Source organism: Mustela nigripes, chromosome 1 (genome assembly GCF_022355385.1).
Source record: "Mustela nigripes isolate SB6536 chromosome 1, MUSNIG.SB6536, whole genome shotgun sequence".
NCBI lineage: Eukaryota > Metazoa > Chordata > Mammalia > Carnivora > Mustelidae > Mustela > Mustela nigripes.
The window spans coordinates 131188082-131476439 of NC_081557.1; the positions used below are offsets into that span (position 1 = coordinate 131188082).

General features: G+C 41.9%; 3 protein-coding genes across 10 annotated transcripts; 2 read left to right on the top strand and 1 right to left on the bottom strand.

Moving 5' to 3' along the window:
* Positions 1-41120: 41120 nt before the first annotated feature.
* TIGD4 (tigger transposable element derived 4) lies at positions 41121-50917 on the bottom strand. Of its 2 annotated transcripts, none has more exons than XM_059373933.1 (2): positions 50830-50917; positions 41121-43902 (listed from the first exon to the last, which is right to left on the bottom strand). In XM_059373933.1, exon 2 carries the CDS (start codon positions 43441-43443, stop codon positions 41908-41910), a length of 1536 nt encoding a protein of 511 aa, XP_059229916.1. In that variant the 5' UTR covers positions 43444-43902; positions 50830-50917; the 3' UTR covers positions 41121-41907. The 2 variants fall into 2 exon arrangements, with proteins under 2 accessions (XP_059229916.1, XP_059229906.1); XM_059373923.1 differs by lacking the exon at positions 50830-50917 and adding an exon at positions 50732-50819.
* Positions 50794-152819, top strand: ARFIP1 (ADP ribosylation factor interacting protein 1). 7 transcript variants are annotated; one of them, XM_059373905.1, is made up of 10 exons: positions 51262-51349; positions 53540-53678; positions 81350-81451; positions 98775-98883; positions 103788-103883; positions 105456-105568; positions 112126-112347; positions 120503-120660; positions 127615-127789; positions 150929-152819. In XM_059373905.1, the coding sequence occupies exons 3-10, from the start codon at positions 81359-81361 to the stop codon at positions 151082-151084; spliced, it is 1122 nt and encodes a 373-aa protein (XP_059229888.1). In that variant the 5' UTR covers positions 51262-51349; positions 53540-53678; positions 81350-81358; the 3' UTR covers positions 151085-152819. The 7 variants fall into 7 exon arrangements, with proteins under 7 accessions (XP_059229860.1, XP_059229843.1, XP_059229853.1 ...); XM_059373895.1 differs by lacking the exon at positions 51262-51349 and adding an exon at positions 51394-51484 and having other exon boundaries at positions 53564-53678; XM_059373886.1 differs by lacking the exon at positions 51262-51349 and adding an exon at positions 51423-51484.
* A 16591-nt stretch (positions 152820-169410) lies between these two features.
* Positions 169411-210493, top strand: FHDC1 (FH2 domain containing 1). Its single transcript, XM_059373947.1, has 12 exons — positions 169411-169626; positions 175555-176195; positions 185217-185278; positions 185954-186056; positions 191930-192015; positions 192317-192417; positions 195608-195678; positions 195779-195886; positions 197901-197971; positions 199503-199620; positions 203710-203874; positions 206040-210493. The coding sequence occupies exons 2-12, from the start codon at positions 175692-175694 to the stop codon at positions 208071-208073; spliced, it is 3423 nt and encodes a 1140-aa protein (XP_059229930.1). The 5' UTR covers positions 169411-169626; positions 175555-175691; the 3' UTR covers positions 208074-210493.
* Positions 210494-288358: the final 77865 nt, after the last annotated feature.

Consider the following 288358-nt stretch of genomic DNA (forward strand, 5'->3'; position numbering starts at 1 on the left):
GGGAAAATTGTGATGAGAGCATCAGAATTGTGAATGGGGCTGCACCCCACCCCTCACTTCCAAAAAGTCTAAAGGAGGGGAAAGATTAAGGAGTTCAGGCAGATTGGCCTCCAGCTCCCAGTTCTCCAGCCCACCAGTCATCCACCTATCCATTCCTGTATTCACCCCCAGACACTTCTTTATCTGCTCACCAGTCAGCAAGTTTTGTGAAACACCCACAATTTCCCAGGCTCCAGAAACGAGAGACAAAAACACCCAGAAGCCTCAGGAAAGAATGAAACCAGCCCATTCATGACTCAGAGACCTGGACTCGCCCAAATTCTCTCTTGCTTTCCACCAAGGAGAAAGGGAAAAACCTGTTTTATTCGCCCATCTCAGTGCTGGGGCCTCCCTTAACCAATTAGGATCTCAGGCCTCTCGCTCTCCCATTCTCCCCTGGGAGGTGTGAACAAAGCCATCATTTGGCAATTCTGGACACTAAAGCGAGCACAGGATGCCAAGCCATTTAAAGACCTTGCCCTGATTGCCAAGTCTAGAGGTGGGGGATGAATGCCACCTGCCTCCCTGCCTCCTACGTCTTGCTGTTATTCATCAAGGCAAGAGGAAAATGAAGATTCTCAATATTTGAAACTCAAGTTTAACAGCAGGACCTCCTCTAGCAGAAGCCCATAAGGCCTTCTCACATATCCACTGCTTAGCATGTAGAAACCAGCAGTGGCCCCCACACAGCCCAGTCCCGCCCCAGAGATACACTTCCTTCTCTGAGGGGACTCAGGGGACCCAGAATCCCACGAGCTTCATCTGTTCCTCCAGGACCAGACCGCAGCCCAGCCTTGGGCCTGGCAAAGGAAGAGGCGGGGCTATCAACTCCAAGGTAGGGTGAAATTCAAGACTCTAACAAGGGAGCGGGAAGGATGTTCTTCCTGACCTGGCCCCTGTCAGACAAGGCAATGGGCAACAGGCCTACATCTGCGTATGCTTGTTGAAAAACGGATTTGTATTTTTTTTTTAAGATTTTTAAAATTTATTTATTTGACACAGAGAGAGAGATCATGAGTAGGCAGAGAGGCAGGCAGAGAGAAAGGAGGAAGCAGGCTCCCTGCTAAGCAGAAAGCCCAATGCGGGACTCTATCCCAGGAGCTGAGACCATGACCTGAGCCGAAGGCAGAGGCTTAACCCACTGAGCCACCCAGGTGCCCCACAGATTTGTATTTTTTTTAATTTGTTGATTATAAGCAAAAATATCGTTACGGTAGAAATTTGTAAAATACTGAAAATTATTTTTTTAAAAGATTTATTTATTTATTTATTTGACAGAGATCACAAGTAGGCAGAGAGGCAGGCAGAGAGAGAGAAGAGGAGGAAGCAGGCTCCCCGCTGAGCAGAGAGCCCAATATGGGACTCAATCCCAGGACCCTGGGATCATGACCCAAGCCGAAGGCAGAGGCTTTAACCCACTGAGCCACCCAGGTGCCCCAATACTGAAAATTATTAAGAAGAAATAAAGATCACCCAGAAATAAGCACTGTTAACATTTGGTCTGTTCCCTCTATATACATGTTTTCTTTGCCTACATAGATTATGTATTTACAGAGTTGTTAATGAATTTCACCCCACCTTGGAGTTGATAGCCCCGCCTCTTCCTTTGCTTTTTTTTTTTTTCAATTTCTTATATCTTGTCCATTTCCCCATATTTTTGTATGTTCTACAACATATTTAATAGCCATGTTTTAGCCAAGGAAAGAGGAGGGATGATCAGAGCAGCTAGCACATAGACTAGAACAGGCACTTTACACAGAGCAACCCATTTAATTCTCACAGTGACATAGTGAGGCAGATGTTATAAAATTTTCCTCAGTTTACAAGTAAAGAAACTGAGGCACAAAGAAGCCACCCAGTACTAAGAGCCAGGGTGTGAACCCAGGCAGTGTTCATGAGTATGCCTTCTTTTTTTTTTTTTAAGATTTTATTCATTTGGGGCGCCTGGGTGGCTCAGTAGGTTAAAGCCTCTGCCTTCAGCTCAGGTCATGATCCCAGGGTCCTGGGATCGAGCCCCGCATGGGGCTCTCTGCTCAGCAGGGAGCCTGCTTCCTCCTCTCTCTCTGCCTGCCTCTCTGCCTCCTTGTGATCTCTGCCAAATAAATAAATAAATAAAATCTTTAAAAAAAAAGATTTTATTCATTTATTTGAGAGAGAAAGAGAGCATGAGAAGGGAGTGGGGGCAGGGGATGGAGGAGATGAAGAGGATGAGGGAGAAGCAGACTCCCTGCTGAGCAGGGAGCCTGATGCAGGACTTGACCTCAGGACTCTGGGATCAGGATCTCAGCAGATGCTTAACCAACTGAGCCACCCAGGTGCCCAGCGTGCGTGCTCTTAACCACTTACTCATCCCATACTGTAATTTACTGAACCTATTCCGAGTTGGTGACTATCATTCCAACTCAGGAGCTGCTTTGCTAGCATCAACAACTCTGAGTTGAACATCCTCAAACATACACTTTTATAAATATGCTCAATTATTTCTTTATGATCATTCCTAGGCCAAAGGGGTAACTTATTTTTAAGTCTTTTGATACATATTGCCAAATTTCAGGAACATACCAGGTTATATTCTGCATATATGAAAGTACTAGTTTTTAATGAATGCTTACCAACGTTAGTAATTTTTTCCTTTGTGGCTTATTTGGCACAAATGTTCCTCACGGTTGTTTTAATGTACATTTACTTGTTTGCCAGTTGTTGTATTTATTTATTTATTTATTTATTTATTTATTTATTTGAGGGAAGAGATGGGACAGAGGGAGAGAGAGAATCTCAAGCAGGCTCCACACCCAGCACCTGAGCCCAACCCGGGGCTCGATCTCACAATCCCAAGATCATGACCTGAGCTGAAATCAAGAGTTGGACACTTAAGCAACGGAGCCACCCAGGTGCCCCACCTTGTTTACTGGTTTTATAGACAATTTTTTAAATAAAATTATTGGCTATTTGAATTTTTCTTTTATATATACCTAATCCATTTATTTATATATATTTTCATATTAGGGTCTTATCCTTTATTTTATATATATATATATATTAAGATTTTAAATCTCATATCTGCAAGATATGTTGGAAACATTATTCAAGGTTGCCATTTGCGTTTTAATGTTACTTACAGTGTTATTGAAAAAATATACAGACATTTTTAGTTTTTATTGTGTCAAATTCACTGATCTTTTTCCTCATGTTCTATTCTAATACCATATTTAGAAAAAATTTCCCTATCTCAAGAGAATATAAATATTCACTTATATTATATATTATATTAAATATATTATACATTATATTCTATTAATTATATTATATTCTTCTGCAATTCTTTCCAAACAGTTTCCAGTCATGACTTTAAGATCCAGGAGGAAAGCTGCAAAAAAATACAAACAACATATCCAATGACTTGATTGATTGTCCAGACCAATATCTATTTTGCTGTCATTTTTAAAATGTGCCTCTTGGGGAAAGACGGGACTCAGGGCTATTTTGCAGGTCTCTTGAGAGCATCCTATCATTCTGACTCAAGGACTTCCATTCCTCATTCTCACGAGGCTTCATTTCCTATCTCAGAGGTGGCCTGCTTGAGTCAAGATGATTTCTTGCAGCTGTTGATGGGAACTGTGGGTTTACCATCTGTGTGCACTTGGACCACTTTTCTTTCCTCTCCAGGCTTCTCCAAAGAATATGTTTAGGAAAAACAAACTCCTAGAGCTCCCAAAGACATTGAAAAATTGGTCCAAGGACTCTGACATTTCCTTTCTTAAAAGAAGAAAAGAGAGAGAGGATTGCCTTTGTAGTTGCTTGATAAACCTTGTCCCTGAAGAAGCAGTTGCACCCAGGGGTTCGCCCTCTAGCTGGCAGGGATCCTCCACAATAAACTTGTTTTCCAAGCCCCATTGGGTATTCTTGCTGAGGGACAGGAAGACTCAGCGAATTGAGCTGCATCTTCTCAGGAGCCACTGGAAGTAAGATAAAGATCGTTTAAGTGCTTAAAAGTCACATGCTACTGGCACAGAGTATCCTGCTAGATAAACTTTACCAGGTCCAGAATGAACGAGATACATCCTTAATGCCTGAGCAAGAAGCTGGCAGTAGAGCAAATGGACCCATTTGTACGTGAAAAGCCTATGAATTCAGTCTTCTTATAGTATTTCTCCCTCTCCATTTTGAGTCAAAGTAATGAAAAATATTTTCTCCCCGTAATGTTTCTTTATCCTCTAACCTCACCGTATTTCCACCCCGACCACGCCCCCTTCCCCCCCACCGCCCCCCCACGCCGTATAACAATTACTACCAAAGTCTTTCAAGAGAGTTCTCCAAGGGGAGTATTTTCTCCCTGCAGTGACAAAGGTGTAAAGGAATGAAGCTTCTGCTGAGGCAGAAGAGGAGGGATGAGGCCCAATCCACCTGAATTCTTAGAAAACATTATTGTGTTTATCAGAATTTCCCCCTCCCCTCCCCTCCCCTCCCTACCCATGGATCTGCAACCCGGAAGTGGAAACCGGTAGTAAGTCCCAAGTGAGCACCAACCTGCTTCCTCTTCCTGAAGAGGAACAGGAGGATGAGAGGAAATGTCTGCAAAATATCAACTTTCAGTCACTTTCACTTCCTTCTCTCACAAACATACTTAGAACAGTCTTTAGCTAAGGAAAGCAGGCTTACTTAGGGCAACAGGAGAAACAAGAAATCATGACAGGCTCAGCCCATCATACTACCAAACTCTACCCAGTAACCAGCTTACACCAACAATACACTTTCTATTTTAGGCTAGTTTCAGATTTATAGAATCTTTGTGAAGATAGTACAAATAGTTTCCATATACCCAGTTACCCCTATCATTAACATCTTACAGTAGTAAGACGTTATAAGTAGTAAGTAGTAATTTTTTATAAGTAGTAAGTAATTTTTTACAATTAAAGAATCAATACTAATTTTTTACAATTTTTACAAGTAGTTTTTTTACAATTAAAGAATCAATACTAATTTTTTACAATTTTTACAAGTAATTTTTTTACAATTAAAGAATCAATACTGATACATCATTATTAACTGAAGTCTGTACATTTATTTACATTGTCTTTGTTTTTACCTAATATCCTAATATCCATTTTACCTAATATCCATTCTGTTCCAGGATCCCAACCAGGATATCACATTACATTCGTTTGTCATTCTCCTTGGGTTCCTCTGGGCTGTGACCATTTCTCCGACTTCCCTTGTTTTTAATGGCCTTGAGAGTTTTGAGGAGTAGCAGTGAGCTACTTTGTGGCATTGCCCTCAATTTGGTTTTGCCTGATTACACTGGGTTAATGGGTCTTCAAGAGGAGGACCACAGAGGCGAAGAGCCGTTCTTACCACATCCTGTGAGGAGCAATGCTATCAGTATGTCTTCCTACTACTGATGTGAACCTTGATCACCTGGCTTGAGGTTGTCAATTTTCTCCACAGCAAAGTCACTCTTTTTCTCCCTACTTTCCATGGCACTCTCAGGAGGGAAGTCACTAGGCCCAGGCCACACTCAACTCACAAAGGAGTGAGAGTTCCTCTTCTCAAGGGTAGAGTATCTACATTAGTTGTTGGAGTTCTGCATGTGTCTCTTCTTCCCTGTTTATTTATGTATTCATTCAACATAAATATAGTTATTTGCATTACTATTGATTCCTGGACATTTATTTTATACTTCAGGTTATAATCCCATGCTACTTTAACCAATAAGCTATTTTTGTTCTTTTAGTTTTTATTATGAAGAATTTTGACTGCACACAAAAATAAACAACATAGTATTACAACCCCTCATGTCCTAGCTACCCAGTCCCAAAAAACATTAAGCCATGGGCAATTCTGTCCTCCAAACATCCTATCATCTCATCCCTAAATACCTCTTGTGTAACTCTAAAAGACAAGGATGGCCACAGCTAAAATAATGAATAAAAATCCTGAAGAGCAAATAGTCAATATTCAAATTTCAAATTGTTTCCTACTCATTTATTAATAGTTTTTCTTTTAAATCGGCATCCAAATGAGATCCATATATTGTGGTTGGTCAGTGTGTCCTGTCTTTTCTTTTCTTTCTTTTTTTTTTTTTTCTAATCTATAAATATCTCTCTCTCCCTGTCTCCCTCTCTCTCTCTATCAAGGCTTGCAATTTATTTCATTAAGGGAACAACTGTGTACCCCAAGAATTTTCCGGTCTGGATTTTGCTAACAATTTTCCAGTTTGGATTTTGGTGTGGTTCGGTATCCCTCTGGCCTCTGGTGTTCCTTTAAATGGGTGGTTGGATTCAGGATCATTAGCAATCTTTAAAGCTGACCTTAGTTGTCAGTGAATGATGAAACAGAAGCTATCTTTGCCTGTTAGCACGACCAAGGATAGAGAAGTGGTCTGCGCAGAGCCTCATTCAAGCCTTATCCCAGTGTTGCCCGGAGATGGGTCCATGCTGTGGGCCTTTAGAACCTTGTCCTCACCCTAAGCAGCCTGAAGAATGCCCGCCAGCCACTGCAAAATGACGTCATACTCCCTTAGCATGCTCTGATAACTGGAACCCCCCAGAATTCAGGTTCAAAGAAGTCTGTGTACATCTGAATCTCCGGTTTCTACTCATTTTTTAAATGTTCTTGAGGTTCTTTCCAGCAGCTGCTGATGCTCTAAGTTTCTTAACTGTTAAAATTCCTGTGACCTGGGATCTGAACCAGCCACATGATAGGTATAAAGCCCAGGTATAAAGATGTGGGGGCCTTTGTTCCAAATTATTAAGTATTTCAGGATGGTAATAGCAGAGCATTAAGCTGAGCATTGGGCCCCTCTCAGTGTCAGAGTCTGTGTGACAGCCGGGCCCCGCAAGCCACCTGTGACACTCAGGAGTTAAGCCAGGAGAGGCTCATGATCTTCAGCCCTCATACAGGCAAAGCAAAGAATACCACACTTCCAGAACTCCCTTCGTTCTTTGTGGAACACCATGGGACACTGTCCCCTTACATCCCTGCGCGACAAATCTCTCCTCCTCTGACTCATGGACACACCCAGAGGCAGTCCTGCAAAGGCCTTGGCTGGGCACTCTGGAACTGCTTTATGGCTGGTTACACTGCACGGAACCAGAGGAATTCAGATTCATAGACCCCATCTCCATTATTTGGTTATGTGGGAAAACTGGCTTGTTCTTAGAGATACATGCAGAAGCATTTGGGGGTAAAGCATCAGAAGGCCTGCGATTTGTTTTCAGATGGTTCCCATGTATGTGTGTATAAAATATATTAATATACTTGTGGCGGTAAGCAACAGCTTAATTGTGCACCATGTATGCGGACATGTGGGCAAAGAAACATTCCGGAACAGAGAACTACAGGAGCAAAGCCTTGACTCGGTGTGCTCTAGCCAGGCAGCCAACAGGACAGAGCTAAAGGCCTAAATTTTGGGTTCCCAAGCCTGCCAGGTATCCCTTACAGATTCTACTTTATCCATTCAGAGCATAGTTTGCTACTATATGAGCTTATCCTGTCCTATAATTTGTTTGTTTCTCCCCCAGTGAGGATGTAAAGTCATTAAGGGAGGGACCATATGTTCTTAGTCACCCCAGACCGCCATATCCCAGCACCGAAACAGTGCTGCAAGACCAGAAACTCTCTTGATATTTGTTGCCTGAGTGACAGTGTATGAGTAAAGGGCCAAAATGACCTTTGACCTCAGGAGCGTCAAGGGCCCATCGCTCCTCAGTTCCTCACGCTGCTGCCACAGAGAGCATAAAGGAATCAGCAACGTCAATCTCTCGGACTGGCCACATGTCCCATGGCTGCCTTTCAGGACTACGAGACATTTCAAAGAGAGCCAAGGGAGAGGATGATGCTATTACTAGAACAGCTCCTATCAGTGGGTGAGGAAGTTGGGGTGTGTGGAGAAGGATGGGAGAGGGGAACTTTTCTGTTTTCCAGATCATTCCATATCAATGGAGTTGGACACCCCCTTCGCCTGGGTAGGCCCTCCTAAGCATGATGGGGTTGGTGCACGAATTGCTAGGGGAGGGGTTGTTTCCTCTTTGCTCAGTAGTACTCTCTCATCAGAAACAGGAATTCAAAGGTCCAAGGGTTAAAATGCCACCAGGACCCCTCACCATGCTCCGCAGGGGGCTTCACAACCTGTTGGAATTAACCTCCTAAGGTTTAGCCATAACCCACTGCCTGCTTTTATTACCATAATTCTCCACTTGGGAAATACACAGTAGTGACCCAGATTGAAAGGGACATTTGCATTGCCCTGTCTAGAATATTGATGTTCTGACAGAATACAGAGGAATCTGGGACCACATTTTTTTCCCCATCATTTTTAGCCTCTTCTGGCGCCAAGGAAAAAAGGGAAAGAAAACAACTGTCTGGGAGATCAAGTAAGATGATAATTCGGGACCTTAAAAACCAGAGTTGGATACACGCCACAGGGCTGAGCACTCCTGTCAGACATGTTTTAAGAGCAGCAGGTTTCTTAAGTACAACACCCCATGTGGTGTTGGCGAACCCTCATGGTTGCTTCCCTGCCTCGTGAAACGTGTGCATTTATTCATCTTAAAACACATTGAGATTGTCAAATATTTAATGTAAAAATAGGACATGTCAAGGCATATAAATAAGATCGATGAACCAAATATGATTTGTATGTCAGAGAGCATGCACTGGAAGTAGCTCAGCAACTAGCTAGAAGCTTGTAAGTCTAAAGGGTGTTTTTTTTGTTTTTTTTTTTTAATCATTCCCCAAAGCCAAGAAAACAAAATAAAAATTATGCCAAATTATTCCAACATTTCTCTCTGCTAGTAAGTGTAAATTCTTTTTAGGGAACAGTCCATCTGTTTAGATGAAAAGAACAACAGCGCCTTGGCCTTGACACAGGTGAAACTTTTTCAGAGACTTGGCCCTTTGCCTGAGGTAAAAGCTAGACAGGCCAAGTGCACAGACGTATCAGAAATGGAGGTGATTCCCTTCCAGGAACAAATACCAGTCTAGTTTTTGGCAAACGATTAGGTGAGCGTCCTGTTGGCAGACAGATAAAACTGAAGCAAACAGACAACTTGAAAGTTTCTATAGCTTCTCTCAGAATCAAAGAAACAGAAAGTTGGTTCTATCAATCAACCCATTACAGACTAGAAAAACAGGCGTTCAATAACCAAGTGCAATAGAGTTCGTGTCACACAGATGACTAATGTCACCAATCTAAATACATCCAACAACGGACATCTGCTTTAGAATTGTCATCTACCTTTCATCAGAAGTCATTGCAAGTTTTAAAAGCAAACTTAAAACTACTAGTAAGATTAAGCAAATTGCTCAATTTTTTTTTGAGGCTTTAACTTTTTAAAAATTTTTAATTAACATACAATGTATTATTTGTTTCAGGGGTACAGGTCTGTGATTAATCAGTCTTACACAATTCACAGTACTCACCATAGCACATACCCTCCCCAATGTCCATCACCCAGCCACCCATCCCTCTCACCCCCCTCTCCTCCTGCAACCCTCAATTTGTTTCCTGGGATTAGGAGTCTCTTATGCTTTCTCTTCCCCAGAGAGGGAGTGATTAAGCAAAATGCTTTAGAAGGAAAGCAAAGGTCTAGAGAGGATGTAAGAAATGTAAGGAAGGTTGAGTTCATTTTGTTCTTTTTCTTTGGGTCCTTACTTCTCTTTCTTTTGCTTTTAGACTGGGGCAAGTCCTTTCTTAAGAAACTAAACAGGTAAGAACAGATGTGGTAACATATGCTGTTGAGATGTTTTCCAAAACACATGATTTAAATGATAAGTGCATTTCTAAAAACAGTTTGAAATCTGAAACTATTTCCTAAGACCATGTCTAAATTTTAGTCAGATAACATTTTAAAAGACCAGGCTTTCACTAATTCACCTGGAAAAAAAAAAAAATATTTGTTACCTATGTATGTTGGAAGCAAATACCACCTTTAAGTTTTAATCTCTTTTTCTTAATTCATGGAAATTAAATAGTAATTTCTATCTATCTCATAGATAGTTGCTGCTGGATAGAAAAAAATGCCCCACACGAAGATTCTCAGCAAAAAGATCACATTACCCACTCCAGTTTCCTTTGCTCATAATATACAGCATTCATCCTCTATTTACAAAACCTACCATGTGCAAAAGAATGAACTAAAGGCTTTGGTTTTCAGGGCTCTCCCGTGGATCCTTTTGCATGGCATGTCTAGGATAAAGAACACGTAAGACTAGGAACTGGGAGACTGAGTTCCAGTCCCAGTCAAATCACTTCTCTCCTGGAGGCCTCACTATCTTCACCTATCAAATAAGAAAGAAATTAGATCAGTAATTCTTAACCTGAGATCCGTGCCCCACCTCAAAATGTGTTTAAAAGTAATATTTGGGGTAAACTTGTATGAGAGAAAATATTGCATTTAGTTTCCAGCAAACTTTAACTGAAAATGGGCGTTTTCTGCCATTGTGAATGTAGACAACAAACCACAGTAGTGTTTGCTATGTGATACCTGTGCTTTGTCAGCAGTAGAAACCACAGGTATCTTCATATTATATGGAAATTTTGTGGGTATCTTGAAATACTGCTTGGGCTCATTGTTACTTTGCAACTATGATAATTATTAGAATTTCTAAGAGTTTTTCAAATTAATATGTTAATGAACAACAAATACACATTACTATATTACAGATTTGTTTTTGAAAATATGTTGAAAACTCTACCTCGTACCCATGATGATGGCTACTATTTTAAAAAAATGGAAAAAAACAAGTGTTCGCTAAGATGTGGAGAAATCAGAAACCCTGCGCACTGTTGGTGGGAATGTAAAATGCTACAGCTGCTATGGAAACCAGTATGGTAGGTCCCTAAAAAGTTAAAAGTAGAATTACTGTATGATCCAGTGACTCTACTTTTGGGTAAATACCCAAAAGCATTGTAAGAATGGACTCAAAGAGATATGCATACCATCATGTTCATAGCAGCATTACTCACAATTGCCAAAAATGGAAACAACCTAAATGTTCATCAACAAGTGATGAACAGGGGTGCCTGGGTGGCTCAGTGGGTTAAAGCCTCTGCCTTCGGCTCAGGTCATGATCTCAGGGACCTGGAATCGAGCCCCGCATCGGGCTCTCTGCTCAGCGAAGAACCTGCTTCCTCCTCATTCTCTCTGCCTGCCTCTCTGCCTGCCTCTCTGCCTACTTGTGATCTTTGTCTGTCAAGTAAATAAATAAATAAATAAAATCTTAAAAAAAAATAACAAATGAGTGGCAAGCAAATTGGAGTATTATTCAGGCATTAAAATGAAGGAAATTCTGACCCATGCTCCAACGTGGATGAACATTGAAGACATGATGTTAAGAGAAATAAGTCAGTCACAGAAGGGCAAATGCTATATAATTCCACTTCTCTGAGGTACTTACAATAGTTAGATTCATAGGGACAGAAAGTAGAATGGGGTTGCCAGGGGCTTGGGGGTCTGTGGAGAATGGGAATGGGTACAGAGTTTCAGTTTTGCAAGACGAAAAACGTTCTGGAGATGGATGGTGGTGATAGCTGTGGTTGAATTTAAGGACACTGAATCAGTCCATTTAAAAATGGTTAAGAGGTTGGGGCGCCTGGGTGGCTCAGTGGATTAAGCCGCTGCCTTCGGCTCAGGTCATGATCTCAGGGTCCTGGGATGGAGTCCCACGTCGGGCTCTCTGCTCAGCAGGGAGCCTGCTTCCTCCTCTCTCTCTCTCTGCCTGCCTCTATGCCTACTTGTGATCTCTCTCTCTATCAAATAAATAAATAAATAAATCTTAAAAAAAAAAAAAAGGTTAAGAGGGCAAGTTTTAAGTTACTGGTATTTTATCAGAATTTTTAAAAATAATATTCAAAACTATATTTTGATAACTATATATCAACGTGATCGACATGTCTGGAAACTGCATTTTATTTAATGCATTTATTATTTTTATTTAATGCATATTATTATTCTGAAAAGGGTCAGTGAGCTTCACAAGAATGCCAAGGGACCCATAATACCAAAAGATTGAAAACTTAAGAATCCTGAAAGCATTTTTCAGTTTTGAAATTTCGTAAATTCTCTACAATGGAAAAAGAAGCAAGAGAAAATAGTTGTTTTATAAAATGGATGGCTGTAGCTATATGTGGGAATTGTTAAACCTTCATTATACATTAATATCTTTTTTCCTAATAAAACTTTTAAGCTGGATTCAGAAATATTGAAAATGTTCTTTAAATCCCAAGAAAGAGCAATCATATCATAAGTTGCGTTTTTCTTGAATATGCTCACCTTGGGGCACTTAGGTGGTTCAGTTGGCTAAGCGTCTGCCTTTGGCTCAGGTCGTGATCCCAGGGTCCTGGGATAGAGACCCTAGTCAGGATCCCTGCTCAGTGGGGAGTCTGCTTCTCCCTTGCGGCTGCTCTCCCACACCCCACTTGTGCCCTCTCTCTCTCTCTCTCTCTCAAATGAATAAATAAAGTCTTAAAAAGAAAAAACCAATGCTCACCTTAGGAATCTGTCTGATGAGGAATTCTATGAATTATGTTAATTACTGATTATAACTAATGAAGTCAGGTTTTAGCAAGATACAATAGTGGGCTAAGAAGAGGACCTTTATATCAGTCTGCATATAGCAGAAAAGATCTCTTCCTAGCTTTTTTAATATCTTGAATTTAAATGGGAAGAGGAAAGTATCTCAAATCTTAAAGGCTTTTTATCTGCTGTGTTACTACTGGATACAGGAACTGGGTATGCTTGATCTAGCCTCCCACTGCCTGCCCCAACTGGTCCCATCACAGGAGGAAGGGGCAGTTTAGGCAAAAGGTCAGAAGGAATTTCCTTCCTCAAGGAGAAGCAAAGACATCTCTGTCAAGTCTGTTTCCCTTACCTGTTCCCTGAGGTTTGTCTAATTACCTAAGCTACAAGTGGGTCGTTCTTAGTTGTAAAAGAATTGTATATGAACTGTTAAGTAGTACGTCATTTGTATAGACTGCATGTCCTCCAGGATGCCTTCATAAACTTTATCTCAGTGGTCTTAACCAGTGCGATTTTGTTCCCCAGAGGAGACATTTTTGGTTGTCAGGACTAGAGGGTAGGCTAAATGCTACTGGCATTTAGGGAATAAAGGTTAGGGTCAGGGATGCTTAAAGAATGCTACTATGCATAAAACATCTCCCCACAACAAAGAATTATCCAGCTCAGAGTGTCGATAAGGTCAAGGTTGAGAAACCCAGCTTCACCTGACTTTAAGAAGAAAATGATTCTTGGGTGTCTCTTGAAAGCCGCCTTGAATGAGGGAAGGTAGAAAGAGAGGAGAACATAAAATCATACTGAGTCCTTTAGGCTTTACTTATGAGTACTTTAAAATGTCTATTTGTTTTTAAGTAACCTCTACACCCAACATGAGGCTTGAACTCACAACCCTAAGATCAAGAGTCACCTGCTCTACTGACTGAGCCAGCTCAGTGCCCCTACCTATGAGTACTTTTATGCTCACAACCATGTGTTTTAGGTATTTTCCGCATTTGTACAAGTGAAGAACTAGTCTCCATTAACAAATCACTTATTTGGGTCATAAAGTGACAGAACTAGAATGAACTTGAGCTTGTCTGGCACTGAGCTTACGTGCTGTCTGTTATCTGGGCTGTAAATACTGAAAATTCAGCTAGCGTGTAATAGGATGGACCTAGTCTTTATTCGGCCCTACCATGCTGTGGACAAAGCTTGTACAATACGCATTGCAGCCTAACTCTTTGTTGCTAAGGCAGCATACAAAAGCAGTATTAGATTTTTCCAGGGAGCAGAAATGAATTGAAGAAAGAAAAATGAATCTGCATGAAGCTAGTAAATAATAGCACAAGATATTACAGAACAATATATTGAATCGAAATAATAGCACAGTATATTGACAAGTGTTGGATTGCTTGGCATCAACAGTGAGTGCTATGGGATTTGAGAAAGGTGTGTTGGAGTGGATGGCAAGACTTCAAGAAGGAAGTGAGAATGAGCTTTCAGAGGACATAGGAGTTGAGGACAGGGTGAAATTTAGGAGAGTAAGATGGTTTATTATCACGATGAGCATGGCATCCTCTGGGATCAGATTCCCTAGGTTTAAATCCTACCTCTAGCACCTACAAGTGGTATGACCTGGGCTGAAGCATTTAGCCTGTTTGTGTTTGCTTTTTTCATGTGCAGGATCCAGGTACTATATTTTCCATTAGGTTGTTATGAGAATTAAATAAGTCATGCGTGGAGAGTCTTAGCCTACTGCTCACCCCATAATAAATGCTCAGTGAACGTTAGCTTAAAAAAAAAACAAACAGTGTGTGTGTGTGGGGGGGGGGGTTCTTACACGGAAGCAACAGAAATCTAGTTAACTTAAGCAGGAAATAATTTTACTGGAAGGCCACAAGGTAACTTGAAGCATTGACAGGAGAAACGGGTTCAAGAAACTAAATACAGGTGGGTCACTGAAATGACAGTGAAAATCACGCAGTGACAGGCAGGGTCCTACCTTCCACCAAGACTCACACAATGAGGAGATTCTCCAAGTAGGAAAGGGATTAAGATGTTAGGTTATTCTAGTGGCACCTGGGTGGCTTAGTTGGTTAAGCCTCTGACTCTTGATTTAGTTCAGGTTGACACTGAGCCTAGAGTCTGCTTGAGCTTTTCTCTGCCTCTCTCTCTGACCCTCCCCTGCTCACGCTCTCTAAAATAAAAACAGCTTTTAAAAAAAATTTTTATTCATTTATCTGACAGAGATCACAAGTAGGCAGAGAGGAAGGCGGCGGGGGTGGGGGTGGGGAAGCAGGTTCCCCGCTGAGCAGAGAGCCTGATTTGGGCCTTGATCCCAGGACCCTGAGATCATGACCTGAACCAAAGGCAGAGGCTTAACCCTCTGAGCCACCCCTAAAAACAACTTAAAAAAAAAAAAAAAAAAGATGTTAGGTTATCCTAGATTAGCAATTATCTACTAAAGTGGGTGTTATGTTTTGGGGGAGTAAGAATGGATTCTAGGGGTTTGAATTTGATGGTGAAGGATAACAGAAGAAAGCTTTAAATGCTGAATGGGCATAGGATCGGGGGGAGATGTTTGGGAGAGTAGACAGAGCCTCCTGATGGTGACTATTAGTAACAAGGAAAATGAATAGTGGCATTAATGGAAGGCAGAACTTCTAAATCTTCATTGAGGCAGCTGAACCACCAACCAGAGGTAAATGGCCTCTTGCTTCTGAAGAACCAGATGCAGCATCCCAGGGGGACCTGCCACACACTCAAAATTTCTTTTAAGTGTCCTGCTTAGTCTTTCAAATTCTTGTGAACTTAATATTCTTGTCTATAATATGTTTGTCTTAACATATAACTTAGGTTACATATTAATTAAATTCTTTAATATTTTCCCCTCGAAGCTTCAAGAAAAATATGTGACTTCACACATCCCCACCTTCTCTCCTACTCTCCAGAGGGATATGCAAATTTTCAAGCATTCATTCAGCATGTTGATTACGCACCTCCTAGGAACCAGATGCCAGTATAGAGACATGAGTAATGACTAGCAATCTCCCTTCTCCCTCATGGAGTGGTGGTCTCTATCTAGTCTAAGTAACATAAATCCTAGCAGGCTGAGAACAAACGTGGGTGAAGAGATATGGATGGAATTGACTTAACAATCACTAGGACTTAAAGAAAAAACAGAGTTCACGCCAAATAGGAGAGGCAGACAGGAAATGGAGAAAATCAGACCCAAAAAGTGGGCAAAAAATACATAAGGACAGACCATATGTATGATGTAGCTCTTAATAGACATAGGTCTGAGAGAGAGCAACAGCAGTAATGAACTCCACAGGGGAGATGTTGCCCTGAAGAGGGTTTTATAGGATGATTAGGAGCTGACAAGGCAGACAAGAAGGGAAGGGCATTCTAGGCAAAGAAAGACTCAGTGTTGAGAACCTGCCTGGTGTGCTGTGTGTCTTGAGTAAGGAGGGAGTAGAGAGAAGCTGCCTGGAGAGATGAGTGCAAGCCACATGTGGTCCCTTTGTCTGTCTGTCACATTGGTGCTGGGACTTTATCTGAGTGCAGTGGGGGAGTCACCAAAATGTTTTTAAACAGGGAATGAAAGAAATTGAATTTGTTTTTAAGAAGCAAAATTATGGAAGCAGGGGGTAGGTCAGTCTCAGGGTGGCTGGAAAACAACTTCTGAGACTAGCCAGCTAGTCAAGCAAGAGATCGGCAGAGTCAGAGGAGTGCTCTGCATTGGCAAGAAAAATGCAGGGATGACCAGCATGTGGCTGATGTTTAAATCTAGGAAGCTAGGTGAGATCAGAGGGAATAGACAGAAAAAAGAAGGGGTCCAAGGGCAAAACCCTCGGCATGCTGGCATTCAGCGGTCGTAGGGTTGAGGAAGAAGAAGCTATTACAGGAGATGAAGACAGAGCAGCCAGCAAAGGTGGGAGGAAAACAGCACAGGTGTGCTGTCCTTGAACCAAGTGAAGAAAGTGTTCTAAGGAGGAGAGTGACAAGCCACCAGACAATGCTGCTGGTGGATAGAGTTAGATGAAGATTGGGAAATAATTACTAGATTAAGCAATATGGGGTCATGGGTCCTGTGTTCAGAGCAGTGTCTGAGTGGAGATTCAAGCTATGATGGGAGAGAGAAGTGGACATCTGTGAGTGTAGACCATTCTTTCAAGGAGTTTTGCTCTAGAGAATGAGCGGAATACAGCAGTGCCAGGTGTGGAGCTGGGGTCAAGAGAGATTTTTCTTAAGATGGGAGAAATAACATGTTTGTAGGCTGATGGAAATGACCTTGTAGAGATGGAAAAACTGGAGGAGAATTTAGTAGTGAAAGTTCTAGGCTCTAAGGCACTAGAGGTGAGTTGGCCTTAGCTAGGAGCCAAGTTCAGCAGTAGAAGCAGGAGAGCACACAGAGAACACAAGTCCAGATAGGGGCTTCACATTTAATTAGTTAAACATTAAATAAAATTTAAAAATTGTTTCCTTCAGTTGCACTAATCACATTTCAAATATATAGTAACCATTTGTGACTGAGGCTACCCCATCAGACAGAGTAGATAAAACCTTTCCATCATGGCAGGAGGTTCTCTTGGACAGTCCTGGTCTAGGGTGAGGCCCTGGGAATGAACGGCAGAGGTCAGGTGGGTAGAGGTCAGGGCCTATGGAAGAGAAGTCAGGGTGTTGGAAAGCTGATCCGTGTGTACCTTGAGATGGCTAAGACTCAAGATGGAGTAATACTGGGGATCATGAAGGTGAGATAGATATAAAAAGGTGAGATAGATATTAGAATTCTGTTGGTAAGCAAATCAAAGCTGAGCAAGCATGGTCTAGAAGATGCAAGGAGGAGGAAGATGAGCCCATCCCACCTCCAGCCCCTTGGGAGAGATCCAGCCACTACTGCAGGGGGCCCCCGGAGAGAAGCATCGTCCCGAGGGTACAGAGCCAAGTTTCAGTTAGGGAGATGAGGGGAACATTTAGAAGAGAGGCAGAGGCAAAGGAATATTTTGTTAATGACTGACCCAGGTTCCAGAGGGCAGGAGCTGGGGAGGAATGCCGATGAGGTCCGGAAATAGGGTAAGGATTAGACTCCTGGGATGAAAGGTAACCCGAGAGTCCTGGGTCTTGTGAGACTAGGGGACATGGTGAGGTCAGTCCTGATATTCAGTTGGCATATTGGGAGTGACCCCAGGATCTTGACAGGAGTTGGACAGGCTCTAAGATGCCCCTGGATGGCTCCTGGAGAAGGCGTGATTCTGGCACAGACGTGGTGTAGCACCGGGACACTCTCCTGGCCACTGGCTAATGGGAGCCTTATTCAATCCTCACAACACCGCTAAGGGAATACAGTTGTTATTCCAATTGTACGGAAGAAGATAAATTCAAAAGGCAGGTAGGATGTAAAATCAGCAGGACTTGGTGAATGGAGAGCCTTAATTTGCAGGTTGAATCTTGTCTTAGTCACCGGTGAGGAAGTTGAGAAGGGATTCTATTGGGATGTGACATTGGAGGAAGTGGATTCCCAGACTCCCGTTGGACAGGTTTTTCAGCGGCAGGTGCAGGCAGGGGGTTCGACCAATGGAAATGAGTTGAAGATGCTCAGAAATACACAAGGAGTCTTGGCTCACAGGGCCGGGCAGGAGAAGTTGATTTGGAAGTCAGCAGTCTGAGCCACAGCAGACTTCTCAGTCTCAGGGAGACTTCCCAGGTAGAGGTCTTACTACTGCAGGGAAAGCGGAATTGTTTTCTAGGGGTGAGAAACAAGAAGAGATTAGAAGTGGATTTCAATTTAGGAACTTGACAAAATCCCAGCTGCTGCCCTCAAACTACCCGTAGAATGTCTTTTCCCTTGCCGTGCTCTGAAGGAGTCTTTCTCAATTTTATTGCTGATGGAAGGCTGATGCTTTAGAAATATTGCTTTAACAGTGACCTCTAGTGTTACAAAGAGATCTTGGCTAACCGACTGAGGCAGGCTGAGAGCAAAAATTCCTTAACCTTAGAATCATTGCATAGGTTCATTTTGCCAGAAGGTGTCTTACTAAATTATTCAATCCAGCTTTCTGCCTTTAGGGAGGATGTAGCTTGGACAATTCCAGGTCACTTGCCTTCAAGGCAGGTGTAATGGAGTTTGAGAAAGTTCAGAGAATGCTAAACAGAGTAAAGAAGGGGGGAGATGTACTTTCTTGCGAGAATACATTTTTTTTTTTTAAGATGAAAAGGAATAGACCACAAACTAGAAAGTTGACGTGTCTAAAACAGTGAGCTAATAGAATGAACAAATCTCCAAGTGCACGATCTAAGAGGCACCTCTTTGAAACTACAAAGAGGTCACTTTAGCACAATATTGGCTACTACTTTGGGAAATGTACTTTGTACCAGGGAGGCTGACAGCCACCCCTAAGGTAAGAACCATTGTTATCTCCATTTCACAGATAAGGAAACCAATGGAAAGCAATCAGAGCAATCAATTAATTAACCAAGGCAACACAGCTGGAAGGGGGCAAAATCAAGATGGAAGCCTAGGCTTTTCCACCCCAAGTCTGTGCTCTCAACCTGTAAATGCAACAACCCCTTAATAAATAATAATGCTGATTTAGATATAGGATGCATATGAATCAGTAAATTGGCAAAGGCTAACAATGTAAATTGATTCAAGAAAAGTGTGGATGTGGACATGGCAGTTTGGGAACATAAGGGATCTTTTTAGACACGGGGGGAAGAGGACATTCCCTTCCCTTTCCCACCCAGAGTTCCTCAGTCCCAACAAACCCCTGATTGGCCCCCATGTGCTGGTTCTCATGTCCTTCCTTACTAAGTACCACATCTATGGACCTTTGGGGAAGAAACTCTGTGCAGACTGAGCCATGCCTTCAATGTTTAAGAATCTTCACTAGCAGAAAAAGCCTTGGTGTCTACTCTAAATCCCTTGTGTTAATGCCCATTTTCTTTTATTCTGTCATCAGTGAAGATGGAAAGATTTGACCATAATCCTGTCTTACCCTTTCTATAGGTAAGCACCATTATTAAGTCACTCTCCAGCCTTCTCGTCTATCTGCCTTCAATATCCATAGTCCCCATCCTCTTGACTATCTCCACAAGTCTTGTCTATATCTTGAGGCTCTTATGCCTCCTATGGGAGCATTTCCAATCTTAAAGACATGCTTGTGTGTATGCATTTAATAAACCATAAAATGTCTTTCTCCATAATATTTATACAATGTTTCTCATTTTCAGAGGACTTCGATATACTTTCTCTCGCTTGATTCTCACTTGTCTGACCCTGTTTAACAGAAAAGAAGGTGAGCCTCCAGAAAGTGAAATGATTTGCCCAAAGTCCCCTAAGGGGATAATGGAAAAAAATAACAAGGTTGTCAAGAAAAGATGGTGCTTGTTATCTGATGACTCAGAAAATTTTTAGAAAGCATATAAGGGTTGAAAAAGAATCCTCTTTGCCTTTTCTGTTTACTTTGGTAGCTATTAGCATGTAGTAATATAAAAATCCACCAAACCAGATGGAACCTAAGCATGTCCCTATCTGGTCATCCTCAGGGCTTTCATCTCCAAACTGGAGCCCAGAGCCTCCTCTTCAATTTCTAGGACTTTGGTAGCTGCCAACCCAGTGTCCCCTAATGATTATCATGGTGCCAGTCACTGGTTCGATCACCCTACCTATACCAACTCATATATCTCCACAGGAATCTGTGAGGTGGGGGGTCATTTTACCTCTCATTTCACAGATGAGAAGACAAACACAGAAACATTAAATAATTTGCTCAAGGTCATTCAGGTGGCCCTGGTACATATAAAGGTAAAGTTAAGTAAAAGTCATCTATATTCTGCTATTAAGCCATAAATGGTCATTACAGACTATGACCCCTAATAATGCTGTAGGGAGGCAGGACAAATACGCTTCCTTTGACCATGAAGAAGTTGAATCTCAGCAAGGTTCAATTATTCAGTGTCTGTTGCACGGTGGGGCAGGGCCCATATCCATTGGCAGCCATGATCAATTTTTCTCTATGTTAGCCATGGCTGCTGCCCCAGCTCACCAAGAATCCCTACCACCCCTGCTGCCGGGAACCCGCCCCTGCAGGCCTTCCATATATCCCAAACCAGGCAACTCGGTGGGCGGGGTGGGGGGGGGGCGGTCCCTGGCTGGCTTTGCTCAGCCCAGCCCTTGGGAACTGGTGTGGGATGGGAGTGGCCTGCGGAGGACAGGCTAGGGGCCAGAGAGGACAGCTCGGGTCAGGAGGCTTTAAGGTGTGTCTGCCGCATAACCGGTTTCGCTTTCCTTCTGAATTAGCATCCAAGAGACAAAAATAGGGTTCAGAGAACAGCAGAGAACATATTTTCTCCTCTGTTTATACATTAGCTGGAGAAACTCCAGGTGTCTGAGCAAGGGAACAGCCCTGTCCATGAGGTGTGATGGTTCCCCAAGGTATTTAGAGGGCTACCATGTGGGGAGAGCCAGAGGGCGGGAAAGGAGGACAAAGGGATTGCCCTCCTTTCTGTTGGTGGGTATGGGATGATTCACGTTCATGAACCCCTCCAGTGCGGGGACAGTGCTGGGGCCTTACCCTGCGCTCCGGTAGTGTCTGTGTACTTTCTTGACTGATTAAGGTAAAATGTGGGCTGTTTTAAAAAGAGTGGGTGAGAGTCCGCCTTCAGCCTTGAATTTAGCGGGGGCTTACTATAGCTCCAGATCGAACATGCAGGGGCCAGGGAGGGTCACCAAATAAGGAGACACTTTTTTGGTTAAAATTTTTAAAAAGAAGGGTGCCTTTGGCTCAGGTCATGATCCCAGGGTCCTGGGATCGAGTCCCACATCGTGCTCCCTGTTTGTGGGGAGCCTGCTTCGCCTTCTCCCTCTGCCTGCTGCTCTGCCTGCTTGCACTATCTCACTGTCAAATAAATAAATAAAATCTTTAAAAAGTAAAAAATAAATTTAAAAAGAGAGAGAATCTCTGAAATGGGCCAATAATTATAAATACCGGGGGCAAACGCCTGTAGACTGATGTAAGAAGATGAATGGTAAGAACATGACTGTCTTAGAAAAAGACCTGAACGAAACTGATTCTTCCAAACGGAAATCCACCGAGTTGGCTTGGAGCCTCCTCGCGGGCATTACACGTGGAAAAGAACAGCAGACGAGGCACCCATCTTCCTCATCAAACACACTCCTGCTAGTTCCCTGGGCACAAGAAAGCGAGCAGAAGCAAAAAGCAGGACGAATGGCCCAGGGCAAGGAGTCAAGATGATGAAGCCCGACCAACAGGCAAGAGCCCGAGAACCAGCAAGGGGTTTACAAAGACGTGTCCCAAGGTCGACAAAGAGATGCCACCCAGAATCTCTTGCTTAATGTGATGACCTTGTTCCCCGCCAATGCTATCAAAGAAAGGGGGTTGAGTCATAAAAAAGTAAAAGATGTTTGTATTACTTTCCCAGGTGGCGTGTCACTGGGTGACTTAAAGCAACAAAAATGTATTGTCTCCACGTTCGGGAGGCTGGAAGTCCAAAATTGAAGTGCCGGCAGGGCCGTGCTCCCTCTGAAGGCCATTGAGGGAGGGTGCTTCTTGGTTTCTTCCGGCCTGTGGTGGCTCCTGCCATTCTGTGGCTTGTGGCAGCATGACTCCAATCTCTCCCTCTGTCTTCACGTGGCCGCTTCCCTCCATGTCTCTTTGCGTCCTTGCTTCTTTTTATAAAAACACTGACCAGTAGATTTAGGGCCGCCCTAAATCCAGATGATTTCATCTTAAGATCCTTAACTAATTACATCTAATTACATCTGCAAAGACCCTATTTCTAAATAAGTCCACATTCTGCAGTTTTGGGTGAATGTGAATTTTGGGGGGGAAATGATTCAACCCTCTACAATGTATGACCCATAGCATAATATGGACAAAGGGGGAGCTTATCCATTTATAAGACAGAACATTTATTATTTTTTATTAACCTATTATTCTTACTACAGCTAACTCTGTAATGATGGTTGACAATCAAAAGCAAACTTGACCTTTATCTGTATTCTGTAGGATGGTGGTTCTCAGATGAAGTACCACAAAACAGCATTGCTCAAAGGAGTTTTCACAGGCCAAGGCATCTTTCCCCATAAAGTCTGCAGGCTCTGAGTTGAGACACCCCCTGATCCTAGGGCCTCTAGCTGCCCAGCCTCTGCTAAGAGGAGACACTGAGTAGAAACTTCTTTTAGGTATAGGATTCTACCCCCCAGAATCTTTAGGGCCCAGAAATAAAGGCAGCCTCAGAACCATCAGTGAGCAGGCTTTAGTTTACAGGAAATATTCCACCTTGTGGGAAATGTCATTAAGAGGGTTATTCCAGGGGAGCCTGGGTGGCTCAGTGGGTTAAGCCACTGCCTTCGGCTCAGGTCATGATCCCAGAGTCCTGGGATCGAGCCCCGCCCCGCATCGGGCTCTCTGCTCCACAGGGAGCCTACTTCCTTCTCTCTCTCTGCCTACCTCTCTGCCTGCTTGTGGTCTCTGTCTATCAAATAAATAAATAAAATCTTTAAAAAATAAATAAATAAAGAGGATTATTCCAGTTTTGTTAACAAATTTATGAGAAACAGAGTTTACTAGAAAATGAAAAGGTGAAATATGAAAATGAACATTTATGATCCATTTTATGGTATCCCATTGAGTATGTAACCACAAGCATCCAACTAACAATTATATACAATGTCATATTGTAAAATAAAATTTCAGGTTGCGATTCTTCTGAATGCAAAAATGTTGTATATATCTGTAAGAATTTATTTCTTCTGTGCTTGTTGTCAGACTACCAACTGTCCTTGATGTTATGCCCTTTTTACTGTTTGGAAGTCAAATTCCTAAAGTGCATTTTTAGTATGATTTCATTTTATACTTAAATCCAAAATTTCAAGAGTGCAGTCACTTTGCAAATCAAATTGTACCCCCTCTTTTTTTCCAGAGGCAGCTGTCGGTAGGCAAGATATTCCAAAGGCACTTTAAGATCAGGCAGATAGAATGAGTGCAGAGGTGGGAGCCATACCCGGACTAGGCAAAGTCATTCTGCCCAGGACACTGGGCTTTCTTTTTCCTAGGCCTTTACTCTGATTGACGGCCCTGTGACAAGAGCTGATAGCAAAGGCAGGGTCAATAGATCGTTATTACAAGAGCTTTCAAATGTCAAAAGACCTGTCTTCCTCCAGATGGAAACTCTCACCCCTGTCACTTCAAGGAAGTCTTGAGTACCGTCTCTTTCCAAGGTGCTCCAAGGGGAGTGGCACACGGTCTAATCATGTTTTATTTTCATTATGTCCTTGACGTTTCTCTTATGCAATTTGCTTCTGCGCTTCCTTCCCTGCATACTTAGGGAAAAAAGACAAGTCTCATGTGCCTTACTGTTTTGTAGGCTGCTTATCATTAGAAAAGGCTTATGTCAAGTTGTCTTCTAATCATTGTTAATATTTCAAGCTTTTAAAAAGCAAGGTCTTATTCATTGCACTTATAATGTTTTCCAATTATAACCAGGGGCCTTGTTTACCAATAACCCAGTACAAAGTCATGTTCTAAGTAATATTTATGTGGCTGACTTGCTTTCCAGTCAACTCTCATGGAAAGTTAACAGCACACTTCCATATGTGGGCACAGGCACATGCGTATCTCTGGCTGATTCCCAATGACACTTTTTATCTGCCTCCACGGGGACACATAGTTTAACATCTTGCATCATACTGCCTGAGCCTTGCAGTCCAGAGAAGGAGTTGGCACAGACACAAGGATGGCAAGAGTCTAAAAAAAAAGACTGCCTGGTCTTTCTTGTGCTTTTGCATTTCACACACAAAATGTATTACGTCCTTGGAAATGTCCTTTTTCCCTCTCCCCTCCTACCATCGTGTCAGAGTGTAATATATCATACCGTAAGCCAGATATATAAGCATCCTTGTGGATTGAGCTAGCCAGTAAATTAACTTATGCTAAACGGCTGTCTGCCCATGACTGTCAGCCCTATCATCCTTGTCTGTCTTCTTTTCCCTTTCCCAGACATTGCATTTCACCGTGGATGACATTTCATTTCATTCTCAATACTGTTTCATCTCCTCGCAATGTATGAAATTCTTCAGTGAACTGAACACTTGCTGACCCTTCTGAAAAGGACAAGGATACAGGCACACTCCAAATAAGTTTGTAATACAACACTGTTCGGCTTCCTTTCCAGGTTCTCCCAAGCTAGTCTACTCTTCAGAGTTCTTAAAAAGCATCACCTGCCCCACCTGTGCTTGACTTTCAAAACTGGACTTAAGCCCTCATTACAGATGCCCACCTGCAAGGATCAGCGGTCACATGAAAGTCCTTAATGGGCTAGTGAGCAGAGGTCATCTAGGAATGAGAAATCAACAGAGATTTCGTAAGCACGCACAGTGTGACCTTAGATGCTGGGCATGTCTCAGAGCTCCCTTAGGAGCACGTGATTACTATGTGCTTTATGATAAGAAGAGATCCATATTCTAAGCATAACAACTTCCTGGAGGTCTTCTATAAATATACAAGGGTTCTAAGTTCTCCCTAGCTCCTCAGATAGCGAATCACTTTTTCACACAACTATTTATTGAAGCCCTACTAAGTGCCCAGGTATCTGTTAAATATCGAGAATACAATTGCTGAAAAGGTAGGTGTGGCTGGCGATCTGGTTAATGTTTCTTCGGTGCAATTGCTTTGGCACCTCTTAGAGCTTGTAGTCTGGTGGAGGAGCTGGAGAGAGAAAACTATTAAAAAGGGGGGATGGGAAGTACAGAACGCTGTGGGAGCGCACAGAAGAAGGGAATTAGGAGAGCTTCTCGGAGGAAGCACTAACAGAGCTGAGACCTGAAGGGTGAGTAGGATTTAGATTAGGGGATCATGAGGGGACCATGTGAAACTCGCCTGGGGATTAAACATTGGCTAGGGTTACTGCAGTAATCACTCACTTACACACACGTACCCACATGGTTCTCTAAGTATAATTGACATCTTACTATTCCATGATCTCCTAAAACCTGAGATGGAGTTGCTGGTCCTATCACCCAGCCTCCACAGCTCAGGCACATCCACATCCTCTCCTGGCATCATAGACCAGGAGCTCCTCGGAGGAGAAACATTGAACTCTTTTGTAGAGCTACAGTTAGCAAAACGCCAAGAGCGAACACCTATAATAGTTTCTAAGCTGGTGTAGGACTCATTTCATTGGATCCTTGCAATTTATTAACTCACTTAACAGGTAAAGGGTAAAGAAACTAAGGCTCAGAGAAGTTAACTGAGCTGACCATAATCACACAGCTTGTAAGTGGAAAACTGGGACTCAAATCAGGACCTAAGAGGGGTTAGTATTTGTAAAATGCTCTGGATTTTAATGTAAAACATCTGGATCATAGTAGGTGATACACAGGCAGGGGTTAAGGAAATCATGAAAAATGTTAATAAAATAGGCTTTCTGACTCCAAAAATAGAGCTTTTTCTCTTGATCACAGTGGCTTCTCTTGTGTCCTGTGGAGTAGTAGAGTTCTTTGGGGGCTTATTAGGGGTTACTTTAGGGACTCCAGGAGAAGGCAGAGAAACTGGGGCTTGAGACCCATCCTACCCTACCCCATGCCCCCAACCGGAATAGTTCCCCAAATAGTTCATTGCTTGAAGACTTTCCTGTGGGGAGGAAGGGAACCACCTCACGAGGAATACAGTCTGCCTGTATTCTATAAGTACTCTCTGAGGCTGACGGGAATGCGATTGGGAATTTGTAACCCAAATATGGGCAAGAGAAACAACAGCTTCTAACTTCCAAATGCATTAAGTCCCATGGGAGAGAATAGGTGCCCATGGGTGGATCGCAGACAGAAGTAACCTCATTTCCTGGGAGAGAAAGACCTGGGACTTTTAAATTCGAGAGAATTCTGTTTCAGCCTTAAAACTGGCTAACTAGGTGAACCCCAGTTTTGTCATCGGTAATAATGGAGCTAAGGAATCATCTTTACAGGATTGTTATGACAGAGCCCTTGTTTTCAGCTCGTATCCCTGATGCCCACAGCAGTACCTGGCATACAGCAGGTGCTCAGTAAATATTTGTGGAATGAATGAAATGAAATGAAATGACAATTGTAATACTTACTAGCCCAGCATCTGGCTCATGAAAGATGCTTTATTTTTTTGGGAAGTTGAATCAACTGGATAAAGACCAAGAATGTCTGGGGGGTGGGGGTAGGCAGTAGAAAGAAATAGAATTAATAACACTTACTCTGTGTACCAGGTACGACTCTACATGCTCATATATATTAACTCTGTGCCCTGAGGAAAGTTACTGAACTTCTCTCTGCCTCAGTTTGTACATCTGTTTAATGGAAATAATAATAGTTGCAACCTCACAGCTTTGCTGTGATCATGAAAACAGTGAAGCCGTACGTTAATTCCTAGTACAACTCCATGTATGTGGTAAGCACTCAGGGTGATTTAACCACAATCAGGTTGTGAAATCCCAAATACTCCATGTCTTACTAATGGGCTGTTCTCCTGAGTTCAATAAATAAACGCTTTACGAGTTCTGTGATGAGATCAATATGGGCAGTAGGAGCATTTATGAGAGGATGCAGGATTTAACTGGGTCTTCACTAAATTTGATTGGGCAGAGTAGAGGGGGCAGGGCCTTCCGGTAGGAAAGAGATAGATCGCCGGCTATGGGGTTAGACTCGTGCTCTGAAGTTATGCTTAAATTCCAGCTCGCATATTCACTAGTTTCCTCGCCCGTAAAATCAGGATACTATTTGCCCAGGGTAATTACTATTCAGACGTTATCTGAAATGATGGACATAGAAAGTGCCTACCACAGTGCCAGGCACTCGGTAAGCATCCAAGAGAGCTATCATTATTATTATCGAGGAAAGAGAAGGGCAGAGCTCGAAGTTTGTGAGACCGTGAGAAGACTAGCTGATTCCGTCCAAGAATTCAGCTAGCCCCTGGATCGCATTAACCTCATTAACTTAGTGACTTTTTTCACCTGTATCAGACCCTATTTGCTTAGCACAAATCTGGTTTAAGTGGAACCTCAAGTTTTAGTGGCTTGGATTTGTGGAGTCCGTCCAGGGAGTGGGAAATGATTTTGAGTATACTACTTAGGATAAGGGTTGAACTCAAACTGGTTAATGTTAAAGTTACCATGAAACGGAATTGCTGGAAAGTAAGCCAAATAGTAAGTTTAGTGGAGAGGCCGTTCCTTCTTGGTTCACACCCTTTAATGCAGGCAGAGCTGTGTTTCTTTGAGGTCACCTTGTGGCTGAGGTGGGAGGGGGGCAGGACAGGCAGCAAGCAGTAACAGGAGCCAGATTACTTTCCAGCCACTCCTTAATGTGCTCGATATAAACTTCTAGCTCCCAAAATAATTTCCTTGACCTCAGTGTTCTCTTGGACTCTGGTGTTCCCTCCTGGATCCTTTTCATGCTAGCTACCCCAGATAGTCGACATTCCAAAGCACGAGTTCAGGCCCCTCTGACTTTTTCGTTGATGTTTACAGCAGGATTTGATATTTTAATGATCTGTAAAAGTTTCTTTCTGAGGATTATAGGCACATTTAGAATGGAAGGGTGATTTTCGATTTTTCTCTTTGGAGCTTGGTGCAATCAAGGGCGGAGGTTGTTGGCTTTATCTGCTGTCTGCACAAGCCCTAGGTGAATCAAAAGACTTGTCTCCCGCCATCCACATTTGGAAACACTGTAAATGGGAATTCTTTATATTGACGTGGAAAATATCCCAACTAAAAACCTTCAGTGAGGGATGCCTGGGTGGCTCAGTGGGTTAAGCCTCTGCCTTCGGCTCAGGTCATGATCTCAGGGTCCTGGGATCGAGGCCCGCATCGGGCTCTCTGCTCGGCAGGGAGCCTGCTTCCTCCTCTCTCTCTCTCTTTCTGCCTGCCTCTCTGCCTGCTTGGTCTCTCTCTGTCAGATAAATAAAATCTTTAAAATAAATAAATAAAATAAAAACCTTCAGTGATTCTTGCAGCCTGTGTTTATTACCCTGCACTTCACCCGTCCAGGGCTGAAGCCTTCCTGGATGCCTGTAGTTCACGCCACACTCTTCTCCACATTCTGGCAATCCTGTTGTCACAGGGACTGGAAACTTAGCATGTCGTGGCTTGTCTCTTCCCGTGTGTTTATTCCTTCTTCCCAAATGGATGGCTAAATCCAAGGGCAGAGACCAGGTCTTTAACTCTTCTATGTCCCTCCCCACAACCTAACCCAAGACACTACAGAGAAGGCTCTCAAAATAATATTTTACCCCTATGTGACATTATTCCTCCCAGTTCTGAAATAGCTCTGCTAATAATATGTGTATGACTGAATCATTATTTTCTTTGCTCCAGAAATAGAACACATGTCATTCCTGGGATGTTGGCTTGGAGTCCTTAAGTCTCAGTGATTCAACCTTCTGTCTCTGAGCCTTGAGTAGATGATACTATCAGAGAGTGTTGTAATGAGTGAGTCCTGGTTACAGAGATTCAGCCTCTACTCATTCTGGACTCCATGTTCTGCTTCTAGAGAGCACAAGTCCTCAGACTGTTTTATTTATTAATTGGATTTGGCAAAAGGAGTTAATTCCTTATAAAAAAAAAAACAGCAGAAAGCGATTAAAAATAACATTCAAAGAAGACAGCTAAAAATAATGTGCAAAAGAACAGTAAATTGCTTAACTCAGATGCAAGTTTAGAAAAAGAATTCTATTAACATTTCTTTAGGTATTTTTTGGAAACACTGAAGTGTTTAAACACTGAATGTGGGATATGAGCTCAAGTCTCGATATATTTGTCATCTATTTCAAAGTAAAATTTTAAAACCTCTACCTTTAACAGTCTCAAAATGAAAGAGAAAAAAAAAATCCGCAGGTGGTATCTATTCAAAGGCTAAAGTGTGTAACGATTCTATGCGCCTGTTGAGCTCCACAAGGATTTCTGGAGTTGTTCTTGAGAGCTTTGAACACCTGGAGCCCTGTAGGAGTGGGACTGCTAAGTCACCAAAAGGTGGTGGCATCTTAGCTTGCCTGATTAAAAATGCAGTGTCATCGCCCCTAGGCCCCACAAAAAAATCAAAGTGGTGACAGATTCCCACTCAGTGAAACCATTCTCTGTTAATTAGGAACTGTGCCTTTCCTAGGCTCAAAGGTCTCAAACTGCTCAGCATAGTGTGCCTATTACACACATTATTGACAGTTAATTTTTTTTTTTTTTGCCTGAACTTGTGGGGAAAATTCTAACAGAAAATAAAAATCAAAAGAGCCATCCTCCATCCAGGGGCATTGTGTAGAATACAGTTAGTTTTTAAGATGTCTGGTTTCTTGTTAATTGCATATATGGGAAGTGGAGCCATGGAGAAGAGTATGTTCTCAGTGGAAGTGATTTTAAAGACTCGTACTCCTGTGATGTGTTCATGGTAAAGCAGTGAATGACACTCCAGCTAAGATTATGGTCACTCCAGTGACAACAACAGAATTTGGAGAAGACAGCAAATAGTTCTAAAAATATTTTTTTCTATTTTTAGGCTAAGGAGAGCTGAAGATTAAAATACCAAGAAAATACCCAAAACAAAAAATTAGAGGAAAGAAACTTGCCTTATCTGTGCTAAAACACACTTTTTTCTCTTCCTTCTTTTTTTTTTTTTTCAAGATTTACTTATTTACTTATTTGACAGAGAGAGATAGAGAGAGAGAGAGCGAGCAAGCACAAGCAGGGGGAGGGGCAGTGGGAAAGGGAGAGAAGCAGGCTCCCATTGAGTAGGGACCCTGACCCAGTTCCTGATCCCAGGACCCTGGATCATGACCTGAGCTAAATGCAGATGCTTAACAGACTGAGCTGCACAGGCATTCTTTTACTATTCCTTCTTGACTCCCATACTCCAGTCTTTCATATAGTATAGCATATCTTATTACTACATTAGGTAAGAGGGAAAAAAGGAGAGGACATCATTTATTAGAGAATCTTTTCTTTTTTTAATTTTATTTGACAGAGAGAGAGATCACAAGTAGGCAGAGAGGCAGGCAGAGAGAGAGAGGGGGAAGCAGGCTCCCCGCTGAGCAGAGAGCCCAATTCGGGGCTCCATCCCAGGACCCTGAGATCATGACCTGAGCTGAAGGCAGAGGCTTAACCCACTGAGCCACCCAGGTGCCCCGAGAATCATTTTTTTAAATATACATTTATTTTGCCTCTTGTCGTTTTTTTTCTCCTTAGGTGTTTTCAAATCCTTCTTTTGAGGCTTCCACCTTAAAGTAGCTTTCAGATGGATTACTTGTTTCTTTTCTAATAGCACTTAAGACGTATTATTCTAAGTAAGAAGTTAATTTGCAGTGAAGCCATTTGAGAGCATTGGCCCAACATTACTCAAGCCTTCCCATGAAAAATCATACCTCAAAACAGAATTAGGAGGAACTGGCTACTATTCCACCTATACTTCCTTATTACACATTACAGTCATCCATACTTCTAGAAAAGGGGCACAAAGGGAATCAAGAACGTAATAGAAGATTGTTATAACCTGTTTTATTGTTTTTGTAAGGATGTATGTCTTGGGACGCCTGGGTGGCTCAGTTGGTTAGGCATCTGCCCTCAGCTCGGGTCATGATCCCAGGACCCTTGGGTCATGATCCCAGGACCCAGGACCCAGGGTCCTGGGATTGAGTCCCATGTCGGGCTCCCTGCTCAGTGAGGAGTCTACTGCTTCCCCTGCTTGTGCTCTCTCTCTCTCTCTCTCTCTGACAAATAAAGAAAATCTTAAATCAAAAAAGAGATATATGTCTTATAGTATGACCTTACCTGTTTGTTCCATATGTTTGTTCTTTCCTCCTAGGTTGTAATGTGTATTATTAGCATAAAGGAAATGGAGTCACTATTTCACCATCTGTAGAGGGGCTGAGACTGGCATCATTTCTGCAAGGTGATCACCAAGCCAAATCCTGGCTGCTGCTGTCAGAGGAAGACTTCCCTGAGCAGGTGTGCGGAGGACAGTTGCCAAGAGCCTCAGGCCCAGGCAGTGGGTGCTGCTCGGTCTGGTGCTCATTCCAGTGGGTTCTGCCCCATCTGCACAGCCAGCTCAGCTCCCATAGTTCTTGACCTTCAAATGGCACCCCTCTCGGTTACCTTGGCTATCACCTTCCTCATTATCTTGTGGCCATGTTGATGTCTCTGCTCTCAGGCTTTCGTCTCTCTTCTCCCTACTGCAGTACGAACTGCTTTTTCTCTTGGGAGGAGACTCCATTTCCTTCAAATTCCATTTTCTTGTTGACATTTTGAATATTTTCCAAGTCCCATTATCTTGCTTTGGTCTAGGCTTTAGAAGACCAAGATGGGCAGACTTCTTTTCCTTGAACATTTTTTTCCTATAAATGGGGGAACATATGCTTACCCAGCCCTGACTACAGGCCAGTCCCTCCAAGGCCTGGTCTCTTACCTACCTCACCACAATTTTCTTCACTCTAGATTCTTTCAATTCTTTAACCCATTCATGCTCCTTCCCTTTCAGAGCCTTTGCCCAGAATGGTCTTCTCTTATCCCCTTTGCCTAGTGAACTTCTGCTTGTCATTCAAATCTCCAGTCTCAAGCTCCTGACGCTTCTTCAGTGACTCCTCTCTGACCTTAAGACTATGTCAAATTCCCATGTTATATTTTAGAGAAGCAGGTACTGCTCCTTCGGAGTATTTATTGAATTTGTAATTTTATATGTGTTTGTGTCATTATTTAGCAGTGTCTGCTTCCTCCACAAGACCACTGATTCCATAAGGGACCTCTTTTTCAGTCTCACCATTAAATCCTCAGTGCCTAGCCTCAGGAGTGTGATGGGTTTTTGTGAGATAAGCAGTCATTTTTTCCCCTCACTACAATCTTTAGAGTCGCTAGTATTGAATTGTTTCTATTTGGAAAACTCCTGGAGTAACTAAATTAATTAGGTAAAATTAACCGGATTTTCTTAGGATTTTATATGATTTCTCTAACAGAACAAATGAATGTGACAGACAATGGTCCGATTTGGAAGAAAAAGTCTCAAATTTTAAGTTCTGCCTTCTAAGTATAAGTAGATGATGTAAGAGGTTGTTAGCCTTGGAGTAGGAGTAGGCTTGTATTGTACACACTACAGTTCAGGGGGCAACTGTGTGGCTCAGTCAGTTGAGTATCCAACTCTTGATTTTGGCTTGCGTTATGATCTCAGAGTCATGGGATCAAGCCCCATGTTGGGCTGTACACTCAGTGCTGAGTCCACTTGTCCCTCTCCCTCTACTCCTCAACCCACTCATGCTCTCTTTCTCTCTAAAATAAAATCTTTATAAAAAATAAGCTTTGGGGTGCCTCGGTGTCTCAGTGGGCTGAGTGACTGACTCCTGATTTTGGCTCAGGTCATGATCTCAGGGTCATGAGATCAAACCCTGGGTAGGGCTCTGTGTTGGGCATGGAACCTGTGTGGTATTTTCTGTCTTCCTCTCTCATTGCCTCACCATCCCCCCATCCCCAGGCATCTTCACACCTGTGCTCTCTGTCCCTCAAAAAACAAAACAAAACAAAAAACCCAGACAAACAAAAACCTTTACTTGCCCACAAGCCTCATTTCCATTCAGTAGCAAACAACAACAACAACAAACTTAATCTTTCCACATAAATATAACTGTCTTTTGGTTTAAGACTTAATTTCTTCGTAGAATTTATGAAGATTTTATAAAATCTTCACTTTCATATGAAGAATTTATGAAGACATCTTAAGATTTAAACTCTTCCCCAGAATTAGTCTTGGAATGGGTGCAGGAAATTGTTATGAATAACAAAGGTATTACAAAAAGCTAAACTAGTCAATATGTAGGAGGGGGCTTTCCCTTTGGGAAAAAGAAGATACGATCCTTGCCTCCACCACACATAAAATAAATTTTAATATGCAAACAAAACTTGTAAGCTAATTGGCAAAAATACAAAGGAATATTTCATGGCCTTCACGAAGGAACAAGAAAAATAATCAGTAGAAAAAAAGAAATCTGTTGATAAATGATAATGAAGTGATCTGACTAGAAAACAGATTGAGGTAATAAGAAATTTGGTGATGTAACTAGGCATAAACCAGTCAAAAATCATTCACTTTTTTTAAATCAGAAAATTATAAAAAAAATACTCCATTTGCAGTAGCAGCTAAACTATAAAATACTTATGGATAAATTCAGAAAATAAAGCATAAATACAGTAATCTGAAGTACACATAATAGTAATTACATATATTGGTAGATAGATATGTGTATTATATATACTTTCCTATACTTTTTAATTAAAAATTTAGGATTAAAGTATGTCAAATGAGTGATTACTCTCTTGGATATCATACATGAGTTTTTTTCCCCAAGTTTATTGTTGGCTGACTTTACAATAATTTAAGAAATTAATGTAGGAGCACTGCATAAGTCGGAGTCTGGTCATCATTTCCTTTGTTTTGTTTCCTTTTTCGGTAACTAATTTGTTGGTTTAATTTAATTTGGCAATTAATTGTTGATCACATAAACAATATGAGATTCTCTTAAATACTCACTTCTGGGTATACAAGTGAGGGAATTATCTCTGCAAGTTAAGAGATACCATTCTGGATCTTTTTGGGGAAATGGTTTCCCAACTGGGCAGGTAGTGACAGGAAAGGGGCTCTTATCTCTATGCGTGTTACCTATTTTGCAACATAGAAAATAAGGTGTGGCGTCAGCCAATAACACAGGCAATGACTTTGCATTAATAAAGAGAGTTCAGTGGCATGTTACAAAGAGGAAGTTAGGGGAAAACAAAACAAAACAAAAACCCTGTTTTTATTGCGAGTACAGGAAACAAGATTATCAGCAACTTTGCATGTAGTTCTCCAACTGAGCATATATTTAATTAATCGACAGCCTATTTGTATTTAAGAAGCACTGCTGAGGAGATATATATGAAGGCATAATACAACAGCCCCACCTTTAAAAAAAACAATTAAACATGATTTTCTTGGATTCGATGACTAAGAAAAAAATAACTAAAAGTGGATTGAAGTGGGGCCCTATCCTTTCAATTTTTCCCCCTGACATATTGGCTGACTTCTCTTAACAAGGAAGCTGACTTCTTTGAACTTAAATTGGGCTAATGCATGGAGATAAACATGCAATCTGTAGTAGATTAAACCAGCAAATCTAGTTTTTCACCAATTCCTTACTACGCGACAGATCCTGTTTCACTTGGCAAAGAAATTTCTAGCTTGGCATTGAATGGTAAGATGTTCAACAAGGAGAATCCGAAGAACAGGAGATTTTAGTTCCAGAATTTGCAAGTCAAATTTAGAAAATATCCAGTTCAGGCAAGCAAATTTGCATATATGTGCAAGTAAAAGAAGTTTGGACCTTGACATTACACTCAACATTACCTGTATTTTCTACTAAAAAAACTGTCTTTTTTTTTTTTTTTTAACATTTGTTTATTCATTTGAGAGAGACAGGGGTGGGGAGGGGCAGAGGGTGAGGGAGAGCGAGAATCTCAAGCAGCCTCCTCGCTGAGTGCGGAGCCCTACACAGGGCTCTATCTCACAAGCCTGAGATCATGACCCGGGTTGAAATCAAGAGTCGGTTGCTTAATGGACTGAGCCACCCAGGCACCCCTCAAATAGTTCCCAGTCTTTTGTTTTAAGCTGCGATAGGACCAAATCTTTTATCTGCATTCTGAAACATGAAGAGCTGTTCTGAAAGCCGTTTTGTAATCTATCTGATAATAAAAGCTGACCTGATATGAATTTGTCAATAAAAACGACAGAGCTATTAAGCTATTTATAACTTTTATATATCTGACTTCATATGAGTATGCTTCACTGCAGAGTTATTAATGTTTGTGGGATGCTGCTTTAGTATCCCCTCGGAATGTTACATAATATGAAGTATACACATAGGGCACCTGGGTGGCTCAGATGGTTAAGGGGCTGCCTTCAGCTCAGGTCATGATCCCAGGGTTCTGGGATGGAGCCCCATGTTGGGCTCCCTGCTCAGCGGGGAGTCTGCTTCTCCCTCTCCCTGCTGCTTGTGCACTCACATTCTCTCTCTCTCAAATAAATAAATAAAATCTTTAAAAAAGAAAAGTATACACATATATTATTTTTTTCTAGTCTGATAAATTCTTAACTCTGAAACATATGTCCCCAGGGTTTGGGATAAGGGATGGTGGGGCTGTATACACTGCAACAAATATCCTGAATATTTTTATTTTGTTAGGATAAATTTATATCATGTACAAAACATTTTTAAGTCATATATTTTGGGTTTGAATCCTAGTTGTTATTTATTAGCTATAGCTATACTTAAATTTTCCTAGCAATAAAACGGGGAGGATAATAGTTGGAATTATTCTGAGTATTAACACAGACAAAACACTTCGAAGTTTGATAATTATTAGTATTTAGTATATACCAACTATAATAACTAAATGTACCAATTTATTTTTCTCACAGCAGTGCACCCATTTCTCTATGTTCTTGCCTACATTTGGTATTAACATTCTTTTTGTTTTTAAGATTTTTATTTATTTATTTGACAGGCAGAGATCATAAGTAGGCAGAGAGGCAGGCAGAGAGAGAGGGGGAAGAAGGCTCCCAGCTGAGCAGAGAGCCCGATTTGGGGCTCGATTCCATGACCCTGAGATCATGACCTGAGCCAAAGGCAGAGGCTTAACCCACTGAGCCACCAGGTTGCCCCGGTATTAACATTCTTTATAATCTTGTCTAATTGATGGCCCTTCCCCACAAAAGATGTCCCATTTTTTTTCTTGTGTTTGATTCCTAGTGATGTTGACAATATTTCCATACTTTATTAGTATTTTTATACTCAACTATTCTTTTTTTTTATAATTTTTTATGTTAGTCATCATACAGTACATCATTACTTTTTGATGTAGTGTTCCATGATTCCTTGTTTGCATATTATACTCAACTATTTTTGAGTGTCATACCTTTTAAAAAAGATTTTTCTTTTAGTATGTTTTCTAATACTAAAATACTATTTAAAATTTACATTTACTTTTTTTTCCCTAGTGTTTTCAAATTTCTGTTTTCCTTCTCTTTTTCTTTCTTTCTTCCTTTCCTTCCTCCTTCATTTTTTTTTCTTTCTTGATTTCCTTCATTTCTTTTAGAGTTTAATTCTTTTAGGATTCATTTTGATGTCTTTTTTTAATCTTACATTGTTAGCCATTTAATATCAGTTACTGAATAATACATCTATTTCACCAGTGATTAAAATGCATTTTTATCATGTGCAAATTTTTTCTAGACATTACATATTATTCTTTTGATGATCTATTAATTCTCTTTGCCCACACCATATTGTTTAAAATTCGAGTGTATGTCAAATACTCTATTTTTATTTTTCAAAATTTTCTGAGATACTGATACATATTTATTCTTTTTTTTTTTTTAAGATTTATTTATTTATTTGTCAGAGAGAGAGAGAGGGAGAGAGAGCGAACACAGGCAGAGGCAGAGGGAGAAGCAAACTCCCTGCCAAGCAAAGAGCCTGATGTGGGACTCGATCCCAGGACGCTGGGATCATGACCTGAGCTGAAGGCAGCTGCTTAACCAACTGAGCCACCCAGGCATCCTGATACATATTTATTCTTACAGAAAAAAATCTGAATTATTTTGCAAAATGTTTAACTTGCATTAGGATTAACTCAGAAGAAATGAACATATATTTCAATATTGAGCCTTTCCATTTATTCAAGGTCATGAAAAATGTCCTCATGTCTTCTTAAAGTTTTATAAAATTTGAGAGCCTTGCTAATAGCCATAGCTGATTAACAAGTTCTGAAATATACATACCCTTTTAGTTTATAGCAAGTTGGAAACTGATACAGCAAGTCACAAATCGGTTAATATCTGAATACTTTTTTTGAGAGAGAGAGAGCACACACGAGAGCTCAAGCAGGGAGAGGGACAGCAGGAGAGAGAGAATCTTTTTTTTTTTTTAAGATTTTATTTATTTATTTGACAGAGATCACAAGTAGACAGAGAGGCAGGCAGAGAGAGAGAGGGAAGCAGGTTCCCTGCTGAGCAGAGAGCCCGATGCGGGATTCGCTCCCAGGACCCTGAGATCATGACCCGAACCAAAAGCAGCGGCTTAACCCACTGAGCCACCCAGGGGGCCCAAGAGAGAGAATCTTAAGCAGACTGCATGCTGCTAGCAAAGCTGGACCTGGAGCTGGATCTCACGATGCTGAGACCATGACCCGAGCCAAAATCGAGTTAGATGCCTGAGTGAGCCACTCAGGCGCCCCACATGTGAATATCTTTATTGGTACTAGGTAGTTGTTATGCACTGAATGTTTGTCACCCTCCAAATTCGTATGTGGAAGCCCTAAGTGTAATGTTGCTTGGATTCGGGGGAGATAATTAGGGTTAGATGAGATTATGAAGATGGACTCCTCACGATGGAATCAGCACTCCTATAAGAAGAAATGCCAGACATCTCCACCACCCCCTGTGGTGTGATGGCATAAAGAGGTCATGTGAGCATATGGTGAGCAGATGACTCTCTGCAATATTTTGCTGAAGCTTTGCAAAAGGAAAAATAAAGGTTTCTAAGTCACCTTACTCCTTCATTATGTTTTAGTTCTACAGATAAATTGCATAGTCCTGGAAATGTTGACTTCCCTATTTTATTGCATAGAAGAATGCCAATGAGAAAATTGTCATTGATATGTTGTGACCACAAAGCTAATGCCTGGGCATTTCCAGAAGTAGTAGCATGGAGGCGCCTTTCTAGTCATTCTTTATAGTTGGGGGACACTTTAGAATTTGCTAAATGCATTTGCATGCACAATTTTCTTTCATCCACAAAATAAATTCAAATGACGTGTCAGTCTCATTTTATGGATAGTACAAACTGAGATTTAAGAGAATTGAAATGTCTTTTGCAAGGTAGCATATAACTAGAGCTAGATTTAATTTATTCCACTGAATGAATTTTTTTTCTGAGAACTTACTGTGTGCAAACCATGGTCCCCAACCTAGTTCTCTCCTCTGGCAGTAGGAATTCTCAGCAATTAGTGTAGCTTTTTGACTGCCTTATGTCATGCTGTACTTACCTAGGTAGCTCTAGGTATCCCCAAAGATCCAGACCACCATTGAACTGTGAATCCGTTGGCAGATATGGGTGCTACCTCCGCTAAGGAACAAATCTCTCTCTGTCAGTCTCTACTGGGTCCCTAATGAGTCAATGATTGAAAAGGGCTTCTCTCCACATCTGAGGTGTTTGCTCGGAAAGCTCTTCTTCAGTTCTCCTCCCCTATTCTTCTCCTCCTCCCAATCATTCTGCTTTGTATACTGTAAGTGGGAGGTTTTACATTCGACCTTAGGTCCAAATGAGAAGTCAGGCAGGCAACATGAAACCCTCAGGTCTTGGTTTATTCATTGTCCTACTCTATCCTGAATCAAACCTTTCAATAGTGAAGTGAATCAATGTCCCAAATTCAATATAAGATTTGTTGTTTGTTGAAGTAGACAGAAGGGAAAACATTGTTGCAACCGTAGAAATTTAGAATGGCAAGAACAATGAAAATAATGCATTTAAGTGAAAAGCAGGTGAATTGTTAAGTGAAGTTCTTTTCTGAAAAGACAAGTGACATTTAGTCCCAGCTTTGTATTAACTGTGTGTGGAGAAGATAAATCAGGATTCAGGTATGCCGTGATTGTCTGTTCTAGGAAAAGTGACTTTAAAAATTTTTGTTTTTAAAAATTTAAAAATTTTGTGCCTGGGTGGCTCAGTGGGTTAAGCCTCTGCCTTCAGCTCAAGTCATGATCTCAGGGTCCTGGGACAGAGCCCTGCATCGGGCTCTCTGCTCAGCACAGAGTCTGCTTCCGCACCCCCCCCGTCCCCCACCAGTCTCTCTGCCTACTTGTGATCTCTCTCTCTGTCAAAGAAATAAATAAAATCTTGAAGAAAAAAAAAAAGATTCACTTAAAAAGTTTTTTTTGTTCTGAAAATTGTTTAAATTTATATAGCTTGTAAACTACACAAAAAAGTATACAACATTGGGGTGTGTGGGTGGCTCAGTGGGTTAAGCCTCTGCCTTCGGCTCAGGTCATGATCCTAGGGTCCTGGGATCAAGCCACGCATCGGGCTCTCTGATGGGTGGGGACCCTGCTCCCTCCTTTCTCTCTGTCTGCCTCTCTGCCTACTTGTGATCTCTGTCTGTCAAATAAATATTAAAAAGTTTTAAAAAACTTTAAAGAAAAGTATACAACATTAACAACTTAAAGTTTAAATTTAAATCTGCAGGCATCTTTTTCTTATTCTTTATAAGAGCCTTGTCTAATTTTACCCCTTTTAGATTTATTATACCCCAGAAATGAAAAATGAATCAGGTCATATAGGAGAAAAACCAGTAGGTACTTTCAGCACTTTGGGCATATTCAAGTTGTTTCAAATATTTTCCTTAGAACTCCACTGGAACCTCTGTGTTACAGTGGTACAGAATTACCAAGCCAGAAAGTCCAAGTGTTGTATTAGTAACAGTGTTCTCAGGAGAGATCTTGGGAACAGAGCTATCAACATAGATTCAGCAAATTCTCTGAACTTTTTCACCCTCAGGCCTCTAAACTCAAGGGGAAAAAACAACAGCATTTTTTTTTTTTTTAATGGAGTATAGAAAAGAAGCAGTGTGGTGATAGAAACACAAGGACTAGGTGACAGGGAACTACTGCATTTTGGTTTTGGTTCTGAGATTTTAACCAAATTATTTTTTCAGGTTTCAATTTCCTCATCTATAAAAGCAGAATCTGGAATGATTAAATAAAAATATTTGATATCAAAACGGTATGGAGTTGAGAAACAAAGAGAAAAGAATTACTAAAGGCTCAACACAGGCCAGATGCTGTAGCTACAGCTGGGGCTCTTCAGAGAGATTAAGATCCATGATTCAGGGCCACAGTTCAACTACACTAAAACTTTAAATTAAATCATTAATTAAAATCCTTTTGATTAACTTAAGTAATCTATATTATGATCTACAGGAAATTTTCTTAATTTGAATATTTTTTAAGGCTTGCTATTACTAGATCTCAAAAGCTGAATAAATCAACAATGGAAAATAAAAATACTTTCTATAAGTATTTCCTTCCAAATGTGTTTTTTTTGCAGACTAATAATTCATAATAAAAATAATCCACATAACATTTTACACTTTTTCAAAATACTTCTCAAAGTGTACCCTAAATTATATGTAATACTTAAATAAGTATGCCATTTAAAATTTCACAACAGAAAAGTCTGACACGTTCTATTTTTCTACTTTTAAAGGCTATTTTATGGACGGAGAGTAAATAATTTCCACACAATATTTTAAAATACTCTGTAGACAAAACTTCCTCAGACAGAAATTAAATTCAATATGTTAGCCATTGAATTTGAAAGAAAAAAATATTAAATATATCAAAATATGCTGAAAAGATACTGTTTTCCCTGAAAATAAAATTCAGTAAAATCAAGAAAAGAAAATGATAGATTAAAAGTTTCATCTGTTAAAATTAGAAAACTCAGAACCACATAAAACACTTTCTTTTCTAGTAACTTCATATGTCTTCATATATACTTTTTAAGACTAATGTTATTAAAATATTATAATTAAAATATTATGAGTTCATAAATGTTTCAGTAATAGATTATTCTACTAAACACACACATATACATACAAATATTTAGGAAGAATCCAAATCATTTGGTTATAGATGACAAAAAGCATCTGATAAGGTCATCATCTTTCATTTGACCTTCTACAGAAGTAACTAGAAAGTAGTGAGACATATATTTTTAATCACTTTGGTGTATAATTGGGCCAGATTTTAATTTCAGTACTTCTTCATAATTTCTTCTTAGCAAGATAAGCTAGTTACAAGAAAAATAATTTAAAATTAATACTTGATACAAGGCTAGAATATATGTCATTATAAAAATAAATATCTAAGTAATAGATTTTTTATTTCTAAGATGAGGTAGATAAATTAAAATATTCCAGAACATGATCTGCACTTAAAGAAAATTGCAATCACCAATTCAACCTGTATGAATCAAATAGCTGAAGAGGTCTTTATTTTTGACATTTATATCAGGTATTTCAAGTACAAGGCCTCTGAAATACATTTTATACTCCCCCAAACCTTGCTAAATTGAAATTCATATTTTTCATTGACTTACTCATTATTTAATCTACCTAAGGAACTTTGCTATTCAGGTCAAAGACATATGCAATTAAACCAAACTTTTCTTCTTCTTTTTTTTTAATGTTTAAGTGGTATTTTCCCTTTATATACCTCGTAGAGTAAAATACATCAGGAAAAACTATTACTCTTCAGATATTGTACCACAAATAATTATTTAGATGATGAGTTAATAAAAATTTCAAGGTCTGCTAAAGAATTATGAAGCTCATCATTTATATCTTGACTTCTAAGAAAATTTTTAAGAGTATCTAAAGCAGTTAATGCCTCATTTTTTGATGGCAAAGGGAGTTCAGTTCCTAGAGAACCACCATCATCCTCTTCATCAGAAGTATAAAATCCAGTTTCCTCTGAGTGACTTTCTTCGGTCCATACCGAGTCAGTTTCTGGTGCAGCTTCACATGTCTCCAAATCATCATCAAGGGCAGCATACTCTTCTATAGATAAACCTTCAGGAAATTCCACGCCTGCTGCCTGAGCATGGGCAACCAAATCAAGACCAGCGTCTGTCTCTGCATTGGTCTTGTCACTTTCTCCCTTTTGAGATTTGAATCCTGCCTCTTCATAGCTCTTAACAATAGTCTCTGGGGTTACAGCCCTCCAACAAAGGTGCAAAGTATCAACTGCATCTAGTAGGGAAAATGTAAATTCTTTGCTGCCTTCAACAGAGCTTAAAAATTTCTTGATAAGACAATGTCGATATTTTATTTTAAGGCTTTTAATAACACCTTGTTTCATTGCTATAAATTTGGAAGATAAACATGATGGAAAGAATGCTAACTCAATGGACTTTAGGTTCTTTACCTCTGGATGTGAAGGAAAAGAATCAACAAAAATCACCACTCTTCGTTGCTGGGCTTGAAATTTCTCATCAAGCTTCCGCATCCATTGTTCAAATATGTCTGAGGTCATCCATGCCATTTTGTTAGCTTCATAACACACAGGCAATGATTTTATACCTTTGAAACAATGTGGATTTCTGTTTTTTCCAATGATAAGCAAAGGAAGTTTCTCTGAGCCATCCATGTTTGTCCCAACCACCAGCGTTATTCTGTCTTTGCATAACTTTCCGATGGAGCATGTCTCTCCTTTAAATGCAAATGTATTTGTAGGCAACATTCGATAAAGCAGCCCAGTCTCTTTTATATTGAAAACGTTTTTAGGATGATAATCATTTAAATAATAAGGAAGTACATTTTGATGCCAGACAGTTGAAGGGTCTACTGGTACACCCGTAGCTTCTACGGGTTGAGCTCTGAATACTAAACCATACCTAGATTTAAAGCGATCCAGCCATCCATTACTGCACTTAAAATCATTATGTCCCAGTTTCTGGGCAAAATCATTAGCTTTTAGACGCAACATTGGACCATTAACTGGCACATTCAGACACTGAGCAATTCGATACCACCTCATTAATGCTTCTTCCAGATCTGTGTAAAAAGCAGTTCTCAGTCTTTTTCTCTTCGGATCAAATCTCAGAGATTCAAAGGCTTCTAGAACTTTGTCTTTATTCTTCATAATAGAAGACAATGAATTTTTCTTTATTCCATATTCAGCTGCAATTTCTGCCTTTTTCTTGCCACTTTCTACTGCATTGATGATGTCGATCTTTTCTTCAATGGATAAACTTTTCTTTTTCTTCACTGTCACGGGCAGGGCTGAGGCATCCTCTGAAGCTTCTGCCATCTCTGCCAGTGCTTATGCAGAGATCGTTTGTCTTGCTGGTGGCTGTTTCTTTAAATTTCTAAAAATCAGTAAGTAAATGTATTTTCAAAGGTCCTGAATAAGAAAAATGTTACACACAGCTAGAGCATTTTAAAAGAGAAACTTCCTTCCCAGGACATGTGCGGCTCAGTTTATAGTTTATTCAGTGCTCCAGAAGTCAAGCTAAAATAGAAATCTCATTATGTCAAACCTGTCCAGTCCTGCTGATATATTTTTGGAACTTCAATCCTTTAAGATGATCCATTTTATCCATGCGCGCATTCAACCTCCTATTAATTCTCCGCAGAAGGCCTCTGAGATAAGAAGCAAACGCATTCAGTAATTTTCACGCAAACTGTTACCCATTAATTTCCAAGCCTCTTCAGGGTGGAGAAGAAAGTGGTAGAATCCTTCTAGGACTGGAGGGTATATCTTCTGCCTCTTGAAAATAGAAAAAAAAAAAAAGAAAGAATGAATGAAAAGAAAAGAAGAAAAGAGAAAGCTATTTTAGGAACGATGTGCCAATTGAATATAAAAAAAATTTATACTAATTAGTTATGCTTTTGATAATAATGAAAAGAATCAGAACATGTTTCTGCGAATGTAATAACCAAAGCTTCCATGAGAAATGCTTACCTCCTAAAGGGCCTCTGTAAAAAGCCCTCTAGCTCTGCTCTGTGCTTTTGAATTCTCACTTGCTTTCAAGTGCTTTGTAATATATACTCCTGAAATAATTCAGGCAAATTTAATCTGTTTTAAAAATGGGCGCTTACCAAAATTAAAGAACTAAAAATGATGCTGGATAGATCTTTGGTGGCTATTTTTCACATGAAGTCACAACTGCCCCCTCTGACTTCTCTAAAAGAAAAACACAGACAGTAGTCACAAGGTTCAACTTTTAATAGCACATGGGAGACAGCGTCCCCTTTATAGGAATCGGGTAGAAAAGCGTTCACTAAAAATCCAATCAAGTGATTCCATTACAAATTTTAAAAATCTAAATATTGTTTTATCTAAACGCTTACAAACCTTGTAACTTTGGACCAGCTTGACACATTGGCCAGATGCACAGAGGCCAGAAATAAGCAACAACATGTAGAGGAACAAGCAAATGGTTAAGAGGCTATAATCCAGAAAAAGACCCAGACCAGAGTAAGAAGGAAAGTGACCACGGATCTTAACATCTCAGGACCTCTCCTTCCCTATCTGTAAAGTAAAGGGCTTATTATACGGGAAGGGTATGGGCTTTGGTGTCAGACACACCTGAGTTGACAAGTGATTCTGCCAATTAAACTTACGTGATCCTGGGTGGTTTACTTAACCATATGAGGCTTCAGCTTCCTTATTTGTAAAACAGGTGTAACTACAGTCCCTACTTCACAGGGTTATCGCGCATTCAAGGAGATTCAACAAGTGAGTGGAAAGCACTCAGCACAGCGCTTGGCCCCTTACAAAGTGTTCCATGAATGTTTGGTGATGATACCGTCATTACTCTCTCTCTAATGCCCCCGTGGCTGTGTTGATCCTTTTAATTCAAAGATTTTTCAAAATCCTACTTGCAAACAGAAGTAAGAATCCCACTGAAATATATACCGAAAGCAGGGATTCTCATAAATCAAACAGTACTGTGAGAACAGTCAGTCACGGACCTAGACAGGCTTGCCCCTACTTTCCCAGGTGGCATCTACCCTACAAGAGTCTACAGGCTCAGGGCCTACCGCGGGCCAAAGTAACAAGCTAATTTGATGAGCAGGTGTTACTACTGTGTGAAATAGTATGAGCACAATGTCCCTCAGGTTTTTTCACTCTGTCCTGCCAGGTTTCAAGATGTCATGTGCATTTTTTGCACAAAATTTTTGGGCAAGACTTTTTGTCAAAATTCCTCTGCCTTTGTTGTCTAAAAAAAGTAATTTTTATCATAGGAATTACAACTGGTAAAGGAGTTTCCTGCTGTTACTGTACAAAAGTACTAATAATAATTACAATAGCCCAGGGCTTTAGTTTCTAAACACCTTTATTTTCTGTATTCCGAACAACTCAGGAAGAAGATAAAACTGAATTTCAAAGCTCATATAGTTATAATGTGGTTGAGTGCAGCCCAGAATCCAGGCTTTGTAATGTAAAGTCTACCATTCTTTTCACTGTATTAGTGGCCTCCTCTGATAATAGTTACACACTCTATGTCCCCAGCACCAAGTCAAACCGAGGCAGCATTTTCAACGCCTATCTGAACCTAATGAAACAAAACCAAACAACAACAACAGACAACAACAACAAAACCCAAAACAAAACAGAAACAATATCAAGCCTCTACAAAAGAATAGAATAGGCCTTTATGAATTCTGTGAACACAAATAGCAACCGTATCCCACTGCTAAGTGGGCTGACCTTTCTAAATAAATAAGCTTTGATCATTCAACTAAAAAATAAACAACAACAACAACAACAAAACCCTTTCTCATGTATGGGACCTCTCCGCACATTTTTCTGTAATTTTCTATAAATCTACAATTACTTCAAATAAACATTTTAAAATATCTCACTCTTATTAGGAAGATACCAACCTTCAGAAATTGAGGTAGCAAGAACAATTTTTTTTTTTTAATTTTATTTACTTTTATTGGACAGAGAAAGACCACAAGTAGGCAGAGAGAGAGGGGGAAGCAGGTTCCCGCTGAGCAGAGAGCCTGATGCGGGGCTCCATCCCAGGACCCTGAGATCATGACCTGAGCCGAAGGCAGCGGCTTAACCCACTGAGCCACCCAGGCGCCCCAAGAACAAATTTTTTAAGAGAAAACCATGCAAAACTATGCTCTAAGGGAAAAAGGGACTCTCCCAACTTCTCTCTTCCTTTGGTCTTCTGTTCTTTCCCTTCTTCTTTTCTTCCTTCCTTCTTTTTTGCCTTCTGCTTTATTTCATCATTTCTCAGAAATAAACCCTATCACCTCAAATAATGAGGATTACAGAAAAAGTCACTTGAATATCCTCCCATATCCCCTCCCAAATAAAGCAAAATAATATACACAGAGATTAGTGATTATCTTGATCAAATTGAAAATGATGATATGTTTATTTAGGAAGATATTAGTTGTTTTCTGAGAGTTAACAGCATATATTTCCTTCCAAAACAGTAGTGAAACCTACAATTTTCCATGGTAACATAAAATACATCTTTATTCCCAAAACAACCACATGCCTAATGAAAAACCAGACAAGCCAGACTTTTTCCCTAAAAAAGAACAAGGCATCAATACTCTTTAATCAATGAAGCTAACATTTTCCATGCTCCCACAGTATAATGTCAGAGGTATTTCTTGCAGGGAGTAATGGCAGGAGGTGATATTTCTCAGAAGTACCCATTCTCTCAATTAAGATCATCAATCATTCTACTCTTTGAAAATGTTACAACAGAGAAATATTGGAATACACGTTAGATGCTATTTCTTCTATGTCAATGGTAAAGCCAACTAAAGAATAAGAAAAGGCAAGTCACTAAAAAAGACCTATCAAGTGAACGCCAGGAAAACAATAGTCAGTTCTACTGGTAACAAGAGAAATGTAAATCTTCTTTCAAAACAGGAGATCCTTTTTCGTTTTTTGTTTTGTTTTGTTTTGTTTTTGCCTATCAGAATGGCGTACCTAGCATTTGCCAGAATGTTATAACATAGTTTGTGAGGAGGTATATAAATTGGTACAAAGCTTATGAAGGGCAAATTGGTAATATGATACAAAAACCTTAACAATATGGGTAACTTTCACTGAACAAGTTCACACCTAGAATTTTATCCCCAACAAATAATTACAAATATAAAAAGAACCTGGCTTACACATGTATTCATGATCTATCACTGCATTTAGTAGCTTAAAACAATACCCATCTATTATCTCACAGTTCTGCAGGCCAGAAGTCCAGGTGAGCTCAACCGGATGCTCTGCTTAGGATCCCGCCAGGCAGAAATCGAGATGTTAGTCAAATGGAACTCTTATCTGGAGGCTCTGGGGAAGAATCTGCTTGCAAGTTCATTCAGGTTATTTGCAGAATTCAGCTTCTTGTGGCTGGAGAACTGAGGTCCCTGAGTTTTTTGCTGGTCGTCAGCAGAGACTGATCTCAGCTCCTGGTTCGGGTCCTTGACTCTGGCCCTTTGCATTTCGGCAATAGAGAACTTTCCTCCTGTCAAATCTCTCTTATGTTTTGCATCTCTCTGCCTTCATTGCTGCAACCACAGCAGCAGAAAACTTCCTGCTCGTAAAAGGCTCCCGTATCAGTTTAGGCCCATCCCAATCATCTCCCTTTTGATTAATTTAAAATCAACTGATTATAGCTGCAAAAATCCCTTGTGCATGTAATATAACATGATGAGAATGATGTCCTATCATGTTCATATGGGAGGGAATTATACAAAGTGAGAATCATCGGAAGTCATCTTAGAATTTTACCATACAACAATATTCCTCACATTGTTGTTTTATAATTACAGACCAAACAGGAAAGAACTGAAATGTATAAAAAGGACTAAGTAAATAAATTACTATATAATACTGAGCCACTGAAGGAGAATATTTAATGATATGAAGGAAATTCCATAATATTTTAAGTGAAAAAAGCAAAATGTGAAACTGTATGCCAACGAAACTAGCGTATACTATAAGTTACATGAGTGTAGGGGCTGATGGCTATTCCTACAGTGCTTCATGTCCAGCAGTCAGTTCTAAGTAACAGTTTCTTAAATAAATGTAGAAAAAATATAAATGCATAGAAAAAAACTGATAAAATGTTGCATATTAATTCTAGATAATGGAATTATGAAATACTTCAGTATTTTTCTCTTTGCAGTTAAAGTAATTACTACTCTTATGCTCCACTCAGACTACTATTCACAGACTTCTTTAGATGTTCCATTTATCGCTGTCCTCTAATCCTCTGTTTCCAGAGAATTACACTGTGCAATCATTAATTAAATATATCTCCATGAAAAGGGACCTGATAATGGAGAGTGATAAAATTATTGTGACAATACCAGAATTCCCCTAGAAAAGATCTGAAGGTAGCACCTTTTTTTTCTCTTGAGGAAATATATTTATATGCAGCATACAGTACTCAACATCTAAAGTGAAGAAAAAAGGTTGTGTGCACATTTAATTCATTCAGAAAGGAATAATATGCTCTAACCTGTTGTCCCCCTTCACTTGTGGTCAATAAATGAAATACAGGTTTCCTACAAGCCAAGTGAATAAATGGCATCTGATTTTTCAAAAGCTGAATAATAGCCAGTAACAGTACAAAGGTACATTAGTAGATAATACCCATGTCATAAACATACAGAGCAGACAACTATTACCTTTTTCCTTACCTCTCCAAACATAGATGCCAATTTAGAGAAAAGAAGTAATCTTCTATTCTCCTAAAGAGAATGAGCAGGTAGAATTCCCCAAACTCTAGGGCAAAGAAAAAAGAAAGAGGGGAAAGAAAGAAAGAAAGAAAGAAAGATCTCCATCTAAGTAGGGTTAGATTTAAAATAAGGTCTTTCTGTCAGCATCAAAAATTTCCTCCAAATAAAAAAAAAAAAAATACCAGCTACTGTTTCCTTTTTCCAAAATAAATTACGTAGAATTTCACAGTCTTCCATCATCAGCTGAAGTAGCTTTCAGTGTTTTCTTCCAGCCAACTTACATTCTAATTTCCCTTGGGGCAGCAGAAATCATGGGAAGACTAATCCTGTGTGGAGCCTTGCACTATGTAGGAAGAGCAGTCACGTGCAGTACCGGAATCACACTGGACTGGAGTACCTAACATGATTAACGGCCCCTTCGCCAAACAGAAATTAGCGTGAGTTCCAAACAGTTTGGAATCCATCTGAATCTCTATCAAAAACATTGGCACCTGCCAAAGAAACTATCCAGCTAAGGACAAATAATGAAAGCAAGTGTCCACCTTTCCAATTTAAGAAACACCTCTGAGTCTTAATAATTAACAGTTATACTAATGAAGCTAAGCATTCCTGAACTCAAAAGACGCTTGGCAGGAATCCTTAAGGTGCCAGCCAACTCAAACAGTTAAGTACAGATCATTCAGGCACCACTGAGCACTGCCATGCTCCTCTTCCTAATTACCCTTCTGAAACTAAGATTACTTGAACTTAGCTATTAAATGCCATTCTGTTCCTATGCAATAAGAGCAGTAATTATTCTAGATTGGGATCCTTTTCTTGTAATTGAGAAGACTAACAGGATGGCTTTGAACAGGAAAAAAGTCCACAGTAGGCTATAGAACTGAAGTTATGGTTTGAGTGATATACATTTACAGTTTGAGTGATATACCTTTGCTCTTTTTGTTAAGGACAGAGACACTTAAGATGAGGGTCCTTTGTACACAGATTCATGTTTTGAGACTTCAATACTGTTTTTGACAGAGGAAGTCTCCTGGAGATCTCAGCTGATAAATAATGTTATTTACTTTTGAAACATTTGTGTCAGCACGGGTATTTCCTATTCACGGATATGGGGAAGATATTTGCACAGGGATATATGATTCACTATTCTGAAACTCCCTAGAATTTGTAAAGGCAAAGGTCTGCCTTTGGGCACTGAGCCTTTAAAAATGTCTCATCAGCTAATACAACAAAAGCAGGTGAGAAGTACAGTCTAAAGAAGAGTAAATCCCACGGAATGCACTGTTATCCTTCGCATTTCTACAAGTGAAAAAATGAGCATGCAAGGCTTTCAAACGAAAAACAGCTCAGAACCTTGATGAGAGATGTGGATAGACAACTGTAGGTACCCTATGCAAATAAGCTTAAGGTATGCCTATTACCACTGTGCAGCAATACATTCCCTCCATTCAGCGCCGGGAGTAAGGAGAGTATCCACAGCACAGGCTGGGTCTCAACTTAGTAAACTACAAAGGGCTCAGAGAGAAAGGATTTCTTGGCGGTTTCTGTAGATAGCGCAGTGATCTACCTAAGAAGGAATAGGGCGAGCAGATCAAGCGGAACTCAGTTATCTGGATAAAGAAACAGGAGCAGGAACGAAAAGTATAAGGGGTCCACCGTCGGCGAGCGAGCAGGGCAGAGTGATTACAAAGACAGCAAGTCAAGAAGTCAGGGAAGCCAGGCTTGGAGGTCTGGTCTTCCTGAAGGGGGTGGGCGTGAGTGACGTGGCCGGAGGGGCGCGCTCCAGACACGGGGGAAGAGAGGGTGAGGCGCCCGCATCCCCTCTGTTCCCTTAACCCCGCATTCCCGCCACCCTCCACTCCCCGCGGGGCTGAAACAACCTTCTACGCGCTCTCCCGCAGCTGAGAAAGCTTCGGCTCTCCTGTGATATGCGTGGCGGCGAGTTACGTCCATCTCCACCCTCCCGCCACCGGCTCACCGTCTGCTGGGGGGACGCCTAACGCGTGAAGCTGGGGTGTATGAGTGAGAAAGAAGGGATGCTGAGGGCTCCAGGAGACCTCCGACCACTCAAGACCAGGCCAGCTCGCCCTTCTGCAAGCTCCCGGCTCTGGCAGGTGCACCGGGACCCGGGTGCACACCCCTCTGTGATCGGCCGCAGCCAGAAAATTACCCGGGCAACAGCACCCGCTGAGCCCCGGATGTGGTTGCTAGGGCCGCAGCGGGAGGGGCGGGGCCAGCCTCCAGGAGAGGGGCGGAGGAGGCCTCTGGGGAGGCGCGCTGGCACCATCGAGATGCGGCTGGGCCGGGCCAGATTGAGAGAGAGAGGGGCCGTCCAGGGCCAAGGACACGCTACTTCCGGTCTCCTCACTTCCGGCTCCGCTGCTCGCAGTGTTGGTGCTGCAGGCCGGCAGGAGAGGCAGCCTGTCCGAGTGTCCTCGGCGGTTGGTCAGTGTGAGGCTGTGACAGCTGCAGTTGCTCCCCGCCCCCGAGGATCCGAGGTGCGTGGGGGGAGGGGAAGAAAGAAAAGGCCCAGGTTGCGTTTCCGCTCGCTTGGTGCCAGGTTTGAGGCGATTCCCGAGAGCAGCGGCAGGGATAATCCTCGACGTGAGAGCTGCCAAGTTCCCCACAGACAGGTGAGGGCGGAGCCGGTCCGCAGGGAAGGGACGCGGCGGGCTAGTTCGGGGGCGGACACGTTGCTTCTGGAGCTTGCCATTCCGGACTTTCACTAGACACTTCTGTCCCTAGGCTGTGCCGTATCTGCCCAAGTATTCGGCCTTTCGTTTCTGCCCCAACCCCCTGTGTCCCGAAGCAGCCGGTGAAGAGGGAGGACTGGCCCTTGCAAGGTTGCACTCTCTCTCCTTGCATGCATTGGATGGGAAAAGGGGTGGCGGGATCCAGGTCTTTCTCGACTAAGTCTCTCGGAGTGGGCCACCTTCAGGTTTGATGTCCAGTCTTTTTTTTTTTTTTTTAAACCCTCCTGCGCCCTCTGCATCCCCTACTTCCTCTCTCCCGCAGTGGGAGGAATGGAGATGGTGATAGTCCCTCCAAGAGGTTCACGGGGCAGTGGTGCAGGGAGGAGCCTTCCTAAGAAACGTCCCAAGCCTGAGGACGGCCAAGGAATGCTGGAGTTTGGGAAGGAAGTCGTGCTGTCGTCTTCTAGTCGGCTCCTTTTTGCCAAGTTACTGTTTACGTGTCTAGGAAAAGGAAAGAGGTTTTTTTGTTTGTTTTTGTAAAGAACAGTTTCTAGACGCCTTTCCCTTTTACTTTATTGCTTCCTTTCTTTTGTTTTTATCTCCCTCCTGAACCCTTTGATCTCAAAAAGTTTATAGTTTACACTTCCTGCAGATCCTCAAGCCATCCCCTTTTAGGATTTCTGTCTCCTCCCTTTTGTTTTTTCCTAAAGTACGGAATTTCTCTAACTCGGTTCTTTTTTGTTTTCCTTGCTCAACATGACCAACACCCTCTCCTGACCACTCTAACACTCCTTATCTGAGAAAATAGAAAATATTTCTAATTTTATTTTTTGAGTGAAAATCTCTGCATTAGTTACTTTCATTCCTTTTCAAATTAATAAGTGCGTTTGCCTTAATCCTGGTTTATGCCTTTGGGGCCCAGAGTCTAGGAGTCCATAACGTTCAGGGGTCTCCTCATCCCCATCCCTGAAATAATACACAGAATTTTGAGTGCATGGGCAGGGGGAGTTGGGGGAGAATGTCCATTAACAAAAATCAGATCCTCAAAGGAGATACAAATCCTCCAGATAGATTAAAAATCATACCTAGGGTCTTGTTCAAGTTAATGACAACTTTTTTTTGTGGAGCTTTTATTTTTATAAACTAAATAGCTTGTATTGGGAGAGTAGAATGCAGAGATTCTAACTTTATGCTGAAATCTCTTAACTGCTTCAAAATGTCCGTGTTTCTAAATTTTTTCTAGACCTAGAGAAGGAAGCAAGACTGCCCACTTATTTAGTTCCTGATTTGTGGTTTTGAGGTTTCTTTTTAGGGATAACTATTTGTGGCTGTGGCCGATGCTGTGGAGATCCAATGGATTTATAAATTAATGTGTTTATATTATTATTTAATACATATTAGATACCACCAACCTGCTAGGTACAGTTCAGAATAAAAAATTTAAATTTCGGTTGTCCTTTGCTTTCATTTTCTTGTTTTCCCTTGAGACTTTGGCTTTGCTAGGAATCGCAAAAAAGATGTTTCAGTAGTGTAGTTCTTAAATTTTTGGTATGTTGCTGCTTGTCATCTCCTTTCCTTCTCTGTATTAGGTGTTTTAATGGTTGTTCTTTCATGTGAGTAAGTTAGTATCCCTCCAAACTTAACTTACTAATTTGGTTGGGAAGTGTTTACCAGTTGAGGGTTGAAGTTCTAAATGTTTGATACTTGTTTCATAGAATGTTAGAACTTGAAGAGACCTATGCAGGTTATCATAGTTTGTGAAGAGTCATTCTTCTGCTCTTCTGAAGAGATTCTTCTGCTCACAGAATTATTTTCCTGTAATCTAGCGTCAGTTGGGGGAGCAGAAAACATAACTTTATAAAGAGTAGATTATGCTGAATTTGTTTCTTCCTAAGCTTATAACAAAGTCAGCAGGTAGGTTATATCTGACACTATACCAACAAATAACATTTGTTTGCTTACTGTGTACCAGGCATTATGCTAAATGTTTTACAGGACTCTCTCATCTAATCCTCACAGCAACTTTGTAAGATGGCTAAAATCTCCATTTTATAGATGAAGAAACTAAAACTAAGTGATTAACTGAAGCCAAAGTAATCTGCTCAAGAGCACACTGGTGGATCCAGGATTGAATGTAGGTTGTTTGCTTCAGACTGAGATCTTAAAGTACTACTCTAGATTGCTTCTACTGTATTTTCTTTATGTCATTTTTGGCATGACTTGGGGGTATCTCACCTTACTTCCTATCAACTGTTAAGAAAAGAAGATCTTTTCCCTTATTAATCTTCAGGAGATGAACACCTTTTTGAATGTCATACCTAAAAGTTATGACAGAAAGAAATGAACTGGGCAAAAGTCTATGGAATGTTTATTTGATAGGATTTTCCCATGGGGATGGATATAAATCTGTGGGTATGTTGAGTGTGTGGTGTATTATGCCATGAGGAGTGGAAAGTGAGAAAAATATTTTAAGTAATAAACTTGGCTTTGTAAGAGTCTGGAGGTATAAATACATCCAAGAATGATAAATTTGGATTGGAGTAGGGAATAAACTCAGGATGAAGGAAGAAATAAATTCAGCAGGGAATTTTTTTTTTTAAGATTCATTTGTTTATTTTTAGAGAGAGAGAGGACCAGAGGGAGAGAAAATCCCAAGCAGACTCCAGGATGAACGTGGAGTCCAACTTGAACCTCCATCTCACAATCCTGAGATTAGGACCGGAGCAGAAACTAAGAGTCAGATGCTTATCTGACTGAGCTACCTGGGTGCCCCTCAACAGGAAATTTAAGCTAAAATATGGCTATGGATGAAAGAACTAACTATGTATATACAGAGTAGAAAGTGCTATTCCACATAATATGAAAGGTGATGACTTAGGGACCATGACAGTCTGAAAGTCAGATATGCAACAGCATTAGTTCTAGGGTATATGAAAAAGACTATAAAACAAAAGAATCTGAAAATAATCTTGTTATCTTTGGTCTACTAGCTTTAGTCAGCCATGGAAACCACTGAATAGCTATTGCGGATTCTCAGCTATTGTCTACAGAAGTATATATATATATTTCTCTTTCCGTTATTCCTTTTCTCTTTCTTATGTTTTTTATTCTTCTCTTCTTCATGATTTCTAAACCTGTGTCTTAGGGTGTTGCTGGAAATAGCTCAAATCTTTTGTGTGAAAATATGGCAAAGATCTTTGCCATATTCTCATCTAAGTTTTTATTTTTTATTTTTTGTATATCTGTGATAGCTTGGACTAATATCTCCTTGATATTCAGACTTGATCTTTGATCTTTTAGGGAACTGTGATGCAGTTTTTGAAGCAGGATCATGAAAACAGTGGAGTTGGTGATGAGGCCTAAATATCCAGAGGAGTCAGTTGACCCACTCATTTCTGCTAGCATGAGATAGTATTTTTTTTTTAAAGATTTTATTTATTTATTTGACAGACAGAGATGACAAGTAGGCAGAGAGAGGGCGCCTGGGTGGCTCAGTGGGTTAAGCAGCTGCCTTCGGCTCAGGTCATGATCTCAGGGTCCTGGGATCGAGTCCCGCATCGGGCTCTCTGCTCGGCAGGGAGCCTGTTTCCTCCTCCTCTCTCTCTCTGCCTGCCTCTCTACCTACTTGTGATCTCTCTCCGTCAAATAAATAAATAAAATCTTTAAAAAAAAAAAAAAAAGTAGGCAGAGAGAGAGAGGAGGAAGCAGGCTCCCTGCTGAGCAGAGAGCCCGATGTGGGGCTCAATCCCAGGACCCTGAGTTCATGACCTGAGCCGAAGGCAGAGGCTTTAATCCACTGAGCCACCCAGGCGCCCCGAGATAGTATTTTAGAACAAGGTTTCCAGACTTTTCTACATCATGGTGGAAATGATTTACTTATAGGGCAGATTATAGCCTGGCTCTCCTGGCTCCCTGAAGGCTGAGGGAGGGGTCAGTATTTCAGCACATCTATAATTCATTCTTGGCACACCAGTTGGAAAGCTTTGCTTTGGAGAAGAGGAATATGTTACTCTTTGTTTAATACCTTTTGTTTATTTAGCATCTAATAATTTACAAAGCACTTTCATACTTTCATCTTACACCAGTTTTTTTTATACTCCATTTTATTCTTAGTTCTACTGCAGTCATATCAAGTAGGTAATATTACCATGTTAGAAATGAAGAAAACTGAGCTTTTCTTAAAAAGCACTTTAAAAGATAAAGTGCTTTTTATGAGGTCACACATATAATAAGGGGTGGGTCAGGAATTCAAATCCCAGGTGGAAAGAGTCCTTGAGAGTTAAATCAGTGGCCTGTAACCTCCAGGATGGCCAGGACCCTACCTGTTTTGTTTAAGTGCTACCTTCAGGGCCATTAGGGCAGTGCTAGGTACATAGAAGTCCATAATAGCTGTCATTTGCTAAGTGCTACTTTGGCTAGACATTATGGTTTATAGATGCTCTATGTTAGGTATTCTTATTTTTATTAACAAAAGAAGAAACAGGTATGGAAACCAGAGGTAATTAGTCCAAGGTCATCCAAGCTGTAAAGGAAAACCACAGACTCATAACCAAAGTTGCTAGCTCCAGAGTTTGTACTCTTTTCACTATAGTGATTGATTTCATGACATTTTAGGGTAGAGATTGGGTTCCATTTAAAGTGTGTGACATTGGTGGCAAAAGGTGATGGTGGTAAAGGGAGCTAGGCAAGTGGACTATTAAGTGTTTATTTTTGGCAGTTTTGAGGTTGAGTTCTAGAGATGGTGGCCGTCTTTTTAAAAAGATTTCCAAGGTATTTTGAGTTGGGGGTGGTATAGAAAAGTAATGTGCTACATACAACTCAGCGACTTGGGCCATTGGTGCTCTGGGTGCTTCTACTAAAAGGGTTAAAAATATAGATTCTCTTTGTATATGACTAAATATCAATTATAGGTTATTTCTTAAAGGTAGGTTTCCAGATTATTTTTATTTGTACTTTCTGTATTTACTAATTTTTCTGTGTGGCATATTAGTGACTTTTAAAAACATTTTAATTATACAAGTAACATATATTCTTCAAATTCAGATAATATCATAAGCAGATGGAATGAAAGTTTCTAGGGTTCTAATCCCTCTGTCATCCACACCCACTGTCATTAATTTGCAGGGTAATTGCTGGGGATTAGATGAAATAGATGAGGAATTTCTAAACTAGCTCAAATACTGTAGCACTAGCTACATGTGGCTATTTAAATTGGTTAAAATAAAATAGGAGTAGAAATTCAGTTCCTCGATGCCACCAGTCACATTTCAGGTCTCAGAGCCACATGTGGCTAAGTTGCTACTTTACTGTGTAGCGCAGGTATAAAACATTCCTGACCACGTAGGCCAGCTCTGCTAAAACTTTAAAATACTGTATGATTATTGACGTAATTGCTCTACTGTTGAACCAGGGTTTTAAAAATCTCTGTATTCCCCATGGTGCCTAGCAGTTTTTGTTTTAGTTGATGAAATGCTATGCCGTATTCTCTTTCAGCTTTTTGTTTTAATAAATCCAGATGGTCAAAGTCTAATGTTTTTCTTGGATATTTGGGGATTCTAGTTAGCTGCTTTTCTAGGATAAAGATGACAGCTTTTCTAAGGGTGTATTTTCTATCTCCTCTGAGCTCTAGACCTGTATATTTTGCTTTCTGGTTAGCGCCCTCTTTCAAGTATAATAAAGGTATCTCAAATACAACAGGTCTAAAACTACATTGATTACCCTTCACTGCCACCCCCCCAAAACAAAACCAAAACAAAACCCCAGATATTCATCCTCTTTTTCTGTTCCTTATTTCAGTGAGCAACTCCATTATCTTTCCTGTTGTAAAATCCAGAAAACTAGGAGTGGTTCTTAATAACTCCCTTTCCTGTATACATCCAGTCTATCAACAAGTTTTATTAATCTTACTTTCTGAAATCTCTTGAATCTGTTTACTTCTTCCCATTTCCACTACCACCACTTTAGTTTGTTACCATTGTCTTGCCTGAAATTTCTACAGTACCCTCCATTCTTTTCTACCCACTTCTGTTTTGGCCCCTCTCAAATCCATTAACCATCCTGGAGGCATAGTGGTTTATTTTGAAACACACATCTGCTTGTCACTCTTATCTCCACCTCCCCAGTCTTTCTATGGCTTCCCATTGCTTCGAGGATTAAAGTAAAACCCTTTAACCATGGTTAACTCATCTTCACCCTCCAGCCTCATCTTTTACCATCTTCTGCTTAACTCTCCACTTCAACTATGCTGGCCTCTTTTTAGTCCTTTGTACTTGTCTTGCCCTTTGCCATTACAGAGCCTTTGGCAAATGATTTTATCCCTGTCTGGATCACTTTTTTACATTTCACTTCTCTTGTTAGCTCCTAGCGGTCCTTCACACTTCAATAGAAGTTTTGTTTCCTTAGGGAATACTCTAACCGCCCAGAACACATATTTACCACAGTTAAAATTTACATATTATGTGTGATCGGATGATTGTCTTTCTCTTCCATTGCCTCCAAACTCCTTGAAGATAGGGACCAAATCGTACTTTCTTTTTTGGCTCATTCTTAAATCTAGCTCAGTACCTGATATGAATATTGAAAACTAATTATTATAAAATATAGCATAGTATTCTTAGATTATATTATAATAAACTCTTATTTTAAAAGTTTTAGATTTATAGATTTATTGCAGATAGTGTAGAGATTCCTTTTACCCCATGCCCAGTTTCTCCTATTATTAACATACTGCATTAGTATGGTACATTTGTCACAATTCATGAACCAGTATTCATATGCACTAACCTGTGTTCAGATTGCATCAGTTTTCTCCTAACGTCCTTCTTCTACACCAGGATACCACATTACATTTAGTTGTCATATGCCCTCTTGATTTTGGTTTTTGTTTTGTTTTGTTTTGTTAAATAAAGATTTTTATTTATTTATTTGACAGAGATCACAAGTAGGCAGAGAGGCAGGCAGAGAGAGGAGGAAGCAGGCTCCCTGCCGAGCAGAGAGACCAATGCGGAGCTCAATCCCAGGACCCTGGGATCATGACCTGAGCTGAAGGCAGAGGCTTTAACCCACTAAGCCACCCAGGCACCCCTGCCCTGGGTGGCTCGGGGTTTTGACTGGTTCTTAGACTCCTTGATTTTGATTACAAGTTGATAGTTTTGAGAATTACTGGTCAGGTAATTTGTAGACTAACCCTTAATTGAGATTTGTCTGATGCTATTCTTAGGATTAGACTGGCTACTGTGTTTTGGCAAGGAAGACCCATAGAGGTAAAGTGACATCGCCATCGTATCAAGAATAAATACTATCAATGTGCCCTACCACTGTTGTTAACCTTGGTCACCTGGCTTGAGATAGGGTTTATTAGGTTCATCCTCTGTAAGGTTACTGGTTCCCGCCACTTTGCATATTGTACTTTTTAGAAGAAAGTCACTGTTAGATGGAGTACAAGCTTAAGAAGTAGGAAGTTATGTTCCATCTGCTTAATAGTGGAGTATATATGTGAATTTTTTGGAATTCTTCTGCAAGGGAAATTCATCTCCTTGTCCTCATTTATTAATTTATTCAGTCATTTATTTATTTTATGCTTTGACTTATAATCCAGTACAAGCTCCGATTGCTTCAGCTTTGGCTGTTGAGAGCTCTTTCAGTGGATTTTTATATTCCTTTGACATATCCCCATCATTGTGAGAATTTTGTTTGGTTTGTTGGTGATAGGTTTTTTTGTTTGTTTTTTTTTTAGCAGATCTGTACTTTCTGGCACTACTAGATGTTCCAGGCTCATCTTGTATATTTCCTGCTCAAGTCCTAGAAATCAGCCATTTCTCCAAGGAGTGCTGGTTCCCTTTATTGAAGAATGGTATTAGAAATCCATACCTGGCAGCTGTGTGTGCTCATTCTTGCTGTGGTCGCTTCTAAAAAATATACACCACATAGAATCTAATAGATTCTTCCAAGATGAAAGAAAGAGAGTCACTTTTCTTTAATATTTAGCGTGGTAATCAGTTTCTGGAATAGCAGCAATACAGTAGTCTAAAGAAACCAAGCAAGTTTAGATTAATTAAGCGATTTTGCTGCTTCTTGCTTTTAGTTTTCCGTATTTACTTCCTTACCATTGTCTTTGACTCACCAGTCAGAACTCCTTGGTCCCATATATTATAATTATTTATACTGTTTCTCCAACTTTTTTTTACTAAAGTACCCCTAGAAAGATGTGTCCCTTTTCAGATTTTTTTTTTTCTCTATGTTTCTTTGGAGACTCCTATTTTATTACAAAAATTCAAGAAATTTCTTAGAAGTCTTATATGTATTGTTTTATTCAAGTGAATTTTGCTTTACATCCCATAATATAGTATTTTTTAAAAAAAAGAATGTAAATTCTCATTCTAGTATGATGTGCTCTGTTTATCCTGTTTATGTCTGCTCTATTTATATCTGTCTTTCTGTGCCTTGATCACACCATTTCAGACTCTGCGTGGCATGTCAGTACCTTAATTTGAAAAACTCCTGGTTTCTGTTCAACAACTCTTTTCCCATACATAGTTAGTGTTAGACTTCCAGTCTTTCACTCATTGGCATTATGAAGACTATAAATGCAGTTTTCTTTTCTGGTATCCATGGCATCTTTTGTTTCCTCTTCCAGTGTCCCGGCAGATCTGGTACCTCCTGTCTTCTCTTTCTTGGGTCCTAGGAAAAATCCAAATCCATTTAAGTATTGTAGGGCATAGAATTCCCCCTCATTAAATTCTGTTTAAAGTTCTTATATAATTTCCCTCTGCATACATCTAGTTCATTCAGTTTATGGAGATTAAAACGTGATTTTAATAGCAGAATTAAAAACAGTCCCAAACAGTTGGATGAATTATAAACTTCAGGGGATATTATTTATACACTTTTTATAAATGCTAATTAATAGTTCACTTTATAGGTCATTTGTTCTTATACTTTATTAATTAATGAATACCTCTGGCTGATTTATAGAAGTAGAGCCCCAAAGATGACCTGAGGCATTTTTGGCCTGCAGTACAAACTGGCCCATGAAGCCTGAGCATAAATGGTTGTTTGAAATTTATTTTTTTATAATTTTTTAAAAATTAAAAAAATTCTTTTTAAGATGTTTATTTATTTATTTGACAGAGATCACAAGTAGGCAGAGAGGCAGGCAGAGAGAGAGAGGGGGAAGCAGGCTCCCTGTTGAGCAGAGAGCCCAATGTGGGCTCAATCCCAGGACCCTGAGATCATGACCTGAGCCGAAGGCAGAGGCTTAACCCACTGAGCCACCCAGGCGCCCCAATGGTAGTTTTGTAACAGCAGTTTATCATTCTATTTTGAAAACAGTTTTTTTCAATTGTATTTATTCATTTGATAGAGCATGCATGCACACAAGCCGGGGTAGGGGCAGAGGGGGAGGGAGAAGTAGGCTTCCCACCGAACAGGGAGCCTGACGTGGGTTCTGTACCAGAACTGTGGGATTGTGACCTGAGCTGAAGGCAGATGCTTAACTGATCCAGCCAACCAGGTGCCTCTATTCTGAAAACAGTTTTTAAAGATAACTGAATTTATGTAAAGATCAAAAAACACGTAAGTTAAACAGTACAGGTTACAAGTTTTTAACTTTTTAAATCTTTTTGTTCCCATGTGTATTAGTTATCAAAGTTGTGAAAGACTTCTAAAAAATAAATATGAAGGTTACAGCATTTAAAGAATATAAATAAAATATAGATTTAGTACTTACCTCTGTAATTCTCAGAAATTTGATTTGTTTCTCTATATGCCTAGGATTATTCAGCCTTTTCTTGAGCTGAATAACAATTATATATTTTCCTAACAGGTGCTGCTGAGGAATACAGGGGAGCACATGATAACTCCTATTTTGCTTTTTTCACTTCATATATGTGCTGGAAATCATTCCATATCATAGAGAACTTCTTCATTTTTTTTTTTTACAGTTGCATAGTACTCCATTCTTTGGATCTGCCATAGTTTATTCAGTCATTTTCCTATGTACAGACATTTAGGCTGTTTCTAATATTTTATATTTATGAAGAATACTGCCATGTCTATATATTTTTGTATTGTTGGAGGTGTATTCCCAAGATAGAGTCCTAGAATTGAGATTGTTGGGTCCAGCAGTAAATCCATATGTGATATTCTTAGGCATCACCAAAATTCCCTCCAGAATGGTTGTACCAATATGTATTCTCATCAGCAAAGTATGAAAGTGACTTTTTCCCTTATTTCCTCACTAACAGAATGTTTATTGTTATTTAAAAATTTTTTTTGCCAATCTAATAGGTGAGAAATGGTATCTTGGTGCTGTTTTAACTTGTACTTCTCTGATTGTGAGTGAATTTGAACACTTTAATATTTTGGAGGGCCATTTTAATACCATTTTTTTGTGTGTGAATTTTCTGTGATAAAGTTTAATTTATAAATTAGGCATATTAAGAGGTTAATAACAGGGTTTCCATAGGTGGCTCAGTTGGTTAAGTGTCGCCTTCGGCTCAGGTCATGATCCCAGAGTCCTGGGATCAAGTCCCACACTGGGCTCCCTGCTCAGTGGGGAGTCTGCTTCTCCCTCTGCCTGCAGCTCCCCCTGCTTGTGCACGTGTGCTCGCTCTCTCTCTCTGACAGATAAATAATTTTTTTTTAAGATTTTATTTATTTATTTGATGCAGAGAGAGATCACAAGTAGGTAGAGAGGCAGGCAGAGAGAGGGAGGGAAGCAAGCTCCCCGCTAAGCAGAGAGCCCAATGCGGGCCTCGATCCAAGGACCCTAGGATCATGACCTGAGCCGAAGGCAGAGGCTTTAACCTACTGAGCCACCCAGGCGCCCCCAGATAAATAATCTTTAAAAAAGATTAAACCAACAGTAATAAAGTAGAACAATTATAACAATATACTGTAATAAAAGTCATGTGAATGTGGTCTCTTTCTTTCTCCAAATATCTTATTATACTGTACTGTACTCAACCTTCTTCCTGTGGTGATGTGAGATAATAAAATGCCCATGTGATGAGATGAAGTTGATGTCAGTGACATAGATGTTGTGATGTAGTGTTAGGTTGCTATTGATCTGATGGTATGTCAGAAGGAGGATCATTTGCTTACAACCACAGCTGAAACAATAATATCCCTAAAATATACAGTAGTCCCCCTTTAGCTAAGGTTTCACTTTCTCTGGTTTGTTGCCCAAGGACTTGATGAGAAATGATGTTGAGAAAGTCTCTCTTGATTCCTTTCTCCTTGAATGTTGCATTTCGAATGGATGTTGAATTTTGTCAGAAGATCTCAAAATCCGTGAAGAAAACTATATTTTCCCTTAGATTTATGAATATAGTATATATTAATACACAAATCAGGAAATTGAACTAGTCTTATATTCCTGGGAAAATCCTACCTGTTCATACTGTATTTTTCTAATGTGGTATTGGGTTCAGTTTACAAATCAAAATTGTAAAATTTTTCCCTCCATAGTATCTCAAAAGTAAACATTTGTTTCTTTGTATTATAGTACCTGACATGGTGCATTGTAATTTTTTATCTGTCCCCTTAATTCAGAGTACTGGTAAAATGTGAATTCGATTTTACTCTTCTTTCCCCTTAGCGCCTAGCAGAGTTCTTCATTTATAGTTGGCTTTCTGTAAATGTTGTTGAATAAGTTAGAAGCTGAAGTAGTCTATTAAACTTTTTTTTATTAAACTTTATTTTAATGAAATCTGGGTATAGTGTTTCACTTAGAGAATGAACAGTCATAATCAATTCAAAGGAGCACTGGCGAGGCAAGTAGAAGAAGCCTGAGTTCTGGCCAAAAACTTTGGGTTTATGTAGGCCATTAATAACTAATGTTTTGGCTTCAGATATCTTTGGATGTGAGTTTTTTCATCTGTCAAATTAAGCTGATCCTCCAATCTTTTAAATTTTGTTTCATATCTAAAATAATTGTATGAATTTATTTCTTAATCATTGAGGTCTGTATTTCTATATTCTGCATACTTTTTTTGAATTGCTTACCTGTTATAAACAATAGATACTCAGCGTGATTATAGATCATCTTCTGGAGCACATTATGACGGCAGATAAATTAGTCATGTTACAGAATATTTGTTAAGAATATTGGTGAGATTATACAACTTTTTAAACTAAATTATTTAATGTGTGCTTAACACATTTTACTTTTAGGTATGTCTGACTGCAGCAATGATACTACAACTCTTGGGGCATCTAAACCAGGCACAGAAGTAGTCAAGTCTAATTCTGAGGTGATTGGATAGTATTCCTATGTTTTTTGAAATCAGCCCATCTCAGTCAAAGTTTTAGACTGTCCAAATTGACTCAGTTGATCTAAACATATGACTTGGTGAATAAACTCTTTTACACACATAGACATAGGGAGTGGGAAGAGAGATTTCTGCAGTAACGGAAAGTAAGTTACCATTTACTTTGGGCATCTGAAATTCTAGAATACACTTGTCACATAAAGATGAATGTAGAAGTTGGGGTCAAAGTATAGCTTTTAGGGGCACCTGGGTGACTCAGTCATTAAGCGTCTGCTTTCAGCCCAGGTCATGATCCTAGAACCTGGGATCAAGTCCCGCATGGGGCTCCCTCCTCAGCAGGAAGCCTGCTTCTCCCTCTCCCACTCTCCCTACTTGTGTTCCCTCTCTTGCTGTGTCTCTCTCTGTCAAATAAGTAAAATCTTTACAAAAAAAAAAAAAATACAACTTTTAAGTATGAAATGAGGTTTCTGTTGAAATAATGTAGTAATAGGTTCATTTTTGAACTTGTCTACTCCCATATACTGTCTTTAGTTAGGTATATATCACAATCCTAGTATAGAATTCTTTAAAACAACAACAACATCCTGAGTTCTGGACTTTACTTCTGACTCACTGAATCTGAAGCTACAGTGATAGGCATCAGGCCATGTGGTTTTTGGCTTTTTTTTTTCTTTTCAGAAGTTCTACAATTGATTCTGACCACTTTGATGTTTCAATGAACCACTAGTTCATTAAAGAGGAAAAATATGAAAAAAGTAAATTTTGTATTAAATTCAAGTTATCAGATGTTTTTGAATACTTAATACTAGTAAAACTTCTCATGTTATAATGCTTAACGATTTACAGAGTAGCACTTTCATGTTGTCCTGTTTTGAACCTTAGAACAACTTGGTATCATTCAGTTAGGCACTAGAACAACTGTTATTTTCCCCACTTACTTGTTGAACATACTTTCAGAGATAGTGACTGACTTAGGGGAATTGGCACGGCTGAAGCACCACGTGGGGTCTTCTGACTCCAGAGGCAGTATTTCTGAACCAGGTTGCCATCAGTATACATGCACAGTGCCAGGTGCAGTATTTTCTCAAGTAAGCCAAGACACTGTGAGTCTATGTGAAAGCTTTAATGTGGGATTTAGAGCTAGGTAATTCTAGTCCTAAAGACAAAGATGAGTTCTGGTTGGCAAAATAAGTATTACCTGTGGAGGATTCGGGATTCTTTGTGATTTAAAATACTTTGGTTATTTACTGTTTGTCAAAACAATGTTTTAATTATATTTAGTTCAGAGAAACTAGGGAAGTGTATATATTGTATTTATCTTAACTGATGGACTTGATTCTTTATGATCAGATCTCTGAATCTGTGCTGTTGAGAGATGATCAGAGGAAATTTGATGCTGTGAATTACAGGAAGGATTGGCAGCCCAGCCAATGATATGATTCATAATAAATGAAAGTATTGTGTTTTTGTGGTTTACCAGTTTGAGTTTCGGCTGTGAGAATGTCACTCACATAGATGCTAAACTAGTTACTTTAATAGAGAGTTAAACCTGAATGGTGATGATCTGAAGAAAACCACTGCCAAGTAATTGTGAAAATTTGTATGTATATTAACATTAAAATCCATGTTACATATTCCCTGCATTTTTCACCATGTCCAATGTGCAGTGTTCACAGGTGATTTAAAAAAAAAATCAGGTGTGTGACTATAGTCTGAATTTATGTCCAAATTTTAAAAAGTATTATGTGAGTTTACAGTTAAACAAAGAAGGAGTTAAGGATATATTTTACTTTAAAATTCCTTGTTTATGCTGTACATGGATGGCACAGTTGGTTAGGTGTCCGACTCGGGTTCATCTCAGATTTTGATCTCAGGCTTCTGAGATCGAGCCCTGCATCAAGCTTCATGCTCAGCCTGGAGTCCACTTAGGACTCTCTTCTCTCTCTCCCTCTGCCCCTGCCCCCTGCACACTTGCTTTCTCTCAAATAAATAAATAAATCTTCAAAATTCCCTATTTATGGGGGCCCTGGGTGGCTCAGTCGTTAAGCGTGTGCCTTTGGCTCAGGTCATGGTCCCTGGGTCCTGGGATCAAGTCTCGCATCTGGCTCCCTGCCCTGCAGGAAGACTGCTTCTCCCTCTCACACTCCCCCTGCTTGGGTTCCTTCTCTTGCTTTCTCTCTGTCAAATCAATAAATGAAATCTTAAGGAAAAAAATAAAATCCCCCTTTTATACTGGGCATTATATAAGACTGATGAATTGTTGATCTTTACCTCTGAAATACATAATACATTATATGTTAATTAGTTGGATTTACATTAAAAAAATAAATAATATTCCCCGTTTATTAGTATTCTACTAACCTGAATCTGCTCTTTTTCAAAATCCAGATGAAAAGTTTTTCGGGGGGTCAGATTTCCTTAAAAGAATTTTTCTTTGAATATGTCTTTATATGTATTATGGCCATTAACATCTTAAATGTTTTATGCATCAGACTTTTCAATAATTCAGACTAATCTTCAAGCTTGGTGCATCATTGGGGTCAGTTTGATGAATGAATTCTCACTCTACTATTATAAAGGATATATGGATGTTGGTTTCTTAGGAATAGAATATTGAGGACATGGGTGATAGTTTTGATTACTTTAAAAGCAAAACAAAACAACAAGGGGTTTTGGGTGGCTCAGTGAGTTAAGTGGCTGACTCTTGGTTTTGGCTCAGGTCATGATCTCGCTATCCTGGGGTTGAGCCCTGCATCCAGCTGTGTGCTTGGTTTGGAGCCTGCTTCAGATTCTTTCTTCTTCCCCCTCTCCTTCTTCCCACTTGTGCGTGCTCTCTCTCACACAAATAAATAAATAAAATCCTTAAAAACCACAGCAAAAATTCTAGCTTTTTGAAGTGAGCCCAAAACATTGTCAACCCTGAACAAGAAGAGACTTAAAGTTCATTTAGGTTCTGTAAGGTGAATTCCCTTGCTCACAGTCATTCAGCTTGTTAATTGTAGAACCTAGGATAATTTTCTAGCTCTCAAAGAAATGATCTATCTGTTAAAATATCCGTCTCATTAGTGACCATAAAAATGCTTTCTTCTTTTATGTGTGTGTTTTTAATGACATCAGTGTTTTTTCTTTTTAAATTAAAACAAAAGAAAGAAAGAAAGCACGAGCTTGGCTTGCTTTGTACTCTAGTCCAGTCTTGATTACAACAGATGAAGGTGGCTTGTGTTCTTTGTGTTTTTAATATTTAAACTTCCTACCTTGAAACATGTTTAAACTGCTGATTCTGTATCTGTAGAAGAAATAATGGTTTAATAGGCACCATTCACAGAGTCTGTTAGATGCCAGACACTGTACTGAGTTTTACATATGTATTATCTCATTTAATACTATAATACCCCTGTTTGCATTTGAGGTGTTCTCCCTCATTTTACAGATTAAGCAACAAAGACCTGAAAAGGCTAACATAGCTAATGAGGAACAGAGCTGTGATTTAAACCCAAATAAAAGTGGAAAATATGAGTAAATTTAAGAAACTAAATAGGGAAAATATCAGTTAAAGGTAAAAGCAAGGATATTGGGAAAAAAGCAAATAAGGTATACTTTTAAAAAGAAAAAAGGAAAGAAAGAAATGTGTGTTAGGTATTAGCATGTTCTAGGGTTTTTCCTGAATTCTTCTTTTCTTCAGTATAGTAACACTAATACATACACCAATTTCGATTATCCAAAAAATATATACAAATATTTGCATTTTTCTTTTGGGATGCTACAAAGGGAATACAGATCCTGCATTCAAGATACATGTTGATTAATAGAGGAAATTTTAAAATAAATAAAATGTAGAGTAATTGTCTTTAGAGTGATACAAATAAAGAATTGTGGCAGTTCAGAGGAATATCAGCCAGGGACGTCACTGCAGGGGTGGCATTTTAAACTGAGTCTTAGAGTGTGAGTAGAATTTTAGCCTCTGAGTGATGAAGGTCACTGCTTGAACAAAGGCATAGAGAAAGGAAATTCAGAGGCATATAAGGGAAAGTGGGAATAATTAAGTTTGATTTAATAGGGTATCTGAAGAAGCATAGTTGATAGAAAGAAGATAGTCCAAGTCATGGAAGGATTTTGAATGTCAAGAGGAGTTTGCTTTTATGTTGTAAACATACTGAGAAGGGAAACAGATGTTAGACATATATACATAAATAGGGGTGCCTGGGTGGCTTAGTTTGTTAAGCGTCTGCCTTCAGCTCGGGTCATGATCCCAGGGTCCTGGGATCCAGCTCCAGAGGGGCTTCCTGCTCAATGGGAAGCCTCCTTCTCTCTCTCCTTTTGCCCCTCCCACCAGCTCGTGTGTGCGTGCATACACACACGCACACACACACACTTTCTCTCTGTCTCAAAAATAATCTTTAAAAACATTTATACACAAATAATTTTATAATTAATGTAGTCTTTACTGCTATAAAACAGGTAAAGGGGATAAAGAATGATGAAAATTGCTGATTTCTATTGGTTGGTCAGAGAAGGCCCTTCTTAGTTGATGTTTTAGCAAAAACCCGAGTGAGATGAGAGAGAGAGTCACATGAAAATCTGGGAGTATGAACTTCCCAGAAAGAGGACACAAGAGCAAAAATAAGATTGGTGTGTTTGAGGGGCAGTGGTGAGGGCTCTGTGGCTGGAACTGAGTGTCAGTGGGAAAGAGTGGAAGGAAATGTGGTTCCCGTGGTAGCTGGCAGCTGAGATTGGCTTCATACAGAAACAGGGTGAGAAAGTTGGGGGAAGATTTGAAATGCAGTGGTCAGGTAGCATCTAGTTGAAAATACAAGACAAATTAGGTGTTGATACTAATATAGTAAAACATTTTTAAGGGAAATTTGCAGTATGTGAAATAAAGGTTAAGTAGGAAATGAATTCCCATATACTTATCATCCAGATTCAATAATTACCTGAATTTTACCTCATTTGCTTTAGCCATTCCTTTATCATAGGTTTGAGAATGATCTTTTCTTTTTTTTAAGAATTTATTTATGTATTTGGGGGCACTTGGGTGGCTCACTTGTTAAGCGTCTACCTTAAGCTCAGGTCATGACCCCAGTGGGATCGAGTCCCTCATCAGGTTCCCTGCTGGGCAGGAAGCCTACTTCTCCCTTTTCCCACTCTTCTCCCTATCTCTCTGTGTCAAATAGATAAATAAAATCTTTAAAGAAAAAAAAAAAAAGATTTTATTTATTTATTTGAGAGAAAGCACAAATGGGGAGCAGCAGAGGGAGAGGGAGAAACACCTCCGAGCAGGGAGCCTAACCCGGAGCTCCATCCCAGGACCCTGAGATCATGACCTGAGCTGAAGGCAGAGGCTTAACCCGCTGAGCCACCCAGGCGCCCCTAATTATGACATTTTTATGTAATAGGGCATTTTCAGTTTTCCAAGCAATTTCTATTTGATTCTAATAGAAATTCAGTTTCTATTTGATTCTAATATATAGGTAAGGTTAATAATCTCATTTTATAAGGAGGAAATTGAAACTTAGGAAAATAAAGTGACTTTTATAAACTTATGAAAAGGGATAAGGCTGTTCCTTAAATCCGTGTTTCCTGGTATGTTGATTAGTTCTCTATAGACTTCACACAGGAGGCTTATTTATTCACCTAATACTTTTGAACCATGCTGAATTAACACTTTATAATAAATACATTAACTACTTTTTAAAGAAGGTCATATTTTTACTAATGCAGAAGGAAATTTCAAAGGCTATTTGAATTATGAGTTTAATGTAATTGCTTTCTCTTTTTGTAGGCAAGCAAAAATGTAAATAATTTCATCTGACACAGAAGGCATTTGTGCTTTTTGGTATTGGAACAAAGTATGTTCTCTGTTGACATGCATAATTAGTCCACTAAACACTGCAACCTTCATTGTTTGAAGCCATAACTAGAACAGTTAGAGTTAAATATTTGTGGCTACTTTCTCTTCTCTTTTCACACTGTTTACTTTCTTCATTTCTCTTTTGTCTCAGATTGACTGGAATTAACAGTTTAGTCCTTTAAATTAGCAGAAAATATAGCTATGTGTTAGAACAGTGTACCTGCTGAATATATGCACCAGTGAACGGAGCACAGGAAATATTTCACAGTACTTTTTAATGATTTTTCAAGTACCATTTGTAAATAGTAGATTTAAGAAAGAATTGGAAAAACTTCAAGCTTAATATTATATCACTTTATTTTTGCTTGCTCAGTGGTAAATTGGAGTAGAGAACAATGTTAAATGTGTGTTTTGGGAGATATAGTACCTTGTGTAGTTGCAGAAGTCCAGAGCTTTGACAGGTTCTTTTACATCTTTTTAAGAAAGTTTCTACCTTGTTTCTAAGCATTGTAGAAAATAGGTTTTACCATTAATAATGTAATAAATTGATAACAGGAAGAAATACATTTCCAGTATGCCTTCTCTTTCATTTTTAAGATAGGTTTTTAATCTGGGTAAATTTTTGTTAATATGGTATCTTATTTTCCATATGATGTTCACCTGTAAATGCTGACTGTCATATGTAAAGCCTTTATAAATGTTAATGTCAAGATATATTTTGAATAAGAATTTGAAAAACACCAGTTGTGCCAGAAAAAAATTACAGGAGCTTTTTTTCTTTGGTAACTGCAGAAAAGGAATTGTATAGATAGGGAGAAGTCTTGCTGTGCATCCTGAAGGTGAAGATGAAGTTGGTAGGTATTTGGTTCCCTACCTGGCCAAATTGGAGAGAGCTGGAGGAGAGAATGGTATGAGAAGCAGCAGGAGGAATAGGTAGGGGAATAGGGGAGTAGGGGAGTAATCCTCCCCCCTGCCAATGCAGTTGGTCCATGCTTTGGAATGGGTTATCATTATTTTTATTACATTAGAAGTAAGAATTAAGACTCATGGGACCCACTAGTGTAAGAAGCAATTTATAGCATCAGGCTCTTTACAGAGTCTTCCAGCCTTGACACTGGGACATTTAGCTAGATGATTTTTTATTGTGGGGGATTATCCTTTGCATTGCAGGATGTCTGTTAACATCCCTGTCCTGTCCCTTCAGGGTGCCAGTAACACACCATCTCCACCATTAGAATGTGGGGTATGTCTCCAGACATTGATAAATGTTTGGGGCAAGGGGTGTGCAAAATCAGCCTTGGTTGAAAACCATTGAGTTATTAGGATCATTGATAGCACATACATTTTTTCTGGCAGTTGATGCCATTTGCAATAACAGACTAAGTGTCCTGAAGCTCCTGATTCAACATGTCCGAGGTTAATTCTGCATTTGCCCACAGTGGGGAGTGGGAAGTTCAGGATACAGCTGTCTCTAGGACAGTGGTGTTAGCAAAAGACAGCACTAATGATGTAATTGGAGGCTGAGGCTTCATTCTCAGTTGTTGGAAATGAGGATCAGATAAAGACAGTGCTACTCTTTAACTGTGCATGATGATATGGAAATAGAAGAAACAACAGTACAAGTTGTCAACATTAAGAAAGTAGTAGGTTGACTCACATAAATATCTGAATGCATATATTTGGTTGGCATGGCCCAATGATGTATTTCAGTCACCTTTGGAAAGGTAGTATAATGTAGAAGTTAAAAATCAGGTCTCTGAAGCCAGACTGGCACATTGAAATCCCAGTTCATCATTTGCTGGCTGTATGTCATTAAGCAAATTTCTTACTCTTTCTGTTTTCTTACCTGTAAAACAGGAAAAACAATGCTACGTACATTAGAAGGTTGTGGAGTTGAATGAGATAATGCACATAGAGCGATTGGAACTAGATCAGTTAATATATGAAAAAGAGAAATAGTGCCTGACACATGGAAGTACTCCGTAAGTGTTAGCTCTTAAAATTCTTATAGGGCTCCATTTGCAGAGGGTACATTACTTAAATTATTTAAGTTCCTTAACCTTCCTAGTCCTTGTTCTCTTCATCTGTAAAATTGGGAAAATCTCATCTACTTCACAGGGCATCTGTGAGGGTTAAATGAAATAATTATTGTGATGTGCTTAGCGCAGTGGCCTGGCATGTAGAAAGCAGTCGATGAAGATCAGGTTTTCAGTTACTGTGTTAGATTAGGGAACCATGAAGTTATCAAACAAGTTTCATAACATTATAACATTCTGAAAATTTCTAAACCCTTTTGTAGTTTTCACCTGATACCCTGAAACATTCCTAAGACCGTTTTCTATCTATTCCGTTCTTGCAGCTCTGATGTCAGGTCTTACACTGCAGGCAATGAAACCAACTCCAGCTCATTTACATGGAACTGACATTTGCTAACAGGATAGGAGGTAGCTTACAGAATTGTCAGAAAGATTGGAAAGCCAGAATCAGGCTTCTTGCCTAGGACTCTGCACCAAATCATGACTCAGCATTGTTTCAGTGAGGGTTCCAGTGCTGCCATTGCCTAGCACCACATGCAGCTGCTCGTACTGCAAGCCCTCCGAGCTGTGGTGCGTAGATGCCGCCGCCAGCATGCCAGCCCAGAATTTGAGCTTGCTGAAACTTACCACTGCTCCGGAGGGCATTCCTGCCACCGCTCCTTCTTAGCACTAGTTTCTGACTCTAAGTCTGGGGCAAGTGCCTTTTATTTGACAGAACGTAGGTCATATGGTAGTGCCCCCAGAGCTTGGAAAACAAAGAATAATAACTTAGTACTTCTTATAAGTCAGGCACTTTTCTAAGTACCTCATATATATGTTTTATTCTCACAACAATTCTGCAAAGTAGGTACTATTATCATTTTACAGATGAGGAAAGAGGACTTCAGAAACTTGCTTAAGGTTACATAGCTAGTATGTGGAACCCAAATAATCTGGCTCCAGGCAGTTGCTTGATTATCTGGTGTTTTGAGCTTTTATATAGTGGGACACAGGTTCTGCCTTTCCCTGGCTTTACAATTTGGAGGATTTCCCCAACATTAGAAGGGGTCTGTGGCTGGGCAGCCAGAAGTAGTAGTACTCACACACACGCACGTGCATGCACACACACACACACACAATTCTTGGCTGAAGTCTGATTTGGCAAACTACTTATTGCCTTGCTGCTAATTTAAAAGATCTAGAAGTGTCACTGGATCTGATAAACAGGGATTTTTTTTTTCAGTGCTCTTCCATTTTTTATATACTCTCTTAGAGTGCAAGTGTTTATGATTTTCAGACTGGCTTAAGCAGAGAATATATCTGTAAATATATAATCTGCAAATGTAAATATAAATCTGTAAATATATAATCTGAAAATGTAAATATAAATCTGTAAATATATATCTATAAATATATAATCTGTAAATGACACTTAGGACTGTGTAGTGATTTTTATAGTGAGAAGATATTGGTCTAATATATTTTTGTCATGGAAACATACTTTGGAAAACAACAAACTTCATTTGCTACTAGGTTGTAGAGCTGCAAGTCAGTCCTTCCTTAAACACAGGTACTATGATCAGGACATAAACCTACCCACCACGAGACTGGGCTCTCTGAGTAGATTTGGGGCTACCAGGAGAAATGGATCCTCTACCATTAGAGATGATATAATGGAATTTTACCCTTCCTTTAAAAAAGAAAAAAAACAGTTTGAGATAAAATTTTCGTATGATAAAATGTACCCACTTAAATACATAGTCCATTGAGTTTTAACGAATATATGAATTTGGGAAACCATAATCATAATCAAGATAGAGAATGTTTCCATCATCCTAAAGTTTCTGTGTCCCTTTGTAGTCAGTCCCTCCCTCCCCCTGTCTCAAGGCAACAGCTGAGATTTTGTATGTGCTAGAATTCTATATAAATGGGATCACTTAGTATTTCTTCTTTTGTGTCAGGCTTTTTTTGGCTTAGCATAATGTTTGGAGATTAATTAACAGTTACCTCGTTCATAAGGAATCCATTCCTTTCTGTTGCCGAGGAATATTATGTTATGTATATATGCCACAATTTGTTTATCCATTTACCTATTGATGGACACTTTTTTTCTAGTTTGGGACGTTTATGAATAAAGCTGCTATGAATATGCTTATAAAAGTCTCTTTTGGTGATTTTAATTTCTGTGGTGAATGATTAGGTGTAGAATGGCTGAGTGTATATTGGTATGGTCAAGTGTATATTTATTTCCATAAGGATTTGCTAAAGTTTCTCCAAGTGAAGTACTTTTTTACATTCCCTCCAACATGTAAATTATGCAAATTCCAGGTGTTCTTTACCAACACTTGTCAGTCTTTTTAAACTTCAGCCCATTATCGTGGGTATATAGTTGTATCTTAATTTGGGTTTAAATTTCATTTCCTTGATAATTAGTGATGTTGAACATCTTTTCATGTACTTACTCGCCTTTCATATATTTTCTTTTGTAAAGTGCCTATTAAAATTTTAACCAGAGTTTGAATTTGAGTTAATTTGTCATCTTATTACTAAATTGTAAGACTCATCGTATTATTATGTACATATTTACATATTTTGAATACCAGTCATTTGTCAGATACATACATTACATTTATCCTCTTCCAGTCTGTGGCTTGCCTTTTCATTTTTTTTTTAATGGTACCCTTTGAAGACAAATTTTGATGAAGCCCAGGTTATCAGCATTTCTCTTGTATTGTTTTATGCTTTTTTGTCCTAAGAAATATTTGCCTACTTTGTTCTTCCTACAATCTCTGTGTCTCTGCTTACATTTTCCATCTGTTCATGTATGCTGTCTACTTTGTCGCTTATAGCCCTTAGCATATTCATCATAGTTGTTTTAAGTTCCCAGTCTGATAATTCCAACATCCCTGCCATATCTGGTTGTGATGCTTGTTCCATTTCTTCAAATTGTGTTTTTTGCCTTGTGTAGGCCTTAAAATTTTTTTCTTGATAGATAGGATATAAAAGGAGTTGCTGTAAATAGATCTTTAGCTATGTTGTAGAGTATGGGAAAAGGGGAAGCATTATATAGTCCTACGATAGGACTCAATCTTTTACTGAGCCTGTGCCTCCAGAATGTGAACTTCACAAGTGTTTCTCAGTTTTTCTCTCCCTTGCTTAGGTGGGACAAGATAACTAGAGAGTGCTGGATTTGGTTACTTCCTTCTTGAGGTTGGTTAGGGGCTGATTGTATCCAAGCAGGTTAGGTTCTGGTTTTTCCCTGAGGCTAGGCCTTGTTAAGAAGAACAGGGTAGTGGGGTGCCTGGGTGGCTCAGTCGTTTAAGCATCTGCCTTCCGCTCAGATCATGATCCCAGGGTGTTGGGATTGAGACCACATCGAGCCCTGCCTCAGGCTCCCTGTTCTGCGGGGAACTTGCTACTCCCTCTCCTGCTTGCCCTGCTTGTATTCCCTCTCTCACTGCGTCTCTCTCTCTGTCAAATTAATAAATACAGTCTTTAAAAAAAAAAAAACACTAATCCCTTTCATGAGGGCTGTACCCTCATGACCTAAGTACCTCCTAAGGGACCCACCTCCTAATAGCTTCACATTGGGCGTTAGGATTTTAACATGTGAATTTGGGGAGTGGGGGCTACAAACATTCAGACCATAGTAAACCTTAAATAACATGAATCTTAGAAGAGATTCTCATTTTATTTCTAAAGGATGTAATTATTCCCCAAAGCCTTTCATATAATTATTTTGAATGTTTAATTTAAATTTAAATTCAAATTCAATTTCAGTTTAAAGCATGAGTGAAGTACTATGAATGGTTTTTATCCAGAGAAATGACATGGAGTTTTTGGTTTTGAGCCCTATTCTGTCAATTTTCATATTGGCTATTAATTTTCACTTCTGTAATTAATGTTTTGTAAGTGATGTTTCTAAAAGTAGGTCATTCTTTGTGGGTAAGAGAGTGAGCAGATAATAGCTGGAATATTTGTATATCTCTTGGCAAATGAATATTCCTATTACTGCTTTATGGCATAAAGTTGTATTTATTATACTTTTCATTTTCAGGACATTTGTTATAAACTAAAACAACACATAGTTTTACTGTTATAATTTTCTCTGCTGTGTCTGCACCATGAACTATTTGTCCCTTTCTGCATCTCTTTTGCAGTGTTTTCTGCCCTTTAATTTTCCATTGGATGCTTCTCTTCAGTTTCTCTTTCCCTCTTACCAGTTCATGCCATCAACATCCCTATACTGGTAACTCCCAGATTTATGTGTTCTGTCTGAGGCTCTAGACCTGCATTTTGAAATCCCTCATGTAATGGTAGACTTGGAATACCCCACATTCTCAAATTCAGAATGTCTACAACACAACTCATTTTCTGACCTTCGCAAAGCCAAATAAACCTCTGCTTTTCCCACTTCGGTGAGTGACATGTTTGTCTTTCTTTTTTTTTTTTTTTTTTAAGATTTTTATTTATTTATTTGATAGAGAGAGATCACAAGTAGGCAGAGAGGCAGGTAGAGAGAGAGGGGGAAGCAGGCTCCCCGCTGAGCAAAGAGCCCGACGTGGGGCTCGACCCCAGAACCCTGAGATCATGACCCGAGCCGAAGGCAGAGGCCTAAACCACTGAGCCACCCAGGCGCCCCCATGTTTGTCTTTCTTATTGTCCAAACCACAAAGTAGGTATGGGGCAGGAGGAGGCATAGGTCATCCTAGATGTTTCTTCCTTTTTTGTCTTCCACAATCCAATCACTCTATAAGTCTTTTCTGCCTTTTTTTTTTTTTTTTTTTAAAGATTTATGTATTAGAGAGCAAGCACGAGCAGGAGGGGCAGAGGGAGAAAGAATCTCAAGCAGGCTCCATGCTGAGCGTGGATCCCAACTTGAAGCTCATGATCTAATGACCCTGAGATCATGACTTGAGCCAAAATCAAGAGTCGGACACTCAACTGACTAAGCCACCCAGGCGCCCCTCTTCTGCCTTATAAATAACTCTTGAATCCACCTTTTTCTATTCCCACAACCTTAAATTAGATCATTATTATTTCTTGAACAGTAAAATAGTGTCTTAAATAGTTTTTGTGTGTGGAGTTTTTTCTTCTTTCCCTTCAATCTAATCTCCCACAAGACTGCTCTCTAAAATAAATTGATCAGGCTCTCCTGCTACTTTCTTCTTACCCCTTTTAGAATGAAGTCCACGCTTTGTCTGGCATTTTGAAGCCCATCATGATAGGCTGCTGCATACTTTTCTAGCTGCCTTGTTATTTTATTTTTAAAAACTTAATTTTGATAAGATTTCATACTGAAAACTTAAACTCTTTACGCAGATTCACCAACTGTTGTTTTGTCCCATTTACTTGAACATTTTCTCTCTGTGTATACAACTTCCTTTTCAATCCATTTGAGAGTGATTCACAAACATCATGTCCCTTTATTTCTAAGAACAAGGACTTTCTTTTCTCTTATAGAATCTCAGTATGTTGGGACGCCTGGGTGGCTCAGTTGGTTGGACGACTGCCTTCGGCTCAGGTCATGATCCTGGAGTCCCGGGATCAAGTCCCGCATCAGGCTCCCAGCTCCATGGGGAGTCTGCTTCTCTCTCTGACCTTCTCCTCATTAATGCTCTCTCTCACTGTCTCTCTCTCAAGTAAATAAATAAAATCTTTAAAAAAAAAAAAAAAAAAAGAATCTCAGTATGTTTATCAAAATTAGAATATATAATTAGAAAATTGATACAGTGCTGTTGTTTAACCCACAGTTGTTCTAATAATGTCCTCAGCAACTGTCTTTCTCCTTGTTTGTGAACCAGTCCGTATTGTACATTGTACTTAGCTGTCTTTGAAGTCTCTTTCATGCAACATTTCATTTCTTTGTTTCTCATGAGCTTAAGCTTGTTGAAGTATACAGGCCAGTTTTTTTACTGTTTCCTTAATTTTTAGTGTTTATTTTTATTTCCTTCCTACTGCTTACTGTGAGTTTAATTTGCTCTTTTTTAAATTTTCTTAGGGTGCATCCTTACTTAGATCATTGGCTTAAGATCTTCTATTCAAATGTAAGCATTTAAAAGCTATGAATTGCTCTCTTAGGTGCATCCCACAAACATTGTTTTTGTTATCATTCAGTTCAGCATATTTTTTTTCCCTCATGATTTCTTTTTTGTCCCATTAATTGTTTAGATGTACTATTTAATTTCCAGATTTTGGTGATGGGGTCATGGATATCTTATTGCAATTGATTATAATTTTTTAAAAGATTTTATTTATTTATTACAGAGAGTGAGCATGAGATGGGGGAGGGCCAGAGGGAGAAGCAGACTCTGATTGAGTCCCGATATGGGACTTGATCCCAATACCCTGGGATCACAACCCAAGCCAAAGGCATACGCTTAACCAGTTGAGCCACCCAGGTGCTTGCAGTTGATAGTAATTTAATTCTACTGCGGTCAGAGTACATATTTTATATGATTTTAATATTTTAAAATTTATCGAAGCTTATTTTATGCCCCCAAATATGATGTTTTGCTAAACATGTCATGTTCATGTGAAAGTGATGTATATCCTGCCATTACTGAGTTTACTATTCTATCAGTAAACTCAGTGTTTAGATCTTCTGTGTCTATACAGATTTTCTTTATCTAGTTGTTCTTTCAATTGCTATGAGTTTCATGGTAAGATCTCTGTGACTATGGACTTTTGTGTTTCTCCCTTTAATTCTGTCAATGTTTGTTTCATTTATTTTGAAACATATTATTGGGACCAACATACATATTTATGATTAGTACATACTCCTGATTAATTGATCCTCTTATCATTATGAAATGTCCCTCGTAGCTCTCCTAATGAAGCTCTAAAACAGATACTAATAAAGCTGCATTGACTCTCTAAGTCACCATCATCTCTTGCTTAGATTATTTTGTTAGCCTTCTAATTGTTCTCCTTACTGCTGCCATTGTTCACTTATAGTTTAATTCAACACAGCAGGAAAAGAATAATTTTTTAAAAACACAAGTCAGGCCATTTCATTCTTAAGTTCAGAACCTTCAAGTGACTTCTTACTTCACTGAAAATAAAATCCAGAGTTCTTATGGTGGTCTTTAAAGCCACACAGGTTCTTGCCCCTGGCTGTCTTTTGACATTTCCTCTCTCTTCTTTCCTTGTTCTTCCCTCAAGGCACTTCACCTTCTTGTTTTTGCTTGAAAAGCTGAGCTTCTTCCCACCTTCTTGTCTTTGTACTTACTATTCCTCTGCCTAGAATGCTGTACTCCCCAATATTCTTATGACTTACTAACCTCTTCTGTTTTCTCTGACCACTCTGTTTAGAACAGCACATGTGCACATATACATGCCCGTTAGCACTTACGACTGTGACATGCATATTTATTTGTTTTTCCCCCCAACTAGAATGTAAGCTTGATGAGGATAGAATCTTGCCTGTTTTGTTCACCACTCTGTCTTGTGTGTCTGAAATTGTGCCTGTCACATTAAAGTGCTCAGTAGATCAGTTGAACCAGTGAGTATATGAATGAGGAATTACATTGTAACCAAGTTGCTTTACTTGCAATTTCTAGAATATACCAGACTCTTTTCCACTGTGCTCCTATTATTCTTATATTTAGAATCTTTCCTTTACTGTATCCCAATTTGTTATCCTGCAAGATTCAGCATAAATACCATTGCTGATTAAGTTTTCCCTCTTAATGCTCACTACTACATTGTTGAGTGCTTCCCTCTGGTGTTCACCCCACTGTATTATAGTTACTTATTCATTTTTTTGTCTGTATTACACTTTAGGTTTATGTCAGCCTAAGACCTGATTTCTATTTTTGCTTTATCCCATGTACATTACTAGAAGATAGTAAATACCTGTTGAATCACCAGCTGCTTTTAGGAAAAAGAAAGTAAGAACTTACCTTACAATTGGAAAGAGTGGTGATTATTTTAGATAGCTAAATCTTAGTCTTCCAGGCTGAATTGGAGACCAAATAACTAGTGTCACTTATTTGCAAGAGGCAGATACCTAACTCCAACAGCCACAGGCAATCTGGGTGTATTGTAAGGATGCAGTAGCAGTGAGGAAAATAGGAATCTCAAAAGAATCCATGATGCCAAGAACATTCAATGGAAAAAGGAAAATCTCTTCAACAGATGGTGCTGGGAAAGCTGGGTTATCCACATGCAAAAGAAGAAAGTTGGACCCTTATGTACAAAATCAGCTCAGATTGGATCAGAGATCTAAATATGAGACCTAAAACTATAAAGCTCGGGGCGCCTGGGTGGCTAAGTGGGTTAAGCCTCTGCCTTCAGCTCAGGTCATGGTTTCAGAGTCCTGGGACCGAGCCCCATATCAAGCTGTCTGTTCAGCAGGGAGCCTGCTTCCCCCTTTCTCTCTGCCTGCCTCTCTGCCTCTTGTGATCTCTCTCTCTCTTTCTCTGTGTGTCAAATAAATAAATAAAATCTTGAAAAGAAAAAACAACTATAAAACTCTTAGAAGAAAAAAACAGGGAAAAACCATCATGACATTCTTTTGGCAAAGAATTCTTGAATATTATACCAGAAGCACTGGAAACAAAAGTAAAAATAGACAAATTGAACGACATTAAAACTGAAAATTTCTGTGCATCAAAGGACAAAATCAACAGAGTACAGAGTCTCTGTCATCAAAGGACAAAATCAACAGAGTATCTCCCATTCCATAGGTTACGATATTGGCAAACCATACTTCTGATGTGGTTATATCCAGAATAAGGAAGAACTCCTATAATTCAGTAATAAAAACACAACCCAATTTAGAAAATGGGCAAAGGACTTCAATAGACATTTCTCCAAAGGTGATATACAAATGGCCAATAGGCAGATGAAAAGGTGTTCAGTATTACTAATCATCAGGGAAATATAAGTCCAAACCATAAGGAGGTATTACTTCTTACCTGGTACAATAGTTACTACCAAAAAATAGTAAATATTGTTGGGAAGTGTATGAAGAAATTGGATCCTTTGTGCACTCTTGGTGGGACTATAAAATGGTGTGACCATTATGGAAAACAGCATGCTATTTCTTCCAAAATTTAAAAATACAGTTGCCATATGATCTAGCAATCCTTCTTCTGGGTTTATTTCCAGAAGAATTAAAAACAGAATCTTGAAGCGATATCTGCATACCTGTGTTTATAGAAGCATTATTTACAATAGGAGCAATCCAAGTGTCCATTACTGGATGAATGGATAGATAAAATGTGGTATATACATACAATGGAATATTATTTAGCCTTAAAAGGGAAAAATTCTGATACATTTTAACAACATAGTTGAATATTGAGGACATTATGCCAAGTGAAATTTCACAAAGTCAAATACTATACAATCCCATTGATGAGGTATCCAGATTGGAATTTTATAGTTGTGTGAGGCACTGTGAGGCAAGGATATTGCCCACTGGGATTTACAAGTGACACTTTTTTTTAAAACAAGAAATCTAAGTTGAGTGCAGTTTCAAATGCCAGATGCATATTTTATTAGGTTGCTATCATGTTTATACGTGTTAGGTAGGTTGTAATTATTTTTTAAGATGCTGTAATAATGGCTTTTAAGTGCTATAAACATGAATAGTCTTCTCAGTATTTGCCTTTTATGATTTGGTGTTATTTACAACTTTCTTTTTTTTTTTTTTATTAAGGAGTCTAGCATGGCTCAAGAATCTCCCAAAAATTCAGCAGCAGAAATTCCAGTGACTAGTAATGGAGAAGTTGATGATTCTCATGAACATGGCTTTAATAGGGTAAGAATACTTTTCTTTCTCTTAATACATAGAATCATGATAAGCCCTTAAATGTTGAGATGAAAGTAATAGAGTTTAATATAGGAATATTTTCTTAGACTGGCTGAAGTGTTAGGAATCTGTTACCATGTAGGGATGACTGTGTGAGTCATGTTAGTGAGTTGTTAAGATTAAGCTCCCAGCCAGTAAGCATTTAGGCTTTGATGTTATCATCAGTAATTCTGTTGTATGACCAGAATAAGAGTATATCTGATAACTTCGGCATATAACTTCATAAAACTATTTAATTTTATTTATGATAAGAAAAAATATTAACTCTAGGTTATCCTTTCAAAAATTGGCACTGATTTCTTTTCTTTGTGTCCTTAGTACATAATTCCTAAGGAGGCTTCTCCTGACTTTGCTATTCACTTTCTAAAGTGGCATATTGACTCTGTGGAAAATGAAACTTGAGGTGCTTTTAATTTTGATTAACTCTCATTAAATTGAAATTTAATGCATTTTAATGGAAACACCATAGATTTGGAGATAATGTGGGTGCAAATTTCCACTATGCCATTTCTAGCTGTATAATCTTAGGCCAGTATTTATTTAATCTCTTCTAATTCTTGTTTCTAATCACTATAAATGAGAATCTTACTTTCATGAGGATATTGATATTAAATAAGGTAAAGTGAGTAATATGCCTAGGATAGTCCTAGAAATGATGGTGATGATTATTATCTCTGGAGAGATTTACCCTAAATATCTTTTTATGACATTTGATACATGTGTACAACTTTACTTTTTTTTTTCCACCTTGGGGCTTGAACTCAGGACCATCCAGGTGCACCTGTACAACTTTAACTTTAAAAATAGAGTGTTTAGGGGCGCCTGGGTGGCTCAGTGGGTTAAAGCCTCTGCTTTTGGCTCAAGTCATGGTCCCAGGGTCCTGGGATCAAGCCCCACATCGGGCTCTCTGCTCAGCAGTGAGCCTGCTTCCCTCTTTCTCTGCCTGCCTCTCTGCCTACTTGTGATCTCTGTCTGTCAAATAAATAAATAAAATCTTAAAAAAAAAATATATATATATATATACATATATATAGTGTTTGTATTTTTGAAAAAGTAATAGTTGAAAGAAACTTATTTTATAATTCAAATAAGACTCTTCAGTTCATAAGCTTGAGAATAAAATCTTTTATTTTTTAAAATCCTTTATTTTAATAAAAGGTGATATTTTAGATCAGGATTTCTTAATCTCAGCACTATGGACGTTTTGGGCTGGATAAACTCCTTGTTGTAGAGGACTGACCTCTGCATATAGGATGGTTAAGAGCATCCCTGACCTGTTCTTCTAGATTCCAATAGCACCCCCCAGTTGTGACATACAAAAATGTCTCCAGACATTGCCAAATGACCCCTAGAGTTGAGGAGAAACCAGTTTCAGATAGATTGTTATAATTGATTTTAGTAAGTCCCACTGAATTTCATTTTTTTTGCCTTAGCAATTTTTTGGAAGCAATGATTATGTCTTCCGACTTCAGATTTATTTTCATTGCAAGTGTTTTATTTTGGTTTCTGAGCCCCTATGACCTAATATAGAATGACTCACAGAAGGAAGAGACCTTAAGTTCTGAACATAAAAAGGAAGTTTTCACTTCAGGTTTAGTTTTTCTTGTGTTTTAAAGTACTAAGAAATCTGCATAATAAGCTAATTTAAGTTACCGTCATTAGACTTTAGCAATTACTTTATAAACTTCTGTTAATTCAAATAACTCATTATACCAAGATTTTAGTTAATGATTGCTGCATTTTACTTTTGGTAACAGCTCCTTTTGCAAACCTATTCTGCAAATACATTTTTTTAAAGATTTTATTAGAGCAAGAATGGGTGTGGGAGGCGCAAAGGGAGAGGGAGAAGTAGACTCCCCACTGAACAGGGAGCAATCAAGACTCTGAGATCATGACCTGAGCTGGAGGCAGACACTGAACCAACTGAGCCACCCAGGCGCCCCTTATTTTGCAAATATTTATCAGGTATCTGCTGTGTACCAGGTACAGAGATAGAGTAGTGAATAAAAACCACAAAAATACCTGCCAGCAGGGAGTTGATATTCTAATAGGCAATCTAATGACTTCTGTCCAAGAAAAATGCCATACATGCAAAATGTTGCATTGTTCTGGAGATTCACCTGCCACCTTAAGCCTCTTCTTTTTCTTGTTTTTGTTTTGTTTTGTTTTGTTTTGAGCTATAGCTTATAAACAGTAAAAAGCACAGATTTTTGTTTGTTTTTTAAAAGCACAGGTATTAATGGAGCGCGTGGGTGGTTTAGTCTGTTAAGTGTCTGATTCTTGATTTTGGCTCAGCTCGTGATCACAGGTTGTGAGATTGTACCCCATCAGGCTCCATGCTTAGTGGGGAGTCTGCTTCTCCCTTTCTCTCTCTGCTCTTCCCCCTGTGCACGTGTCTTCATGCATGCTTCTCTCTCTCAAATCAGTCTTTTAAAAACCCTCAAGATCATAGATTTAAAAAAAAAAAAAAGCACAAATGTTCCATGTACAGCTTACGTGGAACCACCACCTATATCAAGATACAGAACATTTCTAGGACTTTAACTGGCTCTCTTCCCCTCTTCTAGGTAGTATACTTCCCTTCCTCCCAGGGTAATCACTGCTACTCTAACTTTATATCATAGATACTTTTAACTGTTCCTGACTACAAATAAATGGAATCATACATTATGTACTCTTATGTACTCTTTTTTGACTGGCTTAATTCTTTTTCATTGTAATGTAGTTTTCCATTGTGTTAATATACGACGATTTGTGTATCCATTCTGCAATTGATGGATACCTAGGTTGTTTCCAGTCCATGGCTAATATGAATAAAGCTGTTATGACTATTCTGGTTCAGGTCTTTTGGTGTACATGATCACCTATTTCCATTGGGTATATACTCTAGAATGGAATTGCCAGATACATGATGTTTGGCGTTGGTAGATATTGTTAACTAATTTTCCAAAGTGGTTGGACCAGTTGACAATCCTACCAGCAATGGATAAGAGTTCTAGATGTTAAACATTCTTACCAAATCTTAGTATTTTCATACTTTTTAATTTTAGCCATTCTGATGGTATCTCACTGTCGTTTTCATATGCATTTCCCTAATGACTAATGATGTTGAGTATACTTTCATATTCTCATTGGCCATATTCTCAAAAACCATTTATCTTTTATGAAGCCCTTTCTCAAGTTTTTTGCCCATTTTTCTGTTGGGTGTGTGCCTTTTTCTAATAATTGGTAGGAGTTCTTTATATATTCTAAGTCATTTGTTTGGATATATATATTTCAGATATTTTCTTTCAGTCTGTGGCTTACTTTTGCACTCTGTTAATGGTATCTTTTGATGAACAAAAGTTGATAATTTTTAATGAAGTCCAATTATCAGTGTTTCCTTTTAGTGACTTTTATGACCCTTTTGAGAAATCTTTGCCCATCCCAGTATCATGAAGATACTCTTTTCTTCGGAATGTTTGTTTTGCTTCTCACACTTTGCTCTGTGATTCATCTTGAATTAATTTTTGTGTAACGTAGGGGTCAAGGGTTTTTGTTTTTTTTTTTTAACCCCTCATATGAATATCTAATTGCTATTCACTGTTTATTGAAAACATCCTTTTTGCACTGGAAGCTTTTGCTGTTAATCAGGTAATCATATATGTTTTATTCTATTTCTGGACTGTTTTATTTCTTGGTCTTTTATTCTTCTATTATCCTTGTAATAATACCATACTATAAGTTAATGACTACAGTAATTAAGTCTAGAACAAATATTATCTTTAACCCTAGCAACTAGTGGTTAATTCTTCTAGCTCTTTCTTTTTCTGGTTTGCCTTATACTTAAACTTATTCATGACTCCTCACTTAAGAACCTTTATTTGCCTTTGGGGCGCCTGGGTGGCTCAGTCAGTTAAGCATCCAGTTCTTGGGTTTAGCTCAGGTGATGATCTCAGAGTCCTGAGATCAACCTTGCAAAGGGTTCTGCACTGAGTATAGAGTCCACTTGAGATTCTCTCTCCCTCTCTCCCTTTCAAATAAATAAAATTCTTTTAAAAGTGGGGGGATAACTGGGGAGGTACAGTTGGTTAGGTGTCCAACTCTTTATTTCAATTTAGGTCAAGATCTCAGATTCATGGAATAGAGACCTGCCTCAGGCTTTAGGCTGAGCAAGGAGTCTATTTGTCCCCCTCTTGCTCTCCTACACCCTCTCTCTCTCAAAAGCTTAAAAAAAAAAAAAAAAGGAACCTTTATTTGCCTTTGAGTGGCACTGAAAAAAGTTTTTATCCTCTCAAATTTTTTTTTTAAGATTTTATTTATTTATTTGACAGACAGAGATCACAAGTAGGCAGAGAGGCAGGCAGAGAGAGGAGGAAGCAGGCTCCCTGCCAAGCAGAGAGCCTGATGTGGGGCTCGATCCCAGAACCCTGGGATCATGACCTGAGCCGAAGGCAGAGGTTTTAACCCACTGAGCCACCCAGGCGCCCCTATCCTCTCAAATTTTAACCTTAGAGTTGAGTCTTATTAGAGTGAAGTGAATTAAACCGTAACATATCTGTGTAAGCTCTTTGCTATCCAGTCAAAGCCAGCTAACTTACTGCTTTTTAAGTTTACTTACTGGCTAATGTCAAATTCTCTTTTTGGACATTCCTCTGCAGTGTTATTTCACTTTTGGGCGGTAAGAGAAGGAAAAAAGATGTTCTCCTGGAGGTCTCCTTTTATTGGATGTGAACTTTACCTGTGGGCAGGGTTCCTAAAGAATCAGTAATCCTTCAAGTAGTACACCCCACTTCGCTTCCTGAAGAAATTAAACGTCATAAAACTTGTTTCTGGTTGTACCTGCTCTCATTAAAAAGATATTCATCATGAGAGTCTCTTACGTATTTAATATCCTTGAATTAAAATAACATTGGCTGTGTGATCCCTTTTACCATGAGTGAAAACAATATCTTAAAAATATCTTTCAATCATTTTGAATAAATTATACTTAAGACCTCATAGATATATTATTTACCTCAATTTTGTAATACTTTCCGTCCTTTATTTTTCTGAGCAATAAAAGGAAAATTGCTTTTAACTTCAGGTCCATATTCATATTTTAATATTGATAAAGTTTCATACAGAAAATAAGCGTGAAAATGTATTACTTATCTTTAGACTATTTTATAGGACTAGTAAAATGTCTTGTGTAAAACTGGATCATATCCAGAGTTTTGAGGTATTTTACTTATATACATCTTCCTTTTATACCTGTTTGATGTTTAAAATCATATAATGACTTTTATTTAAAAGTTTGTTGATTTATTTATTTATACCATACTGCATAATACCCTTCAAAAAACAAAGTCCTATAAAATTAAGATGTTGGTTTATTAAGTTGTCCTATCTTGACTGGCCAGTTGGTGTCACTGTGGCATAGGCAGTGAATGTTTATCTCCTGGTTTTCTGTCTCCTTGCAGGTGTTTCATTCTTTATTTGGTTTCCCCTCTTAGTCTGTCCTACAAGAGGCCCTGTTTGGAAGCTAACTCAACATTTACATTCTAATAGAGATTGTAATGAAAGAGCTTTTCCTAGAAATCCCCTGGTAACAGCTTAACGTATGTTAATATTTTGAGGTGTGTTACTCTTTTTCAAGATAAGGGGCAGCAACTATATAGAGAGATGATAGAATAATAGTCTTAATATTTTAACAGTTTTTTACAGGAAAATTTTTTTTCTAAATAAAAATTCTTGTTTTTTAAAGATCAAGCAAATTTAATCTTAGAAGAATATAAATTATTCTTTGACTTGTAAACCATATATTTTAATTTATTCTGTTAAAGTCCTGGTCAAAATATTAGATTAAAAACAAGCAATTCATGACATGAATTAAAGAGAAGCAGCAAATATCAGCTCCACAAAGTTGAAACTTCTTGTTAAGTTGTACTTGCCAAATTCAGTGAAATTATCCTAGTAGATAGAGTTAAAACAAAAACTTTTTCTGTGGTAAGCCCAAAACTAAAACCCATAATTTAGTTTTTTCTCCCTGTGGACTTTTTCTCTGGAAAAATATGCATATACACAAAACTGCCAAATTTTGCATTCAGTTTTAGAGAGTTTAGGACTCCCTGAACCCTGCCTATGGATCCTTAGTTTCCTGGGTCTTAAAAACTTCTGGTCTACAAGTTTTGAATTAAATCACAGGATTTTAGTTTAGTAGGAGTACTTTGCAGATCCCTGAATCCCACTACTTTACTTCACAGTTGAGGAAAAGGACCCTGGAGGTTGTGATGAAATTACTATTAAACTGGCTGTACCAAAGGCTTATGTGACTTGATTATAAGTAAAGTGAGGGCAATAATGTTTCCATTTGTTCATTACCTTATCTGCAGTGCTGCCACGTAAGAGATAAGCAAGGCTTTCATTAAAGGTTCAGTGAATAAATGAGTGAATGAAAACACATATTAAAGCCAGATCTAGAAACATGTTTCTAGACTTCTGTGCAACAAGAAGATGTACTATACTCTTAGACTTGATACATCCATCTTGTGTCCTTAATTTCCCAGCATGCATCATCATCATTGCTCTTGAAATTTTGTTTACGTGGTCTTTGTTGTTATTGTTCTAAGGTTTTTATTGAACTAAGTAGTTTCTCCATTCCCCTGTACTTATCAGTCTGGATAATAAACTCTAGCAGTCTGGAGAAGATTTGGGAAGGAACATAAGAATAAAAATGGTCAGAATGCTTGTTTTGGACATATTTCCTCCCCTCACCTCAGTGCTATAACTGCCCATTTACTGATCTGCTTTTCCCAAGAGATTGAAATCAACTTTAGGGCAGAAACAGTGTGCACACAGCACAGTTGATGATTTCATAGTAGTTGCTCAATAAAGGAATGAATTCCAGTAGGAGGACTTAAAAAATGTATCATGTTTTCTACTTCAATCATCCTCTCCTAGAGTTTGAATAGCATATGATGACAGTTTGTCTCCATATTATATATTATTCAGTATCACACATCTGCATTACGCACATCTGAAAAATTTAGTAGCTCCATCAGTAGCAACACTGATTTGATGGGGACTATTTCCAAAGGCCAGTTTTTACCAAATGTGTGTCATGTACCCTTTCAGAGATATGGCAGATGTTTTTTCAAGGATTGTTTAACCCATGCAAATACTTAGTTTTCAAATAGAGAATATATTCTTAGTACTATTACCACAAATTAAGTTTTTAAATATGTGTTTATTATATCTACATCTTTTATGTATTAACACCTAATTGGAATTTCTACCTAAAAGTGTGACTAAGGGGCGCCTGGGTGGCTCAGTAAGTTAAAGCCTCTGCCTTCCGCTCAGGTCATGATCCTAGGGTCCTGGGATCAACCCCCACACTGGGTTCTTTGCTCAGCAGGGAGCCTGCTTCCTCCTCGCTCTCTGCCTGCCTCTCTGCCTGCTTGTGATCTCTGTCTGTCAAATAAATAAATAAAATTATTTAAAAAAGAAAAATGTGAATAAATACAATTTTTAATGAGGGGCTGAAGCCTTATCTATCCTAATTATAAGATATTGTGCCTATAAGATAGATAGTAGATTCTGTCTTTATTTATAAGCAAACTCTATCTTGAATAAGTTTTTTTGATTTCTAGTAGCAGTTGTTTTGAATGTAGATACATACGAATGTTCCCACAGTGATAAGTCTTCGAATTCAGCATTCCTTTGATGGAGGTTGGAAAGTGATATTCTTATCAAATTTCAGTACTATTTAAAATCTAGTTTAAGGGGGCATGAGGGGGAGTGGGTGAGACCAAGAGGGTAGGCAGAAAACTATCAAAATATAGTGATTCTGTAAGTTCTTGTTAAACGCTTGTTGACTGAATGAGAGGGGAAGTGGGAGAGATAGAGAGGAGACAGATTTTGTGTGTTTGTGTGTGTGTGTTGATAAAATGGAGAAAATAGATGAGTCGGGAGATTTGCTAACTTGTTCAAGTGGAATAACAGATACAGTAATTTGTGACCAAAAGTGAGTTATTAGACTTAAAAATTCCAGAATTATTGCTTCCTGAGTAATGACAAGGTCCCAAAGAGTGGCCGTGGGAATTCCAGTGGCTAAGAAGAATGGGGGATGAAAGATGAAAGGAATTTAAGATGAAGAGGTTAATGAAATCTGAGATGAAAGTATAGGTTGGATTGTACTTCATTAATCTAATCTATTTTTTATCTGCCCTCACACCTTTTTTGGCCCATTGTCCAACTACAAATTACCAAACCTATGTCAAACTACCAAATTTGGGCTTCCTACAAGTATACCAAGGAGAAAAAAAATCATACACATAGTAACAGACTGTTATTATACCACCCATCTTTCAGTATCAACATAGGTAGGCAAGCTCATGCAATAGATTTTATTTCATTTTAAATATTTCACAGTTTGTATTTTTTTAAAAAAAAGGCAACAGACTACATACTGTGTCATTATAGGCTATGTTTTTGATGAGCTATGAAAACTCAGCTTGGACCTTATATATCAGTTTGGAAAGAATTGCAGACTGAACATAGAATCATTGCATTCTCTGAAAGTGCCCAAGTACATGCAAAAGATTGGGTACATCCAGAATAACGGTAAGAGTTGGGGATAGAGCAGAAAACCTGGATGTGCCAAAGCCCTCAATAAATATTTGAGGTTGGCTAAAAAGAAAGTAGATGGCCATGTTAAGGTGGGAAAGAGGGCAGGGAGGTAATGCGGCCCACAATGTGGGATGGAAATGTGGGATGGGAGTCAGTAATGTACAAATATGCAAAAACAGTTCTCTACAGCAGAGTTCCTAAAATGTAGACAAAGGACTAGCTGTGTCAGCGTCACCTGGCTTACTTGAAATTCTGGCTCCTTGGCTTCATACTCCAATTTAATGAGATCATAGTGGACAGCTGAGAAGAAGCTGAGTTTTATTAATACATTCTCAGGTGGTTCTTACCCAAACTAAAGTTTGAGAACTGGTAGTTTAGACGTATCAGTGGAGAGCTGAGGGTCCTGGAATCGAGCCCCCATCGGGCTTTCTGCTCTATAGGGAGCCTGCTTCTTCCTCTCTCTCTGCCTGCCTCTCTGCCTACTTGTGATCTCTCTCGTCAAATAAATAAATAAAATCTTAAAAGAAAGAAAGAAAGAAAGAAAAAATCAGCACCCCTTCCCATTATATGGAATCTGTCACTACAAATACTATTTTGTATCCTCAAAAGAACTTAAAATGTACATGAAACTTTTTTACCAAATATAATGTTTTTACCAAAAGCATTATATTTATTGTTTTAGCTTAATTGTTTGAAAATTTGTTTTTAAAATATTAAATGCTGCATATTAACCTAATGCTTTAATAGAAAGTTAACTTTATATTTATTCCATTTTATTTTATAATTAAGCGTGATTTTGCTAAGTCCTAAACTTTGGCTTGAATGTCTGTGACATAAAAATGCAAATTAGGGATTTTATGTTGTTGGGTATAGTGGGCTCATTGTTGCTGAAATCCACTCTGGAAACCGTAAGGGTAAATGCAGTAGCAGATACTTTAAAAGTTACTAAGCAAGGCACAGCTTTATAACTGAGTCACTTTAAAAAAGAAATTAAGAATCATGTAAAAGCACATTTTAGGTTTTTGTGAGTTATGAGGCTAAATTATATTACTTAGTATGTATTTTACAAAAAAAAAAACAAAAATAGTCAACAAGCTCATAAAGTACAGAGTGTTAACCTCACAAGTTCTACGTTCCTCTCACATAACCCCATATCACTTTGTGTTACATTCAACTGCTAGACAACTATCAAATTGATAATTCTGTTCAGAATCTGAATGGACCCATTTGTAACACTTGTGGTTAGGTTCCTTCTGTTAGTGATGGTTTAGGCATAGAAAGGCCTTAGTGCTTGTCAGATTTCACAGCTGTTTTACATAAAGGTTTTTTTTCTGGAAGAACTCTTGTTTATTGAGTAAAAGATGCCTAAGAGATAATTGGGAGGGGTCTGAGTGAGATGTAATATCCTCAGAAAACTAGTTGTGTCTTCCAGAGGCGGTGCATGAGAAGACAGAAGGCATCCCTCTAACTTCTTGAAAACTTAGATAATCAGAGATATCATGTTTACTGTGTAACTTCTTACCAACTACTACTGCTGTATCTCTTTCCTGGGAATTTACACCATGCTTTGTGACTGGACAGATGATTCAAATGAGTAATGTTCTTTCCAGAGAAGTTCCAAGAACACAGCAAACACAACTGCCCTGAACCTGTATGCCATTTTTATTTTGTTTTCATGTGCCTTTTTTTTTTTTTTAAGAATTTATTTATTTATTTGACAGAGCACAAGTAGGGAGAGCAGTAGGCAGAGGGAGTGGGAGAAGCAGCTATCCTGCTGAGATAGGAGCCTGATGTGGGACTCGATCCCAGGACCCAAAGGCAGATGCTTAACCAACTGAGCCACTGAGCCACCCCCACCCCCGCCGTGTGCTTTTTTATTCTTCAGATTTTGAAGAGTGTCTTTGATACTTATTTTCTTAGAGCCAAAAAGTTATCAAGACTGTGAGCAAGGCAGCATTCAAGGAAACCATTCCAAAAATAGGTTGACCTTAATGACCAGACTTGAAAAGTATAAAAAATGTCTTGGTAGTTTGACAGTATTTATTTTGTAAGTGGTATATTTGTCTTTCAGAGAGAAAAGATTGTCTGGTTTTAATGTAAATATGAATAAAAGGATTATTAATATTTAAAACTAGAAACTATTGATTTAGTATATTTAAAAAATAAACTGGAAAGGTAAAGATCATTTATTCCATGAAATGAACAGACTCAGAGATTTGGTTTAAAAATAGGAAATAAATCTGAGTGTAATGATTTTTCTTTTCAATTCTAAATTTAAATGAAAAGGATTTTGTCCTGTGACAAAGAAGTTTTAAGTGACATTAGGAAATAAAAAGAAATGAAACAATTAATTTCTTTTGTACTCTTAGGAAATTACAAGTTGAGAGTGTATTTGCTTTAGTGTTTAAACTTCAGCAGATTGTGAAATAATGATTTTTAAAAGGCATTTCTTTAAATCTTTTAGAAAACATAGGAGCTAAAATAAATTCTAAGTCTCCAGTAAACTGCTTGTAGTTATTTACATTTACTATACATTACAGTTAATATTGTTTCTTAAAGCCTAGCCTAACTATATTACTAGTTAGTGACTAAATGACACATTTTTGTGTCCCAGTTTTTTCATCTGTAGAACAGTAGTGATAGTACCACTTAGCAGTATTATCAAGATGAAACAGATTTTATATAGATTTTCTTTTACCACATTTTAATTAAATGATGGCAGTCTCCCAACAACACAGCTCAGATTTAAGTCTCCCTGGTATATTAACTATAATTAGATAAAGGACACTCTTCACTGCTAGCACTAGAGTCCATAAATCATTATGTGAATAACAGAGGTGAATCATGATTATCGACTAATCATGTCACTTCTTTCAAAGTCTTGGTAATCGGTCGCTGCATATCTGTTACTCGGTTTTTACAAACGGCAAACTATGTGGTAGTATTACCTTCTTGTCTCATCATAAATCCATGTGACATTTTCCAAATGTGGATGATCAGAAGGGAATGGGTGGAATAAAGATGGAAGTGCATCAAACAAATGAAAAATGATAACACTGAAAAAAGTGAAAATCAGTCAAACCTAGATGGAGTTTTGGAAGAAATAGCTGACTATAGGGATATTGATTGACACTGCCATTGCTGGAGAGACTCTGGATTTGATCCGGAAGAATTTAGTGAAGGCTCACTGATTAACATAAACAAGGAAGGAGCTTTAACATTGTGACGAATTTTTGAAGGTTGTGGAATAATCAATATTTTCCATAAATCACTTTGCACAGGTTCAGCTTGCTGGATCATTTTTACAGTCCTACACTGGAATGCAAAGTGAGGACTGCCTATACATTAAAGTACTTAGAACAATTCCTAGCACATTGTAAGTGTTCAAGAAATGTTTTTCACTGTAATTAGCGATAACATTAATTGGTTGTAATGATGATTGTAGTGAGGGAGAGGGATGCCTAACATTAACTGTGGGGTGCTTTATCTATATTAATTATCTCACCTGATTTTCACAGGTGTCAGAGAACTCTGAGGTAACTTTTAGACTCTTTTTACAGCTGAGCAAACAGACTAAGAAAGTTTTTAAGTACTTGTCTAGGATTCACATAGCTACTAACTAGGAAAGCTGGTATTCCAATAAAGTCTGTCTGAATTATCTTTCCAGATTTTTCATGTTTCTAGCAATAGTTGGTTCTTGATGAGACTATGACAGTCTTTAAAAAGTGATTTAAGAGTCTTTGCTATTGATAAACATCTTTAAAATATGCCATAATAAATTCAAAAGATAATTGCATAGGGAATTCTAATTAGGAAGAAGAAAGCAAGAATAAATGTTTGCAGCTGACTTGTATTTATTATTGTGTTTTTGTGCTGTTATTTTATGGGGTTTTTTGTCCCCATAATGATTAGCAATAAGACTTTTAAAATTAAGAAAAAAATTGTTATAGCTTTGCTTGGATAATATATTGGAATAGATACCCTTTTTAAGGCCAATTCAAAGAGATGTCCTCGGTAAAGTTAATGTTAATTGGTTTTCTATTTTGGGGTATACCTGTCACCTGCATTGGTTTATATAGCAGTTTCTTTTGGTTTTGCTAATGAAAAACTCTGGATGCTGAGTGTGCATAATTTTTAACCACTATTTCTTAATGTTTTTATTAAATATTAGATATAAAAGAGTATTGACAGAAAATGTATAAGATACAGAGAATAACAATAGAAATGAAAGGCATCAAGATTGGGAAGGAAGAGATCAAACTATTTCTGTTTACAAACAATGTGGTCTTATATATAGAAACTCCTAAGGAATACACACACATATACTCACACACAAATTATTAGAACCAGTAAGTTCAGCAAAGTTGTGAGATACAAGAGCATTATTGCAAAACCCAATTTATTTTTAAAAAATAAATAATGCAAAAACAAAATTAAGGAAAAAATTTCAGTACTCAGGAATATGTGCAAGACTTATATACTGAAAGCTGTAGAACACTATTGAAAAAAACTAAAAATCTAAGTTAAGTGGAAAGACATCTCATGTTTATGGATCAGAAGACTTAACTTATTAAAGTGCCAGTGCTCACCAAATTGATCATATTCAACATAATTTCTATCAAATCCTGTTTTTTTATAGAAATCGACAAACTGGTCATATGTAAAATCACGAGATCCAGAAAAAGTCTTGAAAAAGATAAACAGTCTTAGAGCCCACTGATTTTAGAACTTACTACAAAGCTGCATTAATCAAACAGTATGGTACTCACATAAGGAAGATACAGGCCAGTGGAGCAGAATTGAGAGTTCAGAAATAGATCCTTATATTTGTGTTCAGTTGAATTTCACCAACGGTGGCAAAAGTTTTCAATGAGGAGAGGATAGTCTTTAAGAAATGGGACAACTGGATATCCTTATGCAAATAATGAAGTTGAATGCAGACCTCACACCATATTCAGAAATTAACTGAATGGGCATCTCGCTGGCTTGGTCAGTGGATCATGCAACTCTTAATCTTAGGATTGTGAGTTTGAACCCCATGTTGGGTGAAGAGCTAACTTAAAAATAAACTCTTAAAAAAATTTAAGATGAATCAAAGATTTAAATATAAGAACTATAGTTATAAAATTCTTAGAATAAAAACAGATATAAATCTTTATGACTTTGGATTAAGCACTTGAGTTCCTTAGATACAACACCAAAAACATAAGCAACAAAAGAAAAAATAGATAAATTGGACTTAATCAAAATTTAAAACTTTTGTGCTTCAAAGAACACCATGAAGAAAATTAAAAGGCAACTACCAGAATGGGGAAAAAATATTTGCAGATCATACATTGGGTAAGGGAATTGTGTCTTAAAGCTCACATGGTTCACTCCCAAACACTGCTTCCAGGAATCTGCTCACCCAAAGTAGCATTTGATGCCCTTCCTTCTGTATCTCTCTTACCCTGCCTTAAAAAAAAACAAACTTAACTTACTACTTGTTACTTACAGCACTTTTATTGACATACATTTATTTGTTTATCGGGCTCCTTCCCCTTCCTTCCCCCATGTGAGTCTAATTTGGGCAGAGACTGTTTCTACACTGCTCTGACTCTAGCTAGAGCAGGGGCTGTTATTGGTGTTCATTAAATGTTGGGAAAATGAATTTTTTTTTAATATTTATTTATTTATTGAATGTATTTTTTTAAAAATAAATAAATCCTTTATGTTCCAGAGCTCAAGCAGTACTTTCTCTTTTCCTATTTGGCCCTCATAGTTTAGTCCCTCTTCTGAATTCCTGAGATACCTCTTGTCTTTACTTTGGCAACAAGTTTAACTTTTATATTAATATTTGTGATTCTTGTCTCTCTGATGAGGCAAGGACTGTACCTTAACCTTTTTCTTTGCCTCGAAGGTCTAGCATACAGCTAGAGTCAGCAAATACTCATTAAATTTAAAAATAAACCTATTGCTATAGCAGCTTCTTAATCTATATGGTTTTGAATCACAAGTCCTTTCAACAAATTCATTTATTCATTCAACAAATATTTAGTGAATGTCTGTATCTCAGGCACTATTTCAGGTGCTAAACATACAGCAGTAAACAAAATAAGCAACATCCCTGCTTTCATGAAGCTTACAGTATATAGAGAGAAGAGATAAAAATAATACAAATACTGAGTGATGCCTGCTATGGGAAGTATAAAACTTCCCATAGTGAGCAGAATAGGGAGTTCCAGTGTAAGGTTGTGAGAGTTGCTATTTTATTTACTACTTTTTTTTTTTTTTTAAGATTTATTTATTTTAGAGGGGGGAGCAGGTGGAGGGAATTTCAAGCAGACTCTCTGCTGAGCGTGGAACCCAACACAGGGCTCAAGCCCTTGACCCTGCGACCATGACCTGAGCCGAAATCAAGAGTTGGCCACTTAACCGACTGAGCCACCCAGGTTCCCTGAGAGCTATTTTATATGTTGTTGGGGGAAAGCTTCTCTCACTAGAGAAGCAAGCCCTGTAGATGTCTGGTAAGAAAGCATTCAGGGTTAGGGGGTGTGGAAGAGGAAGTACAAGGCTCTGAAACATACATAGGTTTATTGTTTTTGACATAACTGTGCGGCAGCTAAGGTTCATTCTGGTAGGAGATTAAGTCAAATCATGTAATGCCTAGAGAGAATTTAACAGTCTGGGTTTTCTTCAAATGAGATGGGAGGCTGTTGTAGAGTTTTCATGTGGGGTAATTTTGGTTGATGTGTGGATTTAATGGTCTTGGATAGAAGCAGGGAGACCAATTAAAAGACCGTTGAAGTAATCCAGTTGAAATATGATGCTTGCTTAGATGAAAGTGGTAGCAGTGGAAGTGGTAAGAATTGGTTTGATCCTCGATATATTTTGAGAGTAGATCTGATAGTATTTGCTAATGGTTTAGATGTGGACATAAGAGAGAATCAAAAGATTTGGGCTAAGATTTTGATAGTAGAGATGCGGTTAACTGAAAGGAGTGAAAATGTAGGTAATATTATTTTGTTTTGTCTGTTGGGAGTTGGGGATTTACTGTGGAATCAGTCAGTTTGGACACATTAAGTTTGAGATGCATATTTAATATCCAAGTTGAAATAGCAAGTATATAATCGGATATATTGGAGTTAAAGAGAGACCCAAGTAAGACACCTAAATTTGGAAGTTGTCGAGGTATAGATGGTTTTTAAAGCCAGAAGAATCAATTAGATCACCCAAGAAGTGGCTATAGGAGAAAAAGTCCTCTGACTGAACCCTGGGGCACTTCAGAATTTGGAGGTTGGGGAGATGAGGAGGAATCAGCAAAGGAGACAGTGGAACATAACAGATACTGTAAAAGGAAAGTCAGGAATGTCTGAAGTTAGCTGGGGGGTTGAAAGTACAACAGGGAGAGAACAGTTAATTACCTATGTCAAATACTGTTTGATAAGTGATAAATTTGGTAAGTCAAATGCTGTTTGATAAGATGAGAATTGACTTCATTAGTTACTAAATCAGGGCCTATCATACCAATCAAATAATTGCCTAGGCAAAATGAGTTTCTCAAGAAAAACCCTTCCCAGCACTTGCCAGTTATGTATCTGCTAAATTTAGACTTTGCTAGGGAGTCTGGGTCGTCAGTCAGTTAAGTGTCCAACTCTTGTTTTCAGCTCAGGTCATGATCTCACCGTGGTGAGATCGAGTCCTCTGTCCGGCTCCACACAGAGTCTGCTTAAGATTCTCCCTCTCTCTCTCCCCTCTCTTCCCTTTCTCTTTTTCTCTCTCAAATAAATAAGTAATAAATAAAATCTTTTTTAAAAATTTAGACTCTGCCAATTAGAAAATTTAAAATGTTAGTCTGAGTTTTCATATTATAACTGTACATTATGTACAGTTCTTAATATTCTTTAATATTACCATATTAAGAAAGGATTTCAAAGACATATTTTTGTTTTAGTGCATCATTTATCAGTATTGTGGGAAACCAGTGGAATCCATTCATAGACTCTGATTATGAAAATTGGGTAATTCCTCATATCCAAGCCAGAGGAAAAAAGGACTTTTAGAAGTGTTTCTTAGCATTCTGTTTTTTTAACTGTTAAAACAGAGTGTGGATATTTATTTTATTATTTATTTTTTATATTTATATTTATTACTGTTAAGTTCCAGTTAGAAGCTAATTTGCATTTGGGTCGACTAATATGAGTGTTTAACATAAATTTAAATAGCAGAAAATTTCCTTTACCTCACCCTGATTGAAATCCAAGAGCCTTGCTTACCTAACTAACCTTGAAATCAAAGGAAAATTAATAGGCAAGTGAATGATTCATTTTTACTGACCATTAGCCAGGCTCATCATGATTTTATTAGACATTAGTTTTTACATAATAGACAGATTTTTTAGTCATCTTAATTCTGTTCTTTAAAATTATTTTTCTGAGGTATCAGTAGCTTAGGAATTTGAAAATTGAATTTTGGTATCTGCCTGCTGCTTAGTTCTAGAATAATGGAAGTATTTTGTATTTGACAGCAAATCTTGCTGAGTTTGCTGCTGGTTATATACATCATTATAGAATGCCACAACAGCGTTCTCTATATAGTAGAGAAAAAATAGTTTAAGATGTGAGTTAAGGACACCCTTATGCTGACTGCCCTGTGGTGTGAGATTTTTTATGAAGATTTTCTCTTTTATTCAAATGTTGCCAAGGATTTGAAGCGTTCATTACCAGCTGGACTTGGTCTCTCAGAAACCCAGATTACATCTCATGGCTTTGACAGTACCAAAGAGGGGGTTATTGAAGCAGGATCATTTCAAGGTAAGAGCCCACACATTTTTAAAGATGGCTGGGGTGGAGGATGGGAGAAGTACATCAAAAGCTACCTTTAATAATAAAGCATAATAAAGTCCTTTGACTCTGTGATAAAACACTGATTTTATAAGCATAATTTTTTTCTCTTCAATTTAAATAATTTTAAGAATTGTTTTAGGAGTCTTCTTTATATAAATAGATCAATGTGCATTATTTCACTGATTATTAAAGAATTGGTTTTAAAAAACTAAAGTAAAAACTGAAAAATTCTATCAAAAATGCAGATTTAAATTATTTAAGCTTTTAACTATAAAATTTGTAACTATTAAGTCAGTATTATTTTATATACATACATATTTCCTATTTCAAAGCAAAAGAAAAACAACTTTTATTTTTCCTATTAGACATTCCATGTAAGAAGCCTCCCAAAACCACCCTCAGATTCAGTAATTTGCTGAGAGTACTCACAGGACTCAGTATATAGTCATATTTATGACGATGATTATTATAGGGAAAGTATAGCAAACACAATTAGCAAGGGCCAAGGATGCCTGAGGCCGTCTGGCAAAACTAGGCATAACTTGCAAGGGTCTTCTCCCATAGGATATTAGAAAGCAGTCATTGATTATGCTTAATTCCCCCAACAGACTGTGACAACATGCCATGAACTATTGTGAACCAGGGAAGCTTGTTGGAGCCTCGGTGCCCAGGGTCTTTATTGGAGATTGCTTGTGTAGGCACCCTCTGCCTAGCATGTACCAACATTCCAGACTCCCCAAAGGAAAACGTGCATTTAGCATAAACCACATTGTTTGTATAAACAGTTTAGGAGGATTGAACCAGTCTTACCGCTCTAGGAATGGAGGGAATCTTCCCAAAATTTAAGTTTCCAACCAAGATGCCAACCAAGGGTCAATTGTATAAGACGGTCTCTTTAAAGATAAACAGACCTGCTAAGTTAACTCTTTTCTGCACACATTTCATATATAGTTCTATCTTTAATGTAAGGAAAAGTTGTGTCCTTTTTAATACTCTTGCATATAATCACCTTTTTCAAGTGTTTTTTCATTTTCATGTGAGTGGAAGTAAAACCATGTAAACATTTGGATATAAAAAAATGAATTGTTTTCTTTCTTTAGCTATAGTTAAAATAGTAGTTGTATTTGATGTTTGATGAAGTATATTAATTTTAACACTTCATTATAATTTCATAAAATAAAAAAAATCTCTGTGCCTTTCCAATCCTTAGTAGTCTTTATTTTTATTATACTAATAGTCAATACTTGATTCAGAACAACTTCTATTTTGAAATATATTTTTTCCTAAATTGGCCCTACAAATAAGTGTTTAAAATAATCCAGAATAACAACCTCTGCTTTAGGCTGTAAAATGAATGGGCTATCTAGTGACATCATTTTTCCCCCTTTTCATTCTTAGGTTCAGAAAAATAAAACGGCAGAAAGGTAGCTTACATGTCAATATCTCACTAATCATTTTGTAGCATTCTGGCTAGCATATCTTCTCTTGGGGATAACTTTGATTTTGAAAGTGCCTTAAATTATGAGTGCTTAAAGGATAAAAGGCGTGCATAATATGACACCATTTTTGGATCAGTCACCAATTTTCAAATTTAAATGTCAATAGAGAATGTAAAAAATGCTTTTACTATTAAGATGTGTTAAATATTCTCAATGATTATTTAACTGACATTTAGTTTAATCTTTTTCCCCTTAAGTAGAGTAGTAGTATACAATGATTGAAACCAACTGACCATTTAAACTGTTGTGTATAAGCATGGAAATGCTGATCAGTTTCACTTGCTTATTGATATAGCCTAGTCCTTCAACGTGGAATAAAAAGTTTCATGAATAATTTATGTCTCTTTGAATTGGCTTTATATAATTTTTTAACATAAGCTATTGTTGATCAGTATATTAAAAAGAATCATTCTGCCTTATGCAGATTAATTATTTATTAGAAAGGTGTAGTTTTTGGTTGTTTTGTTTTGTTTTTTTTCAAAAAAGTTGTACTTGTTTTAAGTGTCTTTGTTTTAAAACATTTACAGATAAATTGGAATGAACATGAGAAAAAGCATATGATTAAAATTTTGAAGTTGGTCTTATGAAAAAAAACTTAAATGAGTTGGGGCTGTTTTAGGTCTCTGAAAAAATGACTGAATAATAACTTAATAATGATTTTATTACTTAAACAGTTGCTTCAAAAAACATTAACCATTTACTTTTCCATCTCTAGAACATATTTAGGAGAATTTATACTTAAGTTTGGCCTACCAACAAGAAGTATCAAAATCTACTAATTCCATATACTGGAATCTACTACTTCCATATAGTGGAAATCATGAATAAATCAAAGCTCGTTAGAATGAAGTATACTTGATATCTGAGTTTTATTTTAGTGGGGTATTGATCATTACCTACGTATATTCATATTCCTGAATTCCTAAATTATTAAGGTGAAATGGAGCTAATTCCTCAAATTTAGTCAATAAGCAAGATTTTCAATTTTTAAGAATTATTTTTTATTGAATATTAGTGAATGATTTTAGTAACTAATTTAGCCTACATTAGTGGTTTAAGGGGTTTAAGACACAGAGAAAGAGTAATTACCATGAAAGGAAAAGAAAAAGGCTGAAGTACCGAGTTACCAGGGCACCATGTCTTTTGCTGTTATAGTTTGGAAGATTCTGTATTATTTGTTACATATATTGTACACATCTCCTTCTGTGTCATGAGATTAGTCCTAATGCAGGATTAATAAACAATAATAACTAGAACAACAGAACTTTGTTCCTGGGATCATCAAAAAGTAGAATTATAGTATTTTTTTTTAACATTTTGTGCCTTGGATAGAAGTGATAATCTTTGTTTAAAATGGTGATTAGATTGGATAACCTATTAAAATGCCTTCTAACACAATAAGTAACTGTTTTCTGTGTTGAATTTAATAATTAAGATTTTAGGGTGTGAATTCAGCATCTGAGTCTCTGATAAGCTGTTTTAACCCCTCTGGGTTTTATTTCTCCTATAGTTTAAGTCAGGCTTAGTTGATTTCTGTCATCCCTTCTAGTTTTAAATTCAACAGATTTAAAGAGATAAATATTTCTCACTTTGAAAGGTAGTGCCAGTCTATTTAGGTCTATTGTATGTTTGGATTTTAATGTTAGGTCTAGTTCAAATTAGTTTTCATATTACTAAAACTGATCACTATTTCTCCATCAGAACTGAGTATATCTGGGATGTAACCAATTATTACGAATTCTAAGTAAAGATATTTGATCTTGATTTCTATCCTATTAGAACATTTAAATTATGAATTTGATTCATTATATGATTTCTAGGGAACTGGGAGAGAGTGTAGTTGAAATAAAAGTATCTTACAGACTTGAAAATATTCTCAGCTAAATGTGGAAGGATATTAAGTTTTTCAACTTTTAATTATCATCCCTTAAAGATGTACAGACTTCAGAATTTAAAATAAAGAAAGCAATTGAAGTTATGTGGCTTTCTTTTGTTTAATGCCAGACATTAGAACAATGTTGGATAGTCGGTTTTCTCACTTTGTAGATAACTAAGCCTCAGGGATGTTAATTAATTTGCTAGGATATTCCTGATACTATGTGGCACATAGAGCCAGAATTTCAAATACAGAGTTAAGAATTTAAAATTCAATTGTGTTTCATTCAAAAATTGTTTTTTCCTATGATTCTCTTAGTTGAGTTTTAGAATAATCTTGAGTGGCCTTTTAAATACCACAAATGCCTAATGTACTGCATGGTATCTATAGTTAATAAATACTGTATGTATACTTGAAATTTGCTAATAGAATAGATCTCAAGTATCCACGGAAAAATAACCAAAAGAAGTGATGGATATATTAGTTTGTATACATACGTGAAAACATCCCACTGTACACCTGAAATGTATACATTTTTTTGTTTAATATATAGATGTATAGATTTTTTTGTTTAATAAATAAAAACAATTTTTTGTTTAATAAATAAAAACAACATCTATAGATGTATAGATTTTTTTGTTTAATAAATAAAAACAATTGAATAAAAAAGGTAAAACTGTAAAAAATATGAACAAAAACCTACAGATACCCCTGGATGATCAGTAGATCTTATGCAGCGTCCCAGCTATGTTTTAAAAGCTTCATTCATATGATTAAGTAGAATATGCTATTGCACTCTACATCATCAGTTCTCAAACTTCAGAATACATACAGATCACCTAAGCATCTTGTGAAAATGCAGATCCTAATTCAGTAGGTCTAGGACTGGACCTGAGTTTTTGCATTTTTAATGAGCTCTCGGGAAATTCCTGTTATAGGTCCTCTGCATCCACACTAGGAGTAGCAGTGATCTACACTTTGTGCTGTTGCCTTTATGATGAGAAGTTTTGGACTACAATTTCTGTGAACACTGTGACTAGTTCACAATTTGTGAATTCTAAGTTTGATGCATTATTACATACCTTGTTTATCTACTTAAAGAGCTTTCCTTTGAATGTAGGAGTAGCAGGTTATAAAATATTTACTTAAACTTTAAATCGTTCAGCTATGGAACTTTAATCACATTCTGTTAATCCATTTGGAAATAGCAGAGTCCAGGTAAAGTCGTGTTTAGATGTGACCTTGCCAAGTTTCTTCTTATAGTTACACGTGTTTTGTTTGGTTTCAACACTTCCATGAAAAGTTTATGCAAGAACTCCACCTGGTCGCATCCATTTATTTTTAGTCCCTTCCTGCAAGAAAGCAAATATATTAATTCCAGTTTTTAACCCAATTTTTAAAATATTTTAAGGGCAGTGTCAGTAAACCAAGATTCAAAATGTGTGGTATGTAGAGAAGAAAGAGGATTTTCACAGTTAAATGTCTACCCTTTCCAGGTTCCCCGGCACCACCATTGCCATCTGTTATGTCTCCTAGCAGGGTTGCAGCTAGTCGACTGGCTCAACAAGGAAGTGATTTAATTGTTCCTGCAGGTATTCACTGCACTGATTGGATAAAACCCTCTTGCTACTTCTGAAACTAAACTAATTCCCTCAGTTTCGTAATCCCTTGCTTTATATTCATAGGTGTGTGTAATTCTGCCTTTTCTTGGTGGCTGCTTCTTTTTTTTAACAATAATGGAAATAATCTTTCTAGGCATACCTATTTTTCTGGCCTTTCAGTGTTATTAACTATGTATCTTAAACATGAAGTGTAATTCACTTTGAGATTAAAAAACATTGTAAAATTGGATTCATTTTACATCACGCTTTCTCAACTTTGGAAAAATGTAGAGTAACTTACTTGATCCTCTCAGCTTTGCAGCTCTGCTCTCTTGTTTTCAGTTAAACAAAAAAAGAGCCTTCAACAGTTGGCTTGTTCATTATTTGGAATGGGTCAAGTGGAAAATGTTGTGTCTTCCTATTTTCAATTACAGTTTACAGATAGCTTGCAGATTGCAGCAAAATGATATGTAATTTACCAATTATGCAGTGAAAAGTACTTGGGGAAAATGTATTTCTTTGCATTGAATTTGCTCTATACTTTAATATTACTGACCTATAAAAACAGGAAAAATTTGAACAACACATTTATTTTTAACATATGAAATGTTAACATTCTGTATTTTGTTTCTATGACAATTTTATAAATCTTAAATGTATTTGATTTTAATATACCATTCTTGATCTTAGGCTTGTGGTAAAGTTGTGGCAAAGGCTGGTCTGACTGTAGGAGTAAGTGAGAAGAGAAATTTTTGCTCTGACTTTAAAAGCCATTTTTTAGGACTTTTTCTCTTCTCCTTATTTCATTGTTGTTTTCAAATTATTATGAAGTTTTTACTCTAAGTCATTAGTATCATAAGCACTTAACTCTTTTCTTCTATGAAAAATATTTTACTATAGAAACAATATATAAAGTTGCTTTTATGTCATAATTTCCTAATTGTTGGAGCAATACATTGTCAGGGCTTTATACTGCCTTTATTAATTATGGCTTTTTGCAGGAGGGTGGGTGGTCTTGGAAAAAAAAAAAAAAAACAGGAGGTACAGTGTAGGTCTTGTTTTAGCCTAGCCTTTCATACTGGTGGTAAGGTATTTTTAATGACTATTTGAAATTTGAATTACATTTTTAAATCCTCCAAAATTATAGTAACCTCTTGTTGCTCTGTTCTACATCATATGATGAAAGGAGATCACTGTGAAGAGTACATAACCTTTCCAGATTTTTACTGACACAGTTTTTTTTAGGGTCATTAGGTTGTAAGAGTAATTGTGGAAATTTTGATTTCTAGAAGTAAAGAGCTTATTTAGAAGAGAAGGCTGGTTGCAGCATTTTTTTTTTTAAGATGATAGACAAACCACAAAGCATTTGTGTTTAATTGGCAGAAATATTTTTTAAGTGTTTGAAAATTGTCCTCAATTATTCCAGAAAGTTCTAGTCCTTCACTTTGTGGAAACCTTTTTAAGTGTATAAGTAGTTTAATTTGAATAGCATCTGTGGTTTGGGTTTTTTTCCCTTCTTGTCTTTATCTAGTTTGTGTTTTGTCTTCTGTTATGATCATGCAGGTGGCCAGAGAACACAAACCAAAAGTGGACCAGTTATTCTAGCAGATGAAATAAAAAATCCTGCAATGGAAAAGTTAGAGCTTGTTAGAAAATGGAGTCTAAACACCTATAAGGTTTGTATTTTTTTAATGTTTCCACCCTGACTAGCTCTAAGAATTTTCATTCTTATGCAAATTGTATGTTATGCAAATTATTTGCAATTATATGAAATTATAGGAGAGAATAATGCCATCTAACTATAAAAATAAAATTAGAAAGTGAAGTATTTTGTCTTATTGATCTTTGAATAAATGTAGTTTCAAAAGTCAGTAGCAAAAGAGTAAAAAGGCTACAGAAATGCTTATTAATTCATAGAACATAATTGAAGAAGAAATATATTACCTTGGAATATGTTTACCTGTAGAACTGCTATAGACTTGTCTATCCCTACCTCCTCTTCTTGATACCTTACAGCAACTGAATGTCAGAGTTATAGTCATTTTTCAGAGTTGGAATTCTCTGATCTTATTGTAATAATTAAGCATTAACTGTACAGACAGCACCACATTGCAAAGAGTTAAACTTCAACAATGTATTGATGTTGTTAGTTGCATTGCTTCAGAATAATTGGTGACTATTCTTTTTTATGGCCTCTGTAAAACAAATAAGCAAATTATTTAAGCCATAGTATTTTTGATGTATTACAAATAGCTCAAGCCACAGAGCCACTTAGGACCTTTGAATCCTAACAGGGACAAAACAGTTTAAATAACAGTTAGGGGCACCTCGGTGGCTCAGTCAGTTAAGTGTTCATCTCTTGATTTCAGCTCAGGTCATGATCTTGGCGTGGTGAGATAGAGTCTCACGTCAGGCTCTGAGCTCTATGCACAGTCTGCTTGAGATTCTCTCTCTCCTTCTCCCTCTGCTCCTCCCCCAGTCACAATCATGCTCTCTCTCTCAGATAAATAAATAATCTTTTAAAAAAATAGTTTAAAGAACATTGATGTGGGCGAAAACCCTAGCTACTCAAGTTAGAGCATTGGCCATAACAGTCTACATTTGTGAATTGTTTGTGGATGTAGTAGTTTATAACGCAGCAATGGTCTGTATTTTTATACAGAGCACATGTCTTTGTCTTCTCAAGAGTAATACAGAAGTAAATTTATTTTTTCAGTTAATACTTTCAGAATATCTGAAATCATCTACAAAAGTACAGGTTTTCTTAACATGATAAAAGTGCCCTGAAACATGCTCATTGAGGCTTTCTCAAAATTGTTTTCCTCATGCCACTGTAGCCCTAGAAATGCCAATGATAGTTGTTAAAAAATGGTCCCAGTGTAGACTGTTCTCATTCAGGACATTGTATTTAATTATTGCTCCTTTTGTTATCAAGGATCTGGATTCTTTTATTCCATGTATTGTCTCTCCCTTTGTATTCTCTCATATCACAACAGTTCACCCATATATCCAAATTTCTACTTCATCTTCTCATTGATGCCACATATCTATTATCATTAAGTAGACTCTGGCTCCTTAATATTTTACTTTATCCCTTTTTCTCCGTTGCTTTTTCACAGCCATTGTCCATGTCTTTGTTACTCTCACATTACTGAAATAGCTTCCTGATAAAATCTCTTAGACTGCATATTCTGCAGTCTAGCTTGCCTATGCTAGCTTGCATATTCTTGCTACATATTCTGCAGCAAGGTTCACCCTTGCTTTAAAGTGTTCATTTGATCTCTGTTGTCTTAGAATGACATGGATCTGACCCACCTACCTTCCCAACATTTTCCCCTATTGCTTCTCTTTCCCACCAGTGATCCATACCAAATCTTATCCAGAGATATCCTAAACAAACTATGGTATCTCATACATCTATAACTTTGTTCATGTGACTATATTTGCCTACTACTTGGAATTTCTTTTTGCTCCCTTTCATTTCACATATTTGTCTTTCATACCAAACTGAGCTTCATTCATTTATTTATTAAATGTATTTATTCAACCATTCCTTTGTTCATTTACTCATGAAATTTGCTTCTAACTAGTAACATTCTGTGATCACACATTGAAACCTAAAGAATGCAGTCCTTAGCTGTCTCAGTTGATAGAACATGCGACTCTTAATCTTGGGATTGTGAGTTCGAGCCCCACATTGGCTGTAGGTACTACTTTTGTAAAAAATTAATTAGTGGGGTTCCTGGGTGGCTCAGTCATTAAGTGTCTGCTTTAGGCTCAGGTTATGATCTCAGGGTCCTGGGATCGAGCCCTGTATCCGGCTCCCTGCTCTGCAGGAGGCCTGCTTCTCTCCCTCTCACTCCCCCTGTCTGATCTCCTCTCTGGATGTCTCTTTATCTCTGTCAAATAAATAAATAAAAATCTTAAAAATAGATAAATAAAAATAATTAATTAGGGACTCCTGGGTGGCTCCGTCAGTTACGTGTCTGCTTCAGCTCAGGTCAGGGTTGTAGGATTGAGCCCCATGTCAGGCTCCCTGCTCAGTGGGGAGTCTGCTTCTCCCTTTCTCTCTACCTCTCCCCCCTCTCATTTTTTCTGTCTCTCTCTCTCAAATAAATAAATACAATCTTTTTAAAAAATAATTAATTAATTAATAAAAATAACTACCACCTTAAAAAAAGTACAGGCCTTATTTCTGAACCAAGTCTTACTATTACAAATTACAGAATGTAAGATTTTGTTCATTTGAGCCTTCCTCTTATGTCCCTTAGTTCATGTTTCCCTTGTTCCCTCCTTTTTTCCTATATACTTATTATCTGTTCCCTGTTTTTTGGCTACTTCTACAGTAATCTGAGTTGAATCATTTTTTTCTAAAGATTTTATTTATTTATTTGGCAGACAGAGATCACAAGTAGGCAGAGAGGCAGGCAGAGAGAGAGGAGGTAGCAGGCTCCCTGCTGAGCAGAGAGCCTGATGCAGGGCTTGATCCTAGGACCTTGGGATCATGACCTGAACTGAAGGCAGAGGCTTTAACGTACTGAGCCAACCAGGCACCCCAAGTTGAATCATTATTAAGATCCCATATTTATCTCTTATATGGTAACATACCACATCCAGCCTTTTTATGTTTGTGTTAATGAAATTGACCAGCCTTTAAAATGTAGCACAGGTGGCATAATACTATATGAAGGAGTTTTCATTCTCCTCAGAATGATTATTTTTAACTGAAAATTTTTTTCATCACAGCTTAACTGGGATGTTGCAACTAAAAGAAGAGGGACACCTGGCTGTCTCAGTCAGTAGAGCTTACGACTCTTGATTTTTTGGTTCTGAGTTCAAGCCCTGTATTGGATCTAGAGCTTACTTTAAAAAAAAAAAAAAATCAGGCATACCTGGTGATTTAGTGGCCTGCTCTTGATTTTGGCTGAAGTCATGATCTTGGGGTCCTGGGATTGGGCCTCCCATTGGACTCTGCACTCAGTGGGGAGTCTGCTTAGGATTCTTTCTCTCTCCTCTCCCTTTGCCCCTCCTCCCTCTTGTATGCACTCTCGTTCCCTCTCTCTCTCAAAAAAATAAATCTTTTGGGCGCCTGGGTGGCTCAGTGGGTTAAGCCGCTGCCTTCGGCTCGGGTCATGATCTCAGGGTCCTGGGATCGAGTCCCGCATCGGGCTCTCTGCTCAGCAGGGAGCCTGCTTCCCTCTCTCTCTCTCTGCCTGCCTCTCCGTCTACTTGTGATTTCTGTCTGTCAAATAAATAAATAAAATCTTTAAAAAAAAAAAATAAATAAAAAATAAATAAATAAATCTTTTTTTTTTTAAAGATTTTATTTATTTATTTGACAGAGATCACAAGTAGGCAGAGAAAGAGGAAGGGAAGCAGGCTCCCTGCCGAGCAGAGAGCCCAATGTGGGGCTTGATCCCAGGACCCTGGGACCATGACCTGAGCCGAAGGCAGAGGCTTTAACGCACTGAGCCACCCAGGCGCCCCTCAAATAAATAAATCTTTAAAAAAAATTTTTAAGTGTATTTATATTTAAAAAAAAATAACAGAAAAGAAAGAGTGTTCTAACTTAGAGAATTTTAATGGAGTTTATAGCCAGTGTATCTGGGCTGGCATATGCTTCTGAACCTAGACAAGCTCAGAGTGTAATGACTTTATTGGGTCTTCTTGACTCTGTTCTTATGGCTTTTTTACCTTTTCATTCCAAATTATGAACTGTATAGGACATTCATTGTCATTTGGATAATCTTTCAAGTGTAGATTTTGATTTGGTTGATGTAGATCTCTACTTGTTACCATTTTACTGTTGAACAGCTTGCTTCTTAGCTACAACTTTGATCTTCCTTTTCTTGGATTTCAGTTCCTGCATGGTTTTCGGCATTTAATCTCCCTCTGTTTCTGTTCTCTAACAAACACTAAATAATTTGGAGGATGATTGATGAACATGTTTCAGGCCACTTTTATCATCTTAAAAAACCTATGCTTTTTGTAGATGATTTTAAATCATATTTTAGAAGTATTAACTGAAAGAATAAATTCACTTCGTATTACTCTTGAGAAGAAGTACGTGCTCTGTATAAAAATATAAACAATTCCTGATTTACAAGTTACTACACCCACGAACAATTCACAAAATATAGAGAGTATAGTGGCCAATGCTCTGACTTGAGCAGCTATGGTTTTCATCCACTTAAATGTTTTTTAAATTCTACTGTCTTGTCCCTGTTAAGATTCAAAGGTACTAAGTGTATTTGTGGCTCGAGCTATTTGTAATGCATCAGTCACTTAAAGGCTTTTCCTTACAGAGACTGTTTAGCACTTGCTTATTGGTTGTTAATTTTGGCTCTAAAAACAGGCGGAGATTTAAACCAAATATATAATTGGAGCAATTTTAAGTTTAGGGTCTGACATATAAGTAAGTAGTATTTTTATATATTATTTTAATTGACCTGATTTTATTCATAAATTTTAAATCCAAAATTTATTTGTTTTCTTTTTTTTTCTTAAGATTTTATTTATTTATTTGACAGACAGAGATCATAAGTGGGCAGAGAGACAGGCAGAGACAGAGAGGGGGAAGCAGGCTCCCTGCCAGGCAAAGAGCCTGATGCAGGGCTCCATCCCCCAGGACCCTGGGATCATGACCCAAGCTGGAGGCAGAGGTTTTAACCCACTGAGCCACCCAGGCACTTATTTATTTATTTTCTTATTGAGTCTCATCCACAGGAATTCTCACACCCAAAATTGTAAAAATTTATAAAACAAATTTTTTTTAAGATTTTATTTTTTATTTCTTTGACAGAAGAGAAGACACACACAAAGAGAACACAAGCAGGGAAGCAGCAGAGGGAGAGGGAGAAGCAGGCTTTTTCTCCCCTGAGCAGGGAGCCTGATGTGGGGGTCAATCCCAGGACCCTGGGATCATGACCTTTGCAAAAGGTAGACATTTAACCAAGTGAGCCACCCAGGTGCCACTTAAAAATTTTTTGAGAAGAATTGAGTAGGGCCACCTGGCTGGCTCCATCAGTGGTTCATGCAACTCTTGATCTCTGGGTTGTAAGTTTGAGCCCCACGTTGAGTGTAGAGATTACTTAAAAAAAATAGATAGATTTATATGTATTGACAGGAAAAAAAATCTCAAGATATTTGGTCATAGGAAAATGACCTATGGGATGTATGTATAGCATACCACAGTCTCATTTTTACTTGAAAAGTATATGAGTGTAGAGGTTTAAGGAAGAATGTAGACTATCCATCAAACTGTTAATAGTTTTATTTAGTGGGATTAAAGGAAGGAAGAGGAAATTCACCTTTTATTTCATTCTTATTTTAATTTTTGGAATAGATATCAGTTCTGTAACCAAAACTGTGAAAGACAAGATAAAATTTGCAGATTTGCAAATTTTAAAAATTGCAATATTTTTCACTTCTTTAGAATATTTTTGTTAACTTTAAATGGTGAAGAGTATATTAATGCCCTATATGGTTACTCTAAAAATATATTGTTGAGTAGTGAAGTTGCTTATAATTTTTTATTGCTAACAAAAATTTCCTGTATCATTTCTGGGGCAAGACAGAATAACATAATTTAATACTGTTCTTTCTCGATAGAAGTAAAAGAATTCAGGAATCTCTTACCTCTACCTCTTTCTCTTCTTTCCTCCTTGTCTCCCTCTGTCTCTTCGTTTCTTCCCTTTTCTCTCTCCCCACCTTCCCTACCACCTCCTCTTACCTCTTTCTCCTTCCTTTCTTCCTGTCATTCCTCCTACTCACACACATACACACAGCTATTTAAGAGGAAGATAGAAGGAAAAAAAGCATTTGAAAACAACAGGAGAGTAGAGTTTTGATATGCTTATTATTCCTATATTAACAGCCCACTTCGTGTTCTTAAATCAATGCTAAGTATTTCAGTTGTTGTAAATAATCTACGCAAGTATAAACCTGAAATATGGTTATGTGAGGGAGCTCAACCAATAGATATAAATTAGCTAAGTCTTAAAACTTCCTCTGATTAATAATAGTTATTGGGTATGTCTGGTAAGTTTATTTTGAATCTTGGCGAACTTCTTAGTGGGGTGACAGTTTTCAGTTTTTTAAGGGTAACTTGTTTGAAGCAAAAAATGGTATATGCCAAATGCTGTAGCATTTGTACTTTGGATTGCTATATTATTCCTTTCTCTTTTGTTCTTTTTTTTTTCTTCCTAAACAAAGTGCATCTTTCCACTTTTAGTGCACTCGACAAATTATTTCTGAGAAGCTAGGCCGTGGATCAAGAACTGTGGACCTTGAACTTGAAGCCCAGATTGATATATTAAGAGATAACAAGAAAAAATATGAAAATATTTTAAGACTGGCTCAGACATTGTCAACCCAGCTTTTCCAGATGGTGCATACCCAAAGGCAACTTGGAGATGCATTTGCTGACCTGAGTTTGAAGTCACTAGAACTCCATGTAAGGTTATTTTAAATAACTTTTGGAAAGTGTGGAGGAGGAGAATGGCAATAGTATTCTAAGATGTAATTTGTTACATTTCTGATTTGCTTAACTCTTAATAAATTTGGAATTGGTATTCTTTTAAAATATTTCATGTAATTTTTAAGAAGGCCCAAATGTCTAGAGATGTCAGCTAGAGGTTTCAGGGGAAGGGAACTTAGTTAGAGGAACGAAAAGGAAAGTACTCAGCCTGCCTTAGTCTAGGTACCTATTGAAAATCTCTTCTCTATTTTCAAAGTGTCTTGAGCAAATAGTAACTTGCTTGACTGGATTCATGATCTTTTACTGAAATCATTAATATAAATTGTGAGTTTTTAAAAATTAAGAATTTTAGGGGCACCTGGGTGGCTAAGTGGGTTAAGCCTCTGCCTTCGGCTCAGGTCATGATATCAGGGTCCTGGGATCGAGCCCCACATCGGGCTCTCTGTTCGACAGGGAGCCTGCTTCCCCCCACCTCTCTCTGCCTGCCTCTCTGCCTACTTGCGATCTCTGTCAAATAAATAAATAAAATCTTTTAAAAATTAAAAAATAAAAATTAAGAATTTTAGAATAATTATAAATTTTTTTTGCATATATCTCTAAAGTATTCAGCAAAGCATTCCTAAGAATTTCTTATGTTACCTTAAGTGACTTCTTTTGATCACTTTTTTTCCCCCTACCCTGGAGCCAAAAAGGTTAAATCCCTTGCTTACAGACTTTCTAACTTGAAAAGTTAGATAATTTAGAGCATTAAATTATTTGATAATATCTATAATCTTGGAAAAGAAAGTTTGGCTAGAGATAGCAATCTATCTCATAATAGTGAGGAATACTTAGATTCAATTCTAACTGAGTCACTAAATAGACAAAAAGAATTAATCTAATATTTGGGAAGCTGATTAGTTTAACAGCTGTCCACAATTTCAGTGTAACGAGCTGGGTGCCTTATAGTCGTTGTATCATGTACTTTACCTAATAGTACTGCAAGAAATATTAACGCTATTTTATAGATGAGGAAACTGAAACCAAGAAAGGTTAGGTAGTATTCGTAAGATCACAAAACAAATAAAAGGTAGAGCTGTGGAGCACCTAGGTAGCTCAGTAGGTTAAATGTCTACCTAGGCTCAGGTCATGATCCTGTTCAGAGTCCTGGTATTGAGCTGATGTCCTCTGCACTCTCAGCTGGGAGACTGCGTGTCCCTCATCCTCCCCCACTGGTCCTTTCCCTGCTCATGCATGCGCCTGTATGTGTTCTCTCTCTCTCTCAAATAAATAAATGCATAAAATATTTTTTTTTTTTTAAAGGTAGAGCAAGATGCCTGGGTGGCTCAGTCGGTTAAGCATATGCCTTCCGGCTCAGGTCATGTCCTGGGATTGAATCCTGCATCAGGTTCCTTGCTCGGCTGGGACCCTGCTTCTCCTTCTGCCTGCTACTCCTCCTGTTTGTGCATATTCTGGCTCTCTGTCTCTTTGACAAATAATAAAATCTTGAAAAAAAGGTGGAGCTGAAAGTCATATATATGTACAATTTATGTTTTATATATATAAATATACACATATTTGTTTTGTTTTCATAGCCGAGGACATATACAGACAGTGAGGCCAGGAGAGGGTGGCTCCGGGTGGAGCTTGCCTGTCTGTGTGCTTGGGGTGGAGCTACAGCCTGTCTATATTTCTCCATGATCTCTTCCTATCTCTTTAAGTGGAATCTTTTTTTTTTTTTTTAAGATTTTATTTATTCATTTGACAGAGAGAACACAAGTTGGCATAGAGGCAGGCAGAGAGAGAGGAAGGGAAGCAGGCTCCCTGCTGAGCAGAGAGCTGGAAGTGGGACTCAATCCCAGGACTCTGAGATCCTGACCTGAGCTGAAGGCAGAGGCTTAACCCACTGAGCCACCCAGGCACCCCTTTTGTGAAATCTTTAGAGAGAAAAATCCCCACAGTATGGAAAGAGGTAGCCAGAGCATAGGGTTTCTGGGGAAGTGTTAGAGCAGTGTTATCAGTGATGCTGTACTCAGTAGACCCTGTTAATTATAATAGTTAATACACATTGGGGATTTACTATATGCCAGATACTATTCTAAGTGGTTTATATATGTATTAGCTCATTTATTGCTCAGTATTAGCTAGTAGGTACTTTTGTTAGCTTTTTCTAGATGTCAAATTCTTTTTTTTTTTTTAACAGAACTGGTGGTTAATCCTCAGTATTCAAGTCTGTTAGACCCAGTTTTAATTTTTGAGTTTCTTATTTGATCATCTCTAATCCTTTGTAAGGATTGATAATTCATGAGTTTTTTATAATGAAAAAATTATTGTTTTAACAGAATAAAACTTTTTTAAAAAGGTATTTTATTTATTTGAGAGAGAGAGCAGAGTGAGTCAGAGAGAACATGAGTGGGAAGGGGCAGAGGGAGAGGGAGAAGCAGGCTTCCCCTCTGAGCAAGGAGCCAGACACAGGGTTTGATCCCAGGACCCCAGATCATGACCTGAGCCAATGGCAGACACTTAACTGACTGAGCCACCCAGGTGCCCCAGAATACAAGTTTCTATCTTGCAACTGTCATATGGGTCCATTGGAAATCAAGGACATGGTATGGGATCTTAATGATCTCAAAACAATTTGCTATTTCATCATCTTGGAAATTATTTCATTACTTATCTTTTATTTCCAACCATGTTAAAAGTTACTAAGATGATAGCAAAACAAAAGAATGATGGCATTGCCTTAAAAAATAATGTAATAGATAAATATCTTTGTAGTCTTTTTTTTAATGTTTATGCAGCATAGATGAAAATTTAGAATTTTTCATTTTTTTGCCCATCTAATGGCAAAGAGAAGACAATACCAGAGGAAGATATTTCATAGTTATTAGACAAAATCAGAAGATGACTGCAGAGAGACAGCAGCATTAACTCAACAATGATGGCAAAATAGATAATACAAGTGAAATCCCAGTCTGAGTCTTCTGATAACAATATCCTAAATGAATTTTCTTAAATTCAAGAGTCAGTGAATTTTTAAGGACAAAAAAGAAATATGGTGCTGTATTAGTTAAGTTCTATAGGCAAAGAACCAACAGGATATGTAGATATACAGAAAGATGTATTTTAAGAAATTGGTTCATAGGATTTTAGAGTCTTGGTACATGTAAAACCTGTGGAATAGGTTGGCAGACTGGAGAGACTCAAGGAAGAGTTGCGGCTTAAGTGCAAAGGTGGTCTTTTAGCAGAATGCCTTTTTGTTCCAGGGAATTCAGTCTTCGTTCTGTTAAGGTCTTCAGTTGATTGGATGAGGTCCATTGCTATTGTGGAGGGCAGTCTGCTTTACTCACACTCCGATTCAAATATTAATCTCCTTCAAAAAAAAACATACCTGCACTGAAATATCCAGAATTATGTTTGACCAAAATCTGGACATCATGGCCTCGGCAAGTTGGCATGTAAAATTAATTAGCATGGGTATTTTTATCTAGTTAGTCATAGCTCATGTCTATCTAGTAGACATGAGCCCATCATTTAACATTTTTCTTTTTTTTTTTTTTTAAAGATTCTGCGTATTCATTTATTAGCACACATGAGAGCACACAAATGCACACACGAGTAGAGGGAGGGACAGAGGGAGAGGAACAAGCAGACTCCACATTCACTGCAGAGCCTGACTCAGGGTTTGATCCCTTGACCCTGAGATCATGACCTGAGCCAAAATCAAGAGTCAGATACTTAACCAACTGAGCCACCCAGGTGCCCCCCTGCAACATTTTTTAGACATTTATAGGCATACTATATTCTTTTATGATGACTTATTTATCAAAATACACTTCATGTAATTTGTTAGTGAATAAATGCTAAAGGCAAATGTATATGCAGATGTGATTTGAAGGAAATAAATAATCTAAGAAATAGAAAATGTATTGGATTGGACATACTCATCAGTGTTTATAAATATAAAAGTCATGGTAAGCTAGAACCTGTTGGAGATTGTTTGAAATTTGGAATCAGTACTTATAGAATGGATATTTTTTAAATCAGGATATTCCAGAGAATCAAAACCAATATGAGATATGTACATAATACACACACACTTATTTTAAGGACTTGTCTCCCACGATTGTGGGACTTGGCAAGCTATGAACTATGAATGGTAGGTCAGTAGTCTAGAAACTGAGGCCAGATTTCTAATGTTCCAGTGTTAAGGAAGAATTCTTCTCTAAGAAATCTCAGCCTTTTTGCTCTGAAGGTCTGTCTTCAGCTGATTGAATGAAGTCCACCCACATTCTGGAGGATAATCTCTTTAAAATCAACTTCAAATCATACATTCTGGAGGTTAATCTCTTTAAAGTCAACTTTAAGTCATATCTGTAATGTTTGTTATTGCAAATTTTAATCATATCTACAAAATCTGTATCTTTATAGCAACATCTAGATTGGTATTTGACCAAACAACTGGCCACGTTAGTCCAATCAAGTTGACACATAAAATTAACCACACTCTACTCTTTTTAGTAGCGCTTATAAACATATCCTTAAACCATACTTAATCTCCATCCAAATAAAGGCAATAGCGAAGTCTTAGCTTCACCTAACATGACATGACTCTCCTGCATGCTACCAAAGACAGACTAGCCATTTCCCCAGAAACAGGTGCAGAGTCCTTGAGTGACGTTTACTTTTTCCCTTTGTATCCTATACTTTTCCCCTTGGTCTCCTATAAGTTAAGTACTATGATGTAAAGTTAATAGTATATCTTATGTTGTATGCTAAGGGGATAAGAGAGGGAAGAAAACAAAGTTATGCTTTATACATACACATATTGATAACAAAATAAATATTCATAACAATTGTAGTCTTCATTTCTACAGATTGTCACAGAGTCTTAGCTTCTTCTACTACCCATTCCATATTGTATTGGCTCTCAGCTAATACCTCAGCCTGTCAGTTCGTTGCCTCGTGGGGTGACACAAACCTTTATTCCTGAAGCATCCAGGCAATTAGTAGTCCTGGCTGAAATGGGTTGTCATTTTTCACTGACATTAATCACAGGGCATGGTATAGGTAGGAGTACTAGGAGATGCCCTAAGAGGTTGCCTACATTCTAGGTATATTCTTGTAGCAGTCCAGTTTCCTTTTTGTTGGTCATCAGGCTCAATCACACAAGCCAGCAAAGTAACTCTTCCTTGCCTATTGATTTCTTTTTGAGAAAAAGTTGATAGCACAGTGATGAAGAGCTGGTGTCCACTTTCTCCTGCCTTATGACATACTAACAGACTCATTGACAATACTTAGCACAGGTATGGCACATAGAGGCACTGAATAAAATATGATGGTTATGATAGCTGTTTTGGGATTGTGGCATGGGGAGTTGAAAAAAAATTTAAACATTAGTTCAATTCTTTCATTTTCTAGAGGAAAAAACCAGTATCCAGCAGAAGAAAAAACAAATCTCCTGAACCTTTTTTGAATGCCTATAATCTGTCAGAAACTTTAAGCAAGTTATCTCATTACACTTCCTGTCAAACTTGTAAGAGAATTATCTTCATATTACTACTAAGAAATTGACATACGAAGAATTTAACAAAACTGATACATCCAGTCAGAAGCAGAATCAAAATGTGAACTGCCAAACTCTTTGAATCCTCTCATTTTTACCATTTTATCACATGCCTCTGACTCCGAGTTCTGTTAAAGCATGGCATTTTACCTCATTAAATTGTTTTTTCTCAATTTAGAAAGTCACATCTACATCAAGATAAAAGCTCCACATAGCCCATAATATTGTCAATTATCAGTTATTGCTCTGTATTTAAATTAACCCACTTGTTATTAATTAAGTAATAATTTATAGTACTAAAACTGGATGTTTTAGATCTAGTCAGATGTTTCTGTTATTTGCTCCTACTGTGTACGTTTAAGGGGAAATAGTGGTCATTTACATCTGGTAAATGTTGTAAATGAGGTAGGAGAGCTAAAGAGAAAAAAATTCAAATGTTTTGAGACTTTTCTCCCTCTATATAAATCAAGCAAGTGTTAAAATAAGGAAATTGTATTAGCCTTCCCTGTTTAGTGGCAGATTAGAACCAAAATGTATAAACCCTTTAATTACTTTGTATTTAGTTTATTTGTAATTGCTAAGGCAGTTTATAATGTATGAAATGTCCCTGTCCAACCGAAAATACCGAAACAACTTATCAACTAAATGAAGTTTATGAATCATGTTTTATTTATTTTCAGTGCCAAAAAAGCATATTTATTTGTGTTTCTTATAATGCATTTACATACGTATATTCATTTCTTTCTAGTGTCCCAGTTGTTTTGTATCTTTTACTTAATATATCTCTTGCATTAGCAAGAGTGAAGTGTACCTTACTATAAAAAATAAAAGCTTTCTTATTCTAACCAGTTAAGTTTAAATTAATACATTAAAATCTTAAGTTTGATATTTTTTTCATAGAAGTACAAGTGGGATTTACATCCATGAAACAGAACAGTGGCAGTTTAATCTTCCTGTTTGCTTTTTTCATTGTAAATATAGTATTCCAAATTCAGCTACACAGCTTTTCAGTCTGCTGCTGTTTCATCTTACTATGTTACAGGGGGGTTTTTGTTGTTGTTTTTTATCAAAAGATTAGCCTTCTAGGTTGCATTCTCCCTATGGCTAATTAGGACTTGTGGCATTTTCAGTGTTAATAATGTGAAATTGTGGGTATTTAAAATTTTTAGAAGTGAACAGTTTTGGGGCACCTGGGTTACTCATTTGGTTGAGCGACCAGCTCTTGATATTAGCTCAATTCATGATCAGGGTCCTGGGATGAAAGCCTCAGGTCAGGCTCCGTGCTCAGCATGCAGTCAGCTTGAGATTCTCTCTCCCCTTCTTCCTCTACCCCTCACCTGACTTGTGTACGCGTGCACACTCTCTCTCAAATACATAAATCTTCTTTGGTTTTTTTTTAAAGATTGTATATTTATTTGAGAGAGATTGAGCAAAAGAGAGTGTGAGTAGAGGGGGAGGGGCAGAGGGAGAAGGAGAAGCAGACTCCTGCTGAGCAGGGAGCCTGATCCCAGGATTTGGAATCATGACCCGAGCTGAAGGCAGACACTCAACTGACTGAGCCACCCAGGCACCCCTCAAATACATAAATCTTTAAAAAGAGAGAGAGAGAGTTACATGGACATCTCTTAAATGGAAAATGCTTTTAGCACAATAAAGATAATTTTACTTTCCTGCTATTTATTTATATTGGATATTATTGGAAATTATATCTATAGCACTAGCATTAAACTTGCATTTCCTAAGATTTCATTTCATATTACATTTTTACCATCTGAAATTAAGAAGTATTTCATAAAAAACTTCAGAATTGTCAAATTGAATAATACATTCTACAATAAGCTATGATCAAATCTTTTATTTGTTCCGATGCATCCTGATAATGTTAAAGCTTTCCAGTCTTTCACTACTGGAAGTTTAGAGTTAGTACTTACCATTTCTGAAAGAGCATGTAACATTTTCTAGGCCAAGACTCAGTTTATTCAGAGCAAATGAACTTGAACTGGTGTTGAATGATCCTTCCCCAGCTGTGCACTTACATAGACCTGAGCTTGGGAGTCAACTAGTCACTGAGTTCACAAAGAAATGTGCATTGTTAATATTTATACACCAAGGAGATTATGTCAAAACACAAAAATTGCAATCTGTCTTTGTCTGAAAGTTTTAGTCAATTGTTAACCTAATTTGGTTGTGAAAGTTACAGTTTCTCTGATTAATAATCTGCTATATTTTTCTTCTTAACATCTGTGCTTACAGTATAGTAAAAACGAAACATGGAAATGAAAATATTCTTTCTAGTACAAAGTAGTTTAACTTTTTAAAATTATTTAATTCTAGCTATACATCTGAGCTGATGACAACTTTGGTTTACTGAACTTTTTTGGTAATTATATAGCTAGCTGTGATTTAGATTTGCTTATTTAAACATTAAAAGAAGAAAACTTCTATAGAAGTTAGAAGTTGAAGAAAACTTCTAATATTTTAAATATTTTCTAAATCAAATATTTTCCCATTAATGATATATTTGAGTTTTTATTTTTGTCACATTCACTAATAAGTGGATATGTTAAGGTGATTTTTTTGTTTTAGGAAGAATTTGGCTATAACGCAGATACCCAGAAGCTACTGGCTAAAAACGGAGAGACTCTTCTTGGAGCCATTAATTTTTTCATTGCCAGTGTGAACACTTTGGTGAATAAAACAATTGAAGATACATTAATGACTGTGAAACAATACGAAAGTGCCAGGTAGGTATAAATTTTCATTATATTGTCTCTTTGCAGATGGTACATAATTCGGTTAAGGTTTTAAGTTGCATATGCTAGGAATCAACTCTGGCTAATATGGGCAGAAAAAGAATACAGTAGAAGGTTGTAGGAAAGCCCATAGAACTAAAGAGAAAGGCAGGCGAACAGATTCTGGAAATAAGCAGGAATCGAAATCAAGATAATGCATCAGAAGAATCTAATTAGGACCCCGAAGCTGGGTACCTCTGGTACTTGATGTTGCCACAGCTACCATAAGTCATTTCCAAAAGACCCCTAAATATTTTGCTTTATTGCCTAGAGAGTGTCTCACTGAGCCCTGGTCATGGGCCCACCCCTGCTTGTTAGAGAATAGGGAGGTAGAGGATCTCCTAGTTCCAGCTTCATTAGAAAAGAATAAGGCCTTGTGTTCTACTAGTTACTAGATGCCCTCTATAATCTGGCCTTAAGCTTCTCTTCATTCTTATTCCTGCTGCTTCCCAGCAGAAGCACTACAATAGCCAGACTTACAGCTTCACTCTATTCAGTACACAAGCTCATTTCTGCTCCCATGGTTTTGTTTATGTTGTGGATACCAACATCCCAGCCTTCCACTTATCTAGGTTATAATCAACTTCAAACTCTTTCATAGTTTACCTTTTGTATATACTCATAGCTGTTTATAATGCAGTGTTTTCATACATTTTATACACACACACACTCATCATTAATTTCTCTATCTCATAACCATCCTGTTAGGTAAGCTAGTACATTTCAGCAGATCAGCAATAGCATTTCCAACTTTTGATTCCAGGTCCAATTTTTCTCCCATTCATTCTATTCTAATTTACTTTTTTTTTCCTCTCAGTACTTGAAATTCTAATTTCTGTTATATTTTCTATAGCATAGTTTAAAGATAAGTACAGACTATACCTTTTTAGAAGTATTACTTTATGTTTTGGCCCCTTAACCTAGTTTAATGATGTGAGAAAATGGCTATGAAAACTCTAACCTCATCTAGTTTTTGAGTGCTTCACATATTACCTTAAGCTTCACATAAGTAGAAGCCCCAAAACCCTTGTAAAGTTAATCTTTTCACAAGAAGGGATGGTTCTCTGTTATTCTGTGTTTGTAATTTTAGCATTCACATGTAATTTTTAATGACTTGGAAATGAAGATCAAGATAAATATCTGTGGTTATTTGGTAGGAGAAGGGAGGAGATGGGGCTGTGTGCCCTGTTTAGGTTTTAAACTTGGTTTTTTACTTTTCTGTATTGTTTGAATTATTTACCAACACAGTACTAAAATCAGAAGGTGGAAAAAAATAAATAGAAGGAATCCATCAAAATAGGCTTTCCCCCAGTAACATTGAAGGAATTTCTCAGTAAGATACCCTTTAGTAGGAATCCCTTTACTAACACCCTTAGTAATGGTTTCTCATCTCTATTTAAAATCTTTTCAAGGACATTGTATTTTTCAAAAGAATAATCTGTGTATTTTTTATTTTTATAAATTTTATTTCATTCTTTTCCAAATCTGTTCCTTATTTGTGACATCCTAATTTGTACATAATAGGTACTCTTTTCCTTTTATCTCTTTCTTTTAAGCATTATTATTTTCCAGTCTTTCAGATTGTTTTCATATTTATGGGTTTTGAAAATGAAAATTCTTTTGTTCCCAAATTACCCCCACCACCTCCTAGTCAAGAATTACTTGAATTTAGTTTCTGTTTCTATACTTTGTAATTGTCCACCTATTCTGAAAATACTTCTAGTACCTAAAATATATTTTTGATTAGTATGTTTTAAAGAATGTTTTATTTTAGCATATAATATCTTTCTTTTTGGCCATCATTTCTAAGGTGCTTTTAAAAATATTAACCCATGGAGCGCCTGGGTGGCTCAGTGGGTTAAGCCTCTGCCTTCAGCTCAGGTCATGATCTCAGGGTCCTGGTATCAAGCCCTGCATCAGGCTCTCTGCTCAGCTGGGTGTCTGCTTCCCCCTCTCTCTCTGCCTCCCTCTCTGCCTACTTGTGATCTCTCTCTCTCTGTCAAATAAATAAAATCTTTAAAAAATAAAAAATAAAAAAATAAAAATATTAACCCATATTACTGGGCAACCGATTGGCTGGCTTAGTTGGTAGAGTATGTGACTCTTGATCTTGGGGTTGTGAGTTCAAGCCCTGTGTCGGGCATATAGTTTACCTTAAAAAAATTGCTTTCTGAATATTAACCCATAATAAAGAAAGACAAATTCATTAGATAAGTCAACAGTATGAGTCATTTTTTCATTTGTAGAGGAGAAAAATAAGCCTCTGGAGGTTAAAAGGTTTGCTCATTTGAAGCCAGTTTCAAAGCCAAAATGAGAGCCCATTGGCTTCCTACCTTTTATTTTTGATCATTCGGTCTCAAACTTGAACTGGATTTATCTCAAATTTTCGTATCTACTTAAAAAATTATGATACACCTGGCTGGCTCAGTCATGTGACTCAGGTTCTCAGGGTTGTGAGTTCAAGCCCTACACTGAGTATAGAGATTACTTAAAAATAAAATCTTTAATAATAATAATTTTCACATCTTACATTGAGATACCTGACTTAAAGTACAGTGTCATAAAAGATCTCAGTCTAGGGGCTCAGAGCCTGATCTTGATTTGGGCTCAAGTCATAATCTGGGAGTTGTGAGATTGAGCCCCACGTCAAGCTCTGTTCTCAGGGCGAGTCTGCTTGAGATTCCCTCTTTTACTCTCTTCCTCTCTCTCAAATAAATAAACATTTTTTTAAAATTTTAATCTGTCTAATATATAGGTTTATATGAGACTTTCGAACAGAACTATAAATCAGGTTATATGTCCTTGGTAGCTGGTTATCAGGAAATCTTCAACAGCCTCTTTGTGTAGTTTAAAAACTAACAACAATAATGACCTCACCCCATAATTCATTTTTTTTAATTGAAATTACAATGTGATTTTATTCATTAATCTTAGCTTGGGTTTGACTTTCCTGTACTGTTTATTGAAGTAACTGAGGAATTCACTAGTCGTAAATACTAAAACATTGCCTGCAGAGGGAAAACATTTAAAAAGAACCCCAGATTAAAAGTTTCTCAGTAGCTGAATTTTCTTCTCTGTCAGAACCAGAATTTACTGACTTTAGGGTATGGATCAGCTATTTGATCAGCACAGAAAGTGGCAATTTAGGCAGATGTCCAGGTGGCCCTTTAAGGCTCCTTATTATGCATTGTGTACAAGTAGTTCCTAGCCCTCTAGTCCTCCATGTTTAGAAAGTCTTCTAACAGCCCATTCAACGCTTCTCCACAGCTGCACCAACAAGTGAGTCAATTGTGGTCAAGACTTTTCAGATGTGGACACCTGTTTCTCTAGAAGTTTTACATAAGCCATAAAGTAACCAACTCTCATTAACTTTATTGATACGGATTCAATTCAGACTGGCAACCTTGGAAGAGTTGCATTTTGAAAATTTAGTGTGCTTCTCTTCCTGGTGGCAGTGAGCACTGTTAGAGAAGCTCTTATGGGAAGTTTTTCTTTGCTACCATCTACAAACTCTGGATGTAAAAATTAAGGGATATCAGTTCAGTATTATAAATTTGATTATGTTTATATTAATCTTATTATTTAGAAATGTGTTCCAGGGCTGATGAAGGATATTTGTCTTCACATTAAATCACCATATATCACTATTTATTTTTGTCCTACTTTTTTTCTTTTATTTTTTTATTGTTTTTAGTATATTTACGTCTGGCTAGCCCTCTTCTATTTTGGCCATTATAATAAGCACTCTGAAAAACCTAGTTATAACCAGGAATCCTAAGTACTCTATATTTTTTTGTGGAGATTGTTATTCTCATTTATAGATGAAAAACTGAAGCAGGAAGAATTATTTCTACCTCAAGACATTAGAACCAGCAAAGGTCAGAGTGGTCATTCAGTTTGGCTGGAGAACTCATGGAGTTTAACTTACTTGTTTATCATTACCAAGTCAATCTTGCCTCCTGAATCCTCAATATCTATCTCCCCTTCTTAGCCCCACTGTCACTATCTTGATTCTGTGACTCATTCTCTTTGCCCATGGTCTTCTAATTGGTTTCCTTGTTTCTGCTTCTTAATCTACTCCAGTCCATCCTCCATTTCTGACTATAGAGCCGGCTTTCTATTCTGAACAAGTAGAACATGTCACTTTCTAGATCAGAGTTCTTAAATGGCTTCCCATCACATCACTTGACTTACCAGATTAAATCCGATCCCGTCTTGCCTACTTGTCTGCTTTTAATGCCTTCCACTATCATGTTCCAACTTCAGGTTATGGCATACAGAATTACTTCCCAGATGTATCATGGTATCTTACAAATCTTCACTTTTTTCATGCTTTTCTCTTCCTGGATTGCTCTGTTTCCCTGCCACAGTCCATCTCAGAAGCTTTTACCATCCTTTAAAATTTGATTTTAGTGTTTTAATTCTGTTCTGAGATACCTAAGTAAGGAGTTCTTCCTCTTGATTTTCACTGTACCTTATTCTCCCTCCCTCATGGCAGTTACCATTATCTCATTTTGTTGTAGTTCTTTAAGAGCTTCTCTCCCTCTAGACTCCAAGTTTCTTGGAGATAAACTTAATCTGTTCATCTTTATAGCTCTGGTTTCTAACAGTGCCTGGAGCATAGAAGGGGCTCACTTAATACTTGTTGAATGAATCAATGTATTGGTGAATGAATGATTCTCTTTTGGCCCTAAAAGATCAAGTTTGTTAAATCCAGTACAGGTAAAAATAAATTCTTAAGTCACATTGAAATATAGTTTATGTTGTTTAAAATATTTTTAAAGGGGATACCTGGATGGCTCAGTCAGTTTAAGGGTCCGCCTTCCGCTCACGTCATGATCTCCTGGTCCTGGGTTCAAGCCCCGCAGCGGACTCCCTGCTCAGCAGGGAGTCTGCTTCTCTCCCTGCTTGTGCTCTCTTACTCTCCCTTTCTTTCAAATAAATAAATAAATACTCTTTAAAAAATAAAATAAAATATTCTTAAATGGCACCTGGATGGTTCAGTCAGTTGAGTATCCGACTCTTTTCTCAGCTTAGGCCATGTTCCTCGGGTTTGTGAGATCTAGCCCTGCATTGGGCTCCATACCCAGCCAAGAGTTTACTCTCATTTCTCTCCCTCTGCTCCCCCCACCACCTCATGTGCACATGTTCTCTCTCTCTCTAAAATAAATAAATACATCTTTAAAATATTCTTAATTGCCAGATTTAGAGATAAAGACTCTACTCTAGATATTGAATAAAGGGATCTGGTGCTAGGGCATAAGCTTTGTGATGCTGATTTTTACTAAATCAGAGGTCACATTGATCTTAATTGAGAACTGAATAGTAGAGACTCCCAGATAAGTTACCGTTTAATAAACAAGGTAGTAGTGTGCTTACATAGGTGCTGTGATAGAGACAATATGAAGTGCAGTGTGATCTCAGAGTGGTGGTGGGAGGTACCTGTTTTAGTGGCAGGAGAATACTAGGGAGTAAGCATCAAAAGGAGCACAAGGTGTTAAGTGCTCTGTTATAGATGTCATTGTTAGGTTCTAAATACTAATGTTACGGAAATCCATCCAGAGTTGCTCTGTCCTGTATGGTAGCTACTAGCCACATGTGTGTTGAGCCCTTGAAATGCAGTTAGCCTAAATTGACATGTGATAGATGTGTATTATATACGGTGGACTTCAGAGACTTCATTACTACTCCCCCAAAAAGTAAATAGTTCATTGACAACCTTTTTACATTGATTACATGTTGCAATGATAATCTTGTAGATACCCTGAATAAAATAAAATATTCTTTAAAAGGCTCAGTCTAGTAAGAGTCCAACTTCGGCTAAGGTCATGATCTCAGTGTCCTGTGATGAAGTCCTGTGTCAGTCTTCCTGCTCAGCGGGGAGCCTGCTGCTTCCTCTCCCTCTGCCTGCCACTCTCCCTGCTTGTACTTTCTCTCTTCTGTCAAATAAATAAATAAAATCTTTTTAAAAAATAAAAGGTGAAATAGTTTTTATTATTTTAATGTGACTGCTAGAAAATTTTAAGTTACAGATGTGACTTGCATTGTATTTCTGTTGTGCCTTGCTGGCCAGACTATACTGTCAGGGCTGCTGGCCCTCAGTGTAACTTCCTTTTTACCAGTTCAAGTATGTCATCATAAAGTCTGCTATCTTCATATGCTTTGCCTTATTGGTATTAACCAATTCCCATGTGAGATACGTCACTTGATCTTGTTAGCATTAGGTTTTGACATCTGTTTTTTAAACTGGTTTTTAAATTTTGAAAATTCTATTTGTCAATTAATACTGTACTTTGGGAAGAATAGTTCATGAGGGCGCCTGGGTGGCTTAGTGGGTTAAGCCGCTGCCTTCGGCTCAGGTCATGATCTCAAGGTCCTGGGATTGAGTTCCGCATCGGGCTCTCTGCTCAGCAGAGAGCCTGCTTCCCTCTCTCTCTCTCTCTCTGCCTGCCTGTCTACTTGTGATCTCTGTCTGTCAAATACACAAATAAAATCTTTAAAAAAAAAAAAAAAAAAAGAATAGTTGATGAGATTAGTAAGGAGCTCCCCCGCCATGCTTATATTAATAGCTCTTTGTATTAAAGAAATACATGATTTTAAAAGTATAAGATGTGGGTCACCTGGGTGGCTCAGTGGGTTAAGCCTCTGCCTTCTGCTCAGGTCATGATGGGATTGAGCCCCGCATCAGGCTCTCTGCTCAGCAGGGCACCTGCTTCCCTTCCTCTCTCTCTCTCTGCCTGCCTCTCTGCCTACTTGGATCTCTGTCTGTCAAATAAATAAATAAAATCTTTAAAAAAATAAAGTATAAGATGTAATGTATATATGAGAATTATCTATTCATGTAGCACATGAGACTGTCATATACATCCAGCTTACAATATGCTTCACTTACTCTGTTCTTTCCAGGATAGAATATGATGCATATCGCACTGATTTGGAAGAACTGAATCTTGGACCACGTGATGCCAACACTCTGCCAAAGATTGAGCAGTCACAACATCTGTTTCAAGCACATAAGGAAAAATATGATAAAATGCGTAATGATGTTTCTATCAAGTTGAAATTTCTAGAAGAAAATAAGGTAAATTTAGTCTTTACCTTCTGAGATAAATTTTTATGGACTTTAAAATAGTGTCACCCCAAAGAGAGATAAATAGAAAGCTTTTTGTTTCTGTTAGCTCTCTTTCATTACAGTTGCACAATGGAATTCCAGCTATAATAAGTGTTTGAGTTTTTAGAAGAACAAAAAATATATTTACCTTTCTGTCATAGAAATCATCATGAGCCCTACTGTTCCAGTCTTTCACTTGTAACAGTTGGCAAAAATTTGATGTTCAACCATTGACCTTCAGATTGGAGTTGTTTTGGGGCACCTGGATGGTTCAGTCGGTTCAGTTGGTGGTATCAGACTCTTGATCTCAGGGCTGTGAGTTTGAGCCTGTGCTGGTTGTAGAGATTACTTTAAAAAAGTAAAATTTGGGGATGCCTGGGTGGCTCAGTTGGCTAAGCGGCTGCCTTCGGCTCAGGTCATGATCCCAGGGTCCTGGGATTGAGTCCCACATCAGGCTCCTTGCTTGGCAAGGAGCCTACTTCTCTCTGCCTCTGACTGCTGCTCTGCCTACTTGTATGCTCTCTTTCTCTGTCAAATAAATAAATAAAATCTTAAAAAAATAAATAAAATCTGAAAATTAAAAAATAAATAAATAATAAAAATAAAAGTTACATAGTGATAAATTCTGCTTTGAATATTTTGAGACCTTTTTATTAATGATAGGTACAGATTTCAGGAAGGAAAGAACATTCTTCCTAGTAACTGGTAAATAAGGAATGATTAAAGGGTCCAGCTATGAGCTATAGTTAGCATAACCTAGAAGAAACAAGCCAAGAAATCAATTTTCCACATTATTTTTGTATAACATGAACCCATCTAAGAACTAGAACAGTAAAAACTGAGATGGACCTGCTGTAGGCTCCTCTTGGAGACAAATTCATACAGTAACAGGCTCCTGAGTTTTAGTTTAAGTAAAGGACAGCTTCCTGTGTTTAATTTTTTTTTTTTTTTTTTTTTGAGAGAGAGCACGCATGCTCTGGAGCCCAGTGGGGAAGGAGAAAAGAAGAGAGAGAATCTCAGGCAGACTCCCCACTGAATGTGGAGCCTGAACCAAGGCTCAATCTCAGAACCCTGAGATCTTTGAAATCAAGAGTCTGACGCCAAACCAACTGAGCCACCCAGATGCCCCTGTGTTTAATGTTTTTAACATGACATACATATTGAGTTCTGTGACGGCGATTACAATTCTGGAAACAGGAGACCCAATAGTGGCATAGCGCAAGAGTCCTGTGGAGATGGGATCTTTCTACTGCATATTGGTGGTATTTTCGTGCTTTTCATATCCTCTGAAGTCACAGTAGGTCTTCAGATCTACTTTCTTTAGGTACCCTCTTAAAATTATTCTTCACTTGTTATTGTCTGTTGATATCCTCTTGTTTTCCTTAACATTTTTTTAGAAACTTTTCTGGCTACCATAAAAGCTGCAGAGTATTACATTTCCTCAGGATCTACCAAGTCCTGCACTACCACTTACTTTTTTTCGCTACAGTGGGTAAAAAGTATTTCCCAAAAACCATTACCATGGCAGTAAAAGAAACCTTAGCAGATCAGACAAATTGCCCAGCATTATTCCAATAAGAATGCAGTCTTCCAGCATGCCGTAGCTGAGCATGTAATGTAACATTCCTTTTAGTCCATTCATATATATCTGTGTAGATGTCTCTCTCTATGGATATAGATGTAGAGAGAGAGAGATCAGTTACATGGCTTAGCATTTTAATAGATAGGAATATATCAATACTTAGATGTAGATTTATATTTTAAATATAAAAATATTTTTACATATTCCCCTATAATAGATCAGCACTATACAGGATAGGGCTAAGTGAAGTATGCTAGCTAGCATTTGAGAGGCTTTATCCAAAGCTAATTGGAAAGGAAACAAAGGAATTCATCTAATTTAGGCATTCAGAACCTCTTCAAATAGAGAAATTGATTTTAGGAAATCTATAAAATGGTAATTGTGTTCTTTTGGAATCTAATGGTATTGTGTACTATTCTGGGGATAATAAGATTATGGGTAATTTTTGTTTTCTGTATTTATTTCTATATTTTAGACAGTTGTGTTGCCTTTATAAAGAGGGAAAGAAATTGGGGTGCCTGGGTAGCTTAGTTGGTTAAGTGTCCGGCCCATGATTTCAGTTCAGGTCATGAGCTCATGAGATTAAGCTCCAGGTCACGCTCCACACTGAGTGTGGAGTATGCTTAAATTCTCTCTCACTCACCCTCTGCCCGTTCCCCGCCAAAAAAAAGAGAAAGTAATGTTGAAAGAATCAGTATCCTAAGGCAAACGATGCTTTATTAGTCCTTGCCAGCATAAATAAAATAGGAAAATTATGCAAGGATAAACAAACAATGGCCATGTGATTGTCACTTGTCTTACTTACTATAACTACTTTTGAGACTTAGGAGACACCCAGACACCCAGATGTAGACATGAATCAGAGAAGGCACTTCTTATTTGTCAGTTACTATGCATTTTACATACATTCTTTCACCTAATCCTTTTAACAATCTTCCTACTTTAATTCTTTCAGTAAATAGTAGTGAATACTTTGTATACTGGGAATATGTCAGTGAACAAAAAAGACAAAATCTCTGTCCTTTTGAGGTTTACATTTTCATGAATCAGATGCGCTTGTCATCTGTATTTCACAGATGAGTGAATTCGTTTTACATCACCTTCTGTGTTCATATATGCCCTTCACTTCTGATCTTTTGAACCTTGGTCTCCCTGATCTGTCCACTCTAAAGTCGTTTCTCATTTATCAGGAAGAGTTGACATACCTAGGCTCTAGAAGTTCTAGATTCTGGGAACATCAAAGTTAGTATTTGAGCTGTGGAAAATAGACTGAAGAAATGATTTGGGGCCTGTCTCCATCTAGTGCATTACTGCCTAAAGTAGCCGTGGGTTGTATCTGAAAAACAGCTTTCGTACTAATGTGAGAAATAGAAAGGAGGTACAAAGGTGGCGGGTAGAACAGAAATTGTGCACTTCTCTGCCATTGCTTGGCCTCACTTGTTTTACGCTGTGCTGGGCTCTGCTGTGCCCTAGAGCGGAGCAGCATAGGCTAATGAATAGGCAAGGTGAATTGTGTCCTTTGTAAAAAATTCCAGATTAATAATGTGAAAACCTGAGTTCCATACCCACTCTTGCCTCCTGCTTATTTCATGATCTTGGACGAATCTCCAAGCCTCTGTATTTTCCTCTGGAAAATGGGCGTAAATCATGCCTTGTGTTAGGTGAGTGAAAAGACAGACTGTCCTCTGTTAAGTGTAAAGTATCATTCACCATTATTTGTAGGATTCCTACTGTGTGCCAGGCTCTTTGCTAGGTGAAGGGATAAAGAAGAAGGAAGATAAAATTCATGATCTAGGGAGTTACAAAAGGATAGGATGGGCTTGTTTTCTAGAAGTTATCACCTTCGCACCTTCCCCTGGTGGCTTTTAAACTTAACCTGTATCCTGCCTACTTTGTTTCATGTTTGCTGATATGAGCAGAAATTGACATTAGAAAAGATGTGGCAGGAGACATGAACTGTATTTCAGCATATTAATTTAAAATACTAAATTTATATCATTTGGCATTAGTTAAGCAATAGTTTCTCAGTAGCAAAAGTAGTGAATTAACCATAAAGGTTCAAATCTTCAAGGAAATCTTTAAGAGATAGGACTTCAGCCTAGCCTTGAAAGATCAGGAGGACAGGCCTAAGAGAAGTGGGAGGAAAACTTGCTTGGCAAGGGCAGTGGCCCACATGTACAAATAGAGGAACGTTCGTGTTTAGCCGAGAAGTAGACTACCATTATGGGACATAACCTTGACGTGCTTTAAAGGAAGAGAGAATCAGAAAGGTAATTGAAAGCCACATTATATTGAGCCTTGATCCCATAAAGATTGAATTATAGCCTCAAAAAGGTGCATACTGAGCAATGAGGGACCAGCCAGGTTTATAAAGTTTTAGTGTCTGTCAGATGCCTCTCATAACCAACTTTATGTAGTTGGCATTAGAGAATTTGTAAAGTTAGGGGGCTTCTGGATGGTTCAGTTGATTAAGTGTCTGCCTTTGGTTCAGGTCATGATCCCTGGTCCTGGGATTGAGCCCCCATGTCAGGTTCTTTGCTCAGGGGGGGCTTGCTTCTCTCTGTCCGTCTCCTGCTCCCTCTGCTTGTGCGCTCGCTCGCTTTCTCTCTCTGTATCAAATAAATAAATAAAATCTTTAAAAAAAGAAAGAAAGAAAGAATTTGTAAAGTTAGGAGTAACAGAAAAAAAATATGACAACATTCTTCAGGCACTATAGCTTAAAGGCAGAAAGACAGTAGAAGCAAACCAGTGAAAAAATTTCTTAGCCAAATGAGAGTCTGACCTATGATTATTGCAGTAGCAGCAGAAAGGAAAGAATACAGTGATTTCAAGGCTGCGTGGCAGGAGTTGGAAATCAACAGAGGAAGCTAGTTTGGCTGGAAGGGGGTGAGGGATGAAGAGTGGGTATTTGTTCCATTTAACCTCGTGTTTAGTTTGAGACGATGACAAAATACTCACATGGAAATAGTTGGTAGGAAGTTAATGATGTGAGTTTGCAGTTTGGATGCACAGGGTCAAGGCCTCAGAGATAAAGGTATGATAATCATTGCCTTTTGAGAATAACGTTGTCGTATCTTTTTTTTTTTTTTTAGATTTTATTTATTTATTTAATAGATTTTATTTATTTAATATTTATTTATAATTATTTACTATTTATTTATTTATTTAACAAGTAGGCAGAGAGAGAGAGAGAGAGGAGGAAGCAGGCTCTCCGCTGAGCAGAGAGCCCGAAGTGGGGCTTGATCCGAGGACCCTGGGATCATGACCTGAGCAGAAGGCAGAGACTTTAACCCACTGAGCCACCCACGCGCCCCTGTCATATCTTCTTTTGATGTTTTTTACTATAAAAATGTTTTAAACCTGCCTTTATTCTCAAGGATTTATGTTCTTAGAGAGTCTAGAGATAGTCTTTGTTTTCAGCTTTCCACAGTTGTCAGTAACCTGAGTTTCACTTTGAACCCTGTATTTGAACCCTAAAATACAATCAAAGAAACCCTGTTCTTTTTATCTTATTTAACTCTTGAAAACTGTAGAGATAATATTGATCTCTGTCACTTTAAGCAATCAGTAGCTCTAATTTGGATGAAGACAGATTCATGAGAAAACTTTTTTTTTTTATTGTTAAGCCGCCTTTTTACCCTTTTATTTTTAATAGCTCTAACAAAGGGAGGAAAAAGCAAGCCTTTAGGCCTAGAAACTGTCTGTCATCCCTGTTTGCTTTCTTGGCAGTGTTAAATGCCTCAAATCTTGTTTTTCTCTTCTTTTGTTGAACTATAACTGAATTTGTACCTTAATATCTCCTTTATACATAGTTGTCAGATAACCTGGATTTTAACATAATATAATATACTCTTCCTATTTCTTAAATATTATGTATTGAATTTTTAAGAACATAAGTTATTTGAAACTTCATTGAGTGTGCTAGTTTGTAATTTGATAATGTCCTGAAGGCTACTGCTTTTTTTTTTTTTTTTTTTTAAAGCTGTTTTTACAGCTTTTGCGGGGAGGAAACTTTCTTTAGGTTCTCATTTCATGGCTTTTGGAGTGTCTTCCCATAGCAACACTTCTTTTCTAAAATGAGAGGCCAGATAACCAAACAGCTAAAATGGTGCATAAAGTAAAAGCAAATAATCACTGAATAAAGGACTAAGAAACATTCCAGTGACTGTTGTAATAAATTTTCATAGCCAAACATTGTGAGAATGTTTTGTTTGTTTCATTCTTAGAACTTTTAAAAAAGATTTTTTTTTTTTTGAGAGGAATTGAAAGGTCAAGTCTTAGCTATATTTTAGAAAGTTGATTTGTTATATGTCCTTAGTCTAAACTTCCTTATCTCTGACAAAACAGAGGAAATAGGTGTATAAAATACACATATTCCTGTGTTTGTGCTGATAGTGCACATATCTCTTATGTATAACTTGCTCTTAATGGAGAAACTTCGATTCTTCTATTATGTGAAATCCATACTTTATCCACCCACTGCTAAGATACATTGTGTTTACATTTAACCTAAACAACTCTTATTAATCTCTGATATTCTCTTCCTTGTTTTACTAAACGACATTTGAGTTGCGTAGCAATAAAAACAAAGTTAATTAGGCTCTTTTAATGTTTCTTTTCATCATTCTTTCTCCTTTTCCACACCTTTGAGTAATGTAACATGAGCTATTTTGTGACTTAAGACAGTTTATTTACCTTTTACTGTTCCTTTCATGGTTCAAAACAAAATAGACACTACTTTAGTAAAGTGAAGAAAATAGACATTTCTGGTGTTTTGTAGACTTTGTGAGAAAGGTACCATGCCTCCTTTTATGGCCCTCGTGATGCCTAGCAATGATTTTAAATATATAGTAGTTATTTTAGCAAATGTGTTTGCATTTCTTCCCAGAATTAGAGGCACACTGCAGGGAAGAGAAAGAGATGCAAGAAAATGAGAGTCGGCCAGGACAGAATAGAAGGGCAAATCCTGATTACTGCATTCTTTGCTTTAGTGAGGGCAAAATATACTCTCTCAGAATTGCTACTTTTTTGGTGCCTGGGTGACTCAGTGGGTTAAGCCTCTGCCTTTGGCTTAGGTCATGATCTCAGGGTTCTGGGATCAAGCCCCACATAGGGTTCTCTGCTCAGCAGGGAGCCTGCTTCTCCCTCTTCTCTCTGCCTGCCTCTCTGCCTACTGGTGATCTCTCTCTCTCTGTCAAATAAATAAATAGAATCTTAAAAAAAAAAAAAGAAAGAAAGAAAGAAAAGAAAAGAAATGCTGCTATTATCTGCAGTGTATACTGTTGCATGGAAAGAGGAAGCAAAAAATTAGAGAAAAATCTGCACATGAGTGTGAACAATTCATGTTTATTTTTTTAAAACTTTTTATATGGCTTAGAATCACATAAAATATGAAAAAATAACTTAAGATTAATATTTCCTGTAAGATAACCATAATTCAACTTGGGAATACAAATCTCATTTCAGGGCTACAAATGCATTAGAGGAGAAAAACCTGAATGTATCAAAAGATTCAACAAAGCATGGGTGGCTCTGCTTTAGGCTCAGGTCATGATCTCAGGGTTCTGGGATTGAGCCCCGCATCAGTCTCTCTGTTAAGCAGGGGGCCTGTTTCCCCAGCTCCCCACCCCACCTCTCTATTTGTGATCTCTCTCACTCTCTGTAAAAATAAATAAATAAAATCTTTAAAAAAAAAAAAAAAAAGATTCAACAAAACAGCTTAGGGTATAAATAAAAAGATTCTTGTTAACTTTTTTATATTCTTATCTTAAGAAAGGTGAAATATACTCTTATTTTAAGGTAAAGTCAGGGGCGACTGGGTGGCTCAGTCAGTTAAGTGTCTCAGGTCATGATTCCAGGATCCTGGGATTGAGCCCCACATCCTGCTCCCTGCTCAGCAGGGAGTCCACTTGTCCCTCTGCCCTTCTTTGTGCTCTCTCTTTCTCTTTGTCTGTCTCAAATAAATAAATAAAATCTTTAAAAAAAAATTGTGGTAATGTCAGCTAAGCAGCTATAACCGTAAATGAAGGGTTCTTTTTCCTCTCTTATATTTCAGTGACTTGAGGATGACAGTGGGGACAGGAAAAGATGAGCCAGACTTGGGAATATATCCTGGACACATACTTGATTAATATGGTTGGACTCTTTCCTAGGCGCATGTTTGATTAATATACTTAATTTAAATATCTTTTTAAAAATCACAGTCATTCTTAATCAGGTTGATGAAAAGACTTGTTTTCACTCAACACTATGTTTCATATATAATCATAATATAATAGTATTCCTGTATATTAGGATTTCTTTTTTACTATACTCTTAATACAGCATTTTTTCTAATATATTAAAAAGTATTTCATGTGTATCTTATAAAGAATTTAATTTTTCAGAGAGCAGTATATGAAGTAAAATGGGAAGCAGGAGAAAGAGAGAATACACAGACAATAAAACACCTAGAACAAAGTAAACATTCTTATGTAATATGAACCAGCTATATATGTAGTTGTGATGATTCAGTGACTGCAAACAAATACTATAATAGGAAATACTTGAAACCCAGTACATTCTTTTAAAAATAGGCTATAAATGTTTGGGAAAACTTGGAAGTCAAAGGTATTCTTTGTTTGCTAAAGCTTCTCTTTGAGAGGGAAAAAAGTAAACCTCTAAATTTTAAAGATGGATATTTCTTGCCAAATTTTAAGAAGCATGTTAATCATTACTTAATATGTACAAGCCCATACATTCTTAAAATCTCCTTCTCCATTGTCAAAGGAAAAGGACCTACTCTTGATACTTTTTAATTATTCATACCAATCATTTACTATCATCTTTACTTCTATAACTGGAGGTACAAACAGTTCTCTTGGTATTTGCTCATAGGTCAAGTGAAATTACGTTCCATAAGTAAAAGGACCCTACTGATTCTAAATAAAAAATTAACATTTATGGACTGAAGTGTGGAAGTATGTATAATAAGCAACCTCAACACTATGCCAAATATGATTACCTACATTTGGATTTTGTGAAACATTCCCTTATTCATGCACCTTTACTTCCAGACTTCATTCCTGAGTATATTTCATCATATAATTTCAGGTTGTTATTCTTTTTTTCATTCAAAATAACAAACTTTTGTCAGATCTATATGTGTACCAGGAAGAGTTCTGGATATTGGTGATACCCAGTGAGCAAAAGCAAAAACAAATTCTACCCTCAAAGAGTTTGTAGCCTAATAAAAATAAAACAACCGTGATCAAATCACACCAAACCTTGTATATAAAATCTAGGATGTGACCAGTGCTCTCAAGGAGAGGTACATGGTTCATTAAGAGTGGCTAGGGCAGGCTTCCATGAGAGAGTGATGTTGAGCATTAACTAGATAAAGTGAGAAGCAAAGAATATTTTTAAAAAACAGCATGTGTAACAGCCCTGTGACAGAAAAGGGTGTGGTGTGCTCAAAGAACAAATATGACTAGAACCAGTGCAACTAGAGCATAGAGAGATGACTGGGAGGCAAGCAAAGGCCAGACCATGCAGGTCTTATAGACTACATTAAGGAAAAGTTATTTTAGTATCGATAGGAACCCATTGAAAATATTCTCGGTAAATGGTAAGTCCGAAGTATGGTCCATAGATCTTAGAACCTAAAAGTAAATATAGTAGTTTAGATGAGATGATGAGAGCTTGTTTAGGGTGGTGATAATGGAAATGGAGTGAACTGAAGGTGTTGAGAGATACTTAAACAGTAAAACGAAAATACATACATAAAATACTAGGAGCAAATTGATTCCTTTACTCATCAAATATTCATTGGTTGTTTTTTAGGTGCGAGGGTTAAATAGTAGAAATATAATGGTCTTGCCATTATAGAGCTTATGGTCAAGTAAGAGAAATAGGCATTAACCAAATAATTGCATAAATACAAACTATGACAAGTGTTGTAAAGGAGAAATTGAGGAGTCATGTGAGTATACAGAGGGGACTTGGCTTGGCATGGGGTATTGTGGAAGCCTAGAGTAAGTGACATTGGGCTGAGCTCCAGAAGGATGTAAAGGAGCTGACTAAAGGTATGTGGAAGAAACAGATTTTAAATGGAAGGAATAGAATATGGAGTTGAAGGGGGAGAGAGAAGTTCTTAAGCAGGCTCCATGTCCAGTGAAGGAGCCCGACTTGAGGCTCAATCTCAGAACCCTGAGATCATGACCTGAACAGAAATTAAGAGTTGGCCAAAAAAAGAGAGAAATCACAAGTAGGTATAGAGGCAGGCAGAGGGGGAAGCAGAGAGCCCAATGCAGGGCTCAATCCCAGGACCCTGAGATCATGACCTGAGCCAGAGGCAGAGGCTTAACCCACTGAGCCACCCAGGTGCCCCTGCATATGGATTTTTTAAAGAAAAATAATTGTTCTATCATAACAAATTTTGATGAAACTTTTCTGTTAAGTTTATAAACTGTTCTTAGGTACATAGGATCAGAATTTTTATAAATTGTATAAAAGATTGAATTCTTAATCTTAAAAAAAGAAGTTTTCCGAGGTGATCTAGAACCATACTTATGATCGAAAACTATTTTATGAATGTAAAGGTGAGTGTGAACAGGCCATTGGTTTAACTGTAGGTTTTTGTTGCCTAGTGTCCAAAGGCCAATGAGAACAGGGGCACCTAATAGATAAAAGGAAATATTCAGTTCCTTAACTATTCTTCTATACCTAAGTTAATTTTTTTTTAATATTTTATTTATTTGAGAACAAGCATGGTGGGAGGGAGGAGCGAGAGGGAGAAAGAGTCTTAAGCAGACTCTGTGCTGAGCACAGAGCCTGTCTTGGGGCTTGATCTCAGGATGCTGAGATCCTGACCTGAGCCAAAACCAAGAGTCAGACACTTAACCCACTGAGCCATCCCAGGCACCCCTGTACCTTAACCTTTAATTTTTATCTAGGCGCTCAAATGCTATTTTGAATGATTTGTGGTACTTAGTATTTCCCCTAGCAACTTGAAAGTTTAAGTTTCTTTCTTCCCCTTTCGGTTACTGTGCTACCACGGCTTTCTCCAGTAAAGCACATACCATACTATGCTGTGAGTGAATGTTAGTGTGTTTCTTTCCCTAGATGTAAGCTGCATTGGTGCACCTGCAGAGCATTTCCTTTCTGCAGCCAGTGAATTGGTGAACACTGATCTTTGAGTAATCTGCATATGGAGGAGTTCTCTATAAGTATTTTGTGTATCTGTATGTATATCTATCTGATCTGTGGTCTAGATGATCATATACCAGTGTACAGATGATGACACTGATGTTCAGAGAAGTTGAACAATCTACCCAGTCTCAATACCAGATCAGTATTCAAATCTAGATCTCTTTCAAATCTAGATCTCTACAGCCCTGCTTTTAATTGACTATGATGCTATAATGCTGCTCCAAGTAAGGTTCTTAAAATAGCAGAGGGAGAAGATGGTAGATGACAGAAAACAGAAGCCATATTGGTCATATCGAAACCTGAAGCTATTGGAAGGAAGGGAGGAAGGGGAGGGAGCTAATGCTATGTAAAACAAAAGGGCAATAGATATTTTTGCTAAAGGGGGAGAAAAACCCGTGCATTGAGAATTTTAATGTGCCATTAGATAAAGAATTACAAGACCTTAGCACTGTTCTGAGACCTGTCATTACTGGAGCTTGTGTTGCATCAGTTATCTGCTTTTCAAAATAGGACTGCCCTTTTTTCCCTCCTAAGGTGCTTTTTTTTTTAACCTGCTTGTCCGTGATTTGTTGAAACCTATCCCAATGAGTCAGAAAAATAAAATCTGTTCTTCCACCTCCACTTGTAGTTCATATTTGTCTTTCCTACTCTTACTCCCTTCCTAATGCCCACACCCCTGTTTTTGATAGTGCCTTTTTCTCAACTGGTAGCTGCTTTGACAGGACAAGCATTTCCAAAGCTATTGCAAAGTAATAAAATTATACTTCACAAACCTAATAAAAGGGCAAGACAGATATAACCTTTTCTATTTGTTATTTTTCTGGTTTCTTACTTACTAAAAAAAAGATCAGTGATGGGCAGAGAAAGCATGTAATTACACATTTTTAAATAATGCCAATAAAGAAGAGAGTTAATTCTTCACATGTTAGTGGTTGGAGACTTCTTACTAAAGAACAATTTTACGGGTGCCTGGCTAGCTCAGTTGGTGGAGCATGTGACTGCTGATCTTGAGGTTATAAGTTGAGACCCCATGTTGGGTGAAGATTACTTAAAAATAATTTTTTTAAAAAAGAATGATTTTGTTTCAGCTTTTCCTCACATGTTTAAGCCAAGATGCTATCCCAATATTGTTCATTTAATATAAACCCTTACTTTATAGAATTATTGGGAGAGCCAATAATTGCTTTGAAGAAACTTAACAGTTATAAATATATTAAAACTAGGGGTGCCTGGATGGTTCAGTGGGTTAAGCCTCTACCTTCGGTTCAGGTCATGATCCCAGGGTCCTGGGACCGAGCTCCGCATCGGGCTCTCTGCTCAGCAGGGAGCCTGCTTCCTCCTCTCTCTCTGCCTGCCATCTCTGCCTACTTGTGATCTCTGTCCGTCAAATAAATTAAAAAATATATATATATAAATATATATATATATATATATATATATATATATATATATATACATACACACACACACACACACACACACATACTAGTAACTCTTCAGGGCATCCGGATGGCTCAGTTGGTTAAGAATCTGCCTTCGACCCAGGTCATGATCCAGGGCTCCTGGGATTGAGCCCCAAGTCAGGATGCCTGCTCAGCAATCCCTCTGCCCCTCGCCCCAACTTGTATGCGTGCATTCTCTCTCTCAATAAAAATAGAATCTTTAAAAAAAAAAAAAAAAACTAGTAACTTTTATTTGAACTAGAAATCGCCTCTTTTTTAATTATTTCAGTGTCTCTGATAAGAACATGTGTAATTAATCCAGGGTGTCTGGGTGGCTCAGTCGGTTGAGCATCCGACTCTTGTTTTGGCCCAAGTCATGCTCTTGGGTTTCTGGGATTGAAACCCAAGTCAGGCTCCACACTCAGCAGGGAGTCTGCTTGAAATTCTCTCCCTTTGCCCCTCCCCTGCCAAAATAAATAAATCTTTTTTTTTTTCTTAAAAGAAGGTATGTAATTAATCTAAATTTGATTTGAAAGAGAAATTCATTTGGTAGAAATACAGTGCCTTTTTATGGCTTTGATGCCTGTGAAGTAATACTTTTAATTTTTTAGTCAGTAAACTTTGTAAATGGTATTTATCTTCTATTGATATATGCTGTGTAGGCAGGAGAAAGTTTTCAGTGTAATCCACTTGGCATCAACTTTCAGTCCTGCTCTTAAATTTCTCTTACCCAGTTTCTATTTAAAATCTCAGCTTGTCTCTGCCTTAGTAGTCAGTGTTGAAGTTTGTTTTGCCCTTTAACAATTAAAGTATTGTATGGCATATTTTAGGTCATTCACCAGATGTTGCTGTAGTGGATTTGCTTATGTCTGAGCTGGGTTGCTCATTGTTTGGCAGATCTTTATGAAAGTTCTTTGTAATTGAGTTCACAAAGATTTAGTGTATTTCTAAATTACCATAATTGTTTCCGATGTTAGGTTTTGAAAATTTGTCAAATTTGCCATCATCCTGATTCTCCCTGGAATTACCTCTTTTTTGCTCCTTTTAAAAATCTCTGCTTTTCTGTGGTATTTCATTTATCCTTATAACCACTTTAAATCATTTCTAAGTTAGGACATGCATAAGTAAATTCAATATAGGGTTTTTTTCCTGCTCTGTAAGTATGGAAATGGTATATTAAAGTTTAATACTGTATTATTATTCATAATTTTAGAATGAATTAATTTTTCTTTCCTTCTTCTGCTCCAGTCATTGTGTTAGATCCTTGTCCCGAGGTTATTTAAATGTAACTTTAGAGCCAACAACAAAATTTGGGAGAGGTTAAAGTGTATCTTCCATACATTTCTACCCTTCCTTTAAGTGCTCTGCCATACCTTTTTTGGTCTGTTTCCAACTTTGTTTAAAAACTTTCCAAATTGGGGCGCCTGGGTGGCTCAGTGGGTTAAAGCCTCTGCCTTCGGCTCAGGTCGTGATCTCAGAGTCCTGGGATCGAGCCCCTCATCGGGCTCTCTGCTCCATGGGGAGCCTGCTTCCTCCCATCTCTCTCTCTCTGCCTGCCTGTCTGCCTACCTGTGATCTCTGTCTGTTGAATAAATAAATAAAAAGCTTTCCAAATTGTGTATTGCCTTATGAATAGAGTCAGGTTGGAATAGGTGGAAGAACATGGACCTGTCTTGGGAGAAGACACACCACATCCCAGCCCATCTGCTTCCTAACTGTCTAACCTTAGGCAAATTATTTAACTTTCTGAGTGTTTTATTAACTGTAACATGGAGAGAACAGAAGCCTGTACAGAGTAGATGGGAGGGTCACATATCCTCTGTCACATGCTTCATAGGGCGCCTCGGTGGCTCAGTCAGTTAAGCCTCTACCTTGGCTCAGGTCGTGATCCCTGGTCCTGGGATTGAGTCCTGAGTCTGGCTCCCTACTCAACAGAGAGTCTGCTCGTCCATCTCCCTCTGCTCCTCCCCTCTGCTCTTGCTTGCAGTCTCTCTCACTCTCTCTCTCGAATAAATAAAAATCTTAAAAAAAAAGGTGCTTCATAAAAGTGATACCCACCATATCAAAATACAGTCTACCAAAAATACTTGGCTCTTTTTTTGATTCTGTGTGCTCATTGCTTCTCATGATCTGATAGCATAAATATAAACAAATGTTAAGTTGAAAAAGTGTAATGACCCTAAAACATTTCCTCAAACACTTTTGGCTTTTTGTATCTTCTCGTAAAAGTACAGTCTGACCTTTCCCCCACCTTACTTTCTTCATCTCTCTTTCTAAACCAATTCCGTTTGAGAAACCACAATCTCTCCTAGATTGACCTTCCCAAGGCCAAGTAACCTAGTAAAGTAAACCTGATAAATAAACCAAGTGACTTAAAATAACACTTTTAAGTCTCATTAAAACTACTTGTGTATAGTGACAACAGCACAGTCACTACTAAGATTGCAAAAACTAGTCATCTTTAAAATTTTATTTGAGAAAAAAATAGAAAATCAAATTGTATTTGCAACTGTTTTTCTAATATTATTTGTTCTTAAACATCCTGAGGACTCTCTGTGGCATCTGTCAGAACCACATTGATGTTATATGAATACATATTTTAGTACAAATTAGTTTAGGAAAATTTTAAAGAAAATTAAGCAAAAATGGTAGAAAAGCAAACGTTTTTAATTCATTTAGTATAGAAAACATATTCATATTGATAATTTATTTTTATTTCCATCTACTTTTGGTTTAGTAATGGCTTGATTGGTTAAAGGGTATCAGTTTACCATTCCTATTTAAATTTGCATCTGATTTGTAAGACATTCTACCAAAACTAAAACTTGTATTCAGACACCACTTACATGATCAGTGCTAATAGAAAAATGAGGTAAATTATCTGTTTTGGCATAAAAGGGCTTCTGAGATTAAAGTAACAATGAAATTGTATATGCTGTTTCCAAAATTATAATTGAGAAGCTGTGAATGCCCAAAGGCGTTCTCTGTACCAGGGAACTGATCTGAAGTGTGTATATATTTTTAAAGGCTTACACATCAACCTTCTCACAATTACTGGAGAATGTTTTTGTGGAAATGGGTATTGTATCATTTGTTGTGAAAACTAGAATTCAGTCTTAAAAAGCACCCTCTTCCCTTGATTTCCCATGGATTAAGTTTCAGCGGGAACATTTTGCATACAGGTAATGCACTGAGTTTGAGGCTTTGTTCAGTGGGCTGCCTGCCTTCCTTAGCTATAAGACGTGGTCTCTGTGTTGTGTTTTTCAACTACCTCAAGGTGGTATGGAAACTGACTCTTCAGCTGCCATATGTGACTTTTGTGTTGATATTTGTGTTGACATTTGTAGGGTCAGATAAAAACTCTGTGATGCTCTTTCCACTTTGTTTCGGACTGTAACTTTCAGACTGCTGTAACAGCTTTCTCCAGGTATAATATGTGAAACAGACCCTATGCTCCACTCTCATTGTCTCCTTTAATTGTAAAACAGTGAGGATTAAGATTCAAGTCAAAAATTCTTGCGACCCAAAGAGCAATAAAATAATTGGCTGGAACCTATTTTTGAAAATTAGAATTTCACACTAAAAGTACAGAAACCCCATAGTTGCTCTGTAGCTCCAGGAACCGAGGATCATCCAAAACTAAAAACAAAACACCAACAAAACAGAAAGGCTAAGTCATGTTTAGTAGGGCAAAGTGGAAAATTACTTTGTGACCCAGGTAGGTTACTAGTACAAAAGCCTTTTAAAAAAATACCTCTAAATAGGGAAGAATATTTAATTAATGGGCTGGCTCATAAACTTGTATGTAAGTTTTCAGTTGAATTTCATAAATCTCCAAAAAGAGAAGCTAATTTTTGTCCTTAAAAATAAATAGGAGGCAGGGGGGTGGGGGTGGTGCCTGGGTGGTTCAGTGGGTTAAAGCCTCTGCCTTCAGTTCAGGTTGTGATCCCAGGGTCCTGGGATTGAGCCCACATTGTTGTTGGGCTCTCTGCTCGGTGGGGAGCCTGCTTCCCTTCCTCTCTCTCTGCCTGCCTCTCTGCCTACTTGTGATCTCTGTCAAATAAATAAATAAAATATTAAAAAAAAATAGTTGTACAAATTTATACAACAATCAACAGTGCACCAGAGTATTAATTGTTTTAAGTTTTCTCAGTCTCCTTATAGAGGATATAAGATGGCACCCCAGTGTAGCCAGGGCACAGGGGATGTGAGAGCAACTGGCTCCAGGGGTCCCAACAGACCAGGTTCAGCTACCCCCACTGACACTAAGAGACCAGTGGTGGTGAAAGGAGAAAAGAATTTATTTCAGTGCGGCCAACAGCAAGAGACAACATCTCAAAGACTGTTTCCGAAGTGCTGAAACTGCTTCTGGGTTTATATAAGGAGAATGTGGGACGGAGGTGGATGGTTACGTGCAGGTGGGCAGTAAAGGTCAAGTCAGTAGTCGCAGTGGGGTCAGTCACGTGTGGTCCTGCTGGCTTACAGCAGTCCTTCTTGCTTGAGGGGTAGTTTGGGTTCCTATCACGGGATGTTTTGCCTCCAAGGTATCCTGCCTGACTTAAGAGATAAGCTAGGAAGAACTTAATTAATTAGAAATTTTGAGGTCACCATGGAGGCAATTGAAGCCCCTTTCCTCAACTTAGTTTTAATTTGCACTTTGCTGTTTTCTAATGAGGCGCAGCGTATCTTTTCAGCCTTAATTGGCCAATCCTGTTTTCTCCTCTGTGAAATACCCATCTGTGTTATTTGCTCTTTTTAGTTGGATGGCTTTTGTCAGAGTTTTTCACATTTTCTGAATACATATCCTTTGTCAGCATAATGGAGATATATTCCCTCAGTTTGTAACTTGTCTTTTCACTATCTTTGGATGAGTAGAAGCTCTAAATTTTAATGAATTTAATTTCTCAGTCTTTTCCCTTACGGGCTTTTATCTTTGAAAAGTTGTTTCCTATCTGATGTGGTTTGGGAATATAGGTGAAGTTCGGTGGGGTGGAGTCCAAAGCCCACGACCAAGTAAGAATTCTTGAGACACCTTTGGGGCAAAAGGTTGGTTTTATTAAAGCACAGGGACAGGACTGGTGGGTAGAAAGAGCTGCTGCACGGGGGAGGGGGGGGTGTCTTGAGGAGTGGTGATTATATACTCGGATTTAGGGGGAAGTTAGGAAAAGGGAGCTTTCAAAAGAACTTTCATATGCTAAAGAGGACTGACCCACAAGATACCACAGGCCTTGCCCTTGTCAAGTTAAGGTTGTGTTCCCCTCTAGCAAGGCATTAACTTTAAGAAAGTTGGGGGATTCCTGGAAGAATGTCACACAGGTCCCATTGAGGAGGGGTGGGGTGGGGGGAGCTTGTAGGGTGTCAGCTTATGCTCTGTCTTCAGCTAGCCTTCTGCTCCCTCATCATTTCTGAGGTCATCTAGGAACTTTTCCATCCTCTGTCAAAACATACTGCTCCTGGACCCCTCCTTTGACCAGTCCCTGACAGCCTTCTCCAGAAGCTCTGAAACTCAGCCACACAGGCACAGGTGACTGAGAAGAGCTCCGTTTCAGAAAACATTTTTATGTAAATAGGAATCAAGTAAGAGCTTGCCTGCAGTGTTTCATTTTACTTATTTTTCGCTAGTTATAATTTTAGTTGACCAGTGCCTTACAAGAAAGAGATTTTGGGGGGCACCTGGCTGGGTCACTCATAAGAGCATAGGACTCTTGATCTCGGGATTGTGAGTTTGAGCCCCACAATGGGTATAGAGATTACTTAAATAAATAAAACTTTAAAAAAGAAGAAGAAGAAAGAAAAAGAAAGAAAGGAGGAAGGAAGGAAGGTAGATAGATAAATAGATCTGGTCCTAAAATCAGACTCCACTCATGTAAGGTAAACCCTGGTTATAACCTTAATTAGAATAATCTGACCTTTTCCTAGTCTTACGCAGAGTGCCAATGTACCATTTTAAAGCTGTTTTAAAAGTGATTGCAATGTGAAATTTTTCTGCCTGGACATAGAGAAAGGTCAATATGAATTAGAATTAGTAGAAGTCTGTATTAAGCATGTTTTAAACTAATTTTTTATGTAATACTATTAATTTGAGTATGTAATACTATTAATTTGGAAGAAGTGCCTCTGTGGTGCCCAAAAAATGTGTTTATTTTAGAAGCAGAGAACTGTGGACTTAATAAATTGACCCTTAAAATTTCTTAGTTGGGGCACCTGACTGGCTGAGTTGGAGCAGGTGACTCTTGAGCTCAGGGTTTTAAGTTCAAGCATCATGGCGGGTGTAGAGATGACTTAAAAATTAAATCTTGAAAAGAAAAAAAAATTCTTCTAAGGTGATCTGTCAGGCAGAGGAATTCCTTCTGCAGCATCCCAGGCTGTTTTCTGCCCTTGAACAGAAGGCTGGGTCAAGGCAGTCAGTGTTGGTAGCCAGCTGTGCCCCTGCATCTTCTCAACGACATTTATTTGCTTAGCACACACCCCCTTTTTTTTAAATTTCCATTGTGCTAGGGTAAACTTCACATCAATTTCTGCCTTTGGAAAGGAGAAAACTCTTTCTTCTTTTACACTCCTAGCACTTTTCAAACACTCCTAACACCAGGTGTGTGGAGTTTTTCCCACACCATCTAATTCTCCATCCAGTTCACCGGCTGGGTATTGTACAGGTCAGTTCGGTTCTGACGCCGCCCTCACCCCTCCACCTTCTGACACCAGTCGCAAGACAGGTTGTCGCCTGTGCTTCTAACCATACATGGAAGGTTTCCACAACCTCCTCCTCAACTACGATTGTATGCTAGACTGTCTCACAGAACCTAAGAATATCGTGTACTTACGGAGGTTACCAGTTTACTACAAGGACGATTGAAGGATACAGATGAATAGCCAGATGAAGAAGTGCACAGAGGTCAAAGTCTGTAAAGGTCCTAAGCACAAGAGCCTCTGTCCATGGATTTGGGGGTGTACCACTTTCCTAGCCTATGGATGCATTCACCACCCAGAAACTCTCCAGATCTCATACTTCAGGGGTTTTTATGATGGCTTCATTACACAGGCATCATTGATAAAATCATTGACCCTTGGTGGATTATTCAACCTGTAGCCACTGTCTCCTCCACAGAAGTAGGCAGCTGGAGCCGGAATTCCCATCCTCTAATCACCATTTAGTTCCCCTGACAACCATCTATTATCCTGGTTTTCTAGAGCTTTCCAGAAAAAAAATTTTTTTTCTCATTAACATAAAGTCAGGTGTGGTTGTTTATGAATAAAAGTAATTCCTTTCACCTTTATAGCACTGGGGCTATTTCAGGAACAGGAGAAGACACTAAATAATATAACAAAAGATGCTCCCTTCCCTCTTAATCACCTAGGAAACAAGGGTTTTAGGTGCTTTGTGCCAGAAATCAGGACAAAGACCGAAGTATATATTTGTTATTCTGAATCACATTATCACAGTTTTCTTAAAAGTTCCAAATCAGTTTCTAAATAAATGAATTATTATTTTACCAAGAAAAGTCAATGTGGTTTGACTGTCTAGTAGGTAAATGTAGATTCCACTGAAACTGAATGAGGGCTTACTCTGTGTCAGACAGGTGGTACCTCATTTCACTTAACCCTTGCAGTGACACTACATATGCAGTTTGGTAATGGGATCCCTGATAAATGGATAAAGACCTTGGCCAGTGAAGTTAGAAGCACCCTGTACAGATTTCACAAAGAAAACTGGGAAGCGGTACAGCATGCCTCCTGATTCCAGAGCTCACTCTTGCTGTAAAGAACGATACAATACTGGTAACAGGGATACTTTCCTGATGACCTAAATGAATGACACATACAAATTTGGGGAGGCTGCAAGCAGTATCAAACTATGCCTAATGCAGTTGTCAGGCCTTCCTAGAACACTGGAAGTGAAGTCTTCAAGGATACTATATTACATTTACTCCAAAAATGCAATTAGATCTTGGGATGGGTTAGTAGCATATATGCCTCTCTTGTTTGAACTTCTCTTGTAGGAATCTGTTTCCTAGCTGCTCTCTCTCTCCGTTCCCTCATCCCAAAACCACCCCTGACTCCTGACCTCCCCAGGTACTTTCTTCAGTTCCTTTACTTACCTCCCAGCTTAGCCTTTCCTCTTTCCAAGCCTATCTTCCCCTTTTGATTTTCCTCCATTTCGCTGTGCTTTCTAAAACCCTTCTTCATTGCTAGGAAACTGCATTCTTAACCTTTTTCATAGACATACCACTTATGTTTTATTGCATAACAAAGTACCCTAAACTTGGTGGCCTAGAACAGTAATGATTTATTATTTAGCTCAATTGTGTAGGTTGGGTAGATGGGTTCTTCTGGTTTCACTCTCAACTGGAAGGCTTCCTGAGCCGTGGGCATAGCTGGGACGGAGGCTCTCTCTCCCTGTGGGCTTCTCAGAGGAAGGCTAGACTGCGTGTCCTCGCAGGGTGGCGGCAGTAGTCCAAGAGGGCAAGCGCCTGCTTATCAGGCCTCATTTTCTAATATTACATGGCCAAGCTCATTGCAGAAGACTTTCCAAGGGTGTTAGACAATACTGAGAAGAGTGATTCTTTGGGGCCATTATCGTAGCAGTCCAGTATAATCAAATACTTTGCTCACTTCCTAAATTGCCATTTAGAAACCTGCTTTCCCTATGATCATCCTGTTTCCTTAATAATTGCCCTTGGGTTGTGGCTCATTATCCTTTGAAATATCCCCCATTTCTCAGAAGCAGAGGACAGGGGACTTAGAGTTCTACTGTCCCAGTGTTCCTCTCCAACCCTTCTTGAAAAACCTTATTCTGCCCACAAGTGCCCTCCCCCACTTTTTAAAAGTTAACCCAATGTACTTTGACTACCCATTTATCATACCAACTTTCTGCTGCTGTGTGTGCCTTGTATTCTTAAATCCCTAGTCTAGTGCCCGATACGTGGTGTTCAGTGTCTCATGGTTGGCCTTGTATGTGCTACCAAAGGTTCTCATTATAAAGGTTGCAGGCCTTAAATGTCTGACCAGGTAAATTCAAGATCTACCCCTTTTATTTCATACAGACATTTTTTAGTTTTCATTATTAATTGCTTTGTGGTCCTCTTAAACTATCTGTGCTAGAATTTTTTTCTCTTTATCAAAAGAGAAAAAACTTTTTGTTTTAGACAGCTTTCAAGTAAATCAGCGATGCCCGATTCCCCAAAGGCTTGAGATACTCATTTCCTGGGATGCCAGTACTTATTATTGTTTCTGGCCTCCCTTCACTCTTTCCCTACCCACTAAGGATACAAGCTCATGAGGGAAGGGATTTTTTTTCTGTTTTCCTAGGAACAGTGTACAGCACATGAAAGATATTTAATTAATACTAGTTGAATGAATAAGTGAATGGAATAAAAAATATCTAAGATATTTTGAGGAAACAGCATCACTGAAAGTGTGCATGTTGCAAGCCCTTTGTATTTTTGAATATTATATATGCACCTAGAAAAATTCTCAAAGAAACACGATAAAACATTCATAGTGATTTTTCAGGTGGCGGGAAGTGGATAGGTGCAAAAAGTATGGATTGGGAAGTTTTACTTTATAATCTGGAGTGTGTGTTATTTTTAGAATACTTTATAATATTTTAAAATAAAGACTTTACAAATTAAAAATATCCAATATGAAGGTTTGTGTTATTTCCTTTGTAGAGGTAGATGGATAGCGAAAAGTCTAGAGAGACTATTAATGTGTGTTCGTGTGCTATAATAAAATGAGCGTAAAGGTCATACCTGTGTAAAATGCCATGTCCTGTTTTTCCCTTAGCATTGTATATCAGATGTTTTTACATCACTAAAAATTATTAAAGCTCATTTTTAAAAAAGATTTTACTTGTTTTCGAGAGAGAGAACACAAGCGGGTGGAGGGGCAGAGGGAGAAACAGACTCCCTGTCGAGCAGGGAGCCCGATGCGGGCCCCAACCCAGGACCCTGAGATGGTGACCAGAGCTGGAGGCAGACACTTCACTGACTGAACCACCCAGGCTTTAGGGGCATAAAGCTCAATTTTAATAAATATTGCATTGGATGGATAAGTCAGTATATTTTATACTTTATCATTGAACTTTCACAGTTATAAATGAGGGCTCAGGAAACAGTTTTATTCATAAATCTTTGAAATGCTTTGCTGGTTTCTTTAATAAAGATTTACAGAAGTAGCTTGGTTTAACTTGGTTAAAACATACTGTTGTTATCTTTAGAAGTACTAAAACACTTGAAAATAACAGAGAGTCTTGTGAACTTTAAGTACATTGGCTTTCTGGGCAGCACTTGTTGCCACTTGGCTTGATTCCTTGCAGAGAACCTCAGTATTTCAAAATATCTGGCCTACTCTGTTTTACATAAAGCTTAGCCTTAATGATGTCCATTTCTGGTATATAGCATATATTAGATAGATAGATATAGATATATTTATATATAAATTTATATAGCATATATTATATATATATAAATATATATATTTATATGTAAATTTCCCTCCTCAGTATTTGATTTTGAATATATTTAGTTTGAGGTGGGATTGAGTAATTTTTTTCTTTTAAGATTGTATTTATTTATTTGACAGACAGGATTTAGTAATATTTTTAATTAATGCCCTCAGTAGCATTCGAATATGGTTAACTGAATACACAGCTTCTTAAACTGACCTATTCCCTTTAGGGGAATTAAGAAGTCATCAAAGGGCTCAGTGATCCCGCAAAGTGATATACAGTCAGGGGTGTGTGTGTGTGTGAGAGAGAGAGAGAGAGAAATACTTGGTCATTGTTAAAACAGCTTTTCCTGATGAGACCTGCGCCATTGAAGGAGGACATGTGATAAGTCACCTTCTATTTCATTGCCGTTGGTGTTAATGCTTGGTCTCATGATTCTTCGTTCCCAGGTGAAGGTGCTGCACAATCAGCTAGTCCTTTTTCACAACGCCATTGCCGCTTACTTTGCTGGGAATCAGAAGCAGCTTGAACAGACGCTTAAACAGTTCCATATCAAATTGAAAACCCCTGGAGTGGACGCCCCATCTTGGCTTGAAGAACAGTAAAAATCACACCCAGAAAAAAGAAAGAAAGAAAAAGAAAAGTCACGTCGTTATATTTCTAAACAAACCTAGTAATTAAGCAGAGTTGGGTTAAGATTAGGGAAGTGGTGACTACAACCATTGTAGTGATTCTTGCACAAACAGCTTTAATTTTTTTCCCTTTTTCATACTTTAACAACTGAACTGTTAAATTTGATGGGAAGGTGGGTGATTTTAATGTAAACATAATTTCTATAATCTGAACACAATTTTTCTTTCTGAGAAATCTTTTTGTATCGTGAGGGTTGATGGCTATTTCTGTAGTTTGAAAACATCTAATATAGATTTGCACTGACCAGATAAAAATTCAAGGTTTTTGGTCCTGGAAATGGGGGCCAGTTGTAACTTTTCCAAAGGGAGGTTTACATGATTTGTATCAACATCAGATATTTTATATATGAATATATTAAACATCTTTAAGAGATTCATCTTCATGTATCATCTTAAAGAAAAAAGAAACTATTTTGCAGAATAAAATTATATGGTGTTCCTGCAGCGTCCACACACAGGCGGCAGCTCTAATGGATGACTGATTGGCTTGTGGAGTTGTGGCAAATACCTTTTTAAAAACGATTCTGTACTATTATAATTTTGTTTAAACTTTTTTTTTTTTTTTTTTTTTTTTTTTAAGACACAGGAATCACACTGTCATTTCTCTGAGGCCTTTGAGCTTAAGAGTTTGCATCACCCAAAGTCACTGGGCAGTTATGTTAGCAATTTCTTTGGATTGGTAATGAAACCTGCTTAAGAGAATTATTTTTGGCAGGTGGACTTGGGAATAGAAACTCTTGATGGTTTCTAAAGTCGAAATCTGTGCTTGGAAAGCGAGATTTCGGGTAAATTCCATTTTGACAGAAGTGAGTTCCTAGACAGCTTTCCTTGACTTCCATATGTAACAATACCGGTTAAGCCTTAAATCACAGATATGTGCCTTCTCAGAGATAGTAATTCTCATTCAACCAATGTACATAATCCATAAAGAAACCCCTTTCAGATAATGTTCGGTGTATCTGTTTCTTCCTTGGAAAGGAACACCGTGTATCAGTGTTGGGTTTCTTTGTATTCCTTAAACCGCATTTCAGGTTTATGGTAAAAGCAACTTTTGAATTTGCTGTTTGGATTTGCTTCATTCCTTGCATGGAATGAGAAGATGGAGGAATTTTTTTTCGTTTGAGTAACGAAAGGTAATCTGGGACAGTGCAGTGGTAACAAGAAGAAAGGGGATTGGAAAGGCCAGTACTGTTTCAGTTGCTCAGCACTGTTGGGTTTGTGTTACGTCTCTAACTTGTCCGCTGTGTGGTTCTATCAGTCATGTAAGCCTTTTATGTATAAGTTCTCTCGATTTTTGTCATAGACATAAATTAATACGTCTTCATTTCTTTTGTGTTGAAATGAAGTACTAAAAATAATTACTGTTATACATGAATTTTGTGGACTGTAAGATTTGTTATATATGTTCAAATGCCTTGTAGCTGGCTTTTTAATTAATATGCCTGTTTTCAGTGCTTACTATGTACAATGTAATGTGATTGTAAATCATAAACCTATTTTAAATCATTCCTTCCTGTATATTTGTACTCTGACAGAGCCTTATTTTATTCTTCCAGCAGAATTACTACTTGTGATAGTTCCTGTACATTCCCCAGAATGTGCCTCTGGTGTGAATTTTGTATTCTTATTAAAAGTATTTGCTGCACTACCTTCTTTCTCTGGCTCTTCATAATTTAAGAAGCAACTATCTGGAAATTCTGAAGACATGATTTTTCTTTTCCTGACTTTAAGAATAATAACAGGGGCACCTGGTTGGCTCAGTCGGTTAAGCATCGGCCTTCAACTCAGGTCATGATCCCAGGGTCCTGAGATTGAGCCGCACATTAGGCTCCCTGCCTGGCGCGAAGCCAGCCTGCTTCTCCCTCTCCTGCTCTCCCTGCCCTGCTTGTGTTCCTGCTCTCATTCTGTCAAATAAAAAAATAAAATCTTTAAAAAAAAAAAAACAGTACAAAAAAAATGGTACTTCTGTCATTTATGACTGCTTTTTCTCAGTAAGTTTTTCTTTTACCTCTTTAGGAGTCTCCTTTGAGAAGAGAACATGTCCACTCTTATCACCTATCAGTAACAGTTTTAGCAGCTCGGAATTAAACAGTTTCAGGGACTGATGAATTTTTTAGGAGAAACGAAAAATGCCTGATTCTGAGTAGTGGGTACATGTGCAAAAGAAATAACACATTAGCCAGTAGTATATTTATTTTGTTAAAGTGATTTATATTCATTGTAGAAAAAAATTAGAAGATAATTGCAAAAAATTGAAGATAAAATAACTTCCCACGTTAGTAAGTACTTCATAGAACTGCCTAACTCCTGAAGTTAAAGATTTTAGTTGCCAATTATTTATATTATAAGGTCTAGTTTGAATATCCTTTAACATGCACGCATTCATCTTTGTACTCTTCCCTAGTTATTTCCTTAGATTAGGTTCTTAGAAATGAAAATGAGCCCTCAAAGTAGATATATATTTTTAAGACTTTGTGAAGTAGTGCTTGGTGGCTTTCAAGAAAGATTTTGTCAGGGGTGAGGCTGGCTCAGAGTGGGTGACATCTGATCTCAGGGTCTTGAGTTCAAGCCCCACATCGGGCACAGAGCCTGCTAAAAAGAAAAATAAGTTTATTTGAAAAAAAATGGACTCAAATCATGCAACGCCAAGTTAAAAATGATTAAGCTCCCTCCACCAACAGGAGCTAGGGGAGAAATTTTTATAGACATAGAAGCAAAGTGAGGAAATTACTTGATTACCTATAGCTTAAACCATTGCCTTATTTTGGGGAGGACTTAGTGGCTTTGTGATTGGTCGTCCAATCACAAAGCAAGGATTGGTCGTCCTTGGGTTTTAATTTAACCTTGAGGTATTTCAGGCTTACATTTTGGTTTGTTTGTGTAGGCTACTGAGTTTTTAAAGCCACCTCAATCTAATGATCCCCTTGTTTAATTAATAACCCCCAAAGCTTCCAAATCTTAGGGCCCAGGAAGGACCCGGGCTTGCAGAAGCAATTAAGCTGAAATCTACTAGACTTCAAGAATCCTGTTTTCTGTATTCAAAGTAAAATGCACTGATGGTGTAACGAAAGCTTATCCCAAAAGAGTGTGAAAGTAGAAGCTTCCTTAGAGATGATCTGTTTAAGGTCCTTTTTTACAGGTAAAGACATGAAGGCCCCAAAATTTATTAAACTGGCTTAGCCAACATCTGTTACCAAATGTAATGCCAGGTAAGTTATTTGCAACTAAATATATGGTTCCCCCTTTAAATCCTGCTATTTCAACTGTACAATTAAATCGATGTGTCAAAAGTGTCATTTCTTCTAAAGTACAATGTGTATTAAATGTATCTTCAGTTGAAAAAATAATCCATCCACCCCTAAATGGATTCATAGTAAGTATATTTCAAAATATATATGATACATTTCAATCCACTGATCTTAAAGTATTCTGAAAAAGAAATGTGAACCTGGAAAGTGCTATATAAAGTAAAATTAGCATATGGGAAAGGCTAAAGATAAGTGTCTTTTAATCATGCAACTGTTAATTTGAAGAAAAATGTATCTACCTCAAAATGTGCCCCAGTCTCCTCCTTCCTTTACTGGATGGGAAAAATAAAAGCAAATTATCTAAATTAATAGTTCAGTGTAACATTTGTATATAATTTGTACTAATTTTTGTGAAACACCAAGAATGCCTATACTTTGTAATAATATTTCAAAATTATCTTTTTCCGGGTAGCTCTTTTTTGAAACTTTCGGTTGCTGGAAAGACTTGAGACCCTGTAAGATCCTTCATCACTCAACTCTAACCAAATGTAGGCATTTAAGAAATCTGACTCCCCCTCTAAGGTTGCAGACTTTTATATAGGCTCGGACAATGATCCAGCTGTAAATAAGCTATTTTCTGATCAAAAGGCCAGCTATATTTTGCATTTTGCAAGCTTTTCCAAGACCTTGAATTCTACTTCAGAAACCAATGTTGCAGCATATGTTAACTAACTAAAATTTAAATTAAAGAAAAAGGGGGCGGGGGAGCCCCCTTTGGGGGGCTTGGTTGGTTAAGCATCCAAATCTTGATTTCCACTCAGGTCAAGATCATCAAGCCTCCCTCCTGTATCCATCCACACGGAGCACGTGCTCGTTCTCTTTCAATGAATAAAATCTAGGAAGGAAGGGAGGGAGGGAGGAAGGAAAGGAAGAAGAAAGAGAAAGGAAGGAAGAAAGAAAAGAGTAAGGAAGAAAGAAAAGAGGGGTGCCTGGGTAGCTCAGTCGGTTAAGCATCTGCCTTCTGCTCAGGTCTTGACCCCAAGGTCCTGAGATGGAGCCCTGCATTGTAGAGCTCCCTGCCCAGCAGGGAGGCCTGCTTCCCTCCCCCTTTCCCTCTGCCCCTGCTCCTATGCTCTCTCCCTCACTCACTCTGGTCTTTCAAATAAATAAATAAAAACTTAAAAAAAAAAAAAAAAGAAAAAAGTTTTTCCAAGAGCCACAAATTATTTACTATAGTTAGAAAATAGCAAGACCTATGAAAATAGAAGGGTGGTACAAACAACTCTTCTCTTTTGAGGACTTGCATTAAATTTTGTGTTCCCACTTGAAGGTTTCCTGCTTAACAGGTTTCCTGGCATAAATGGGCCTTTATAATAAATTGCCAAGTGGTTGTTCCAATGTACAGAGAACTATGAAGTTCGGCTTTGTGTTGTGAAATAATAAAAGTTAACTCTTGGAAGTTTATGTAAATTAAGTGAGAACCATTAGTTATTCTGGTGGTAACTCTGATATGGGAAGAGGAGACTATTGATATGAGGACAGGAAATTAAACCGAGTCTGAGAACTGGGACTCTGTATCATTGCAGTTAATTGGGTTAATATCTTATCAGAGCTAGGAATTACATGACATTTTTACCAATGAAACTTCCATTAAATTTTTTTTTTTTATTTTTGTAGGCTTTGCCACAAGCATTCTCTGTCAAAGAACTTGAGGTTTCTGCAACTGCGGTTGATCATGAATTGATGATTCATAAGGACGGCGAAAGGGACAAGATACCATTCTGTTGATCTTAGACAAAAGTAACTTTGTGTTACTTGGACTTTCATATCACTTTGTTTCTGCAAAGCAAAGGTGTACGTGTTTTTACTGTAGGGATGAAATGTGTACAGTGCTGGCATGGGGACGCATATGGAAGAAAAATGTAAACCGTATTGGTCTTTATTGCGGAGATTTAATTACAGAAGTTCTAAGGGAAATGCAAGCTTTCGCTGTAAAAAGAAAAAAAAATATTTTTCAATGAGCAGAGCTTTTATGTGGTAATGAGAGGATAGGTAACTTTAACCCTGCTGGCCTTGGTTTTAAAACATGAAAGTTTTAGGGGCACCTGGATGGCTCAGTGTTGCTTGGGGCTCCTGGGTGGTTCAGTGGGTTAAAGCCTCTGCCTTCTGCTCAGGTCCTGGTCCCAGAGTCCTGGGATCAAGCCCCACACTGGGGCTCAGCAAGGGGTCTGCTTCCTCCTCTCTCTCTGCCTGCCTCTCTGCCTACTTGTGATCTGCCAAATAAATAAATAAAATCTTAAAAAAAAAATGAAAGTTTTAGTATAACAACATGTTATTTATTTATAGAATGTGACTTTACTTTTGTCTTTTCCCTAAACGATTTCTAATTCTGTACTAGGAAGCTCTTTATGAAAAACTACCTAAAGTTTTAGGCAAATAATTACAATTCTTTCCTTTGAAAGAATTCTAGACTCTAATCTCTTAAGCAAGACACAGTGCGTGGTTTCTTATTCACCCTGTATCCCCAACTCCATGCATAATTCTTCTTTTAAAAAGATTGTATTTACTTCACTTCAATTTTTTCTAAATCAATGTCAAGGTGTTACTTCAGATACTAGAACAATAGTTAGTTAAAAAAATGTAAAAAGATTGGAAAAATTAGAAAAATTATCATTTTGCAGCCCCCACTGAAATATTGATGCACACGGGGATCACCAATGAAAGCTAAAATCATTAGAGATTGAAGAAAAAAAATATTATGTCATAATACACATATTACTCAATTTGAAAAGGGAAAATGTACCATTAATAAAAGATTTTTGTTGGGCCACCTGACTGGCTCAGTTGGTAGAGCAAACAACGCTTGCTCTTGGGGTTGTAAGTTCAAGCCCCACATCAGGGGTAGAGATTACTTAAAAATGAAATCTTTAAAAAAAAAAATCCAAGATTTTTGCTTACCATCCAACTCAAGTGATCAAAGTTAGGGTCACTAATAACCTGACAATCATGTGCCTCCAGATACAAGACAATATAAATTACACAACATCACTCCTGAGATACTCCTACTGGAATACTCCTGTTTATCCTGAATCTACTCAAGACTTTTGCCTTTATTTCCCGCGTATAGAAAATACAGGGGTTAAATACAAGTTTAAATGACACTATGAGAAATCAACTGGACAATTCCAGAATCTGGGATATTCTACAAGATAATTAGCTTGGTTTCTCCAAAACATCAGCCACACACACACACACACACACACACACACACACACACACACAAAATTAGAAATACTATTATAAAATGTAAGAGACTTTAGATCATGGGTTCAAAAAATAACCGTAGAAAACATTCAAGGAACCACTGAACAATTCGAATGTGTGTTTGTTAGTTTTCTTGGGTATGTTATTCTATAGTGGGAACATAAGCAAATGACCTTATAGGAGTTGCATGCCTTAAGTATTTAAACGTAAGGTGGCAGGGTGCTTGGGTGGCTCAGTTGTTAAGCCTCTGTCTTCAGCTCAGGTCACGATCCCAGGGTCCTGGGATCTGAGCCCCACATAGGGTTCCCTGCTCAGCAGGGAGCCTGCTTCTCCCTCTTCCACCCCCTCTGCTGTGTTCCCTCTCTCACTGTGTCTGTCAAATAAATAAACAAAATTTTAAAAATAAAATCAAAATAAAGGTGAAGTGGCATGATGCCTGCAATTATTAATAAATGGTTCAGCAAAAATATACGCATTCACATGGACTCACATATATAGAAAGTGATTCAGCAAAAATATACACATTCACATGGACTCACATATATAGAAAAAAAGCTGGAGAGAGAAAAAAATAAAGGAGAAAGATGTTTTAAATATGGCAATTTGTTAGCAATTGAAATAGGTGGGTGTGGGGGGTTTCTTTGTACTAGTCTTTTAACTCTTCCCTTTTTGAATTCTTCATAATAAAAAAAATTTTTATTAGGATATTTTGTCCAGAAGGGTTTTCCCTGTTGCTGGTTCCAGGGTGGCAATCAGAGACTTTTTTTTTTTTTTTTTGGTAGAGTCAATGACACCACTGGCTTTACCCCTGCAAATAACAGAATTCCTAGTCTAACATGTCAAAGAAACTGGTTTGTACCTGGAAACACAGAAATGCAAGAAAGTATAAAGTTGAACAATTTCCTGTTAGTAAGAATTACAGAAACAGGGCAACTGAAGAAACAAAACTAGTTTAGGCTATAAAACTAGTTAGAAAAAGAAATCATGTAGGAAAACATGCATTTTACTAAACTAGATTTTTTTTTCCTCTCTTTTTTCTCCTCAACTTTCTAAACAGCTGCTTGAAACTGTAAGAGAAATTAAGCTCCAAATAAAACACTTCTTTTAAACTTAATACCAATGGTTTCTTCTGCCTCAATTTTTTCCTCCTCTTCTCATAAATAAGCATTTACTACTCTAGTCCATACTACTAGCTTGGATTTCTTAAAACTTAGCTGCTTATAGTTCATTTATTATAACCATTTAGAAAGCTTAAAATAAATTGTACATTGATAACTTTTAATAACTTATTTTCAATTTGAAAAGGTATCTTAAGAACTGGCCAAATTTTCCCTAATGCACTCTTCTTAAATTAATAATATAACTTAAATCTTTAAAGAATTCCCCAAATAAATAATGGATGTTGACATTGTTCTCAAATTCTGTTTCCTGTGCCCTCATCCCTACCTTAGGTGAGAACAAGAGAAATGTTGTGGATTAAAATTTTTGAACTAGTTTACATCAGTAATAGGAGCAAGAAACACAGATGATGTTTTGAGAATTGAGTTTTTACTGTGGCAATGGTTACTGTTTAATCACTGGTACAGTCAAGTGAATTGAAAAAAAAAATCTGTAAGTTTAAACAGTCATGAGTATTTGCTGAATGACTAGTCTGCTTACCCATGTTTACTTTTTCTTACCTGATTCCACTAACACCTCAAGAAGTCCAGATGGTCCCTGAAGTGGATCTAACAATTTCTTCTTCATTGGTGTTAGCCAGCCATTGACAAGGCCAGACTATCTATCTACCATTTAGATTTCCTATGGGGTGGCCTTAAAAAAAAAAAAAAAAAAAAAAAAATCTGCTCTTATATACTCTAAACATTATCTTAAAAAGTTCCCTATATTTTCTTTGTAAATTTCAGTTAACATTTTCCTTCAATTATGCCATGCATGAACTAAGAGAAATTAATTAGAAATCGCAAATAAACAGCTACAACTCTAATTACGTACATACATATACATATATACATTATATATATATATACGCATATATGTGTGCGTATGTGTGTGTCATGTTTAAAGAGAGAGAGAGACCTTGCCCAAACTCCCAAGAGAAGGGAAAATATAAAAGCTTCATAGCAGGCTCTGGTCTTAACTTGCCTCTTTGTCCTTTAAAAAAAAAAATACAATGTCATAATAAGAGTTCGTTGTGATGTCTTTGGCTTTTCAAGCTTTTGGAGTCACTATTTGTGCTCATGACTAGAGCAATGAAAACAACTCTTTCTTCCCCAAGACACAAGTAGCTTCAGTTCAAGCCACTCCAGACTTCCTTGCCAATGACCTTAACAGTGACCTTGACTTATTCTAGGAAGAGCTCTTTCTGTTTAGTCCTTTTAGCTCATTTTTATGTGACTTTCTGTTCGCTCGTAGTAGACTGAGATCACCCAATTAATTAAGAAAGTCATGATTAATTAAATTTCCAGTGCGTTGACTTTTCATTACTTTAGTATGCCTTATCCTTACAGTAAGTAGCCCCTTTGTGAGCTGGTACACCTAGCCCTTGGAAGCCTTTTAGCCAAGCTTACCCAGCTCACAAGTCTCTTGTCATTTGAAATCAGGGATCCAGCCCTGAGAGAAGGAGAGGACCCAAGCTATGCACTTTGAATCTGGGTCCTCTGTATCAAATTTCAGAAGTGAGAACGCGATCCCAATCAGTCTTCCCAAATGGTGTCAAAGCTGGAATGGTTTTCCAGTAGGGCCCAAGCTGTACGGCTTCCTGTCCACTGCCATCATGTTTCCTGAAGTTTCGCTTGACTGGCCTGCGTAAACTTCCATTTCCTCAGTTCACCATAAAATGGTATGATGTCTGCCCTTGTCTTCATATGCCCTTACGTTCTGCCTCAGAGAGCTTGAGTCTCCTCTAGTGGATTCCCTTCTGGATTCTAGAAGCCTCTTGAGGGCAGAACTGTTCTGAGCATTTGTGTAGCTCTCCCTGTGCCTTACACATAAAAGGTATTCACTATTGTTAAGAGTGATGATTCTCATCACCTGAGCCTCTAGCTTTGAAGGATGAGGGCCACTGGGTACCATCTGCTGGTGATGAGGACCCTAGTTCAGTTGGCAGACACCATGACTAACAACTATTGTTAAGAGTCCTGACGGTGGGGTGCCTGGGTGGCTCAGTAGGTTAAGTGTCTGCCTTCCGCTCAGGTCATGATCTCAAAGTCCTAGGATGAGCCCCTCGTAGGGCTGCCTGCTCTGCCGAGAAGCCTGCTTCTTCCTCTCCCACTCCCCCTGCTTGTGTTCCCTCTGTCACTTGTCTCTTTCTGTCAAATAAATAAAATCTGTAAAAGGAAAAAGAGTCCTGATGGTCCCTATTATGAGATTGATACAACAGCCCTGCCCTCAAACTCTCTGATTTAATGGGGAGAAAGTTGATGCAAATCCTGGGATTGAATGGTGGGAGAGGGCAGGAACCTGTACGCCCAACACGCTATTTGCGGTTGAGTGTGCAAGCAGACGGTCTTCAGCTCCAAATTGGAATGTCTTGTGCATGTGTGTGTATTGGATGCAGAAGAATGAAGTTTACCACTCTGCCATTGCCACTCGGTCATTGGAAATGGTCTAATCTAAACCTCACATAAATCAAGTCCTAAATATTAGTACAATATTATTTTTTTGTAGGCTTTGAATCTTTTTTTTTTTTTAAGATTTTATTTATTTATTTGTCAGAGAGAGAGGAGCAAGAGTGAGCGCAGGCAGACAGAGTGGCAGGCAGAGGCAGAGGGAGAAGCAGGCTCCCTGCCAAGCAAGGAGCCCGATATGGGACTGGATCCCAGGATGCTGGGATCATGACCTGGGCTGAAGGCAGCTGTTTAACTAACTGAGCCACCCAGGCGTCCCTAGGCTTTGAATCTTAACCTTTCTTTTCCCTACCAGTCATTTAAAAGAAAGCCTGATTCTTTTATTTTATTTTATTTTATTTGACAGAAAGAGATCACAAGTAGGCAGAGAGGCAGGCAGAGAGAGAGAGGGGGAACAGGCTCCCCGCTGAGCAAGGAGCCCAATGTGGGGCTCGATCCCAGGACTCTGAGATCATGGTCTGAGTGGAAGGCAGAGACTCCACCCACTGAACCACGCAGGTGCCCCCCCCCCCATTCTTTTTTTACCAACTAGTGTATTTGGACAAAGAGGCAGAATTTACCTGCTTCGTCCAGGTTCTCAGGGGAGAACTATTGGTCGGAAGATTTAGCCATTTAATACATGGCCTTATGGTATGACCTTCGGGAAGTCAACCTGCATGATCTCATTTTGAGAAGGAAAAGAATTAGTAAACTAATAACTAGCCTCCTAGCACTCAAATGTGTGGGTTAGAAGTAGGCATCACAAGGACTGGGGTGCATGACTGTTTCATAGTCACAGGGAAGGGGAGTTGAATCTGCAAAAGTGGCTTTCTGGGAATGTGAATACGATCCTGGTAAAGTCCTTTATTGCAGTTTCAATTATTGCAACCTGGTGAAGAAGTCAGCTTATTTTGACAGGGAAGGGAAGGCACATGTAAAAAATGTCTTTGTGGGTAATCTCAAAAGCTTTGGCTAAAGCAGAACATGTGACTTTTGTTAAAAACCTGCAAGCCGGGTGCCTGGGTGGCTCAGTGGGTTAGAACCTCTGCCTTCGGCTCAGGTCATGATCCCAGAGTCTTGGGATTGAGCCCCGCATTGGGCTCTCTGCTCGGCAGGGATCCTGCTTCCTCCCCCCTCTCTCTGCCTGCCTCTCTGCCTACTTGTAATCTGTCTGTCAAATAAATAATTAAAATCTTTAAGAAAAAAAAAAAAAAACCTGGAAGCCATGGCACGTGGTTGGCTCAGTCGGTGGAGCATTTTATCTCCTGATCTTGGGGTGGTGAGTTCAAGGCTCATGTTGGGTGCAGAGATACTTTAAAAATTAATTTTAAAAAATTATTAGAAACCTGGATGCCAACAAAAATTTGAGAGTGAGTCATAATCTTCATTGGTCTCTCTTATCCCCTTCTGCACCCCCACCCCCCACCCCTGCTCCGGCCTTCTGAATTAGCCCCTCTGATTTCGTTATGGCAACTCCCCAGCCCGTCATACAGGACAAAGGGCTTTGAGCCATCAGGTGACTTCTGTAGACTCTGTACCATGAGCGTGAGGATTACAAGGGAGCCCCTTTTTTATAAGCTCTGGTTCAGTAAAGCTGCTGGGGTGCATTTCCTCCCTCTGCCCTCCCCTCCAGTAGACGAGGCTTAACCTGATTATACCCAGCAGGCAAGTAGGTGCCCTTGGAAATTAGTCTCCTTATTGAGACCGACTGTGAAGAGGGCATGCTTGTAAAGGAGAAAATGCAAAGCTAGCAGATACGTCCAAATCTTTGGTAAAGGTGGAGGGTGAGGAAGGGAAATGAAGATATGCAAACATCTAGCATTTTCTCTGCTTTCCTTTATTTATACTCCTTTTAAAATTGCAAACGCAATGTCTTTGTGACCCCAAACTTGGGGTAAATAAGAATCCACAGTGAGATGGTATGCAATTTCCCTGGGAAGAGAAATTGTCCCTTTTGGGGGCTGGGGGGCCAGGGGTGGGTAGTTCCAGCATAAAGATAATTCCACTGTACAGTGTAAATCAAAGTCCTGTGTTCAGTGGTGTGCTTGCCCTACATTCCCTCTCCCTCTCTGTAAAACGGACACCTGGAGAGACATCACCCGTGGATCACCCCATGGGAAGCCTGAGGACAATTCGGAACTCAAAAACTCAGAAATTCTCATACCTGTACCTTCTACAAAGGGATATGGTGGAGAGAACCCAGGGTTTTACCTTGGAAATCAGCCACATTTCAAGAAAAATGACAAGGAATTTGCTCTTTTCTGGATCCTGGTCCTGAGAATTTACCACTTACAGCAAAATTCTTGGTGTCGATGTTCTGCTCCATGTTACGGCTTAACGTACAATTCGACACACGGAAGTCGATCATATGCACAGAAACAGCAGATAAAAGGAACTTAGAAATGGGAGGGTAACGTCTTTCATTTATTTTAAAGTGCAAGTGGCTGGCTGAATGTTTGACAGCACCTCTCTGAGTTTGAGTCCATACAGTGGCCCCTTTCTTCAAGAAGGGGCCAGTGGTTAGGAGCGAAGATGAAAAGAGAGGTCCAGGGTTTCACCCCAGGCAGCCCTGTCCAGAGTTAGCCTGGTCAGGCCCACAGAGGGATGCAAACTGTGAGCTAATTGTGATGTTGAGTGTTTTGACAGGGATCCTCTTTGTGGCCAAGGCCGTCAAAACTTGAATAACAGCATTTTCACCAAAAGGCTTACCCTGCTTCTCCAAAATTGGTCCATTTGAGTTATTTCTATATACCTGGCTTGAGAAATACTAAGATGCTAATTGTTACAGGCTGGTTTGATGATTTGCTATCACACGGAAAGTATTTGCCTTCTTAAAAATAGAAGCTGAGTGCAAAAATATGTTTATAATGGTCCTTACACTAAGTACAAATTCAATGTCCAAGAGGAGTAAAAAGGGCTTTACAAATCGCTAAGTCCCCAACACGTCCTCTTGCCTGCCTTTAAATGCCCTACAAAGCCTTGTACAATATGCACATGTATTATTTCCTCAGGGAAACACACACACACACACACACACATATGCACACACACCCCACCACCACCACATACCAAAATTGTTGATTCCCTGGGTTTCTGTTTGCTGACCGCCTGTCCAGTGAGTGTTATGGTTTCAAATTACTGTTTGCTCCGGCTGGGAATCGCTTCTTCAAAGGGTAAACAATTTGAAACAGTTAAAACCAGTAGCAAAAGAAATTGGCATCTGACGTCCTCTTTAACTTAATTCTTCTAAGGGAGACGCACATATTTGTTTTTGATGATGGGAGGCGGAAAGAAGTGATACACTTTCATGTTATATTTCAAAGGTATTTTTCTCCTCAAACTTTGAATGTTACAACAGCCAGACCCTATATTGGTCATTCATACTGATCAGTTCTATAAGCACTGTAGAAGTTATAAACTAAAAAAAAAGGGGGGGGGGGTTGCTGAGCTGAGGATTTTCTGGGTGAGAACCTCATTGATGTGTACAGTATTTCTCCTGTATCCGTCTCCACTTCCATCCCTGCCCCCAAAACACACCCACACACACATGTGCACACATACACACACCTTAAAAGGGAGCAAATGAACATTGGGCTCTAAGAGGACAGAGACAGCAGGAGAGAGGTCATCGGCTGTCTAATCGCCTCATTCTTATATGTTGGTAAGCGGTGCCCGTAATCTCTCTTACCCTCAAAGAAATCAGGCACTGCTGTTGACGAAGTACCTGTATTTACTTCTGGCCAAGGAAATGCCTGTTGATGTCACCATGGATATCGACATCACATGCATCCCATGTGAAAGCATTTTCTTTTCTTCTTCTTCTCCTTTTCTTTTCTTACTTTTTTTTTTTTTAAAGTAGCCTCCACACCCAGTGTAGAGCCCAAAACAGGGCTTGAACTCACGACCCTGAGACCAAGACCTGAGCTGAGATCTAGAGCCAGATACTTAGACGATTGAACTACCCGGCTGCCCCTCCAGGTGAAAGCATTTTCTATTTAAAATGTTCAGAAATCGCTACTTAGCACGCAGAGAAAAAGTTTCTCCAAGGATCAGAGCCTAGTTATCATTTACTGTACTTAAAGGCAACTTACTATTTCCATTTCTTAGCCTGTGAAAACGTTTTCTCAGCTCAGAGTCGTTTAGAAAACAATAGCAGTCCAGTGCCTGAATTCTTTTTTTAAAGATTTTATTTATTTATTTGACAGAGAGAGACAGCCAGAGAGGGAGCACAAGAAGGGGGAGCAGCAGGCAGAGGGAGAAGCAGGCTCCCCGCTGAGCAGAGCTGGATGCAGGGTTCCATCCCAGGGATCCCGGGTCATGACCAGGGCAGAAGGCAGATGCCCAGTGACTGAGCCACCGGGGCACCCCTGGTGTCTGCCTTTTGTCAATAAGATACTTGATGCAGATTTGCATTCATAGTGACAACAGTTCTGTTGATTTTCCTTATTTTATACTTTTCAACCTTTGAAGGGAACAAGGAGGTCTAGCAATTTCTCTTAGAAATGGCTGTTATTAGGAGTGGTGAGTCTTGGTATTTCTCTGCCAAGTCTGTTTAACTACAGAGCTGGTAGACTTCATTTCTTCCGATTTCTTCCGCAGTTTTCCGATTTTAAGAGCAAGGGCACAGCCTATAATCTAAATACACAACAACTGATTTCATCAGATATATTTTAAGAAGAACAAAGATTAAGTAAGTCTCAGTCTGCATCCCTGAGAGAAAGGAATTTAAAAACCAGTTTGATGCCTCAATCCTATGCCGGAGGGGACTTGTTTTAGGATGTCCCTGTGGTTTCTTAGAGGGCCCATGAAGTCAGCTCAAGCATTAGACTTCTTTCTTAAGCAAAGAAGCCTGTTTGAGAACCATAGGCATTTTTAGGATGGATTCTGCAATTTGATAGATTTGGGTTTGATGGTTTTGTTGAGGAGCTCCTAATGACAGATTCCAATACGAAATGCTTGATGTAGAGTAAACCACAAGCTTCTCAGGGCTGAGGAAGAGAAGCTGGAAGAGAGAAAATGAACAGGGCAAAGGAAAAAAGAGCAATCTGGAAAGGAGAGTCTGGGGAGAGGGAAGACAAGCTGCAGACCGAGAAGTTCTTGGGCAGGTGTTGGAGCCGGCACCTGTGGGGCCCATGGCTGGGGCCACACGAAGCTAGGAACGCACTCCAGAGAGGTTCGGCTGGCCAGAAGTTCACACTGGCCACACTGGCTGCTGCTCTGGCACCCCTGAGGACACAGCCGCAGCTTCCTCCAAGCCACAGATTCCAGGGGCTGGGCTGACTTTGGGCACGCCTGGTTTCAGGAGTCTTGCCAGCCTTCCCCCCAGACAGGGCTGCTGGTGTTTCTGGGGTACAGACAAGAGGCTCACCTTGAGGCCCCAGCACAAGCTCAGGTGAGACGAGATTAACAATCAGTGTATTAATGTATGAAGACCAAAGAGTCTTCTAGATTCATACCCATGAAGACACTGACACCATTTGAGAGTTGTGCCCTGTGCTACTCAGCCACCTTTCCGCCACCTAATAGGCACAACATGTCAAATAAAAGCCAAAGATGAAGGCCGGTGCATTCAGCCAGCAGTGCTGCTTGGGTGCAACAAAACAGTTCAGACCACAGGAGGGGAAGGGAAAATGCAGCCAATGTCAAATGGAAGATCGCCACTTTCTTCCCGTGGGCACATATGTGAACCTACCGATGCTTTTGAATGGGTAGCTCGTGTGATCAAATTAGACTTTCAGAACAACACTGGCTTGACAGCAGAGTCAGGGAGAAGAGGAGAAAAGGAGAAAGGACACCAAAGCAGTAGACACAGGAGCCCAATTTAAATTCTCTAAATTAGAAAATATAGAACGGTGGATTTCTGGGCTTGGTAGGAGAATCCCATGTGATGCCTGCTCCATGGCCAACAGCAAATAAATATCAGCTCCCCGATCCTCTAACTGGGGAGAGTGGACGTGGATATAAAGTACAGAAGTAAGAGACATGATTTGTGGAAAGAGCAACAAATTCAGAGAATACTTAGATACAAGGAATTCAGAAGACAAAAAGAACCAGAGGAAAGCCGGGATTTTAAATTTTAAAAATCAGGTCTTTTTCAAGATTTTATTTATTTATTTATTTATTTATTAATTATTTGAGAACGAGCAAGTACAAACCTGGGAGAAGCAGGCTCCCCACAAAACAAGGAACCTGAATTTGGAACTCGATCCTAAGACCCTGATCATGACGTGAGCTGAAGACAGACGCTTAACCAGCTGAGCTACTCAGGCACCCCTAAGAATCAGGTCTTAAGTAAGGTATGGGTAGGAAAGTGCTAGTTTTACGAGAAAGATGAATTGACCTTTGGACATTGAATTTGGACCTGAGATATTACAGCGACAATGTGGATTTGAGAGGCACTGACCTAGAGGTGAAGTCAGAAGTGGATTTGCCTTAGAGCTGGAGTTTTCCTGCCCCTCACTCTCCTGGACACTTCCAAGGACATACACTTAGTGGTGTGTTTATAAGTTATTGGTTTTCTTTAAAAAGCTCCCTCAAGAGTTATACAAGCTTCAGGTCCTACAAAATCTGGACCCTTCCAGGTTCAAGTCAGAAGACGGAACCCATGGGATAATGGGAGACAGAGTTGGAAGAATCCATTTACTGTCCTCAAAGGACAAAAGGGTTCAGCAGAGGAGGCCAGAGGGGCAGAGAGAAGGCCTGTAGGCCAGACTGCTGCAGGGAGATAAAAAAGACTCCGTTGACGATGGGTCACTGAATTTGACTCTTCAAAGAAGTGGCTCATTTGAAAGTGCATACTTAGTACAGTGTGTGGGGGGGCCGGTTTGGGGAGGTGGGAGCTGCTGAAGAGAGGGAAGTGTGCAGTGGGTGCAGACCCTTCATCTGGCCAACCCTCCAGAAAAGAAAAGGAAAGGATACCATTCTGCTCCTCACTTGTGAAATTCTTCATTCAACTTTTGCCTTTGCAATCCATAATCCTTTGGGATTAATATTAACTTCCTGAGCATGGATATCTTTCTCTTTTATTACATTTCCCACTCCTTGAGGTTTTCTCTGGTCTTGGCTGGATCTACTCCTCCCGTATAATGTAAGCTTGGTCCAAGGCTAGTAAATGGGCTGGCATTAATTTTGTTTATTGCTTTTGTTATTTGCTTTGTTTTTGCTCTAATAGTTTCACTTTTTTCCATCCACATGGAGAAGGAGTTGTGGGAGTGCAGGGGTTGAAGACCTGGGGAGGAGAGACAGAAGTCATCTGGCACCAGAGACTGGAAAACTGTGGTCTGTTATCTGTTAACCAAGTCAAAGGTAAGGATGACTTCATCCCCACCCAGGGCGCCTCTCCACCCCTGCAGCTGATTTCCGACCGGCTGGTTTGCCGAGGAAAGGTTTTCTTTGACTGTGTTTCTCACTGCCTGGTTTCACAAATTATTTGGGCGGCGGGGGCGGGGGGGGGATGCGATTAAACTGTTCCCCCGTTTCTTCCTGTTAGTCTCTGGACAGCCTCCGTTCATGCTGTCTGACTTGCAGTGGATTTTTTTCTTTGCTTTGCTTAAATATAATGGAAAGATCCCTGCTACCATCATCACCGAGGAGAGTTTAAAAAAAAAAAAAAAAAAAAGTAAGAAACCTACAGGTGGCAGGACCCAGAGAAGAGGTGACTTTGGGCAGCTCCCGCTCAGCTGGGATTTGGCTTTAAGAGCTGGTACATTCCCCCGCTACAAAGCCTGCCTAGTACTCCAGGGAGAAACCAGCGTGGGGCAGAGGGTAGCCTGGCGCGCGCGCCTATGTGTGTGCGTGTGCGCGCGCGCCGAGGGTGTGCGTGCAGGAGTGTGCGTGTGCGCAGGGGAGGGTGGCGGGGAGGTTGCGGCAGAGGCAGCTTGGGGGAAAGCACTTGCAGGTTCGGAAGCGGCTTGGCGCCTCCCCTCGCTGGTTACACGAGGATACCTGGCTCTTCTTCACACTCGTACTTCGCTGTTTCCCGCCACCCCTACTTCCCTCGGGCGCCTTCGGGTGCGGGAGCAGCGTGCCCGCTGGCGTCTTCCAAGCTCCTGGGGCCCCCGATAGGTGAAGGCAAGCGCCGCGGCGCCGACGCTGGCGCTGGAGGGTGGGAGGAGGGAAGGGGCCGAGCAGGAAAGGGCGTGCTGCCCTTTGCGGCTGGCTGTGGGAGCGGGCTCGTCTGCAGCATTGTTACCTGGGGCAGCGGCTGAGCCCCGCCCCGCGTCGCCCTGCCCCCTCGCCGTCCCGAGCCGCCTTCTCAGGCTGCAGAGACCCGGCAGAGGCGTTGGCACTGGGAGCCTGCGGTGGGGATCCAGGAGCGCGCGGGGAGCGCGGGCCGCGGGTGAGTGGGAGCCGGGTGGCCGAGGCCGGGGCGACCGCCGCTCGGGGGGAACCGGGAGCTGGACACTCCCCGGCTCCAAAGGGCCAAGGGCAGGGATCAGCTTGGACCCCGGGCTGCGGCGCCAAGTCTCGGCTGCTTTCGAGTCTCCACGGGAAGGGCTGGGGAGGTTTGCGCGCTCCCTCCGCACCCACTCGGGCGACTTTGGTGCCTGCACTACCCAGACTGCAGAGGACAGCGATAGGTCTCCTGAGGCCAAGACGCGCGGCTCTGGACCCGCGTCCGGAGAACGAGCTAGGGCACGGGCCGCCTCGGGGCTGGACCAGGGTCGGCTAATGGAGCTTTAGCTGCTAAGATATTTGGATAAACCGCGCCGCCACTTGATCCCCGCCCGGTCCAAGAGCGCGCCACTGGCCAGCGGGGAGCCAGGACTTGCCGCTCCCGTGGGTGCGGGGTTGGCGAGGACCGCGTCGGGTGATGCGGACCGAGGACAGGGCGGCTCTTGCCCCTGCAAACTCGTCCTGGCCGTGCGAAGTTCAGATTGGAAGTTTCGCCGTCACATTGTCGAAGTTTGGGGAGGAAGCGGGTGGGCTGGTGGATGAGCTCCAGCAGCCACGGTGCCCCCAGCTCCGGGACTCCGGGCTCTCGGGTTTTATCCTCCGACCAAACACCAGGAGTCACCCCTCTACTTTTTTTTTTTTTTTTCCTTTTTGCCGGCTCTCCCTGGCTCCCATCTGCTGGCCCGCAGTGCGGCCGCGAGGCTTTCTCCTCCGCGCCCGGGATCCAGATCCCGGACGTGGGGGAGGTGTCGCCGCGAACGTTCAAGGATCCGGCAGATCCCAAGTCCGCGAACCAGGAGATCCCCTCTTTGGCTTCCAAGCACTGAGATAACCTTCCCTTGTTAGCCTCCGCAGCCCACCCGGCTTCTGGAGCTCCGTGCGGCCGCGGGTCCGAGGGGCGGGTAACCAAGGAACCGCACTGGGCTGGTGGGGGGGGGGGGGCGGACCCTAAGCCTGGGTCCTCCGGGCAAGGGGGCGGGGCGGGCGACCCCCCACCTCCCCCCTCCGACACGCCCAGACCCGCCCGCCTTAGGGGCCCGGGGAGGGGCGAGCGCCTGCTGTGGCAGCTCAGCTCCGTTGCGCTCCAGGACCGCGGGGCGCTCGGCGCTCGCGGGAGACGGAGGGTCCAGTCCTTACCCGGCGTTTGCCCTTTCGGCCCCGCCTGTTCCCGCACGGCCCGCGGCGGCCTCTCCGTGGAGCGCGCCCTCGTCCCGCCGCGGCAGCCGCAGCCGAGCCTGCGCGGCCGTGTGGGCGTCTATCTCGGCGGCGCACGGGCGCCCGCTCCCCCACCGCCTCTCCTGCCGCGGCGCAGATAAGGACGCGGCTGGGGGCTCGCGCGCGGCCGCCGGACCTCCCACTCGCCTCGCTCTTGGGGACCCGCGCGGACGCTGCGCCCCCGAGCCTTCTGTGCGGCCCATCCGGGGCCGTTTGGGTGAGTGGCTGGGGCGGGACCCAGGACCCGGGGCTTGGGGGCGGAAGGACGCGGCGGATCGCCGGACAGTGCTGTGACCTAGGAAAACTACTTGGCGTCCAGACTTCTTGAAAGCAATCGTGTCCCCCGGTACCCCCACGCCGAATTTCTTCAGGACCTTGGAGTCAGTTTTCAAACATCTGTTTGCACAGAAATTGCCCCCAGTGTTCGGCCGTCTGTGACCCCCTCAACTGACCCACAGCTGTCTTCCTGGAATGAGTGGCCGGCGCTTCCTTCCCTCTCTTTAGAGCATCCTCTGGCGCTCGTGCGCTCCCCCCACCTTGGTTTGGGGACCTTGATAGAAACAAAATGCACGTTCAGAAACCAGCGTTCTCTCTCTACTCTCCGGGTGTTGCGCTCGGGGGCATCCGTGAAGTGTTTATGTTATGCTGCGGCTTAAATACGCTGACTGGAAGCAGTCTGGGGTTCTCTCGCCGCGTGCAGTGCCAAGGAGGAGGGTTGGATGCTGCCGGCTCTGGTTCGACTGTGTGATTGACATTCTGGGTTTAACGATCAAGAAAGGTTTTGAAAGATAGGCGGTCGGGGAGGGGCTTTCCCCGGGGGAATTAGTGGAGGGCAAAAATTCCGTATTTCAGAATCGCCTGTACCCTCGCCTCCCTCCTTTGTCCGCTGTCTGCTTTCCAAACCGGGCTTGTTCTGCCCCCGTTTGTCGTCGGGAGGGTGTGGGCCAGGCCTTCCTGCCCCCACCTCATCTGTGACACAAGTCAGAAATGAAGGGGAAAGGTTTTCTGGAGGGTTTTCCTTGGCCTTCACTTTTGATTTTTGTTGACCTAGAGGGTGAGCGGGCAGCTGAGCCGTCAGGCCCCACTAACCGTCTTTCAGGAAAACCTGAGCTCTGAACGGACTTACAGGAGGAGCTTGCTTTCCTCCTAAATGTACTGAGAAAGGAAACGTACATATTCTCTTATCTTCCCTGCCACTCACTCTCTTCATGTTTCTAACACCATGAGCAAAGCGGTGCTGGCTGTTGGGCGAGAGGTCCTCTTTGAATTCCCTTAGGAACATTTGCATTCTAAGACTTATTTTGGCCAATCAGCTAAAGACTAGAGACATGGCCCCAGCATGTGAATTAAAAATTTACATAGTTCAGTGATGCTCTGTTGAGCTAAAACCTCTCTAGAGGGTTGGTCTCTCAGACACACCCCTGATGGCTCCTGTTTAGCACTGCGGGCTTGAAGAGTTCTCATCTTCAGAGCCTTACCGTGACAGCTCTGTTTTACTCAGGGCTGAACATTTGTCAGCCTTAGCAGCTGTCCTCCCTGCTGCTGAGGTCCCCAACCTGTAGGTGGGATGTTAAATACAAACCTGTCTCTGGCTGCCCTGGCAAGGTGGATGGGACCCTTGACATTTTCCAGACAGAGCCAAGATTAATTCCATTGTTCCTACTGGCAGTTGGCAGCTGTGAGAAGCAGCAAGCTTTTCAGGGCTACAGCATTACCTGTGGGCTAGCACACTTGGAGGGTATGCGTTTGCATCTTTGCTGGGAACTGTACCCTAGTAAAGGAAATGTTCTTTGTTTATCCTCCGTTTCAATCTGTTAGGAGACTGTGGAAAGGGTTAGAATGTCTGTCTGCACTCTCTTTTTCCTGTGCCTCTTTGACACTGGAAATCCTGCCCAAAGGAAAAGCCCTATCAAAGCCCTATTGAAGCCAGTAGTAAAAGCATTAGCATCTTAGCTAATCATTGCTGGAGAATTTATTCATTAGAAGCTGCTGGGGGCCTAGGACCCTTATTTGTTACCCTGGGAAAAAATGAGCCAGACAACATACCAGTAAAAGTGTTGTAAATTTCATTTTGTTCTTTGGACTTTTAAAAATAACATTCTTTCTCTAGATGGGGCTGTGGTTAGAATTATAGCCTTATAGCCAGTGCCTCACTAACACTTGTCACTTTTTACTTTGACAAGCCTTTATCTTGTACTTCTTGTGTGCAATGCGTGGTACTCAAAAAGACTGGCATCCTTTGGAGCTTTAGTGTCAGAAACTAGTGCTGGTTTGAGTGTAGAGCCTTTCTCACTCTCTCACACACACACTCCTTATTTGCTGTGTGAGTTTTAATGGCACATCTGTGGATAGACTTAACGCAGCACGGAGGGAGTCCCTGCTTTCTAGGATGGAGACTTTTTAAGGTTATCGCCATTCTTAACGGGAATAATCTGTAAACGAGTCAGCATATCTGCAGTTGGAGGTGAATTGGAGGATTAGCAACTCTTCAATACATGAGATGTTTTATGTACAGAAGTATTTTAAACTATGTAAGGGTAAACAGCCAAAATTACTTGTACAGTCTTGAAAAAAGAAGAGTTCAAATGTAACTATAAACTGTAATTGACAATGAGTCATTGCTTAAGGGGTGCCAGCTATGAAAACAGCCTAGTTATGCCCCTAATGGTAATTATGCAAACTCCTTTTAAAAGCCAGTTGCATCGCAAGTGAACTAGAAGTTAGCTTGGATAAATAATGTCGGTTTTACTTTCTAAAAAATTATGCAGCGGGGATGGCTGCACAGCACTGCAGATGTACTTAGTGTCACTGATACACAATTATAAATGGTTAAAATGGTAAAAAAAAAAAATCCAGTTAGCTGACAATACTGTCTCCTACACATGCATAGTTTTCAAAAGTTAAATTTTCATATTTCATAAAAACATTTGTGCTTGTTATTATTTATTTATTTATTTATTTGGCAGGGGGAGGGGCAGAGAGGGAATCTTAAGCAGGCTCCAACATGCCCAGCATGGAGCCCAACTCGGAGCCCAACTCGGGGGTCGATCTCACAGTCCTGAGATCATGACCTGAGCCAAAATCAAGAATCAGATGCTAAGTGACTGAGCCAAGCAGGCACCCATGTTCTTATAATTTAGAGATAGCATAATATATAATCACTGAGTTTTGAAGAAGGACAAAGCTAGTAACATAGAAAGCAAAGAATAGGACTATTAAAGGTATTTTTCTAGCAGCCAGGAGTAACTTAACATTTTATCCATGAACCCAATACATATTTTAAAGAAAATACAGTACCTGTGAAAGTGAAGAGAAATCATATGTACATATGACACTGGTTATTGTTAATAGTATCTTGGTACATGTATTAGCTCATTTATTCTTATGCAAACCAATGGAACAATATATTTTTATATTATAGATAAGGATGCTAAGACATAGGTTCAACGGCCTCCCTCACCTCAAACTGCACATCTAAGAAGGAGCAGAACCGAGATCTGAGGAAAAAACGGTCTATTTCTAGAGTCTCTGCTCTTATTCCCAAGGCAGTCCTGCCTTTTATACATGGTTCTGTGTAAAGCATTTCATAATATTTGAATTAGTGCTATCAGACAGTTTACACATTTTCCATTAACCCGTCCTTAAGTCTGAAGAAATGTAGTTGTTTTGACCTCTGTTTTCACATCAGGTCCATAACAACTCAGTGCCAAAAACAAACATTTAAAGGCCAGTAAAAACACAAGCCAGAAATATAACTCAGTGACTGTGTGGCTCAGGTATAGATGTGTGGCGGGTATTAATGCGAGCAGCATATCTTTGTGTGTGTGTGTTTTCTCTGCTGAGAGTGTCACAGAAGAAGCCAAAGAGGTTGGTGTGAAGTTCTGGTTGTTTCTGCAGAGTGGCTTAACTAGAATCTAAAGTGATAGCCATTGGCAGCAATGAGAGAGGTCATGGAATGGATCCCAGCCTCCTAGTTTTACAAAGGACAGAACGGAAGTCTAGGGAGGTGAAGTGACTTGTCTAAAATGTAAGCAGTAAAGTTTGATTTGAGCTACAACATTTAATCTTCACACCTAGTGTTCTTTTCTCTGTTTGTGGTGAGCAGGAACATGGTGGCCCTGACTCTGGGGGAAAGAGTTTGGTTGCTATTTTATCATTTCCAGATGCCCTGCCCCATCTCTGCAAGGCAGAGGATACCCTTTGACCAAGTGACTGGTAGGGAACATGTCCACACAGGAGAAAAGCAGGGTCGTCCACAACTACCTAATGCTTCAGCCATTTGGGTAATTCCCCTAGGGCTTGGGTATCCATTGCCTAAGGAAGAGAAGCCAGTTAGTGAACAAGTAGTTTATTCATAAAGTGAGCGATGCTTGCAGAACCTATAGCAGGTTCTCAATAAATACGTGTTTTATTGATGAATGGAAGGTTTCCAGGTTGGGTTTGTTGCTGCTGCTTTGGCAGCATTTCCAGGCAGTAAAATTTTGTCTGGTTCACATTTAGAAAAGTATTAGTCCCTTTTTATGCTCTTTTGGATGTGTTGCCTCTCATGGATTGTAATACCCAGCCGCCGCAGGAAGACCGGCGCTGGGCTCTGAAGGGAACTAGCTGGCATTCAGATGTTTTCTTGTACCAATTTAAGGTTGTTTTATCTTTGTAGGTTTGGAAGATGACACACAACCCTGTTGCCTTTTTCTCTGGCAGCCGACCAGTGAGTGAAAAAGTATGACACAAGTTTAATGTTTGTGTCTGCTTCCCTAAGGCCAAGAAATTATCTCCTTAGAAGGCAACAGTACTATGCATGTTATGAATTGTGTCTCCTTGGTCAGCGATAAAGAAAATGGGACGATCACCACGGCAGCTGGCTTCATGATCCGGGAAACAGCACCGCCGAGGCCTCCTCCTCCTCCTCCTCCTCCCCCCCCTCCACCTCCATCATGTCCCTATTCAGGGGAGGGCTTTCCTCCCTCTCCTCCCCCTCCCCCACCACCTCCACTCCCCGGGGGGCCTCCACTCCCACCTCCCCCTCCAGGACTACCCCCATCTTCTCACCTGAATGGCTATAGCCACCTTGGGAAGAAAAGGCGGATGAGAAGCTTTTTTTGGAAGACCATTCCAGAGGAGCAAGTACGTGGCAAAACCAACATCTGGACTTTGGCTGCCAGGCAGCAGCATCACTACCAAATTGACACAAAGACCATCGAGGAGCTCTTTGGACAGCAAGAAGACACTACTACCAAGTCTTCCCTTTCTAGGAGAGGAGGAGCCTTAAATTCATCCTTCAGGGAGGCTAGGGAAGAGGTAAGAATGGATTGGGTTGGGGCGGGGGTTGGTATAATCCTGCACACACTGCATTGTTTTGTGTTTGGAAGGGTGTGTACATTTCTAAACTTGCTAAATCACTGAGAAATAAGATAATGCAAGTACATGTGCTCTGGAAATGATAGAAAAGGCCTTATATGATGAGCTTGAGCTGACTAGCAGGAAAGTGTAAGAAGCGTGCATGCCACATCCTCCCAGACATCCCGGTGGATTATGACCTCAGGCTGAGAACATGCTATGTGGGGCCATCGTTCTTTGGCCTCTCAGCACTGCCCTGTCTCCAGCACATCTGCTGCGGTTTCCCCTGGTGGAGCAGTTCTGCCGAAGTCCACATTGTTAGTCTCTGTGGAAACAAAAACCCGAGTTCCTGAACTCCACAAACTGAGATTAACTGGAACTTTCTGAGACAGAATGCCCTTTGTTAAAGACACCCTTAACTAATATATGTCTTGAAGATTTTATCAGTATTTTTCCCTCTAATTTTCCTTCCCTAAGTGTTAGAAGGGAGCCTTCATTCCTCAGAGCTCTGGATTGAGCCGTGGCCATCGTGGAATAGAGATTTCCAGAGAGTTCGAAGCGTAAAGCTGGTTTTAGGTGGATTGCCTAAGAAACATTTCCAGTGAGCAGTAAATGCCTTACACTGAGAACAAAGTAAAGCTGGCAGGTTATAAGAAGTTCACCTCGAAAGCATGGCTTCAGGGCTGCCAATAACCATATATTCTGGAAACTGAGTCAAAACATGCATTTGAAAGTACTCTGTTTAGAAACAAAGTAAATTGAGAAACCTCTGCTTACTAGCAGCAGTACTAAGGAAAGAGATTGAGATGGAAAGGAAAGAATGTTGAACACCAAAAATGGAAAGTGCAGTGGAGGGGCCGGCAACAATGTATCATTTTTAAAATCTGTTCTACAGGAGCAGAGGCTATAGGTCAAAGATGGAGTGACTCGGGTAAGAGTGGGCAGGGCTCCAGGATGAAGTAGCACCCCTCTACATAATTGAATTCTCAAGCTGACGCTATTGACCTCTTTCCTCTGTCTGGCTCAGGAACAGGTTAACTTCTTTTCTCCCTGGGCTCACTTGGGGGGATTCACTTGAAATTGGTGATATAGTCCCCTATTGAGATAGCCAGGAGTCTACGAACTATAAAACGCAGAGAATGCTAGGATTAGAATTAAATGTGAACTGTGAAATAAATCTGAGAGGAAGTCTTGAGGACAGCTCCTCATCCCCTTGCCCGCTGAACTCCAACCTTCCCTGTTCTTCCCTTTCTGCAGAGCCCTTTTATTTCTTAGTGGATCCTTTCAGTATTGGACGGAGCAAGAAGTCACTTCCTTAGTACCCTGGCCTTTGCCCCAGCTTCCAGCAGAGACTCCTTGCTGTACCGTAGGGCATTTCTCACCATTGTTTCCTAGCTCTCCTTACTGAATTTTAAGAATTTGGAAGGAAGGGGCGTCTGGGTGGCTCAGTGGGTTAAAGCCTCTGCCTTCGGCTCAGGTCATGATCTCAGGGTCCTGGGATCGAGCCCCACATTAGGCTCTCTGCTTGGCAGGAAGCCTCCTTCCTCTTCTCTCTCTGCCTGCCTCTCTGCCTACTTGTGATCTCTGTCTGTCAAATAAATAAATAAAATCTTAAAAAAAAAAAAAAAAGAATTTGGAAGGAAAGAATGGATGGGTACAGCGGGAAATGGAGTGTACCTCTCAGGAAACCACCTGTAACAACCAGAAGGGGGTCTAGCTCACAATACTGCTGAGTGGGCAGCTACCAGGTTAGAATGCATGGCCTCCCTTATAAATTATTTTTATAATATAACATAATATATAATATAATATAATATATGATCTGATATGATGTAATATAAGTAAATTTATTTTGGAAAATGATAATTCCAGGGGCTGCTGGAACTCACAGCTTTAATTCATTTAAATTTAATTAATTTAATTTAATTTAATTCACAGCTTTAATTTAATTTTATCTGTTCTACAGATAAAAGCACTCAGGGAGGGAGGGAAGTAGCAGGGATAAAATACACATTACATTTACCATCTTAACTGCTTAAAAATGTGCTGTTCAGTGTCAGGAAGCTCATTGACATTGTGGTCCAACTGTCACCACCACGCCCCCACAGAACTCTTCCCATCTGGCAGAATTGCAGCTCTGTACCCGTTAAGTCCTGTCTCCTCATTCCCTCCTGAATTCAGCCCCACCAACCACCTTTCTGCTTTCTGTCTCTAAAAATTTAACCACTCTATGTGCCTTCTGTAAGTGGGATCATATAGTATTTGTTTCTTTGCAACTGGAACATTTCAGTTTGCATAATGTCATTAAGGTTCACCCGTGTAGTACGTGTCAGAATTTTAAGGCTGAGTGATATTCCTCTGTATATATACCACATTGTGTTGATCTTGTCATCCATTGATGGGTATGTGGGTCTCCACCTTTTGGCTATTGCGAATATGGTGCGATGAATATGGGTGTGTAACTGTTTTTTAACACTGGTAAGTCCTAATCTGAGAGAAGCTGCTAGAAGGAAAAATTAAACCACCATGACCGTGTGTCATAAGATAATCTAACTTTTCAACTCTTTAGAACTCAAGTAGGATGAGTAGTTTAGGTGGATGGATTTGAGTGTGTATTAGGCAATATCGCCACATAACAGAGGGTTATCTAGAATTATTTTTAATTTTTCATGCTATCCCCAACATGGTTAGAAGTATTATATATATAAAATATTTATAAATATGTTAATACTTATAAATAATTCATAAATAATTTTATATTGTATTTAATTTTAAAATATATATTAAAAATATAAATTAATAACTATATATGTGTATATATATATTTCGCAGTAAAAGAATACAGTACATGCTATTTTCTGCCCACCTTAGACTTTCTCCTAAGGAAATTACAACTCAGCAGAGTGATAGTTTCACAAGGTCCAGAGATAAGTTTCCCAATTTACTCAGAAGGAGTAAATGGAATCTAGGGTTGAAAGTACTAGTTCCCACTCCCTGTCTGCGTGGAGTGGAAAATACCCTAACTAGCATAACTAGCACGTTTGGCAGAGGGACCCCTCCTGAGCCTGGAAACACAGGCCATGATTTGGAGGTTCAAGCACCTCAGGGATCAGATAATGTCCCTTTGAAACATAATAACCTCCTGCAAAAATGGCCTGCCATTATGTGGTTGGCTTCTACTTGAAAGGGCTTATAAAGCATTACAAATAAGTTTCATTATATTCCAGACAAAGGAGTTGCTGGAAGATAAGGAAGAGCTGGGTTCAGGAATGGCTGAATTTAGGAAGAACAACACTCAAGAGAGTAAATTGGAACATTTAGTAATGGGGAGGGGAGGAAAGGTTATGAAATATTACTAACCTTGTGTTTTTGTTACCTAAAAATTAACCTGAGGAGGCTACAAATGTTAAAATAATAATTAAACTGTAATAAAATAATTAGAAATAACAAAACTATATTACTGGGGATAGTAATAACCCAATTCAGTTCAAACTCCACCTTCTTTGCCCGAGTTCACTGACCTCTTCCCTGAGATGTTTTCTGTCTGTCTGTCCCCACTGCTCCCAGCCCCTTCAGCATCGCTCACACTGGTCAGCTGGGTCTCATGTCTCCCACTGGAATCTACAGTGCTCTAAAGGAAGAAACAAGGTACCTGGGTGGCTCAGTCGGTTAAGCACCTGCCTTTGGCTCAGGTCATGATCCCAGGGTCCTTGGATTGAGTTCCACATCAAGCTCCCTGCTCGGTGGGGAGTCTGCTTCTCCCTCTACCCCTCCCCACTGCTTGTGCTCTCTTTCTCTCAAATAAAATTAAAAGAAAAAAAAAAAAGTGACAGTCTTAGCTAGTTGATATCCTCTGAAGAAAATTAAAGCTAGCTGAGCTGACAGAACTGAACCAAGGGACCAAAGGGAGTGTTGATCAGTATGTAGATCAATATGATCAAAAGCAGGATTGACAATACACAAGATGAACAAGGCCTGAGGATGTAGTATAAAACAAGGTAACTACAGCTGATAACACTGTGTTGGGTAATAGAAACTTGCTAAGAGAATAGAACTTAAATGTTCTCACTGAAAAGGAGGAACCAAAGATGACCGTGAGGTGGGGGGAGCGGGAGTCCTTTCGCCGTGTTTACATATATCAAATAAGCATGATGCACATCTTAAATATCTTACATTTTATTTGTTAATTATACCTCAATAAAAGTAAAATAAACAAGGAAAAAACCCACAAATGTTGGAATACATGAGATCATTCTAGATGCTGGCTATAGTAATTTTATAATTAAAATTAATATTACCTTATGAGAAATAACTAAAAGTCCTTATTAGGAGAAAAAAGCGAGGAAGGGAGGAGGGAAGGAAGATTGCTTTTTCTAATTTTCTGAACAGTAATAACTTATTCTCCCACTCCAATCTATTCTTTCTCAACTTTTGTGATGGTTTCAGTATGTTCCAGGATTCTGGGACATGCTCAATCCAGAACTATAGAACTAGATGAGTATTTGAAATACATTTGAAAGGAGGGGGAAAAAAAAGAAGCTTCAACTAGGTTTTTATCCCCACCCCGACGGCCCCCCAGCCTCGATTCAGGCTGGAACATTTCCCATTTGGCAGCCAACCAAAATGAAAAAGAAAATGAAAACAAAACAAAACAAAAACATCAAAAACCAAAAGCTATGTCTATATAAGAGGATCCAGGAAGATTTTTTTAAATTTTGCTTTTCCAAAATTGACATAGCCTTGAAATAACCACTACTTAGTGGTACTTAGAAAGGGAAGCCCTCTTTGACCTTTTGAAAGAAACGTGGCTTAACCATTTCTTCTGAGGACATCATGCTCAGTGAAATAAACCAGTCGCAGGAGGACAAATACCATATGATTCCCCGGGTGTGAAGTTTCCCAGAACAGTCAGACTCATAGAGATGGAAAGCAGAAAGGTGGTTGGCAAGGGCTGAAGGCAGGAGGGGGCGTTAGGACTTAATGGGTACAGAGCTGCAGTGCTGTAAAATGGGAAGAGTTCTGCGGGGTTGTGGTGGTGATGGCTGGACCACAATGTCAGTGCTCTTCCTGACACTGACCACTTAAAAATGGTGCAGGAGGAGGGCTCCTGGCTGGCTCAGTTGGTAGAGTATGCCGCTCCTGATCTCGGGGTCGTGAGTTCGAGCCCCACATTGGGGTAGAGATTACTTAAAAAAAATAAAAGTGGTTAAGGTGATAAATGTTTCATTTTTTTCCTTTTTTTTAACCACAACTAAAATACAAAAGCTGCTACTTCCTTGAAAGACTATGGGAGGCAATTTGTGTAGGGGATTGCTTGTGGATGAATGTTCCGGAATCATAGAAGAAAAGAGGGGTGCTTAAAGGGTTGCGGTGGAACCAATCAGAGCCCTGCCCAAGTGCTGTAGTCTCAGTGTTTCAGAGGGAGACCTGACAGCCCTGGTCAGCCGGGCCGTGTGTGGGGACACTGGTTCTCCAGCAGGGCCACCTCCCATCCTAGTGGGAAGTCCTCAGAACCATGTGAATGGGGCACAGGACGTTGTATTTTGTTCCCTTGTTCTCCCAGGCTGGCATGACTCTTCGGTGGTCCTTGACGGGAAAGCCTGTGAGCTCTGTAGTACTCGGGCTGTCCCTGATGTGACAGGCCCTGATTTCAGTGGGGGTCCTGCCTCCCTGTCCTGCGGTGTCCAGAAAAGAAGATTCTGGTCGATTGGAACTGGTGGGCAGGGAGGGAGCTGTGTTAAGCCATTCTTGTTCCTGAGGCTGTCTGTTGTGGCCTGTGCCACCAGCACGTGCACAGTCCAGTGCTCTGGGGGATTCCAGAACACCACCCAGTCCCACACACAGAGGTTCCTGAATTGCCCAGCTTTGAGCTGGCAAGCATTTGGGGAGTAAGATAAGCTAATTTGCATGTGAGGTGACAATCTACTTTAAAAGACTTTAACAAACACTTTTATAACACTGCCTTAGAAGGATCCAGTGTGACAGCCTGTGAGGAAGAATGAGCTTGCACGCTAGGCAAGTCAGAGGATGCCAGGAGAGAGCAGGACTGCCCCTGGAATGCTATCAGTTTTCCTGCTGTTTGGATGAGGCTCTGGGCTCTCTTTGCCCTAGAAGGTGCTCAGTGATGGCCAGCCCAGGCTATTCCTTAGGAGTATTGCTGAATTCTCTTAAAATATTTTTTTATAAGATTTTATTTATTTGTCAGAGAGAGCGAACACAAGCAGGGGGAGCAGCAGAGGGAGAGGGAGAAGCAGGCTCCCGGCTCAGCAAGGAGCCCAGTGCAGATGCAGGACTGACCTGAGCAGAAGGCAGACGCTCGACTGACTGAGCTACCTAGGTGTCCCTCTGTTAAACTGTTGGCCAGTTTCTGAAGCTTTGCTTCAAGTGGTGGAGGTAGCCACTGCCCCAGGCTGTAGCTGCTACCCCGAATCAAGGGGCACTCGTGATGGCAGCTCCTGGAGGCTGTCTCAGCTGTGAGAATAGGATTTCTATCCATCATCTCCCACATACAGCTCTGGAGTTGCCAGGGGACTTGGCCAGGCCCTAGGGGTGGCTTTCTTTAGATCTGCCCCCATTCCTGGAGTGGGTACCACTCGGGGAGGTGGGGGGAAGCCTGGCCCCTTCTCTCTATTCCTAGTGATATTCAAACTCACAGGAACTAGAGTGAGAAGGAACCTGAGAGACCCAGACTAGCATTTCAGTCCTCGTGTTGCTTTGGGAAAGGGATAACGTGACATCTCTGCGGCTTGGTTTCCTTATCTGTCAAATAGGAGTAAAAAGAATAATTTCTCCATCCCTTTTCCAGGAGTAGGAGCTGTGAACCTAGGTTGGGGGCATGGAGTGTCGGGGTCAGGGGTGGGGCGTGGAGCTGGGGGCCGGGGAGGGTGCTGCCATCCAGGGTTAAATAGAGCAAGAGGTGGTGATTTAATGAGAGAAATAAGAAAGAAGTTTTTTCCTCATTCTGGGTAGAGGTGAGTGCCGAGGGAGTCCTGTGGGTACAAATACTACTATATCAGTATACGTGTTCTTATTTGTAGCTTTTTAATTGATGGATTATAATATACACTTGTTTTCTGTCGTACTAAATTTAGATTCCTCTGTTTTGTATGCGCTTTCCCCTTTAAAGGGTGTTATGTTTGACAGGTTTTATTCTCTGCCCCTCTTCTCCCCTCCTTTCACACTGAGCTTGAACTGCTGTCCTGGGTAGGTTTCCCATAAGGAGCCTGCCCTGTGCGCCTGGGAGTTTATTTTATGGCTGGTAGGTGATTGCAAGAACATGAAATAAACCCCCAGGATAGTAAATAATGTGATTGTTTAAGATCAGCCTTCAAAAGAAGGCAGCCACACTCCCGTAAAAATTTAACCTTATAGCCAGGAAGTGCCATTAAATTTGGTTAACAGTTCTCGCTGCTGCTTAGAAACTTACAAGCAGACCTAGAGAACAGGAATTTAATCTGAAACCTGATTCGCTTTTGTTCACAAATGAATCACATACATTTGGAAAGGAAGAGAATCATAACAACATTCCTGTTTTAGCTAGTCTCCCTTTACCAAAAAACAGTTGGAAAAAAAAAAAGCAACAGTTTTAAGCAGTGTTAAGGTGATCTTTTCCTCCATGTATCTTGGATGTTCCCTTCCAGAGAAAGAAATGGCTTCTGTATGAATGTTTATGTATGTATGTATGTATATATGTATGTATAAAGATTTTTATTTATTTATTTTAAAGATTTTATTTAAGAGAGAGCGAGAGCACAAAGGAGGTGAGGGGTAGAGGGAGAAGCAGACTCCCTGCTGAACAGAGAGCCTGATGCGGGCTTGATCCCGGGACTCCTGGGCTTTTGGACTCTTGGACCCCGGGATCATGACCTGAGCTGAAGGTAGACACTTAATCAGCTGAGCCACCCAGATGCCCCGGCTTCTGTTTTTAATAACAACATCCTCCCCACCCCCTGCTGAACAAAGTGTCTGTCTAATTTCTAGTCTGATAAAATGCTGCCCAATTTTTCATTTTGAACAGCTAAAACCTATGGTAGCTCAAATCCGGTTTCAACAGTAAATTCGAATGGCACCATATTTCATTAAGTCGAAGATGCTGTGCATTGTCAGACACATCCTGATTCCAGTGATGTTAATATGCATTGTTAGACTTGGTGAAATACAGCACAACAATTTTCCTTTTTAAATTCTGAGTAAATAAAACGTAGAAGACTTTTTTACCTTCCCCAAAGGACAATATATGAAGGGCACATATTCTTTCTCAATGAAAAGAAATATATCTTTTAGAAAAAAAATTAATTTTATTACATTTCTTAAAATAACAATACTGGTTCTTCTATACCCCTAAAGCAGGGTTTGGAACTCTACAGTTGCTTGAGTTATTTTTTGCTTTCTTAGTTCAAATCTCATATGATCTGACTATGCTAACACAGCTGTTTTTCAAATTTGAGCTTTTAAATGAAGTCTATATTATTCTAAGAGGAAATAGCTAAATTTAAACAATTTTAATATACATTGTTCACTAATAATTATATAAGATAAGGGGCGCCTCAGTGGTTCAGTCAGTTAAGTGTCTGACTCTCAGTTTCAGCTCAGGTCATGATCTCAGGGTCCTGAGATCGAGCCCTGAGCAGGCTCTGCACTGAACATGGAGCCTTCTTAGGATTCTCTCTCTCCCCCCCTGCCCCTCCCCTAGCTTGTGCACACACACCTTCTCACTTTCTTTCAAAAAAAAAAAAAAAAAAGTTAGGCAAGATTAAAATAGATATGTATAGTTAACGAAATAGATCATTGCAGGAAGTTTGGGGAGATGATAATATTTTAAGATTTGCAAAACTGTGTTAGGTGTGCCGATTAATAACCAGATTTACACACTGGAAGTTATTCTTTCATAATTAGTGTTGTATTTTGATAGGTTTTACTTCTCTTCTTCCCTCCGAAGTCTTCTCATTTGTAATAGTCTTCTGTATGTCTGTTCTTTTCCAGATTACGGTCTTGGATGCAAAACGGAGCATGAATATTGGGATATTTCTTAAGCAATTTAAGAAGTAAGGTTTTTGCACACATTTGCAACTTTAGGCATATCCCTGGTGTCAGCATCAGTCTGTGGGTGTGGCCAAGCTGAAAATTCAGCTTCTAAGATGAGCGAAGTTCATTCCTCATACCTGCCTACCCTCCTTCAACACACGGCGTGATGAGTGCGCCAGTGCCTGTCGCTCTCTGCTCTTTTCCTGCATGGGAGCATAACCTAGTGGCTTGAAGTACAGGCAGAGCTGCCTGAGGGCATCTGTTCAAGCCTGTCGTGCCGGGGAATTTATGAGTTCATCTATAGTGTTGCCCCTCATCGGAGGCTGGACTGGTCAGAAGACAGTGGTGAAATGCCAGTGTTCTAAAGTGGAGAGGAGAGGCTCGCCAGGGTTCCACACCAAAGGGGATTGCTTTTCTTCTCCCAGAGAAGACTCCTATGGTTTGCTGCCACTTTCCGCTTTTCTGGGATGCCCAAGGGTCAGCTTCTGGGTGTAGGGGCCTCTGGGCTGTGTGTCGGGACCCCCGCTTTCCCTGGCATTGAGTCTCCTGTGATTGCTGACACAGGACGTCCCTCCGACTGGGAAGAAGGCAGGATGGGCAAAGGGTCAAGGTGATTTGTTTTAGTTTCCACTGACTTGTGTTTCTTTCGCACTCCAACAGACATGAAATGGAATCTAATTAATTACCTTTTCCAGGTCTCCTCAGTCCATCGTAGAAGATATTCATCAGGGAAAGAGTGAGCATTATGGATCAGAGACCTTGCGAGAATTTCTTAAGCTTTTGCCGGAGTCAGAGGAGGTGAGGAATTTGGCACAGGAGTTTTAGATGGTAGGAGTGATGATCAAAGCTCAGTATTTTTCAGAGTGTCAGAACTCAATCTGGGAGGGGCCCTCTGCTACCTAGAGCCAGAGTCTTCTCATATCCAAGTAATAAAAAGTGACTTAGCAGAGAGAGCATAAATTGTGGAGTTAGGGAACAGATGTCCCCTTGCTTGGGCAAATTTCCCAACTCTGCTGAACTTAGTGTTTGCACCTGTACAGTGAGGGTTTGCTAGGATGCCGAACCCTTAGTTATACATCGGGCATGGTACCGGGCACAAGGGACCAAAATTAAATTTGGTTTCCTTTTCCATCACCAATGACAGTTTTTGCTGAGGCCGTATCTAGGTTATTTTATAAATATGTCTACCTTATACACACAAAAATAAAAGGAAATCACTTTTGGATAAAGATGCTTTAAAATTTTGGAGAAGTAGGTAAACTGCTAAGAAATGTTGTCTCTGTAATTGACTTAAAGGGGGAAATTGCTGTGATAGCGGTTTAGTACTGCAGTATAAAGTTAATCATCTTTTTGGGAGGACTGAATTAACTGAGCCGTTGAATGGTTGGAAACTTTGTAAAATCTTACAAAATTGTAATACTGCCTTTTATTTCTAAAAACGGGAACCCTGAAAATTTTTAGTAAGAAATGACATGAATATATGTGCTTGCAAACATTTAAATAATGTAAAATCTTACAAAGTAAAAAGTTTAAGTTACCCTTTTACCCACACTGCTGGTTCTTCTCTTCCCCATCCCACTCTTCTTCCCACACATAATTTATGGCATTTGACTTTAGTGCCATAAATAACAAGAGGAGTATATATCTGTACTTCTTCTACATCAATCTGTGATAAACTTGCAAAGCCAACTCAAGGGTCATACTAGGTAACTGAGGATTCTAGGTGTATTTGATAATCTGAACCTCTCTCTCTCTGTCAGCTTTTCTGTTTGCAAATTAAGTGTAATTTACCTAAGTCAAGATTAATTACCAGCATTTATTAATGACCATAAAGGGTCTTGAAGTCTTGAGGGAAAGGTATGTTAAATCATAATTTACCTTGGATCTTATACACTGAACAGCCCTTAGTCTTTTTTAATGTACAGAATGAGAGTTTCAGAGTTCTTTAATTAGGATAGCTAGGGTTTAATTAATTTGGATTTTAAAAAGACAGTTGTTCTTGAAATCTTACTCCCCTTTCGGCTTTTTTCGTGCCTCCTCCTTAGGACTTGGTGCTGTGCTTACTCCTGCCTGACCTCATGCCTTATTTCAGTGAGGGTCACATTTGAGAGCGCGTGTAGACATGTTCCAAAAAGCTCTAAATTTCTAACGAAAGGGACATTGGGCGGGGTTGGGGGAGGCTGCCAGCTTCGTGCCGCAGTGAAGAGGTGGGAGATTAAGTACAGGTTTTCCTAATACCTTCATTTCTAATTTTAAATTCAGGGGTGATTAGAGAATGCAAAGGCTGCAGAGGCCTCGGGGATTTTTCAAAGAAGCAACTTAGCTGCCAAGCCTCCATGTTGTTGAGCTGGAGGGGTGGCGCATAATTCAAGGGGGGCTGTTAATGGTAAGACGACTGAAACCCACCCGAGTGCTGCATTCGCTCCCCACCAGTTAGCCAGCCCCGGAGACAACGTCCTGCTGGGATGAGACAGAGCCCTGAGACTGCCACCAAGCCAGAGGCAGCTGCTTCTCCTGTCCCCCTCTCCTGCTTCAGGGTCTTTTTTTTTTTTTTTAGAGAGAGAGGTGAAGGGCAGAGAGAATTTTTTTTTTTTTTTTTAAGATTTTATTTATTTATTTGACAGAGAGAGATTACAAGTAGGCAGAGAGAGAGAGAGAGGAGGAAGCAGGCTCCCTGCTGAGCAGAGGGCCCGATGCAGGACTCGATCCCAGGACCCTGAGATCGTGACCTGAGCCGAAGGCAGCGGCTTAACCCACTGAGCCACCCAGGCGCCCGAGAGAATCTTTTTTTAAAAAAATATTTTATTTATTTATTTGACAGAGAGAGAGAGATCACAAGTAGGCAGAGAGGCAGGCAGAGAGAGAGGGGGGAAGCAGGCTCCCCGCTGAGCAGAGAGCCCCCTGTGGGGCTTGATCCCAGGACCCTGAGATCATGACCTGAGCCGAAGGCAGAGGCTTAACCTACTGAGCCACCCAGGTGCCCCCTGCAGGGTCATCCTTAGCCTGAATACCGGACAGGCTTGGTCACACTTCTTGTTTACATTACCGACTCTGGGCTTCAGCTCACCACGCCCTCCACACTCAGCTGGGAGCTTCCTTCAGCGGGAACACCCTGGCCATCTCCAGGGCTTCTTGGCGCCCCTCCCTCAACCACTGTGGGGATCTGCGAGGGCGTCTCTGTGCCTGTGGAAGCCACCTTCTGACAGATGCCTGCTGCGGGGACCCACTGGCCTCACTCTGAGTGCCGCGTGGTCCCCAGAGCCACCTGGACCAAGGCCAACCCCCAAGTCTAGGGTAGAGGGTGGAGGATAGGGATGGGGCCAAGGGGGAACCAGGGCCAAGTGAGAGAGGCTTAGGAATGTGGCAGAAATATGTTAATAAGTGCACCAGTGTCTGCATAACCACATGTCGCTAAGCTTGGGGTGTCATGTTCTGTGCTCATTTTTCGCACGGGAAGGGACTGAACATTGACGGAGCATGTGTGTCCCTGTGTTCCAGGCACTGGGCAGGGCAGAATGCAGTCGGGCAAGATAATGGGATCAAGTGTGTAGTCTGGTGTGCCTGGCACGTAGAAGGTCACTCCGTTGCAGCTCTGATGATCTGGGGTGCCTTTGCCACTGAATCTTCTCAGCCACATTGTCAGGCAGTCCTCAGGGTACAGATGGGAAACTGAGGCTCACGCAGCTTCGCTGGAACTCCGCTCCTGTGGCCCATACTCAACAGGCCAGAGGGGAAAGTGGATTTGCACGTGATTCATCTGACCCCAGCCCGGTTCCTTCTGCGGCACTCCGCCGCATCCCTTTGAGGAAGGAAGGGCAAAGGTTCTCACAACCCCACCCCGCACCACCGGGGGCCTCCCTCCAGCCCTTTCATCGCCCCTGCTCCAGAGCGAGCAGCGGGCGAGTGTCGCTTGAGCGATACTGTCATCTTATCAGCATGTTGAAAAATATGAGCGGAAACAGCCCTTTTCAGTCGTGCATTCTCAGCTGACAAGCCAGAAGAAGGTTAATTTGTTTTCAGGATTTCTCTGCCCTTCCCCACAGATCTTTTATCGGGCATGGTTTTTTTTTTTGTTTTTTTGTTTTTTTTCATTTTGCTCTACATGTTTGCACGGTTAAAACTTGGAGAGGAAGAAGGCAGGCCCAGAAATAAAAGCCCTGGGAGGGGGTTCTTTGCCCTGAAAAGTATTCCTGTGGGCAGAGAGGGGACAAGGGCGAGGCTGGTGCAGGAGCGGGGTGGATGGTCGGAAGGGAGCCCAGGTGCAGCCGGGGAGTCCTTCCCTCCCTTGGGGGTGGGGCCCCACTCCTGTGTCACTTTCAGCGACCGACCGAGGGCTGGCTGGAAGGGGGTAGAAACTTCCTGTTGTCTCAGGCAGCAGGTTGGTTGCCTCCTCTGACATTTTTATCCTCTCCTCCCAACCTTCTATACCAACTCTGCCTCTTGTTGGGGAGAAGGACAGGGAGGAAACCCCAGGGTATTCTCTTGGGTGAACCTTTTGGTGGGAAATCTTGCTATTTCGAGATCGTGCGAGTGGAATTAGATGGGATGAAGGTGGTCTGTCCTTGGGAATGTGTGCGTCTTAAGGAGCATGCTTTCTGCTGTTAGGACAGACACTGGGCACAGCCAGGTCATAGCGAGAGTCCCTTGGCTCAGCCAACAAAATTATGCCTAACAATGTGTGATAAATGCTTTTTGATGATGACGAGAATGTACAATAATTATAGGGTTTGTTCACCTCTCTTTTTTACCTCCCTACCACTGTGAAGGTACAGTAATCCCTCTTAATGAACGAGTCTCATTTTGAAATGGAATTAACGACTGTGTACATGGCATTTAAATTAAATACTATCTTTCCATCACCATGCTCTTGAAATCCATAAACATTTTCAGCTCTTTCTGTAAGTGAAGGAGATTAATCATTGTTCAGTTACAGCTTGAGCACATGTTTAATAGAAATACCTACCAGGTTTATTTAATGTGACCTATTCTATATGCTTTAGACAGAAAATTGTGCTCTTTTCAGAAGCTTTGCACATGCTGAGTTGATGGTCTTAGAAAAGGGACAACCTCACTCTGCCCCTTTCCATATATAGTGAATTGCTAAACTCTAGTTCAGAAAGGATCAGGACCTCCTACGGTTTTCTCCATTCAGCTGCTAGGTACTGACTTGAGTTTAGTTCAACCAGAAATTCCATCTGCCCCTAAGTCAAATAAGCCTAAAAATGGGAAATTCAGTTTGGGGCCCTAACAGTAGAAGAAGTAATGCCGTTCTACCAATGGCTGTTTTCTGCCCATTTTTTAAAAAATGTAGTCTTAAGCATCAGACTTAAGTCTAGGGTGTCCATTGGTCCCGTGACATTTTGTATTTTCAGATTGTTGAGGTAGACACTTCAGTTTGTGGATCTTTGCAAATACTCCCTGCTCTGTGTTTTGGAGCTGTCATTTCCTATTTCTCAAGACACTGAAAAGGCATGTTATTTTTATGGGCACCCGCCATGATCCCAGGGATGGAAGAGAGTGAGCTTTAAAAGACTAATGAAAGATGGTGAGTGCTCATTGACAACAGTTAGCTGCAGAGGTGGGCTGTCTACTTTACTCGTAGTCCCAAGGTTCAATTTACCGTAAAGTATTCTTGTTGCAAGACGCTCTACGACAGTTGCAAGTAGTAGAAAAGTTCCCACCACCGGGCTGGTCCCGTTCTCCACGTGGTGGAGGTGCTGATTTGCTCTGATGCAGCGTGAGAACTTTCTCTTTGCTTCCATCCCCCACTGCTAGCTGTTCGGCTGTATTCCTGGGTCAGAACTCTTGTTTCTCTTTGCTGCGGTTAAAAGGATAACGTTGAGTTGAGTTGAATTTTTTACAAGAGTAATCCATGTTCATACAGACATTTTAGGACACAAAAATGAGCAGCAGAAGAAAAATAATAAACCTGTCACCTTGTGTAGGTAGGGGGAGGACATTCTAGTCTTTCCCCCCACACCTGTGGTGTGTGTATGGAGAACGGGGGTCGCGGTGGGTGCCTCTTGTAAAATTTCTAGAAATGGGATCTGAATGTACCTTGCTTTATTTCCTGGTCATTTTCAAAGGGGAGGTCTTGACATTGACCCCTCAGCTGCTTAAGCCCTGTTCCTTTTTCTCTTCCCACTGGACAGCCTGTGTGTTCTTGCAGCCGCTTGGTGTGAGGCTGTTCTGTGTGGAGGGGGGATTTGGCCACAGAAAGGTCTGTTAGCCCTCCCCCAGTCCGAGTACTTTATATCCAAAATATCCAAAATATTGAGATTTTTTTTCATTAGGGACCTAGAGGACCTAGTGTCCTCCTCCTCCTCCCAGTGATCTCCTTTCCAGATTGTAACTTACAGAACATTTCCATCCTTAGAACTGACCCTTCCCTTGAGGACTCCTATGTCTCTGATTCTCCAGACAGTCTGAGGTTATTTATACCCACACACATGGCACAGCTCTTCTTCTCATTTGTCTGGTTTCTCTTTCAAAAAAACATAGTCCTTGTGATTATTTCCTTTTCTGTCTTTTCTTGGGTCTACATTTTTATTAATTTGAATTTAGTCCTGAAATCTTACTTTCTTACAGGGATTCTAAGATGAAATTTAAAATAATGTTACATTTTAATCACAAGTTATTTTCTTTTTCTCTATTCTCTGTTTATCTTTTAGATAAAGAAATTGAAAACATTTAGTGGAGATGTGTCCAAGCTGTCCCTGGCGGACTCCTTTCTGCACTACTTGATTCAGGTGCCAAAGTAAGGATTGTCCATCACCGTTCCTCACAGAGAAAGGGTTTAAAATCAGTGACATCAAATGCAACAGTTTTACTTTTTTTTTTTTCCAAGACTTTATTTATTTATTGGATAGAGGGAGACACAGCAAGAGAGCAAACACAAGCAGGGGGAGGAGGAGAGGGGTAGGCAGGCTTCCCGCTGAGCAGGGAGTCCGATGCGGGGCTCGATCTCAGGACCCTGGGATCGTGACCTGAGCTGAAGGCAGACACTTAACCCACTGAGCCATCCAGGTGCCCCTACAGTTTTACTTTTTATGTTTCAGCTATTCACTTCGGATTGAAGCCATGGTGCTAAAGAAAGAATTTTTACCTTCGTGTTCTTCTCTATACACAGACATAACAATTCTAAGAACCGCAACTAAAGGTAAGTGACCACGTGAGGCTTCATGTAATTTGTTTTTATTAATTTTGGTGGGAGCACTTTATTTTAGTTTTTATTCTTTTTAGTACGCTTTCTTCTCCTGATTTTTAAAATCAATTTCTTTCTTTTTTTTTTTTTTTTAAAGATTTTATTTATTTATTTGATATAGAGAGAGAGATCACAAGTACACAGAGAGGCAGGCAGAGAGAGAGCGGGAAGGAGGCTCCCTGCTGAGCAGAGAGCCTGACGTGGGGCTTGATCCCAGGACCTTGAGATCATGACCCAAGCCGAAGGCAGAGGCTTTAACCCACTGAGCCACCCAGGCTCTCCTGAAATCATTTTATTTCTTATTAAAATAAATTTTTTTAAAGATTTTATTTATTTATTTGACAGAGAGAGATCACAAGCACGCAGAGAGGCAGAGAGAGGAGGAAGCAGGCTCCCTGCTGAGCAGAGAGCCGGATGCAGGACTTGAACCCAGGACCCTGAGACCAAGACCTGAGCCGAAGGCAGCTGCTTAGCCCATTGAGCCACCCAGGCGCCCCTAAAATCAGTTTATTTTTTAATGCCAGTGTAGTTCACACACAGTGCTCTCTCAGTCTCAGGTGTACGATGCAGTGATTCAGCAGTTGCCCCCGGCACTCGGTGCTCATCACGAGAAGTGTACTCTCCATCCCCTTCACCTCTCTGCCCCATCTCCCATCCCCCACCCACCTCGCCCCTTGACCACCAATTTGTTCTTTAGAGTCCAGTCTGGTTTTTTGGTCTGTCTTTTTTCTTTGTTTTTGTTTCTTAAATTCTACGTATGGGCAAAATCATAGAATTTGTCTTTCTCTGACTGACTTATTTTTCTCAGCATTATACCATCTAGATCCCCCCATATCGCTGCAAGTGGCAAGGTTTCATTCTTTTCTGATGGCTGAGTATGATTCCACTGTGTATATACACCACCTCTTCTTTACCCATCCATCCATTGATGGACACTTGGGCTGCTTCCGTAATTTGGCTACTGTAAATAATGCCCCAGTAAACATAGGGCTGCATGTATCCCTTTGAGTTAGTGTTTTCATATTTTGGAGGTAAATACCCAGCAGTGGAATTACTGGATCGTGTGGTCATTCTATTTTGAATTTTTTGAGAAACCTCCATACTGTTTTCCATGGTGGCCGCAGCGGTCTGGTAGCATGTTCTTTTTAAAAAAAAAAACTGTTGAGTTGAAATGAAAAATGTGAAATCCTAATTCTGCTACACCCTAAAAAGGGAAATGAGATTATTACGTGGGATGACAGACAGTTAAGGCTTATTTCCATTTACTTTCCTCCCTAATTAATTAATTGATTAATTGACCAATCCATTAATTAGCATAGTAACCTCCCATAAAAGAAGATTTCTTTCATCCCCAGCTTCAGAGTAAACCTTGCTGGTTGTAGCTAGCTCTTGTTCCTCTCCCAGGTCAGCTTTCCTTGTGCATGCTGTGTGTGTGTGTGTGTGTGTGTGTGTGTGTGTGTGTGTGGTGTGTGTGTGTGTGTGTGTGTGTGTGTGTGTGTGCGCGCGCACTCAGGCACGCACAAACCCTGGGCACTTAGGCCGGCTGCATCCTCCCTCATCCTCTGGCCTCTGGTGTCCAGGCCTGCTTTTTCAGCAGCATTCCTCCTTTCCTCCTGACTCCTCCTGGGCGTCTCCAGTGCGCCCTTCTGCAGGTTCCTGATGGTTCTGCTCTGTGTCTTTTCCCACCTGCTTCCCCTCAAGTCTCTAACTCCTGGTGGGCTGTTTGTGTTTGAGAGGGGTGAGTGGGTCGTTTCCATTTCTTTGAGAGACTTGCCGGCCCAGGTAGACTCCTTGGAATTGCTCTCTTGCCTCCCTCCAAAGCAATGGGGTTTTGCCCTCAGGCATGTATGGCGCTGAGCAAGCAGGCCTAGCCCAGTTGTGGGCACCCCTCATCTCCACGGCAGTGTCTCCGGTGCTCCCCATCCCTCACATCCTTCCGGGTTCCACGTCCAGGGCCAGCCCGATTTCCTCTGGGTTGTTTTCTGGATTTCTAGGCATTGTAGAGCTGTTGATTCCTACTTGATTTTCCTGTTCCGTTGCTCTGGCCCATAGTGAGATAAAGTTTTGCTCTTCAGCCCCATCGTATTTTCTTCCGTTTTAGAGAGGAGTCTCAGAATTCAGGGCGAGGGTTCTTCTTTCCATAGGGCGGCCTATTAAAATTTCTTCCCACGCACACCAGGGCTGTTGCAGCAACTTTGGAAGGGCCGTTCCTCCTGTTCACATCGAGATGGAATAGTTCTTGTAGTGAGCCATGCAAATTTGTGGGCACGGCAGAAACATTTCTTATCTGGTTAACCTTCAGATACTGGCCTTCTTAGATAACGTAATATAGGCAGTGATCCAAGTGTAATTTTTTGAAAGTAATACCACACGTAATGGAGAATATGAAGTCAACAAAATCATAGATAGCTTTTTATTATCTATATATACTGTAATTTTAAGAATCGTCAAACTTTGCTTTTAGCTTTTGACATACATTAATAATTTTTAATAATGTTAATTTGCATAGATGTGTGTACAAAAGCTGCTATGTTTAAAGAACTAATCTAAAGATCTATTACAATGAAAGCTCCTTTATAGACCTTAAGCCAATCCAAATGAAATTTGTAGATTTGAATAAAGTGGACTGAGTCTCTGGGTGCCTGGCCCCTAAGGGTAGATGACTTTGCAAGTCATTTACATGTCATCCCAGCCTGTTTATTTTTTTTATCTCCTCATAGCTCGTGGACTAAGCAAAATGTTGCTCTCTGTTAGTTTCCATCTTCTATAAATATAATCTTGAAGGCTAGTGGATAGAAAGGAAAAAAAAAAAGAATTGCTAAGAAAGAGGTTGTTCCTATAACACAGTGCTCTGCTTTTCATAAGGCCTTTGCATTTTCCATGCCTTGAAGATGTTCCTTATTGAAGTGTTTTGTGATACACTGAAGCATCATATCTATCAATTCCCAGTTAAAGACTAGGACACGGATTGCCAGTAGCAAATGACGCATTAGATACACCACAGAATGTGCGGCTTGATTTGTTTTTTCCGGTCTTAATACGTGGTTTAGGGTCAGAGCTTGCTTCAGGCCCTCTTGAACTTGGCTGTGGTGGCTCTCTTTGTGCACTGAAGCTCAAGGTCCTGTGGTGTGTTCTTTTTTGACAGAGCTGATGCTGTGTGAGGAGCTACATTCAATATTACACTTGGTGCTACAGGCAGGGAACATCATGAATGCAGTAAGTAAAATTAAAAAAAAATAAGATGTTGTGATTCTAAGTTTATTTGCCCGTCTGAAGATATGCGTATATATTTTTTCTTCTGATTTGTCTTCTTTAGGGAGGGTATGCTGGCAATGCAGTAGGATTTAAACTGTCTTCTTTGCTCAAATTGGCAGACACAAAAGCAAATAAACCTGGGATGAATCTTCTGCACTTTGTTGCACAGGTATGGGGAAGTGGGAATTCAGAGAGAGAGAGAGAATGAATGTGAGTCCTCGCTGGGGAGTTTTTTCCCAGGTATTAGGTGGCATCCCACAGAGACAGGAGAGGACCAGGGGGGCTCCATGAAGGTTCTATTTGCAGAAGCACCCTGCAACTTCCTGAGCTGAGCTGACCAATGCCTGGGGGTGTAGGCTAGGAGGGAAGTAGAGAGGTTGGGGAGAGGCAGGGTCAGGGTTGGTGAGTCAGGGTTGGTGAGGCCCGATTAGGAAGGATCCACGTCCTAAATACTGAGGAATCTGGATTCATGCGTTAGCAGTGGGGAGCCATTGGAAGTCGGAGCCCAGCATAATGGCCTGGCCAGGTTGGCTTTGTTTTTCAGAAAATAAGGCACTGTGGGGGATAGGCTAGAGTGGAGAGAGAACTGGAAATGGGGCCCCTCTTGGCAGAAGGTGGCTCTCTGATGGTTTGGAGAGAGAGAGCTGAGTCTTGGAGTCTCGGCCACAGGGACGGAGGGCAGAGGCCTGGGTGCTGAGACATTCCCAGCGTTGGGCTGACTAGATTTGTGGCTGGTTATGTGTAGAGAGTGAGGGAGCCCAGAACAGTGAAAAGGATCGCTTCCGTTTGTTCCCCTTTGTGAACTCTGAGGCGGGCTACCTTGTGACAAGCATGCGCTTGGTGTCCTCACCCTGGCTGTCACCTCCGATTCTGGCTGGGGCTCTGGGATACCAAAACAACCAGTTACAAAGTGAAAAAGTCTGTCTGTTGTTACATTATCTCAAATTACGAATTGTACCACTTTTGTTTTTCCTTCATTGGATCGTCTTTGTTGTTTTGATAGCCATCACGTAGATGTAGCTGTAAGCTAGGGAGGAAGCTGGGCCGGCTTCCAGTGTGAGCTTCAGGACAGGACAGAACTGGGATTTTGATTTGTCTTTTGTTAGCTGTCCTTCCTCAGACAAGTTCCTTAAACGTTAAGACCCTCAATTTCTTCCTCTAATCATGGGGCTAGTGATCCTTCCAAACAGGTAACCAAGAGGGCTGAAGGGGATAATTCCATAAACTGCTTGCTTTAGTGTTCGGCCCCTAGTACGTGCTCCATAAATAACACACGTAATTATTACTGCATTCTTCAGAAGACAAAGGACATGTTGAACTCAGGACTCATTTAATACGTTGATTTTTCAGGACACTGAAAGCAGACAATGTGTTCCGTATCCCGTGGGTCTTACAGCGAGTCTTCCGTCGGTCCCTTTATTTTATTTATTTATTTTTTAAAGCTTTTATTTATTTATTTGACAGACAGAGAGCACAAGTAGACAGAGTAGCAGGCACAGGAAGAGGGAGAAGCAGGCTCTCTGCTGAGGAGGGAGTCGAATGTGGGGCTCGATCCCAGGACCATGGGATCATGACCTGAGCCAAAGGCAGACGCTTAACAACTGAGCCACCCAGGTGGCTCTCTGTCAGTCTCTTTAGATCCGTGGAGCCAGGTGCTCTGTGTCACTTGGTCCTTACCCATGGGGGGATGTTTCCAGAGCTGGTAATTGCTCCCTTGGTATCCACCTTCCTTGTGTCCCCTAAACAGGTGAAGAATCCAAAGGCCTCTGTGGCTTGTGCACCATCGGCTTAAACCCAGTTTGCAAACTGGTTTAACCGCTGTAGGCATCTTGTCACTTAAAGGCACCCTCGCAGGTATGGGTGGTATTTAAGGAGGATGTATTGGATTCTCACAGCAACAATGGGCCCTGCTAAGCCACCACCCACCTCCATTGAGTTTGTGTGCCCATGAGTTGTATTTCACGTCAGGATCGGTTGCTCTGGGAAGTTAAATATATCTGGAGAGTAGGGAAGTTCTGGTAAATCTTACTAACTGAGGAATACAAGAGTTCACGTTTCACTGAGTTGCTTTGAATAATATATCAAGCATAAAAACAAGAACTTTAAAGTCCCTTTCAGTCTTGGGATAATCATTTCCTTCCAGTTTTACACATACAGTAGAGAAAATTCTGTTTTCATTCTAGGAAGCCCAAAAGAAAGATGCCATTCTTCTAAACTTTTCTGAAAAATTGCACCATGTTCAGGAGGCTGCTAGGTAAGCGAAGAAGACTTAAAGTGAATTCTGAGAATTCACGGTTTTGTTTCAAATGACCTTTTAGATTGATTGATTGATTTGAAAAAGAGGGCAAAAGCATGAGCAGAGGGGGTGGGGGTGAGGGAGAGGCAGGCTCCCTGCTGAGCAGTGAGCCTGACATAGGACTTCATCCCAGGATCCTAAGATCAGGACCTGAGCCAAAGGCCGACATATAGTCGACTGAGCCTCTCAGGTGCCCCTAAACTACTTTTTAAGAAACTGGTGAATATTTTATAACTTTAAAACATTTTATAACTTTAAAGAGTTTTGTCTTGTTGAAATTTCAGACCTCCCTTTTATTTGCTCACAGAGGTGTGTGTGCACTTTTGGAATTTGGGGGTTTTGAAAAATTAATCTGTATTTTTAATTAAAAAAACACCACTGTAGTCGTTTCCAATGAATATCATCAGTGTAAAAACAATATGGATTAAGAACTTCAAATCCCTCCACACCCAAAGACAGAGCTCAAACAGCACAGCCTCTTACCTTGGGAGTTGGTATACATCAGTCAAACTTGAGGGCCAGTTCCTTGTAGAATCTAACATGGTACGTTTATTTTCTATTGCAATTGGAACCATCCCAAGGGTTGGGAAAGGATTTCGTTTTAAATTAGTCACACAGCCTCACAGAGAAAGTATCTACCAGACATAAGGCTGTGTTTACCTCACTTTAATTTGCTGCTGATCCCAGTATAGGTGTGCATTTTAATGGGGCTCTAATCTGTGTACACGAGCGCTTTTGAGTTCCTTGTTTTTTTTAATTTATACTACATATCCCTGTATCCAGTGGTATATGTTCAATAACCAGCTTTCCTGGAAAGAAGTCCTTGTTTGTAGCACTTGCTGATTTCCATGGTGTGCATACTGCTACCGTGGCAGATTCAAGCCACTGGTGTGGCCTCATTGAGTGAGGAGTTGGGAGGGGTGCCCACGCCCACAGTGGCCTCTCACAAGCCGGCTCCAATGAACCACTTCCAGTCCTGTGCTTGCTATCTGAGAGATTATATCTGATTATAAGAGCTATGAACCCGATGCAGAAATACACCAATCATAGCTCTTCAAGCCAAGCCCTGTCATTGGCCAGTGTCTCAGTGTTACTGACTGTGAACGTCTTACCACAGATGACATGTCTTTCCCAAAGTGAGCTTATTAGGCCAAAGTTGTGAACAGTTCATAGTTTCCATTTACAGAATTTCATATTCTCTCTTCTCCCCCAAAGAATGAGCATCTTATAAGATATAAACTGTTCTGGTTTGAATTTCTAGAAGAAATTAGTGTGGTAATATTTTTTTCTCTGTCTAGTATAGAAATCTACTAATACAGAAATAAACTGTTACATTTTTGAGCTGACATTTCTGGTCAGAGTTAGCTGGGGAAGAGTTAGTTAGGGAAGTTTAGCTAGATGTGTGAAAATAGAGTTTGTGAAATATAATGTGAAAATAAAGTTCGTTTGGCTTCCCTGCACCACCTGCTCACTCTTCCCCTTCTTGTAGATTATCTCTGGATAACACGGAAGCAGAACTGCACTCACTCTTCATCAGGACGAGATCTCTGAGGGAAAACATTCAGCGGGATGGTGAACTCTGTCAGCAGATGGAAGATTTCCTGCAGGTTTGTGGGCGATCGGAGTCCATCTCTCTCATTTTGACTTAGAGCTGCTCCTGCCAGGGCTGGTTCGGTCTGCAGAGCTTTGGGGAAGCAGAAGGTTCCCATTCATAATTTTTTTCCCTGGGTCAGTAGAAGGACCTCTGTATTTCAGTGCCCATTCTTTGCGCGGTTGGCTTCCTAGAAGGGGCTGTCGAATGTGGTGTGAACCAGGGGCTGGGCTCCGTTGATCACCGCGTGATCGACAGCAGCACACCGCGCTGCAGGGAACTGATAGCAGCCTAGGGAGCTAACACTTGGCAGCTGATGCCTGGCAACTCAGGTTTGGCTTCTCAGCCATGGTGTAGGAGTTTTTGCCTCCTAATCAAATCTCTGGACGGCAGAATGAAGTTCCACGGAAACCGTAGACACCTGAGAACTCGGGCTTGTTTGTTCCCTCACATGTTTTTATTAAAGAAACAAGCTACGTTTTGGCATGTTTTCTATCGAGAGCGGGAGCACACAGGAGAGCTGTGCCTATCAACACCCCAAATACATCAGCCCCACAGGGTGTGTCGGGAGCCGCTCTGAATAACATCAACAAAAAAACCAGCAGAGTGGACATGTTTGTGACAGCTCATTGTGACTCACTAATCACATAGTCTGACATACTTCTTTTATCTTCCTTATTTAAAAAAACCCAAAAAAACAAAAAAACCCAAAAACCAGTGGCAGCTTTTCATGCTTTCAATCTTCAGGGGAAGTGACAGGCTACCTTAAATATCAGCGCTTCAAGCCTCGCAAGGGGGCAGCGTGTGTGGCGGGGCTGCCTTTGGTGGCGGGGCTGCCTTTGGTGGCGGGGCTGCCTTTGGTGGCAGGAACAGTGTGCTCCGAAGGCTGTCCCACCTGAGCTTTCACTCCTTGACTTGTAATTCAGCCACCGCAAGCAAATATTACACGTTCAGCTCCCATCGGCAAACATTTCGTTGGGCTCTGGTGGGAGCTTATTTTCATTCCTAAACATGGGTTCTGTATTCTCTTTCCACTATCACCAAACGGATACTCTCTTTTACATGCACAGATTTTTCCCAGAGTGAAACCACACAGCAGACACCACCACAGAAACACCTAGCCATAGGTAAGAAAGCACTCAGCAGTGAGCACACATGAGGGAAAGCAAGAAACGGAAGGAGAAGGCCCATCCCACAGTGAGGGAGCATTCTGGATGTCTCCTTCCCTGGCTCTTATATTAAACATTCATATTTTATGCAACATAGCAGTGCAGAAAGGCATCTGATGGAAAACAGCTCTGTCCCAGCTGCAACCCCGAGTGCTCTTTCAAGGCAACCTTGTTTTAACTCTAAATGCTTCTTTCTAGGAGTCATTTTTATCTGTGTAAATGAAATGTTCCCAAGCGGCTATTTATTTTTCTTTTTTCTTTTTTAAAGATTTTATTTATTTATTTGACAGAGAGAAATTACAAGTACACTGAGAGGCAGGCAGAGAGAGAGAGAAGGAAGCAGGCTCCCTGCTGAGCAGAAAGCCCTATGTGGGGCTCGATCCCAGGACCCTGAGATCATGACCTGAGCCGAAGGCAGCGGCTTAACCCACTGAGCCACCCAGGCGCCCCTATTTTTCTTTTTTATATTCAGTTCCTTTTTAAATAGGGGAGGGAGTGTAATTCTATAAGGTAGGATAGGCTCGGGCCATGAAGGGCTCTGAAAATGGGACTGTGCTCTTAGCTACAGGGAAAGATTGAAGTTGTTTGTGGAGAAAAAAAGACAAGAAAGCAGCTTTGTAAATCTGACCCTCTGGGCAAGAAAGAAGGAATAAATTGGTTTGGAACTTGGGTCTGGTGCAGGCAAGTGAGATGTGAAAAGTCGAATTTGCTAGCACAGCTGCTTGTCTCCTGTCAATTACACTTGGCTAATGTAGCTTTGGACTTTGTCATTTGGGGTCCTGACTGGGCAGAAAACTAACTTTGGCAAAAAAAAAAAAAGAAAAAAGAAAAAAGAAAAAGAAAAAACAAACCAAAAAAACCCCTCTGCTCTTGGTGATTTTCCACATCCACATTCAGAATGTCTCACTTTCCGGAGTCCTCAGGGTGATTGCAGTGCCTGTAAGTTTTTCCTTCCTAGTTCTCTCTCCATCCCCACAGGATCTAGAGATGAGACACAGGAGGTGGAGCTAAGCGCCCATGTAGGTTCTTGTCAAGAGTCCTATTTTTCTGCCGTTGAGTTATCTTTGGCTGGAATCCACCTTTCCCCCTGTGGAAGAATGACAGGCAAAGATTTATCCTTTCATGAATGCCCTTCTCTCCACAAAGAATAACAGAGCGTGAACACACACCGCCTTGGGCTACTGACTCAGATGGTTACTTTCTCTGGTATTCGGTCTCCTAAATGGTTTTGGTTTCTTACTACCTCTTGAATGTGTTTGGCGCAAGAAACGGACTTGCAAGGGGGAAAGTGTTCTGGAGTGGGAGGGAGGCGATGGGTCTCAGAGTCGCTCGTCCCTCTCCAAGCATGTCCCAGCAGCAGTTCCACTCCTTGAGGGTGGGCAGCCCATACCTTCATATTTCTGAGGCTTAGCCCTCCACTCGGAGGAAGTTTCTCAAATATTAGCCTTTTTTAAAAACATGATATTTGTGATTTATTATGTACTTCACACATTCCTTCTTCATATAAGCCTTGTTCCCCAGCGGAACAGAAAGTAACATGAGACTTGAGTGTGATCCTAAATATTCAGTCTCCACGGGCCTGTGGCTCCGCTCCTCGAAGCGGCTGCTGCCTCATTTCAGCTCAACAGTGAATGTCACACGCTGCTGTCGGGGAAGGGTCCTTGTGCGTCTCATAGCTCCTCAGCCTGAAGAGGTTGGGGGCCCACCAGAGGAAAGCACTCTTCTTTCATTTCTGCTTCCTTGTGGTGGTGGAACCTGAATCAATATCTTTTTTTTTTTAAGATTTTATTTATTTGAGAGAGAGAGAGGAGTGAGAGGGAAAGAGCATGAGCAGGGGGAGGAGCAGAGGGAGGGGGAGGAGCAGAGGGAGAGGGAGAAGCAGGCTCCCTGCTGAGTAGGGAGTCTGATGCGGGGCTCGATCCCAAGACCCTGAGTTCATGACCTGAGCCGAAGGCAGATGCTTAATCTTAGACTGAGCCACCCGGGTGCCCCAATGCCCTAATCTGTGGAGGTACTGGAGCTTTGTTCTCAAAGGATTAGGAGAAAGTGAACACGAGAAGTGGATGGACTTGTAGGATGTAATAGTAAATAACCATCGGGACTCCTCAGAATCTCCTGGGGGTTGTAACAAAATATTAGTGGTAGTGGGGCACCTAGGTGTCTCAGGTGGTTGAGCATCTGCCTTTGGCTGAGGTCATGGTCCCAGGGTCCTGGGATGGAGCCCCACGTAGGGCTCCCTACTCGACGGGAAGCCTGCTTTTCCCTCTCCCACTCCCCCTGCTTGTGTTCCCTCTCTTGCTGTGTCTCTCTCTGTCAGATAAATAAAATCTTTAAAAAAAATATATTAGTGGTAGTTACACCTTAGGCATACTGAATTGCATGAGTTCTGTACAAGCAGAGACTGTGGACAGTGCTTCTGAGCTGGCTTGGATAAGCACCCTGGCTGGGGCATGTGTCTGGGCGCAGGAGCTTCCCTCCTGTGGGGGTGATCCTGACCCTGACACAGGTCATTTGAGGTGAGGTTTAAACTCCCTCTCAATAGCTTGTCCATACAAGGGCCTTCTGACATCCCGAAGGCCAGTCTCTAAGACTCACTTTTCAGAGAAGGAAGAACAGATGCAGAATGAGTTTTCCTCCATCAAACCAGTTCTTTACACCTATGTCATTTTTCAGTGACCATTTCTTCAGCGGCCTTCTGTAGAGGAAAGCTCTTTTTAGTTTTTTGGGTGGCCTCCAGGTCTCACACAGAAGTTCACCTTGCTTCCCCAGGGCTTTGTTTGGGTTGAAATAATTTCCTTTTGGCTCGGAGGGCGTTAGACTTGCGGTCAACTTTCCCCTTTCCCGAGACCTGAAGCTGAACCCGGGAGCACAGACGGCGCGCGCCACGCCACCTCGGCTGCCTGTTTCCTTCAGCGTGTGCTTGTGTTTTCCCGCAGTTTGCTGTGGAAAAGCTGACAGAACTGGAGCGCTGGCAGCAGGAGCTCCAGGAGGAGGCCCACACCCTTATTGATTTTTTCTGCGAAGACAAAGAAACCATGAAACTGGACGAGTGCCTTCAGATATTTAGAGACTTTTGTGTCAAATTCAACAAAGCGGTTCAGGTATGGCTGATGGCATCTCCCGTGTTTTCTGAGTGGTGTGGAGTTTCAGTTTTCCTCATCCAGACCCAGCCCTCTGCCCTTGGCAGAAAGACGGTTCGGCACTTCCACGGTTTCAGGGAAGGCTGGTGTGGGCCGCACCGCCGGGCTCTCGGTTGGGATTCGTCTGGCCTCCTCGGCGGCTGTACTGCTCGCACCAACACTGGCTTTGATGCCCCGAAAGCATTGTGTTAGTCACGTTTATTTATGATGGCAGCCCTGATACTAACAAATCTCTTTGAAGGCCCTGAACGTCTTCCTCATCACCCCCACCGCTCCCAGGAAAGAATTTCCTCTTTCACGGAGACCTGTGTTGCAGTGGGAGGATGGGAAGGCCCTCTCTCACCTGTTTCAAGCACCACGGCCATTGCCAGGCGGCTGGCACCACGGGGACCATGCTGTGTCCTCAGCCAGAGCTGGCTTCAAAGTTCTCCAGTAGTTAGGAGTCTCCTGCTGACAGGGACACAGCGGCATTTCTTGCCCTTTGACCTCCAGTTCCAGGAGTCTCTGAGTTCAGTGTAGGAGCCAGAGAACTCTGGGTTGCTTGGCTTTGCAAGTACAACTTTTCATCTGTCAGTTAAAAACAAAACAAGATCCCTTCACTTCAGATGGTGAGGAGGAGCTAAATACTTGTGCCTTATTCCTTTTTCTGTATTTAAAAGCAGGCTTGCCCGCAGCTGAGTTTGAGTTCTCAAGCCCTCTTTTCTCTCTGCAGTTAAGTGAAGGAGGCTAAGCCTGCAGCCACGTTTCCTCTCCCTTGTCCAAGCAGTGAGCTCAGCAGTGGGAGGTGGTTGTGGGAGGCAGAGGCCAAATTGGCTCTTTCTGAGGCTCTCACTCCGTGTCAGAATTTGGCAGGCCCAACAGGCCACCTGTGTGATTCTTTGGGTCCAGCTGTCCTGAGCTCCAGAAGCTGGCCCCACTCCCATCCCCACTCCGGGCAGCCTTGGAGGAGAGGGCCTGGGGGACCTGGGACACTGGAAAGGCCAAGCCAGAGAAGAAGGAGGGGCTGTGCATCCCCAGCCAGAGCCTCACAGAAACTTGGAAGGGAAATCCACCATTTGAGGAAACTAATTTTTGAGTAAAAAGTGCTATCAGTAACAGATTGGGGTTGTGGGATCCACACATTTAGGTGACACAAATATATTAATAAGTTTTCTAAAGATGTTTTATTAGAGAGATCACACATGTGCACGAGTGGTGGAGGGGCAGAGGCAGAGGGAGAAGCCAACTCCCCCTGAGCGGAGCAAGGAGCCCGATGTGGGGCTCGATCCCAGGACCCTGGGACCATGACCTGAGCCAAAGGCAGACGCCTAACCAACTGAGCCACCCAGGTGCCCTACAAATGTAGTTAGAGTGCACAGCCAGGTGGTAAAGTGTGCTTTAGTATGTGCGTTTGTTCTGGTTTGGCTTTGTCGGGGGAGGGCTGGGTACTTACAGCAGGGCGAAGGGTGGTGGAAGGATTTGTAAAGCAAATCCTCCTGTCTGATTGTGGGAGCGGGGTGGGGCATGAGGGACAGAGCCATCCTGGCATCTCTGGGGTTTCCTTACCAGGGAGCGTTCAGAGAGCAGAGATTTGACTGGTGTCTCTTCATATCTTGGGTATATACTTACACATCCAAGCCATTAAGTAGAATGTGCTGCACGTGTGTGTGCATGTGTAGCTGTAGCTGTATGCAACACAGAAGCAACAGGGAGGTATGGTCTCAGGCTCCTTTTTTTTTTTTTTCTCTCTCTCTGCCCTTGACTAAATAGCCTTTTCCTGTAAGTCTTTGCTATCTTGCCCTACTTAGAAGCCAAGCTGGGTTCCCTCGGAGTTGAGGTGGCAGGCATGTGTGGAATCACAGCCCACACTTAAGGGACAGTGCCTTGACCAGAAAGCTGTAAGTTGGGTCCACGGATCCAATGAGAACCTTACGTTGGTCGGGTCCTCTCCAGGCAGCCTTGGGAGAGCTAGCCCTCTCCACACCCACCTTCTTGCAAACATGCGATTGTCTTGGGGAAGTTTGGGACCCAGGCTGTCCTTCATACCTGTTTCTTGAGGTCTTAAGGCAGGCAAAGGCAACTGTGGAATTGCACACAGGTCCCACAGGTCTAATGCATTTTGGGGCTTCTCTCTACCCCTGCCTCAGGACAACCAGGACCGGGCAGTGCAGGAGCTGAGGAGGCTGCAGCGGCTGAAGGAGCTGGAGCAGAAGCGTTGCTCCTGGGCGGCTGGGGAGCTTGGGGCGTTCTGCCGGAGCAGCAGTGAGAACGACGTGGAACAGCTGACTAAGAAGGGCGCGGAAGACCTGTCCCCCTTCCTGCAGCCCAGGCCCGTCAGCCCTTCCTACCGACCTCCCAACACACGCCGCTCCCGCCTTTCCCTGGGCACGTTTGCAGACCGGGAGCTGCTGACCTTCCTGGAGTGTTCCACCGACAGCCCCGAGGAGTCCAGCAAATTCAACAGCTTGCCCCGGAGCAGCACCCGGCAGGCCCGGCCCACGATGGCCTGGTTGGAGCCTGGAGACCGGAGAGCCCAGGACCCCAGGGGAGCACAGACACCACAGGTCTCGGAGGGTGAGCGGGGGGCGCCCGAGCCACCCTCATCTTGGCAGAGCCAGCAGCTCCTGGCCCCCAGGCCTGAGGACCCCAAACCCCCTATCCCCCGAGTTCGGCGCAGTGGGGTGGGCATCCTCCGAAAGAGGAATAGTGAGCCGGTGGGCCTCGGCCCGGCCCGGTCCCCTCCACTCTCCCCATTGGCTCTGGGGATTAAAGAGCATGAGCTGGTGACAGGGCTGGCTCAGTTCGACCTTCAGGGATCCAAGAGCCCAGAGGAGGTGTCCCGATTGACCCTGAATGACCTCAGTCCCGTGGAGCTGGGGTCTCTGGGGGATGGGAGCGTGCAGTCCCTCGGTGCCAGCCATGAGGGCCTGATGCCTGTGGACACCGGTGTCCCGGGTGGTCTCAGCCCAGCCTTGGAAGGGGACGGGATTGCCCCTGAGGATCCTAGCAGCAAGGCTGTAGTATCTGTGGGCAGCAGTGACCCTGACAGCAAAGACCCTGGGCCTCTGTTCTACATCTCCGATGCCACCGACTGCTCACTGACCCTGGACTGCTCGGAGCCGGGGGAGGTGCCCGGGGCGGATGGCTCCTTGTCCTCTGGCGCTGGGGAGACGGGCAGCCAGGTCTCCTCTCACCCCACTTCCAGCTCCCTCGGGGAGGCTTTGGCTCCAGTCTCTGGGAAGAGCCAGCCCTCCTGCAAGGACAGCCTTCCCAAGGACAGACCCGCCAAAGGGAAGGATGTGACAGCACCGAAGAGAAGCTCCCTCAAAGAGGCGTCTCCGGGGACCTCGAAGCCCGCCAGTGTCCGGCGGAGCCAGGGGTCCCAGGGGGCGGCGCCCAAGCCGGTGAGGACCTTGACCGCCTCTGAGAGTGAGAGCATGCGCAAAGTCGTGCCCATCTCCAGGTCGAGCCGCGGCTCGGTGGGCTGGAAGCGGCCCCCTCGGGAGACCCCCAGCAGCACAGACGCGCCGTGGTCCCGCCGGAGCTCCGTGCGGGGGACCTCAGACGTGTCGCCCAAGCGGTCCTCGGCGGGGGCAGCAGCGGGGGCGGAGGAACAGAGGCTGGCGAGGGTGAGCGGCGGCTCTGGCAGCGCTAGGTCGGGGAAGGACCCCCCCCTGCAGCAGAAGGGCTCTCTCAAGAAGCCCAGCGCCAAGCCCCTCAGGAACGTCCCCAGGCAGAAGCCCGACGAAAACAAGACCTGCCGCTCCAACTCCCAGGAAGAGATCCCCGAAGAGGAGCCCAAGGCCCCGCCGGCCCCCAGCGTCCCCCGCACCCCGCCCCCTGTGCCGAGCTTTGCCCGAAACACAATTGCCTCCTCCTGTCGGTTCATGAGAGCGGATTCCTCTCCTGTGGCCAAAGCCCCCGGCATCACTCGGACGGTTTCCCAGCGTCAGCTGAGGCCCAAGGGTGGCCCTGAGGATGCTGCCCCCAAGGACAGCAGCACCCTGCGGCGGGCCAGTAGCGCCCGGACCCCTAAAAAGTGTCCAGAGTCTGCTGGGGCTCCCAGTGTCAACACAGAGGCCCCTGGGAAGGGCCGGGGGGCTGGGGAAAGGGCCTCCCTCAGACTGAGAAACTCCGATCCGACCACGCTAGGGAAAATGCTCGATCCCTTACGGAAGTGAAGTCTGATCGTGAGGACTGACTCCTGGGAAGGTACGGCACTGCATGTCCTTGTTCCGCATAAAGTGATCCACGCGTGCCGCCGGCTAACGCGCATGTCGCCAGAGGTGAGGTCCGGGATGCCTGTGGACCGCCACCGGCTGCGCTGACGTCTACTGTAAAGTCCCAAGTCTGGGCAGCTGCCCGCTACACTTCACGGCTGGCATCTCCCTCCCACACCCTGGAGGAACCCCCTCCCCTCCATGAAGATGTGTAAGCTGACAGTCTTCCTTACAGAGTTTAAAAAAAAACTGGCCAGTTTTTATATGTCAAGCTTATTTTTAAATATTATAAAAATGAAGTCGTTTAGTTTCTTTTGCAGAACGAAATGCCTCCTAGGAAAAAGAGACAAAACCCTGAACAAGAAGACATTTTTATTTTCCTGTGTTTCCTGGTCTCAGGGTGCCTTCCACCTGCCCACACCCTGTCCATTGCTGGCAGCCGGACTTCTCTGCAAGCCCTGGGTGTTCTGTGATTGGCACCGTCTCCCTGAAGGCACTCTGCCTCGCTCACCTCTCCGTGTGTGACTCTGGGTGAGGGTTTGCGTGCGAGCAGGAGGGGAAGTGAGACTGGTGGATAGAAATCGGATGCTCTCCTGTGTTCTGGGCGGGCACCAGGGCAGTGCATTTCCTGCAGACGAACAGCAGCCCCTGGCAGAAGCGGGATCTCCCCAAACTTAGAAGGGCCATATCTTAATGGAGAGGCATCAGGGGCACTTCAGCTGAGCACACCTTTCCCTTCTGTGTTTTCCCATTTGTGTCTCTGTTCTGAAACTGAGTGAAGGCTGCTAGGACTTGGGTTCACTCTAGTTACAGGGAAGAATAAACCCTTCTGTGTCCCAGTCTTGTCCCTCCCTCCTCTCTCTGCCCGCAGCCAGCCCTTCCTTCCCTTGCTAACCCGACGTGGAGCCTGGACAGGCTGTGTATCTGTCACTGATGATACTTCCTAACGCTGACATGTCTCCTTCTGTAAAGTGGTTTTTAAATCCCGAGAAAAACCAAATCGCAGACCAAAACAAAACAACCCCCCCCTTTCCGATTTTATATAATCAGGAAAATCTTGGGGGAAAAAAAAAAGGCTTTATTCAAAAGAAGAAAATATGTACTGTTTCTACTCACTGCCCATTTCACAGCTTCCTTTTGAGACTAATTAGGGATTGAGGGGATTCTTGAAACTTTCTTGTTATTTAAAGTTGCTTCCTGCCTTTTCTCACTTTGGGTCACTTATTGAAACTTTAGTGAAACGTTATTTTAGACCCAACAGTGGTAGATGGATTTCAGGGAATCCACGTGCTTGATGTTACAATCTTCCTGCTGTAGAATGTTGCCTTCCATCCAAATAAATGGAAACTCTGAGCTTCCATACGTCGGCTATATTGAAATGGCAAACTTCATGGCTAAATAGTAAGGCACTTGGCCACAAAACTTCTTATAAAAATGGCCTTAGGTAGCTATTTCCTGGGCCCCACAAAGATGGTTATGGGAATCCTGCACTGTTTTTTACCATCTCAGAAAGCCCGAGAAATCATGTATTTAACCATGCAGATAACAATGTCCAAAACATAAGGCCCGTGGGTGGGTGGAAATGGATGAAAGAGATCAAAAGTTGGTGGGTAGTGGGGCACCTGGGTGGCTCAGTTGGTTAAGCAACGGACTCGTGATTTTGGCTCAGGTCAAGATCTCAGGGTTGTGGGACGAGCCCTGCATTGTACTCCATGCTCAGCACAGTCCACTTGCGATTCTCTCGTCCTCTCTCTCTGCCCCTCTCTTCATTCCTAAAGTAAATCAGTCTTAAGCAACAAAAACAGAAGTTTGTGGATAGTAATGGGGTCAGGACCCCCACATAGGACCCTGTCCATGCCCTGTCGCTGATGCTGTGTGACTTTGGTCAATCACTCCTCCTCCCTCAGCCTCTGTTTCCCAGTCTTCGGAAGTGGGCGCATGGCCTCAGTGGTAGTTTCTAAGGGTCCCTCCAGCTCCCAAGATCTGAGTCATTTTAAACAACCAAGGACCCATTTGCCCCAGGACCAGCTTTTCGGAACCGACCTCCAGCACCTGCATAGCAGAGGCCTCCTGTCAAAGGCCTGCTCAAAAGAAAGCACCTTCAGAACTTGCTGTTGCTTTGGAATCTAATAAGCTGAGTTTCTTGAGAAGCGGTGTTTTACTTAGCCCTGTGGACCCTATGTGTATGCATCTGTATGAGCAGGTGATCATTCTATTACCTTTTATTGGTAGTAAGCTTTGAAAAATAATTTAAGTATATAATGGAGAAATGTAAATAAATTTCTATATAAATTTGTTTAAGATGAACTGAATGTATTTAAAGGTCCATTTATATGTTCTTTTATGTAACATGTAGTTTAATAAAGTTCCTGTTTATGGGAGTTTCTGTTTTATCCTCAGCTTACTCTGTTGATGTATGCGTGCGCGCGCGCACGTGTGTGTGTGTGTGTGTGTGAGAGAGAGAGAGAATGAGAGAGAGAGAGAGAGATCGGTCCTGGTGGAAGAATACATAATTTCCTGCACACAGAAAGGCCCAGATGCAGGAGGGACAGCAGGTTTGAGATACAGTGGTCTTGTCCTCAGAAGGCACAAGAGCCAAACTGGGCTGTTGGTGTGCGTCTTCTTGGTAGCCCGGGACCCATGTTTAACTGAAGGTCTAGAGAGCGGGCCTGGCGCCAGGCCTGTGGGAAGGCAAGCATGCATCTGACAGGCAAGCCATCGATGGAATGTTCACCTCGTATATGCTTGCATTATTCCATGTTTGGGGCCAAGCTTTGTGTAATCTCTGCGGGACCAGCAAGTCTGGATCTGCTCCTATGTGTCCTCATGCATGTTGGCTCGGGACAGTATTGGGAAATCACAGCTTCTTCGGCTGCTTTAGGAATGCACAGAGAGGGAGGGAGGAGTGATTTTATTTGAAATGCAGTGCTGGTGCTTCCAGGAGAAGAAAGGGGAATTGTTTGGAAAATGCTCCTCACACCTCGGGGCTTCCTATCAAGAATCAGTCCTGGCTACCCTTGCACTTCATCTGAAGCAGTTTAGACAATCCCAGGGTCAGGCACCAACAAGAGCGTGAATGAGGGGCACCTGGGTTGCACAGTTGGTTGAACACCTAACTCTTGCTTTCCACTCAAGTCATGATCTCAGGTTTGTGAGCCCAAGCCCCACATGGGGGCTCTGAGCTCAGCATGGAACCTGCCTGAAATTCTCCCTCTCCCTCAACCCCTCCCCCTGCTTGTGCGCTCTCTCTCGCTCGCGCTCTCTCTCAAATAAATAAATAAATATTAAAAAAAAAAAAAAGTAGAGTAGATGATGTCCTTGTGAGTGGCTGTCTGCCCTGCAGGCACTGAGAGCCTGGTTTTGCCTGTTATAAGCTGATTGGGCCATTGGACCCCTTCCTACACCTTCAACCTGTTATATCGGGTTACTGACATCAACCAAAAAGAAGACTATTTTCACAGTGGGTCTCAAGTAGTTTTCTTTTTATCCTTTTATTTTATGGCTTTCACAAGGAACCTGTGTTCCAGCTCCCCTGAAGAGACATGTTGAGTTTAAAGGGGCCACAGTTGTTCCCAATGGTTCATTCAAAATACTGCTTCTTTATGCATTATGGTGGGAGGCCCCAGAATAGTTGGGTGGAACTATTAATTCAGCTCTCCAAGGTGTACAAATTCACCAACTTCTGCCTCTAGGGGTATAATATCCTACCTCCTTCCATCTGGCAATGATGATATTTTGCAATTTCATAGAATTTTCTATTGATGCTTAAACTTTTAGTCTCAATTCATATACTTTTTATTTTTATTTTTTTTAAAGTACGCTCTATGTCCAGTGTGGGGCTTAAACTCATGAACTCAAGATCAAGAGCTGCGTGCTGTACCAGACTGAATAGCTAGGCACGCCTCAATTCTCATACCTTTGATTCACGTTCCAATCCTGCCCCCACAGCGAAAAAAAAAGAGATTTTTTTTTTTTTTTTTTTTTTTTGGTATGTGTCCTCAAATGCATATAAGCATGAAACATACAAACCAAATTAGAATAAGGGACAATTGCATCTGGTTATTCACTAAGTACTTTTATTTTTTAAGATTTTATTTATTTGAGGGAGAGAGAGCGAGCGAGCAGGGGGAGAAGCATGGGGGAAAGACTCTCAAGCAGACTCTGCTAGCTGAGCGTGGAGCCCAATGCCGGGCTTGATTTCACAACCCTGAGATCATGACCCTGAGATTATGACCTGAGCCAAAACCAAGAGTCGAATACTCTACCCACTGAGCCACTCAGGGACTCCACTCACTAAATACTTCTTAAAATTATTTGGGCTGTGAACACACACAAAAATGGAGGCCAGTGGGTTGGCAGGGGTCCCTCTACTCAGCGTCTATGGAGGAAACTCGCATAGCTTGGACTGAATTTATGGCATGCTTGAAAATAACCCAGAATGTGCTTTTTTCCCTGGGGGAGGTCTCTGTTTGCAAATATCTTCCAGTAAAGTGCCTTATGGCTCACTGGATCACCTCAGGAAGACAAAAGTAACATTTCTGTAGTGGAAGAAAATGGCTTTTCTGTCTTCCAGGACACAGCTCTGCAACAAAGTTTTGGCTTCCTGGTTGGTAGGTAGGACAGGTGGACACCACTGCAGGTGAGGTCACAGCCACGGGCAGCACTCACAGGCCAGTTCTTCATGGGCCCTCGACCCAGGGCCCACCAGGAGCAAGGTAAAACCTCACTGTCAGCCTGTGGCACGAAGGTGCGTGGGTCTTTAAGGAGGATCTGCTCGAGGTCCCTATTGATGCACTGATGCCAGGCCTTTAGAATCAGGCCTGGAGTTTGCCCCCAACCTCCCTGGAAACACACAAGGGCTGAGTCATAAGCCGGTCATATTCCCCGAGCCTGCTTGCCAAGTAGATGACGAGGAGTTGAGAATGCACTTTCCCAGAGCCACTATGTCACACACTGTAGGTAGGTTTCTAGGCCAACTCACACAAAAAAACCTATTTAACTCATCCATGGGTGGACCATGGCATTGACGTTTCCATACAAGAGTCCTTACTCGCAGTGGAGTTCCTCCGGGAAAATGAAATGCCAGGGTGCCGGGAACAACCCTCCCCAGCTTTGTGACAGCAAGCAGAGGTTAAGGCTCAGCAACCTGAGGGCACCAGTAATATTCACTCTCCACTGCTGCAGAAGAAAAGTCCTCTCCATTCTGGAGGTCAGACACAGAGGAGTCCATCTTCCAGGTGACTCTGGTAAATGTGAGCCATTTCTGTATCAGAGACTACCTTCTGTTTGTTCTTCCTAATAGAGGGCATGTGAGTCCAATGGAAAAGTGTTCGCCTTCTGCTTTCAATTTTCCAGGAGGGAGGCTGGATTCACCCATATGCCCTTGCCTTCTGATAACTAATGGGAGGCTGGCATGGGTCACGGGGCCGGTTGCTTGTGTGGCTAAGGACAACGGGGAGCTGGGCAAGTGGGTCATTCAAGAAGGGCAGGATGTTTGCTGCAGGTGGTGACCTCCCTGATGGTGTCTGAGAGGCCAGTGGCACACCACCTCCCATAGTGTGGAGGGCAACAGAATCACTGGGGCTGGTGGGTGATTCCTGTTCCCACTCTAGACCTATACCAGCTCAGAATCTTTCTGGTGGGGTGCCCAGATTTGCATTTCAACTCCGCAGGGATCCATTTTTCAGCCTGCTGTTGAGAACTAGTGGGCTGGAGAGAGGCCGGGGACTGGGGTCCTGATGAGGGGGCTGATGAGTTTTCTCTGGCCAGGCCCCTCTCTTAGCCCCTCTCAGGCAATACAGGTGATTTCTCCTGAGCAACTGATGCAAAAAATTTATTCTGAGCTCAGTGCCCAGTTAGGAGGAGAGCCTTTATAAGACCCTGAGGAGTTGGTCTGATTTGGATCTTAAGATAGAAAAGTACCTTCAATTATACCCTAGGCCATTCCTTTGAGTCTGGAGCTCTCTGTGATGCAATATCAGGGCTTCTGGAACAATGGCTCCACAAGAATGTAGGAAGTGACACTTCACTCAAGTCTTGCCAAGGGCTGCCTTTTAGGAAGATTATAATTCAGTGTCTGTGAAGCAATTTGGGAACGCACAAGGAACAACGTGACAGCCATATGAGTGCCCACAGTGAGATTTTGTCAGCAAACACACTCTTCGGAATCCTGTTCTTCCTGGGCTCTGGAGCTTTCCGCAGCCTTCATGAGCATCACTGCAACTCGGGTCCTGGGAGCTTTGCCCAGTGGCTGCCGTTGCTCTTTGCTGTGTGCTGGGGTGGGGCAGGCCGGCATCTGGGCTGACCTCACTGGTCAGGAAGGGGGTGGGGCAGCTCTCCAGGGTGCTGACTCAGTGCCACGTGGCAGGCTAGTGCACACGTGCCGTGTTCAGAAGGCCAGCAGAAGGAGGGGCGTGGGAAAATAGCCCCCCTCACCCTGTTTCACAATGTGGAAACTCTTCCTGGAAGGAGGACTGGGCCCCGGTGCCTTCCAAAGCAGTGAGTACAGAAGAAGTTACCTCTTGCCACTTCTTGCTATAAATGGCTCCCCGTCAGCCTGGAACATTTGCTGGGGGAATCTGGACATTTTTGCCACTCTCAGGGAGAGCCACTTTGCCCGTTTGGGCACATGCAGTAGAAGGGTCTGAGCTATATTCAGATTAAAATGATGGTTCAGCACTGGAAGTTGCCCCAGCAGAAAGAACAGTACCTCCATTCAGCTCTGGCTGAGCAGAGAGACGTCAGCCTCACTGGTCAGCTGTATTTTTTTCTTTCCCAGGGCATCAGTACTTCCCACCTGCTGATTCATCCCTAGGGAGGAGAGAGAAGAGGTGGGCTGCCTGCAGGGCAGGCTTCTTGCCAGACAGCAGAACGGCCTCCCCGCCCCCACAGGGCCTCCTACTCCCAGGGTCAGGTTTGACTCCAGTACAAGAGAAAGAAGTCACTAGATAAGCACCTGGCTAAGTTGTCTGATGCTCTCAGCCCTTTCTCAAGCCCCTGTTTCCCCCAACCAGATCATAACAGACTGAAGTCTGGCTAGTACTTTTCTCCCCAGAAGCTCACAGCTTTGCCTAGTTACTCACCACACACCCATGGTCCCTGGGACCCAGGAGGAGGCAAAACTTGTCATTCACATGTTTTGGTGCAGAAATTCATTCTGAGAGAAATGAAAGAGGAGTGTGTGAGTCAGTGGTCTCACGTGGCTACCTAAAGCCCCGTCTTCCGTCACATTCATGGAACGACAGCACCCAGCATGAGTTCTGGCTGCTCAGTCCACATCTGGACCCTGTCCATAACCCTGGGACATCTTTCAGGAGGAACATTGATGAGCTGGAGTCCGACAGAGGAGAATGACTGGAACAGTCAAGTGTTGGGTCCCATGCTGAGGATGAGCCACCAAGACTGTTTAAACTGAAAGAGGATAGTAAGAATCTGGTACTGGGGTTGATCTTATTCTGTGTTATTCCAGAACAAAATGGAGGCAACCCTTCAGGTACAGGAGGAGCTCATGCCAAAGCCACATGTCCACCTCCCTGGGCTGGAACCAAAGCCACGTGTCCACCTCCCTGGGCTGGAACCAAAGCCACATGTCCACGTCCCTGGGCTGGAACCAAAGCCACGTGTCCACCTCCCTGGGCTGGAGGCCCTCCTGGTTCCTTCCACCTGGAAGACTTTTCAAATCTATGAAGTGGCTGACCCAGACTCAGTTGCTGAGTGGATCCAGGGGCCCCTAAGAGGGGTACCACTGCCCAGTGCCTCTCCCTCACTGGCGGGTCTCTGCACCTGTCCGCGCTTGGATTGGACAGGCGATGGTGTAGTCCTCAGGAATTCCCAGCTGAAGGCCCCACTGAGGGTGCAGGGAGCTTCTGGGAGAAGAGGGTCCTTAGAGGCTGGAAGAGGGACAAAAACAAAGAAAAACAGTGTTGAGGGCTGCAGGCACCAGGTAGGTCTGTGTTTGACATTGAGAGGAATGAGAAGCTCATGGCCACTCTGCAGAGGCCTATTGGAAGGCAGCTCTCCCCAAGGGGCCAAAACCCCACCCCAGGGCTGCCTGCATCTGCCCAGACCCACTTGGCCACACCCCTGGGCACAGAGGGCCAGCAGAAGCAGCCTCCAGGCATTTCAAACCTGAGCCCCTCGTCTTGGATTTGTGAAGGGCCCTGGATCATTTCTGGGGATGCTGGGGAGACATGGTGGCGGGGTGTCTCCCTATGTTGGCAGCTAGCCCACAGCCTGCCCTGCTCTTTAATGGCTATGTGACCTTGGACCTTTGACCCATCGTTTATGCTTGAGAGTTGTAGCTTCGAGCAGCTTTAGAGCAACTGAGAGTGTTAAATAGATCAGTGTGGTCAGACAGTGTTGACTGTTATCACTGTTTGAGGTCAGAGCCTGTACCAGGCGACGACTCAGGGCCTCCAGTGATATGGGCTGGTCCACCAAGAAGGCTTCAGAGACCCATGTGAATCCCGCAGGGAGGCCAGCACGTCCCACAGCAGCCTGCTGGCTCAGGGTAGTGGGTCCTTACCTGGACTCTGTCCCTATCTGGCTGAGTGACCTTAGGCAGTTCCCTAAACCCAGATTTGCTTCTCTTTATGCTTCCTCCTCCAGTGGATTGAGCAAGGCAGGGCTCCAGGACACCTGACGGAACCTCAATAGGTGAGTTGTATCTAATTTATTGGATCTGTAAAATGCATTCACTTCCAAGGCCCATGACTTCATCCTGGAGGCCAAAGTCTATAGGAGATTCCCTCCCACCAGGGATTCTGGTGTCCCTTCTCTGGGAAAACCTTTGCCTGATGCTCACAGGGAGGGGAGGTGCCCTCCACACCATGGCAGGCAGGTGCTGGTTCAGGGAAAGGCCAAGGGAACACACTAAGTCTGGAGTCTCCTTCAAGTCAACACAGCCCAGTGGAAGCGTGATGGGAGAGAGAGGCTCTCTCCACAGTCCGGTACCTGACTCTGCCGTAGGGTCACCTGCTGCCCTGTGACCACCCGGGCGAGGTGTCCTTCCCTGACATAAAAGCTGCCGTGCTGGTTGCCAAGAAGGCAGAACAGAAAGGAGAAAGACATCCCGTGCCCCAGCGTCAGCTGACACTGGCAGAAAGGAGACCAGCAGACGGGAAAGGAGCAGACCCCTGGCACTTACGAGACCCCGCATCCTGTTCTGAATGGCTCTGGGCCAGTTATAGATCCTCTCTACATTTCCTTCTCCTCATTCCTCCAGAGAAGGCGGGGCTCCATGCCCTCCAAGTTCCCATCAGGGCTCACATTCCTTGATGTTAATATAGTTCTCGAAAGAGAGTGAGGGACGGGGGAGTCCCACCGTAGCCCACCCCTCTGCTCCACTGGCTCACATCGTACACCAGCGGCTTCAGCCATCTCCTCAGAAGGGGCTCCAAGAGCCCACCTGTTGCTGGTCTTAGTGGTTGCCTCCCTCCTGGTCTTCCTAGCGACCTGTGAAGGCTGATAGGGGAGCATGGGCTTTGGTTCCAGACAGACCTGATTCAAATCCCAGCTCTGTTATTCCTGACTTGGTTACCTTGGTGAAGCCACTTGCCATCTGAGGCTCAGTTTCTGCTCTGTAAAAAAGGAGACATGGGAAGAATGCTCTTTGGTGGCTGTCATTAATGAGAATTATATCCTGGTGCATAGAAGATGCTCAGTAAAAAGTTAACTGCGATTACTAGGGAAGTCTATTTTGTGGCTACGTCCTGTGCGCCTAAAGACAACTGGCTAGGGCTCTGTGCTCTGGTGGGCATGTGTGTGAGAAATGATGGGTCGTCACACACGCTTATCGTTCCTTGTAAAGATAGTACATCTGCAGAGAACTATGAGAGAACTATAAGAGAACTATGGCTTATCAACTGGCTTCAAATGAATTTCTAAAAGAGAAATTCCAGGAGTGATTTGAGCCTACCAGACCACCGCTTTCCACACACGCCTCAGTATTTGGCTATTTCCCACGCCTCAGTATTTGGCTATTTCCCACAACCGAGCGCATCTCTGAGGCTCTGAGTTTGTCCCCACTGAGGCCTCTTGGGGACCAGGGCCAGGAGCTTGTCACAGGCACTTACGTGACATTTCAAACCTGGGAGCCCACCCGGCAGGGTCCAGGTGGCTCAGCAAAGAGCTACAGCTGGTGGCAAGATGCCCGTGGAGGTCAGATGGTGTCAGGGAAGCTGAGAGTCAGCCAGGGGCTCTGGACGAAAGGCTGGGTTTCTGCTGACTTATTGCAGGATTCTGTGACTAAGCAAGTCAGCTGTGCCTCATGGAGGGGAACATTGTCTGTCATCTGCCTGTCTCATGAGAGAACAACGGGGTAAAGGGAGCTAATACTTGAAAAGGACTTTAATCAACCACCACACGATTTCTCACCTGCTGCCATCTACTGCCTCTGATGCTGCTGGGGTTAGAACGGGGGACACACAACTCATCTGGGCTGTTAGAAGTCAGCACAGCGGCAACCCTTGGGAGGGTGGACAGTGACCCGGAAGAAACATTGCGGGGTTTCTGAGGTCTGGGAATATTCTGTAATCTGATCAAGAAATTTATTAGATAGGTATGTGGAATTTGTGAAAATTCAACCTTATAATAGATGCGGTTTCCGTGTGTGTGTGTGTGTGTGTGTGTGTGTGTGTGTGTGTGTGTATAATGCTTTATTCATTAAAAACTGGGCCATGCAGGATTTGGGATGTAGTAATAGAAGCCCATCTCAAAGGCTGCTCCTTGGAGAGGCTCTCTGAGACGTAGTGTTCACACCCCTCTCTCAGGAGAGTTACTGTCATAAACCTCCACCAATCGCCCACATGAACACCTGTTCAATGTTCTTGCTTGCAGTTTTATGGGTCTGTGGATTCCAGCAAGACTGTCGACATCCACACACTGTACCACACCGTGCAGGGCTTCTGGACGTGCCATGGGCAGACTGAACGCCAAGCGGGCTGTGGGAAGACAAGTCCTTCCTTTAACGACGGGCCCGCCCTCCGCACGGCAGTGACATCATTTCCTGCAAACACCACGAGCTCCCATGACAGCACTGCCCAGGTCCTGCACCTACCTGCCCAGGTGAGTCGGTGAGCTCATCTGGGCTCTGAAGTAGGTGTCCTGGAAAGAGAAAAAACACGAAACAACAAAGTAAAATGGAACGTGAGCCTCCCAGCTCCCAGGGAGGTTTTCACCTTGAACTCTATGCAGGAACGGCCAGTGAACGCCAGTGCATGACTTCAGACAGGGCGCCCGTGTGCTAAGATAAACACGGCCCAGCCCTTTACACAAACACTGTGGGGAGGCTGGGCTGAGCGGTCAGAAAAGGCAACCAGAGAGGGGGACGCGGAGTACAGGCCAGGGGCTTGAATCTCCATCTGCTGTGCAGCTAGGACAACTAACGTGCTCTCTCTGGGCCTTGGGTTCCTTAACCTTAAAAAGGGAATTTGGCTGGAATCATTCCTATCACCCCTGAAAAAAAAATGGAACCCAATCACCATTCCCACGTAAAGTGTCCTGAGGCAGGGTTCTACTGGTTGGTCGGTTTTGGATTGTCTTATTCTGCGTGAGGCCATAGGAGCATAGAATAAAGCTCACCATACTCAGTTCTTGGCACACAGTTATCATCCATCTGTGCCAAGACTGTTCATGCTGGACATTATTTTATTTCCCCTCATCTCTATTCTACACTTTCAATCCCCCTCTCCTCAGTAGGCTCCCACCCTAAGGCACTTGATATCTGTTCTTAGATGCATGTGGGTAGATATGTGAGTATCTCTCCTTGTAAAACAGGTAGCATTGCTTTGGAGGTGTATTTGTAATTCACGTAATTTATAGCATTCCTATGAATCCCCTTCTGTGTCTTCACTCTCCACCCTGTGTGTGTGTGTGTGTGTGTGTTTAAGACTTTATTTATTTATTTATTGGACAGAGAAAGACACAGCGAGAAAGGGAACCCAAGAAGGAGGAGTGTGAGAGGGAGAAGCAGGCCTCCCACAGAGCAGGAAGTGTGCGGGCTCAGTCCCAGGAACCTGAGATCATGACTTGAGCCGAAGGCAGATGCTTCACAACTGAGCCACCCAGGCACCCCTACACCCTGTTTTTGTTGTTGTTTTGTTTTGTTTTTACGATCTCTCCATGTTGCTGTGTGTATGTGTAGCTTTTAATTTTTTTTTTAAAGATTTTAAAAAAATCTTTAAAAGATTTGGTTGGAGCGGAAAGCAGAGAGAGAGGCAGAAGCAGGCTCCCTGATGAGGAAGGAGCCCAGTGTGGGGCTTGGTGCCGGGACCCTAAGACTACAACCTGAGCCCAAGGCAGCTGCCCAACCAACTGAGCCACCCAGGTGCCCCTCGCTTCTTAATTCTTACTGATGCACAGACATTGTTCTCCTTTCCTCTGCTGACAGACACTGTTGTTGACAGACACTGTTGACAGACACTGTTGTTGACAGACACTGTTGACAGACACTGTTGTTACTCACAGGTCCTGTTACCCCATACCGCATCCCAGCAAAAATTTTCATATGCATCTACTTAAGAGCCCAGAGAGAGGGTTTCAGGAACTGCTACCTCATACAGTCTATGTCATAGTCGCCATCCCTCGGGGAGGGGACCGAGCAGACAGCTGCACAGCACTGGAGACGCAGAGCCCAGGATGATTCTGCAGAAGGAAGAGCATGGCTTGGCCACCTTGTCTGGCACGGACTCTAGGTTCTGTTCTCCAGGGAAGGCACATCTTTCATTGATGGGCTCCAGTTTTGAGAGCCACTTATCTATCCCCTTGCTCCAGAGCCTGCACAATGGTTTGTGACTGAAGTCGATTTAATTTACCAGTTGATTGTCTTCTCTCGTCCCAGACTCTAACTAAGTTCCTCAAGGGCAGGCCCACTGCTTTTTCTCACACGTGGTAGTAGTGAACACAGAAGCTATTCGGTCCTGAGGGAACTTGGGTGGTAAGGAACAGGAGCCAATCCTTGGCAAGGCTGGGACTGAGGCGCAGGATTTAAAAAGATCTTGTGTCAACTCTATTCAAATAAAAAAATTACAATTAAATTAAACTTGGGGGTGCCTGGCTGGCTCAGTCAGTAAAGCAGGCGACTCTTGATCTCAGGGTTGTGAGTTTGAGCCCCAGACGGGGTATGGAGATGATGTAAAAATAAAATCTTAAAAAAAACTAGAACTAGATTAAAATTTAAAAATTTAAGAAGACCTCGTCCTTTAGCTGCTGACGGAATGAATACGATCTGAGATGAAGGGTTTCCCTTGCCTTGTTCTAGATCCCGCTCTGACCTCAGATATTCTTTTTTTGTGGTAATTTTATTTATATATTTGAGAAAGAGAGAGCACACGAGCAGGGGAGGGAAGGGCGCGCAGGTGGAGAAAGAGAATCTCAAGCAGACTCGCCCGCCAAGCACAGGGCCCAACCATGGGGGTCTCAATTCCAGGACCCTGAGATCCTGACCTGAGCCAAACTCAAAAGTTGGACGCTTGACCAACTAAGCCACCCAGACACCCCTGACCTCAGATATTTTTGCCCTAGAAAAGCTTTTGGCCTCAAACTTAGCATCTAACGTAGTACCTTCCTTTCCTTCTTCTGTCTTTCCTTTCTCTGTGTGCCCAGCACAGTGCTAGGACAGGATCTGGCCTAGAGAAATTGTGACAGTCACTGCCCAGTAGGGGAGGGGGCATGAAAATAATCATAAGGCAGAGAGATGAGTTTGAAAATAAGGACAAGTCCCCACCTGGGACATCAGAGGCAGAGAAGGATGGAGGAGGTGATGGTTGGGTTAGAATTTTGTCAGGAAGGCAGGAGGTGAAGAGGGTCTGAGCCGGCGGCCGGGGAGGGGGTGGGTAGCATTTGCAAACATCTGAATCAGAATAATGCTGCGTGGTCAGGGACTTGTGCGTGTCTATTTCCAGAGCACGAAGTTCAAGGCCGGGAGGCCAGGTGGTGAGTCTGGGGAACAGGGAGGTGAGGCTGCAGGAAAAAGGGAGACACCAAGGAGGTATGAAGCTCAGGGAGGATGTGTGGATTGTATCCTGGGGGACAACAATTTATCAAAAAATTATAAGCAGGAAAGAGCCAGACTAAATCTGCACTTTTGAAGACCACACATTTGCACCACTAAACGCGTGTCCCTGGGGGGTCCAGAGAAGAGCTGAGGCATCTGGGGTAAACAGAAAGAGCCTGAGAAATGCCTCCCTTATGGAATACGGGTCCCCGGCCCAGTAAAGCAAAGCATGCCAGCAAAGTTGTTTTCCAGAAGCCAGAAAGGCCACTGGGCAAACTTCAGCCTTGCCCAGAAGATGAAGGACATGTCCCTGCCCCACCTAGACCCTAGGAAAGGCCATCCAGTGTCCCCGGTTGTCCCCATTCTGAGCAGGGAGAGGACGGGCTGACGCATCTCCCCACACGGCCCCAGGCAGGGGCAGCTCCCTGATGCTGGGGGAGGGCACTTTCTCTTTATCCCGGGCTCATAGGCTACGGCGGGGAGGCTGTTTCTTTACTTTTTCCTGAAACTGAAACCTAAAACGCAGCCTTTTAAATCCGTAAGACCATCCCATTGCTGCCATACGGAGGAAGCCTCATTACCTGAGAGAGGAATAATTATCTTTCTGCATACTTCCGGCGTTCGTTTTGCTGCAAAGACAGTCTCATTTCCTCTCCACCCATTTCCCAAACTGGACTTTCAGGCTCGGGGGTTCTCTGGGAAAGTTTTTGGGGGTGTCTTTGCCTTTAGGTCCTTATTTTCCTCTCCTCACAGCCGAACCACTCTCCCAACCCCCAGCAGCTCCCATTGGTTTGTTTGTTCCCTTTGAATCTCTTCTTTGTCCCCTGACCTCAGATCCCTTGCCTGGTGGCCAAGTTGAAAACCCAGTGCAGCCTCTGCTATTCCTCCTTCCCCACTGCCCTCCAGCTTCCAGAAGCAGCCGCCTCAGACAATGCCCTGCCAGATCCCCTCTAAAGGCCGTGAAATCTCTCCAACTAGGAAAACCCCAGGCTACAGCCAGCTTCCTGGCAGAAGCGAGCTCCCCATGCTTGGAAACGGTGCCAAAACTTGGTCTGTAATGTCATTTCAACACTGGTGTCACTCACTTCCCTCTTGCAGCCCTCAAGCTCCTTCAGGCCAGTCCTGAAGGAAGTCTGAGTTTCCTCAGTCTCTTAATGCACCCAGGACCCGGGGATGTGTTTCAGCCCAGCTTGGCTACAGGGACACACAGCCGTGGCTCTCCTCTTAGGGAGATCTCAAAGTCACCAGGGAGCTGATTTTTAATAATAAAGCAATCATAAATTCAGTTTTTTGTCTGAGTTTGTACACCCAACATGGGGCTTAAACTCACGACCTGGGGATCAAGGCTTGCAAGGTCTACTGACTGAGCCAGCCAGGCATCCCCTCCGTTTTGTTTTTGTTTTTGTTTTACCAAAAGTTCAACTGTGACACCTAGGCTAATCCCAGTTCTTTTCTTTCTCCTCTTCTCCCTCAGTTCCTACTCTATCTGGCTGCAGGTGAACCTCAGTAAGGCTCAGTAGGGCGCCAATGTCAGCAGAAGGTCTCCAGGGGGCTCTGGGGTGAGACCAGGTCTGCAAAATGCCACCCTATTGCGTATTGTGAGCGCACTGTTTGCACTAGGAGCACGCTGGGTCATCTAGATGTTAAATCCTGGCCTGTGTCTCCAGGGAGTGAAGGCCTGGGAAAGTGGATGGGAAAAAAACACGTGGTTGCTTGGGGTTGGGGGGCAATCTGTGTCCATGGAACCCACCGAGCTATTTGGCCCATTGGTCAATGGAACCTTTGACCTCATTCCTCAGGGCCCTAAATACTCGAAGCCTAGACCTTCTTCTCTGTCTTTGAATTCAACTTTTTTGTTACGGTTGAGGCCAGGTTTTTGATTTCCCCGGTCTGCCCGCAGCCCCTGTAGACCAGCAAGAGAGGAGGAGGGCAGAGAGGAGGAGGTTGTAGCTGGCTATTTGGGATTCTCGGGCAGAAGAGATGGATTTTCCTTATGCCGCGGTAGTTTGCTTTTGTTGCAGTTGTTTGCTTTTTGAGTGTGTGGTTTTTTTGTTTGCTTGTCTTATTTTGTTCTTACTTCAAACATCATGCTAGACAAGGTTATACATCACGCTAGACAAAGTTACACAGGACCAAGTAAGAGTTGCCCTCCCCCTGGACCAGCCCCCAAGCCAATCCTGTCCCTGGCGTCCGCGGTGGTTGGGCGCGGGGGCACCGGAAGCCGCGCATGCTCCCGCCGTCCCCCTGCGCGTGCCCACAGTCTGCACGCGGAGCCTCGGAGCAGGTGGGGTCCCGCTCCGGGCCTGGCCCACCGCCACCTCTGCCGCCTCCGCGCCGCCTCCTGCACAGTCAGGGAGAACAAGCAGCCGGGCACTGGGCTCTCTGGCAGGTGAGTAATCCAGCGGTTTTTCCTGCCTTGCGGTGGGTGAGGTCACCTCTTTGGTGCCAGGGCAGGAGGGAAGAGAGTGAGTCACAGCACTGTTCTCCTTATTTGTCCAGTGGGCGACTAGCCCAGGTCACGTCAGTGAAGGGTCTAGGAAGGATGAGCCACTTTATTTACCTGAGTGAGTCTCTGTGCATTTGGGTTTCTTCTCAACTGCTGAGTTCCTGGGGCGATGCAAGGCAGATTAGGGGCATGGAAAGGGCACTAGACTCCGATCCCATCCATTAGTGAACAGCTACTTGTTGGGGTCCTCCTGTGTGTCACTGTGCAGAGGGATGTAGTGGGCATGAGAGATCGGTCACAGCCAGGTAGGAAACAGGACAGGGTGAGCAGGACCGTTCCTGGGAGGGGTGTTGGGGGCAGCCCTCGTCTCGCAGAGAAGCCACCATGTGACATGGGACGAGGCACAGACTTCACTTTCCTCCAGTGCGCATGAAGGTGTTGGGCCAGGTCACCTCTCTCGCTTCCTCTCTGTAGAGAGAGCCCACAGGAGGTTCAAGCACCCTGTTCTATGACTACGTCTTCCCAGAATCCCTCTTCTGTGGTTGCAGCCTCTAGCAAGGGAGATCTTTATTAAAATCCTTCATCAAACAATGGTCAAAGGTCTAGAAAGCACAGAACAGCAGGAAGAGGAACCCAGCCTCGAAACCAATGCATTCTGTGCAAGTTCAAATTGACTTTGTGCCCTCTGGGCCTTTGCTGAGAGCCCAGGTGGGAGGAAGGGCAGGTGGTTCCCCAGAATTTGAAAGCCCCGAATAGCTGGGCTCATGCAGCCATAAACCACGGGGCAGGGCAGAGCCGAGACACCCGGGGAGGGAGGAGGAGGAAGGCGGCTGTGAAACAGAGGCTGGCAGAAGCCTGTTGGCCCTGGGGGACCAAAGCCCCCAGTTGCAGCGCACCCACTGGCTGATGAGCCTGCCTCTCACATCTCAGCTGCACTGAGTAAATCCCCTAGGCACGGCTCTGCTGCCAACGGGACCAGCAGATCTGGTTTTCCCAGTGCTCTCGGGCCCGAAAGGGGAACTGAGTTCAAGTTCCACCAAGAAAATCCTGCTCTGCCGAGAGGACCAGTTTAGCCCTTGAGAACCAGAGGTGGGAAGGAGTGGAGAGGAGCTTTACCTACCTCTCCCTCAAAGGACAGTGACTCATATGGTTTCTTACTTTTTTTTTTTTTTTTTTTAAATTTACAGGTTAGCGTGTCACTTAAAAAGTGGGCACAGCAGGGGCACCTGGGTGGCTCAGGGGGTTAAGCCTCTGCCTTCGGCTCAGGTCATGATCTCAGGGTTTTGGGATCAAGCCCCGCATTGGGCTCTCTGCTCAGCGGGGAGCTGGCTTCCTCCTCTCTCTCTCTTTCTGCCTGCCTCTCTGCCTACTTGTGATCTCTGTCTGTCAAATAAATAAATAAATAAAATCTTTTTAAAAAAGAAAAGAAAAGTGGGCACAGCACCCAGGGGACCTGGGACCCAGGTTCTTGGAGACTCCAGCAGGTGTCGTGTCATGAACTTCCACCCATGCATGAGGTTCTCCTGTCTTGGCCAGACAGGAATGGCATGCACCTGAAAACACAAAAGAGGCAGCGCCTGTATTTTAGCGGGGAGGGGGGCTCCCTGGAAACCTCCTCTCCTGTCTGATTCACACTCATCTGTGGTGCAGCAGGCTTAGGAACCGTGATTGACTTATTAGTGCAAGGAAAGCAAGCCGGTTAAAGAGACTCATACATCACGACTCCTGTGACACCCGATTATTCATGCCATTGAGGCTTGTGATTCTTCTCGGGGAGCCAGGACGTCCACAGACAGAGGTTGCTTGGGGGGCCAGGGGTTGAAACAAAACAAAGAGGTTGACAACACTAAACCTCACCACCTTTGGTCTCTGAACCTGGGACTTGCCATGCTCTGGGTGAGAAGGGTCTGTAGACTTAGAGCAGGGCCCTTGCTCAGAGGCTGTGAACAAACCTTCCCCGTTTTGTGCTTTTCTAAGGAGGGGCAGGTGGAGGAAGTGGAGGGGGGAGGGGGCAAAGGGGAAGAAGGGACAGCAGTGACCTCCAGACATCTGTCATTTCCCTGCCCAAGGCCAGGACTCTTGGGAATTCGCCTGACCCCACCGATGTCAGAGCTCAGTGGCTTCCCCTGCGTGTGTGTATGTGTGCGTGCGTGCGTGTGTGTATGTAAGCGTGTAAGCTGCATGGAATGTGCGTTTCTGCCAGTGATTCTCATTTCGATGACAAAGCGCAGGGCGTGGGAAGGTGGTGTGACACCAACAGACACAACCGTGCTCTGGGAGCTTGATCAGGTTTTCGGAGACGGGCAGAGAGGCTTCTTCACACGACCTCTCCTTCCTGCCGTCCCTCGAGACCGCTCTCGCTTACTGTGGGATGATGAATGGTGGGTGCTCTTCAGGGTTGGGGTGCCAGGGACATCTCAACGGCCTGCAGACTCCCACTGTGACCAGAGGTGGGAGGGATCTCAGAGGGGTGGCTGGTGGGCACTGGGATGTCCAGCGTTTGCATTCTGTCTGGAGCTAAGCGCAGAGGCTCTGGCAGAGAGGTTTACCCATTGTGAAGGTTCCCAAATCAGTCCTTCCCGATTCTACCCTAAACCTCTGCTCCGGTGCTTCACCTTTGCAGTTCTGCTCCCTTGAGCTCCTTTAGCAAAATCCCTTCCTAAAGCTGAGGCCAGAGAGATACCTGGGTGAGGGCAAATGAAGGGGGGGAGGTGCGGGTGAGGGACATGAAAGACCCTTCTGTTTCCGTCCTTAACTGGACACCCCTCCCCGCCCTACCCCACCAGCCCAGTGTCCAGGCAAAGCCAACTGGCATAGGCCTGGAACTGGCCAACTGCCTCCCCGCTCCCACCGGTTGCCTGGAGACCTCTCTCAGACTTGAGGGCCCATTTCAAGGGTCACTGGCTCTGGGAAAGCTGACCTGACTTGCACAGGGGCAGAGATGACCCAGCTCTTTCGTGCTGCTTCTCCCAACAGCAGAACACACCCCCACGCTCGCCGTCACTCAGATGACACAATCTCTTTATATGTCCCTCTTGTACGCTGTTGGTGTCTTGTACTCCTTTGTGTCCCTGGCACTTAGCTCAGTGGGCACCCTGCGTGTGAGGAAGTCTGCAAACAAGAGCTGTGGTGGGAGGAGCAATGACTTCGAGCCCCGAGATGCCGCTGTGTCGTTCTCTGGTTGCATGAGTCTGGGAGAATCGGGGAACCGTTCAGAGCCTCGCCTGGTAAGTGGAGACATGCCCATCTTGGGATTATGAGGAAAGTTAAGTCGAATGATGTTATGTACAGCAATACAACACTGTAATTGAGGGCCAACCCCATGACAGGCACTGTGACCAGCCCGAGAAATCGAATGTCAAGTAAGAGGTGGGCATGGATGGACCTCAAGGAACACACCTGCATGGAAGGGTCCCCCAACTGGTGCTCGGGACACAGTACTATGTTCAGTACACGCCAGTGAAGGGCTGGGCTCAGGAAGACAAAGCTGACCCAGGAGACCAATGAGAACTGACGGCAGGGGGTGCTCAGGGCAGAAAGCCCAAAGGACAGCAGCCAGCCAGCAAGATGCTGCTTTTTCTCCTCCCAACAGCCCAAGAAAGCACTTCCTTGGAGTTAGGAAAAGGACTGGAGACTTGTCCGTTTTACAATGAAAAGAAATTATATGATATTAAAGAACTACTTCCCTGGCCTTCTAGAAAGTACTAAAGGTAGGTTCTTCTTGCAGCTAAAAAACTTTAAGAAATATTCCTAGAAAGGGCACCTGGGTGGCTTAGTTGGTTGAGTGTCTGACTCTTAATTTCAGCTCAGATCATTATCTCAGGGACCTGGGATCGAGCCCTGCGTCAGGCTCTGTGCTCAGTGTGGAGTTTGCTTGTCCCTCTCCCTCTGTTCCTTCTCCTCTTTCTCTCTCACTCTCTCTTTCTTGCAAATAAATAAATAAATAAAGTTTTTAAAAATCTAAAAAAAAAGAAAGATTCCTGGGAAAACTTTGGCCTGAGATTCAGAACCATGTAGCAATGCTCTAAGCATTTGCTGGTCGCAAATTAAACATATATTAAAAAATAAAATAAAATATTTCCACATCAGTCAAGCATTGATAGATTCACAAGGAGAATGAGAAAAATATTATCTGGCTCGTGGTCCTAAGGTTTTTACTCTGGCGTTTGTTTATTTATTTTTTTAAACATTTTTTAAAAAAAGAATTTCTTTATTTATTTGACAGAGATCACAAGTAGGCAGAGAGGCAGGCAGAGAGAGAGGAGGAAGCAGGCTCCCTGCTGAACAGAGAGCCCCATGCGGGGCTCAATGTGGGGCTTGATGTGGGGCTCGATCCTAGGACCCTGGGATCATAACCTGAGGCGAAGGCAGAGACTTTAACCCACTGAGCCACCCAGGTGCCCCTTACTCTGGCCTTTAAAGGCTCACAGAGATTTCTTAGGGGCCTCAGGTTTGGTTTATGTTTGAGGGTGACCCCTTGCAGCTGTACCCAGAGGAAGCTCGGGCTGCAAGGTATCATGTTTCTAAAAATGTCCCCAAGAGCCATCTCTGAGACATATTTCCTTCCCAGGCTAATCCCTCCCAGGGAGGAGGGATCGGAAATGAGGAGTCATGATCTTACGGAAGCTGGACCACTGTTGCTGAGAGATTATAGGTATCAAAGGTTCAGAGCATTTGCAAAATCTCAAGTTGCTCCTGTTCCCATCCTTCCAGTTTGAAGGGCCAGGCCTTTTCCAGTGGTCCTCAGGGAGACTGGGGTGGGGGATGGGTCAGAACCTCCTGGAAAGCTCTGTAAGAATGCATTTGCCTCCCCCCCCCCCCCCCCCGGCCCATTCTAAACCTCCCCAGGTGGAAGGGTGGCAGGGGTTAGCCAAGAAAGGACTCACTCTCCAACAGACTAATGACTTTCCACCATCTCCCAACCACCTCCCAAATTCATTTCTTACTCTCCAGAGAACGGGATCTGGAGTTTGCCAGAACTAGGTTTTAATCCACATCTACCATTTGCCTGTGGCTCATGTTCCTCACAGAAAACCCCCAAAGCTGGTGTGGCCCTGAGGAAGCTTTAGGGTGACCCAGGACCGAGGAGGTGCAAAACAGGACAGGCTGGGGCAAAGCCGACAAGCTGGTCGCCCTAGCAGCTTTCATCTTGCTGCGGGGAGCATCTTGCTGCGGGGAGAAAGGGGATGTGGCCTAAAGAGGGCCCGGGGTTAGCCATCTTGGATAAAGAAATGGTGCATTAAAGGCATTTAAAACAGCAAATGACAGCAAATGTGATTCTGTTCCTCCCAGGGGCTCCAGAAGGGTGGATGCGGCCTGGCCGCTGGCCTGCTCAAGGGGAGAGCACTGGGAACTGGGAAGGAAGGTAGTTGGCCTCCTCTGAAGCATTTCTTTTCTTTCTTTCTTTTTTCCCCCTTTTTTCATTTAAATCACCACCTTCCAGGGAGGCTGCCTTGAGAACCCTGTCTGCTGGGGAAGGGAAAGAAAGAAGTAGAACAGCCACCACCCACAAGGAGGGGAGCTGAGGAGAGCAGACTCTGGGGGCTGCCCACACGGGTGGGAAAAGGCAGCCCTCCTCCAGGGCAGAACCACACAAAAGCCCTATTTGTCCTGGCCTTTTCCTGCCTAAAGCCCAGTTGTCTGCAGCCCAATGTTCAGCCTGTGGAGTGGGGCCCAGCAGGCATGTGGGCAGGACCAAGGCTCCTGCCCCTGGGGGCGACTGCTCCCTCGCCTGACCCCTGGGCTTGCGCTCCTCACCCTCATCTCTTTGCCTCCCGATAATGCAGTCCCTTCCTCCTGGACTCTCCGGTCTTTCTTTTCCACTTTCTTTTTCCTCCATCCCTGTGTCCCGATGAATAAAGCAAGATTTTGGCAGGTCCCTTGCCCTAGGCTTAGACCCTGCCACAGAAATTCTTCTTCTTCTTTATTTCTTTTTAAAGATTTTATTTATTTATTATTTTTTACTCTTATTATTCTTAAAGATTTTATTTATTTATTTGACAGAGAAAGAGACAGCAAGAGAGGGAGCACAAGCAGAGGGAGTGGCAGAGGGAGAAGCAGGCCTCCTTCCGAGCAGGGAACCTGATGAGGGGCTCAATCCCAGGACCCTGAGATCATGACCTGAGTTGAAGGCAAAGGCTTAACAATTGAGTCGCCCAGGCGCCCCAAAGATTTTACTTATTTATTTGTCAGAGAGAGAGAGAGAGAAAGAGCGAGTGCCCAAGCAGGGGGAGCAGCACCCAGAGGGAGAGGGAAAAGCAGGCTCCCTGCTGAGCAAGGAGCCTGACCTGGGTGGGGCCCAAACCCAGGACCCTGGGGTCACAACCTGAACTGAAGGCAGATACTGAGCCACCCAGGTGCCTAACTCCCCCTAACCGCCCTCTCCCCGATAGGATTTTATTTCCTGCCTCAGCAATTCTTTTTTTTTTTTTTTTTAAGATTTTATTTATTTATTTGAGAGAGAGACAGTGAGAGAGAGCATGAGCGAAGAGAAGGTCAGAGGGAGAAGCAGACTCCCCATGGAGCTGGGAGACCGATGCGGGACTTGATCCCAGGACTCCGCGACCATGACCCGAGCCGAAGGCAGTCGTCCAACCAACTGAGCCACCCAGGCAGCAATTCTTAAATGTTTGAGGGAAAGACAGACTTCCACACAGGAAATGTTAACTTTTATTCCTTCTCACGGGGCTTTGAGTCCCTCAAAGTTGGGCACTCAGTCTTCTTGTGGCCCACAGTCTCCTGAGCAGGAACAGAAATATGTGTGCAAAGAATACATACACAAAAAGAGATTGTTGTTAACAAGGGTGGCCTGTGATGACCCCTGAGCTGAGGGAGAAGGAGAGGAGTTCTTCAAACTGCTAATTTTGACGAATGCCTTCTCTTCAGTCGTGAGTGGGCAGGCCCTTCAGTCAAGTGGAAGGTCACATCAGCTCCTTTGTCATCCAAGTCACCTCAAGGGACAGGATTTGCAACGAAGGCCTCCTCGCCTCCTGCACCTCAGAAAGTCCCATTCATCCAGGGAGCAAGATCAGGGAGATAAGAAGCAAAAAAGTGGGACGAAGGTGTAAGTTTAGATGAACTTTCTCTATCACTCCATCTAGCCAGCATCTGTGCTTTGTCTGTCCTGCCTTGGGAAAAGCTCGTTTGTACTCTAGAATCCTCAGGAGCTGACAAGGAGGAAGGAGCTAATTTTATTGAGCATCTACCACGTGCCAAGCACTTTACATAAACTATCACACTGATCATTTATAATTCATAAAAATCTAGTTGATGACATTACCCTTTTTGGACAGAATGAAGTTCCGTGATTCATCTAGGGGTGCCTGGCTGGTGGTAGGAGGAGCGGACGGCTCTTGGTCTTGGGGTCTTACATACGAGCCCCATGTTGGGTGTAGAAATGACCTCCATAAATAAAAAAGAAAACTGAATAATTCACCTCATTTACCCCTAAAAGAAGTAGAACCAGAAATTAGCTGACCCTCTGGTTCTTAAGCCTGTGACCGTCTTTTCCATTATATTATACTGCAGTGGTTACTTGTATAGAGAAGATAAAGGAGTCAGAGCAGGAAAGCAGAAGGATCTTTTAAAACTAGAACCATGTTGGTAAATATGAGGGATTTGCACTGGGCTTTGGGCTCAACGCTGGCTTGTGAGATTTTAAACCAGTTCCCACGGAACAGTTCGAATCCCAATTACCCCTCACTTAGCTATGTTTACTTGCCGGTTACTGAGACCACGATTTACACTCTTTAAACCTATTTATAATATCAGCTTGTATTGCATCGTGAGCTAGTGAATTCTTTGTTTACCACCTCCTCTACAAGTAGTACTTGCTTGGATTTGCCCTACAATGACTTTTTCTAAGCTTCGAAGAAATACTTCTTCATTTGAGTATTCCAGAATGTTCTCCTGCTCTGAGATGTCTATAATCTCTTAGATTTCAAGAACATTCTTTCTTAGACTTTCATGTCTCAAACTGGAAGTTCCCTCCTCCTGATCTCACCTCGCTGTTTCTCTGGGCTCATCTAAATGCCACCCTTCCAGACCCTTTCAATGTGACTTTTTGTGCCTATAATATCTCAGGACAGTCTCCCTACTGTGGCATTTGAGTGAGCCTCTGGTTAATAAGATGCTCATGTCAACTTGGCTGATTTGTTGAGGGCCAGCTGGGCACACGATTTTAATAAGAAACCTATTTCTCCTCTGCTCTTTGGGATAATCAGAGGAGAGAGCTCCAACAGGGCCATTCTTCCCCCAAGAAAGCCTTGATCACTTCCCCAGAGCGTGTGGGGAAGAGGGAGAAAGTCCACTGAAATACTCTTGCCACAAGGGCTTTGTGAGGTCTGCTCACTGCTCAGTGACTTCCGTAAGTCACTCCTACCAGACAGTCAAATTCATGCTCCAAACAAATGACACATTTCTGCGTGTGTCAGAGCCTCAGCTCCCCTTAAATGTGGGACACTGTGAATGCCCAGGGGCTGCCGAGGATCAAGGGAGAATTGGTCTTTCCTTCCTTAAACTGGAGGGCAGTCTGGCCCTGTTGCTTCGAGTGGGCATTTCAAAGGGGTTGCAGAGCCTCCAGTGACACCCAAGTTTCAGGAAGTTTCAAAGGGGACTGTGGGGGAGTGGTTTTTCCAGCCCGGGAGTGTGGGAAATCCTGGTGTTGGGGGTTGAATTGTGCCCCCCAGAATACACATGTTGAAGTCCTAACCCTCAGAACCTCAGAATGTGACCTTATATGGACACAGGTGCGTTGCAGAGGTAACTAGGTTAAGATGAGGAATGGAGTGTTTATAGGACCACACTCTGGGACACACTCTTCAGACTCTGTCTTGTGAGCCCCGCCTAGGTTCATCAAGCTTACCTGTTAGAAAGAGAGGTGACTTTCAAAGCCATCCCCTGAGATCTAGGTCATAGGACTTGGCACCCCAAACACTAATCTTCCCTGGGCCTCTTTTTCCTCCCATGTGCAGCCCGCTTAGGCGTTCCCCTGGGAGTCGACCCAGGGCTCTGTGGGAGTCAGGGGAGCATCTCTAGAACTGCTTCCAGCAAGGGCCCCATAAATGATGCTGGGGTCTCCCGGCAGTTCCCCTGTGGAGCCTGGAATGTAGGCCCAGCAACTGCCATGTGGGGAAAAACAGCCCTTGTCTCTGGCTCGAATCCCAACAGAGCAGCCAGAGCCAGACCCCTTTCGGAGAGGTCTCTGGACAGCCCAAGACAGGGGTTTCCGCAGGGTAGATTCCCATGGCCGTGAGGGCTGGCCACCGAAGGTCAGCGCCCCGTTGCTTTCCAGCCGCCCCCAGCGGCTCACCACAGTCCCCATCCTGGCATGCTCTCATAGTGCCCCCGGCTTCCAGACAGAAGCCTGGGCTGGTCAGAGCTGTAGGAAGGAGGCAGGGCGAGCAGCATGGAAAATGGGGGCTGTGAGCTGAAAATAACACACACACACACACACACACACACACACACACACACACACAGAGCCAGGGAGTGTCACTTCCTAATTCCTACCTCAGGATGGATCTGGCAGATACGTGGGAGGAGCAGGAGATGTGAGGGCAGAGGGGTGAGGGACACTAATTGTTATGTGGCAAATACCACGCCTCCAAAAGCACCCGAAAGCACACGGGGCCCCTGAGTTCAGCTCACACTAGTTGTGGAACCAAGTTTAACCGTTCACACCCAGTGGAGGAGGAGAGGGTGGGTAGCTAGTTTTGGCAGCAACTAATCCCATGAAATAAGAGCGGTGACCTCAGGTTAATAATTCCAGCCCCCCTTGCCCTGGGCCACTGAAGGGCAGCACGGACAGCAAAGGAAGCAGAGGGTGTCTGGGGGGATATGGTGTACATGAGGAGGCTGAGGAAAATGAGACTGGGAAGGCAGGTGAAGGCCAGATTTCAGGGTCTGCGAAGCCCCGATTCATTTATCTGTAAAGGATTTCAGATCGTATTCCTCAGGGTACGGGGAAGTCAAGTTCTTTGCACAAATGAGTCCCATATCAGAGCAAGGCTTCCAGTGGCTCGGAGGAGTTGAGGTTGGAGGTGGGGATGCAGCTGGTGACCAAGATGGGAGGCTGTGAGACTCCCCATTGAAAAGTGGGTAGGTGCCACCGAAGTTCCTACAAGAGCCCAAAGCCTAAGAGGTCAGCCGTTGGGGGGAATGATCCTTGTCCCTCCTTGCACTTGCTAGACTCTAAAGAGCTAACCCTCCCAAGTGTGGTTGAGAACGTAGGGCACTGGGACTCCCACACGGTGGTGAGAGGTTCCTTAAAAATCCACAGTGCATCTTAGGTCCATAAGAGAAGTGAGGTTACAGGACAAACTGCTGCCCCTTAAATTGGAGAGACAGAGAAGCACGAGTTACTGGAGCAGAACCCCGACGGTGGAGACCTCATCAGCATCAGTGCTAGGGTAGGGAAATCTGAACTGTAACGAACCAGTTGGAGGCTCAGTGCGGACGGCTCCGAGAGTTAAAAACCCTGACGGAACTCAGTTATGGTGAGGCCTAGACTGGTGAGTTTTACTCCCTGGAGATCTACCAGGTTCTCACAGTGAATGTTAAATGAATGAATGAATAAATCAATATCCTCTTGTGCTCATTGCAGGGTGTGGGGGATAAAAAGGAACTGGTTTTTGTTTTTTGTTTCTTTTGAAAAATTTTATTTATTTATTTGACAGAGACACAGCAAGAGAGGGAACACAAGCAGTGGGAGAGGGTGAAGCAGGCTTCCTACTGAGCAGGGAGCCTGGTGCAGGACTCAATGTGGGGACCCTGGGATCATGACCTGAGCCAAAGGCAGACCCTTAACAACTGAACCACTCAGATGCCCCAGCCCTAGGAACTGTTTTGAAATATGCCAAAGCTCTACTCTTATTAAGTCCTGCCCTGAGAGAAAACTAGTTAATGCAGCCTAACCCAATAAGGATTTTATCAGAGTCTAACTGACCTGGAAAAAGGGAATATCCAAACTCCCGCCATCCTGTTCCATCTAAGGGGGGGGGGGGGGGAGTAAACTGAGAAGCAGAATCCAGAGCCATGATCTCACTAAAAGGCTGAGATAGAATCCCCGGAGTGTGTAACACTTCCTCTACCTCACACCTCCTTACCACCCTGCTGGGTACGATAAAAGACTATTTAAAGTAATTCCTTTCACCTGATGATCATGCCCCGCCATCCAGGAAGAAACTAGAAGACGTAGTAATCGGAAGAGACAGAAAAAGCATCAGAACCAGACTCAGACACAGCAAGGGTGTTGTAACTCTCAGACCAGGAATTTAAAGCAGCTATAATTAGTAAAGGAACAGCTGTAATAATAAAGTAGACAGCATGCAAGAACAGATGGGCAATATGACACAGAGATGGGAATCCTGAAAAAGAACCAAAAGGAAATGCTAGAGATAAAAACCACTGTAACAGAAATGAAGGATGACTTTGATGGGTTTTTTTAGTAGACTGGACACAGCTGAGGAAAGAATCACTGAACTTGAAGACAGCATAATAGAAACTTCCAAAACTGAAAAGCAAAGAGAAAAAAAGACTAGGATTAAAACAAAAACAAAGAAACAAAGAAACCCCAACAGACTATCCAAGGACCATGGGACAACTGTAAAATGTGTAACATGCGTAATGGGAATTCCAGAGGAGAGAAATAAATAAATAAATAAATATCTGGAACAATAATGACTGAGATTTTCCCCAAATCACTGTCAGATTCAGGAAGCTCAGAGACACCAAGCAGAAAAAATGACCAAAAAACTACTCTTAGACATATCATTTTCAAACTACAGAAAATCAAAGATAAAAGTCCTGAAAGGAGCCAGAGGATAAAACACCTTACTTACAGAACAAAAACCAAAGTTCCATCTGACTTCTCAGATACCATGCAAGAAGAGAGTGGGAATGAAATAAAGTGTGTATCCTTTTAAGATTTTATTTATTTATTGAGAGAGCACAAGCAGGGGGAGCAACAGGGAAAGGGAGAAGCAGAAACCCCTCTGAGCTGTGGGAGTCTGATGCGGGGCTCGATCCCAGGACTCTGGGATCATGACCTGAGCCGAAGGCAGATGCTTAACCAACTGAGCACCCAGGTGCCCTGAAATAAAGTGTTGAGAGAGATTAACCAACCTAGAATTCTGTCCTCTGTGGAATTAGCCTTCAAAAGTAAGGAGAAATAAAGACAAAAACTGGGGGAATCTATTGCCATGAGACCTATCTCGTAAGAAATATTAAAAGAAGTTCTTTCGAAAGAAGGTAATTGATATAGATGAAATACCTGGATCTACATATAAAAGAGCTTCAGAGAAGGAACACATGAAGGCAGAAGATCGCATCTTCGAGTTTTAAATCTGTATTCCTTTGAGTATGATTAAACTTTTCCCAAATTAAAAAACAGATTGGGAAAAAAAAAAAAAAAAAAAGCAGGATTGACTATGGTTCCTCTGAGCTGTTAGCTTCAGCCTTGTCCTCCGTCTAGATGGTCACCAGAGCTCTAAGTCTGCATCATTTAGAAGGGAGAGGGAGACGGGTAATGCCTTCCCTCCCTTTCTCCTTTTCCAGTTAAGGGCCTAACCTTAACTGGAACTTGCTTCCCAAGGATCCAAATGCAGCCTACGCGAGAGGATGTGGAAGACAAACAGGAACGTGAAGGCTCTATGTTTACGGGATCTTTTACCACTTTATCTCTTTTAAGACTTAAGACAGATCTATGTGGTTGTAGGACAAGCATTCACTGTTTCTTGCAGGTTGGGTGAATTCCCTGGCTGAAGTGTCAGAATCTGGATTTGAACCCAAGTCTCTTGGCTCCAGGTGGGCCCCTTCTACTCAGAGAGTTACTACAGAGGCTCATGTCCATTCCTGAAAATACAGTGTTGCAAAGAGGGCACTCAGACAAAATGGAGATGGAGATCCCAGGCTAGGCAATCCCCAGGTTGCTGCCATCCCTGGGCAGGCTGGAATTGCAGTGGGAGGGGTGGCTGGCTGGATCCACTTTGCCTTTGTGCAATATGGCGATGGGATGGCAATGTGCCCAGCTGTGGCTGGCAGCAGCTGGCTGGCCATGCTCTGTGTTGGTGAAGACCACTTTTTGTCTTCTACTCCCGTTCCTACGGGAATCCTTATGGTGGAGGCAAGCACATTCTCTAAGATGCATCAGTTTGGAGTTGTCTGGAGGAACAAGCTGAGAAGATCCTGGGGAGTGGGCTTCATCAGCTCTTTCTTCTCAGCCTGGGTGCCCTGTGTAGCACAAAATCCAAGGGGCGGAACCCAGGAACTCTCACACTCTTGCCTTCCTTCTCATCTTTGGGAAGATTCTTTTCATTTTAATGGCTCACCATGGGACTAAGCTTTAAGATTATGACTGCTTCTGAAGACCGATTTTAAGCCCAGGGACTGAAAATGTGTTTTTAGAACAAAAAATGGATATATCCTACCGGTAGACTCTGCACTATGGGGCCCTCGGGAGGGACAGTATTTAAAATACTTAAGGACCCATAAGGCACAGGCCCTGAACAACCAGAGGGGTGGCAGGAGATCTTGGAGAGCTCTGTCTGCAGGACCGAGGTTAACCCCTTAGTTGCTGAGTTTTGGGGAGTTGGTGGAGGATGTGAGGGAAGGGCGGGGGTGGGGGCCAGAGGAACCAGATGGAAACTCAGTTATTCACCCACTGATACAGAAGTCTCTGTTTTTTTGTGTGTGTGTGTTGGTTTTTTTTTTTTTGTTTTGTTTTGTTTTTTTAAAATTTTTTTAGAAGTCTCTGTTTTTGACATCTTGTTTTGCTTTCACCTGTGCAGATAGCTGAATACCAGCCCCGCCCCCTAACCGTTTGGGGAAGGAGAGCTAAAGCTAAGGGAGGTTGAAAGATCTGGCCAAGGTCACACAACAGTATCCTAGCTCAGCCTCTAAACCTTGTCTTTAGCTCCTCAACCTGATACCAGGGAAAGTGTCTAACGTCCTGGTATTTCATATCTAACCTGTCTACCCGTAGACCTTGTCCATAGCCATAATGTTTTGAGCAATTTATATAGAAAATAGGCTCCCTGAGATCCTATCACGTGAAGCGTTCTCTGGAACAAAGGTTGGCAAACATTTTCCATAAAAGGCCACTTTGTTTTTTGTTTTGTTTAGAGAGGGTGCATGTGTGCGTGCAAGGGGGTGAGGAGGTAAGTCAGAGGAGAAGCACAGAGGAAGAGAGAAGAAAATCTAAGCAGGCTCCATGCCTAGCATAGAGTCAGAGGCAGGGCACGATCTCATGACCCTGGGATCATGACCTGAGCCGAAACAAGAGCCAGACACTTACCCCACTGAGCCACCCAGGCTCTCCAAAGGGCCACTTTGTAAATGTTTCTTGGTCTGTGGGGCATACACCCTCTACAGCTCTGTCATTGCAGCAGGAAGGCAGCCACACAAGTGAGTACATGGAAGCGTTTGGCTGTACTCCAATAAAATTGTATTAATGGGCATTAAAATGTGAGCTTCATATGATTCGCATGTGCCACAAACCACAATTATTCTTTTGAAATTTTTATCCATTAAAAATTGAAAAACACGGGGCGCCTGGGTGGCTCAGTGGGTTAAGCCGCTGCCTTCAGCTCAGGTCATGATCTCTGAGTCCTGGGATCGAGTCCCGCATCGGGCTCTCTGCTCAGCAGAGAGCCTGCTTCCCTCTCTCTCTCTGCCTGCCTCTCCATCTACTTGTGATTTCTCTCTGTCAAATAAATAAATAAAATCTAAAAAAAAAAAAAAAATTGAAAAACAGGGGCATCTGGGTAGCTTAATGGGTTAAATCCTCTGCCTTTGGCTCAGGTCATGATCCCAGGGTTCTGGGATCGAGCCCCACATCGAGCCCCGCATCGAGCCCGGCATGGGGCTCTCTGTTCAGCAGGGAGCCTGCTTCCTCCTCTCCCTCTGCCTGCCTCTCTGCCTACTTGTGATCTCTGTCTGTCAAATAAATAAATAAAATCTTTTTAAAAAAAAATTGAAAAACATTCACTGAAAAGAAAACACCAAATTTTTTCCCAACCATTAAAAAATGAAAAACACTCATTGAAAAAAAGAAAAATTCCTTCATTGAAAAACCTCCTGAACTTGCACGTCCTACAAACACATGGCAGGCCAGATTTGGCTCACGGGCCTCATTTTGCCAACCTCTGGGCTAGATAGTTCAGGCCTCTGGAGATTCACCGTGTCCCCAACATAATGTTTATGCAGAATTAAAACCAGGGTTAAGCTGGTTTCCCTCTTTACTTTCCTATATAGCCCACCTAGATGAGTAAGCCCAAGAGAAACCCTGAATTCCAGAAGAATCTGTGTGGGTGTCCAGGAGGCTGCAGATGCAGGGGAGCTGGGCTGCTCTGGGGGCTGTGTGCCCAGAACTGCCTTGGAAGCTGGGCTCCCGGATACCAGGTCCCAGGCTCCCCACCACCGGGCCCTCCCCCTGGTAATTAGCTTATGCTGGTTCTTTCTATACTTACTCAGGAAGGGGCTTGTCAAGGGCCAGCATTCAGACTCCTTCTTAATCTTCTTCATCAGGTTACTCTGAGAGGTTGTATAACCCAAGGGTCGAGCACAAGGGTGCTGGACTGCCCAGGTGTGAAACCCAGCTCTATCCCTGTGAATGACCTGGGTGGGATTAGTATCTTCTCTGTGTAACATTTCTTCGACTGTACCGTGACGTGGAGTAACAGAGTCAACATGAGGAAAAGATGTCACATGTGCTCAAGGCGTTTTAGTACTCCAATGTTCCTATTCTGCATCTCCCCCTACCCTCTCTCACCTGAATCCAGGCATCGAAGGTGCCAAGCAAACGTACCAAGCTCTGGGCTGGGGAGGGGGATGCCAAGCCAGGAGAGATGAGAGTTGTTTCAGTTGGTTATTATTATGTAACAAAACAGCCAAAACTTAGTGACAGAAAAACGCAACAAATGTTTATTTGATTACACTTCTGAGACCTGGCATAGGGCTTGCTTCTTCTGTACACAGTTTCGGCTGGGAAGCCTCACGGGAGCTGGAGGGGAGAAGGTAGCTTGGCTGACATGTCTGGCATCTTAGCAGGGGCTGGCAGAGCTGCCTCCTCTCCCCGCCCCTCCCCCGGCTCGTCTCTGGCCACGCAGGCTCTGTCTAGCAGCACAGCTGCACTTGTTCACACAGAGGGGGCTCCTGGGACGATAAAGCCCAGGCCCCAAAGTCATACAGTGTGACCTCTACCACATTTTGTTGCCAAAGCAAGTCATAGTGAGGGTGCCTGGGCAGTTCAGTTGATGAATCCTCTGCCTTCGGCTCAGGTGGTGATCCCAGGGTCCTGGCATCGAGCCCTACATCTGACTCCTTGCTTGGTGAGAGCCAGTTTCTCCCTCTTCCTCTGCCTGCTGCTCCCTCTTCCTGAGTTCTCTCTCTGTATCTCTGTCAAATAAATAAATAAAATCTTAAGGAAAAAAAAAAAAAGCAAGTCTTAGGGCCAGCCTGGATTTAAGAGGAGGTGAAATCTCAATAGGGCGAGCGTGTGTGGGAACAGAGGAGTTGCAGGTGGCTCACTTATGCAGGCCATCTACCACAAAGACAGCGAGAGTTAGCCTGAGCAACTCGAGAGCCCACACCCAGCTTGGCTTCTTCGCCTGTTAGCACCAGAACCTAGAACAATGTTTTTGAAGACCCTTAAGAAATATTTACTTCTCTGCTGTTTTGGAAGAGTTCTCATTTTGAAATTTGTTATCTTTTCTTTTTTCTTTTTCCTTTTTTTTTTTTTTTTTTTTAGTGAGCTCTATGCCCAGTGTGGGGTTTGAACTCCTGACCCGGAGATCAAGCAACACATTCTCCACCAACTGAGCCAGGCAGGCGTCCAAAATTTACTATCTTTTAAACAGTGTGTCCGTCTTACTGAAAAACCACTGAGATAATGCTAGTGAGAAATAACAGTTTCTTTTTTTTTAAAGACTTTGTTTATTTATTTGTCAGAGAGAGAGCACAAGCAGAGGGAGTGGTAGGCAGAGGGAAAAGCTGCTTTTTGCCAAGCAGGGAGCCTGATGTGGGGCTTGATCCCAGGCCCCCGGGATCAGGGTTCCAGCTGAAGGCAGATGCTTAACACATTGAGCCACCCAGAAATAATGAGAAATAATAGTTTTAATCTCTCATTCTAATGTAACTCAAAAATTTTACATATCACTTTCTATTTGTATACCTCACTTTTTTTTATAATAATAAGTCATGCAGCATGATGGAAATGACAAATAGAGAAGCCTTTTATATAGTCTGTTAGCATATATAATTCTGCAGTCAGCTATTTTGACTTATCACAGTATTCAACATTTTTTTATGTCCTTACCTAGTTTTTTCACCCTTTTTTGAATAGCTACTGTAATGTTCCATTGTGTAGATCTGTCACAGCCCATTAAATCTTTCTTCTCATGGTCATCTAGGCTGTTTCTGCCATACAACATTTTTCCATATTTCAACACAGCCCTCATGTTTTGTTTTGTTTTTTTCCAGCAGCTGGTTTATCTACCATATTCTAGAAACACACACTCCTCTCATGGTGGCCATCTTGGCTATGTGTACACAGCAGTGGAGCTGCTCACAGGCACACATGCTGGGACCAGGACAGAGTCAGTCTGTGACCCCGAGGCAGAGGAGAACAGTGCATGGGGAGGGGGTGGGCAGGGCTCAGGGAGTTCTGTCTCAGAGTGGTTCGCTCGGTCCTGCTTAACTTTGAATCCTGGCTGCTGCTTATCAGTCCGTCACTCACATCCAAGTTTGGTCCAAGGACGTCTCAAAACACCTCTTGCTTCCTTTCAAGCTTCCTTATTGTTCTTTTGCAAGTGTTACAATAAGCCTATGTTTTTGTTTTGTTTTAAAGATTTTTATTTACTTATTTGACAGAGAGAGAGAGATCACAAGTAGGCAGAGAGGCAGGCAAAGAGAGAGGGAAGCAGGTTCCCCACTGAGCAGAGAGCCTTATGTGGGGCTCAATCCCAGGATCCTGATATCATGACCTGAGCTGAAGGCAGAGGCTTAATTCTCTGAACCACCAAGGGGATGCTATGATAAACCTATGTTATCATATTTGGTTTTTCTTCTTTTGAATGATTTTATTTTTTAAAAAAGATTTTTATTTATTTACTTGACAGAGATCACAAGTAGGCGGAGAGGCAGGCAGATAGAGAGGAAGGGAAGCAGGTTTCCTGCTGAGCAGAGAGCCCGACATGGGGCTCCATCCCAGGACCCCGGGATCATGACCTGAGCCAAAGGCAGAGGCTTAACCCACTGAGCCACACAGGTGCCCCTGAAATGACTTTATTGAAACAAATTCCCAGTGGATGACTACGCCAAAATGCAGTCCTATCTTACAAAATTGCTTTCCAAAACTGGCACAAGATTCAGGTGCTAATGTTGGATGTTAGTGATGAAAATTAGCCCAGATGCGAATGGGAACCTCCAACAGCTGTGTTTCTTTGGTTCTCCTCCATGTACACTTTTTTTTTTTTTTAAGATTTTATTTATTTATTTATGAGAGAGAGAGAAAGAGAGCGAGCACAAGCAGGGGGAGTGGCAGGCAGAGGGAGAGGGAGAAGCAGACTCCCCATTGACTAGGGAGTCTGATATGGGACTCAGTCCCAGGAGCCTGGGATCACGACCTGAGATGAAGGCAGACAGGAAGGCTTAGCGGACTGAGCCACCCAGGTGCCCCACCTCCATGTGCTTTAACCACAGTCTTTGATGGAAGGCTGTCTATCTGCTCCCCTAACTTCCAGGTCCTTAAGAAAAAGGAGAACATCTCGTCTACCTTTATATCCCCAATTCTATCTAGCACAGTACCTAGTCCTATAGAATAAAAATAAAATACTAACTTAGTAAGTGAATGCATGATTACTGCAATAATTATTTTTTCTAACTTGGGTTAAAATTCCATCCCCTAAGCTCTGTCCATACTCCCTAGTCTCAGTTTACTCACCTACAAAATGGGGATGGTAATATCTCCCTTACAGGATGGGTATAGGGAGATGAGACAATGTTTCTGAAGGGTCTGACATAGAGCCTGATGCAAGAGAAGCAGTGATTTTATCATGATGTCACATGCTGATTCATTAAGTTTTCCACTGTGATGACCATTCATGTATTTCCTCCATTTATGTTAGGGTCTAGCTGTTTTTCTAATAAATTTGAATGAATTCTTCATTTTTTTTTTAGCTTTATAGTCTTTTTTAATATAAATTTTAAATATTTAGTTTTGTGATTTTTATGATAGAAGCTTTACAGTTTTGTGTGATTACATTTATAGTTTTCCCCCGAGATGTTTTTACATTTCTTCAACTAAGAACATCATTATCCTCTCACAAATGTGATTTATGTCCCATTTTCTACTGCTGTTTCAACAAGTTAATTTTTTGAAAGATTGTAATTCTTTAATCCATTACTGTGTAGAGTGTAAGCTGTGCCTTTAGATAATCCAGGGTCATCTCTTCTCAAAACCTTTAATGTTTGGGATGCCTGGGTGGCTCAGTCAGTTAAGCTGCTGCCTTTGGCTCAGGTCATGATCTCAGCATCTTGGGAATGAGTCCCACATCAGGCTCTCTGCTCAATGGAGAGCCTGCTTCTCTCTCTGCCTCTGCCTGCCACTCTGCCTGCTTGTGTGCTCTGTCTCTCTCTGACAAATAAATAAATATATAAAATCTTTATAAAAAAACCATTAATTTTATTTTGTTTTTAAAGATTTTATTTATTTATTTATTCCCACACAAAGTAAGTACAAAGGTACACAGCTCCCAGCTAGATTGGTAGTGCCTCAGGGGCCTAGCTCTTTCTATTTTTGTGTTCCACCACCTCTAGGGTCTGACTTCTAGTTTTATGGTCACAATGAGGTTTAAGGCTGCTGCCGGAGCTCCAGCCATTGCATCTGTATTCCAGGCCAGAAGAAGAGAAAGGGAGAAGGGCAAGGAGGGCCCTTCCTAACTAACTGTCTCCCTTTGAAGGAACTTCCCTGAAAATCCCACCCAGTGAGTTCTCATCTGCAGCTGTTTGAACAGAACTTAGTCTGGTGGCCACAGCACATAAGGAAAGCAAAGAGTCTTTTAGCTGGGGACTATCACTGATGTACTGGGTAGCAACTCGTCATCTCCACCACCAGGGACCAAAAGATACTTCTACTCCAGACCCCAAGAGCCTGACCACTTCTGTTGACCACACGGATAATACAGAATCTAAGATGGGGTCACTTCCCCACAGGTGGCTCTGGTGATCTAAATTAGAACTCAGCAGTGGGCTCCCTGCCCTACCCCCACCCTCACATACAGATCCACCCTCAAATGTCCCTACTTTTTTTTAATGTGTGGGGAAAATAAGCCTGTAACTTAACTTGAGCCACTCTGGTTATTTCTTTTATTTATTTATTTATTTATTTATTTATTTATTTATTTTAAAAGATTTTATTTATTTATTTGACAGAGAGAAATCACAAGTAGTTGGAGAGGCAGGCAGAGAGAGAGAGAGAGGAAAGCAGGCTCCCCGCTGAGCAGAGAGCCCGATGCGGGACTCGATCCCAGGACCCTGAGATCATGACCTGAGCCGAAGGCAGCGGCTTAACCCACTGAGCCACCCAGGCGCCCTGGTTATTTCTTGTTAATAGCAGTTAATCTCAGTTTCTAATTGACATAATATCAAAACTATATTCCTTCTTCTTTCTTTATGGACTTTTGTCATGAGTTTACTTTACCTGTACCTTTCAATTCAAATGTCACTTCTTCCAAGCGACCTTCTCCGACCAGCCATCACACCTAAAGCTGCCACCCCTCACTTCTTCACTCTTTATCATGTTGCCCTGGTTGATGGTCCTTATTATGCCCTTTGTGCCAGGAATTCCCTTCTTTTTCCCTTTCTTACTTGTTCTTTTTTTTGCTGGAGAAGGTAAGCTGCATGATAGCAGGGACCATGCCTGTCTTGCTTTCTGCTGTCACTAGGAGAATTCTCTGCACATGGCGGGTGCCCTACAAGTATATGTGAAATAGGCTGAGTCTTCGTGGGAACCAAGATGAGACACCGGGAGTAGGTGGTGCTGTTGAGAAGCTTCCTTAGGGGAAATACAAGAAGCTCAAGTAGAAAACCTGTTGGTGCAAGTGGTTAGGAGTCCAGAGGACTGAGTGGGAGGGAGATGCTGACTTTCCCTAATCCTTCTCCTTCGGAGCATAAAACACACTCACTCAGGGCCGCTGGGCCTGTACAGAATGCAAGTTCACATTCAGTGCCCGTATCCACGGTTGTAAGGTCTCTACCCGCTGTACCAAGCGACATTCTTGTGAGCTCAGCTCACATTCCTAGAAATTCCATGTCAGGCTCTAGCTTGGTCCCATGGGAAAATCATCACCTTGAGCCTCCAGGATGACAGCTGTTCATTGACTGAGCCCCAGCATCCCTCCTAGCACAGGGCTTTTCCTCCCTAGAAGATTTTCAACAGAGATAGTCCTGCCTTCTTCTCCCCCTCCCTGCTTGGTTAAATCCTGCTCAGTCTCAGCCACCCAGCTCCATTCTTACTCCTCTGTGGAAACTTCCCTGACTGTTTGGTTCATCTGGGTCCTTCCTCTTCCTATTGCCATGACTTTTGTTTTGATATGTCATTTATTCATGTATCTACTCCTTTGTTCGTTTAGCTCAAACCTCCTATTTGGGGTTTCTCCTGAGTAGGGAACTCTGTTGATTCCTGAGTTACCCTGAGAGCAAAAACAAACTTGATCTTGGTTGATTCATATATTAATTATTGGACAGATGTTTTCAGATTTCAGTACCTTGGTGATCACCAAATAGGAAAAATAAAATCCCCAAAGCAAGGTGACATACACAAAGCAGATATGAAGGAGCTTTTAGCCCCAACCCCCAGCACTTAGCTTATCTCCTGACCAGCCTGGTGGCCGCTGCAAACAGAGGCTGAGCTCCTCGATGGCACCAGGTGTGTGTATTCCCAGCCGTCCTCTGCTGATCTGTGGGTCCCCTCTGGGGCTGGAGTACTGTCGGTGTTGGACCCTGAGGGACAGACTTGCTTTTTGAGAGCAGCTCCTGAAAGCAAGCACAGGGAAAGGAGAAACTCTATGACCCAGAGAAACGTGGGACAAGGTCCAGGAGACTTTGGGGCAGAAAGGGTGGAAGTTTTAGTTATTTTGATGGATGCCCATGAGCCCAGAGCGGGGTGGTCCAAAGTCTGGTCCAAGAGTCACATAGGGCACTATCCGAGGACCAGAGGGGCTGCCCTTCTCCTGTGGGTGGGGGCTGTGTCAGTACAGACCACCCCCATTCCCTTGCCAGTACAATCAAACATGCTAACACCATCACTGGTCAGTTCATGGACTTGTCCTTTACCTTCACATACAGATGCAATCAAATGTCCATTACCATGTTGCTTCCTAATCTAGGATCCAAACAACTGCAAGCTCGCATGACCATTCTTTTCTATCCTTGACTCGTGTGACCAGGAAAACCACCTTTGTGTTATATCCCAGGGTCAGCAAGGTATAACCAGTCCCCTCCTCCCACCGGGCACAGTACTGTATCCATGGATAAGTTGCACCCAAAAAGACGTCCCTGGGGCACTGTGGGATTTTGAGAGGGTGACAAAATCAGGATGGAGGAGCTGTGTGGAGTAGCATTTGCATGCTGGCTGTATTCAATTGAATCATGACTCTGAAAACGGCACAGCCTCTTTGGCATTTGGTCAGTCAGAATGTGGAAGCAACTGGTCCAGCCCATGGTCGATCATGCTGGGTATTGAATGTATGGGGAGCACCCTTCTTGGGATGATCTGTCTGTTCTTAAGCCCAGCCTGGCTTCTTCCCGCCACCTGGAGCACTTCAGGCTGCTCCTGCCCCTTGCTGTGTGCCCAACAAACTTTAATTCATTGTGGAGATTAAGCCAAGCATCCTGAAGAGGACAAACATTTTACCGGAAGGAAAACTCTAATCATTGATGCACTCCTGCCCATGTTACCTGCTGCTTTAACCATCCGCCCCTTCGACTTAGCTCTGTGAGCCCTGGTAGCTGGCCTTCATGAGCCTTGCACTGTGGAGACATCCGCACAGTGCTTTCTGGGCAAAGTTGTGCCCACCATGTTTTGCCAGTCTGTGGACTTAGAAGTTCACTGAAGACAGGGACACCCAGGGAAAGCGCCATGGGATCCAGGCAGGGAGTGGGGTAAGGCAGCTGTGAGGCAAGGAATGCCCAGGGCTGCCTGCAGAGCACCAGAAGTGGGGAGGAAGCAAGAGGGATTCCCTGACAGGCCTGTGAGGGAGTGTGGCCCTGCCCACGCCTGGCTGTTAGACATCTAGCCTCCGGACCTGTGACACAATGTGTTTCTGGTGTTTGAATCTGCCCAGTCTGTGGTCCTTGCTTCTAGAAGTCCTAGGAAACGAATAGCCACCTTCCACTGCTTTTGTTAAGGTTGTGCCAGAGGTACATGGACTGTGTAGCTAATGAAGCAAAGGAGGCGGTCAGGCCCCTACTTGGGTAAGCTCCTTCCAAGACCCTGCACCTCATTTTGTCCTTGCAAATGGGGATTATTTCTCTTAAACAATGTCCCCCACATTGTAGAACATTTGACCTCCATGAGCTCTAGTTCTGCTGCTGTCCCCAGCCACTTTTGCATCAGGAGCAGCCTCAGAGGGGCAGGACTGCAGTCTCTCCGAGGTTTCTGGTTCCCGCTCTGCCATCCCTGGTTCCCCAGTCAGCATTCTCTGTCTGGAAGGCCTTGGAAAGAGAAGCCAATATTAGGTTGCTTTCTTCATCTGTGCGGCAAAGGGCTGAATTAAAGGCCTTCTCAGGGTCTCTCTGGCCAGCTGCCTCCTGGAGAGGTGCATAGAAACACTTTCCTCTAGAGTGTCAGTGAGCAGAAGCTAACATTTCCAATACGGTGTCTTAGTTTGAGCAGAGCCAAAGAAGCCTGATGGGAGAGTCAAGCCCTGGGAAAGGCCTGTCACCATTCCAGTCTGGCTACTCTTCTTCCAGGCTGTTCTGCTGTGTGCCTTCTCCACCTCCACCCACACCTGTCTTCCTTCTCTACAGTCAGATCAGCAGAGAGGGCGGAAATGGCCCCTCAGGCCCTCTGTGCACATGCGCACAGAGAAATGTCCCTTGTCTCAACAGGACTTCTTTCTCATCCTGTCTCCCCACCTCTGAGCCAACCCGAATTCAAACCGATGTCTCAAACAGGTATGTGGCATTTAGTCTGTACGAGGCACTGGGGGACCCTGGATAAATGGTACGCTGGCCCTGGGAAGGGAGAGACCTGAATATAAATGACCACGTAACAGAAATAACATTAAAGACTGTGCTAAATGCCCAAAGTGTAAACGATGTGCTATCTGATTTCCCAAAGGACAATGAATTCTGATTTGGGGAGGGGGTGAAGTTTTACAGAAGAAGTGCTAAGGGTTGTGACGAAAAATATTTAACATTGTCCAGGATGATGGTGTAGGGAGATTCTGACCCAACCTCCTCCCATAGACACACCAAATCTACAGGAATAATTCTCTGTAAATCAATGTGATACACCACATTCACAAAACAAAAGATACAAATCTTATGATTACCTCAATAGATGCAAAAAACCCATTTGACAAAAGCCAGCATCCATTTATGATGAAAACTCTGGAGAGGGTATGTAACTCCAGGTAACAAAGGCTGTAATAACAAACCCACAGCTTACATCATACTCAATAGTGAAGAGCTGCAAGCTTTTCCTCTAAGATCAGGAATAGACAAGGATGAGGATGTCCAGCCTCACCATTTTTACTCAACACAGTATTGGAAGTTCAAACCAGAGTATTAGGCAAGAAAAAGAAATAAAGAAACTCATGTTGGAAAGAAAAAAGTAAAATTGCCACTATTTGCAAATGGCATAATTTTATACACAGAAAACTGTAAGAAAACTTAAGAACTGAGCACCTGGGTGGCTCAGTGGGTTAAGCCGCTGCCTTCAGCTCAGGTCATGATCTCAGGGTCCTGGGATGAAGCCCCGCATCAGGCTCTCTGCTCGGCAGGGAGCCTGCTTCCCCCTCTCTCTCTGTCCGCCTCTCTGCCTACTTGTGATCTCTCTGTCAAATAAATAAATAAAATCTTAAAAAAAACAAAAAACAAAAAACAAAAAACTTAATAACTGTAAGAAACACCAAAAAACTTTTGGAACTAATAAATAAATTCAATAAAGTTGCAGGTTATAAAATCAACATACAGAATCTGTTGCACTTGTATATATTAACAACGAACTATCAGAAAGGGAAATTAAAAAAACAATCCCATTTTTAATTGCATAGGAATAAATTTAATTGAGGAGGTAACAGACCTGGTTGCTGAAAACTGTAAGACATTGATGAAAGAAGTCTAAGATGACACAAATACATGGAAAGACTTGCTGTGCTCATGGCCTGGAAGAATTGATATTGTTAAAATGTCCATAACCCTAAAGCAATCCACACAGACAATGCAATCCCTATCATAATTCCAATGGCATTTATCACAGAACTAGAACAAGCAATCCTAAAATTTGTATGGAACCACAACAGACCAAAGAGCTACAGCAATCTAGAGAAAGAAAAACGAAGCCTGAAGCATCATGTTCCCTGATTTCAAGTTATTTTACAAAGCTATAGTAATCAAAACAGTATGGTATTGGCGTAAAAACAGGCACATAGATCAATGCAACAGAGAGAGATCCCAGAAATAAACCCACGAATTCATGACAAAGGAGCCAAGAATACGCAATGGGGAGAGAGCATTCTCTTCAATAAGGGGAGTTGGAAAAACTGTACAGCAAAGAAAGAAAACCAGAGTACCATGTTACACGGCACACAACAATTAGCTCAAATGGATTAAAGACTTGAATGTAAGACCTGAAGCCATAAAACTCCTACAAGAAAACATAGGAAATAAGTTCTTTGATGTCTGGCAAAGATTTTTTGAATCTGCCTCCAAAAGCAAAGGCAACAAAAGCAAAAAAAGACAAAGTGGGACTACATCAAACTAAAAAGCTTCTGCACAACAAAGAAAACCAGCAATGTAATGAAAAGGCAACCTACTGAATGGAAGAAAATATTTGCAAATCATATACCCAAGAAAAGGTTAGTATCTAAAAGATATTAAAAAATATATAATTCAATAGTGCAAAAATTTTTCAAAAAATGGGCAGAGGATCACAATAGACATTTTTCCAAAGAAGACATCCAGATGGGCAACAGACACATGAAAAGATGCTCAACATCACTCATCATCAGGAAAATGCAAATTGAAACCACAATGAGATATCATCTCACAACTGTTAAAATGGCTAATGTTAAAAGTATCAGAAATAGCAAGTGTTGGTGAAGATGTGGAGAAAAAGGAACCCTTGCACACTGTTGGTGGGAAGGCAAACTGGGGTAGCCACTCTGGAAAACAGTGTGGAGCTTCTTCAAAAAATTAAAAATAGAACTACAATACACTCTAGCAATTCTGCAATTAGGTATTCATCTGTAGAAAACAAAAGCACTAATTTAAAAAGATATATGTGTCCCGTGTTCATCACAGCATCATTTCCAATGGCCAAGATATGGAAACAACCTAAGTGTCTACTCACCAGCGGGATAAAGCCATGGGATGTATATGAAATGCAATACTGCTCAGCCATCAAAAAGAATGAAACCTTGCCATTTGTGACAACACAGATGGAGCTGGAGGGTATAATGCTAAGTGAAATAAAACAGAGAAAGACAAATACGGTATGATTTCACTTACATGTGGAATCGGAAAGACAAAGCAAAACTTGTAGATACGAAGAACAGAATGGTGGTTGCTCGAGGGGTGGGGGTTTGAGGGATGAGTGAAACAGGTGAAGGGGTCAAGAGCTACAAACTTCCATTTATAAAATAAACAAGTCATGAGGTTATAATATACATCATGATGAATATAGTCAATAATATTGTAGCACATACTTGAAAGTTGCCAGGAGATCCTATCTTAAAAGTGATCATCACAAAAAACAAACAAAAAATTAGGGCACCTGGGAGGCTCAGTGGGTTAAGTCTCTGCCTTAAGCTCAGGTCATGATCCCAGGGTCCTGGGATCAAGTCCCACATTGGGCTGTCTGCCCAGTGGGGAGTCTGCTTCCTCCCCCCACCCCGCCTGCCTCTCTGCCTTACTTGTGATCTCTGTCAAATAAATAAATAAATTCTTCAAAAAAATTTAGTTGTCCTTTCTTTTTTTTTTAGATTTTTAAAAATTGATTTATTAGAGAGAGAAAGGATGAGAGAATGAATGAGGCAGGGAGGGCCAGAGGGAGAGGGAGAGAGAGAATCCCCAGCAGAATATGTGCTGAGCGCAGAGCTCGATGCAGGCCTCGGTCTCACGACCCTGAGATCATGCCCTGAGCCAAAATCAAGAGACGGATGCTTAGTGGACTGAGCCACCCAGGCACACCTTTTGCTGACCTTTGTATGGTGACAGTCGGTAACTAGACTTATTGTGGGGCTCATTTTACAGTGTATACAAATGTCCAATCATTATGTTGTGCACCTGAAACTAATATAATGTTACATGTCAATTATACCTCAGTTAAAAAAAATTTAACAGAGCTGACAGCATGGACAAGTGGGAGAAGCAAGTTCCTGGAGGGCCCTGATACGAGTCCTCACAGGTTGGGCTGTGAGAAACGCCAGGCACCTGGCAAAGGCAGGCCCAGGCTGCAGGGGACCCGTGGGGGCTTGGGGCAGCAGCTTTATTACTCAGAACCAGAGTATTTCAATATTTTAACAACCCATTCAGCTGCGCCTGGGTTTACCAGCCAGCTCTGAGTGCTGAAGTGGCAGGAAGTTTGGGGCATGTCAACAGCACTGGATTGGCCCCTTCCCTCTGGAAACATAGTTTGTTCCATTTCCAAAACAGCCACTCACAGTTAGACTTAATTCTTCTTACTCCGTGTTGCAATGAAACCACCTGCCTCCCATGAAAGAGGGTATTGTTTTCTGGCAGGGCCGCCCACAGCTGGGTGGGTAGAGTGGCCAGCGCCCACTCAGGCCCATTGAGCACCTTGCTCCCAGCAGCTGAAGTGCTGGCTGGGCCAGCCCCGGGGGGGGGGGGGGGGGTGGGGGGGGAGGGGGGTTGGGGGGGTGATTGGTGGCGGCCCTGGAGGCCCGTGCTCAACAGTGGGTGTGGCTCACAGCAAATAAACAACTCCCTGGGCATTGCAGATTCAGACCCAGGCCGGCAGTTTTCTGAAAGATGTCATTATCGTTGGGAAAACCCGCTTTCCTTCAACGTTGCCAACCCTTGGGAGATAGGATGTTTACAATAGGAAAAAAAAACATAAAGAGATTTTGTTCTGTTGTATTTTTCTTTCTTTCTTTTTTTTAAGATTATTTATTTATTTATTTGACAGACAGAGACCACAAGTAGGCAGAGAGAAAGGCAGAGAGAGAGGGAAGCAGGCTCCCTGCTGAGCAGAGAGCCCGATGTGGGGCTCGATCCTGAGACCCTGGGATCATGACCTGAGCTGAAGGCAGAGGCTTTAACCCACTGAGCCACCAAGGTGCCCCTGTTGTGTTTTTATTGAATTACTTTAGCCACCCACAATCCCAGTTATGTCAAATAAAATTCTCGTCACTATAGCCCACAGGAGGAAAGCAAAGGTGAGGGTCCCAAGTATGGTAGGGTTGGACCCAGGCACAACACCCAATCTGTTAACAACACAGCTACACCAGGGTTGCCTGGGGGTGTGGCCTTGTCTTCAAAAGCCCTATTTAAAAAAAATATATATTAAAAGAGAGATTACCCAGGCAGAGGGATTTGAGGTTTCTTAGTTTAGTTGAGCATCTAACCTGGGAAGGGGACCAGGGGTGTTAGTTTAGAAGTGACGGCAGCATGTATATGCGTGTGTGTGTGTGTGTGTGTGTGTGTGTTTATGAGAGAGGAAGAAAGAATGAACCAGCTTTGAGGCTTGGTTCATGGGAAGTGGACTCTGGAGGCACCTCCAGGTGGGCCAAACTGGCCTGTCAGCCACGCTTGCCATCTGAACCTTGCCACACGTACATTCTTCAGTCACCTCAACTTTTCCACTCTGAAGGCAGCAAAGGGACGGCAAGTTTTATGCTTCAGGTTGTTTTCTTGTGGAAGTCCTAGGAAAACAAATGCGTAAGTGCCGGGGCTGGAGAAATGTCCTATCCTCAGGGAGAGTGTCTGCATGCCCCCGCACTGATGGCAGCAGCCCCGGGCGCCTCTCTTCCCCCCTTTCTCACTCCCTGTCATTTTTAAATCTCTCATTTTCCTCTTTACCTTCTCAGGCATCTTTGTCAAGGGAGAAGCAAATGGCAGACCAAAGTATGTAGCTGGCCCCTCACAGGAATTTTCTGAATCTGAAGCCTGTTGGGAACAGGTTTTACCTCAAAGCTCCTGACAAGAGCAGCCCTGGGGCAGAGCAGGAGGGGGCCCGGGAAGGGCCGGCTGCTGGCGGTCGCTGTCTATCAAGCGGAACTCTCTCATTTGGGCTGTCCCTTCACAGACCTGCCCCGCCGCCACCATCCATCAGTGTTACCTCAACTGGCCAGGCCTTGGGAAATCTTGAACATTCTCCTTTCTGTAGGGTCATTCCACACCAAGTTGGCCACCATAAGACTGAGAGGGTTTCATGCTGTGTTTTCTGAAAATGATTGTGGTGTCAATCATGGTGTCAATGGCTCCAGAGGGTCATTTGAGGGACATGCCACAGCCCCAGTGGAATCTTCCACCCTGTGGCACTGGCCTGGTTATCCTGCCAGCACTTGGTGGCCTGGGCATCCCCAGATGGTCAGAGCCAAGGAGTCCTGTCTCCTTCCAATTCCCCATTTACTCATCAGAGTTTATGTCGTTCTTCATTGTCACTGTTGTTAAATGTATATATCCGAAGAGATTCTGTGGGGAGGGAGTGCACACACCAATCATATAACTGTCAAGGGAGAGCCTGTCCTTCTGCGGGCCAGAGCACAAGAAGAATACCTTTGGAGGGCTGCATATCTTGTTTCCTGGGTGTGTTCATGTGTGTAAAACTGTAAGTGCGTGGAAAACCAGCAAGAGAAAGGGGGAGAGGACAAACTGTGTGTGACCGCATTTCCTGTCCACAGCGTCTGAGCTCTGCCTCTGCCAACCTGTCAATCAGCCAGTATTTCTTCCGGGCTCCAGAGAACCCATTATGTGCCTAACCTAATGGTCAAGATGATTTGGGATTGTAGGACATGGTCCTTCTCTGTTAGGACTGAGTGGTCTTTGGGGAGAATATAAAACACACATGCATGATACTTTTTTTTTTTTTTAAGATTTTATTTATTTATTTGACAGAGACAGAGATCACAAGCAGGCAGAGAATCAGGCAGAGAGAGAGGGGGAAGCAGGTTCCCCGCCGAGCAGAGGGCCTGATACAGGGCTCGATCCCAGGACTCTGAGATCATGACCTGAGCTGAGCATGAGATCTGAGATCATGACCTGAGCTGAAGGCAGAGGCTTTCCTGAGCTCTGCCTCTGCCAGCCTAACCCACTGAGCCACACAGATACCCCACATGCATGATACTTTATAGTTGCCTCTTCCCCACCCCCCCATCCCCAAAGAAAAGCTGGTGTGTGTGGGTTCAGGACAGTTTAGAAGGGGCAGGTGGTGGGGTCTGGGGTTCTTGAAGAAGGCTTCCGGGACGGGCAATCTCAGGTGTTTGGGAAACATCAGGTGCCAAGGCACAGAGGTAGGAGAAACAAGCAGAATGTTGAGGGGGTGGTGAGGGGGCTCAGTGGGGCCACATGTTGGCCCCTACTAACTGGACTTCTGCATTCATTCATTGCCTCAGGAAGGAGCTGAATCTTTGGGTCTGGAAAACGCTGCTCGGAGACATGAGCAGGTCACTTGATCTCAGAGTTTCCATGTCTCATGAGCAAGAGATAGAGGTAATAGTCCAGGCATCTGATGAGCAGGAGTGGCTCGGGCACCACCCAACCAGACTTGACCCTGGCAAGGTCCCATCTTGGTCTAGCATTAACCTTTTAACGGCAGGATCATTAGGAGGTGGGGGGGACAGGTGGCCGGGGCGGGGGGGTGGGTTGGATCTTTGGGAACTCAAGGCAGCAGCTTTTATGGAAATAGGTTGTTAGTTTCGAACTGGTCCAACTGTACTGGGGTGTGTCAGTCAGAAGTCTGCCCTGCTGTGATAATGTTAGTTCGACTGACCTCAGAGAGCTATTGTGTAGATCCCGTATCATGATGTACACGAGAGCATGCTGTAAACAGTCACAGGCTATGCAAAGGTAAATCATTGCCATCCCTGTCATTCCAGTGTGATGTGGGCCGGTAGGGTGTGCTGGGGTGCAGAGCAGAAAAGCAAGTCACAACAACAATAAAAAAACCAGAGAGGAATTTTTTTGACTATGTATAACTGGTGATAGATTATTTAATTAAAAGAGTATATAGTTTAGGAGCACCTCGATGGTTCAGTTGTTAAGCGTCTGCCTTCGGCTCAGGTCATGATCCCAAGGTCCTAGGATTGAGCCCCACGTTGGGCTCCTTGTTAAGCAGGAAACCTGCTTCTCTTTCTCCTTCTCCCCTGGCTTGTGTTCCCTCTCTCACTGTCTCTCTTTCTGTCAAATAAATAAATTTAAAAATTTAAAAACTATATATATAGTTTAACATAAAGAGCTAAGCATTTAAAATTCCTGACATGTCCCATTCACAGCAAGATTTCAAATGAAAGAGCAAGGATCTATGATTTACTGGGTTTGTATCCTCTAGACCACTGGTTGTCAAATTTGAGACCCTTCTTATTCTTAAATTACTGAGGACACTTTTGCTTTTGAAATGTGTGTTAGACAAACTTTTCCCTATTCCTTTCAGTAAGTACAACTAAAAAGCTTTTAGACATTATACATAAAGCAAAGCTTTATACATAAGAAAGCTGTGAAATGTATAGAGAGTTGGTAGTCTGGCTAGGGACTTAGGAACCCTTGGAATGATGCAGTGATGGGTCTCTGGCTTTATCTTTTAGCTCCCATTATCCCCGACTTGGAACTGAAGAAGCTGGCAACCTAGAAACACCAATGTGTGCAGATAAGAGAAACTCCAACAGAAGTCTCCTTTCCCTCACTAAGGGACCTGGAGAGGGACAACTTAGCTAGATAGGAAACTTCTAGATAATAGCCATTCCGCTCCAGTCACAAACCATAGCCCTACCAAACTCTCGCAAAGGTCAGTGGAGTTCAGACTTCTACCCTCAAAAGGCTGTAATGAAGTACCCCAAACCCCTCACCCAGGTGATGTCCGAGAAGGCCAAGTAGGGAGCTGGAACTTTCATCCCCAACAGTCTTCAACGAACGAAATGTGGGTAACTATAATGGGCTGCCCTTCTTCCCTTGAGTTGACAAAATGGACCGCGTCCTCAAAAAACACAAACAACCATTACTTGCTATGAAAGAGATAATTTGAATAGGCTTATATCTATTAAGGAAATTGAATTGGGGACAAAATAACTCATAAAGGAAATCTCTAGGTCTGGATAGTTTCTCTGGAGAGTTCTACTACTCCCTTAAAAAAGAGTTAATACAAATTATATATAATCTTTTCCAGAAAATAGTAAGAGAGAACATTTTCCAACTCATTTTATGAAATTAATATTACCCTTATACCAAAATCAAAGACAGTATTAAAAAATTCAGACCAATATCCTTCATGAATATAGATGCAAAAATCCTTTACAAAATATTATCAAATAGAATTTAGCAATATAGAAAAATAATTCTATACCATAACCAAGCAGGATTTATTCCAGGGAAACAAGCCTGGTTCAATATTTGAAAATCAGTCTGGGCACCTGGGTGACTCAATCGGTTAATCGTCTGCCTTCTGCTCAGGTCATGATCCCTGGGTCCTGGGATGGAGTCCCACATCAGGCTCCCCACTCAATGGGGAGTCTGCTTCTCCCTCTCCCTCTACCCTTTCCCGTTGCTCATGTGCTCTCTCTCTCATGCTCTCTTTCTCTCAAATAAATAAATATAATCTTAAATAGAAAATCAATCCATCATATTAACAGGCTAAAGAAGAAAAATCTCATGATCATATCAATCAATGCAGCAAAAGCATTTGGCAAAATGTAACACTCATTTGTGATAAAAACTCTTGGGAAAATAAGAACACAAACAAACTTCCTCAACTTGATAAAGAGTATGTACAAAAGCTTTATAGTTCCCATTATACCTAATGGTAACACTGAGTGCTTTCCTCTAAGATCAGGAACAAAGCAAGGTTGTGTTACCACTCTTACTCAACTCGCTGCAAGTTCCAGCCAGTGTGATAAGACAAGAAAGGGAAATAAATGGCATACATTGCTCTGCGATAGACCCTGTGAAGAAGATGAAAGACCAGCTACAGAATGGGAGAAAATATTTGCAATCCACATATCCAGCAAAGACCTATTATCTAGAATATGTAAAGAATGCTTACAACTCAGCAGTCTAATTAATATGTTGGTGAAAGGTATGAAGAGACATCTCATCGAAGAAGAAATACAGATAGCAAATAATCACATCAAAAAAATATCCGAAAGCACAAGCCGCTGGAGGAATGCAGACCCAAACTACCAAGAGCCATCAGGATAAACATATCAGAATGCCTAAATAAGAAATATTAAGAACAACACATGCTGGTAGAGATACAAAAACACGGGATCATTTATACTTATGTGGTGGGAACACAAATTGGTACAGCCACTCAGGAAAACAATTTGGCAGTTTCTTTAAAAACTAAACATGCAACTACCATATGATCCAGCAATTACTTTCCTGGACATTTATCCCAGAGAAACGAAGACTTCTGTTCACACAAAAACCTGTAAGATGATGTGTAAATATAAACAATTTAATTTTTAAAATTATTAAATCTTAAAAAAAAAGGGGGTACCTGGGTGGCTCAATGGGTTAAGCATTTGCCTTCGGCTCAAGTCATGGTCTCAGGGTCCTGGGATCAAGTCCCGAATTGGGTTCTTTGCTCAGCGGGGAGCCTGCTTTTCTCTCTCTCTCTGCCTGCCTCTCTACATACTTGTGATCTCTCTCTGTCAAATAAATAAATAAAATCTTTTAAAAAAATAAAATAAAATAAAAAATTATTAAAGACAACAAAGAGCTTGCTTATGTTGGTTATATCTCTTGATATTTTCCATATTAAAAATAAAAACACATTTAAAAATTTACTTAACTCATTTGAAAATAATGATAACATACCTAATATATATTAATGCAAATAATGTGGTTTATGTAAAATCACCATATATTCCAAAACAAAGGAAAGTGAGTGTGAAAAGTGGCATTGCTTTGCGTTTTTCAGGCCTCTGTAGTGTTTGGCTTAATGGAAGACAGCTAGATTCTCAGATGTGATTTGCATTCTATCTCTTGCAATAGGAGGTTTTAGGTGAAGGATCTGAAGACAATCCAGCCTCATTTTGATATGTTATTGGAAAAGAGAAGACTATTTTAATAGCCTTTTCAGATAATTATGGATAACTTTTTATTCTACATAAAAACTTGACAAGTGATAGCTTTTTAAATATTAGTTGCAAGGTGAAATCTGAAACTGAATCAATCAGCTTTTCATACTTTGTTACATTAAAATGCATTAAGCAACCTTGCACTTTGAAAGCCATACTGTGGAAAGAGCCCGGATGTCCATCGACAGATGAATGGATAAAGAAGACACAGTATAGGGCACCTGGGTGGCTCAGTGGGTTAAGCCGCTGCCTTCATCTCGGGTCATGATCTCAGGGTCCTGGGATCGAGTCCCGCATCGGGCTCTCTGCTCAGCAGGGAGCCTGCTTCCCTCTCTCTCTCTCTGCCTGCCTCTCCATCTACTTGTGATTTCTGTCAAATAAATAAAATCTTTAAAAAAAAAAAAAAGAAGACACAGTATATATATACAATGGAATATTATTCTGTTATCAGAAAGAATGACATCTTGCCATTTGCAGGGACATGGATGAAACTAGAAGGTATTATGGTAAGTGAAATAAGTCGGTCAGAGAAAGACAATCATATGATTACACTCATGTGGAGTTTAAGAAACAAAACAGATGGACATAGGGGAAGGGAAGGAAAAATAAGATGAGAACAGAGAGGGAGAAAAACCATAAGAGACTCTTTCTTTTTTAAAAAGATTTTATTTATTTATTTGACAGAGAGGCAGGCAGAGAGATAGTGGGGGAAGCAGGCTCCCTGCTGAGCAGAGAGCCCTATGTGGGACTCAATCCAGGGTCCCTAGATCATGACCTGAGCCAAAGGCAAAGGCTTAACCCACTGAGCCACCCAGGTGCTCCCCTGTAAGAGACTCTTAACTCTAGGAAACACCTAAGAGAGTTGTGGGAAGGGAGGTGTGTGGGGAGGGGGGTGACTGGGTTTCGCAGCATTAAGGAGTGCAGTTGACGTAATGAGTACTAGGTCTTCTAAGCAACTGATGGTGGATCACTAAATTCTACCTCTGAAACAAATAAGACACTCTATGTTTATTAAATTGAATTTAAATTTTAAAATATGCAAAAATTTTAAAATGCATTAATCTACTTTGCACTTTAAAAGGATCCATGCTTGACTTTTGGCCAGGTGGAGCCCCCAGAAGGTGTCTGAAAGCACCAAGGGTATCTTTTTTTTTTTTTTTTAAGATTTTATTTATTTATTTGTCAGAGAGAGAGAGCAAGCACAGGCAGACAGAGTGGAAGGCAGAGTCAGAGGGAGAAGCAGGCTCCCTGCAGAGCAAGGAGCCCGATGTGAGACTCGATCCCAGGACGCTGGGATCATGACCTGAGCCGAAGGCAGCTGCTTAACCAACTGAGCCACCTAGGTGTCCCAGCACCAGGGGTTTCTGGACCATACTTGAGAGCCACTGCCCTAGATTTCTTAGTCTCAGGCCTTATTTAGGTGTCCAGTACATTAATTTGAAAATGGAGTACTGAAAACCTGAGTTCAAAGTACTGCCCAGAGACCGGACAGATAAAAGGGCTGGAGGCAGAGAAGGACTTCCCCAGGGGAGGTTAGCAAATACATACAGTGTGTAATACATGGTCCTTGCCTCCTTGATGCCTGTCCAGGTGCCTGTATGTTGATGTGCGTGCCATGAGGCTGGAGTGTACCCTTGGTTAGCATGGATCTCCTCTGCGATACACCAGCCAATTAGGTAACATCGCAAACACATTTAAAAGACTCTCTTTATGGATGAAGATAGTGAATGATTGAAATGGCTTATCCGAAGAAGCAGAATGGGGACCAGGTGCCAGAACTCCCAACCCTCTTCCCCATCCATGTCCCCAGCAGAGCAATGAATGGCCCCTTTTAGTGGCTGTGAACCTGCTTGTGTGTACTTTGCTTTCCTCTTAGCAGAACATAATGGCTCCGCCATTTAGATTTCATTGGTGAATCTAAACCAATGAAACAAAGAGTCCTTTCCCTTTCACGGTGAATAGTAACCCAGGAGAACTCACTGCCACAAGTTATTATTACAGCAAATAACTAAGCAAAGATAAAAACAAGATCAGACACTTGTCCGAATGGGGGAAACCACGGCAAGCTTTTAAAGCCATTGGCTTTGAAGCAGTAAATGGTCACCAACTCAAATCTGGGAAGACATCTCAGTAAGTGATGATTAGGCGTGTTTTTGTCTTGTTTTGTTCTCTCTTTGTAGGGAAAGGTTGCCTCTTATTCTGAAACACGCTGGGAAAATCTGAGAAGAGATTAGCGCAAACCTCTTAGGAAGGCCCTGATAGGTCTTTACGTAGAACTATGGGCAACTGGACCCGCTTTGTGCCCTCTGGTGTGTCCTTGAGGAGACAGTTGCAGGGTGACGTGATTGTCTGTTTCCCTGTGAGTTTCTGTCGGGGAATTACTGGTAGATAGGGGCTGTGTTTCCATCATTGTGTCACGCCTCTTCCCAGGGACAGTGAGTCACACAGAGTTAGTGCTCGCTATTTGTTGAACTAACATGTCGCAGTGAACCAGCCAGATGTTGAGCCAGTGGTAAAGTCGTTAGATAGGAGCTTGTCATTTCAGGTTGTGCTAGAATTCTATGGAAAATGTCCTGGGATTCCATTCAGGGGGCAAATTCAGGTGTGTGTGATGTTGCGTTTTTGAATTGCCTAAATTATTTGTAGTTAATTTGATTTCATTTAATTTGTTAGGCAAAAGGACTCCTGGGTCAAAATCATGTTTTAAAGGGCCTCACTTCAGGCACATGGAGTAGGTTGGCATGCCACAGGGCCAGGAATAATTTGAAGGACAGGGTTCAAAACTAGACTTTGTCAGGCACCTGGGTGGCTCAGTGGATTAAAGCCTCTGCCTTCAGCTCAGATCATGATCCCAGAGTCTTGGGATGGAGCCTTGCATCAGGCTCTCTGTTCAGAGGGGAGCCTGCTTCCCTTCCTCTCTCTCTCTGCCTGCCTCTCTGCTTGCTTGTGGTCTCTGCCTGTCAAATAAATACATAAAGTCTTTTTTTTTTTTTTAATAATAACAAAAAAAAAACTTTAGAAAACAAAACAAAAACTAGACTTTGTCTTCTTGGTGTCGTGTCAGGTGAGAAGCCAAAGTTTCCAGTTCCCTCCAGCGTCTTGGACATCACTGCAAGCATCGTAGTTTTACTGACAGAGAAATAAGGATATGACTTTATTGTCCTGTGCATTTTCTTTAAATCCTCCTGGGTTTTGTGAGTCTATGCATGCTTTCCAAGAGCTCTTAAATTCACTTCCAACACATGTAAATAGAACAACAATAAAAACTCTATATAATGAAACATTTCCAAGCCCCACCTGGTGGACTACTTACAATAGCAATTACCCAGTCCTCAGGTTTGTTATAATGAGATTTGATTTATGTTTGGAATCAAATATACATATATCCCTGAGAAATAAATGAATAGAGGATTTCACTACAGTTTGCAGGTGTTTCCAGGATAGATATATATCTTAGCAACTACATTTTTAGTTCTAGTTGACTTCATTCATATTTTTTTTTCACTCCTTAAATAGTTACAACAGAGTTACAATCAGAGGCGAGGTGAGGCTACAAAAAATGAGTTTTTAAACAAGCACTTGTACGTTTTCTGCTATATGTCAGACACTGGTGTAGAACCTTGTTATAGTGTGTCATTTAATCTCCTAACAAGCTTAAACTATAGCTATTTTATTTGTTTCTGTCAAGAGTGTATAGTCTTTGGGAAGGACACATAATTAAACAGATAAGTTAAGAACAATATGGTGGATGTACGGGTGGAGCTGTCACAAGAGAATTATGACGACACAAGAGAGATATGTGTGACTCAATTTCCCATAACACTGGGGTGTAGGGGAAGGTAAAGAATACTTGAGCTAAGTCATTATTTCTTCTTTCATGTATAGTTAACATGTTATAGCTTGACAATATTATTTAATATTTTATAACCGAGATCTACTGTATACCACTATTTTCAGTATCTTTCTAAATATCAATGTATTAGGCTTTAAAATATATCTATTTTCTTCTGAAATCATGGACTGAACATGGTTTCTGCTCTTTTGAGCCATCTGTGGGTTAAATTGGTATGGAGAGCCATGAGCTTCACTCTTTGAGAATAGAATATGTGACAATTAGGTGAATTATTAAAAAGCAAATTTAGAAAACTTAGGATAGGACACTTCAAAATGGTGCTCAGCCTGAATTCAAAATTCGGATGTGTCTTGACTCTACAGTGTTTGCAAAAAACTTAAGGCAATTTTGAAACATTAGGAAATTTCACATAAAAAATGGTGGGTTTCTCATTAAAACCGCAATTTCTTTCTTCTTCTTTTTTTATTTTTTAAAGATTATATTTATTTGAGAGAGAGAAAGAGAGAGAATGAGTGAACGGGAGTGGCAGAGGGAGAAGCAGACTCCCCACTGAGCATGGAGCCTGATTCAAGACTTGATTCCAGAACCCTAGGACCATGACCTGAACTGAAGGCAGATACTTAACCGACTGAGCCACCCAAGTACCCCAAAATTGAGATCTCTGATTTCTCTTAGGAAGAAATGACCTATTTGGTAAAACTGGGGCAATATTTTGGCTTGGGCAACAACCTCCCGGTCCTAAGAAGCAATTGCTTTCTCGGGATATGGTATGTTGGTCTTAAAAGGATGAGAAGCTGGGATTAGGAGTAGACACTAGAAGCCAAGGATTTGTATTTGTGCAGTGAACTACAAGCAGCTCCATGGGGTAGTGGTATAAAATTTCAGCATCAGGAGGAGTGGAGATGAGGTGAGAAGGTGACAATGGGCCAGATTCTGGCAGGTCTGAGTGTGATGCTAAGGTGTATGAACTTGAGCCTGTAGCTGGTGAGCAGACATTCAGATTTTAAGCAGGGGATTCGTGTGGTCATATTTCTATTCTGGGCAGATCATTCTCGTGGCAAGTAGCAGGGGAAGTCAAGGGCAACCAACCTAAAGTCTGAGAGTCTATTTAAAAAACTGTTGTAGATATCTAGGAAAGTTGTAGAGAGCCTTGAACAGTGGAGTTGAGGAAAAAATATTCAAAAGTCTTGAGACATATGAAGGAATACAGAAAATGTTTAAGAGTTTATATAATATGGAGTGAGAGGATGAGGAAGTAGACAAAGATAACTCCTATGATTCTAACCAATGGGTGGGTGGTGCTACCAACAGGCTGGGGGATATAGGTGCTGTCATAGTCCATTGAGACTGGCAGAGCAAAAATCCCACCGACTGCATGCCGTAAGCAACAGACATTTATTTCTCCCAGTTCTGGAGGCTGGGAAGTCCAAGGTCAAAGCATGGCAGATGTTGTGTTTGGGGAGAGCCCACTTCCTGATACAGAGGAGGCAGTCTTCTCACTGTGCCCTCATGTGGAGGAGGAAACTCAGGTTCTTTCTGGGGCCTCCTTTAAAAGGGCACTAACCCAATTCATGACGGCTCTACCCTCATGATCTAATCATCTCCCAAAGACCCCACCTCCTCATACCATTGCATTAGAGGTTAGATTTCAACGTATGAATTTCAGGAGGACACAAACACATCTATCACAGGGGTTTAAAGCTCAAAGATTATTTCTCCTTTCCTTCTTCCTGGAGGTAATCACCACTATCCTCATGTTCTGGGTTTTATACATGTTTGTCACATGTGACTATCACTTAGCAATATGCTGCTTTTTTGGGGTGTTTGTGTAAGTGGTATGATACTGTCCTTTTCCCCCATCTTTGGTGTTTATGTTGTTTTCAGTATTATGCTTATGAGTTTCCTCCTTGAGGACACTTGTATGGTTTGTTCTTGTCTGTGTATGTGATGAGCACCTGAGCCTAGGGCTGTACCTAAAATTAGAATTGCTGAGTTGGGGGTGCCTGGGTGGCTTAATCATTAAGTGTCTGCCTTCGGTTCAGGTCAGGAGCCTGGGATCCTGGGATCCTGGGATCGAACACCGCATCAGGCCCCTTGCTCAGTGGGGAGGCTGCTTCTCCCTCTCCCTCTGCCTGCTGCTCCCCCTGCCTGTGCTCTCTCTCTCAAATAAATAAATAAAAATCTTTTTTTAAAAAATTGCTGAACTGTACTGTATAGGCAGCTGCACTCTTTTCCAAAGGCTTTGTGCTGATGTATAATCCCATGTGGGGCCACCATCCTTTCTTTAAGTTAAGAATGTTTATTTTGTTGTAGAGAAACTGGTGTTCCTTAAACAGTTTTTTTAGTAGAAAAAAACCTACCCACCATTCTCATACTCACCAATCAAAAAAAAAAAAAAAGATTATTTTTAGCTTCCTTTCTCCACTTGCTTTGACTTTTCCATTCTACCTTCTCTCCCCCTTTGAATTCCCTATTTCTTTTTCCTTTCGCAGATTCGTTCAAAAGGCCAAAGTGCTCCTCTTTATAGTTTTAAGCCCTGTTCCCTTTTCCTCTTCTTCTTATTTATTCCCCCCCCCCCCCACACACACACTCCATTCTCTGCCACAGACACTGGAGGAAGGGCCACCCAAGTTCCATATCCTGAAGTTCTCTGCAAATCCACGGGCAGGAGCAAAATTCTCCGTGTCAGGAAAGCTGGAGAGGGCAGAGCACCGGTGGCCTCCGGAAAATCCCACCCCTGGACTCCCTGGGACCCGAGCGCAGCTTGGCTTTTTCTTTCAATATGTGTCATCACCCTAATGAGCCTCTGGGGACTGGCGGATATTGGCTCTGTTGAACTCCCTGTCTGTTTCCTGAGCGGAAAGGTAAACAGCACTGGGACCTACTCAGTATTTCCCAGGAGTTATTGATGAACGCAGAGGGACAGTCTGAAAATAGAAACATTGCAGAGTGAGGTGCCCCAAGGAGAGAGGAGCAGGGCTTGCTTGCTCTTTGCCAGAAACAGGCAGGTAGGGCCTCACCGGAGAGGGCAGACGAGAGCCTGGTTCCTTGCTGAGTAGAGGGAAAATCGGCACCTCCACTTGTCCAGGGAGAGGAGGGGTGCAGAGGCCCCAAGGTCCCCAGCAAGGGTCTGGGTCCCCACAAGGGCTTCAGATGCTTTGGTTGGCTCCCAGCCGCCTGGTGTTGGGGCATCTTGGCCCTGGACAGCGTGATGCACCTTCGTAATGAGCCTCCTGGGGATTCCCGGAGTGAGGAGGCTTCTCTGTGAGCAGTATCCTTACCCAGCAAAGGCCGACTTGCCCTTGCTGGTTTATCCGAGCTCGATTCCCAGTCCTTCTGCACTTTTCCCACAGTGGAATCACCTAGGCAGTATTTAAAAAGCCCAATACCCGGGTCCCACTCTCAGAGATTCTGATGTGGTGAGGCCTGGGCATCAGGATTGGTCAGTGCTTTCCAGAGGGTTCCAGCGTGAGCCGCAGCTGAGAAACACTGCCCAAGCTGAAAGCTGGACTTAAAGGGATATCAAGGGACTATCCGTTGTTTTCTATTTTGCTTTAGTAACTACCACTTATGAAAGCCCATTATGTGCCAGACAAGGTGCTCAGCTCCGAACACACATTAGCTCCCAAGGTTAGCTGACCTGGGTTAACGGTAAGTAAACAGCGGCCCAGAGAGGTGAAAGGATTTGCCCACATTCACACAGCGAAGCTGGGAGGTAAATTCTGCTCTTTCTGACTTCTTTGCTTGTACCCGAGCCACTTTGCCACGCTGCCCCTGAGAACTTCCCCGCTGGGGGAAGATCACTGACGGTTTGGAGAAGGACAGCCCTTTCATTCAGAGGAGCAAGTTAGCATAATTTAAAATATGAATGAGAGAGGCAGAAGAATGCAACGGAGTGAGGCAAGAGGAGGGAGTTGCCCAATGTGAATTTGGGATCAAAATCCCCTCTACAATGCAGTCTTTCTTTGTGAAGTCCAGAGGAACCACAGTCATATCCGCACAATCTGGGGGCCAGCCTGCTGTGGGAAGGGGCAGGCCCGGGCAGGGCTCTGACTCAGCGTTGACGACAGAGACGAAGGCGCTCTCATGCCCATGGTCGTCCACAAGACCCCTTGGTTTGGGCTTCTGGGATGGGCACAGCAGGCCGTCCAGACCCTGGAGATTCTGGTGCAGTGCTGCAGGACCCGGCCAGGTCAGCCAGGGAGAGAGAGAGACGGGAGAAATCCAAGGAACCGGCAATGGGATTTTAAGCTTTCTTACTACCTATTTGTGTGTCTCTTAGTTTTACGATAAGAAAAATAAATACTGAAAATATTAGCTGTCATGCAAATACTAATTCTACAATCTGTTCTCCTTGAATTAACAAGGTCTCCAACGGCGCTTACTATAGACAGAAAGTCTGGTTAAAAAATCACAACGATCCAGCCTAAGGTTATTTATGAGCATGTAGACCCTATGGTCACCTAATTTACATCCAGTCTGGGGCATGTAAACAGTCGGAATACTGATATTCTTCTTTTTGAGCCCAGGTTCTCTAATCCTGTAAGTATTTCCCAAACAATGACAGTTCTCTCTGGTTCCCGTCACCAGAATTCCTGATAGTGCTGGAAACAATGTTCAACAGGCTTTCTCTGGGATGGTTGTAGATCCAGGCGGGCCGTCGCCCACCATAGTTTCTGTGGAGACACATTTTTAGCTTGAGCCAGATTCTCACTTCCTGATCCTGCGACACAGAGATGCTTCTGGAACATTTTGTGAAGGCTCCTATATGAATGGAACTGCTTCCTTCCTGCCAAGGAGTTGTTTCTTTTCTTTCTTTCTTTTTTAAAAGGTTTTTATATTTAAGTAATCTCTACACCCAACATGGAGCTTGAGAATTTGCAACCCTGAGATTAAGAGTCACATGCTTCTGGGGCACCTGGGTGGCTCAGTCATTGGGCATCTGCCTTCAGCTCAGGTCATGATCCTAGGATCTGGGGATCAAGTCCTGCGTTGGGCTCTCTGCTCAGTGGGAAGCCTGGTTTTTCCTCTCCCATTCCCCCTGCTTGTGTTCCCTCTCTTGCTGTATCTCTCTCTGCCACATAATAAATAAAATCTTAAAAAAAAAAAGTCACATGCTTCTAACAACTGAGCCAGCCAGGTGCCCAGGGAGTTGGTTTTCTTGTCATGTTCTCACCTCTTTGGCTCTGAGATCATTACTCCAGAAACAACCCCCACACCCACCATCGTGGTGTGGTTGGGTATTTATTTTGGAGAACCAAGATGTCCCAGAGAGTGGGCTGCTGTTTCTCATTAAGTATACCACGTGCCTAGAAGGACTTTTATGGAAAGCCTACGGAAGTCTTTCTCATTGTATCACAGAAGATCAAAGACTTAGTTCACAGTACCCCAAACACGACTTAGTTTAACTGTAATGATTCTCTCAAGTACCTCAATGATCTAGGTTGTTGAGATCTTGAAAAGAGTGTGTCTTATCTTAAGAACTCTGACTTAGCCTGTGTGTGAGTGTGTGTGTGTGTGTGTGTGTGTGTGCATGTGTCAGGCACACAGGAGATTGAAGTTGGTTGTGTTGATGCTAATGGAATGGGCAGCCATGGTCATAGGGTCTGACCAAGGCTTTTCTGGAGTCCATTGTGTTGACCAACAAACCTATTTCTCCCTTCTCCAACAATGGAATGCACCAACAGGTGGAATGGTAAATTTCTAGAAGTGTTCATTCTTCACTGCGGGGAGTGGAGGGCTGGTTCTCTCTGGTCTACCAGGATTCTGATTCCATGATCCTTCTGCTGGGAGGGCAGTTAAAGCTAGATGTTAAAAATGCTAAACCTGGACACGGAAGCCCTATGTAATTATTGGAAGAAGTGCTTAATCCTTCGGGTCATTTTCCCCTAGAGAGGCATTAAGTTGTTGAGAAAAGCAATACTGTGGAGGAGATAAACTTGCTTTCATTACCCCAAGTAAGACTCTCAAGCTTGGAGGTGAGACAAGCTTACCTCTAATAGGCAGACCAACATAACAATGTGGCCTTGGCTTGTTTTTATTCCTTCTGAGGAATTAGATGGGAGTTTTGTTCTAGTCTGAGCCCTGTGGAAACTACAGAAAAGGGAGGGAATAAGGAAAGTGTCTGTGTACAGGAGATGTCACCGCAGGAAGACATTTGACCCTGCCATGCAGCCCCACGGAGCAGAGTTACAAGGGATGGGGAGACCCCGTGCTGCACAGGTCTGGGCCACCAGTCACACTGTCTTCTCAGTAAACTTATAGCAGCCAAAACATTCTTGAGTTCGACCATAATCTTCAGCCCAATAGGATATAAAAAATGTGATCCAGAAGTATTTTTCAAATTGTAGGCTATATAGATCCCTAGAAGTTGGCAAATGAATTTTTAGGGATCTGTCCATTTTAGGTGGACTTTGAAAGTTCTGGACCAGCTGATAGCTGTTTAGAACAGAAACATCATGGGATTACCGTGCCTGGGTTTGCTTTCATATTTGCAAATAAAAAACATTGCCAAGCCATCAGTTAAAGCGGTTGTGGGTAACGTTTTGCTTTGTTTTGTATTTTGAATCAAGTAACATTCATACAGAGGAGTATGGCTTTTACTAAACCTGTCAGGTGGCTCCTGGTCAACCTTGTCTGTCATTCATCTCCAGACCTGTGGCCTCCCTGCCGGAGGCAGTCATGCTGCATTTCCATCCTTGGGGAAGCCCCACTGGGGAGGAAGGGGTGGAAACGGACCTTGAGGAGGGGTGGGCTATAGAGAGGGAGGGCAGAAGGGGTGGGAGGAGAAAGCGGGAATGTGGTGCCCCTCGTGTCCACTCGCTTCCAGTCCAGGCTGTCTCTACTCCCACAGAGAGAGCTTCAGATGGGGGCAGATAGATAGTTCCTTCTGAAGTGTCATAATTAATAGGTTGTGTGTCATCTTTAAAAATTATATCAAATTTAGTATATGTGCTGCCGAAGCGAGCACTAAAAATTATATCCGTAATAGTCATGCCTTCTACTCACCTTCACCTCGGTGTAAGGTTAGGGATGAATTTCGCTACAAGATACACATGTTAAACAAACAAACAACAAAAAAAACCTGTTTCTGTATTAGAATCTTTTCCTTCCCGACATGGAAGACAAGGGTAGTTCTCATTTAGGTGCTCAGTGATTGACAGCCAGCAACTGGCAAATGTCCAGGAAAACTGTTTTGAGTGACTTGATAACCAACCACAAATCCACATTTTGGTTTTCTCTATGTCACTCCCCTAGGCTAAGTTTGACACCCCAAATTGGGAGAGGGGGATTTGGGGCCTGCTCCAGAACGTCACAAGTTGGGATCCCTAGTTTCCCAGGCTAATGGCCGAGATTTGGGGAGGCCACAAATGTGGAATCAGTGCATTTATTCTGAGGATGTGGTCTTGTCTTCCCTCCCCCTCTCCAACATTTCTCTCACAGAACAATGCATTTTCTTCTGGAACTGCAGTATTTGATTCGGAGCCATGTCTCCCTTTTGTCATGAGCACTAAGACGTCTCATCAGGCTCGTTTGATATTTTAAGTGTAATCAGCTAACTTGAGGTAGCATCTGCTGGAAAGTTTCCTCTCCTGGCAGGGTCATTCCCCACCCTTAACCCCTTCTTCCCACATCCCCCAGGTGCCCTTTGCCCAGACCTCCCTCTGCATAGCCACTGCAGAGGTAATCTGTTCCAAACCCATCCTTCCAATGCCAAGCCCCCACTTATTTTCATTCTTCTATCAAAGCCCAGGACACAACAATGAAGAAGTTCTGAGCAGCACTGCCGCTCATTAGCCACTGCATGACCATGATGGTAGACACTTGAAGCCCTAGACGTGATCTTGCCCTCACCCTCCGATCCTGTTATCTTTCTGCCCCAGTTCCAGGATCCCAGCTAGGCACCAGCTCAACGTCCACACCTCCCCTGGGCTGGACCTGCTCCCGCTGGTGGGGTGTGGCCACAGATGAGTCAGGTATAACTAGGAGGGTGTTCTGCTGTTTGACTAGCTGTGTTGACCGTAAGCAATTTACTTCCCTTTTCTAAGCCTCATTTTCCTGATACGTAAAATAAGGATAATAATAGTACTACTTCATACGTGTAGGACTATTGCAGATTACATGGGAAATACAGGTAAAACAGCACAGTTATTGATGATGATGGTGACGATTGTAATGATAACTCCCAATCCACTCCACCAGGATCTTTTCAAATCTTCAGCCACTGAAGTTGGCTGGTGGTCAGGGGACAGCCCTGTCTTGGCTCTAGACTGGATCCTCTTCTTCTGCCCTCTCTTGGGACCTTTACCCACGTCAGGTCATAGTCCATGATCATATCCTGGCATCCCGGCTGACATGCTTATAGCAAAGAGCCGTTAGCACTTTCTCCCACTGATTCGCAGAATTCAACACCTTGACTTTTAGTTTCTTGCCATTGGTTTCCCTTACTTCTGTCCTTCCAAAACCTCTTCACTGCAAGGGACCGTGGGACTCTTCCACCTGATTGCTTGCAATGCCCATCCACTGAGGCTGCTAGGCACGGCCTGGGCTCCAGCAGCGAAAGCTTGCACTTAAAGAAGGATGGAGGGTCCTGGAAGACCTTTCTCCTCCTCATCACCAGCCCCACCCCCACCCCAGCCCAATTCAAAAACTCTTTTGGAGTCCGGCCATTTCCTTCTTTCTCCTACAGATTTCTCTCTGCAGAGGCTCTCTTCCCTTTGAAATTAAGTTTGCTCCCGCTGAAGTGGAGTTTCACTGTTGAACTGTTTTGTGCCCACCAGTGGGTGGATTAGAGGATTCCTTTGCAAATTCTGGAGATGTGCTTGTGCGGAAGTTTGCCAGTGGTAAGTTTCACAAATAAAATTAAAAATAAATTTCTTGCAATTCCTGATTTATTCCACTTTTTCACCCAGCAAAATTTTCCTTTTTTTTTTCTCCCCCTTCCCATTCATCCAGGTCTAGAGTAGAATCCCTCTTCCCTTCCAGGTATCAACTGGGGTGCAACAGATTCCTAACTTAAAGTTTTAAAATTTCTTGTTAAAATCTTCTAGGGGCACCTGGGTGACTCAGTCGTTAGGCATCTGCCTTTGGCTCAGGTCATGATCCCGGGGTCCTGGGATGGAGCCCTGCATGGGGCTCCCTGCTTGGCGGGAGTCCTGCTTCTCCCTCTCCCTCTGCTTGTAGTCCCTCTCTCGCTGTATCTCTCTCTGTCAAATAAATAAATAAAATCTTAAAAAAATAAAAAGATAAAATCTTCTATTTTATAGACACACACACATACACTCACACACACTCATGCCCATGCACACATATACACAATCAAGAGGACAGATTTCCAGTGTATAGCCCAGTGAATTTTTGCATCTCACGCATGCACATGCTCATGTGTACACACACACACACACACACACACACACACACACACGAGTACATACATATCTGGCCTTCCAGTTCAAAATATAAAATAGCTTCAACATCCCCACAACTCTTGAATACTTCCTAATGTCCCTTCCCTGTTAATACCACGTGCCGCCGCAGGCGAGGTGACCTTGGTGACCCTTCTCACCATGCTTTAGTTTTGCCTGTTCTTGAAATTCGCATGAATGGAATCCCACAATATGTTCTCTTTAACATTTGGCCTTTTTTGTTTATCTCACATGTCTGTGAGATTCTTTATTACTGTGTGGAACAGTAGTCACTCTTTATTGCTTGGTGTGTTTCTACTGTGTGAATATTCCCTGGTTTATCCATTCCACCGTTGAAGGACAATTGAGGTGTTTCTAGTTTTTTGGCGATTTTGAATTAAGCTGCTCTGGAAATTTTCGCACAGGTCTCTTGGTCAGCAAGCTTGGATCTTTTGACTATATACCGAGCAGCCGGACTGCTGGGTCCTAGGATAGTCAGAGCTTAGTTGTAGTCAAGATTGCCAAACAGCTTTCCAAAATGTTTGTACTAATTGACACTCCCACCAGTGAAGTGTGAGTGTTTTAGTTGCTCAATATCCTTGTCAATAGTTCGCCTTGTTGGCCTTTTAGTTTTAGTCATTCAGGTGGGTGTAAATAGTATTTCATTGTGATTTTAATTGGCATCTCCTGATGCAGTACTGCTGTTAAGTAACTTTTATATGCTTATTGGCCATTAGGGTACCCTCTGTTGCAAAATGCCTGTTTAAATCTTTTGCTATTTAAAACATTGGATTATCGGGGATTTTTAAATTCATAGTCTCTACATATTGTGGACACTAATACTTTGTCGGATATATGTATTGTGAACATCTGTCAGTCTGCTGTTTGCCTCTTTGCTTTCTTTTTGTTTCTTTTTGGTGGGTTTTTTTGTTGTTGTTGTTTGGTTGGTTGGTTGGTTTTTGTTTTCTTTGCTTTCTTAATGGTATTTTTTTGGTAAAGACAGTGCTCTTAACTTTAATGTGGTCTAATGAATCAAAATCATTGTTTTTAATGGTTTGTGCCTATTGTACCATCCTTAAGAAATCTTGGACTATTCTTAAAGTTATGATGAAAATATTCTCCTCTGTTTTCTTTTAGAAATTGTATTGTCTTAACTTTCATGGTAAGATCTATAAGTTTTGTTTTTTTTTTTTTTTAAGATTTCATTCATTTATTTGACAGAGAGAGAGAGAGACAGAGAGGGAGCACAAGCAGGGGGAGCAGCAGAGGGAGAGGGAGAAACAGGCTCTCTGCTAGGCAGAGAGCCTAAACTGGGTCTCGATCCCAGGACTCTGGGATCAGGACTGAACGCAGGTGTTTAACTGACTGAGCCACCCAGGTGCCCCTATAATCCATTTTGCATTAATTTTTGTGTAAAATGTTAAGCGAGGTCAAAGTTCATTTTTCTCATTAGATACACAATTGATCCAGGACTACTTATTGAAAGGACTATTCTTTCCCTCACTGAATTGCAGAAATGCCTTTGTTATAAAGTAATTGAATACGGGTAGGCCTGTTTTGGGCTCTCAGGTCTGTTCTGTGGACCTATTTGAATATCTTTGTGCCAATACTGTCATGTCTTGATTAATCTAGCTTTTTAATAAATCTTGCTAAAGATCCGCTATGGCTAATCCTTCAGTGTTGTCCTTCACAATTATCCTGGCTATCCTAGGTCTTTTCCACTTGCCGATTCTCTCTCTCTCTCTCCCTTTCCTGACATTTGACTGGCGTGTCATTAAATTCATAGATTATTTAGGGATAAACGGACATATTAGCAAACTGAGGCTTGATATGTCCCCACTGTTAGGTCTTTGGACTTCCCCATGGTTTGTCATTGTTTCCCAAGGTTTTGTCACTTTTGGTGTAAAAAAAGGTTTAATAAGATGTAACCTTTGGGCCTCCTGGGTGGCTCAGTTGATTAAGCCACTTCCTTGGGCTTAACCACTTCCTTGGGCTCGAGTCATGATTCTAGGCTCCTGGGATCAAGTCCGTATTCAAGTTCTTTGCTCGGCAGGGAGCCTGCTTCTCTCTCTACCTCTGCCCGCCACTCTGCCTGCTTGTGCATGCTCTCACTCTCTCTCTCTCTGACAAATGAATCAATAAATAACCCCCCCCCCAAAGATGTATCTTTTACTTGGAGTAATTCTTTATTTTCTTCTTAAGGAGGGGTAGCAATAACAACACTATTAAAAATAAAAGTCCATTTCTAGACTGTTAATAATAGACGTCTAAGAAGTCTCAAGGCTGCTCGGTGGCTTTGGTCAGGCTGCCACAGTGCTGGACAGTGCTGGACAATGCTTGCTATGCCCGAAGTTTCCATAGACGCCTTGGGGCCGCCCACTCTCTCTCCACACTAAATGCTAAATATCCTACTCTGACTGCCCCACTTTCTCGTCCCTCAGGACTTACTTCATTTTTATGTTCTCGCAGCAGTATTTCAAATTGGCTGTTTGTTTGCAAGCTAGCCTAGGGAAAAAGAAACTTTACCGGAAGGATTTAGGGGGACCTCACAGGGCCCACGGGGGCCCCAAGGGCTGGGTGTTGAAATGGACAGAGAGCAGGATGGAAGCCCGGCAATGGTCTTTCGGCAAGAACGTGGTCCGTGCGACAGACAGTCTTGCTGCCTGAGATGAATAACCACCAACCGTGCCTCCCTCTGTCCTTGGAGCACTTGCTCAAGAAGGAAAGTTTCAGGAGAGCTGAGTTTAAATTGCATGAGGGTCTGGAGGCTTTTTGCAGTGGGAGATCGAGGGGAGAGGAGGGTTTTCTCTCATCCCAGTGATACAGACTGAGGACTCACCAACGGGGTGAACAAGGAGCTGTTATGGGGAGGGGAGAGGGATGGTTGAAGGCTGGAGGCAGAAAAACGACTGCGTATCCTAACTAGACGGCAAGCAACTTGAGGGCAGTCACGGGACCCCGACTATAAACTGTGACCAGTGGTACTTGGGATTGCTGTTTACAGCAATAAGCACAGTCCAGAATATGCTCAGAAGACTAACCCCCTGGAAGGGATTCCTTACACCTCATTATAAAGTGGAAAATGGTACCTCACTCTCTTGTTCCTTCTGGGTAACTCCCGTGATAATCCATAGGAGCCATCAATAATTTTAAAGAGGAAGAGGAGGGTAACAATACATACAGAATGGCTTCAACCATGTTAAAATACACAAAAGTAAAAAGGAAAGACATATGCTCTAAAATAGTGAGTGGAAATGTCTAGATTATGAGAGTACAGGCAACTTCAATTTTAGTGCTTTTATTTCTTGTATTTTCCAAATTTTTCACAGGGCGTATATATTACGTAGTTACATTATAGTCAGAGAACCATATTTATTTATTCTGTGGACTGTTGTTGAGACATCTTTTCTGGTCAATTCCGTAAATATTTCATTAATGAGTGAAAAAATATGTGGCTTCCATTTCCTAAATGAGAGTTCTCTTCATATCTGTCTTTTACCAGAAGAATCATGTGTTTTTAGTAATTCATGTCCTCACCCACCCACCACTGTCCTGCCTTCTGACGCTACTGACCGATTTTGCTGGGTTCCGAACTTTATACAAATGGAATCATGCAAAACTTATTCTTGTGTATGATGTCTTGTATTCAACATTATATTTGTGAGTTTCATTTATAGAGGGTGTGGTTGTAGCTTATTTGTTATCATTGGTACAAGGTATTCCATTGTATGAATTTACCACAATTTTTAAATACACTCTACTATTGAAGATTTAGAGGTTTTTTTCCTAAGTTTTTAGCCACTATGAATAGTCTTACTACCAGAAGTGTTGTATAGGTGTTTTAGTGAACATTGTATGCTTTACTATTGGGTATATACCTAGAGGTAGAAGTGCGGGGGTCATAGGGCATGCATATACTCAGCTTTAGCAGATATTTCTCCAAGCAAAGTAGCCATTTTCCAAAGCAGGTGCAACAATTCACACTCCTTCCAGTGGTGCTTGGGAGTTCCGATTGCTCCACACCTTCCCTAACACTTCATATTATCTTTTCCACTTCAGCCATTCCGGTAGGGTGTAGTGGCCTCTCATTGTGTATTTATTTGTTTATTTATTTACTTACTTATGACTGAGAGAGCGATTGGGAGAACGAGTTGGGGGGGAGGAGCGGAGGGAGAAGCAGACTCCCTGCTGAGCAAGGAGCCCAATGTGGGACTCAATCCCAGGACCCTGGGATCACGACCTGAGCCAAAGGCAGAGGCTTAACCGACTGAGCCACCCAGGCATCCTCACTGTGGTTTTCATTTTCATTTAGCTGATGACAAAATGGTTGGGTTTTTCTCATATGTTTATTGACTATTACCCTCTTTTGAGGAAGTGCCCATTTAAATATCTTGCTCTTTTTTCCCAATCGAGCTGTCTGTTCAATGGATCTATTAGATTATGCTTGCTAATATTGTGCTAGTCTCATCTTCTCTGTCCTTATTTATTCTCTGTATGCTTGATTTATTGAGGTTTTAAAAAATATTAGAATCATCTAGAAGCTTTAAATAAGTGCTATTGCTGGTCCCCATCTTTAAATATTAAAGTAGAATTTCTAATTGATGAAATAGTTGTACCACTTGTGTCAGAACTTTTTAAAAGATTTTATTTATTTTATTTAGAGAGTGTGTGCTCTTTCTCTTGCTCACTCTCAAAACAAATAACATTTTTTAAAAAGTTTTTTTTAAAGATTTTATTTATTTATTTGACAGACAAAGATCACAAGTAGGCAGAAAGGCAGGCAGAGAGAGAGAGGAGGAAGCAGGTTCCTTGCCGAGTAGAGAGCCCGATGCAGGACTCAATCCCAGGACCCTGAGATCATGACCTGAGCCGAAGGCAGAGGCTTAACCCACTGAGCCTCCCAGGAGCCCCAAGTAACATCTTTTAAAAAAGAATTTTCCACGTGCTTATTTTTTAAAGATTTTATTTATTTATTAAAGAGGGAGAGAGAGCATGCGCAGGGGGAAAGAACAGAGGGAGAGGGAGAAGCAGACTCCCTGGTGAGCAGGGAGCTCGACTCAGGGCTCCATCCCAGGACCCTGGGATTATGACCTGACCCGATGGCAAATCCTTAACTGACTGAGCCACTCAGGCACCACCCACCTGCTTTTTGAAGAAAAAATTCTACATTTTGTTAAATCTATTATCCCTGATTAAAAAAAAAAGGTCAACTGTCACTTTGTCTTTCTAAAAACACTCTGTCTTAACTCTTTGTTAGATTTTATAACGTTTCTTTATCTTTATTTTATATTTAAATATTATTTGTCTAAATGGGAGATTAAGAGCAAATGTATCCAGCTCATAATACAGAGATTCTTTCAATTTGGGAATACCTTCATTCTTCAATTCTGGAATATTCTCAGCTATTTGAATATTCTATTCTTTCCTTTTGTGACACGTTATAACTTTTCACTATACATCCCAGTTTCTAAATTTCTTCTAGATTTTTCATTTCTCCCTCTCTGTGCTATATTCTGATGATACCATCAGATTTATCATCAGTGACTAGTTCTCTTTTCAGCTGTATGCAGTCCATGGTTCTACCTGTTCATCAATGTTTGTATATAAATAATTATGGTATTTTATTAAAAGGATTTTTTTTAGAAATAAACTAGTAATTTTTATATTCTTGCCTTATGACATTCAATTTTTTCCAAAAATTTAGACATCTGTTTTAAAAACCTTTTCGGATCAATTTCTATTATTTATAATTCTTAGTTCTCCCCATGGCGCTTTGTGTCCTTGTGTGATTTCAAACTACTGATTATGAAGCAATCTTCAGGAATGTGGTTTTTGTAGGTGACATGCCCTGGGTGACAGCAACATCTTTCAGAACTGGTCTGTCTTTGCCTCTCCTGGGATCCTATGTGATTAATGGAGACAGGAGCAATTTTTAATGTTACTGTTGGTTTGCATTCCTCATATCACAGCCTACTGGGTCTGGGTTCTAGATTTTGTGAATGGTTCCTTTTCTATCCACAGGCCTAATGGTTAGCAAATTTCCTTCCCCTGCCCTGACAGGTGGAGTTTTTCTAGTCTGTTTTCTGTGGGCAGCCATTGTTGAATCTTCATTTTATTCAGGTAGCTCAGTTCTAATTCTCCTTATGGTTTGCACCCTCCTCCCCAGGCAAGATTCGAAACCTCAGTATCCAGTGGCCAAGGCCTAAATTCAATCCTTTTATCCTTCTTACCTACTTATGTTCCAGCTCCTGCATACTGTTCGGCTTTAAGACCTCATTTTATTTCTGAAAGCTTTAATGCATTATGAGATATGTACTGGATAAGAATTTAAGTTTGTAATAGTATTTGTCTATATTTGAAATGAGAGAATGAATATTTCTCTGTCAGTCCAATTGACCATGTTGACTAAGTGTGTATCTGTGTGTGTACAGGGGCACGCCAGGGAGGTAGCAGAAGAACCAAAGAATTTTGTATGTATTTGCCAGAGAGTGAGAGAGAGAGAGTGCACATGAGCAGGGGGAATGGCAGGCAGAGGGAGAAGCAGGCTCCCTGATGAGCAAGGAGCCCAATGTCGGACTCCATCCCAGGACCCTGGGTTCATGACCTGAGCTGAAGGCAGATGCGTAAATGACTGAGCCACCCAGGAATCTCTGAAGAATGGTCTTGACACAGAAGCCAAGAGAGGAAATAGTTTCAAAAGGAAGTTGATCATCATTGGTTATTATCAAGGAGAGGGGAAAAAAAGAGAGAGAGAGAGAGAGAGATGAGGACTAGAGGTGAACACAGGGTCCAAAAGTGAATGACTCCAGAGGCCACTGCTTCATCAGGTTTCAGGAGAAGGTGGTGGTAGAAAAACAGAAACAGTGGTGTCCCTAACACCTGGCTGAGAAGTTTGATTATCCTAGGAAGGAAAGAACCACAAAAGTGGCTTAAAGGAACATTGGATTGTGTGAAGATTTGTTTTTCAAAATAGGAGACACAAACTAGTGCCAGTAATTCACCTTCCCAAATGGTGGAACTCCTATTCTTTTAGTGATGTAAACTTTGTTCCCTTCCTCTATGGAAAAGTACCATTGCAATTTAATTTGTAAGTTCTTCCAGCCCTTGTGACCTTCACAAGCTCTCTTTTTTCTAAAATCTCTTTGAGCCTCTGGGTTTGAATTTGACCCTATTAACCTGTGTTATAGTTCTGAGCCTGGGCCTTGTCCTCTTAGTGAAATAGATAAGGATGTGATTGAGATGGTAAAGGCAACTTCAATCATATCTAAGCCCAGCAGGTAGTAAAGTGTGACCCGTAATGAATTGGAGTTGGAGCGGGGAGAGGGGGTTCTATGGTAAGTGAGGGAAGGAAGTAAAGAGAGAGGCGGTAGGAAGAGGGAAGAGATAAAGAAGAGAGAGAGAAGAGAAGAGAAGAGAGAGAAGGTATGCCTGTATTGATTGGTTAATGAAGAAGGCAGTTGCAGAACCCATCACATTTGAACTTCTGAGGGCTACTGACACTATAATGCCATAGACCTCAGCAGATATAGTCAGCCTAAAGAGAGTCTCCGCCTGCTTCAAGCTATTCCTACTCACTCTCCTTAAGTTTTGAGGTATCTGGTTATTGCATCCCTCAAGCAAATCTTCTCAGGCTAACTATATCTGGTGTGGTTCAGGGAAGCACCATGTCTGCAGTCCCCTGATCCAAAAGGGATCCTCAGGGCCCACATGTGGTAATTACTCCCCATCTGCTCTTGGTTGGGCTGAGATGACCCTAGATTCACATCTCCTCCCTGACATTGATACTTGGTGGGTTCACTCTTGAGGTTTTATTACATAAATCTCTTCCAAGAATCTTATCATTGACCCAATTTCAGATATTTTAGTTAGGTTATGATGTTCTCCATGTGTGAGTTAAGTGGGCAAACAGGATGAATGTTGACATGGCTGTTGGAAGAAATGGCTTAGCGAGGCAGGGGTGGGACAAGGTCTCTTTGAGCCAAGAATATGACCAGGCTCTTGAGCAGAAGTGGTATTGAAAGCCCAGTTGGTGGTCAAAATCCTTAGTTACAACTGAGCTGCAGAAAATGGAAACCAACAAACAACCTAGCAGCCCTCTAAGCCGCTAGTCGCCAAGGCAGCCTATTCAGGATTAAAACAAGAAAGAATAAATCTGAACGCTCTGGAGAACAACCTCAGTAAAGCTTTTCATTAACTGAAGTTTGGATGGAAGCGCTAGAATCACTCTGGGATTCTCCCAAAATTAATTAACTGCTTGGCTGAAATGAATAAATAGAAAAGCTTAATAAAGGGGATTCCACATCTCTGTCTACTCATGGCTGGTAGGGCTCACAGGTGGGAGACTCAGAAGAAACTCTTGGGCCAGAACAGTGGAGTTGATAGAGCTGAGCCAGAGACAGGGATAGGCCAAGTCTCTACTGCCCGATGTTAACCTTGACTTGGGTTGACTATTTTAAAGCCCCTTCTGCCAAAGAAGGGATTTTTTATTTTTGTAATTAAATTTTTTTTTCAGTGTTCCAAGATTCATTTTTTATGCACCACACCCAGTGCTCCATGAGAAGGGGTGCTTTTATTGAACTTGCCCCTTGCTCTTTTCGACCTTGCTATGAAATGCCTCCCTCAAGAAACCTTCTTTGCCTACCTGTCTCAATCCCCCCGTGCCCTAGTTGCATAATCACTGTCCTCTGTGTTTCTACCCAGCCTGTGTCCACCTCTATCACCGCCCCAACCACTCTGTGCTGTGACTGGTGGTGCTGGTTGTCAATCTTCGCTATTTACCCATAAGCATCTTCATGAGGAGGCGTGTCTTCGACGTCTTTATACCGCAGCTTCCATCCCATGGCCCAGGGCGTGTCCTGCTCCGTCTGTTTGAACTGAATTGCTGTTAGAAACCTGTTTAGATGTGTACGTGGCTTATTTCATTACTACTATAATTGGTTGCAAGAAAAGTCTTGAAAGGAAGAACTGGTTGTTTATGTGGGTCACTGTGTGTGTTTTAGTTGTGCCTCACACACTGTCCATCACCACCCTGATGTACACTGGAACCACAGAAGTCAGGCAGGGATTTCCAAAGCTAACCGGGAAGCCTGGCACAGCGAGGAAGAGAAAGCTTTTCTTGTGTCAGTCTCTGTGCCTTGGGGCCATACGTGGTTTGTCCAAAGTTAGACTAGAGCTACTCGTTCTCCAAAGATTTTTCATTTGGGGTTTTCTTTTCTTCTCCTCCCTTCACTCCGGGACTCTTGGATAGAGCACCAAGGGAGACTTGAATTTGCCATTAAGTGAGGAGTCCTTGTAGAGTTCCTTGCAAGTAACTCTTTCTTCTCAGAAGATCTGTAAGAAAATGGGTCTTGGCAGAGGGGAGCATCCCAGGCATCTGGAACTGGGCAGGCTCATCCCTCATGAGCAACCACAGAGCTGCCACTCTGTCTGGCCATCATCCCATCATCCCATTTTCTTGGTCATTTGAGCCCGTTGTGGTGGGGGCTGGGGCGTGGGGTGGGGAGGAAGCGTGACTGGCAGCAGGTCACATTTTAATCAGACAGACAGCTAACACCTTAGCCTCATCAGTTAGTGGTTGACTAGGATGAGTTAGGGACCTGGAATGGGGCTGGCTAGGGAGAGGCAGGATGACAAGGCTCAGAAAAATGGGAAGTGCCAAAGATATCTTGTTCCTGTGTCCTGACTTTGTTCAGGATCTTGACGACTCCAAATAAGGTGTCTGTATGTGTGTTCGAGATTGCCAGCCTCTCACCTATGAGGTCAAGGAGCAGGGCAGCCTCAGATCCCTGGGGATACTTTCTCTTCATAGAGACAAGGAACCAGTAGTACAAACAAATGAAATAAGCCAGGGCAAATGGGGTAGAGTTGCCAGATAAAATACAGGATGCCCAGTTAAGTCTGAATTTCAGATAAACACAGAATTATTTTTTAGTATAAGTATGTCCCAAATATGGAGTGGGATATGCTTACATTCAAAAACCTATTTGTTGTCATGTGGATACTTAATACAAATGAACCATTTCCTTAAAAATGGTGAGGGTGACCTCCCCCCCAAAAATTATCTGGTGTTATCCGACAGTCCTTGCCTTTCCATTCCCCATCACTTTAAACCAGGGTCATAAATGGAGTCAGAAAGGTTCTTCTGGAATCGGCAATTCAGCTCCCAGGATTGGCAGCCCCTGATGTGGGGTTCCAGATGAAAGATGGGATTCCAGATCAGAGCTGGGCTACTTCCTGAGCACGCTGGGGCGGGGGGTGGAGGTGGGAGTGGGAGCCTGTGTGGCTGATAGAGATGCGACCATGTGATCCCTGGTGTCATGGGCCATGGAAGCCAACCTCTCGGACAGGAAGAGGCTGAATCTTGGGTAGTGAAAGTTCCACAGGCACTGACAGAAGTCAGAAATCAATGGCCTGGTTATGTCTGTCGTGGCTTCCTTTCACACAAACAGTCATACCCAAGCCTTTAAGCTCAGGGCCCTGCCTAGCGGCACTCCCACTTTCAGCAAACCTAGTCCCTCATCTAAAAATCTGGATTCAGAGGCACCTGGGTGGCTCAGTCGTTAAGCGTCTGCCTTTGGCTCAGGTCATGATCCCAGGGTCTTGGGATTGAGCCCTGTATCACACTCCCTTCTCGGCAGGGACTCTACTTCTCTCCCACACTCCCCCTGCTTGCATTCCCTCTCTCACTGTGGCTCTCTCTATCAAATAAATAAATAAAATCTTTTTAAAAAATTAAAAAATTAAAAATCTGGATTCACCAAAAATACAGTAGTGAATGATTTTTTTTTTAAGATTTTATTTATTTATTTGAGAGAAAGAGAGAGAGCGCACGAGTTGGGGGAGGCAGAGAGGGTGAAGCAAACTCCCTGCTGAGAAGGGATCCTGATGTGGGACTTGATCCCAGGACCCCATGATCATGACCTGAGCCAAAAGCAGACATTCAACCTACTGAGCCCCCCAGGTGACCTGTGAGTGATTACTTCATCTGTTGACAACTGGATAGACCACAGGCTTTCTTTAATTAGTGAAATTTCCCTCATGCTTTTAAAATGGGAAATCATGTGAAAGAAGAGGAAGATTGGCACACGACCCTGGGGAAGGGCAGGGATTGCAAACGCAAACTTTGCCTGCGGAGGGTCGGGCCACTGGCCTTCAGCTCCGGGCAGCTAGGACCACCTGTGCAGGTTAGTGGGTTGAAGAATGGCTCCATGGCAGGAAGACTTCGTGGGGAGGGTCACGGAACTGGTCTGTTTCAAGTGTGTGAGCTCAGGTTGCTATTGGCTCCCAGGTGTGCCCTCCCTCTCACCAGATGTGATGTGCTAGGCAGAAGCTAGAGACTTGCTGGAGGCAGTGGTAAGTGTGGTGCTGGAGGAGTGAGTGCTCATGGGGTGGAAGTGGTAGAGAGAAGGGGGAAAACTTGCTCTGGTACAGAGGAGTCCCAGACGGTGGACGGGAGCCACCGACAGAGGTCTGGGCAGAGATTGCTTTAAGAAAAGGCTATGCAGCCAGCACTTGGTCATGCTGTGCCCCGTGCAGAGTGCCCTGTGCACAGTGCCCCGTGAGCCAGCGCTGGAAAATGATGACAATAGTAATGATAGCAACAATAGTCAAAATCCTATACCCACCCCCCCGTGTCATAGGTTGAATTGTGTTCCCCTAAAAAGGACACACTGAAGTCCTAATACCCCATACCTCTTTTTATGACCTCATTTAAAAATAGTGTCCTCGGGGTGCCTGGGTGGCTCAGTCAGTTAAGCATCGGCCTTTGGCTTGGGTCATGATCCTGGGATCCTGGGATCGAGTCCTGCATTGGGCTCCCTGCTCAGCAGGGAGTCTGTTTCTCCCTTTCCTTCGGCCACCTGCCCCATGCACTCCCTCCCATACTCTCTTGCTCAAATAAATAAATATTTAAAAACCCCTGTCCTTGCAGATATAATTAAATTAAGATGAAGTCTTACCAAGTAGGGTGGGCCCATGATCCAATATAACTGATGTCCTCTAAAAAGCCAGACATGGGACAACAGGGACACGTGATGGGAATGATGTAGCTGGAACACTGAAGACTGGCTGTGAAGCAGCAGCTCCTGGCATCCGCTAGAGAACGATTCTCCCTTGCAGTCTTTAGAAGGAACCGTGCCCACCGACACCTTCCTTCCAGACTTCTGGCCTCCAGCGTTGTGAGACCATCCGTTTCTGCTGTCTGAAGCCACCCAGCTGGAGGAGCTCTGTTACAGCAGCTCTAGCCGACTAAGACATATAATAACTGAGAATAATCACCACTGCATTATTACTATGTGGCGGGCACCATAGTAAGTGATTTACACAAATTATATCACTTATTTTTTACTGCAGCCCTAAGAGGAAGGGACTATAATTATCTCACATTACAACGGAGGGAAGGGGAGCTTGGAGAGGCCTGAGGCTGCACGGTTAGGGGTCAGCCCCAGAGGCATCTAGATCAAAGCCTGGGCTCCCCATCATCCTGCCACCCAGCCCACTTGGCACTGAGCAGCATAGAGCCGCGGCTGTGGCAGGTCAAGTTCATCTGGGGGCCCAGGCGTGGGGGGGGCCACGGAGCAGGCAGTACAAAGTTCAGGAGGCTTTCTGGCCCAAAAGAGGATGAAAGAGGAGGTGCCTGGGGGGTTCAGTCTGTTAAGCATCTGCCTTCCACTCAGGTCATGATCCCAAGATCCTGGGATGCCATCCCGCATGGGGCTCCCCGCTGAGCAGGGAGCCTGCTTCACCCTCTCCCTCTGCCTGCCGCTCTCCACTCACGCTTGCTCTCACTATCACAAATAAATAAATAAAATCTTTTAAAAAAGAAGAAGATTAAAGCGAGAAGCAGTAATTTTTTAAAAAGTCAAATCACTACAGGTAGAAACTTAGACAAAATGAGAGGTGCTTCGGGCTGGGAAACCTTTAAATTGCACTTCAGAAGCAACAGCTTTCTTCATCCAGATGGTGGGTCAGCCCTACTCAGCCCTCCAAGGGAAAGAAGGGTAAACTATTTAGTCCCTGTGTGAGTCCGGATGGGCTAGGTCATGCTGTTGTCCCAGACAAGCCCAAGAAGGCTTTGGAAGTGTCTGCCACACGCATTCCCTGGTCAGGTAAGCAGAGCAGCACATCTAGACAGCAGCTGTGGTCCCTTCAAACTGACTGGGGAGGGTTTGGATTCAGGATTTTCTAAATAATAATGTTGCTAAGAAAAAATAACTAGGCTTCATGATCAAAGAGGAAGTTTTCTTGGTAGTAGCCGGTTGGTGAAATGTAAGGGCTAACCTGTGGTTAAGCGTGTCACCGTAAGTGTGTGAAGGATAAATCGGAGAGCCACTTAATACTTTTGTTTTATGTTGTTCATTTCCAAAATGTTCAAAATCTTTTATCACCTGCAAGGAAATGTTCCATCTCAACAAAGTTTTCTTTCTGGCATGCAGAGGCAGCTTATTTGATGTCCGCTGAAGAACTAAATGACATGAACGTTTAGGGCTTGGAGTTCGTAGTAAGATACACTTGGAATTGTCACAGAAGGAAAGGCCAAAAGACATGCCCTGGGATGCTCCTCGTCTTGGAAGCTTGGATTTTCAGGGGCCAGCAAAATCAAAAGAGGAAAAAAAAAAATGGGCAAGCTGGCCAAGTAAGAGCCTTAGCAACTATGATCACCTCGGAGGTCACCTCAATAAAGCAAATCAGAACATTACACTGGACTTGGCATTAGCATCAGAGCAATCTTTACATGGAATACATTTAGCTCTTTGAAAAATCTCACTGCCATGTCCTTATTTTTCTCATTTTGTCAAAGCAAAAGGCACTAATTGGCCTGGAGCTAAACCGCCTGTCTTCCCCTTCAGAAGTCCCCGAGACAGAACCCCCTGGGGCTGTAGGGCCCGGCGTCAGCCAAAAGAGCTGAAGAGTTAGACCGGGGAGAGCTGCTGCCCATTTCTGGAGCTTTGAGGGGTGGGAGTTGGGGGAGGCGGTTGCTCCCGGGAACGGTGCCCCTCCTGGTTCCACGCTGTCTCCCGACCGGCCCACGACCCTGTCCCACAGAGCTGGGTAGGATGGGGTGCGGGGAATTAGCCCTCTCATGGGACAGCACCCAGGGCCCTGGCTCCTGGACTCCTGCCCTTGTCTCCCCAAGCGAACAGTTCTCACAGGGATTAGCCTGAGGCCCAGTCTCCTTTTCTCTCCGCAGCAAGCCTGCATTTCCCTTCCCTCCCTCTGCAGCCACCTGGAAAAGCTGCCCGCCTTGCAGCTGCCTGCCTGCCTTCTTGGCCCTTCAGACCCTGCAGCTCTCTACAGAACTTTCTGGCAGCAAAGAGGTGATGGCAAATAGAAGCACAGAGCCCGAAGCTGGGTTCTAGGAGCCAGGCCCTGTTGCTAGGACCTTGGCCCTTCCTCAGTTTGTTCCCATTTCTGGTGATTCCCAGATACTCTACTCTCAGGCTCCCGTGCAGTGGTGGGAAGGGGTGCCCCTGGCTGACTGGCAAGATTCACAGGCTCCAGAAAAGGAGGGAGCCATCTTCACTGTCTTGAGCTGAGAGACGCACCTCTCAGTACTAATCATGAGAAAGAAACACAAGAATGAGCACCATGGACATTTATAATGATTTTCTTTTCTTTTTAAAGATTTTATTTATTTAACAGACAGAGATCACAAGTAGCTGGAGAGGCAGACAGAGAGAGAGAGGAGGAAGCAGGCTCCCCGCTGAGCAGAGAGCCCGATGTGGGGCTCGATCCCAGGACCCTGGGATCATGACCTGAGCCGAAGGCAGAGGCTTTAACCCACTGAGCTTCCCAGGCGCCCATAATGATTTTCACTTTGACTTGCACACAGAGGATAACGTGCAAAGGGCCCAGGGAGGCGGCAGGTACTTTTTAATAAGTTGGATGACATGACCTTTTGCGCAGCCTGGAAGCCAGGCAGATGTAACAATTAAAACATTTTGGGGTGCCTGGGTGGCCCCGTCCTTAAGTGTCTGCCTTTGGCTCAGCTCATGATCCCAGGGTCCTCGGATAGAGCCCTGCATTCCACTCCCTGCTCAGCGGGGAGGCTGCTTCTCCCTCTCCACTGCCCATGCCTGTGTTCTCTCTCTCTGCCAAATAAATAAATAAAATCTTTAAAAAAAAAAAAAATCTTTTACTGCTTTATGGGGCAATAAAATGGGGAAACGGGATCCAGGGCTAGGGTTGTCTGCTTTTAACTGGGCTCTTGTTTAGATATGCGCGTGTGTTCTCCCAAGTTTAACTTTCCGAGTTATATAACCGGTCCCCTTGGCTTACAATCAAACTTCCAGATTAGCTGGAGGCGCCCTGCACGAGCGGGGAGTTGGCACCAGGCGGGAGGCACGTGACCCTGCGGGCTTCCGGGTCAGGCGGCTGTCTCCAGTGCGGGTGCTGGCTTGCAGGTCTGGGAGGAGAGTGGCAAGCTCTTAGGTCCTGATGTCCGTTTTCAAGACTTTACAGTCAGTATTCTGAGCATCTCCGGTTCTCAAAACCGTAACCTTTAAAGGCGGGGAATCTACCGCCCTTAGTCCCTCGAAAAGGATGTCGGGTGCGCTGCAATGTCTACAGTGGCTGGAGAATCACTCGTTATTTCAGCGGTGTGATGGAACAGTAATTCTTGCAAGGGTCTTGTGGGACGCAGATCCTAAATGTTTCCTTTTTTCTCCTGCTTGCTTCCTTCTGTTAACTGAGTTACCAGCACGTAGCTGCTAATTAAAATGAAAAGTTTAACTATATATGTAGGATTTGCATACATGGTGGAAGAGAGATTATGGGGAGGACTGAACGTTTCAAAGTTCTTTTGGTAGGGCGCTCTGTCATTCGGCCTCCCCTAAGTCCCAAACCCAACTAGTCCTTTCTTGGCCTCCAGGATTTGCTTATGGCTCCCAGCTCTTAGATCCCTTCTGAAAGGCCTATAGAAATGCAAATGACCAGGCATCCCTTAACTCCTCAAAATAGAAAAAAACAAAAACAAGGGCAGGGGCCGTGCTTGGGGACCCCCAGGCATTGATTTCCTGCTCTGGAAGCTCCAGGAGGAGGCCCAGAAGTCAGCTGCTGGGGGTAGGGGAGGCAA

Coding starts and splice junctions, on each gene's coding strand:
- TIGD4 (XM_059373933.1), bottom strand. CDS start 43,443: ATGGCAGAAGCTTCAGAGGATGCCTCAGCCCTGCCCGTGACAGTGAAG.
- ARFIP1 (XM_059373877.1), top strand. CDS start 50,870: ATGAGTGAGAAAGAAGGGATGCTGAGGGCTCCAGGAGACCTCCGACCA. Junction 103,884..105,455: donor TGATTTAATTGTTCCTGCAG/GTATTCACTGCA, acceptor ATGATCATGCAG/GTGGCCAGAGAACACAAACC. Junction 105,569..112,125: donor GGAGTCTAAACACCTATAAG/GTTTGTATTTTT, acceptor TTCCACTTTTAG/TGCACTCGACAAATTATTTC.
- FHDC1 (XM_059373947.1), top strand. CDS start 175,692: ATGCATGTTATGAATTGTGTCTCCTTGGTCAGCGATAAAGAAAATGGG. Junction 192,418..195,607: donor TCTAAGAACCGCAACTAAAG/GTAAGTGACCAC, acceptor CTTTTTTGACAG/AGCTGATGCTGTGTGAGGAG. Junction 199,621..203,709: donor AGATGGAAGATTTCCTGCAG/GTTTGTGGGCGA, acceptor GTTTTCCCGCAG/TTTGCTGTGGAAAAGCTGAC.